This window comes from Phalacrocorax aristotelis, chromosome 2 (assembly GCF_949628215.1).
Source record: "Phalacrocorax aristotelis chromosome 2, bGulAri2.1, whole genome shotgun sequence".
In the NCBI taxonomy this organism is placed as follows: Eukaryota; Metazoa; Chordata; class Aves; order Suliformes; family Phalacrocoracidae; genus Phalacrocorax; species Phalacrocorax aristotelis.
The window spans coordinates 91,884,136-92,149,001 of record NC_134277.1 but is presented as its reverse complement, the minus strand read 5'-3'; the positions used below and the strand labels follow the sequence as shown (position 1 = coordinate 92,149,001).

General features: G+C 43.3%; 3 protein-coding genes across 20 annotated transcripts; 2 read left to right on the top strand and 1 right to left on the bottom strand.

Moving 5' to 3' along the window:
- The first annotated feature begins 21,348 nt into the window (after positions 1 to 21,348).
- GRB10 (growth factor receptor bound protein 10) lies at positions 21,349 to 166,794 on the top strand. Of its 5 annotated transcripts, XR_012659104.1 has the most exons (18): positions 21,349 to 21,784; positions 57,836 to 57,933; positions 82,219 to 82,312; positions 108,696 to 108,912; positions 111,750 to 111,891; positions 140,969 to 141,125; positions 146,916 to 147,031; positions 149,844 to 149,918; positions 152,934 to 153,071; positions 153,676 to 153,786; positions 154,841 to 154,939; positions 157,149 to 157,226; positions 157,887 to 158,003; positions 158,887 to 158,953; positions 159,968 to 160,055; positions 162,761 to 162,854; positions 163,619 to 163,845; positions 166,031 to 166,794. XR_012659104.1 is itself a non-coding variant. In XM_075084368.1 (17 exons), exons 2-17 carry the CDS (start codon positions 57,883 to 57,885, stop codon positions 163,763 to 163,765), a joined length of 1,791 nt encoding a protein of 596 aa, XP_074940469.1. In that variant the 5' UTR covers positions 21,349 to 21,784; positions 57,836 to 57,882; the 3' UTR covers positions 163,766 to 164,713. The 5 variants fall into 5 exon arrangements, 4 of the variants coding, with proteins under 4 accessions (XP_074940469.1, XP_074940471.1, XP_074940470.1 ...); XM_075084368.1 differs by lacking the exon at positions 166,031 to 166,794 and having other exon boundaries at positions 163,619 to 164,713; XM_075084369.1 differs by lacking the exon at positions 166,031 to 166,794 and having other exon boundaries at positions 21,383 to 21,513; positions 163,619 to 164,713.
- A 4,201-nt stretch (positions 166,795 to 170,995) lies between these two features.
- On the top strand, positions 170,996 to 253,091 carry LOC142053159 (aromatic-L-amino-acid decarboxylase-like). Of its 12 annotated transcripts, XM_075084358.1 has the most exons (15): positions 170,996 to 171,100; positions 172,133 to 172,208; positions 196,588 to 196,824; positions 207,129 to 207,242; positions 207,939 to 208,058; positions 213,273 to 213,407; positions 217,970 to 218,113; positions 226,142 to 226,208; positions 228,314 to 228,408; positions 230,260 to 230,327; positions 233,871 to 233,947; positions 235,141 to 235,274; positions 239,378 to 239,476; positions 246,253 to 246,354; positions 249,701 to 253,091. In XM_075084358.1, exons 3-15 carry the CDS (start codon positions 196,624 to 196,626, stop codon positions 249,914 to 249,916), a joined length of 1,572 nt encoding a protein of 523 aa, XP_074940459.1. In that variant the 5' UTR covers positions 170,996 to 171,100; positions 172,133 to 172,208; positions 196,588 to 196,623; the 3' UTR covers positions 249,917 to 253,091. The 12 variants fall into 12 exon arrangements, 10 of the variants coding, with proteins under 10 accessions (XP_074940459.1, XP_074940461.1, XP_074940464.1 ...); XM_075084360.1 differs by lacking the exon at positions 172,133 to 172,208 and having other exon boundaries at positions 170,998 to 171,100; XM_075084363.1 differs by lacking the exons at positions 170,996 to 171,100; positions 249,701 to 253,091 and adding an exon at positions 246,464 to 249,134 and having other exon boundaries at positions 171,713 to 172,208.
- LOC142053158 (fidgetin-like protein 1) lies at positions 252,455 to 263,183 on the bottom strand. Of its 3 annotated transcripts, none has more exons than XM_075084353.1 (3): positions 263,095 to 263,183; positions 261,451 to 261,746; positions 252,455 to 260,623 (listed from the first exon to the last, which is right to left on the bottom strand). In XM_075084353.1, exon 3 carries the CDS (start codon positions 260,613 to 260,615, stop codon positions 258,504 to 258,506), a length of 2,112 nt encoding a protein of 703 aa, XP_074940454.1. In that variant the 5' UTR covers positions 260,616 to 260,623; positions 261,451 to 261,746; positions 263,095 to 263,183; the 3' UTR covers positions 252,455 to 258,503. The 3 variants fall into 3 exon arrangements, with proteins under 3 accessions (XP_074940454.1, XP_074940455.1, XP_074940456.1); XM_075084354.1 differs by having other exon boundaries at positions 261,451 to 261,543; positions 263,095 to 263,143; XM_075084355.1 differs by lacking the exon at positions 261,451 to 261,746 and having other exon boundaries at positions 263,095 to 263,173.
- Between the last annotated feature and the right edge of the window lie 1,683 nt (positions 263,184 to 264,866).

Sequence of the window (264,866 nt, the reverse complement as noted above, 5' to 3'; positions counted from 1 at the left end):
CTAGTCAGAGGGTGCCCCGGACCAGCACATACAGAGCTTCCTGGCAGGTTGTAGCATCTGGCCTGTTGAGAATCCTGTACCTTCACAACCCATGAGGATGCCAACAAGACAGTTGCTTATCTGTGGTAGGGTCCACCCAAAACTAAAAGTGGGGGAAAGAAAAAGAAACTGGATCCCTGCTAGCGCAACGTGGTTGTATAAAGTGTAGTTTGGGAAACTAATTGGTCTTGATAAAGGCTAGCTATGCTAGCCTCAGAAGTTCGGAGTGTGGATTTGGTGATAGCTGTGTGCACAGAGTGCAGAGACAGGAAAAACCTGAGCCAAAAAAGTGTGCTCTCCAGCAGGAGCACAGAACTAAGGTGCTAGTTTTATGCTGCATTTTTATTAGTGGCATCTCAAAAATATCACTTTCAGCATGCCTTTTTCACTTCTCCCACAGACGCATGAAAATTAACATCAGCTAACAAAATTTTCTATTGCTCTGGAGGAAATGTTGTTGAGAGGTGTTTAAACATTATTTGTCTTGTTTGCTTTTTTACTTTATCAAAGTCTAGTCATAATGAAATTCCTCTTTTTTTTTTTTTTAAATTTTAAGGCATCATTTAATTCTTTCCCCTCTCGCAAAGTTTGACACACACATAGCCCAACAAGCAAAACACAAGACCCTTCATGCAGAGTCATTTCCTATCAAATTTCACATTGGGCATGATATGCCAGCTCCGATAAAATATAGAAGTGAAAGCCACGTGGTCTGGCACACAGCTCCCAGGTGCAGTCAGCAAGCTTGCCCCCTGGATGGCTTGAGAACATCTTCACCGATCAGATTCTGCCATGTGCAGGAGAATAGCTGTGCTGCTCGTGGAAGTGAGGTGGGGTCACATTTGGGGGTCACAATTCATTCCCCACCTGTCCTTTATGCCAAGGGAGAGGTGTTTGAGCTCATGTCTTCTTCTGGATGCTGCTGAGCCACCTGGAGAGGTCAGAAAGGGCCTGCCCCCACCACCTCTGGCCTTACTTTCCCCCCAGCACCTCTCCTTCCAACCCAAGTGGGCTAAGGAGACATTGCAACTGCGCATCCAGGTGCAGAAACCTCTGCAGCTACCACGGCAGAAGAAGGCACGGTCAAGTCCTAAGCTTCTGCAGCCCTTTCCCTGCTCACCAAATGCCCAGGCCACCGCACCTGCCTGTCTTTACCTGCTCCATAGCTGCACAGGAGCAACAACTTCTTGTTTTTCCCTGAAAGGAGTGCTGAAGTGCTACCACATACAGGCAGCTTATGCAACCCCGTACGTGAGTTAGCTCTACCCCAAACAGTAACCTAAGCAGAGTGAAGGTCAATTCCTGTGAAAATATCCTATGCTGCTGCTTGGTCTATCGTTCAAATTGCTCAAGGTCAGTTTTTATTTAATCATGCTTCCTTCCACGATTTTTTCCCTTCAATATTAAAAAAAGCAATTAGATAACGAAGCATATGTAGCTTGTTTTCTTGGATTGTTTCTCAGCTTTTTCCTAAATTGTCACTGCCCCTTTGGACTTCGGCAGTGGGGTGGCTGCCAGGTTTCCACAGAGATGCGAAACAAATTCTATGCAATAAAATATCATCTCTACATAATTTAAGCCCCAAATGTACATGGTGACAGTTTTATGCTTGAATAATATGAAAATCTGAGATATTGGATGTGAGTATAATTTAGGATCGAGAGCTGCAAATATTTCTGTGCCCTGGAATCCTGTTAAAATGCACCGTTGCACATGCTGTGTTTTGGTGGTGAAGTATTGCTTGCCTCTGATTGCTGCAGGGTAAGAGCTTTATTCTCCTAACCCATGATTTAGTGCTTTCCACCCCCTGTAAAGTGTAACTAACAATGTCCTCTATGTGAGCTCTGGTAGCTAATGGGACAAGGGGGAGATGGCTGCAGCAGGGAGAGAGAAAGAGGGGAGAACAGAAGGGGAAAAAAGGAACGTCTGTAATGGGTAAACACAGCCACAACTTGCCTTCTTAAAGAGCTGAAGACTGGATATTGGGCCAAAACCCCAATTAGATTGCGGCAGTGGAGCTCCGCTGATTTTGAAGGAGCTGAGCCAGCTGAGGAGCTGGCCTGCAGTCTCGCATTTGGTGCCCGAAGTGGTTGGAGCAGGAGAGGTTTGAAACTGTACTCCTCACGTACCGCGGAGGGGCCTGTGGGAATAATGTTTGCTTTGGCATGGAAGTAGGTTAGTGTAGACCTAGCAGGTCCTGCAGTGAAAGGCTCCTTTCTGCCCTGAGTGATGGTAACTTCCATAAAGGGAAAAAATTCATTCGGAGAGATGGCTTAACCCACATCCTTCTTTAATTCATGGGTCCTTGCACAGTGCAGACCTCAAGGTGAATCTGTGTGGATACTCTTGTCCCTGTTTTCATCCCTGGATGCCCTGTGTTTCCCTGTGGGGCACAGATCTTGCAGCATTTCCCTGGATACCGATTCCAGACATACTCTTTAGGTACCCATCAGCAGAGAGAGTCCATGCTGGGAGCTGATAAACTCTGATGCATTTGAAACGCCTCCTTCCACAGCTGTGGATCTGGGTTAGGGAAAAGGAGCTGCTGCATTTCCTCCATCTTCCCTTTGCCATACAGAAAGCGCTTAACAGAAAGCTTGTGCTGAGATTTTCCTTTTTTATGGCATGCTTTCTGAAATCTATTCTCTTATTCCCTCCTGTCCTCTCTCTTTTCCCATGATACCTCCTCTGGCTCTGGCTGGTTAGAAATATTATCTTCGCCCAGCATGTGAAATTAAGAAGTAGCTGTGATGAAAAAGTGAAGGTAGATAGGAGACAGCCCAGTGCAAAGTCTTCCAAGCGGTGCAGGAAGGCCTGAATAAGGGAGGGATGCAGCAGAGCTAATATCTCAGGATCCACCCCACTAAGGCCACTTATTTCAAAGAGATGATTAAAGGGTAGAGGACAGATGGACAGGGAATGGTACCTCATTTCTTTTCTGATATAATAACTACAGGATATAAGAAAAGAATAGCAGGCAACAGGTTTAAAATAGACAGAGATACCATGTTATGTGAATCATAATAAGTAGTTCCCCACTTTAATCACAGAATTTCATGAAGACCCAAAAATTTCCAGTCCTGTTCAACATATTCATCAATGACCTGGGTGATGGGACAGAGTGTAACCTCAGCAAGTTTGCCGATGATACCAAGCTGGGAGGAGGGGCTGATACACCAGAAGGCCGTGCTGCCATCCAGCGAGACCTGGACAGGCTGGAGAGCTGGGCCGAGGGGAACCTCATGAAATTCAACAAGAGCAAGTGCAAGGTCCTGCACCTGGGGAGGAACAACCCCATGCACCGGTACAGGTTGGGGGCTGACCTACTGGAAAGCAGCTCCACTGAGAAGGACCTGGGAGTGCTGGTGGACAGTAGCTTGACCCTGAGCCAGCACTGAGCCCTTGTGGCCAAGAAGGCCAACAGTATCATGTGCTGCATTAAAAGGAGTGTGGCCAGCAGATTGAGAGAGGTTATCCTCCCCCTCTGCTCTGCCCTAGTGAGAACACGTTTGGAGTACTGTGTCTGGTTTTGGGCCCCCCAGTTTAAGAAGGACAGGGAACTGCTTGAGCAAGTCCAGCAGAGAGCTACCAAGATGATCAGGGGACTGGAGCATCTCCCTTATGAGGAAAGGCTGAAAGACCTGGGTTTGTTCAGCCTGTACAAGAGAAGACTGAGGGGGGATTTCATCAATACCTGTAAATATCTAAAGGGTGGGTGTCAGGATGATGGGACTAGGCTCTTTTCAATAGTGCCCAGTGACAGGACAAGGGGAAATGGGCACAAGTTGGAATACAGGAAGTTCTACCTCAATATGAGAAAAAACTTCTTTCCTGTGAGGGTGCCAGAGCAGGGGCACAGGCTGCCCAGGGAGGCTGTGGAGTCTCCTTCCCAGGAGACATTCAAAACCCACCTGGACGCGTTCCTGTGCCCCCTGCTCTGGGTGTCCCTGCTCAAGCAGCGGGGTTGGACAACATGATCTCCAGAGGTCCCTTCCAACCCCTACCCTTCTGCGATTCTGTGATTCTGTGAAATTGCACAGTTTCAAAAAGTGATTGGCAAATACATTAAACTAAAGGAAAACAACTCTGATGAGGGGAATCCCTGAGGCACAAACCTGGAGAAGAGGGAACTACTGAAGGAAATACCACTTTGTGTTTGCCCTGCTACTATGCTTTCCCATAAGAATCTGTGTACTGGTCACAGGTAGGGCACAAGGCTGGTGGGCCTTGGTCTGATCCAGTACCACCACTGCTATATTCAAAGGCCCAGTCAGTCAGGTGCATACGCCACCAGACCCTTGGCACTGTTCTCTTCAGGGAATCTGAAAATAGTAGGCTAGATCAACTTTCTAACAAGACCAAGCACTGTTGTGGAATTGGCAATTCCAGAGACTCTGCCAGAAACTCTGAAAGCATTTTCTTTCCAGGTAGAGGAAAATGAATGCCCATATAAATACTGACTGTACTTCTCTATGAAAATGCACCTCATTGATACATATTTAGTATGAGAGAGTCCTTATACGTATCTGATTCAATGGTAAGATGGATACACTGCTGGTCCTAGAGAGATACGCCAATCATTCTTTATTCGCTTCCTCATGGTATGCTGATATTCCTCACCTGACTGCAGCCATGGAAAAGCATCACAGGTAAGAAAAAGAAGGTATTTTTGAAAATCAGCACTGGATGCATTTTCTGTGGCAAAGCTCCAAAGACATCCTTTTCCCATTAGCAATTCAGAAGGGTGGTGCTGGTACGGACTAAGGACGCACGCTTGCCGCGTTCAGGAACGGATGCTGATCCCTGAGTGACCATACTGTTTACTTGTGATGGCACATTATCTCTTCCGACGTTATTACAACAGAATCCAGAAATCCCAACCCAGAACATGTGTCCCTTGCCTTGTGGAGGCATTTCAAGCAGCTGCAGTACCTTGGTTTTATTGCAGGCTGGTAAATGGTAATCCCATATCGACTGATATTTGTTGATAAGTTAAACATGACAACTTGAGCAAGCCTCTGGGCTCTCAGTTAGAAATGCTTTATCACCAAAGGAGTTGCTTTATTTGGGTTAGCTGTTATGTCACAGCACACCACACCACAATACTGAAATGGTGCCGTTCAGGCTTCTCAGGATCTTAGGGATGTGAGTAATATATACTACTTAAAGGTCATGCTAGTAGTGTGTCCGGTTTCTTGATAGTTAGCAAAACCTCTGCAGTTCTGCCTTACAAGTATCTAGGATTTCTTTTTAACAAACGCAGAGCAGGTGCCACAGCTTACTACTCACGGTTTCTCTAAATTATAGAATCTATGTCATAACGTCAAGTCTGCTTGTTAGGAATAATTGGAAGTATCTCACTGCTATCTGTCTAGAATAAACGTCTCATGCTCTAAATGCCCTGGTGTCAGCTAAGGAATATATTAATATTGAACATGTGAACTTATTAATTCCCTGCTGAGCGAGGATTTATGGCCTGACAGCATTTAACAGTAGAACAGATCATTCATCACAACAAACTGATTATGAGCATTTATAGGAAAATGGGACAGTATACGCAAATTCTAGATCCTGTCACCCTTCCTCGCATCAAACCCTCCCTTGTTGAGCGGCTGTAACACCTCTTGCCTTCCAGAGCTACTCCAGGAGCAGGGATTGCTCAGTGGAGCAGCAGTTGTGTATTTGCAAATAGGGGACCAATGACGTGTTTCTTGCACTCCCCAGATTCTCCTGCTTCAGCTCCCTGGTTCTGGGTACGTAACACAAAACAGAAGCCATATTAATCCCAATTCAGCATGTTTGAATTGGCAAAGGTTGTGTGATACCTGAACTATGAGATGTTGCTTTAGGTTGTTGGGGGACCTACCTGATGGTCCTAAAGCTAATGGGGACAAAGAGGGAAAACTCTTTTCTTTCAAGGATTTTATGTGATTGATTTCAATGGGGTCTTCAGAGATTCAACTCACACTACTTGCAAATTCACACTACTTCATGAAGAAACATCAGATTCATAGGAAAAATGTATGACTGAATTAATGTATTTATTTAGTGGGTCTCAGTTTGGTGTTGAGGTCTGTTTAATTCAACTACATGTTTGCTCCCTTTATCCTTTCTCTGTTTATTAGTGACTGTTCATCACACACCCCTTTTAAGAACGTGACATCAGGTCCTAGGACTTTGTGTACCTTAATTTATATAGAGATCTATACAGCTATTTACCCTGTTCTGGGATATCAGTAATTCTTTGGATCGTGCCAAGTGTGATGTGTGAGACTGCCACTTGCTTAAACTATTCTGTAACAAATCCAGGATTTGGTTGTTTAGTTTTGTTTTCATTCAAGTTCTCACTGCTCTGTAAGTATAGGGGGAAAAAAAAAGCATGAATGTGGTTTGAGCATGAAGATTCTTAGACTAGATGACTAGATGGGTCTAAAGGTGCAAAGATTTTGAATATTTACTTTTTTTGAGTAAAATCCATCCAGTCTCTTTTAGTTTGGTCAGTTATGGATCCAATCTCGTTTCTACTTATATTAGCAGGAGTTTCACCACCACTTCAGTTGGCAGAACCTGCTACTATGGTCAAGAGTAGTATAGTCAATTTTATATCAGAGTTCATGTTTTAGCTTCATTTTAAAATCTTTTCATTTTATAAGTGTCTCTAAAATCATGATGTGGTATACCAAAGAGCTGACCCCCTGCAGGTAATGAGATATTTCATAGAGTTTTATTTGTGGGGAGAGGGAGAAAGGTACATGTCTTGAACAGTAACTGTCGAAGAAAATGGGAATTTTACACTAGGATGGAGAATTGAGAGACATGAGGGAAGATGAAAGAATGAGAAAAGGGAGAGGTCACCTATGTGTTTTGGGAAATAAAAAACCATGTTGTATAGGCCAACACTACTGTGAGAGATGGAGGATAACAAAGAAGTTTTCATTACCTTAATCCTCCTGGCCTTTTTTAAATAAACCACCATTTCATATGGTGAGTCTCACTTTCTTCACACCCATTTCCATCACATAGAATTAAGTAACAAATTGGTTGTCTTCTCAGAAAGAAATGTGCCAAAACACATACTAAATCCATGTATAAAACTATGAGACACCAGTCTTCCTCTTACTTCAATCTAGATATCCTTTATTTTTTAAATCTGAACTTGCTGGTTTTGCCTGCCTGGTATTGGTTTCTGAAAGAGCTTTGATTTGTGAACATCGCAAGATGTCCTAAGCTAAATTTTGTTTTCCTCTAGTTATGTTTTTTTTCACTACTGCTCAGAATTGCTCAAGGTAATATCTCCAGAATGTTTAAAAGATAAGTAAAAAAGCATGCACTAGCTTAAGATCCTACAGCTATCACCTTACCCTTCCAGCTTTTCTTTCCATCTGAGTTTTCATCCTTTCTCTTTTGCATTTCTTTGAGAATGTATCAAAACCTGCAGATAGGGAGCAGACAACTTCCCGTGGTAGAAAGAAGAACCAGTTTTGTTCTCTGATCTCCTGTTTGTTGGTCACTTATCACAACTGCTCCCATTGCACTGCAAATCTGTCTTTCTGCTCCTTCTTGTCCTGTTCTACTGTCCTTCCTGATGGCAAACTGTCTTTCCTTCCACAGATCATCTCTTCCACCTTTTCAGCTCATTTTGGTTACCTGCTTTCTTTCCAATGTAGTTTTGCGGCTTGACTGTGCACATGTTATTTCCTCTAGAAACACAAATTGATGGGTATGGTCTACCATGTGTTTACGTTGACTTTAGAGATTTTTTGGATGCAGTCCTCTCCCTGCAAAGTTTGGACTGTAAAGCAATATGTTATTTCTTCCTTGTTGGTTCTAGAGTGTTCCATGTAATACTGCAAACTCAGTCCTCGCCTTGCACACAGCTTTCAGAAAGTTGCTGAATGTTGCTTCTGTGCTGTACATTTATTGACTGAAACATTTGAGTTGTTGCTTTTCACACTGGTAATTTTAGAGCGCAGATGCCTAGCATGTTTACTCACATACCAGGGCTCACATTTAATGAGCAAAATGTCAAGTATATTGTTATCCACCATAAAAACTGTGAAAAATATCCTTGCCATCTGCAGTGTGCCTTCTGCTTCAGCCTAAAAGACTTTTACAAGCAACTACATGAAATTAACATTAAAGTCAATATTTATAAATAGAACCACCTCTAAAGGGCCGGATCTTCTCCCCTCCCACACCCCCCATTCCTCTGGGAGTTAATGAGCTGGGGAGGATGCTGGGTGCGGGAAGGGGAGACGAGTCGCACTTGAATCCTCGTTACAGTCAGACAGAATAATCTCTCCACACTAAGGAAGAAGCGGAAAAAGAAGAGTGGCACTAAATGGCATTGACAGCGTCTGAGGGCCAGATCCTGTGCTGATGTCAGCTGGCGTAACTTCATTGTCTTCTCTGAAGTGACACAGCAAGCATAAATCAGCACAGCTCGGCTGACTTACGTAGCATGATGTTTGATTTGTGCCAGCTGAGGATTGAGCCCAAAATAACATTCATTAAATAGATGGTGGATAGCAAAGCTGAAACTGGGATTTGATAGACTGCCATGAAACAGGACAGCATCTTCCAAGAAAATGTTTTCTATTTCTCCACCAATTGTAAGCCTCTCTGGGGCAAGAACTGGCCATTTGTTCTGGCTTTTTATGGTGCTGAGCATAATGGAGATCTCATCTGTTGATAAAGCCTCTAGCTTGTCCTGCAAGGATAACAAAGTGAATAACTACTACTAAAATGTCCTTCTCCAGACAGGCTATAACCTCTTAATTTTGCTCTTGCAGAGCCTTCAATCTCAGCATGACTAGTGTGTTGCAGGACTGAGATCTAAGCACATTTTGAAAACATGCTGTTGTCCACTGCTGTTATCCCAACATCCAGAAGCAGCTGAAATTCCAGCCGGACCTTTATGGGGCAGAGCTGACGAACCAAAGCCAGAACACGCTCCCTCGGAGAGGCAAGCAAAGATAACTTCTGCCATTTGTTCCAGCTGTTCTGCCAAGTCGCCCACATACCCTTGGCTCCACCAAGCTCATCCGAACCACAGTCTAGCCCGGACATCATGAAAGCTGGGCACTCCCACAACTGGAGGTTAATGAAACAGAAAAAGGTAGCGTAATTATATAACCAACACTGCCTTGCTTTGTTCCTTGTACACATGTTGAATAAGAGGATCAGGGAGAAAACTGCTGCTGTAATTAGCAAACATAGCATAAATATTTATCAAGGAAACTCCAGGTCAAATGGATTTTAAAATTTTTATTTAGAGTTGTTTAGATGTAAACATATTTCCTTAATTGGACTTTAAGAAGGGCACTCACATGTTTCCTTTTGAGCATTTCTAATATAATCATCACTTGGGCAATTAGGCCACTTGCTAAGCCACAAATCTTATCTTTCACACTGGTGAGTCATAAATAAGGACTGAGTCACAAATAGACCAGACAGACAAATGGTGGCAGGAAGGAAATAAGATTGGCTGTGAATATATTTAGGATAGAAATTAGAAGATGGCTGCAGACTACCTGAGGAGTGCAGTTGTGATACAGTTCTTTAATGGGGAGGAATTGAGGGGAGAGAAGTAACTTAAATTGCTTTATCATTTAGCTTGATAAGCCCATGAAAGGGATTGTATGCTAAGTAGGAGAATTTCTTAAGACTGAATTGGACAATAGGAGTCCTCAACTCTTCAGAGTTTCTGCCTGCCACGACTAGCCGCAATTAGAGGGTTAGTGGCCTGATTACCCAAGTTGTCACAGCCAGTTCTGTTGTTATCAGTGGTCCCTAGGACTCATACACAGCAGGGGCAAATCGCACAGAATCAACCATGCCAGTGTCGTCGTACATTCAAGGCTCTATTTAATGCAGAATCTAGTGTTTGCCTTGCGAGTTTGCAGCACGGTGGCTATGTTGCAAAACCCTCCTGTTAGAGACAGTGAGAAAAACCTTGACTTCATACGATTGCATTTGAGGTTAAGTTCAATTATGGGGTATTTCAACGATGGGGTGCATCTAATAAGATGGAGATCAGCTAATAGCTCTATCAGCTAATGAAATGTTTTCCACTGTTTCACCAGCACAATGACTTTCTGTTGTGCAACCAGTGTTCCTGGGAACTGTTGTAACACAAATAATGGGATTTAGGATCTTGGGCTATTCTTCACTGGCTTCTGTATTTTTCAAGGAGAAAGGGAGACTGCAATTTTTACTGGTCATGGAAGACAATTTACTTACTACCTTTGTGTAAGCAATACTGAATATGCTGAAGTAGCAAATAATATTCGCTGGAAGGGTGTCTGAGTATGTGAATGCTATCTGTTAAATGAACAAAGTCCCATGTCTGGCAAAGCATGGGTTTGACTGTGGCTTGCAGTTCCACATCATCTCTGTTCTACACCAGCAGCCTCATTTTAAATGTGGTCCTTGCTTTGCTGTGACATGTTGTAACTCAAAAATGTTGTGCTTTTAATCAGTCCCTAGGGTGTGGATGCACATCCCGTACCATATTGGCCACATCAAGCATTTTTATCCCTATATCCAGGGCACAGCCTGCTCCCTCTTGTTCCCTTTCCTTCATGCCCTTTGGTCTCTGTCCTATCATATGATAGAGGTACTGGTGTTTCCCAGAGATATTCATGCTTGGTTATGCAGCAGGAATGCATATGACATGATGTTGTAATTATATAGCCATGTATGATTATCATGTGATACCGGATGCCTGCATTTTCTTATGATGAGGGCCATGTTCCCCAGCCGGTGCTCTACACATCTGAATGAAAGGATCTTTCGACAGCAAATATCAGGGCTATCTGACCACAAGGTGCAGTACCAGTATTTTAGGATCAGTTACTGCTTGTTTTCTGCAAACTTAAAATTAGGTAGTGTTTTACTATCCTAGAGAAATACTGCTATTTCTTGCTGTTTTTTTAACATTTGGTCAGTCCAGACATGGCAATAGAAAGGTGCTCTACCTCACTGCCTCAATGTGTGGGAAGGTTTTAAGGAGACAAAAAATATAAAGACCTCAACATATCTCACTTCAGTTTCCTTGAAATAAAGAACAACTAAAATATTAGCATGTAAGCAATTAAAATAAAAATTAACTCTTAACTATACCATATGTGATGCAGAGTTTAGAGATTAAGAAATCAAGTCTACTTGAACTTGCACTTTGACCTCACTGGGACCAGAATTGCATCCTAGTATGTAATACAGCCTGCTTTCTTGAAAAGTAGCCTGTCAGGGTGAGTGTCAGCATTGAAATACAATCGCATTAATACATGAATTAAATTCTATAAAGCAAAAAAACCTTTTTTTTAAAGTAAATTTGTTCTTTGTATACTAATTTTCTGAACTGCTAGTTTAAAAAGAAGGGGATTTGTCCCTCCAGAAACTTGTATTTTTTGTCTCCTATGTTTTGTCTCCCATTGGTTCAGCTTTCTTTTTCTCCTTTGCTACATGGTAAATATCATGCTAAAAAAATTTCTGGTTTGAAAGAGTCAGCTTTCAAAAATCCTTGAGAAATCACCCTTCCATAAGCACAAAAGAAAATCTTCATGAGCTGAATCCCCACTTCAAATCATGCCAAAGTTCCCGAATCTGCCTAAGTGGTACTGTGAGCTTTGCAAACCTTGCCATATATTTCACACAACATACACCTGAAGACAATGTTTGGCTGATACATGTTTTTCTAGCTCCACTTTTATAGAGTTTATACCCCCTTAAGGTCTGCTGCTGCCCATATGCACTGTAATTTATAGCTGAGCTGTTTGCTGTGTGCCCAATGTTGTTCATGCTTGAAGGTTTTGCTTTTGACCTCACTACATATAGAATAAGTTCTGAGAAGTATCCAAGATCTCTCCCACTCTCAAATTAACTTATTTATACTGTCCCCCAACATTCGGGCTGAAATTCTTTACATTTCAATATCATGACTGTATTGGTTACTGTATCAGTGTAAAAAGTAGGAATATCTTGCTGATTTTTCCATTGTAAAAATGCCTCATTCGTTACCGAAGAGTTTGCTTGGCCCTGACTAGGGAAGCATACCAACAGCCTGTTTGTGGAAAGTTTCACCATCTCAGCAGGTTCCCTGTATCCAGCCATGCTGCAGGGTATAACGCCTAGCTGGTATGCGCTTTCAGAATGTCAGTGCTACTTTAAACAAGTGCTTAACTTGTCCAAGAGGTGCTTTGTGTTGGCAAATAGTTTCAGGAGAAGCTGGGTACTCCCTGTGGGCTCGTGGGGTGAGCCTACACAGCACAACCCAGGACCAAGCCGTTCTGGGTCCTGGTCCTGCCACGTACTTTCTTCCGTGACTTGGGGAAATCTTTTTGCCAATGGCTTTGCCTCTAATTAGCATCCCTTAATTTCACATGCTTGATATTTGGGTGCCAAGCTTGTGGCAGAATGCTGGGATTTTAAAGATGCTGATTTTCCTTCAGATGGAGAATGGGATCTCTCAGAAAACTGTGGGCATGGGAATGGTGTAAACCTAACTTCCACATGCATCAGTTACCCCACGTGCTAAGGCAGAGAAATCCTACTCACTGTGTTACCAGGGCACTATAAAATTACATTTGTTACTGTTTGTAAAAGGCAGCAGGTTTCTTAGATCAATACCGCTACTGAAGTACAAAGTAATAGTACTTCTTGAGGAGGAAGAGGATTGCCTTTTGAGTTGCCATCTGCTCCTGGCCTGACTCCAATTGCTTCCTGGTGAGTAATCTGAAGGCAATTTTTTAGAATCAATTTTGTATCACATTTTCACAATATGACATATGTAGCTCTAGGTCTTAAAGAGGGAGGAACAATTCACCAGTAGTCTGCCTCCCACTGTAGAAGCAAATCCTCTAAATTAGAGGATAGTAATTAGACAGATTCATTGGTTTGCTGTAAATATCTTTGCTGTATCCTCACCCCATTGTGGTTCACAGAATGAAGTCTTTTTCTTTTTTTTTTTTAATATGGCATTTTCTAAACGATCTCATCCCTGAGGCATGGGTGAAATAAAGGACAGTTCCTATGCTTCCCAAACAATAACCAGTGTAAGAGTATCACCAAATCTTTGAGGGGAGGAGGGAGAACCTACACAGCGATCAATGTAAGACCAGAAATGTCATCTGTCATCTTAGAATGGGGCTGTGTGGAACCTAACCTATGCCCTTGAGGTAGGCACGTGCTCACAGAGGAGCCATGTTCCTGCTTCAAAGGAGCCTCCTCGCTGGAGCCTCAGTCCTGCTGAGGCCTTTTAAGCCATCCAGCAGCACCTATATTTCTTCACAAGAAAGTGTATGTTAGAAAGGTGCTTGGTCAAGGAGGAAGAACTGATCTTGCCTGGTAGGTGTAATTGTCCTCAAAGTCTTTTCTGCAAAGATATTTTTTGTTTGCTTTCACTAATATTTTTGAGGTCCAAATGGCTTATATGGTATTAGGCAGAAGTGCACCTTTACACTACTAAGTTTAGAAAAATAGAGTAAACCATAGCTAAATCTTGGGCTACTGGTGACAAGCTTGCACCAGTAGATCTCCTCTCAGCTGCTACAGTAGCTCCTGTGAGGCTCCCTAAGACTTCTCCCTCCATTCTTCTTTCCTGTGAGGGTGCCAGAGCAGTGGCACAGGCTGCCCAGGGAGGTTGTGGAGTCTCCTTCCCTGGAGACATTCAAAACCCACCTGGACGCGTTCCTGTGCCCCCTGCTCTGGGTGTCGCTGCTCAAGCAGGGGGGTTGGACAAGATGATCTCCAGAGGTCCCTTCCAAACCCTACCCTTCTGCGATTCTGTGATTCTACAATTCTTGGACCTACAGTGCTGCTGAAGATGAATGTCTGGGTTACTGTGTTGTACCATGTCTTTGTTTTCTACTTCGCATCTGATAAAGCATCAGAAGAAAACAATTAGGGGCAACTTAACATTAATAATTTTAATTACATTCTTTGATAGCCAAATGGAAAATCCCCAGAAATTTACTTCTCAAGAATGTTACAAATCACACTAAAAATATATGCAGATTATTTGCATACATCTGATAATCACAGAAAGGATGTCCTTTGACAAAGAACAGCCTTCACAGTTTGAGAGGAGAGGAGATCTGCATTTTGTCAGGATAGCAACTACAGGGCAGGCTTTTCTGTTTTGAAAGATCACTCTCTTAACAAAGGATGTATATCACAAGGAACAATTTGTCCTCCAAGTTTTTCTCTGTAATAAAGATACGGTAAATGCCTACTTCTGGCCAGACAACCTGCAGTGCAAGTCCCATCAGGATTTGCAAGTTAGGAATGTGACCTCTGCTGACTGAGGTGTTCTCTGAGCACACCTACCAAATTCAGCCTAGTACAGGTATTGGGAAAATATGACAGGTCACGCCATTCTCTTCTTATGATTAGATTAAATGACCCGTACCAGGTGGAGAAAACTTACTTTAAAATCTCTTCTTTGCTTGAAGTGAGATACACCCTTCAAAAGAAATGGATCCTCTCACCAGGCTGGGTGATATCCTGGAATGAGATTCTTTCAGTCTGTCTTTTTTTGCGTTGCATTAAAACATTAACTGAGAAGAGAAGGAAGAGTTAAAACAGTACATAACAGTTAAAACAGTAGGTAGTAAACCTTTCTTATGTTGGAGAGTGAAAACTGGGTGTCTCCTGTCCTAGCTGGCGTGCTAACTGTTAAGCCTGGGGGTTGTTCTCATGCTCTCTCCTTGGCTGATTAAATATTTTTCCATACAAAAGGGGATCATTTAAATGGGAGAATGACTTCTTACTCCTCTTGTAGTGTCAAATCAATAGACAAGACTTGTAGAAAATACAATTTTAAATCACCAAAGACACAACTTGTATTTTAACGTAAGTTCTCAGTCCTCTGTGTAAGCAGCCTACCTGCTGTTTGCTATGCATGGAGCAGGGGAATCTCCTCCTGCCAGATGATTTCCGAGAAAGGTTTGGCTTAATTGGCTAAGGAGAGTTTGTAAGGGATTACAAGTTTATGACAAGGGATTAATTTAGATGGTAATGCAGTGTACATTTGTTTTGGTTTGAGGAATTTTTTTTTTTAATTCCTGCACCAGGAAAGCAAAATAAAACTTCCTTTTCAAATGGCAGTCTAAATACAAGAAGTCCAGTCCAGACTTGAACTGACTATTAGACATCTGTGTTTTGCTGATTTAAAGCCACATGATGGGAATGTTCTCAGAACTTCACACTGGCCTGCACTGGAGAGCGGCGAGACGTGAATTGACTGCTGAAAGAGACTGGTGGTGTCTACAGGACACACAGAGAACCTGCCTAAGGCATGCCTCAGCTCTGCATCCTTACCCCACAAGCCAACAAAAGACACTCTGACACCTTGCAAGGCTGTGTTATACAGAGGCATATTTTAATTCAGAGGATGCTGGGATCTGCACACAGCTCAGTGCACAAACTGAGGGAAGATCTGGTTTGGGTCCAGCACAGCTGGGTTGCTGTGTCTCTTCTCTCAGCTTGGTAAAATCTACCTCTGTGTAATCCCTTTTTGTTTACATCAACACAATGTTTCTGGTTTTCAGATGGCACTAAGTAGAATACCCTGCCATGGCAGTGGTGAAAATCTGCTCCTAAAAGCTTCAGCATGTAGGGCAAGCTATGGCATTGAAGATTTTATTTGTCTTTGCTTTTATTTTAATTTTTTTTTTCCCCAGGAACCAAGAAAAGGCTTGAGATGAAAACATGGTTGCACTTAGCTCCCTACAAGTTTTGCCACTGACTGTAGCGTGGCTGGATTTCATTCTGAGTCACAGTTCTCATTGCATTCTGTCCTCCTCTGTGGCAAAGCTGTGAATGAGCACTACAGGTTTTGAATAAATCCCGGTTTCTTATGTAGAAAATGAGAATATATAGTATAGATTGAACTGAATCTCCTTCTATTGCAGTATAATTTTGAATTTTTCTTCACACCAGTGGTATCTGGCATCCCAGTTGAAAGCTTATTATGCATCTGGAAAGCAGCTGACTTTGATTTGGAAACAGCAAAACACTTTTAACATGTAATTTCACTTAACATTTTTGATGTCCAAAAGTACCCATTTTCTTTATCACTTTATTGGAAAGGAGAGAATCAGCAATTTATAGTTATTAAGGTTGAATCAGTCAATGTGTTAATTGTGGGGCTAGTACTGGGAACAGATGTGTTTTTTGTAGAAGGGTGGGCTGAATGTATTCATCTTTTTAATGCTGTTGCTGTTTGGATGATCAGTATTTCTTAAAATTCCCTTCTCCTCTCTACCACCTTGTGTAACCACTCTGTTTTGTACAGCCCAGAAAGAGCACATCTCTCTCACTGGAGCTTAGGGCTCCATCTCAAATTACAAAATGTCCCTGACTATTCAGCCTTTTGAAAAAGCTGTAAATAGAGATATAACTTACCTAGCAACAAAAAGTAGATCTCCACAATGTAGTCTACGAACACAGTGAGTTTATTCAGCTATGGTCATGCCATAGCTCTTCTTTTTCTGTTGCTAGTCTTTTAGAGACAGAGTATAGAAAAAGTCTTTTCTACACTCAGCTAATGTTAAGCAATCCTCTCGATAACAACTAGGCAGAAGATGAACTATCTAAACTTCTAAAATTAATATACCTGATAGAGTTTCTCCTGGGTCAGGTAAAACCAGAATCGAGTGAATACTCGGGGGGGAAAATATATCAGGTTTTGAAAATGTCAGCCTTTTGGTGAATATTGGAATACAATCTGTATCCTTAGCTCATACAGCTATATTTAGTGAATGTTTTTATAAACATGTTTAGTTTCTTTCTTAGCATTTTCCTTTCCCCTTTCAGCTTCCAATCTCTGTCACAGAGTGATAAAATAAGTATAATGGGAAAGGATGCAGACAGAAAGGAAGGGGTATGTTTTTCTCTCCCCCAACTTAATATTACAAAGATTTTCTTTTTTATCTGGATAGCTTTTAAAAATTTTTTAAACATTTGCTTCAGCTACAGTAAAAGCATCAGAAATATTAATTTTGAGTTGGTTTTGTTTCAGATTAAGCCTTATTAAAATTCTAATGTGTTAGAAGACATCCTGTCTATTTAAGGTGAAAAGCCTTGTCTACGACAAAATTATTACCATTTCAAAGGTTGGTCAGCATTTTTGCCTATATAGGTAACAATGATCATGTTGACCCTTTTTTGATCACGGAAGTCTTTTATCAGTGCATTCATACTAGTTAAAGATGATGCTAAATGCCAACTTTCATATAGTGCTTTCATGAAAGTGCCTTTGAGAATGAAAGCAGCGGCCAGATTCTGATCTCTCCTCTTCAGATCTTCTGCTCTTGGATTTTCATTTCCTAAATCAATGTAACAGAAAAGAAAATCATGCCTGTTCTCTGAATATATATGAAATCTAAGAATGTTTCTAAAGAAAACATCATATCTACTAGACAGTTTTCATTAGTCAATTTAATAAAACTTTAAAATTACCTTTTTCTCGTTTGGAGCTAACTGAATTGTAGGGCTTAGTGTCCTTTGGATAAGTTCCAAAAAGGAAAGTCACCCTGCAGAGTTCAAGTCTTAGTGGAAAGCAAACCAAGCCCACTGTACTTGATATCTAGCTGCCATTTATTATTAGGTCCTGCATCTTTAGTGTAGCACTAAATAGATACAGAACGCCTATATTCTGCTTATATTTCAGACCTGTTTCTAAAGCCTTAACACATGAGAAAAAATTTGTGTTAATATAAGTTTTCTGAGGAGTAAAAATGGCAAAGAGAGCATTTTCCGGGCTTTCTTGGTATGCTGAGAGTAGTAAATTGGAGAACAAAATGACGGCCTAAACCCAGTTGTACCACAGGCTCTGAGCTCGGTAGCTGTGGGGTAGCAAGACCCTTCTGCAGCTAGGTAGGGGACGGCACGCCCCATCCTCTTCTCCCTCAGTGCCCTCAATGCCCCTGAGCATGGCTGGGGGATCTCATGAGTTCTTCCATCAGAGGCCAGTGGAACAAGTCTTCTCTAACCTGAACCTTAACTGCTGCAAAGAAGAAAACAGGGAGTTGGGACAAACTTCTCTTGGGCACAATCCCCTTGCCCACAAGTCCTGAGGGCACCGAGGCTTCTGTGCTGATGTCTGCTGTTACTTTTTGGACTGTCCTTGGGCAGGAATAATGTTTACACAGTCGCAGAACATTATGGCCATTGCTATTTTTTGTGTGGTTTTGCTTGCAGAAAATGACAACATTTTTTTCCTTAGAGAAAATAATTGGCATTTTAGGCTGTTATTTTCATGATATGGCATACAGCAGGGGTTTTTTTCAGAGATTATTTAGTTAAGGGAAAAGAAGACGACTATCATAAGTATGTCCTTGACTGCCATTGAAAGGACGCATCGCTACATCTACGTTTAACAGTTTTAATGGTGCTATTTTGGATAAACAATTTTATGACAGTACAGTTTTGTCTTGAACGACACAGCTGTAGCCTAGGAAACTAAACATATCTTTCCTAGTGTTTTCACTTGTCAGAGGAGTATTTTCAATACTCACGTGTATCTATTTTTTTTAACCCACCACAAAACGAAAAACATTATATTGTTAGGACTTGGGCAGTCTCTTATTTTTGTATGTGTTAGAAAGAAACTTAAGTACAGACACATGCTTAGTAATAATCCAATTGAACATTTTATCATTGTCAAAAGCATTTGTAGAGGAATCCATCAACTCTTCTGATTTCCATACAAGTCAATTTACTGTCTTCAAAATGTAATGTTAATGGCACTCAGTGTACACACTGTAATCCTTTAAAATAATGTACATGGCAAATGGATATGTTCTCATGCATTAATAATTTAAAAGTTAATTTTAGGTACTTAATATGATTAACTGATGGATCAGCAGTCTTATATAGAGAAACAGTGAGCACACTTAGAGAAAGAGCAGGCTGGAAGACAGCCAGGTAGCTGCCTGCGTGATGGTTCAAAAATACCTGGGCTTTATGCCTCCAGATGCAGCACGACGTGGTTGTACGGGTGGCCTCTGGTTTTAAGATCAAATGTGTAAATTGCCTCTGAAGTTGAGGTAGCAGGACTTTTGGGGCTGAAGGGGGATGTTTTGGGAGGCGGGAATCCCTGCAACGCAATCCTGCTGGTGGCCGGCTGGCTCTGCAGCGCCGGCCCCGTTATATAACTTCTCTCCTTTCACTTCTCGCTTTTTGAGGACACCCTGTAACGCCAGGCTGTAAATTGATATTCTGGGGTGGAAATACTACAGATGACAAAGTATAACCATTCTGTTGCACAGCTAAAGAATGTGCCAGGGCAAATAGCACTAAACAGCATGCAGAAGAGGTGTGCGTTGAAGCCCTCGGCCGTGCCACGTGGCAGGTGGCTCTGCGAAGGCAGCAAGAACTGGACATCGATTGTACAAACCCTGGTCAAATCATACAGGTACGGCTACAAAAAGGACGGAGACTCTCTCTTCACAAGGAGCCACAGGGAACAGACTAGGGGTAATGGGTACAAGTTGCACCAGCAGATGTTTTGTTTTGATGCGAGAAAGAAATTTTTTACAGTGAGAACAATCCTCCACTGGAACAACGTCCCCAGTGATGCGGTTTTCAAGATGAGATTGGACAGGGTGCCAGCTAGTCTCGTCTAGGCTCTCTTTCCCGTGAAATATTGGACCACATGATCTTTGGAGGTCCCTTCCAAGCTGACAGCTCAGCTTTTTCACTCTACGATCTATACGTGCAGAAAGTTTCTTATGTATGCATGTGGGGCTGTGATGCCAGCCATGCTGTCCTAGGGTCTGGCAGGTAGCAGGTGCCTCCTTACCTCTGGAAATCTCATATCACCTACCTGTACCTTTCGACTAGACTGAAACCTGGACAGGAGCCTTCTACTAGTAGCAGAGAGGAGGCAGCCTCTTCTCCAGTGAGGTACCAGCCTCCAAGGCTGGACCCCCAAAATGGACGATGAGGGGCGAGCGACGGCTCACAGAAACTCAGGGCAGACCAGCCCGGCGGTGGGAAGAGAGGGGTGAACCGGGGGCCGAGGAGTGGCGGTGAGCAAGCTGGGCTGGGACAGGACGGGACGGGCGCTAGCAGTGCTGACAGGCTGAAGAGCAACGCTCAGCACCCCGTCAAGCGGAGACGGCCGAGGGAAGCGCCGTCCCCGGGGCAGGCCGGGAGGCCGGCGGCGCGGGGAGGGCGAGCAGCGAGCGGGCTGCAGCAGAGTGGCACGTGCCTCTGGGAGGCTGAGGTGACACACACGAGGAAACCGGAGAGATTATGTGAGGAGTCGAAGGGGGAGAGCGAGTGGCGAGGACGGAGTGAGATCAGAGCAGGGCTGGAAACGCGGGGCCGGAGAGGGCGGGCTGATAACAAAAACATTCCTTTAAATACAGTAAAGAAGAGCCACGGAGGACGAAAGAGCAAGAGCGGGGAGGGTATCATGTTACATTTCAGAATACATTCAGCTCGGGCGCTCAGCCGCAATGCTCCCATTAGAGTACGTGCATCTGTCTTAGGAGGAAAAGCCCAGAGATTTCTCCCGCTTCTCCCCGATTTCCTTTTATAGTGCTGACCACTTCTTCCGAGAGGTGTTTTTGCGCCTGGCGAACAGAACACCCCTCTCCTCCTGCAGCGCAGCGGCTTGCGTTGAAGTCTGTACGCTTTTTAACAGTAGCTCTTAGGGAAGCGTGCAGCTTCGCTTCGAGAAGAGCTTTTTCGCAGCCCAAGTTATTCGCAAGCTACTCGCAAACAGGATTGCTTGGAGCTACGGCAAAGCTCTGGTGATCCACAGAGCGAAAACACCAAAGGTCCGGCTGCGCCGAAGTTGGAAGCAGCAGCCTGCAGGAGCGCTGGTGGCGGCGCGAGGGTCCGGGGAGATGCGGGCGCGTTGCGATGCCGCAGCGCGCCCGGAGCAGCCCACCTTGCCGCCGGCGCGCGCCTCGCTGCTCCCTGGGGCGCAGGAAGGGGCGGGAGGCGCCTTCCCCGGGTCGTTTTGTGGGGGAAAAATGGGGGAACAGGGCGGGCAGATGAGGCTAACGAAAAACTCCACGCACGAATGTGTCGCGTTTGCAGGTGCCCCGGCTGCCCTGTTGGCTTTATTTTAAAGAGAAACCAGCCTCCTTTCCCTCCCTTCCCCCCCTCTCCCCCAGCCCCGGTGCTACCTGCGTGTGAGCTTGGGTTAGGGGGCGGGAAGCGCCAGTGGCCGCCTCTAGCCCCTCTCGCCCCGGGAGGGGCTCCGCGGCCGGGCCGCCCGGGGCGGCGGCGGCGGCGGGGCGGGGGGCCGGGCTTGCGGCTGCGTGCGGCGGGGGCGGGGCGGGGCGGGGCGCCGGCGGGAGTCAGCTGGGCGCGGGGCGCGAGCGCGGCGGTGGTGGGGCGCCGTTAGCGCCGGGGGACGGCGGCAGCGGCGCGGGCGGGCAGGCAGAAGTTTTCTCCGCAGATCCCTCCCGCACCCCGGGGTCGCCTTGCGGAGGGGCGAGCGTCCACCGCTGGGTGTGTTTTGCTTTTTTTTTTTAATTATCTGTTTGTTTAATTGCATTTTTTTAATTTTTAATTTTTGTTGGTTTTGGGCGCGTGGCTCCGAGAGCTTGCCCTCCCTCGCCTCTGCCCCCCCTCCCCCATCCACCCCGGCGCCCGGAGGACCCCCTCTCCTCCCTCTCCCCTCCCGCCCTCATCTCCACGTTCCCCCGACCCGCTGCGCCCGCCCGAAACTTGCCGGGTGCGCGGTGCCCGGTGAGGAGGGTACCGGCCGGCCGCCCAGCAGGTAAGGGGGGAGGGGGGAGGGGGGGGCGACGCAGGGCGCGCAGGGACGGGGTGGGGGGGTGGTGGCTGCCCCTGGGGAAGCCGGGTGGGGTGGGGGTCTTGCCGGCTCCGCGGTGGCGGAGGCCGGTGGGAGGAGGAGGAGGAGAGCAAACTTCCTTTTCCTGGGGCCGGCGTTGAGCCCCCCGTGCCCGCGGGGAGCGCCCCCCGCGCACCTCCCGCCGCCCGGCGGGGAGCCCCCGGAGCCGGGCGGGGGGCGGCCGGCGGCTGCTCGCCGCGGGGCTCGGGGGAGCGGCCCTTTTACCCCGGCTCGGGGCTTCCCCGCCGCGTTTTGTTTGCTCGCTTGCTTCGTGCCTCACCCCGGCGGTGCCGGGAGCCGGGCTTTCCTGTCGCCCCGCGCTGGAAGCGGACGAAGACCTGCCCGGCCAGCTGCTGGCGGTGCTGCCGGGGCTCCCCCCCACCGTCACCGATCAGCGTTTGCGGGGGGGGGTGGCGGATGGGCACTTTGCAGAAATGCCACCCCGGAGTGCTGCCACCTTCCTGCTCGTCCGCCGTGGGGATTTGCGGTGGCAGCCGCCTGCGTGCCGGAGGGCACCCCTGCCCCCCTCCCCCGGCCCGGAGGGCCCCTCGCTAGCCCAGGACACCCCAAATCGGGGGGGAGCCCTCGGTTTCCCCTGCCTCCGCTCCCCGCCGGGGTGAGGAGCCCCGCACGCATGGCTCTCTCATTGTATCGCTGTGGTACTGCAAGCCGGGGCCGACACTGTGGCATCTTTATAAGAACAGTTTGCAGTTAATTGGTTTGGCAGATGAACTGCAGAATCCTCTTGCCCGCTTCTGTTGCTTAAGTGCCAGCGAGCCCCCTCCTTCCCCCTTTCCCCCGCTTTCCTTTGAAGCGTCGCATAACTCTGTATTGCCAGCAGGATGGAAAGTGCTGATTCAGCAGCCTGGAGCCCCGCTCCATCTGAAGTGGTGGTCTGCCTGAAATGTTCCCATTTGTTGAAATGGGAACATGTGTTGCTGGTATGTCAAAGCAGCATTGATCAGGTTTGCTAAAACGGCCCCGAAGAATGTGGCTTGCTTTTCCCTTCACTAAAGAATGAATTTGGGGTTGGGGGAGAAGTGATAGGCGGGTAGGAGGGACATGGGTAGGTACTGCCTTAAGTTGTGCTTCTAAGGGACAGTTGAAATCATGTTGTCTCATAAAGGTGCCGAGCTATTGCTCATTTGAACAAAGATTTTGTAGGATGTATATAGCAAGGATGCATTAACACCCCAACTCAATCTGTGCCTGCGTCTAGAGACTAGTTGTACTTAAAACTCTAGAAAAGGTACAGAGAAGGGCAACAAGGCTAATCCTAGGATTAAAAGGAATGAGTTATGAGGGCAGGTTAAAAAACCCCACCAGAAGTGCACGGAGATTAGAAAAGCTGTATGGAAAATTGGGATATGCTTGAAACTTTAAATGGCAGCTCTGGCTGTGCTTCATGATCATTTTGGGGCTGGGGAAGGGTGCAGGGGCTCAGCAGGATGCTCGCTGCGTGCAGCGTTAGTCTTTCTTGGAGGGCTTACCTCACAGTGGAGCAGAGGGAGAGCCGTTTAGAGCCATATTCCTCTGGCTGCCTTTGTACAGTTATATGCTAACATCAAGGCTGCTGGGGTTCTCTTCCTCTAAAGCTGAACTCTTTAAAATTCAGCACAACCTAGAGCAAACAACAAAGCCTGAAGAGCAATGTTTGGTAGCCTTGTTGCAAATGGTAAACTGACGGAGCAGCAGACCCTGACGCTTGCCTCCAGTGATCATTTTACCGTGTTACACTCTGATTTATTTTCTTCACTTGGACTTTATTTGTTCTTAAAGTAGGTCTTGTTTGCCCTGGCTACGTATTAAAGATCTTGTGGTACTTCCATGGTTTTCCTTGGTTTTGTTAATCAAAATATCCCCTCCCTTACCGCTGTGTGAGTTGGCTTTCATCCTCATATACAGCCACACCTGGGTTTCAGTAGCGTATTCCTGTGTGTTTTTATGTAGTCCAGAAGCCCTGCCTAAATGCCAAATGGATCTCTGCATTTCTGTTCCACTTAAGCATATACCATGCACGCTGTGAATAAAACAAATATTTGCAGCCCTCTATCTTGCGAGTGCTTAAATGACTCCAGCAAGAATTGTCACAAAGGTTTTTTAGAAATCTTTAGTCGTGTTCTCAGCTGTGCTCGGGGTGTAAATGGGCGAAAAGTATCTGGATCTCTCTGGCGAAGGGATCCTTCCAAGGCGGGGAGTTCCCAGCTGGCAGAGGAAAGGCATAGCTGGGTCATGTGCCGCTTCTGCCAGCAGCAGGGGAGTGTTGCGCTGGGAATTTGTTTTCTGACAGCACCAAACTAGCAGATGTCCCTCTAGACTGTGAGGCACCGGCAGCTTCCCTGGGCGTGTGTAGCAGTGGCAGCGGGCTAGCCAGGGGGCTCCCGGGTAGTGTCATGCCAGGTGGGACCGTGCTGTCGTTCCTCTCCTCCCTTTACCATGCCCCCTGTATGCATCTGTTATGGAGGTTCACGGTAATAGTGCTAAATGAGGCCAGATTTCTAGGCAAAACTTTTCTTTAGACCAGCTGAGCTCTTTCTTGGGGAAGTGTATATATATGTATGTGTGGGGAGGGTAGGGGAGAAGTGCACTCGGGTGCTTCTGAAGAGACCTGGAGGCTGGGGTGGGGTGAGAGATGAAGGGAGAGCCTTTTGATGACCAGTGGTATGCACTTTCAGGATGCACTTAAGTATTTGCTTAGGTAAAAATGTCACTGGTGACAGCAAACACTGTGATGCAAAAACATTAGTGTAAAAAGGCCAGCAGAAACTGGTAAATGTCTACATGGACTTTATTAGTGGGGTTGAGGGAAACACTTTTCCTTCATTTTTAAACCAGCATTTCTGTCCAAACTAAGACTAAGGAAGCCTGCCTTTCTTTGGATTTGTCTCAACTATGAGGGTATTGATGCAATTCCGCAGCACGGTGTTTCTCTCATGTGCCCACCTGGCCCAGTGTTTTCACAAACAAGGAAGATAACTCCTGAGACCTCTGCCTCTGTCAGGCTTGCGTGAAACTTGCCAACTGGCTTGGCTACAGTGTGATTGCATAAGCCTCCTTCTGTAGGAAAGCAGGCAAAGAAGTTAGGATTGTTTTTCTTGGAAACTAGACCTGCTCCTGGGCATGTCCAAAACATACCAGTTGCGACTCTTCACCTAGGGAAATCTAGGAATGGAGATCCCTTTCCTAAAACGTGAAATTCCACAATTTTTGGGGGAATGATGAGGAGTGAGGTTGCCAAGGAGTCCTTTTATAAGCACTGAAATTCATTTACAGGTTTGTCATCCTTGCACTGCCTGCTGGTCAGGAGAGCACTTTGCGACTGAAACTTGGATGTGGCAAAGTAGTCTTGTTTCCCATAATTTTTCTCCCAAACCAGTGGTTGTTTGAAACATAACGTTACCGAGCAAACAGATGTCACCTCATTGACTTTTCTTTCCTTGAAAGAAGACTTGTTGAGCTGTGCACTTCTGAGCTTGTCCTGTGCCAGGTCCTTCCTATTCTCATGCCATCTGTTGAATTGGATGATCTTTTTGAACAGCAGTTCTCCTGTTAGCTCAGTATGCCTCGCTCCTCTGTTGCATTGTGGATGTGGAGAGGACTATACCAAGGAAGCCAGATTCCACTGTGAGTGCAGCATAAAAAGAGAACTGTTGATCAGGCTGAAGCATCCTGTCTACAGACAGACTGTTTCTCTCTTCAGTGATGGAGCAACCTTAATAGTCTGACTTAATGAGATCTGGTTGGATATAACCTATGATCCCTTTACTGGCATGCTTTATTCCCATGGGCAGTGTTCTCTCAGTGGATAAACTGATGTGAGAGTGAGACAGGCACTACACTTTTTCATATAGGTATGTTCATCTGAAAGTGCTGTTTGTGGTTTCTAGCAGCTTGTGGACTCATGTATAGGAATACTGAAGACTGAAGGATTCATGAAGCGAGTCGCCACCAGTGTCAAGTTATCCTGAAACTCTAATTGTAAGAGATCTTCACATTCACACTGATGTGCATCCGTTGCCTGAAAATTCATCTCCCTCTTTGCTTTCCTAGGGTCTTTTATAAGTCGCAGATGGATCAGTTCATGCACAGCAAATGGACATGGCTATCGGGACTGAAGGCATCACAAATTGAAGCCCTCCTTACAGTAGTGCTCTTGTGAGTGGTTCTGTCTGTCCCGGTCTCTGTAATAGAAAAGGCCTTAGATTTCAGTTTAATGGTGAGGAGCTGGTGCTGCCAGTGAACTTGAAAACTTGTTGGAAGACACTCTCATGGAAGCATGAGGTTTTGAGCTCTAGATGAGTCATTTTCTGTTAGGAGAAGCTGCTGGTTATGTGGCTGCTTGGGATTTCACAGGCAAACTACCCGTAGTAGAAAGGACTAGAGACTCAAGTGTGAGCTGAACAAAAGTATAGGCAGGATGAATCACGTGGATTCTTCAAAACCCAAAATTAATGTTCATTTATGAGCCAAGGGAGCTTTTAATGAAACCTGCTTATTGTATCCCAATTAGTTAACCTGTGGGGAGATGCAGATTACCACTTCTGAATGGCTACAGCAAAAACTGGCCATTGTGAAGATCTGTTGTTCTAAGTGGGTGATCTTTCTAGCAACTTGGGAGACCTTCTCCAGCAGTATGCATAATACAGCATGCAATTAGTACTGTAAATGAGTGTGAGGGACCTTTTCCTTCCTGAAGCCTTTCAGAAACCTTTAAGTCATTTTTAGTAAGTCATTACATCTTTGGGTATCAAACAATAACTTTGGAGAGGGGAAAACGGTGGAGGAAAATGTGTAGTTCTGTGATATATCGTATGAAGTACAATTAAGGCTTATTTGCTAGAGTAGTTTGATTTCTTCTTGGACAAAGGATCAGCAGTGAGAAATTTCCTTTACCACAAGAAGGTAGGGCAGACTCTGCTTAGTCTTTCCTGAAGTGATGAGTGGAGAGAGGGTGAGGGGAGTTGCAAGTGTTGATTACACTGCGCAGTGTACTTCTGAAAAGAGCTTTGGGCCTATGGTGTGGTAGTCATGGTCCTTGGATGCAGAGGTGATGAGTGCCCTAGACAAGTTTACTGGGAACACTGTGACTGTCTCTGCATTCTCTTCTTGCAGGCAGATACTATAGAGTATTGGAGAAAGAAACGCGGCGTCCTGTTTCTGTTACATTCTTTTGTTGAACTCCAGGGGAAGACTGCAAGAGGTTTTGCCATTATCTTACCCTCCTGCTGCTAAGCTGTCATCCTTGGGCCAACAGCAACAAGTTGAGCAGCTACGTTGATCTTAATGCCCAACAGTTGTATTAATGATTACAGTATTAATTATTGGAGAGTCCTGCTGCTCCAGCAGTGCTGTTCAAACAATGTATTTCTTAGCGAGTCCGTTGTAGCTTTTTCAGAGGCCAAAGCCAAGGAACATGGGCAAATTCCAAAAAGGCAGTTTTACACAGGCAGGTCATGATGAATGGGGTAATTGTAAACACATGTTTGGTTAAACCACTGGCAAACCAGCCTCTGATTCTTCCCAGACTCCATCAATGCCAGCTTCTACTACTTCTCAACAGGGCAAAAATAGGAAGTTACTTTCCTGGCAGGCAAACCGTAGAGGAAATGCCATGCCACCCTGTTGGAATAAACCTATAGCCCAGTGGGGAGGAATTCTCCTGCTGAGCAGCGGTGGGGCTTTCTACATTTGTTCACAAAGTAAACTTTGGAGCACAGTCCTTATGTTCCCTTCACGCTCACTGCTGCAGAATTTGTGTCAACAGAGAAATCGGAGAAACTGAGTGGCCACTGTGAAGCTGAGCCTGTGGCTGCTGAAGGCTGCACATAAGTAAGGGTGGATAATACTCTCTGACACCAGTATCATTCTTCCATTATGCATCCCCGGTGAGAAAATCAATAAGCAGGGAGAATCTCTAAGTCCATAGACTCTTTTCATGGTGGAGATTAGCACTTGATAAACACTTGGAAACTTCTTTCAATGCCTAGGAACTAAATTCTGCCTTTCTGATGACTTGATCAAGTGGCTGCAGCTCTGTCCTGACTCGCGTTGTTGGTTTGTAGCACAGACTAAGTTTTCAGAAGCGTTTTTCTTCCTTCAGTTAGCTTTATTTCTAGGTCATCTTCAGGTGCTAATTTTGGTTTTGAAACCATGGGGAAGGGAATCATTGAAATATCATCCAACTATCTTTCACTGCGGATGTTCCTGTGACAGAACAGTGTGATGCTTAAACGTATTTCTGGTCAGGGAGTTGTAACTGGGCTCTGTTGGTTTCATAAGTTTTTAGAGTTCTTTAGATTTTGGAATTAACTGGTAGCAGCAATTTTGATCTTTGAGAAAAGGAAATACTGTTAGAAAATTTCCCCAGGTCTTGATTTTAACAGAGGACAGTAAGACAGGACAGTTATAGATGGAAAAGATCAGACCAGAGGCTTTCAAGAGCTGAAATAAAAATAGGGAAGTGATTTTTTTTTTTTCCTCCCTACCCCCCCCATCTCCCCATCTTTCTGTCTTTCCCGTGATGTTCATCTCTGCCAAACTACTAGGTACAGATTCAGACAGGAGAATGTTCTCTCTCTCTCTTTAAATGGGAATTGGGAGAGGGGGTGAGAAGGACTGGGGGAAGGTAAAATCTGTAGGTTGGTCTTGCTTAGTGTACTGTTAAAGCTCTGAGTGTCTTTGGAAAGGAGTGAGGAGCTTTTATTATATCAAAGCACAAGTGTGGAGTTAAACTTCAAGGAGCTGGAAAAGCTAAAAATTCAGAAGCTCATGATGTTTTTGTCTTGTGCCAAAGCCTTTCTTAAAAGACCTGCTTTCCCTTCTAGCTCAAACATATTAGAGTCCATTTAGAAGAATGTTAAGGGAGAAATATGTATTGCAAGGCCATTGATTCTTCCTGAATTAATGTCTTGTGGGTGATCATTCTTCATACTAATAGCTGCTGGTGCTGACATCACCCGAGATGTCAGGGGATTATGTCAGAATTCAAGCCTTGATATTTTGCAGAACAATGGTTCAAGTGCTGGCAGATGCTTTCTCGGTGGGTCAGGTTGCTTTTGTTTTTTCTGTCCAGCTGGAACTGTGATGTTTCAATTGCTGTATTTGGTTGCAGCAGAGAGGAGTAAAGAAAACAATTTCCAGGAGAAAGGTATTGGTGCAGCACAACTGTGAGGACAAAGTGCTACTTGCTGCTAAATCTTATGCTAGAAGCAGATTCACCAGCAGCAACTATAATCTAGGCACAGAAATACACGTATTCTTAAGATTCTGTTTTCTGCTGTGATGAAATGTTTCATTCCAGGAATCCTAAGGTCCAAAAAGTTGAGGCGGAAGTTTTTTTGGGGATGTGTGCGGTGGGGTGTGTGTGTGTGGTGTGTGTATGTGGGTGTTGGGTTTTTTGGTGGGCTTCTTTTTTGCTGCTGTTGTTGTTTTTTGTTTTCCTTGCTGGCTGCTGGGCATTTAGCTTTAGTTTGTGTTTTTTAAATGATGGTTCTTAACAAAGGCCCTATTGCTTTCCCCTTAATCAGAATAGCCTGTTATTGTGCTCTAGAAATGATCAAAGTAGAATGTCACAGACTATACCTGATTTTCATGAACTGATAGCTTTTGATATTCTTTACTGGTTCGCTATTACAACATTACCCGTAGTCATGACATTTAACATTTGAAAGGTTTCAGAAGAGGCATTGGGGTTTTTTTTTTTCTAAAAGGCTTCAGGAGAATTTAGCAAGGAGGCTATAAGGTGAGCCGTAGGAGTGCAGAGCAAATGCTATTTGGGTTGCTGCCATCTCTGATGTGTGCTCAAGCTTGTTTTGCATTCAGCGTGCATGTTTTGTTCTAGAGCTGATGCTAAAAAGGTCAGGAAAAATCTCTGTGGAGTTCCTTGCTAGCAAAGGTGGATTACATTGTTAACACATGGAAAGTCAGAGCATTGCAAAGAATGCTGGGGCTGATGCTGTGTGTGACAGGATGATTTCAGGTGTGTGATGGTGCTTGCAACACTAGTTGAGTTGTGGTCCGGTAACTTCCCTCCTCCTGCTTTCCCCCGGTGTCCTTTGGAAAATAGTACTTGCTGATAGTCTTTGGTAGGAGAATAGTATTGCAAGATACTTTGCTAGTCTTAGCCTTAGCTAATTTTGGTAAATTTATAATTTATCCTGGCTTACTTCTTCAACTCCTCTTCCCAGTAGTGCTGAGTTCTCATGGGTGTTTGGAAAATGGGCAATTTTGAAAAACGATGTGAATGAAGGAGTCCTGTGCTGTAACAGCCTGACCTTTATTTTTTTCTTGTATTTGTCTCTGAGAACTTCTGGGGCCCTTCATGTTCAACAGTCCAACTCTTACTTACGTGGTTTGTTCCCCAGGTCTGTCTCATTTAAAATTCAGATGAGCTAAGGTGACACTTCTGTAGGTGATGCGAAGTAGCCTATCAGGTCAATTTGGCAGCTCTTGGTAGAGTTTCAGGGAGACAGCTAGTGTGCAGGCATCAGCATAAGTCACTTTTTCCTTTTAGAGTGCTGAAATACAAATTTCTGTTGTGAAAAATCAGCAACGTGAAGAGGTTGAAGAAGCTTTTCCCCTGTAAGATTATGTAAGGTATGTGTTGTTGTATCTTATGATCATCATAAACCAGAGCAAATGAGGAAGTGACTGGTAATAAATCTATCATTATTCATCTTATGAGAAGTATCAAGAATAATAGCTGTTCATACTTACGACAGTGCTATGAGGAATACTGGAGGTTGATTGACTTGCCCTGAAATGTTGTGGTAAAATATAGATGTTTCAGGCCAGTTACCGGCTGAAATTTTTTTTTTCCTGGAATGTCTCAACTGTTCCCAGTCTCATGGTCCCAGAGCTGTGAGCTGGCTCAGCTGCTCTACTCTGACCAACAGGGGCTTCTGTAGCCAAAGTCAAATAAAAGCACTAGAGGTGACTGCTTTTGTGTCTGCTAGGAAATGGTGTTGGTGGCTGTTGGGCAGATCTCACCCATAAACTCCTCTCACTCTTGAGGGGCTTCCTTGGATAGAGCTGCAAATTTTTCAGCCTTGCTAAAGCTAGTATGCTTTAGCCTGGGGGGAAAAAAACCCAAACAACATCCTGCAAACTGAAAAACTAAGTTCTGTAGTAATTTTGGTTACTATTTTTTGCCTGTAGTAAATGTGGAATCATTTTGGGGACAAGGTGACATGTCATGGCTTTCCTTCATTTTACTAAACAGAGCTTGGGAAGATCTGGAGTTCAGGTTCTTGGGTCTGGGTTGCACATCAGCGACTCACATTTCTCTTCAGAAGGATTTCTGGTTGGCTTTTTCCATAGTTTTAATACAAAAAAGTTTGAGCTATTGACTAGCTCAGTCTTTCTGGCTGGGTACCAACTCCATTAGACGTGAACTCTTGGATGGACGGAGGAAGAGATCTTTCCTGAGCCTTCATTACAGGGGTCTGCCACTGTCTAAAAACAGTTTGTCTTTTGCGAAGTCATTTGGAGAGTGACAAAATGCATATTAAGTGTTCCACTCATCCCCTGTTTTTTACTTCAAGCACTCTATACCAGCTGCTGAATGAAGTTCGGGTTTAATATCAAATGCTACTCGTAATGATTGCTTCAGTCACTTTGCATAGCTGTATTAGGTTTTCGGGCAGTTGAGATGAAGGAAGTAATGAATGAGAAGTAATTTTATGGGCACACTGACATGGTTACATACAAATGCCAAGTGTCTTCCTCTTGTCAGGATATCTGGCCAACTTGTACGCTTGACTTCAGCCACGTTGTATCTGTACTGACTTTGGCAGTGATTCAGAGAAGACTTACCCAGCCAGAGAAGCATCCATGGGATGACTTTTTTAAAATTTATTTTTTTAAAGTGTGTGGGGACTGAAGCTGTCTTCCTGTGCGCAACTGTGGCTTGTCTAAAGTCAATGTTTTGAGTATGGATCTATGTTCAAACTGTGTGGTCAGTGAATTTTTGCCTAAACCTATGGCTGAGCCATAAATCGTTGCACTGTGTGAGCAATGATGCTTTCATCCAGTAGCTGGTCTTAGTTCACCTCTTCCTGCCAATATCCTCTAATTCTGCAATTCTAGTCCTTACCTCTGAAGCCAAGCAAGGAAGTGTGTGCTTTGTGTGTGGAGATTGGAAACTCTTTTAAATCCTGGCTCGCTATGCAGGAAGAGCAGAGGTTCCCAAAGCAGCTTTCTCTGTTTCCCCTCCTGTCCTGAGGCCAGGGCTGTCTCCCTGCAGCTCCTTCCTCAGCAGTATCATCTTCTGTTTCCAGCAGTCCTGTGGCTGTGCTGTCTCCCCTCCCGGCTACCCATATACCCTATTTCTCTCTTGGGGGTGAGTGGGGTGTATGCATCTCGGGGTTGTGACAACTGCCAGAAGTCACTAGTGGTGACTAAGTACAGGGAGCTGAAGCTGGTGGCAAGTACCGGTATTGACAAGTAGAAGAGGAAGCGTCTTGAAAAGTTGTGGCAAATGAGAGGTGATGTTGCAGTAAGACCAGTTTGCCAGTTGTGCTTTGCACTGTGTTAATGTGCAATACTGACACTGTGAGTTAAAGCAGGTTTTCATGATGCAGACTGTCTATGGTACAGAGTTTCTGGAATATCTTGTGGATATTGAAGATTTGCTCATGAAGGCTCTTTGAGCCTTGATGTAGTTCAGCACCATGCTGACGTTTGGTATAGGCCTTGTAATTGATCTGTATTGAAAGCTGACTATTTATGTGGCATGGGAAGATGAGGGAGAAGGTGAGAGGAAGAATGTGCTGCTTGTTATGGTTGGGGTGACAAACATCCTTCTGCAGGTCAGGATTAGGGCATCGTCAGCATGGTTTCAATTGAAACATTGGTTTAGTGAGTGGAGTATGTACTCTGACTATACTTACTCTATTATACAGCACCTTTATGATGCCTGAGTGGGGCATATCTCCTCTGCAGTTCCTTGAAAACGCCCCGGGTTTCTGTGCTGCATCCTGCGGGTATTTATTTAATGCTTCTTTGGTACCCCGGGTCCTTACAACAAAGCCCCTCAGCAATGTGATGTGTATAGGGCTGGTTGGTGTCCGAGTTTGCAATCAGAGCCGTAGTTCTAAGCTGGGCTCGATGGTAGCATGGAAGCTTTGTAGGGCTGTGGCCGTGTGTGGAGCTGAGGGGCTTGGAGAAGAGAGCTTCAGGTTATGTCTTCCTACAGTCTTCTGGGATCCTTCTTTTAAAAGTACTGCTGTAATGAGGTAACTCGTGCTACCTGATACCCTAGCCATGTTGAATGAGGTCCCGAGAAAACCAGTGGTCTGAAACAACTGTATCAAAAGTGACTTTCAGCCAAGATGCTGCCTCTGCAATCCATTAGCACTTAAAAATTAACCAAATACTCTAGGTAGCTTAAATTAATCTTAATGACTTTCTGCCACTTTTATTAGAAGAGTCTGTTTACAACCTTGTTGCCTTAGTGTAGCGTGGATTGCAAATGGGGTTATTTTATCAGTGAAGATGATTTTGCAGTGTGGCTGTAATCTCCCTAAAGATTTGTCTGGTCAATGAAGGAATAACAGGATTTGTATAAATTGAAGCAGAGCAGCCTGAAGTAGCTATATCCTAAAACTGACCTAACCAATAAAGCTTTGAATTATGATGTCATCTTCCATCAGGGAGCACTGCAAAGTCTCCCTGCCCTCTTGCATCCTGTAAGAAAAGACTGAGCCATCCCATTGTTAGGGATGAAAAACTGAATACAGATTAAAGACCTAAAGTATAACTAAGACTGTAAATTTACCCTGAATTTTGGATATAAATGAACACCAACTAAAAATGGTTGGTGTTTTTTCTATTGTGATACTTACTGTAAAAGAAAGATGAGAAACTATTCCCGTCTGTTTTTGAGGATTTGATTGACACTTCCTTAGTGACCTCTCTGCTCATGTGTGTTTTGCAGCAGTGGAAGGGGAGGGGAGAGGGAAAGCTACTTTAAAGGAGAAGGTTTGGGAGATGTGGTGAGAGCCTAGAAAAGAAGGCATGAAGAAGGGCAATGTTGACACAACTCTCGACTTTTTAATCAACTTGATTTCTGCCTCCCACATGCACCCACTTCTCAGCAATGTGGGAGGAGAAGGCGTCAAACTAATTTCCATAGTCAAGTAGGTATTTCTAGTGTAATGGAGAGAAAAAGCAAAGCTGCCCCCACCCCCGCCCCAGGTAAAGATGATGGGATGGGTAGGGGAGTGTCTTAGCTCATAGTACGGCTAGATCGTGGCTCTGAAAACTATTACTGATATGATTATGTTTCCAGAGTAATGCTAATAACACTTTCTTGGAGCTGCTCTTGGGCATCTGTATGGGAAAAGTGTCCTGTTTCTGCGGGCTGTGCTTTGCCGGTGTGATGGCTGTATTAGTCTGTGTTAGCTTTCACATCTCAGTTCATGGAAATTAAATCTTCAGAGATGATGACTGTCTCTTCAAAAGTGGAGGATGTGTTAGGGAGAAGAAGAAAATGGGGAGAGAACTGAGTATTTATACCACAATGCATGGTAAACGTCCCACTAGTGATACAGGTAGCTAATTCACATCTAAAACTTGGCCTCCCTTCAGTCCTGGTCTAAACCACAAGTGTCACTGTTGAGTAGATGTTTATTTGCTATGTCCTGTGGTCTGATGGCCATTCGGACAGCCGGGGATTCCAGGGTTTACCACATGGTGAGGTGCCTGAGCAAAAATGCTTCTGCTCTGACTGCAAACCGTGGCACATCTGAACTCCATGAAATGGCAACTAAGTCAACTATCTTGACTTAAAATGTCTACACCTATTGATTTTATTTAAAAAAAAATAAATGTTTTTCATTTCCCAGCCCTGTCACTCTTTAGGAGTGACTAGTGCTTTGCCTTTGCTGACTGTCAGCCTTGTACTCCAAGATTGCATCTTTACAACTGCAGATACTGCAAAGTGGAGAGTGGACGATCATTCCTGATAGTGAGAGAAGGGCACTGGTGCAAATCCTGTAAATCCGCAGTGAGCCCCTCCCCTGCATAGAAACCTGGTCTTACTTTGAGATCCTCCTTGCTGTTGCTGTGATATTTACATATAATTCCTACTCCTTAAAACAAAAGTGGGTTATATCTAGTCAGATTTAAGGGAAACTATAAGAATTAGCCTTATTTATCCCTGCATCAGCATCTTAACGCTGGGTATTCAAGAAAAGATGGCAAATGACTGTCTTTTTGACACTGTACGATATAAAGCAAGTGCAATTCCAAAGCCTCCCTTAAGCTTCTGTGGCATGCTTAGATATCTTTCAGTTGCATTGTTAAAGGCTAAAATAAATCTTGGACCCAGGAGTAGTAGACCTGGGAGATGTGAAATGTCCATCCCCAGCTACTTCCACTGATGAAAATGGTGGCGGCCAGACTGTGGTGTGTGGGGAGAGCAACTGCAGAAAGAAAATTGGCTGAATAAGATGATAGTGCTTGCAGTTATGCCTAATCAGAGTTCAGTCCCTGTAAATACTCCCAGAGGTTTTACATAGTGAGAACAAATGCAATTTGGAATAAGCTGATGGGTACAGCTCAATGCTCACAATCCATGAGCTACAAAGAAAAGAAAAATTGAAGGGATTGAGACTTTGGGATTTTCCCTAAACCTCCAGAGATGCTTGCTACTCCGTAAGTATTAATGCCAAGCTGCAGAATGATAGGGTTGCACCTTACAGTACTGACTTCAGCTAATCGCGTTGCAGTAACCATGTATAGATTATTCTTTTCCATGCTCTTCTCCACTGCTTGTACCCTTCAAAAATCTGACAGACAGTGGAACCTTAAGATTTTGATCTATAGCTCATAGCTTGTGGCTAAGCATATAAAAATGTTTAAGATATTAGGGTCAAAGTGGTGTTTCTGCTATTTGTCCTCCAGAGTGGGACTTGAGAGCAAAATTCCCAATGCTGTTCTCTGCAGGGTGTTGGCCACGTGCCTCTTTTGTCAGGTTCTGATTTGTTTGTAGTGTTAGGACATAGCTGGATCCTTGTATCAACAGAGCCAAGTACATGGGTTAGACTTTTTAAAAAGATCTCTTAACACATAAGGTTTGTAGGGAGTTGGTTTTTTTTAAAGACATTTCAGCTCTGAAGGTTACAGTGGGCATGCAGCTCATTGGTATTGTCACTTTGGATAAAGTGCTCGTAAGAAAGAGGGGAGACAATGCATCTGGGTTAAGCTTATTTTTCTTGTAACATAGTCCTATATCTGGAGAGGAGAATTTTGAGAGGTCAGCTAGTCAATGAAAAGCTGGAGTATAGTTGTGTTTTTTGATAGCAGTTTGGTGACAGTGATGGAGAAACTCCACATACTCCCCAGACAGTCTGTCTGTTGACTCATTGTATTTTTTTTTTCCTTTTAGCAATTTTGACTTGGTGTTTTTCTTTCCTCTTTCCCCAGTGCCCTCACACCACACCCTCCCTGCCACTCCACCCAGTAATGTTTTCCTAAATCATCTTTGTTGCTTTTTAAACCTTTCTGTTTCTTCTTCTGAAACTTGTGGGCATGGAGAACAGATTCATTCTTCGCAGCAGGCTTTCATGTATTTGAAAGATATCTTCATGACCCTTACTTTATCTTCTTTGGGCTGAGCTCCAGTTCATTCTGGTTTTTTCTTTTTTCCTCCCAGATGTCATGTTTTTCTAATTCTGTGATGTTCCTATTGCTTTTGCTTGGATTCTTTCCAGTTGATCTTTTCTGAAATTTGCTGAAGACTGGATACAGCATCATGCTGGAAGCTTTATCAGCCACAAGTAGAACAGAACTGTTGCATCATGACTCTCACATATGTTCCTCTATATGTTCCTGTATGGTATTTGCCTCTTTCTCAACAAAGAATTTTCCAGTTTCTGAAACTTGCTTTGAATTCAGTCTTCCAGCAAGCTGGCAGCTTTAAGTTAGCAGCTTCCCCAAGTTTAATGAGTGTAATTTTCTCCTTTGTTATCTAGATTGTTAATGTTAGAATAGTGTGGGACCAGGGCAGATGTCTGCAGAGGTTATTCAGTACGTCAGGCTAATTTGTGAGTCTGTCTTTGACGCTGAGCAAATGGTAAGTCAGCGCAGTTATCTACTCACTTTCAAATCTGCCATTAGATGACTGTTTGCATTGATAACTGTGACAGAATTTTCTTATTCATAAGAATGCACTTTGAATCTTTTGACATGGTTTTGCTAATATCAATATTCAATGTCTACTGCTTCTATGTCCCTAAAATACATTATTCTGCCATAGTTGGAAGTTGAGTTGGTTTGACCTGGCTTAGCCATGAACAATCAGTTCTTGTTGAGTTTGATCTCTTATTTTCTTCTTGGTGCTAGCAGATGGGTTTCATGGCAATCCATGTGCAAATAAGCAATAACTATAATCTTTCAGGTGGTTCTTTCCGTTCCTTTCTGCTCCCGTTTCTTTAGGATATCACTGTTTGTCATTCTCCAGCCTCTATTACCTTGTCAATCCTCCATGAACTCTGAAAAATAACTGCTAATGGTTTGAAACTTTTAAGAGAAACCCAAACTGTTCAATATGTTTGTGACCGAATTTCATGAAAACCAGCTAATTTGAGAGGAAACTGATTCATTTAAGGTAGTGTCTGATCTGTGCTTTCTTCCCCGCCCCTTCCACTCTGTTCTATCATCACTAGTATTAGGGGCTTTTTCTTCTTTGGGCCTTACTACCTGTAGCTTTCTTGAGAAAGTGATGAGTAGGCTGACCTTTCCCTTAATCATTATTTTATTGCTGTGGAATTATAGAAGGAGTGTTGATATTTTTGATGTCCCTGGTTTCACCTCGCTTACTTTGGTATTGCACTAATTGTCTTCAGGCTATTGCTGTTCTAGTAGCATGCAGATAAATGGACTTTGCTTGACCTCTTTAGCTAGCAGTGGAGAAGAACTAACTGTTGCTTGCTTTTGGTCATGTATGGGCAACAGCAAAACTTAAACATCTTGGGTCTGAGGGTTAACTGGAAGCCAATTAAACTGGAGATGAGAGATAACAAAGTCAGTGGCAGAAAGCTCTCTTCAAATACAAAGGCAAGTTCTTTCATCCAGAATCAACCCATTGAAATAGTTAATGGAAAAATATCAAAAGGTTGAATCTTCATCTCAGCTGGTTTTGTCAGATTTGGGTTTGGGAACATCATTTAGTTGGTGCCCCTGCTCAGCTCAGCCATAATTCAGAAGCCATGTAAAGTTTTATATATGGTGTTTCTGCTCCTGTCAGAGACTATAGTAGCTGACAATAGAAGGTATCGAAATATATCTATGAACTCAGAATGGCTAGATAAACTAGGGGCTTGGTCCTGTGTCACCACCAGATCTAGAAGCATGTTGGATAAGGGGCTTTTTTCCAGAGCAGAGACAGGGAAAAATGCTAATACTGTTCACAAAATAAGAACCCTTCTGAAAAGGAACGTACAGTTTCAAGAACAGATGGTCTAATGGTAATAGAGACTAACAAATATTTGTTGGCTGGCAGCCGTCTTTCAGGTTAGGATCTTGTCTTGAAAGCTCTTACATAGAGTTGACTTCCCTTCTGTGAAGTACTTGAATCTACTCTGCCCTTTTATCCTCGCGGGAACTTGTTCTTCCTGGTCTAACAAAAATGAACTTATGATGAAAGCACAAGGTAAGGTAAGCTCACAGAGGCAGGTAATCTTTGTTGGAGCAGCCAGTGGCTATTTCAGATTTTGTTCTGCTCTCTGTGCTCCAGAATTAGCATGCTGCAGGACGGTTGTCACCCCTTTGATGGAAGGTGGGAAGGCTGACTTGGAAACATGCACAAGTCTTGCTTTGATCATCTCTCACTTCTTGTGCAGAAGCAGCATATTGTTTGTTAGACAGAGCTTACGTAATCCTCCTTCTGTGTGTGTGTGTAAACATATTTAACACAGGCCTTTTGTTTCTTGTAGTTTAAATTTATCCATAGTGTACGTGCAGTGTGGAGAGGGTTGGAAGAGGGATGAGTTACAGGATGCATTTCAGACTCCTCTCCTCTAGTGCCCCAGAACTTGTACGGACTCATAACAAGCAAAACGGAGGTGAAATAATCCTATTCTTATCTTCTCCCCGTGCCCTACCCTGCTAACAGCAAGCTGACTCTCTTTCTTTCTTTAATCAGTGGTATTGCAACCCTCACTCCTTCCTTGCTGGGTTGATTCTCCTGTTGCACAGTAGCTGGTAGAGAGGCTTTAAATGCAGAATTAGTGTATAAGCCTGTGCCATTTTTGGCCAGCTGTTAGTGTTTAAAGTCTTTAAAGTCACCCACTAAAGACAACGCAGAAGAACAAAAGTCAGCTTGGATATGTGGCGTGTGTGTTCTTGTTTAATATCGGAATTCTTGGTATGGCCAGGGACGCATGCCAGCTTTGGTAGTACAGGGCACAGTTCAGATACTTAAGTACTATACTAAAAATAACAGGACTATTTTAGACGGACCCAATTAGGGAGAGAATAACTTGTTGCTCTGCAATCAGTAATCTGAAGTAGCAGGCAGGCTGCAATGTGCAAGTAAACTCGGCTGTTGTGCTTGTGGAGTTGCCAGTTTTGATGTTGCTTCTTTACTGTGTTCCTTAGATGCTTTTCCAGAGTCTTAAAAAAAAAAAAAGTGTTTTTTTTTTTTAAAAAGCCTCCTCTTCAGGCAGACTTTGTGTGCTTTAGTTCAAATTTTGATATTGCAGTGTTAAATGGCATTATAGCCCCTAATCCTCCAGCAGTGGCTTGGGAAATTCCTAGAAGGCAGGGAGCAGGAGGTGAGAGTTGCCGTGCAGTGCCCTCCCCGTCACAGTAATCAAGCTTTGCCCTGCCTTGAGGAAGGACAGTGAGGGTGAATCTGGGCAGCCAAGGAGCTGAGGGACTGGTTTAAAGATGGTCACTTTCCCCTGGTTTGCCTACTGGGAATGGAGGAGAAGGGAGTACGGTTCCTGAAATGTGCTGCTGCTTGCTTTGCTATGTCAAGAAGTACAGTGAAAATAACTTGCATGTTTAAGCGCCTCAGACAAAGCATTACTTTACACTTCAGTAGTTTCTCTCTGATGGTTTTATTTTTGGTGGTGCTGCTTGCTGCCACCTTCTATTAGATTGCTCGGATTTCAGTGAAGCGAGTTAGAGGAATCTGAATTTCTCTGTGTATGGGGCGGTGGGGAAGAACCAAGCACGCTCCAGCATCCGAATCCTCTGGTCTTGGAGGGCTTTCAAGTGACTGGTCGCATTTGGTCCCAGTTCTTTACTGCTCCTCAGGACAGGGCTGTGCATGCAGCCTTATGCAAATGCTGCATTGGATAGACTTGTGCTGATGCTCGAGATGAAAGCTAAAGGCACCTAAAACTTCTATTTTTGTAGGCGTCTTTCTAGCATGCTATTTTGAGAACATGAAAAAGCTGGAATCGTTTTGGTGTTGTGACTCTCATGCTATTTTGAAAGTAGCTATTCTATTCAAAATAAACTGATAAAAGAGGAGTTCAAGGCCATGTTCAGCTGTAGTGTCTTAACAGCTTTCCGTACGGCATTGAACCTACGTTGTGATTTCAGGAGGACTTTATCAGGCTTGTGCAAGAAGCTTCATGTTCTTTAAGATCTAGCTTTCGGTTTGCTCTTGTCCTGGTCTGAAATGCAAAGAAAGGAGAACTTTCTAGATGCCATTTTCATAATGGGTACCTTTCGTATTCAATGATGAAACATGTCACATCCTGAATATAGTAAATTCCCATGGAAATAGTGGGAGAGGCACCCTGGCAAAGCAGTTCATGTTTTGTGTTGCAGAGAGCCAGCATTTAGCATGTGCTTGTCAACTTGCAGGCTACATGGATTCTACCTTCTGCATACTGCAGCAGCCTGCGGGACTTGCTGTTAAAAGTAAATGTTACATGGAGGATGCCTAGCAACTGTAGTTTTTTAGGTCTGTGCCAAATTGTTAAAGGTGCAAATCTGTTAAATTGATGCAGTATTTTCTGGAGGACATGGTGTGGTGGTGCTCAGGTTGTGCTTCTGGACCTCTCTGTGATGTGGCTGTCCCTCCAGCTCTCCTTCACCGTCCCAGTTAGGTTAATGTCTAATGCCCATGATTCACAGCCAGGAATATTAATTTTTAAAAGAAAAATTTATGTTCATTTGAATTGCAAACTTAGTTCATGTGAAAGGGCTCTGTTAATAAGCCTGGCTGAGGGGCAAGTAGGCTTCTGTCCCCCTGTGTCTGGTGGGGGACGTGATGTGGAACAGAGGGACCTGGGGCTGGCAGCCGGGAATAGCAATGTCTTGAATGCAGAGCTCATGGCTCAGAAACCTGCCCTTTGCCGGTGCCTGTGCCTGGGGCCTGCTGGGTGACCTCAAAATCCTTCCCGGCTTTCTTGGTTTCTGTGTTTGAAAATGGAGTTGGTTCAGGGCTCTGCCGAGCGCCAAAAGGGCAATAATCTGTATAAGAGTTAGCATAGTTATGGCTGTTCCTCTTGGTAAGCGTAGCTGTAGTGGATCAGACCACAGGTTAACCGAGAACAGATTTTTGTGTCTCTGGGCCATCGGTAGCAGTTGCTTAGGTAGAAAGCCTGCAAGGAGTTTTCTTCTTTTAGGCCCTTCTGCTCCATGGTGGGCTGTGCTGCAGTTCTCTGGGGTGTGCGTCTCCGTTACTATAGTCGCTGCGCATTAATGAGCTTTTCTGGAGCGTAGCCTACATTTGTTTTAACATCCTGAGAGGTCCGATCACCCCATGAAAACGATTTTCATGTTTCCTCTCCACTTCGGATCTCTTACCTACCCCTTTCTTTTGAAAGGGAATGGTCATTCTCTGGGCACTCTGTAACTGTCTAGATGACTGTCCTCCCTCAGCTGTCTCTCTTCTGCTTTTTCCTTCTTCAGTGTCATAACAGGCCCTAGTTTTCAAGAAGTGGGTGTGCCCTGGGTTTAATGACTTGTCATGATTCTGCTCTGCTTGTGGCCGCTCCTTAATTCTCATCACTGTGTTTCCTTGTGAGGCATGGTCTGCCTTTCACTGCTGCCCCCAAGATGATAGTTTCAAAGAAGACTTCAGGCTCCTGACACTTACTTTATTGGTACACACAGGCAGGGTTATCTTCCTTTTTGCACATTGGCTTGAGTTTGTGGAAGCTAAGTCAGCATTGTCCTTTTGGTTGCCCATTTGCTCATGATCCTGAGATTGTTCCACTGTCCTTTGTGTGAAGCTCCATCCCTGACGGCTGAACACGTCATACTGCCTGCAAACTTTGTGTTGCCTCCCTGTTTGTCAGGTTTCGGAGAGCTTATGGATACATTGAAAAGAATGGCCACTACAGTCAGTCTTAAAATGCCATGTATGGACAAAATGGTCTGTGTTTTTCTACCTTTAATTCTTATCCTTCAGCTGGGTGTTGAGTGGTTCTGTCGTCCCATCCCGTCCGTCCCTGTCCCGCCCCCCCCCAACTACAGCAGCTCAGATCCTTTTAACGGTCCCTAGTTAGGGATAATGTCCAAATGTCTTTGCCATGCAGTATCAAAAACCTCGGGTAGGTTTCCGTTGTAACTTCTGCAAAAGCAGTACTGACTCTTCCTTGCACTGTCTTATTTATTACCCATGCCTATGTTATCTAGTTTTAACTGATCTTTTGGTAAAGAAGTCACTTCCTGATTTTTCCGTTCCCTGAATTTACCTTGCACTTGCTTCTGAAAACTGATATGACTTGCCATCTTTCATGCTATGTCCAAATCAATTTAGGTGTGACTGGGTATATATGACAATTAGCAACTCGGCAATTTGTTTTCCTTCAAAAATCTTGGCTGAATTCTTTCCATTTTAGCAACTTATTACAGTCTTTTTATGCTGCTCTTAAAATGTCGTCTGTCAGCAGTTGCTTAGTGTGTGTGTGTGTATGTATTTATAAAAATCTGGTGTCTGGTGAACTTTGAGGTTGACACTGACTTCTTTAATGAACAAACATAACATCTCTTAAGGAACTAAAATAAAAATGGTCCTTATGTTTTCTTCCTGTCAAGAAACCTTGAAGGTGTTTACAGCTAAGGTGAGTTTTGGGGTAAGAGGGTGGAAAGCCTTGGTTTACTGTATTTTGCATTAGAACTGATAGCAGATGCCGTTCTAGTCTGGTCTTTGGGTTCAGCCTATGTCCAAGTTCACTCTGGGCATTTGTTTGAAGGTTGCTGTAAATGTGAAACTATTCTTCACTATCCTGACTTCTGGGGCTTTTGCGTTAGGTTATAGGGAGTGCCTACTGCAGCATCAATACATCCTGTGTTTCACTTCTGAACTTGTGTCCCTCCTCTGCATTGCTTGTTCTCAAGTTACTGGGACACCAAGTTAACATCTTCCAGTACATTTGGCAGAACAAAGTCAGAGGAATGTACTTCTTGGTTAGAAAATTTAGTCTCCATGTTCTGCAGCAAAAAGATGAATATAAGATTTCCATGCCTGAGCAAGAAGTTTCAGGCAAGCCTCCCACTAGCAAACGAAAACACCTGGGAAGCTCTCATGTATCTTTTGCAATGTTCCTAACACATCATGAAATACTGCTTTCTTGTCCAGTCTGAGAACTTGTTTATGAAACCTAATATTGCCCTGTGAAACTCAACACTTTGCGTCTTAATACTACAGCCTGAGTGATGCTCAATGAGGTGGACAGGGTGCTTTGTGTATCAGCTGTTTCAGGAGTCATGAAGTCTAAATATGGTGCTTCCTTAGCTGGCACTTGGAAGCTTCACCCGCTCCTGGGGAGGTGAAAGAAATCTCGGTGTCACAGTGCAATCCTGTAGCAGTTGTATCCTCCAAAAAAAAAAAAAAACATCTGAGTCACTCATTCGTTCTTTTTCTTCCATGCTGCTGGCCAATCCTGATACCCTTCTATTTTACACAGGAGGGAGAAGGCAGACAATACTGTCTTTTATTACTCATACCCTGCAGGACATTATCTTCTTCGCAAAATATGGGTGGCGTCTGTCTGTCTCCACTTCATGGGAAAGATTAGCAACAATTAAGGTCAACAATTAAGGTTGTGAAAACCTTCGAATAACTGCAACATCTGCTCTTATACTAAAATAAATAAAATAAAGCTGGAGCTCTAATTGCCAACAGAGTACTTGCTCATATCTGTTTTGTAATTGCGGGCTTGTGAAATTCACACTGTTAACCAGTCCCTCGCTGACCAATGCGAATGACCAGCAGTCGGGGCAAGTAGTGATTTGGCCGAGAGCTATGTGCTGAAACTGAGGTTGTGGGATGAGAAGTGGGAATCCTGTATAAAATTTAGGGCACTGTGAACCTTGCCATGGCAGCAGTGGTCAGGCGGCTCCCAAGGCAGACAAGGGCTGTTGTCAGCCCTTTACCTCAGGCATGGCAGTTGACCCCCTGAACTTCTCGGTCCATTTCAATGTCAAATAAGGTGTTCCTAAACTGCCATTGACTCTAACTGGTTTTACTCCTGCTTTGAAACAGCATAGGGTTGGTTGTTGGGGGGTAATTTACTTTGTCTCAACTGAATGTTTTTTCCATAAACTTGATGGCAAGAAAGCACCCGAGTGTTTTCAGAGGTGGACATTTCTAGAAGTAGGCATTGAGGCAGCAATGGAAATAACTGACCTATAATGCATGTGGACCTTTTGCTAACATATCAGGAAGATTTTACAAATTAAAGAGAACATTCTGAACTTTACTTCAGGAGCATTCATTCAGACAAAGCCATTTTGATTTAAAGGAATTTTCTTCTATGAATGGAACAGAATATTTTGAGTTGGAAGGGGACCTACAATGATAATCTAGTCCAACTGCCAGATCACTTGGGACTGACCAAAGGTGAAAGCATATTATTAAGCGCATTGTCCAAATGCCTCTTAAACACTGACAGGCATGGGCCATTGACCACCTCTCTAGGAAGCCTGTTCAAGCATTTGACCACCTCTCAGTAAAGGACATGTTTCCTAATAACTAGTCTGAGCCTCACCTGATGCATCTTTGAACCGTTCCCATGCATCCCGTCACTGGATACCAGGGAGGAAGGTTTCCAGTAAGTAGAGATCGCTTATTAATTTTTTCTGACTACACAGGGTGACTTCTTAACTCTGCTGATCATATGCTCTGCAGACATAATGTAGCTTCCTTCCAGAAAATGGAAACTTCAGTGCTGCTCTGGTGCTGGGAGCTGGAGCCTAGTCCTTCTTGGCACACGTGGCCTCTACAGAGGGAATGGTTTGTGTTCTGACGTGGCACAGGAGTGGAGCGATTCTGCTCTTTCTAGGGCTTTTTCTTTTTTCTTTTTTAAAAAAATGTATCTGCTGAGGCATTAAACCTTAAAAGGCTTAACCTGCTATTTCCTGAGATTTCCATCAAAAAAAGACTGTTAAGGATCTGTTAACAAAGCCTGATAGAAAACAGCCATGTCTTTCTATCCCTCAGATGATAGAAGAAATTCAGGTGTATTGTTCCTTGGTTTGCTCAATATTTCTAATTCACTGTCTGTTGGTAGTGGTTTTCTGCTGCCCTACATTTCATTACTCTAGCTGCAAGATCTTTTCTGGCCAGTGCTGCTGCTTGCAGTTGTAGGGAAAATTATATCCATGTTATTCCCGCTGCTTGCTTCACCGTCCTGGGTAGTCCTACTGAGACTGACCAGAGCGCTCTACAGGGTGATGTGCTGTTGCCTTCAGCAGGAACAGAGTGTGAGGATACGCCTGTAGTTTTTGAGACAACGCTGGGAAGGTTTACAACTAAGACCTTCTCTAGGAACCATGGCTATCTTTCCCTGTCATGGAGAATAGTTCATTGTTCCTGTGGAGTAGCCTTCTCAAACCCGGCTCTTGAGAGGCATCCAGCTTCAACACACTTCTGCATCTGTCTTGTTTTGTAGGGAAGATTTTTGGTTTTGTATGATAAAGAGGTTCTCATTTAGTTAAATGAAACAGCCCTCATGAAAATTCTGCTGCGTGTTTTAGGCTATCGACTTTTATGAGTTATCGGACTAGAAAAGATGCGTAGGTAAAGATGTTGCAGAAAGCAAATGTGATGGTTTCCAAGCCATAGTGTAATTTACCTAAGACCAACAATGCTATAAAGAGGAGAGAGTATCAGCCATCGGTGGCAAATTCTGTGATACTGCTGCCTGTTTGAAGGAGGTGGGGGGAACACTAAGCTCTGAGATCTGTAAGCATCACAGCCTTAGGTGAAGGAAATATTTGCCCTCTTCCAATGACAGAAAGTAATATGAAGCCTGTGGAAGTATTTGTCTAAAACAGGCAGTTGTGTGAAGCCATCTCTTCATGCAGAACTGCGTTTTAATAAAGTAGTACTGCTAATTAGTGGGGCTGAAATGAAAATCGAGACTTTTCTGATGCATCTGTCAAACTGATTGTATTAATGATGAGTGCTTTTATAGATCAAAATACAAAGGAACAAAAAAACTCTTTTGAATTCTTTTTTCATCAATTAAGTGTAGCAATTGGAAATCTCAAATTTCTGATATTCAGAGATAAGCTCTCTTGCGAGAGTATCTGCTGATTTTTTTTGATTAATCTTTTGGTTTATTACACTGCCATGTGTGTTTTGAAGGTGGGAGAACTTTTTTTGAAGAGCAAAGCATGAATAGAATCTCTACCTCAAGCAGCAAATGAAATTCAGGAAAGAGAACTGAGCTGTATTTTTATTTATTAATTTTTTGTGAGATGGAGCATTCACAACACTGAATTCTGCCATGTTGGCTGAAAGGATTATGTTTTGCATTCTGTACTGCTGCTAAAGAAGCTCTTCATTTGCTTACTGAGTTCACTTACATGTATGTCAGTGTATGCACACACATACACACAGAGTGAAATTAAACCCCCAAAGTTGCTGGGAGAAGCTGAAGCTTTGCCGGGATAGACTTCTGCACAGAGACTGAGTCTGGGGATACTGTGGGACTGGTTTGGCACAATTATCATTCTTGTCCAGAAGTGCTGAGAGTTTGAAGTTATGGTGCTGCAGGCTGGGGAGGGATTTCTCTAGTTGATTTTGAGTGTCTGGATCATGGATGTCCGCATCTGAGCCAGTTTTCTACATTCCCTTTGTCGTGAATTCCCTTTGTAGTTAATGGAGAAAAGCAGGTGCTCCAGTGATGTGCTTCACTGAATTGTGTAGGTTGGAAGATCATCTAGTCCAAACCTCAGCTTTGACTTCTAGGTAGGTGCCTTGAAACAAGATGAACCGCATGTAAGGAGTGCCTGTTTGTCCTCACTGACTGATGTGACAGTGCATTGGAATAAATTCCCCCTGCACCCATACCACCACATAGGGTATGTGACTTTCTTCCTATCCTGTACTAGAGTTGTGGCCAGCTCCGGACGTAACCTGGATGTTGATTTGTTTCTTTGGGCAATGTAATGCAGGCCTATAAAATAATGTTGTGTATGGGGAGACCTATGTGCTGTCTTCTCCCTCCTTTCTACTGCTGCCAATACCAGTTGGGCAACCTTGGGGGTGGGAGAACGCACATGGGACATGTGTGGGGGTTCTAGGCTTGGAGTACAGGTGTCTTGTGGGTTAAAATACGTCGGTATGTAGGAAAGACACTTTGGCTACATCTGGAGCCTATGCCATTTGAGAACAAATGTTCCCTTTCAGCTGCCCTGTAGTCTGAAGGTTAACTAGGGATGTTTCTCATTTAATGCATATCTAGTTAACCTTCAGTGCTGGTGACGTTCACTGTTTCATGCCTCTGTTAAATAGTCCTAGAAGGCCTGAAACAACAGATTTTTTTATGGCACCTTGAAAGAACAGGGAAGTAGCTCTTAATGTAGATGGCTTGGCAGAATATTCTAGCCAAGTCAAGTATTTGGCCTGCTACCTAGCCTTGGATATGTAATGTTTGGGTGCTGCCAAAATACCATTCTAATAAAGCTGACATAGTCTATGAAGCCTGGATGGTATTACTTCAGTTTTCTTTCCTGTGCTTTCCAGCATTGTGTTTTGAAAGGGTTGATGGAAGCTGTGATGCTTCTAAGCTCACCAGAGTTGTCATTAGGTTGGGATTTTGGTCATGTCGTGACCTTCAGGATCAAAGGAAGGAGCATGCTGTCTCTCTTCCTCGCTTTGCAGGTGCAAGTTAATAGCAATAAATAAATGTTCACAAATGCACATGGAACATGTGCTCAGTTGGCCAGACTTCAGCTTTCTGTTGAACATTAATACATTAACCCTTCTACAAAATATTAACCTATTCTGTAAGTTTATTTTCTGTTTTGTTTACACTTAGTTGGAAAAGCAATGCCCTGTTTGTCCCATGGTGGTATATTTGCAAGTGGGTCAACGTACTTGCTTTTGAGATGTCAGCTGGAAACTTTTTCAAAGGCTGAAAAGCCAAGGGGATAAGAGACTTCTGCATTTCCTGTTTCCTTTTTATTTATTTTTTTTAAATTTCCAGCCTGTATTCAAGAATAGAGTACCAGTAACAGTTGCGTCTTGAAAGTCAGTTAGGTGCTGCTGCAGCAGCACTGATTGCCTGCTGCTAACTGTAAACCACTCGAGGATTTGGAGCTTGCATGTTGCATAATACCAGCAAATGCATCTGAGATTACAAAATGGTCTCTCTGCTCTAAGAAGTGATTGTTGTGATTTGTTAGCAAGGTGGTGTTAAAATACACACACACACGAGGTATCTGTGACATCAGTATCTTAAAACTGCCAGTAGTTTTTTTTTGCAATTGAGTATACTCTGGCACTGCTGGTGCTTTGTTGCATGGGAGTGAATAAGCGCACTCTCCAAATTTTGTACTCCAAGCTGGATTGGCACAATTTTTATGTTCCAGTCAGTCAAGGCTGTGTGTAATGCTTTAGTTTGCTTTGGGTTATCCCTTGCACTTCTTTACTATATCCCTCTTGAATAAGATGAGATTCTCTGTCTCGAGAGCAAGCGGTATTTGCTGGAATTGCCTCCTTGCACTCTGCAACTAGAGGCAGAGTTGGCTGTCATCTGCTTACTTGGGGTTGATGTAGTCCAGGACTTGCTTACATGGTTCAGTTACTCATGGCTTTAATGAGTTACTGCTTACCAGCTATACAATGGCAACTCCTACCCTGCTGTGCATGAGAGGTAAAATGGGTTTGCTTGTTTATTTTTACTACTTACTACTATTACTTACTCCTTTGTTGCATTTCAGCTGATTTGTGGTGTCTTAATTGTTTGAACAATTGAATTCTTTAGAATAAACCTTATTTGGGAATATGTCACCACAAAATTCTTTGCAGGGTAAATTAACATACTGTTATTGAGAAATGGATCTCAGCTCACAGCATGTAACCTTTTTCAGAGGCTAAGAGGAAAGGCTTTCTTTTGAGTGTTCTAACCGTGTGAACAAGAGGTATATCGAACGTAACCTGTGCACTTAAGTGTACCTCTTATGGTATCTGATCTTTGTGAGTAGCATGCTGTTTGAATTGAAATGTCTTAACTTGCCCTCCAGCTTCAACCGTTTATATGGTATTAAACAGTGTAAATAAACTAGTGCTTATTCACTATTATAGATAACTGTAAAAGCCTCTGTCAATTGATTTGCTTTAAAAACATGAACCTTGCTGTCTAAATAAAAGCTTTTGATAATCCTAGTTAATAACTCTTCAAAAAAAAATCTTGTACTAAGAAAACAGCAAGTGATACATGTACACTTACTCTGTTAACTATTGGTATTAAGCCCTGTAAATCATCAAAATGAAAAACCGGTCTAACGTCCTTGCTCCACAATGATGTGTGTGTTGTTTTTTTTTTAATCCAGGAAAAGTGTTTTGACCCACCTGAAAACTCTGGAGGTCAGGAGAGACCTAGGGAATAATGTGGATGGTATTGATAAATATCTGCCTATAGCTTTCTGTGCACAAGCGTGGGTTTTAGTTTTAGTTTTGAGGTCAGTCTTATGGTCAGTGCTCGGTAGCCAGTACTGTGATACAAAAAGGAGAAGGTTTGGTGAGAAGCTTTACTGAGCCCCCAGCATCAATCTTGCCAAGGAGGAAACTTCCTTGTAAAAAGCATCAAAGCAAAGAAAAATAGGCTGTGAATAACTAATGATTGATGAATGGATCATTTGGATGAAACAGACTTAAAATGCTTGAAAAACTGATCAGTGGGCCATGTGATAAAAGATTACCTTTTGTTCTTTGTTTCTTTTTATGTATATCTTTGTCTCTTGCATTGGTCAGAAGGGGAAGAAAGGCTTCTGCGTGCTCTGGAAGGCTCTCCTCCAAAATGAAGGGGTGTTGCAGAGATATATGAGAGAACAGAAGCTGGGAACAGAATATAGGTTCCGTAGATTGCTTCTCTATGATTTGAGAGTTCCTCTGTCACACCTGCATATATGCTTCAACTATTTGCTTTCCTAACTCTTGTTGTTAGGAAGTTGTAAATGTTACAGTTGTGGGGAGCATCCTACCATTTTGTCACCTTAGCAAAGGGAAGTTGAGTGAGTCAGGTAAATCTTCCCAGTGTAATGCTTTGGTCTAGGCATGTAGATTAAGCTGTGGTTTCAATCAGAACCTGTAACGATCTGACTTTCTTCAGCAAAAATGCATTGTACAGAGGCTGATGAACTTGCTGTATTTGTGTAGGAGTGAAGTAGAAAAATGTCTTGTGTGTAGTTCAGTCTCTGCGTTGGGGGTCTAGAGCCACTGGCTTTCAAATCCCACCTCTATGCAGGGGGAAGGCCCATTCACACCTGTGGCAGGTTGAAAGCATAAAGACTTCTTAGTATGTTGGATGCAAAAAGCACTGCTTTGGTAAGTACACAACAAAAGCAGACTTCAGTTGTGTCAGTACCACAAGGGGAAAGTAAATGCCTTCTAGAAAATGCAACTTTATCTTTTGTTTGGAGACTTACCCAAATGTTTATCTTCTGTGAGATGCCTGGAAAGCAGTAATTCTCATGGACATGCAGTAGAAAAAGTTTGCCATCTCCTAATGCCAGTGAACAAAGAAAATGAAAGGTCACAGATTGCCTTTGCCAATGTAATAGTTTGCCACTGGAAAGGGGTGATCTTGTTCCCTTCTCCTCCTGCTCATGCTCTCCTGCCATTCACATTGTGCCAGCTGAGCTGCTTGTCAGATCTAAGATTATTGCACTTCCTTCCTTAGCAGAAGACTAACCCAGCAAAACAAATGAGTTAATTAACACAACAGAAAATTACTCTTTTTTTTTTTTTGCAAGCTGAACTCATTAAGGACCATACATGGCACAAAAGGGGGAGAAAGAGGGAGTGCCATGAAGCTGCTTGCGAGGAAGTGGAGGAAGCAAGCAGAGCAAGGGCTGATGGAGAGTGGGATGCCTGTCCTGTTCTTGGCAGTAACAAGCTATTAAATCATCTTAACTGTTGTATAACTTCACTCTAAGTCTTCAGGTTGGATAATAAAAGCCTAAAATAACAGAAGGAAACAATTATTTAGACCGCTTCCCAAAATTACAAAATCTTGGATTGTTATGAGAAATATGACTAGATTGTGGGGAGAAAAAAAAAGGAAGGAAAATGATAACACAGAGAATAGAGGCAGTATTTTTCAGTTCTCTGGAAGCAAAGAATAGAGTGAGGAAGTGTACATACGAAATTAGAGACCATTAATCATGGCATTTTCAGCAGTTGTCATCCTTGGGCTGCCTCACTATGCATCTACAGACCTGCCCTGTTTCTGCATATGGCTTGCTGATGGGATTGTGTGCTCTGTGCTACATAGTTCTTTATTTCAGTTTCTGTCTAATCAAGATTTTGTTTAGACTTGGGTACAGTCTGTTTAGTTGTCGAAGTTCTTGCTTCAAAGCTATGGAGCTATTAAGAGGCAGAAGAGGATTTTGAGTGGTCAAGGGAGGTAGTGAAACTGCGGAGTTTCATAAATATTTCCAAATTTCATTATAGGTTTGTTTTTTAAACTGGCATACTTCCTTCAGGAACAAGGGGAGGAATCCTTACTTAAATGGGTGAGGTGCAAAGTAATAGTTTTTCTCTGAGGACTTTTTATCCTTGCTGTCAGTGAAGCTGCCTTCTCAGGAGGTGAACATTAATTCACAGGCTATGAGTCTTGAAGTCTTTTCCGAATTTTAGGCAGCTTCAGGAAAACAAAAAATGCTGAACTGCATATATTTTATTTAATTTTATTTGGCAGGACTTAAAGTGGGATGGCATCAGCTCTTCTGTGCTGCTTCTGAAGTATGTATCTGTTTTGGCTTTCAAAAGCCTGAATTGCTGTTGCCAAGATTCTTTACTTTCTGGCAAAATTACAATGGCAAATGGCTTCCTTTACAAGGTGTAATATTTAGACTAACAGCTTTGCAATTAAGAATGGCAAAGAGAATTATATTCCCTTTTTTATAAGACCAGATTTTTTAGTATGGAATCGTGGGCGTGTTTGGACGTAACTGAGTGCTTTTGATTGATGATTTATATTTTGAACAGTGCTTTTCATTTTAGTGCGCAACACTTACTTGAAATTTTACCTAGAACAATGCTTTGTTTTCAAAGATATGTTCAAAGTATTACTCTAGTCAGGCACTTGCTCTGTATCATAGACCTGCAAATGCCTTTTGCATACGTATGTGTAACAAAACGTGTGTGCACATGCCAACTCGTGCAAGGGAAGTGGAAAGAAATGGGGAAACCTGCAAGTATTCTTAAATATTATCTGATATTAATCTCAGTAGGCCATCAGGATGTCAGCAATAATGTCATTGAATCCCTTTGGTTGGAGTGTTTGGGGAGGTGTTTTGGAGATTCAGAGAAAATAACTTGTTTGAAGTGGAGTTGCCCAAGTATTGGTTTTTCAGTGTGAGAAAACTGGAGGCTTTGGGTCTGGAGAAGGATGTCTGGAGCTGGGAAGAGAAGCAAGCGTGTGTTAGGAGTGAGTAAAATGGAGAAGCATAAAATGAAAGGATGAATCCAGTCCTCTGTGTTTGTTCTGTAGGAAGCTGCCAATAGTAGTTTGAAGTAAGAGTCATCTTGGTTGTAGTTGTTTGCCAACCTGCACCAATGAACCTTTGAGTCCTGCTGACCAAATGATCACCTTGCGGGTGGAGGGCATCGTCAGTCTTATAAACTGACACAGTCTCTACTTGGAACCACCACCAAAAGAGGGGCAGTTGCTTTAGAAATCCTTATACACACTGATTGCTAAAGCTATGTTGGAATCTGGTGGCAAATGCGTGTGCTGCCAAGGGTGCTTTAGGATCTAGTCTTCTTGGTCCAGCCAGCTATGGGATCTGGCAGCACTTTCTTTCCAGCCCGTGTGGTCAGGCTTTCTTCTTGTGAGAAGTTGGGTGGATCTTTTCCTTGCATGGAAAAGCACATCTGGGTCCCATGTTTTAAATGCAGCTGTGGACACTGTTAGCTGTCAGGTCTTTCAAATACAGAAAATTCACTGGCATGCCTCATGCTGTTCATATCCAGATCTTATTTCCATTGTAACTATGGCAATAGGAGTAGACTAGTAAGAAAATACAAGTGTATGTGTCCTCGTGCCCTGTGTTGGTGTAGAGGATTGCTAGATGCATCCATATAACTACTTTAACTTGAAGCCACCTGAAGAGATCTTGCTGATTGCTCTTTGTGTGGACCAACAAGACAGGGTCTTTTTTCCCCTGGCTGTTCAAGAGAAGGAAAAAATTTTAATCTGTATGTTAAACCTGAGGCCTTGGAGAAAGGTCTTCAGGTAGGTCAAAATTTAAGGCTGTATTGAAGCTTTTTTCCCTGCCCTCTTCCACAGTAGTTTAGTTACAGAAAGCAGAACATTACAGAAGAAAAATAATGAAATGCCCAGGACTTGAAAGGGAATAGAATTCAGCAAATTTAAGTTACCTTTTATGAAAGGTAACTCCAGTTTTCAAGAGCTCTGGAGCTTGTCTTGCAACTCTGCCAGGTTAAAAAAATTTTTTTCCCCTCCTCCTCCTGTTCCTAACTAATCTGCAAGTGATTGCGTTATTTTTAAAAATTAATTTTGTCTTGAATTTAAAGACTTTGACAGATGGCACATGTAGAACCTGGAAAACTTCCTGAATTGGCAGAGTGACCATACCACTGCCACTTCCCTACCGCAGTATCTGTAGGTGCGTAGGCTGGCTGTGCTTCCAGAGTGCTGGGTGAGATACTGTTTCCTCTGTGGGGAATATGCAGAGAGTAAGTGATCAGTCAAAAAACATACCCAGTGACAGGCTTAATTTGCCATTAATAGAAAACTTCATCGACTGGTTAGGTGGGTAATTTGATCGTGACTAGAAACAACTCATTCAAAACAGCAGTAATCTCCAGGATGCGTACCTGCAACACTTTCCATGCAGGATGAATATCAGTCTTTGTGTGACTTGGTTTAACACTTTTTAGAGACCGAGACGTCAAATCTAAGCCTCACAATAGACTATTCTTTAGGCTAGAGAACATGAAAGGTCATAAGATTTGGTTTTGGTATGAAAGTTCGTTTATCGTGACTGTCCTTTCAGGGACTCTGTCCAAGGAAGACCTCTTACACCAACAGAAGCATGTGAAGTCACTTGGTTTTGAAATGTGCACAGGCTTGATGCTTGATGGCTTGATGCTGCACAACAGTTGTTCTTGCCACTGAATGTCCGGAGTTTTTGTAACAGTGATTGACTACGTAGCTTGTTTTCTATTTACGATCCTTTGGAGTTCCCTCCCTGTTTAAGGTGTTTTTGGAAAAGGGCAGTAACTTGGCACTTAAATATGTCTTTGAGATTTGTGCTGCTTAACTTTTATGGAAAGAACATGTAAATCTGTATGGAGTAACAGTTTCTGAAGAGAACTGACGTGCTAAAAATCCCGTTTAAAGACAATAGCAAAGAAAAAGTTGACTTTTCTTTTTAAATCCTAATTTTATAAACTGAACACACTAATTGGTATAGAGTTCTGTCCCGATAAAATTTATTACTCGGTGATGTGGTGCAACAGGGCCTTAGATCTTAAAGGTGAGCAAAGGCTTTTTGTATTCCTAGGGTAGGACTGCTTTAATAAACTGCTTTTAGACAGATGAGAGATGCAATTTTAAATAGGTGTTAATGTATGATTGACTAGGAATGATATAATCTAGAGATTATTGCTTTTCTCTGTTTCTGCGGTGTTAACAAATGAATACTCAAGAATGTAGCAGTGGAGCAAATGAGTCTTTAAATTATGCAGTCTTGACTCCAACTATTGTTTGAGGTAATTGATGATCTTCCATTGGTGTAATGGAGCCATGGTGTAAACTGCAGCACGCCCTAGAGTAGACAAATTGGTCTGGTATTGTTTAGGAACATATTTAATCTATCTTGCTATAAGTGAATTGGTGCCTTTTGCTGAAACACTTAGAGAAAGATCAGCATTTTAATATTCAGGTCTAAATAACCTACAGTTAAACTTACAGCAGTCATGCCTTTTCCTGTTCTCTAAATACTGAAGTGATAATAAACATAAAACTTTGCAACGTAAGGCTGAATTCTTTTCCCTTATCCCCTTACCTAAACTTTCTTTAATTTGTGGGTTTACAAGCTAATAATACAGTTCTTTGTTCTTGATGCATTGTACCAACTTCAGAACACCTACTCCAGTAGCTTGCCTAATTTCACTTTAGATATACTTACAGAAAACTGTACTCCCCGAAGTGAAAAGCTGTGCTTTTCTTTTGCATACATTAGCCAAGATAAAAGGGATTTCCATAAATCTGTGCTTAATTCTTCCAGAACAAACTGGGCAAATAAGGCAGATCTTGCCCTGAAATTGAAATCTTCAGATCTCTCTTAAAAACTGACTGCAAACTTTTAGGTGTGGAGTGGGAGTTAGATGGCTGTGGATCACTGTTTATAAGTTTAAAGACTAGCAACAGTACAAGCTGGATGTCGTAGAATCACAGAATCACTTAGGTTGGAAAAGACCTTTCAGATCAAGACCAGCTGTTAACCTCTCACTGCAAAGTCTACCACTAAGCCATGTCCCTAAGCGGGACATATACACGGTTTTTGACCACCTCCAGGGATGATGACTGCACCACTTCCCGGGGCAGCCTGTTCAAATGCTTGACAACCCTTTATGTGAAGAAATTTTTCCTAATATCCAGTCTAAACCTTCCCTGGTGCAACTTGAGGCCATTTTCTCTCAACCTATTGCTTGGTACTTGGGGGAAGAGACCAACACCCACCTCGCTACAACCTCAGGTATTTGTAGAGAGCGATAAGGTCTCCCCTCAGCCTCCTTTCTCCAGGCTGAACAGCCCTGGTTCCCTCAGCTGCTCCTCATAAGACTTGTTCTCCAGACTGTTCACCAGCTTTTCTCTTCTTTGGACATGGTCCTCACTACAAGACAGACATTGAGGTGCTGGGGCCCAAGACTAAAACAGTATTGGAGGTGTGGCCTTGCCAGTGCTGAGCCCAAGGGGATAATCACTTCCCTACTCCTGCTGGCCACGCTATTTCTGATCATGCCTACAAAGTTAGATGTTTGAGGTGGTATTTTTAACCTGCCTCCCCCCTGCCATAATGTGAATCCTGTAAGATTTTGGTTTTAATAGAAAAAAAGTAGCCAGAATAAACACCTTGATTTATGTATATTGGGTTAAATAGATTTTCAAACTTGCTGTTGCCAAAACCAGTTTCCTCCTGAGGTAATTGGAGATATGAATCGACCCCAGAAATTACTACCTCAGGAAAACTGCAGAAGACCAGTAACTTCTTCCTGGAAAGAAGCTCCCAGGAGTTTGCTTGCCTTTCAGATAGAGGAAGCTATGATACCTCAGCCTTATCTTGGAACTATATGAAATAAAGCTTCCTCAGTGAATGCATGGTTTACTTGGGCCATAGGCTGCAGCTCCTCTGGGAGCAGTTTTCCCAAGATGTCTTTCACCCTTGACCATGACTTAATGGTCCCGTTAATCTTGCTGGGACTTTTGGTTTGGTGACAGTTCATGCCCACTAGAGTGCAGTGGGTAGCCTGTTTAAAACTCAGATTTTTGTTTTGAATACATAATTGATAATTAACAGTGAACAAGACAAGAGCTTGCTTGTGGTAGGTGTAAAAGTTCTGTCTCTGCTTTGCAGCCTGCTCTCTCTCCCCCACTTCCTCTTTTTTCATCTGCTCAGAGGTGGCATTGCTTATCTTATACTGCAGGGATGTCTTCAGCTGAATGGCACTGGTTGGGAGAAATGCTGGGACCAGCAAATAGTGCTTTATATATTTATATGTTTTTGTTTAGTTTTGTTTCCTTTGTTATGAAGCAGCAGTTAATCACTTTCTTGACATTGACTTAATACTGCCTTCTCTTCTGGATTTTTATTTCTTTAGCCATCTGTACCTTTAAATATATTTGCAGTAGACATCTTTTCAAGCTTGATCTAATCAGAGTGATGCTTAAAAGAAACACTGCTCACCTTGCAAAGTTGCTGCTAATAATCACTCAGAAGAGTAAGTGCAAGACTTGAATGCAGATTAACATGGGATACCCTATTTGATATATTGCATGAGAATAAAGCCATGAGAGAAAACACAGGTGGGAAAGGATAAAGGGAAGAAGTAGTTGCATAACTAGGTGTTGAAGGCTAATGCTGCATAATGATCTCAATGATCTTATGGGTCTCTTCCAACCTAAATGATTCAGTGATAAGTGGCTGTCATCTTAATTAACTCCCAGATCTCAATGTTTTCTTTCCACAATTGAAAACATAGCCTCAGTTGGTGAGAGCCAATTTTCACATGGTTAGAGTCTAGGTGTGAAGAGAGGCTTTCTTTTTTGCCTGGACTGTGGAAATAAAGGAGGAACCATCCTGCCTGAGAATATTTATGTTGGGTTTTTGAATAAAGTACCCGGTTGAACATGTTTTCTAGGCTACAGACAGCAAATGTGCAGATTTGCGACTCCAAGTTGATGCAAATCCTCGTCACCTCATCTTGCTCTTCTCGGTCTTCCCCCTCCAACTGTTTTCAATAATAAGTTGATGAAATGTCTTCAGTATGGTTTCTGACAGTTTGTTTGTACTCTGCAGGTCCTGTGAAGCAGTAGATGTAATTTGAAGAAAATTTGAAGGAACAAATGGCTTTAGCTGGCTGCCCAGATTCCTTTTTACATCTTCCTTATCGGATAGTAAGTTATGAAACTGCATGTTCCTGTCAGCTTGTAGCATCGTATTGCTGTGTGCCAGTGATTGATTGTGCATTCAAACTTTTCATCAAACTGCTAATAGCTGTCTGGCAATTCTCTGGGTTTTGCTAATGTTTGGGAACAGAGTCTCTATTACCATCCTGTATTCAAGACCTGCTGCTGAAAAAACTGGGTCACTACTATATACTGATTAACATTTGATACCTGTCCTCAAAATATGCAGTTTACATTTGGGAGAAGGCACTTGTTTCCAAAATAAATGGCAAGCTATGATACCAAAGAAATGCCTTGCACCAAAAAGTATCAGTGTTTGCTGAATGCTGTATTTGTAGGAACAAAGAGATTTTTACACTTGGTTAGAGCCTATGTTTGTCGAGTCATTATGCTGTATCTAAGCAGCCAAGATGACATATTACAAAGAATATATTAAAAAAACAAACCACAAACCACCTCAGCTCAATTAAAAGGAGCTAGGCAAAAATGCACTTAGTTCTCATATTTTTTGTTTTCCAGGCAGTTGACATAATGCATGCTTTATATATTTTTATGAACTGTAAATTTGTTATTTTGGGCATGGCCTGTTTTTTGCCCCTTTTTCTCTTTGTTTTCATAGTGTGCTTACTACCTTAAAGATTTGGTTAGGGTTTTTGGGCCCTGCAGATACGCAAACGATTAAACATAACATCACATGACATTGAAACCTTTTCCTCTTTTTCCCAAGAGAAACATTACTAGTAGTGATTACTACAGTCATGCTACTCATTTGAAAGAAAAGCCAAAAACCAAACAAAACCAACAAAAATCCCCAACAAACCCCTATAAGATTTATACATCTGTTTTGTAATATGCCAGCTTATACTTTTTCCCCCACCAGGAAACTTGAAATTAGTTAAGACTAATGTTAATATATTTTGAGTAGTCAGTTGAATCTACCTGAATGCTTTTCCTAATAACAGGAAAAACATAACAGTTCCTTTATAACTGCTTTTGCAGTGATAAAAATAGAATGGACTTTGAGAAAACAGGTGTCCTGAAAATCTGTTACTATACTTAGGTCTGACTTTAAAAGAATATGTGAATAGATGTGCCTGGACTTCATAATTTTGATGCGCTGTGAAATTACGCTTCCAATTCATTTAGAGCATCGTCTGAGTCATGATGCGAAGCTGAGGGAGAAGAGAGCTGTGTAAGAGAAACTTGACATTGTAGGCAGTCATTTTTGAGCTGCAAATTCTTTACTGGATGTCAAGCTTCCTCATGAAAATAGTCTTTAGTGGTTCATAAGCAGTAAGAATGTGAAGTTTCCTTGGTACTTCCCCTTGCTCTTACAAACCCTGTAGATAATCTGCTTTAGTCTGGGACAGTCAACAGACTAGAAGTGTCAAAGCAACATGGGTGACTTAAGACAGTGGGAAGGTGACTCCCCGTCAATTATTTTTGGTCATAGCTTACTGTGTGTTAACTATTCTAAGTGCTTGTAACTGGTTTAAGGAGTAGCTTTGGAAGCCCATTCACAACTACTGTGCCTTCTGTCAGAAGTGAAGTTCGTGTTAAAAAAACCCTGAACATCTGTTTTTCCACCCCTACTAAATCTGACTTAGAAGCTTTCATCAACTTGTCTTTCAAATTTGGCTGCAGTGCCAGTATTGTGTTGGTAAAGGGCTGAAAGAAGGTTAAACTAAATATGCTCTAGATTAGAGTGTGAAGTATTCTATTTTTTTCAGTACATTTTCTGACTTAATATGAATGGAAGGCTATAGATAACATTCCTCCAGAGTCCCCAACGTTGGGACCTTGAGGCTCTAACTTCAGTGTTCAGAATAAATGGACATGTTGGAGTTTGGGATTATGTTCAAAGCATACAGTAGGAGAAATGAGAACCTGGATAAGTGGATGTGCACTACAGATTATTCTTTAGGATGGCTTGCTGCCAACCCCCCTCTACCCTTCTTTTTTTCTGTTCTTGAGGAGACGGGCAAGGTATAGATCTCTTGACTTTCTTACTGGGCTCTTTGTTTGCAATGGTTGCTGCTTTCAGGAGCTTTCAGTTCTTGTTTAAGAGCATTTTTTTTTCTTTTTTTTAAACTTTCTCAGGAGTTTGCACATAAACCAGTCACACTGAGTGCATTCTCCTAGAAACAATCTCTAGCTTTGTGGGAAAAAAATCAATACTACCTTTTAGTGGCTTTCAGGAGCCCTTTCCAAATTCTCGAACTCTTCAATAAAAATGTAGCAGTGAGAATTGGCAGTGTTTGTCTTCTGTTCCTGGAAATTCAGAACATAGTCCCAGAATTTCTCAGAAAAAATGGGATGATTTACTGTGTTTCCGTTCTTTTGCAATCTGTAGTCACAACAGTATTTATGTGCAGTGACTTGAACTCTTGGGGAAGATTTAGTTCTTTAACCCTTTGATGTATGAATTGTACAAGTCTCTGACATAAATAACAAGGCTGGGGTTGTTTTTCTCTGTTTCTGAAGATAAAATTCTGGGCATGTGGGAATGTTCTGCTCATCTTCTATTTTCTGCCTTCCATTTATTTTCTCATATCCAAGATTCAGGCATGACTTATTAATAAATTAATAGAATTTGTTTTCAGAGAGCGGGGTTCTTAATAGAGAAGGGACTTGTTCACATCATACTCATCGTCTAACTTGGCATAAAATGTACTACAAGAATGTGGTCACAAAATAGGGAGGAAATGGAAATTGCTTTCTCCTACATGTACAGAGCTGTATTAGCAGGATTGCTAATAGTCCTCTTGACCAGATAAGAGCAGAATATTGCACATCATACTTGACAATCTTTGAGCACTTCAAGAGTAGGAAAGTAAATACCTAAGAGAATTAATCAGAGGCTAGCTACTGTAGTAAAAGCCTCCTTTAATGATGTCAGATTTGTGGATGTGAAGATGATGTACTACTGTTACTGCAGCAGTCACATTTCTTTGCTTTCAGCTGGAGGAACAGATAGGCACAGGTTCTCCAGGGTTTAGTATGGCTGCTTTGATCCTTGTTTTCCATAAAATGGTACAATAAGTTAGAATTGGAGGTTGTCTCATCCAAGTCCACAGCTTGGACTTGATGATCTTAGAGGTCTTTTCCAATCTTAATGTTTCTATGATTCTACTATATTGAAGATATATGTGTTTTCCTAGGGTGCTTTGTCTTATGTGGGTTTTTGGGAGACTTGCTTTTTACATCTTCAGGTTTTGTTTGCTTTGATTGGGTGGTTAGAGGGGGTTTCTGTTTTAGCAGAAGAAGAAAAAAGATGCTTATATCTCTAATTTAGAGTTAACCTTGGTGGATGCCATAATCCTCATCCCTGTGGAATCCAGCTGCCTTCTATGTGAGTTAGTCTTACCTCTGCCACTTTGGAATTGAGCAGTCTGATACAGGTATACATGCTGCTGTCTGTGTTTGTGTGAATAAAATGTCTTTTGTCCTAAAAAACACAGCATGAAAAAACCCCGGTTGCAGTGTCCAACTAGACTGAAAACCTGTGTGGGAAGGGCTGTCAAGACCTATGTTTTGGCCCTCATTGTCTGCCTGACACTGAAAATACTCATTCACTTAGCTATCAACAGTTGTTGTTTGAGACTATGGAGACCTTTCTTACCACTTGTGGTGGGTTGACCCTGGCTGGATGTCAGGTGTCCACCAAAGGTGTTCTATGACTTTCCTCCTCAGCTGGACAGGGAAGAGAAAATATAATGAAAGGCTTGTGGGTCAAGATAAGGGCAGGGGGAGATCACTCAGCAGTTACCATCACAGGCAAAACAGACGCCACTTGGGGGAGTTAGTTTAACTTATTACCAGTTAAAATCAGAGTAGGGTAATGAGAAATAAAGCCAAGTCTTAAACCACCTTCCCCCCATCCCTCCCTTCTTCCTGATTTATCTCTACCTCTTCCCCTCCAGCAGCACAGGGTGTCAGGGAATGGGGGTTGGGGTCAGTTCATCACACATTGCCTGTGCTGGTCCTTCCTCCTCGAGGGAGGACTCCTCACACTCTTCACCTGCTCCAGCGTGGGGTCCCTCCCACAGGAGACAGTCCTCCATGAACTTCTGCAATGCGGGTCCTTCCCACGGGCTACAGTTCTTCACAAAATGATCCAGAGTGGGTCCTTCCCACGGGGTGCCGTCCTTCACGAACAGAATGCTCCAGTGTGGGTCCCCCATGGGGTCACAAGTCCTGCCAGCAAACCTGCTCCAGTGTGGGCTCTTCTCTCCATGGGTCCACAGCTCCTGCCAGGAGCCTGCTCCAGTGTGGGCTTCCCATGGGGTCACAGCCTCCTTCAGGCATCCACCTGCTCCATCATGGGGTCCTCCACGGGCTGCAGGTGGATATCTGCTCCACTGTTTACCTCCATGGGCTGCAGGGGGAGAGCCTGCCGCACCATGGTCTTCACCACAGTCTGGATGGAATCTCTGCTCTGGTGCCTGGACCACCTCCTCCCCTTCCTTCTTCACTGACCTTGGTGTCTGCAGGGCTGTTTCTCTCACATGTTCTCATTATCCTCTCTGGTGTTGTTCCACAGCTGTTTTGGTGTGGGTTTTTTTCCCCCCTTAAATCTGTTATCCCAGAGGTGCTACTGCTGTTGCTGACGGGCTTGGCTGTGGCCAGCGGTGGGTCCATCTTGAAGCCAGCTGGCATTGGCTCTGTTGGACATGGGGAAGCTTCTAGCAGGTTCTCGGAGAAGCCACCTCTGCAGCCTCTCTTCTAACAAAACCTTGCCACACAAACCCAATACATGATTTTAAGATTCAAAATAAATGGCAACTTAATTTATTCTCATTAGGCTTAAATGTACAAGGATACTGCTTGTATAGAATTTGGCCCAGAGTCTGGGCTTTTCATGCTAACAGGGCAGTAAGGAAGGACCAGAGCACACAAGCAGGCTTTCCAAGTCCTTGGGCATAGCTGAGTGAAAAAACACCAGAGGCATTATTGCATTACGTCATTCTTCTATGAAGAAATGAGCTGAAATTGCTACTGCCAATGCAGAAAGTCATCAGATTTGTGAAATATGGTGTCAGTCAACAGATATTTTGTTGATGATGCTCTTGTTTTAACAGTTTACTTGTATGTGGTGTAGAGGGTTGATGGACTGCAGCAGACATAAAGTACAAAGCAGCGAGAACATTAGTGAATGTTTTAACAAGACATGTTGCCTCCAATATGAAGTTATGAAATCTGTCTCCCTGAGTGCAAAAAAACTGCAAATGTTTTTTACAGATAGAGTTGATGCTGCTTCATAGTTTTGGTTGAAGAGCAACTGGAGCTGGATTTCTAGCCTCTGTGTATTTTTCTTGGGAAGAAAACTGTTTAAAAAATTGTCCCAAAAGCAGTTGTTTTCACTAACACTGAACTAAGTGTGGTGCTTACCTCTTAAAGAGGCCATTGGAAGTACACTTGCCCCTACTATTATGTGTCATCAGAATATTGGCAACAAAATTTGTTTCATATACCTTAGTTTGCATTGCAGACTAAGTTTTTACACAATTGATTATGGTTTCCCTTCTTGTAAGAAATACCCATCAATTACTTTTTTTGTTGTACCCGTTTACCTTTCTGCAGTTCCAACTGAAAGTCTGTACCTAACTGTTTGCACTTTAACTTTTGTATTCTAATTTACACAGAAGTTGGTTGGCAAAACATGGTGTCTTTTTTGAAGGTGAACATGAGCAAAAAATTTCAAGTGGATAGGTCCACATTTCTTAATTTTAGAAGATATTTTCAGCCCACCAAAAAAAAAGGCTCAAAGCACTCTAATGGTCGATCATACCATTTACTATTTAGTTTACTACTAACAGCAGTGAGGAAACAATGTAGATGTTGCAAATCAAGTGAGGAAATTAAAAGTAAAGAAGCTTAATTTTGCATCTCTATTAATGGCTTCATGCTCATGCTTGAACAGTAGACTGAACCTGTCTTTTAATCTTTGAACCTGTCTTTTAACCTTATGTCATTATATACAAGCAGTCTCTTAAATTTGTCTCTTGATTTAGCTCTAGTTTTCATACATATTTAAATCTACAGTTCACTACTTCTTTTACTTAAGAGAAGGCTGAGGAGGGGGATCTTATGAGCGTATATAAATATCTGAAGAGAGGGTGCAAAGAGGACAGAGCAAGGTTCTTTTCAGTGTTGTCCAGAAGCAATGGGCACACACTGAAACACAGGAGGTTCCTTCTGAACATCAGGAAACACTCTCTCACTGTGAGGGTGACCGAGTGCTGGCACAGGTTGCCTAGGGAGGTGGTGGAATCTCTGTCCTTGGAGATACTCCGAAGCCATCTGGACATGGTCCCAGGTAACTGGCTGTAGGTGGCCCTGCTTGAGCAGGGAGATGGATCAGATGACCTCCGGAGGTCCCTTCCAACATCAACCATTCAGTGATACTGTGAAAATCAAAAGCAGTGGATCTCTTCAGGTTCTGACTTGTGTGCAACTTTTCAGATGCTACTCCCAGATTGTAAAAACACCCATGTTGATAAAAACAGGTAATTTTCTGGTGTTTTCTCACAAAACTTCATGAGACCATTCTGGAATAATGGTACAATCAGTTTAGCAGACTACAGCACCAAACTAAGTCCTGTATATTTTTTTTCTAATGAATGGGATCTTTTCCAAATGAGTAAATATTTAACAAGCTGTTTACCAATTGGTTATTCTGGAGAACTACCAGTATGAGCGTTTTCATGTTAGTAACAGCTCTCACTTAATGGAAGAGAGAAGTTGATGTACCAGTCCTAAGGCAGCTTCATACTTCAAACAACTGTGTAAACATAAAAGAAACCTAAAACATAAGAGAATTGAAGGTGGGTTGTTGTTTTTTTTTTTTTAAATTGGCTTTGTTATAGTCAACTGGAATTACGTTAGTGATAGTTTGGGGGTGTGTATTTTTAATGAATCTTCCTCCTACAGATGTTCTGTGCTCTACATATAAGTAAATAATAACCACTGGAGACGATTATTTTGTTTTTCAAGAGGAAGATAAGACTGCTGTGCATTTGGAGCTGTCACTTTTCATGAAAGTGCTGTGGGTCAGATAATTCTTAGTGTTGCTGTCCATGCCAGTTGGCTCAGACAGGCCTTTTCTATCCTTGGAAAAGACCGGAGATATAATGTTGTCTTATACTTAATATTTCCAAGAAATATATTTAGATACAGACCTTGCTAAAAGTTATGCCCAGTAGATTTTCTTGCCTTACACAGTCTAAAGGGAGACTGTTTGATCAACGGAAGGACAGTATTTCATAAGCACTTACGATTTCTTTTTTTTTTTAAAGTTAAAGGTAGGTGGGGACCACCCCCCAAAAAAAAAAAAAAACCAACACCCCACAGCCAAAATCCCCTGATTCTGCATGAAGTTGTTCTAGTGTGATCAACTCTGAGGGGAGAATTTTACTAATTTAAAACAAAAAAAAAAACCCAAAACCCTCTGTGGGTACAGTTTCCAAACTTTGCTGTTAAGGTGATGTCTCATGGCAGGGATCACTTTGTTTCTACGCTACCAGACCATCTAGCCATAATGCTGCATCTGAGCCCTGAACTGAAGCTGCTGATTCAAACAAGAATGGATAGCCTAAACTCACTATGGCATCAGTAGTGGATGTGCCACTGACTTTGTAAAGCTAGGGATGAATATATCAAGTCCACCTACCACTAGCTATGGCTGAAAAGGTTCTTCACTTGCTTCTTTTGCATCCTCTAAGAATTTTCCTTTTAGTTTCTAATATAATGTAGTCTGAAATAGTCTTTTAAAAGTTCTACCTAGGTTCCCACAAAACACTGCCACTTTTCAGGTTTATCTTTCATTCCTAGTGTTGCAGGTATGTTCCCTTCGTGGAGTGTGGGATGGAAAGTGTGGCATAGAACAAGGACTTTGTTCTTGAAGGATTGGCTTTGCTTTTTCAGGATGGAATTTTAGCAAATTGATCGGCTTTCAGGAATCCTTCATTTACAAAGGGCCAGATTATTGGTATTAATGGCCTTTTATGCTAGTTAGTATTGATATTTTAATCTGAGGCATAAGGATACAGTGTTTTTCTTTCTGGTTTTGAAAGAACAACAAGCAATCAAAGGTAGAACACAAATGCCCAGCAAAGCTGTAGGGCTTTTCTGCTATTTTAAGATAGCTTTGGCTTGTGTACTGGTAAGACCAGTGTGCATATTTGAAATTCTAGTCTCTACAATGAAAAGACAAGCCCTCGGAAACAGCCAGTGGTTTTGGAGCATGCTTGTCCTTTGCAAGCTGAATGTTAAACAATGACTTAAGACTCTACTACACACTGGCTGTAGCTCTTGATGCCTTACACACTGGCTCCATTTTTTGACATAATTTTGGCAAGTGGAGAACCTGGCAATTCTTCATGCTAGAGGCCTTAGCTCTAATAAAGCGCTTTAGTTATTAGCACAAGTAAATAGTTGTCCATTTGTGCTTCATTAATGCATATTAGTCATACAGTAAATACTGTCATGCTGGCAAGTTCCCCAGAATACTGAATACTTCTGCACAGTTCAGGAGGGGGTTTCTGACAAAGTGGTGTTGGCACCTTTCTTGAAGAAGTTCTTGAGCTATTAGTGTAGAAGAGTGACAGACCATTATTTCAGCTCACGTAGGTTTTTGTAAAACTGATACTTCAGTGGAGGGAAAGAAGTACTTTTGATGAATTTTGTACTGTTGCAGTAGGTCCTTCTCAAGTGTGCAGTTAACTTTTTTTACAGTCTTCAGCTATATCTGAGGCAGATTGCTTTGGGCTGTGGGGACTACAAATGAGGTGCCTACTTTTCTAATGAAAATAATTAGATATTGTAAAATCCCATAAGATTGTCCAATATAGTAACATTTTAACTATATATTTGAAAAACCTAGCATGTGCAACAGTGTGAGGAAATCAAAAGCCAGCACAATGATCTGTGTAAGTGCTTTGGTTTCTTGAGAGATAAGACCTTTGTTATAAATGGTTATAAAATTGTGAGCTGAAATATCAGGTATGACATTTTCTTTGGAACAGCCAGCAGAGATTTACCAGTTGCTTCTTTATCCTTTGTGTGCTTGGCAATGACTTCCAGGAGGACTTGCTCCATATCTTGCCAGAAACTGGGAAAGGCTGACCAGCTTCTGGCTCTTCATATCCTTATCCTTGCTCATGTTGAAGATGAATGTGATTTTTTTTTTTTTTTCTTTGCCTCTGCAGTCATCAAGATCCTCCTCTGACCAGTGACTTATTTTTTGAAGTTAAGAGGGAGGAGCCACACAGTGATATTGGCCAGCTTCCTTAGCATCTTCTAACGCATCCCATCTGGTCCCAGTGACTTGGTTCGGTTAGCTTGTGTGATCCATAACCTTCCTTTGCTGTGAATAATGGTTCACTCCCCCAGATGCTGACATTATGCTTAAAGAATTGGGAGATGTGAGGATGAATTTTACCGGGAAAAACGGAGGCAAAGAAATCACTGATCTTGTGTCCTTAGCTGCTGGGTCCCATGCACAAGTGAGCACTAACTGGACTAATATTAGCCATCTTTTTGCCCTTGCTTACCTGTAGAAGCATTCCTTGTTTTTTCTTGGCATCCTTTGCTTGCTCCAGGTTTTCTGCTTGGGCAGTATCTCCATATTCTTTCTGCATAACCTCTTCCTGCTTTGACCTTCTTTGCATTTCAGCATTTGAGCTGAGGCAGGAGTTGCCTGTCCATTTACCATGGCTTTAAGCCATTCCTCCGTGACTTTCTGCATGCCAAAATGGATCTTTCTTGATCTTTGAGGAGGACATCCTGGGAGATCAGCTTGTTGTCCTTGGCCCCTTGGTCCTTCAGAGCAGTCTCCCATGGGAACCTGGCAAGCAGATCCGTGAGCAAGCCAAAAATCTGCTTTCCTGCAGTCCAGGACTGTAATTTTGCTAGTAGTCTTGCTCACTTTGCTTACTCTTGTTACCTTCATCTCAGCATGGCATCGGGCTGGCATCAACCTCTGCCTTCCAAACTGGTTATTTGTCCATGAGTTCGCTTTGCTAGCTTGTCGGTCAAGCAGAATGCTTCCCTGGTTGGCTCACTGATCACTTGTGATGTGAAGTTATCTTCAACCCGCTCCAGAAATCTTTGTAGTGACCAGTGCTGGCAGCAGCTGGAACTGCACTATTTGCTTGTGAGTGGGGCAGAAACATGATCTAGCTGATTTGTCTCCAAAATCTCCTCATCCCATGCACCTGGCTGCAAAAATGGGCTTGTTTGTCCTAGGCTCAAGACAGGTACTCTGAGCTTTCTTCTCCAAGATGATGGCTGCCTCTTTTGGAAACGGGCATTGAGGTGGAAAACAAGGGATTTGCCAGTGTTGACAGAAGCAAAGGAGAACCTAGGCGTGCTAGCTGATAGCCCAGCTTCTCTTGGCCCACCTCTGTCCCTTGTGGCTTCCCAGCCAAGCTGTTGGTACTCAATCTCCTGTCATGGCACCCTCCTGCCTCCCCTGGTGCTTTCTCTCTCTCCCAAGGTTTACATCTGAGTGGGCTGTCTCCCATGCTGCATTCTCTGAGGACCTACTGCCATCCATATCTCCCCAGAACTATCCTTGGGGCAGCGTGGGGAAGCTTCCCCTCGCTAAGTGGCTTGTGAGCTTCCACCCTCAGGTCTGACTGGTACTGCTATCCTTTGGTCATGAGTGCCCTGGCTCCAAGTTATTTGGTGGGGATGGGCATGAGGCACTAGGAATCCTAGCCAGATGTTCCCCTTTCCTCCCCACTGGGCGCCCATTGCAGAAGAGATGCCACCCCCCATGCCTGGAGTGTGAAGAGGCAGCACAGGTCAGGAGGTAAGGGCTGACGCAAGCCTTGAAATGCAGGAACTGTTTTATCAATTGTAAAGAGACTGTGCCTAGCTTGGCAAGGCTAACATCTCCCTTCCCTGCCTGTGGGTTTGCTGTCTCCTCCACCCTTCTGGCAGGGACCTGAGCTGCCGAGGATTTCCTTGAGTCATTGTGTGTAGGCTGATGGAGAGTGGTGCCTGGGGGAGCTTGGGAGAAGACATTTTGGCCCTCCTGGAAGGAGATAACTACCTCTTTCTGGAGGACATCTTGGCAATGATGATTTTGGGAGGCAGTGACCATACCTGTGGCTAGTCCACATCCATGGGCTGTCAGCCTCTATGGGCTCTGGGTCTCCTGTCACCTGGTTGAGTCACCCTTTAGTCCTTCTGTGTGTGCTCTTAATCCTGTTCCCCCTCTCCACGTCCTTCCAGAGCTCCTCTCTTGGGCTTATCCTTCCTTTACTAGCAGGGAAGCAGGAACCCCTTGGCAAGCCAGGAGTGGTTGCTGTGGTCAGACCACCATGACCTGTTGGGAAGATTTCTGCAGAAGGTAACTCTAGGATCATGTTACATAAATGTTCTTCAGTGTCTCATGTTTTATTTGTACTTGTTAAATCACTTCAGTCTCCTGACTGTAGCAGATAGCCATTTATTAAAGCAACTTACAGCATGTTTACCCGCCCACACTTGCACACTCAATTTGTGTGAATTTTTTTCCTTGTCAAATTCATGACAGACTCAGAATTTTTCAAACCAAATATTAATGTCAACATTTGAGTTAGTCACCTTAAGTCTTTTCTAGCTGGAGGCACTTGTAGAGCCTGTTCTCTAAAGCGAATATGAATTAAGACTTCAGAGTGCCCATTTTGCTACTGACCATACAGAAGTATAAGGTGGTGGGTTGTAAGTTTGGTGGGAAGAATGCCATCCTGTGTGCGTGCAGATGAAACTTCTGCTTGAAATATTTGTTTTGTTGTTCTCTGACATGAGCAAATGGTTAACCAAGTGTGCTAAAGATGTTATGAAAAAGGCATCTCTTGCCGCCTTGTTTTTTCTGGAGTCCTTCATGTCCCCAAAATTATGGCAAACTGCTGGCTGTTGAACATGAATTGGCTGGATGGTTTAGTTGCAAACCATAACTGCTATGCTGGATGACAGCAGGTTGGAAAAATAGTTTTCTGACAGCGTATCTTTTAGAGCATGACTTGCCCTGAAGATTAAAATAAACCCAAACCCACAAGACCAAAAACTTCTCATCGACTGTCCCACTAGCATCTTCTGGAACAGGGTTATTGACACAGTAACGTGTTATTAGGATGCAAGATTACGCACATGCTGTCAGTATTGTGGTGGTGTGTTAATGAAGCCACAGGTAACTTGCCACAGTTAATTTTCTTGCTTTAACTTGATGTAATGGTCTTCAGTTCAACTGTATCCAGAAGGTGGCTTGTCCTCTCACCCACAGCTTGCTTCTGAAGCCTAGTTCAAAGTTTTTTTCCTTTCTTCCTCATCCTATGATTCCTTTTTTTTTTTTTAAATCTCTGGTTTGTCTTTAATCTCAGCAGGAATCTTTCCCACTACCTTTATTCCATAGATCTGCATTTTGGGTTAGAAAGAATAGCTCAAAGCTAGAGGAAGCAGTATAATAAATACTGATCCTGCTGTAAAAGTTACCATCCTGATCCTGGAGTTAAGCACCATCTCAGCTGAAGTGTGGTAACTGCTAGCACCTTGAACTGCAAAGTGTAAACAATCTTCAGCAGTGGTTTCAGGGAAAAGAAAGGTGTTTTAAGGCCACTTTGATACTGATTGAACGGCAGCTCATCTGATTGCTTTTTATCTTCCTTAGAGTGAACAGTAGAAATCCATTTGCAGAAATGCTCCTGTGGTTAGTAGCTGTAGTGCTTCACCGTTGCTAAAGCCAGCATGAGCAAATGTTGCACACATGGCAGTATTATAATTGTGGGATTCCTTGAACTTTTCTTTTGGCTGACCAGCTTTACAATCTCCACTGAAATCTCTCCCTGTTTGGAGACCCTGTACCTGGGCAGGTCTAGTTTGGGGTGGTTTTTTTGTTTTGTTTCATGTGCCACCTTGGCAATTTTTGGCACAGCAGAGCTTTCTCCAGTAGCACACTGGTAGTTATGAAAACCCTTTCATCTGCTGAGGCCTTAACGTAGCCCAGTATTCAGAGGATTTGTGCAGATTTAAAGCAGCAGCTGCTGCTGCTAACCGCGTTGAAGTGCTGCAGTGTATGTTCTGACGTGCTGTGGGTAACTTTGTTGGATGTGTCCAGTAGGCGTTAGCAAAAAGTGGGGAGAAGCTGTACAAAATAAGAAGTCACTTGACACACTTACGCTGTGAACAACTAGTTATAAAACAACAACAACAACAAAAAAAAACCCCAACCCCAAAAAACCCCAGACCTTCCAAGTATGAAGAGGTGATTGACACGCTTGCTTTTAGCAAGCAGGTTTTTTTTCTGAGTGCCAGTTTGTGCAAAAACTGAAGATTTACACTTTGTATTGGGTTTTCCTAGGACAGCTTGCAACTTTACCTGTAATCTGTTACTATTTGAATGCAAATCGCTCAGCTCTTGTGAATTTTCTTCCTTTAGAGAATGTTAAGTCAATAAAGATTATCTGATAAAAGCCATCTTCTTGATGCAGGGTAACTGGTAGAGCTACCTGCAATTAGCTCACTTACCTCGAGGAGGGAAAACATGGCAGCCACCTGATTGAGGTAGATATATATAAACATATATTTCTCAATACTGGAACAAGTGTAGCAATTAAGCACATTCCGTATTGTACCTAGATTTTTGAAAATCAGATAGAGATAGGTAAAGTATCCAGAGCACTGGGAGAAGTTCTCAGGCTAAAAAGTACCTTTGGGCTGCCTGGATTTTATTGTAGTCAAACTACTTACTACTTTTTTGTATTCTGATAAGGACTCTGAAGATGTAGGAAATACAGCAAGTTTCTTTCACTTTGAGAAATGGGGATAAGATACTGGCGTACTGAAATATCCAGGACAACCCCTGTTGTTAGCTTAATTTTTGTTTTGTTTTCTTTCTAACTGTTGTGAATTGACAATTTGTATGATGGCAGCACTGCAACACAATTTGTATCAGAAATGTTGTCCATCTGTTGCTAGCACCTGGGGTAAGTGACTTCAGGAAGTCTAGTAGAGCATCACTGTTGAGGACTCTTTTTTTTTTTTTTTAAAATATTTTTTTTAAGGCAAACTATTCTGAGCATCAGTGTGAAAGGTGTGGTGATATGACTTAAAACTGCAAAGGTCGAATGATTCAAACATGATTAAAGAAAGAAACGCAGAAACGCAGAAATGCAGGCAACTTGTTTTATTGATAATGGTGGCTTTTTTTTTCTGAGGGTGTACAAAGTAACCTATTACTGCAACGTAAGCAGTGCAAAAGAACTATTGTTTTTTAAGTACCCGTATATTATAGTCTTTTTCTTACACTCCATTGTTTTCTTTGCATAAATCCCATTACTGATTTGCTCAGAGAGTGGAACCCTGCCGTTTGGTTCCGGGAGTGCTCGATGGTCTGTTCTAACACAAGATCGAATTCTGGGTATTAATCATGAAGAGGCATGGTGGTTCTTCTTTAGGGATGTGCCTATGATTTCTGTGGTGGTGGTTTATTTTTTTGTTTCAATAGGTTATTAAGCTGTCAGCTGAGCATATAAATCTTTACCCCATATCTGAGATTCTTAAATACCTTCTTTTTGGTAAGGCTTGCTGTTCTGGAGATGTGTGAAGAGTTCTGTATCTAACTGGAAGCAAGTCACCTGAATGACAAATGTCCTTGCCCAAGGTGGGCAATTAGTGCTGGGGCAGATTGCATGGTGTAACATGTAAATGGATCATTATCTAAGCAGAAAGGTGTGTGGTCAATATAATTAGGATCATAGGTTTGATCAGATGGGACAGCTATTTCTTGACCTAGTTAATTACTTATCTAGTGCCAAGGATCACTGTACAGGGAAGGAGGGGTGGGGTATCAAGCACACCCTGAATTGCAGCAATTGAGCAAATTGGCTAGAAAGTAGAGATAAGGTCCATATTGCTGATAGTTGAAGCAAGTAAGGATAGCAAAGTAGTGTTGTGTGAAGTTGTTCAACATGTTACTTGAACTTAATCAGATTTTCAGTTTGAAGACCTGAAGAACAATCTCATTAGCAATCTGACAGTTACTTTGCTCACTGGTGTCTGGTGAATTTTAATGGTCTGTGTGAGGATCTTGCCCCACAGCAGGTTTATCACTTTATCAGCTCTGTCCAGGGCTGTGAAGAATCTTCACCTATCTCCTGTTCAAACCCTCAGTTTGAACCTGAGCCATCAAGAAGACAAAAGGGGTAGCTCTATTGCCTTTAAGAAAGCAGGCCCACGTTCAGATGGGATAAATTCCTTTGCCTTGTGTTTTGTGCTACTCATTCCTTTGTTAGAGTTCTATCAGTCTTTGGGTTTTCAGGGTTCCCTAGTCATAAGGTTGCATACACTTGAATATGTAATTTAGGTTGTCTGCCTGTGGTTGCTGCTTCCCAAAGCATAGAGATTTGAATATCTATTCTTAAAGAGAATGCATTTGTATGGAAATAGTGGCTCCTGCAGCCTAGGTAACATCTTCCCGTCTCTCCTCCCTACCCGGGCCCGGGACACACAAATGTGTTGCTGCAGTGCCGGACCTCATAGTCCACCAGAGGTCATCCTTTCAAGTGCTGAGCCTTCCAAGGTTAATGCAGGGCGTCATTAGCCTGGGCTGGGACAGACTGTCCAAGGCAGTTCGCAGAACGTCTCCCGTCCACTCGGTGCAAGCGTGCTGTCAAAACCTGACTCCCAAAGCCCAGTGTTCTTGGAAGCAGCTGGCCAGCAGCGCTGCTATAACCGGAGCTCTAGTAGATTTGATGCCAAGTAGAACAGAGCTACCTTGTATTTCACAGGTCTGAGCATGGCGAGGGCAGTGGGTTGAAAAGGATCAAATATCCTGTACCTTCTTTCTGTGGGTTACAACTTCCCCTGAAAGAACATGGGAAGATTTTTTTTTTTTTAGTACAAGTGAAAAGAAAATCATTTCGAAGACATTTTCTTAGAACGGGCAGGTGTGTGTGACATGCTGAAATTGTCAATAGCACCTGGGTACAAATATTCCCTTTTTTTATCTTTCTGAGGAGGAAGGAATATAGTCTGACTATGCACTTCAGAAACTTGGACAAAACATAGAAAATGCCCTGGTGAGAATTCTTGAACAGGCTAAAAGTTTAATGAGCAGCAACACGTCATTATGGGTTGCATCACTCCGTCAGACTGCATGACCACCGTCCAGTATAGTGGTTAACACGTATGGATTGCTAAGTTCATTAGAGCCTTGCTGTCCTTTTAACTCAGTTTAAGCACTGTAGTCTATTAAGTATCAGCTCTTTGATAAGAGAACCATGCAAAATCTTACTGAAAAGCCTCTTTAAAAAGAAAAGGAATACAACACATTACTTTCTCAGGGTAATAAAACTAAACTTTAATTTCTATTGGTAAATACAGTTCTCTGTCACAGAAAGCAGGTATTTTCAGGGACTTTATTGGTGGGTCTGTATTGACCAAAACCAAAGAGCTTGGAACATGCAGTAAATTAGGGTTTTGGTAGTGTCAGTGGCAGTCGCTTGCCAGACAGTGACTTGCTTTGGAGGTAAAGCTAACTTACAATTAAGTACAAGCTGAAGATATGTTATCAAGATCTATGTGCACCAGCAGAAGAAAAGGAATTTCTATATAAGCATGGAATTATCTACTGTGACGAATTTCCTAATATAAACTTAATTTAGTCAGTGCTGTTTTGTTAGAAGTGAAAAGGAGCCTAGTTTGTTTAAAAAAAGAAGCAAAAAGACACTTTATCAGAAAGTAACTGCCTCATTTTTTGTAAGTGCTTTCTAGCTGTAGACAGCTCTTAAGAAGTGATCGCTTTCACCAAGAACCTTGTGCATCTGTTTCTTTTCTGTATTTCAAGACTTTATTTTAGCCGTAAACTATGTAAACTGTCTCTAACAGCCACAGTGGTTTTAGTCTCATTAAAAATAGAACAAAGCTTTTAGCATTTCTAAGCCTGTCAGTTGGATTCCCTCCTTGCTAGCTGATTAAAAGACAGCAACCATGATGTATTGAGTTTTCTTCTACTATAATAAATGGTAGTCTGGTCAAAAAAGTGCACATGGTGGAATGAATATACTATCCATATTCTCTGTGCAGAGTACTGGGAGACAGCTAAATTCTTGCAGAAGCTGTTAGTTTCTAGTAAGAGAGGACCGCATCTAGTGAGAGAAATTTAACTTGACGTAGTTCCTGCCAAATTCCGGGTTCAGTAGTGTTGAAAACCCTGCTAATGCCAGTTTTGCAAGGACCAGCCTAGAGATGCTGAATCTGTAATGCTAACATGTATGCGTGCTGTAAAAGTGCGTTGCTGGAGCTGTCAGCTAGCATGGTGTGCTTCCTCCTGCCTTACTGGGGAAAAGCCTTTTATGAATAAACTGCTGCTACCAGATACTGTTGGAGGTTGCTAATTGTGGTCCAGCTCTTGCCAGGTTAGATTTATTTATTTATTTATTGGGGGGTGGGGGGTGTGTGGCGAAGAGCTACTACCTTTTTTTTTTTTTTAAAAAAAAAAGCTCGCTAGTAGGTAACAGTAGGTTTTGGTGTGAAACAGTACTGCCCTGATAGCAGTTGCAATGCAGGTAATGATGTCACGTAACTGGTAATACTCCTTAAAATAAATCTGAAACACATTCAGAAAAATAGCTTTCTGGCTCAACTACATCAGTCCATGTATTTAAGAAAGCTTTTTTCCTCCTTGGTGTAGGAGGAGTAACACTTCACTGACTTGGGGCATGCACACTATGGGGCTTCGGTGCTGATGACAGTGTCCATACCCCAAAATTTTTTGTTGAATTAAAGCACTTTCTGGTCAGTGGGTTATTGAAACCCAGACGGGGGTCGGGAGAGAAGTTCCTCCAAGGTCAGACTGGTAAGCCTTTCTGCCTTCCCCCGTATCATGGGATGTAATATAATTCCTGTGATTCATTTAACAAATTCCCTGCTGCTGCAGAGACGTACACCACGGACACAGGTCTGTCTTGTCTGTCAGTCTCATTTTCCTTCTTTCTTTGCTAATTCCTGGTATGTTGTGTTTCTTGTAGCTATTGTATATGTTGCGTGGTGGGCTGGTCAGTCTGCTGAAGGTGGTGTGAATGTGTGGATAGCAATAGGTCTGCATGCCCTGCCAGGTTAAGGCATGTTTTCAGTGATTTGCGGCACCGAGGATCAGAGGTGCTGTGGTGTGCTGGGAGGAATGTGCTGCTGCCTTTGCTACTCCCGTAATCCCAAGCTGGGCTCGTTTTTTCCTGGTCTCTAGGGTTATCGCTCTCAGCTTTGACAGCCAGTATTGTAAAATCAGAAGGATTCCTGCAGTTAGTGGCTTTGCTACTTCAGGAGAGAGCGCCCAACTTTTGACAAAGCTAAGTGGCTTTATTTTAAGCCCTTGTTTGTACAAGCTCTCTTAGCAATGGGAATGCTAAAATTCTAGGCTCACGGTTACTCTGTTGATTTACTGAGCCTTTCACTTGGCTTTTACCTAGTCAAATGACTATAGTTAAGAGGCAGGAAACCTATTTACAGGTCTTTAATTATGTAATATGTGGGTTGTCTGAGAACGTGCTTTAAAGTTTTTTGCCTAGTGTGCAAAGCCTGTTTTTTCTTTATTTCTATAACATGGTAGGCACTGGCCTGGGGAAGACGTGACTGGAGCTCTGGCAGAAGACATTAAAACATATGAACTGTGTTTTGAGTAAACTTGAAATAATTTGCAGAGCAGTGACTTTGGACAAACCCAAGAGCTTTGCTCTTCTCTCACAACTGTACTTGGGACAAATTTCCTTGAGCTTTGGGGCATCAGCAGGCTGAAAATATTTTGTACAAAATAGCTGTCTGGTAGGGGACTGTGCTGCTGTATTTAGTCACTAAGAAGCCCAGTGACTTAAATCTTTTAAGAAAGGAGCATCATATGCATTACTAATTGATCTAGACTGTGGAGTTTGGATTAGAGCTTGAACATTGATCTGGATCTGTCAGGTGGATTTCTTCCTGTAATAGCCTATGTGTTTTCCTTTACAGGGCTAAGAGTAAAATTGAGTGACACAACAGAATCTCTGTGGATGGCTGCGGATACCAGTAAGCTATAGGAAAGTTCACTTAGATAAATAGCTGGCTACTGGGCACTTAACATAATGGAGTCTATTCTCCTCATTGTACATTCGATGGTTTAAGTAAACCTAAGCTGCAAAATCACAGTATAAAGAAGTGTAGCATAGAAAACAATGCAGAAAGTTACTTTACATAAATGCAGATAGTCTTTTGTTTGGGAAGTGAAGAATCACATGAAGCGGTCCTCAGAAGAAATGCTGCCTAATCTGTTTATTGTCTAAGGAAACTCCAGAAGCATGTTAAGAATGGCAGTACTGGGTCAGATAAAAAAAGGTTCATCTGTGTCCTTTGTCTAAGAGCGACAAGTTGCAGATACAAAGAGTGAGTGTGATTTCTCAAAGTATCCCCTTCCTGATTCTGGAGCCTGGAGCTGTGTCCACTCTTTCATAGCCCTTGATGGACACCTTTTCAGTGAATTTTAATTGCTTGTTTTGGAAACCACTTACACTTGAACCCTTTGCAATAGTTTCCTCAGTCTGTGCTAGCAGAAGGTATATCATTTTGCCTGAACAGAGTAAAGTGAATGTGGCTCAAGTAATGACTTGGCTAATTTTCTCTTTAAGCTTGACTAGTTTTAAGATATCTAGTAGCATCGCCAGGTAGGGAGCAAGCTCCTGGCGCAGCAGGAGTGCCTTTGTGCAAACTGAGGTGTATCTGCCTTGAAAGGCTCCTAAACTGCAGTGGGACCCGTCAGCACGTCTGACTTGACTTTCTGTTGTGCTGGATGGTGTACAAACATCAGAAGTATGCCATGATCTTAATTTGTTGCTGTGGGACTGCTGGCATGAGTACACGTGACTCTTGCTCAATTGAACCTTTTGTTCAGGGGCATGGCTGTGTGGGTTTGCAGACAGCTACAGTAAATCCAAAACCAGGGACTGTCATCTTGGTGGTCTGGACGTCCTTGGTCTGGCCATGCTCCCAGGAGCTTCCGAGAAGCCGTGCTGCCACTTGTAGCCTTCCTTCATCTCGTAATCTTTCAGTGACTGCTGAAGTTAGAAAAAGTTGAAGCCTTCAGTGAAAGGGGATTTCCAGACTTCTGGAGAAAGCTACTCTGTCTCTGCTAATGTCAGGCCCCTTCCTTTGCAAAGAAAGAGGGAGAAGGGAAGTATAGATGATACTTTATTTGTACTTTCAAATCTGCCTCCTCCCTTCTCTAAGCCCTATTTACCTGTAAGAGTATCCTGAGTGACTGACTGGATAACCTTTGCTGAAGCAACCAGGATGAGAGGAGCAGCAATAGAGTAGTAGCAACGCGCTGGTCAGCCCAAGAATGCTGTTTTGTACAGATAATACTCTTCTGAGCTAAACTGCTGTTGGGAACAGTAGCACTTGGAGCTGAAGAAGTGATTAAAGAGCATGTGTGCAGACAGCAGAGCTGCTATAGTATATGGCTATCCAATTCTCTGATTAAAAGACAAGATTTAATGTTTTCTTTGATAACTGAAATGCTTATCAAGCTAGCACAAACAGCAGCAAACATTGTATGTGATAGTTGAAGGAGCGCAACTTGAAAGACTTGGTTATAGATTGAAAAATAAATCCAGATTGTCCTGGTTACTGATATGTAGAGATAACACTGTCTATGAGTGGACTTTGGCTCTTAATGCGATGCAAGCATGTTTTATTTTGTGTTGTGCAATGTAAGTGTTTGCAAAAGGACACTGAAATCTAACCTGTAATGATGGTGTGTTCGGCTTATATGAAATGCTAATGCTTTAAAGGATTCGGTAAAAAATAAACCCTGCTTCAGATCCTTCTAGCACTCTTGCTAGCCTACTTGATTAAATCATCCTTGGTCGCAGATGCTGACTGACAGAGAAAATAGTACGTGCAAACAAGTCAGTGAGGGCTAATGCTCAGCGAGCTTCTAAAAATACTACAATAGCTGGATGGTACAGTAAGTTAAGTAACATGCTTTAATTTCATATTGAGAGCATTTATTGGAAGAGGAGGGAGAGCTGGGGATTAAAACATGGAGCAAACACATGACTTAGTGGGAGCCCGGTTTCAGCAGCAGCGGGGGGGAGGGGGGATGGTGATGGACCAAAGCAGGTGCCCACCTTGCTGAGGGACTCGGCCGTGGCCCTGAGCTGGAGCCCAACGACGAGGCTGCTGGCACGCAGCAATTATATAACTTTTGTTTCCCCCCCCTTTCTTCCTTTAACCTTGTTCCAGTGTCTGTCTGATCTCTGCTGCAGCTGGCCAAGTGCCACTGTTTGTCTGCGCACAGCGGACACAAACAGATTCTGGAGGGTCATGTGAAAGTACCCTGAGCTCTTTAAATTGCACTGCCCTTACCTTTTCTCCTCTGCTGCCCGCGTTGCTTTAACAGGTGTGGCTTTGTTTATGGATGTCTATTGCTTTACTTTAGCACTTGTGCTGTGCTGGCCCTCAGTGCCTGGAGGAAACCTTTGGTTCCATGCTTTGCTCAAGCTGCAGGAGAAGTCTGCAGACCTTCTGGGCAGGGGTTTGCACATAACAAAACAGGCAGGGGTGTCAGCTTTGTAAGGGCAGCACCGCCAATCATTAGTCATTGAAACCTCTGCTTCTGAAAACTTTGATACATCTTAGCATGACTTTGGCTTAAGCTTTGTGAATAACACCTCTGGTTTGTAGCATCTTCTGTTACAGCTGTAAGGTGATTCCAGAGGATGAATCCTATTCCTGTAAATTATTGGCAATTGCTAGTTAAAAAAAAAAAATCTGTTTAAATTGAAGAGTTATGGGCTTGCAACCAGCTATAAGCCTGAAATAAGGTCTTCTTAGTTAAGTGCTTTTGTGTTACTGCTGTAGGAAACCCAAAGGTAAAAAGATGCATCTTGGCTACATCTCATCCTCTTACTACATAGTACTGAATGAACTTTGCCTTCCACCAGGGAATTCTGTGTCTTGAGACAACTGAAAACAAATAGGTGTGTAACAAATAGCTTATAACTGGTTTTCCTGTTCTACCTTTTGTTTCTGTTGGAATGTCGTGTTGCTCTTCCAAGCCAGGAGGCAATACGCAACTGCATCCATCTGTCAGATGTCTGGACTCGTTCCTGGGAAGCAGAACTAACGCTGCTGAACAGCATCAGTGGGGTTTTAGCTACCTGATAAAAATACGTGGTCGAATTGCATGCGGGGAAACATACAAGCAAAGCTTGGTACTAGGAGGAAGGATGTTCTGCTGCTTTGTCCTCCATACCTGCGATGTTCACCTCTCAACCTTTTTACTAGGTTTGAAATAACTGAAGAGCAATCAACTTCAGCTTTAACTTTTGACTGAAACTTTTCCTAGATAAATATCTCCTCCCCCACTGTTGTCCTTGGAGCCTTTGAAAAAAGTACATTAAACTTTCTGGGGAGCAGACTCTTAGTTTTGTATGTGCTTTCTACTTCCTGCAGTGGTCTTTGCATGCTGCAAGTCCCAAATTTCCTGCCTGATATTTAAAATTGAGATGATGTGGGCCAGGTCAGTGCTGGCTGTGTGGTATCCCAGAGAAAATGAGATACAGCCAGTGAAAACGACTACCACTCCTAAAGTGGTAATAACGGTAGGATGTGATACCCTGTGGTTGCAAGGGATTTGATGAAGACAGGAGCTCACGAGTTGCCTGTTCCTAACACGTGTTCAGTTAGCTCCAGTGAAAGAGCTAACAAACATTGCCATGTTTCAAGAAACTAAGAATAAATGCAGTTGTACTGACAGAAGGTCTGATTTTTTTTTATTCCTAAGAAGCAACTACAAAAATTTGTGAGACTAGCTAGATGTGGCTCACGAAACAATAGCCAGTGTCATGAAAATCAGTGGCAAGGATGTAAAGAGCTATAAGGGGAGGTAGCCAGTACAGAGGCAGAAGTCTGAGTAGTCCCAGTTGCATTTGGCTTAGATAGATGGATGCCATATGAATCTTACCATACATTATTTACTTGTAAAAACCTCCCTTAGTCATACCAGTGTTGACAGTTCTTTAATTACAAACGCCTGTGGGCTCCTGAGTTGATCCCTGATGGTGAAGGCACTTGAGCGGTGCTTGAGTACTTGAATCAAAGCTGAAGTATTTGCCGTTTGAGACAGTCTCTCTGAAAAAGAGGTAATATATTTTATTTCACATCCTGTATAACTATATACAGTTCATATCCCAAGTACTACATCTGTTATGTTTTTGAGCATTAGCTTGTATTCTGTAAACTGGATATGTTGGGCTGAGAGCTCATGGTTGTGCATCGTTGAATTGCCACTTCCTGTGTGCATGTTACTTCTCTGCCATAACTACGTCGTTATTTGCCACGAAGGTGGTTCCTATGTTGTGACATAAATGTGGGTCGTGCCATTGTGTATTTATCCCACACTTTGGGCACAGCAGGAACATGTACACAGTCACATGTATCACTACAGCAGTTTATGGTTGGTGATATATCAATGCAGTCAACTTTTATGCACTTGCTTCCGTTTTTCCATACCCACCCTTAACTGGTATCTGCAAAGGTATGCCAACTGTGTATACTGTGTACCTGCTTTAAATTTCCTCCTCATACTTCTAAAATATAATGCAACTTATCTTGTTTTTCTTATTTTTTGTTTATAGTTCAACTTTCCTGTTTTTTCCTAGCCGCCGTCTTTGGCAAGATCTGTGAGAATCTGTGGTATTTTAGCCTTAGCCAAATACAGTCTGTGTTAAAACTTCTTGAAACCTGATATTGTGAGAGTTCTAGTATGAAGAAAAAAAAAAAAACAAAACAACAGGTTGGCATCCAGAGCCATGGATGTTTATCTAAACTGAACTTCTGATTCCTCTTGAGGTTTAGTAGTTCGCTACTGAATCTGTTTCGGTCCAGTTAATTAGTTACAAACCCCTAAGCCACAGACTTAGAATTAAAGAAAACAAAGCCCCAAGCCTCCACATAATTTGATGCAAGAAGAAACTTTTGTTAAACTAGAAAGTACATTTACATTGTTATTTCCCAGCTTGAAATGCAAACTGATGTACAAATGATTCTGGATTCTTGCCACAGGTATTAATGTGGCAGTCTAGTGTCCCCCTATAGTCTTCCCCCCCATCCTGTCTTCTCTGACATTGGTTTCTCCTTCCGGAGGTATGGCAGGGATTTTTTTTTTTGTACCAGAGTCTTGGCTCCGTGCAATGTAGCTCACAGGGAATACAGAATGCCTGGTTTTGATAAGATTTTCTGCTCTTCTGTTTTTAGGACAATGTAGATCAGACTTCGGCTCATGGTCGGCGGGATCTGGTGGAACCCAGTTTCCAGGAACCATCTAACCGCATCTCCCTGAACCACCAAGGTAAGAACGGTGGGTGGGAATCCAGGCTGCGTGGAGGAGTGCAGAGGTGGTTTTGCCTCCATGTTGCCATTTCTTTCTCATTCTCGAGGGGGGGAAAAAAAGTTCTGGATGGTCAGAGGAGGAGTGCTGAAGAAATCTGTTTTTATCACAACTGTCCTTTGAGCAATGGGTGAAGATAATGAGGAACCTGTGGTGCATCTCAAGCCTTGACCCAAACTGGTATTGCTAGCCTGGGTGGCAGGGATATTCTCCCATAATTAGGAGGGGGAAGGAGGGAAATACTGAAACTGAATTCAACATCTATAATGTTAAAGTTGCGTTTAAAAATTTCTTGACTGCCACAGGAAGGCTTCAGGGCTGTGGCTCAACTGTTACAGTAGGAGAAAAGTATGTTTGCTTGCTTTGCATGACAGAAATCATCTTATTCAGGGAAAGAAGGTCCTGAACTAGATGTTGTAATGGTGGTGCAATAGTTTAGCTTCTGTAATTCAACAGGAACATACACAAAAAGTTAAAATAAATTCTAGAAGTTTTTCTTTGCCATTTTCTGTCTGTTCAGATACCTAAAAAAAACCCAAACCAGTTACTATTATAGTAGGGACTTTTTAGCTCAGCATTATTGTTTTGGCTTTGAAATAATTAATAATAGAGAGTGCCATCTTAAATAGTGATGTCCCCCTTACTCTCAGGGTTCCTGATAGCTTAATTTATTCCCTTCCCTGCGCCCCAAGTCTTCCAGTTTTTTTAAAGCTTTGCTTTCAATTGAAAATAGAAGATAACAGGTTGCCATGTTATCTAGCCAAAAACTTGAAGTAGCACAGGCAGTGTGTTGTGGCATGCTTGCATGCGTACGGCACAGTTTATAAATACCATTTTTTCATCCGTATTAGAATGGTACTGTTACATTGATTTCACTTACCTTGGGATGTGCAAATCCTGGAGCATAGCTATAAAGGTGACTTATTGAAGCTATTTGTAAATACCCCTCTTTAATCAACGGATTTTTTGGGGGAACACATTCTGTGTGATCGATGTTCATGTGTTGAAGTATGTGTGGTTGCTGCTTACGAAGTCTGAACACTTATTGAAGAGATAGATAATACTGCACTTTGACAGAGAAATGCCCGCTTTGCAGCCTCACGTTTTCCTGCTTCCTTTTTGGGTCCTTCTTTTCCTCTATCAGTATAGCAGTACTGCAGAAGGATCCACACAGTGTCACCTGATGTGTGCCTTTGCTTCAGCCACTCTGACACAAATGTCTGTATGTGAACTTGTCCAGATTAATTTATGAAAGAGCTATCTTTAAAAAGAATGCTTTGCCTAGGGGCCACTGGCAGTTTAATGCCTGTTTCTAAAGCAAGACCCAGTTAACATTTTCCCCAATACTTTCCGAAGTAAAGATCGCTTTTCTACCCACAAATTGTTTGGGATGTTTTTTCCTGTCAGCTGACTGATAGCAATCAGATGCAGGGTTTCTAAAATCGTACTGATTTTGTTGCTGAAGTAGGTATTTAGCACATTATTAATCTTGCCTACCCCCATGACCATGAAACACTGTTATGTAAGTGGCATGGATTAAGAACTGAAACCTGAATGCCCAGTAGCGGCCTCTAATGCTGCACTGGGCTGTAGCACCTTCGTCTTTTCGCAGTGTCAGGGGGAAGCGACGTGCCTTGCAGGCATGATACCTGCTGCTCCAGTATTTTCTTGGAAGTGGAAGTGGCTGTAAGCATGATGGTATGTCACGTCTCCTGTGTTTGGTCTGTTCAAGTGTGAGCGTCTACTCTTTCATAACATGTGAAATACACATTTTTGTCCAATAACTTGAAAGTGCAAGTATTTTAAGAGCTGCCACGTATTCCAGTAACTGATCAATGAATAGTGTGTAGAAAAGTAAAACATGAAGAGCTTCAGAGAGAGTTGCGACATGGTCTGAACTAGCTCTGATTCAGTCAGTCGCACAATAAATAGGAAGACTAGATGATTAAAATAAATGGGGTTTTTAAGTTTTGTGGCAGCTGTTTTGGTTTTTTTACCCTTACACTAAACCAAAGCTTTAATAGAAAATAACGGATAACATGCTGGAATTGACTTCAGTGAAAAACTTAGAGTAAACCTGTATTCAGAGGTAGCTTGCAGGAACACTGCTTGCATTTAAGTTAATCTGTTTGGTGGTGTGTCTTGATCATGCTAATGATAAAGATATTTGCAACAGACTACGGCAAATGTTGATTCCAGTTATATACAACATTACTTGCTGACTTCCGCTTATACAGACTAGCAGATCTAAAGCTTTTATTCCGGTGTTTTGCAGGACTTTTAAGGAAAACTGATAGGCTTGCAACAAAGCTGGTTTCATATATACATAATGTGAGCAGAAATTGTGGAAGGATTAGAGTTGGCTAAAATATTTCATGTGTTGGGTGCTTCCTGTCTTTTTTCCTTTAATGTGCTGTGCCTTAAACGCTGCATCTGAACTCTGAGCAACCATACTTATTACGCTGTTTTATGTATACACTTCCAATTCATACCTGACCACATTGCTCAGTGAGCACGGCAGATTTGCCAGTTTCTGTTGAACATTAACTTACAGCCTTTTGCTTTTCACTGGGAGAGCTTTGGTACAAGCACTTGCAATTCTGAACCAGACCCTGCTTTCCACGGCCTATAAAAATGGTGATTAGCTTCCTCCCAGGCATCTGAATCCCTTCAACACAAGACTGAGATATCCCTGCCAACTGTCCCTGCGTGAATAAGCTCTTTCTTGTGAAGGGTATTTCAAGTACATGTTTCCTGCTGAATCACTCTTTTTACACAAGCAGATGCTTTATAACTGTTCAGCTTTTTATTTTGAAAGAATATCTTGTAAAGACTGGGGAGTAGAGAATACTTTTGTAAAATGAGGAGTCTTTAAAATAGGCAGGTTTCATATGAAACAGGTGTAAAAATTTGAGTGCAGATGGAATGGTGTATTTTCCTAGAAATAGTTCAATAACTGCTTATATGTAGGTATGCTGATAAACTCAACTTTAACAACAAGTATTCTTATATCCAAGCCATTATTTAGTATCCACTTTTCAGTGATGCTGATAGTTGGGTAAATTTTGTAAAGGCACTAAACACAGAGAGTAGGAACTAGGATTTCTTACCTCTATTCCCCCAAAGCTACTTCATAAATCAACTGCAGTAGGAAAGAGTGAGCTTCATCCAGCTGAACAATACTAATACCAACTGATGTAAAGGCCCAGATACTCTTCAGCTACCTGTTGAAAGTTCTAGAAAGTTAACAACAGCCAGCTAGGATGTGGCATTTAATAAACAGCAAGTCAAGTATTTCTTGAACAGTCCTTCCAGAAGTTGTAGTAAAACCTCTAGGCTTAAAGAAGAAAAAATGTGTCTAAACTCTGTGGCGTTTCCCAAAGAGTTAAGGAAGGAGGTTAAGAAACAATCAGAACAGCTATTTAGGATCTTTAAAAACACCATGAGAAAGCAGAAGTGAGAGAATGCTTAGGATGGTACAGGTATTGTTGTTTTTCTTATTTTTTTCCTCCTCAGGAGTGGCGTGTGGAGATGAAGGAAACTGTAGCCTCCTCAGCCATGTCTCGCTTCGCAAAAAATTTAGCACTCACAAATGTTTAATATCTTGCAATGATGGGTTCTCTGCAATGTGTAGCCCTGCAGCATTTGTACCCTGTCCAGTAGCGAGGGATAGAGCTGGGGGAGCACAGTAGTAATTTAGTCAAAATACTTGGATTCACATGGAGGTGCTGTTTTGAGGCCTTTAGTGGGGTTGTAGGTTCCAGCACTCGTTCTCTGCGCCCCGTTGCAAAGGATGCTGCTGGATCTCCTCTCTCACCAAGCACCCTGGCAATGCAGCCTCTGTTCCTTGGGGTGGAGCGTACTGCTCTGTGGTGCCACCAAAGTTAACCCTGAATGTGTCTCAGTAGCAAGTCTATCCAATGGATTTCCCTGTGCTGTCTAGGAGCAGCCTTGCCAGATGAAGTATGCTAGCAAAATACACGATGCTACAGAAAACCGTAAGCCCAACTGAATTGGTTTACTCTCAGTCTTCAGGGGGGTTAAACCTGTCAGCCGTGCCACTGCTGTTTCTTGTCTTGCTTTCTACTACTTTGTTTTTCTTTGTTAAGGTTTATTTCAGAGCTCATTTTTCTGTTTGTTTTTCTAGCAAGCAGCAAACAGTGCCAACTCCAGACCTGGACGTGAAATTTACGGGCAGTACATTTTATTGGTACTTGACATGTGCTTTTCAGGGTTGTGTAGCCACTTCTTTTTCAGGATTTTGAAGCCAGGCATAAATATGATGCATTCTGTCACCTTAACTTTTAGTGGAAGCATTAGACATTAAATTCTGGCACTTTCTGTACATGTGTACTTGTGGGATGATTGTTGGTGTCGGCAAATGTGTTTCGCCACGGGTTTGTGATGAAAGATCTGTCTTCCTTTTATTATTGCATTTGCATGCAGCCATCTCTTGAGGCACTCTCAGCTCTTGTTGGACTTCATGTTTTTTGTCACAGCAGTTCGTGAACAGAACTGAGCCAAATATTGTGGTATCTCTGTCTCCATAGCCAGGTGGCTTTGGCAGCAGGAAGAAAATGGTGATAGGAGTTGTTCTAGCCAATAGCTGTCCTTTGCTAACAGCCAGCTCATCCTTTGGTCTTTCTTGGTTGGTCATGGTAGGAAATCTTGCTTATAGTGAGGCAATGAAGATGCTGGGGTTGTGGATCAGTTGCCGTTACGTTTCCTGCACGTAGGTACAGATGACTTGTTCCCATCGAAACTGGAGGGATCCAGAGCAGCTGCCAACTTGCATCGCACTGCAGCCTGCTTGTGAGATAGATGCTGTCCTGTACCTTGCTGGCTAGTAACTAATACATTAACATTTATAGAGACAGTGATTGTCAGCAGTGGTGGAAACCACCCTTATAGCACGCTGCCTGGGGCCAAAAAATACAAGGCCATGTAAATACGGACAGACTTTTGAATGAGTATGGGCTTAAATGAAGTATTGCGATGCCTAAGATTTAGCCCAGAGAAATAATCTTCTGTAGCACTTCCTCCACCACTGCTATTATTACTTGCTTTTGAAATCTTTTCTTTTGTATCTGCCTCAGGAAAGGCATGTGAGGTTGAGGTGATTTTGTTATTTGTTGTGTAGCTAAGGAAGAGTGTGTTTAGTAACGGCTGTTGCTACTCCTGATATGCTTCAGTTGTGGGATCCCACTGAGGTGACTCTGTTACTTGGTGTATCAGAACTAACACCTGTGTTTTTGCAGAATCCAGCTGGTACTGAATGGAAGTTGTAGAGTGAAAAACAGATAGTCTTGTTTGTATTGCAGATACAATACCAAAAGCTGCCAGACATTCATGAATTCTTCTGCATTGTATAAATGTTGTTGTTATTGTCCAGCCTTAGAAAAAAAACCACCATTAGTGCCAAAAAGATTTACACCGACTACCCTTATGCAGTGAGCGGAGCCCTCGCTTCCTGCCTAGCTCATTACAGTCGCTTTTGTCTTGTTTTGGAGAAGGCTTCCGTTGTATTTGGTGATGAATCTTGTTAGCACAGTTACTAGGAGGGCACCCATAATGGCTGTGTAGAAGTTTAACTTCCCTCATTATATTAGTTTCCAAACCCGTGGACTGACAGAACTCTGGAGAGTTAAAAAAAAAAAAAAGATGAAAAGAGAAGACAAAGTAGGTTGGTGTTTAGTACAGATAATTTCAGAGATTTGCAGCAAGCTACAGGATGACAAAATAGACCAACTGATTGAGTTTAGCAGGAAGACTGTATATAATAAGGCTGTTAATGAAGATTGAGTGAAATGAGAAGAAATAGACCAAAAATGGTTGAAAATGGTACATGTTCAGAGAAACATGTTTGGAGGTAACTGATGGATTTTCTTTAATTGAATTTTTTTTTGTTTTATTTCCTTTTTCATATATCAACTTTTAGTATCAGCTTTGCAAATCTTCAATTTTGGATATCTTTATAATTAAATGTGTTCCTGTGAAGACACCTGATATGAATAAAGAAAGCTCAAATATCTCATAGTTGACAAGCATGGGATTTTAAGCCTGTTAGAATCTCTCAAGATTTACTGTGTTCTTTGGGTAAACTTCTCTGACAAGGTAGGATTCAGTGCAGGGAAGGAGCCCTCTGTCTTGGTTGTATAGGGTGTAACATGGTTTGCCTTGGGGCCGTTATTCATTGGAAGTCTTACAAGTGGAGATGTAGAAAAAACTGAGAATTTTAAAGTAAACCTAAAGCAAGAAGTATTACGATATGAAAAATCTTCCCTATTCATATGACTGTCAAAGTAAATTTTAAGCCTATTTTGTGGCCTATGGAAAAATGGTAAAGGTATTACCATGTTTGTAATGAACTCCTTACCATGCTGGAGGGGAGATGGTCGCTGGGGTAGAGCGGTTGCATTGGGAGAGCAGGTGGAGCCGGGGTAGCGAGTTGGGTTCCTTGCTCGAGATAGTCCACGATGCACCACCCGTCTTCCTCAGGGACTGAAGCTCTGTGGGCGTATGACGTCTGAGAAAGTGTGTGTGGGGTTTCCATGCTGAAGATAGAGGGATTGTGTTCCCCCACCTTCTCTTTCAAGATTTGTATCTCCAGTTATCGTGGGGGTGGGGGGAGTAGATCTACAAGACCTGCATTTTGGGGTGATTAGAAGCTCATTTCTTGTTATTGTAGATTCTTGTCTAAGGCTTTGGGGGGGGATGTGGATTGGGCATCTGGGTGGCGTGATTCTGTTGCTTCTTTCCTGAGTAAGAGGGCATTTACCTCCCTCACCCCTTATGTGTCACCTAATGGAGAACAAGTTAGCTTAGTACTCGTATAAGCCTAAAGTGATGACTCTCTAAGAAACCCACCACAAATCAAATGGGGAGGGAGACACTGTGAAATAAATTGTAAAATAAAATGTTATTTCCAATTCACTTTTGTCCTTAAGGAATGTGCATTTCCTGCTACCGCTGAAGCAGAGCTAAGACTAAGTGTTGGAACACTTGTCATTTTGCACCCTTTGGCTAGGTAATGAGGGGGTAGTGTAGGGACGCCTTCTTTTCTTGTCTGGGGGTGTGCACTCCTAGACATCCTGTAGAAGACTTTTTTTCTGTACTGCAGCTATCGCACAAGAACCGGCTGAGTGAAACAGCGCGCTTTGGGGGTGGTCGGGAAGAAGTGGGGCTGTATAAATGTATTAGTCTGTTAGAAGAGTCTGCTCTGTTAGTGGGAGGCAAACGTTCACATTGTGTATTTGTTTACTGTTGGCATGCTTCCCCAGAGGTGTATCAGCTCCGTGGGGTGATGTCATCGGTGGCACAAGTACTTTCTGTGCTGGTGCGGCTTCTCCAGTTGTGTCGGGGCAGCTGGCCGCTTGCCGAGCACCCGTCTGCTGGCAGCCTGATACAGCAGCCTCGCCGGTGGCTGCTTGGGAGGAACAGCACCTTGCGTGGGCTGAGAGAGGCCTCTGGAAGGAAAGCGACCTGGGAGACCTTCACAGAGATGACTTTGGGCTTTTCATTTTTGGGGCTTAAGCTCCTGAGTCCAACACTTCTATTGGAAAAGGTATGCTTGCGGAAACTCAGATACAGGAGGGAAAACAGTGTCTGAACTCGTGATGAGGTGCTTCTCCGGGGTGCCTAAGCTGAGCTTGTTTCTTGCTCTTATGTCTTTTCTAAGTCAGTCCAACATCCTACGGGTAGCGGGCTCTCTCCTCTGTAAATGTACTTACATAGCAACTTGCGTCATCTCCATCATTTCTGTAAGCAGATTGCTAAAGCAGCCAAGTGTGACAGATTCCAGTTTTTTTTTAATTGCTTTATATACCTATTTATTTACTCATGCCAACGGGTATGGAGAGACTTGTGGTCTCGGTTTGTCCTCTGCCTCCGAGGTGGCTTACGTCTTCCATTTGAGTTAATGGTCTATAATTGAGCTTAGTGATCTGAAATGCCCTCTTCTAATTTAATCAATGCAAGTTAACTGTAAGATCTTGGGATGACCTCGTATGTTTTCTGGAATAACTTTATTGCCTTTATGTTTTCTTTTGTAATCTGACTAAGTTTGTACTGTCAAGATGTTAGGAGAGCAGAAGGATGGAAATTGAAACTATCAGTGAGGGCTCTTTTGGGAGCTTCTGAATGATGCTTTTAACGTGGCTGAGTTGAAGTCTTGCCTGTGCTGCCACTTCGTCTTCTTGCACGTCCTTGGGTTCTGCATATTCTTCCCTGTTAAGGGGGGTGTTTTAAGTGTATTTAGCTTTATGTAAGAAGTTTTGAACCTTTCAGTGAAGGTGTTATAGCCAAATGTAAAAACTCGGCTGTGGGCACTTAATGAGCTTTCCAGTTAGGAAAGTTGATTTATTATGTAGCCTAGTTTTTAATCATGCTGTAACAATGGCAGTTGTTCAGTAAAAACAGTGTCTCTGCAGCATCAGAATATTAACCTCCAAGTCTGACACCTTAGCCAAAATAAAATCCTAAATTTCAAAGGCAGTTTGACATGTCAAGGGGAAGGGTATATTTAGAAATGGAAACAATCCATACTCACTACAGCTATACTCCTGTTACAAAATACTGCTTAAAAGAATATTTTCGAAAGTGTAAATATCTCTAATTTTTGAGATAAAAGTACAGTGTCACTATGCAAGGTCAGCTTTAATGGCGAGAGAATTGCCTTTCAGTATCTGATTACATGGAAAGCCCTAGGACGCTAATCTAGTTTCATGACTGTTGTGTTCAAGTCTGAAATAAATCTATTCTGCTTATTTGGACATCTAAGAGTGTCACCTATAAATAGCAATCAATTTCTGATCTATTTATCTGCAGTGCATGTAGTGTTTGAAATTACTGTGACTAGGGGTGCTATTTTCTTTTTTAAATCTTTCTACTTTGGTAAAATTTGTATCAAGAGCACAGTGTTACTGTACGTGTCTGGAAAACAGACCCCTTTTCCTATGAAACTTATTTCCAAGAGTGTGGTAGCAGTGCTGTGGCAAAGTGGAGGCAGTTGTAATGTCAGAACCTGCTCCCTGAAATCTTGAGATTGCTGGACTTGAGCTTCACAAGAAACCTTTTAACAGCCTTAGTTCGTCAGTACATTTAGCATTTTTGGGACTAGATATAATTCCAGCCCCTCCACCAGAAAGAAATCCATTTAACTCCCTCAGATAAAGCCCTGGGTTACTCCCACTACCATTTAAAGTACACTGAACTGATTTGTGTCGTGTCTCTGATCAGCCATGCACCTTTGATCTCTCTTGTGATGGCAGATAATTTCTAATAGCTGACAAAATGCAGCCCTCTTGTCTGCAAACAATTCTGAGATGTGTATTTAATTTTTAGGTTTTTGTTTTCCCCTGACCTTCAAGGTTGTATTTTTGGTCTCTATCAAAGTGTAGTGAGAGGGTAGAGAACAGGCAGTACAGCTCTTTGTTTCCTTCCATTGTTTTTCCTAATGGTGAAAGTGTCCTAAACTTTGGTTTCTGCCTCTTCTTTCGAGCGCCTCAGGTGGAGCAAAATATAAGTTAATTTACCTTTTTACAAGCTCTGTCCTCTAAGCAGAGCTTTTATTGTCTTAGGAATGAATACAGAAATTGACTTTGCTCTTCTTTTAAAAAATACAAATAATTAAATAAAAAATACTGAGCAATGTCCAAATCTGTAACATTTCCAGGGGTAAGAAACAGAACAAAGGTGTTAACACTCATTTGCAAAAGTGAAATGGGGCATATTTGCGACATAGCAGTTCTCCTGGCAAAGGCTTCTGTTGCTTTAGGATTCCTTACGATTCAACAGCTTGGTGCCCTCCCTCTTCAGTTGTTAGCTGGTCGTAGAGGAAGAATTATAAATGCTAACCAGAAGTCGGCTTTGTACTTAAGAATCAGGTGGATTTTAAAAGTTGGCTGACACTATTACAGCAAATTCAGGTTAAGCAGTCTGGACAAGTATAGAATTAATTTAAGGTTTTAGTATCCTTTTCTGCATATTAGAACAATTTTGAGGAGATTACATACTAGAAGACTGGGATTGTCACATAAAGATGTAAAACATCTTAGAGCTGAGAGGAAAATGCCAAATTCAAGTTACGGCTTAAATGTTGTCTTTCTTAGAAATGCCTTTTCTAATCTGTTTATAAAAGAGATTGGTTCTGCCAGATGACAGGGAAGTTGAGGACTGCAGATTTCAAGATTTTTTTTTTTTCCCCCGGCATGGGAACGTCTTTCCTTTAGTCCAGACAAACAAGTTGTACTGGAATGTGCTCATGGTCTGTATCAGCAAGTATAGCTTAACTTAGTTATGTCATGAAGAATATATACTGCGGTATATCCAAAAAAAATGGATGTCACTAAAAATACCTGGCAAATTTCTGTGGTGTAGGGTGAATGTGAAAGTAGGCTTTCTTAGTGGCAAAGCTGTGTTTATTTAAGTATCAACATGATTTTCTATGTTTAAAAAATGATTAAAGGTTCATGACTTAAGTCAGACTTAAGATAGCAAGAACAGTGTAAAACAGTACAGGGTTTTATTACAGCAATGTGCTGGTTCTTTCTGTAATCCCTACATCTGCAGAGTGTACTGCCTGTACCCACAGCCAGACCCCACTGAAAGAAGGCAATCTCAAGGCAATGAGTGACCTCGAGCCAACTGCCTACTTTATTGACAGGAGGGTCTTCGTGGGGGGTGGTGGTTCCTTTTTCACTCATTTTGGAAGCTGTGTGGAGTAACAAACCTCCAAAATCTGCACTGCAGAGTTGCACAGAGACTCTACGCTCTTATGCAAACAAGCGATTGCGAACTATAGGAGTTAAATGATGGCAGCAGAAGACCTGACCTCCCATGTGTTTAGTTAGCCATCTATATCTCAGGCAGCTATAAGCTGCTCAGAATCGCCAGGCCCACACAAGGTTTTGATGAAACTGGACTGCAGAAATCATTGCGGGACACTGCTAAGTGTATGTTTCTTCATGTGAGCGCGCAGAAGCAGCGATGGGCTCTCCATACTCCCAATCCCTCCAGCAGGAGTTGAGAAATACTTGCTGGGGTTGGCCGCTGGGCTGTGCGGAGCAGGGCAAGGAGTTAGAATCACTCGTTCAACAAATTAGCTGTTACATGGGATGAAACAGATCACTGTAGCTGTCTACATTTTCCCCATCAGCAAAATGAGGATATTCCTATTGCAAAACTTGTGTCAAATGTGTGTTTGAGATCCGCTTTGTAGCGTGCATACTGTTTTTGAAGATGAAGTCCTGCTTTATTCACAGTCTTATGTCGAGAGCCAGTTCTGAAGAGATGAAATCAAGACTGAAATGTGAACATAAGATTGTATCCTAATATTATAGGGTAAACTACAGGCTGTTACTTGGACATGGCGGGTAGCCTTTCTGGAGATTGACTTGTTTGTATGCAGTGTGTGACATGAAAGTGGTGAAAGATAATGCAGCTTCTAAGTACTATAAATGTTCTTTGGAGGGGCATAATTCCTGACTCACAGTAGGGAGGGGGTCAGTGAATTAAGCTGAAGGGTAGTTGAAGCTTTCTCTGTGTGCATGGGGGTTGAAATCAAAGTTGGGAACAGTGACCAGCCTTGCAAGTCAATGTCAGAACATTTACTTTAAAATAAAAAAAATAAATTGGCATTAAATGTGGGATAACGAGATAAGGGGAAACCACTTGAGGCATAAAGCATGGTGAAAAGCAGTGCAGTTTCTTTAAGATGGTTTTAGCATGTAACTGAAGTGAAACTATTCAAAGAGATGCAATTCATTTTCATAACTGTAGGAGCAGAGATGTCTACTAATACAGTATTTATATTTGTGGTAATATCTTTCCACTATTGTGTATCTTTATAAACCTTCTGTTTAAAAAAAATGACCAAACAGAGCAAAACAAAAAAAACCCTCTCAGTCCTCCCTCCATATTGCAATGGTGCCGAGCTGTTTGGGCCAGGATACACGTCTCCAGCTGTGTTAGGCTGGTGAAATACAAAACTGAGAGATCTCTTTCTGAAGAGCAAGTTTAGAGATGAATCTGACAGAATGTTGGCTCCAAGGCCAATTGAGACTATTGGGGAGAAATTTGTGGAAGGCACAGCTCGGGTGAAAGCCAAATTTCTTACAGTGAGGGTGTTTGAGCAGGAGGACTTGGTGATTGCAGCACTGATGACTTTGCTCTGAAAAGAGATGTCCTTTCAAACAGGCTGTTCTCAGACCATTTACATTCCCCAGGGCCTGGTGTCTCCCAGGGGTTTGGTGGTACAGCTGTGCTGGCGCACTTCCTAATGTACTTGTAGTAGCAAAAAAACACTTTCTCCGAAGGAAGTTTATTCTGGTTTGACAAGTGAAATGAAATGCAGCAGTAAAGGCATTCTTAGACAATTACACTGGGCTAGAAATACAGATATTTTAACAGGAAAAATAGTTGAAATATGGAGTCTTTTCTACTGAACTAGTTGTGAGCAACCTTTCCTTGTATTTCAGGCAAACTTGCAGACCTATATGGAGTGAGGGAGTGAATTCCAGAGGTTAACATTGAATGCATCTCGGCTCCAGCCTGAAATTAGTTCTTTTGATGTTTGTGCCACACAGAGAGGAAAACTCAGCCCCCGTCAACAAATTTGACACAGAAGGGATAGAGAAGAAATGCTTATGTACTATTAAGTTATCTACTTGGAGATTTCAAATCTGTGAGGTAGAAGATTAATTTTTAGTGCTCTGGGTTAAACAGCTTTTAAATAGGCTTGGAAGAAATGTAAGGGTTAATATATCCCCAAACTTTTATGGATACAGTAATATCAGTATAGTTTTGTGATCCCTTTATACAGATTCAGCTGTCCTGGAAAAGCGCTGCTGTTTTGCATACTTTGCTTTATGCACTGACCTGATACAAGCAATGTGAGTGCTTTTCACGTGTTAATGAATGCCTGCCTGAAAAACATCTGTCAAAATACTTGACATGTCTCATGCAGGAATCTAGATTACTTCAAGATGCATTTTATTGAGAGCATGTGAGGAGAAAGTCTTCTAGTGCATCCTCAATTTTGGAGGGGCTGACAGAGGGACTGGCTAATGAGGACAAAATAGAGGGTGTTGCTGACAGAGTGGACACTATAGAGGTTAATAAGGTAGAAAAGAGCAGTAAGTGGCTCTTAGTGAAATGGTACCCGCTGTGGTGACAGTGGAAGATGGTAAGAATCTGAAATTTATTTGAATCAAGTACAGCACAAACACAAAGTGCTGCTCTTCACCAGATGCAAGCTAACTCTCAAATTATTTCACTGGAAGTTGAAGGGAAGCCCATGTGGGATGTCCACTCTGCAGGACTGCTGGGGGTGAAGAAAACTTTGGAGCTGGTTCTAGTGCTTTACGTGGTGCAGAAGATCTTAATGCAGGTCTTTGCTGTTCTCAAACCATATGTTGGGGTTTCATCCATTTTATGATTAGAGTTGAGAATGTATAGTTGCATAAAAACATCAGAAAACAACCAACCTTAATTAATTTTTTTACTACTAAAACTTTTATAAATTTTTAGATAACTCTGCATTCTGATGTTATGGTGCAGCTGCTGTGGCTTGTGCTTTCAGCTGTGTATTTGTCAAATAAGGAAACAAACTGCTTGTTTGTTTATTTTTCTAGTCAGGTGGTCCTCATGCTCATTTAAGAAAAGATTGAGGAACATCAGTGAAAACATGTTGTTGTTCCAAAGAAAATTATTTTGAATTTTGTAAAGAGGAGTAAAATAGCAAAAGATATTAATGCAATGTTGCATTATTTATGGTGCCTGTAGCTTTGAAAAAAAAAAAAAAAATCTTCTTGGAGTGCTAAGACTGCCCTAGAATGAACTGGAATGGTACACTTCTGAAACTCAGATTTCTTACGTCGTCTGTAAAGCAGGTATACTAAGCTGGGGCTGGTATTAAGCTCACATAATAAGAGGGGGGAGCAAAGTCTGTAGGAAAAAAAACTCTGTTGTAATTTGATGTCAGTTCTGACTAAAATCTTTTACTACAGTGCAGCATTGTAACAACAAACCTCAGTCATCACTGTGTTTGAACTTATCTGACTGTGATAAGCAGTACAGTATTTACTTCTGCCTTTATGTAAACACTATGCTGCAAGTGGTTTGTGACGGCACTTCAGTATGGCAAGCTGTGTCATGTGAGGATACTTTAGAAATGCATAATTCCAAAGCAGCTGACATTCATCCACTGAGGATGAAGAAGGTTGTGGCCCTTTTCTTCAAGGGGGGAGATGAATCTGAATTTGTTAATTTTCTTAAGTCTTTCCATGCCTATTAAAAAAAGGACAAGATTCTGTCAAGCTAGTAGTATTTTTGGCTAAAAAACTTAGACTTAAATGGGGCAAACCAGCTAAATATAAGAGAATCAAAATATAGCACGAGATGTAGCTAAATTTGGAGTTCTTAACAAGCAAGCAGCTGCTTAAGTAATTAAAGTATATAAGGTGCTACTGACCAAAGCAATTAGGATATAATTTCATTAATGGTATTAGGATTGCAGTAACAATATTTAAGTCTTTCTGTCCAAATCAAGATTGCGGGCAATTTATGACATGTACAACATGAGGTTGGAAGCAGCGCAATGTTAAGGTATGTTACAGCATCACTGTCTGACTGGATTTGTAACTGCGCAAGAACATGTCTTAAACTGGCTGAATATCTTGTTAATGCTCCTAAGTGGTGTACATTGCTTTCAGGTTTACATATACACGCACCTGTAAATTTTTATAAGCTTGTATGTTCGTAAGTTTACATATTAAAAAAAAAGGCTTCATGGGGGCTGCTAATTTTTTGTTTATGAGCTTGCTGCTATTCAATAGCAAAAGAGAATTACTCTTTTTGTATATGTTTTTGTGGTTTGTCCTTAAGTGGTTGAAAAAATCCCGGAGAGCTCAGGCACAGTAAAACGTTCCAAGTCCTTCTGAAATCTAAAGTGCTGCAGATGACAGGTTTCTAAACTACAAAGTCTGCAGCTCAAAGACTAGTGGCTGATGTGCCCAGCAACCACAGTTAGGTAGCTTCTATCCTCAAGAATAACCATAAATATTCTTCAGAAGATGACAACGAATTTTAGAGACCTGGTAGAAAAAATATGCATCAGAGGGTGAATCTGGAATATACTAAAGTCCAAATACAAGTCATCTCCAAGGCTAACGTAGCATCGCTGAAGAATCAGTCATGTAACTGAAGCAGTGACAGCTTGCTGCTGGGACACCACTGGGTATTACTACCACAGCAGCTAACCTGGAGTTGCCGACACTGTTAAAAGGCCATTGAGAGAAGTCTTTCAGAGCCATAAGGCTTTGCAGCGACGATTTTGACCTACCTTAAGCTCTGTCCTGTTCACACATCGCCTTCTAGGTCTATAAATACGTGGGTGTGCTTTTGGCAGAGGAACCAGTCTTCTCTGCTTTTCTGGGCTGTATTTCAGGTGTGAAATGGAACGAGGTGAGCAGGTTGTCTAACCTCTTGCAAACACTGAGCCTGCACCCACAGGTTTTTGGGGAGTCTTTCCGAAGGGGAGTGGTAGGGGTGATTTTGGGAGGCACAGCGCAGGATGCTGGGGCCCTGCAAGCTCGTTTGAGTGTACCGCTGACATCCTGGTCACACGGGGTGAAGGAAATGGAAGCTGCCTTGTAAGAGCGATGGTCTGTTAACAAGAGTACCCTTGGGGGAAAATGTCTCGTGTCCTGCTTGTGGCATTGTTCTGTGAGCATGCAAGGAGGCGAGCCTAGGTGAGGGCTTTGGGGTCCCTACCCACAGGCCCCTGAAAACCCACCAGGCGGAGAAGAGCAGCAGGCTGGCTTCCCAAAATCACGGGGCACCCTGAGTACCCCAACCGGGAATGTACACACCTTGTAAAATGGAGTGTGTGGGTCCCGTAAGGAAAACAGGTGTAATTGGCCAGCTGGTTTTGACTCATGTCAAGCCATGATGAATCTTGTGTGTAGCACACCTGTGGCTTTTGCTTTTGAGTGAACCTGACCTGACTGACTTCAACTGGTGCAGCTTGCCTCTGGGATGTTAAATGGCGAAGGACTGTTTCAGGTAGCTGATTTAAAAAAGGAAACTCTATTTGGTGAGTCTAGAAGAAATTTACTACGCTTCTGTTTTTCTTAGGTCTAGATAAATTTAGGCTGACATCATTGCTCTTTATGGAAGATTTGAACAGTAAATTCAGATTACTGCTACTTTTGTATTGTTGCTGGTCTTGGGTGATTGACTGCAATGGTTTGCTTTTTTCAGTTTTTTTGTTGCTTTTCTTATTTGGTTGTTGGTTGGGTTTTTGTTTTTGTAATTAAAAGAAAAAAAGGTTGGCTAACAGGAGATCTTGGGGTCAGCATAGTCACGGCAGAGGGAAGTGTTGTGGAGCTCTTATAAATGACTGGTTTCCGCATCAGTGATGTGAGGTACGGACGCCTTCAGCAGTGGCTCCACACCGCCATTTGGGATGCGACTGCAGCAATATGCTCTGCCATCTGGGGATCCGTGCGGCAGGACTGTGGCATTCCCTTCTCACACAGCAGAGGTTCGCGCTTCATTACAGCAGTAATTCCTCACAAATTATCCACTCTTTGCTGGCAGGGCCAGGGGAGAGCAACTTGTTCCGCACCCAAGAGGACTACTTCATTTTCTGACACAACAGCTAGACTTGTGTGAAAGGAGAGCCTAAAATAGCTGATGCAAGGACAAAGTATCTGTGTGCAGATGAAACTAAATGCATGCGCCAAAACATTGTTCCCTTAGTAGGGCAATGAAATGTAGGGAAAGCTTGGATTGACATGCTGCCGAGGCAATAAGGGGACATCTGATGGCAGGCGCCTTCATCTATGAAGCGAAGCTAAGGCAGGCAAGCTTGCTCGTTGTTACTTGGCAGGTGCCGGGTTTGAAAGTCCCAAGTCAGGGGCTCCTACGGGGCTTTTTTGATGCAGTGTTGCAATTGCAAACAACTCTTCCTCAGTTTAGTCTCTTGCAGATAATTTACTGAAATGACAATTGGAGTTAATACTAAACTACTAAAGGAACTGGTAAAAGAAGCCAAAATTACTCTGGTGTTAAAGCATTTTACTTTTTCATGTCACTCCGGTTCTCTTAACTAAACTCTGACTAGAAGTACCTCAAATATGAAATATTCCTGTTGTCTGCTTTTTAAGTACATGGGTCACGGCTAGGTAACTATTACATGCTGAAAATGCAATCTTTAATTAACTTGGAGGAATAGCTGACTCATTAAATGCCATGTGCAACTTTTGGAACTTGTCTTAACATCCTCTTAAATGTGCTTTCTAAGCCAGCAATAATCTGCTCAAAGCAAATTTTAAAACTCATGTTTTAAAGTTAGTAGGATTAAAGGTTAGCCCGGGTATCAAGTGATGATGTACACGCAAAATTTAATAATAATAACAACTTTTCAGCATCAGTTCTGAGGACCCGTTGCTTCCTGAAAAGAAACGCTAATGGACTTCTTGGATGAATCTAACCACTTTTCACTTGAAAGCTTGAAGTTGTCACAGAGTAGCTTTGAAATGAAACCCCCGATGCAAGAAGCCTGGGGTTTGCTGGTTGTGAGGCAGGGACTTCCCCGAGCAGCCAACGGCACCAGTGCCGAAGCAGGCAGGGCATTGCAGGCTTTGGCTGAGAGCTGTGCAGCAGCACATTAGGAGGTTACCCACCATGATTCCTGGAGTGGGGATATAAGCTTGGGATTTCTTGGAAGGATGGGAGGGACTAAAATACGCAGTGATAACTACATTGATTTGTAAGGATTGTAAACTGGGATTATTCAGCTGGGTATTACGGTGTTTCATGGGGGAGGGAGAACACAGATTCCCTAAAGGAAAGCAATACATGCTTTGACTGTGATTTTAATTTTGCCTTTAATAGCTTTAGACTTGTAAGACATGTGGTAGCTCTTCTCATCTGTCTGAATTTTTAAGCCCTTTTGAACTGACTTGTATGTTATTGTTTGTGTATATTTGATTTGCTTTCTCATTCACTTTTTTTTCTTCTGACATGGGCAATAAGAAAAAGTATCTAAGTAAAACTTTAGAGAAGCATTATGAGTAGAAATGTATATGTAGGAAATGGTAAAATAAATTTTGAAAAATAGTAGTTTTCATTCATGTAAGCATGAGGAAAACACAGTATTGTAAAGCTTTTTCAGTTTCCTTAATGTAAAACCACATAATCTTAATAAATATGCAGCTAAACATGACCTGTGCTGTGTCAAATTACAGCTCTCACTGATACAGGATATCCTTTAAAAGCCATTCACCAGTAAATATCACTGTCTAATATAAGCTGCAGTCTGCCAAGAATTTACTGTGTGGCCAGCATACAGTATTTCAATTCATCTATCCCTTGCCATCCAACATTGTGCTTCTTGAGTTCTGTCTTGGAAGTATCTTAATGGCTCACTAGGTTAACAAGGTTTTCCCCAATATCTGGAAAGCTTGGGTGGATTTTCTGTTTGGTTTTGTGTGGGCTGCACAGGCTAGGAGCTGTTCTGCTGCCAGGTGTTACCCCAAACATGTCCTCTTGAAGGACAAGTGATGGGCTTTCTGTAGTCGTAATTTTGGGATGTATTGCCAGAGCTTTCCTTCCCAGTTTTGCTATAGAGGTGATGCACCATGACTGAGGCATCCAATTAATGTTACCAGGGAGATAAGACTTGAATGGAGAATCCCTGGGTCGCTCTGTCTGTGTCTCGTGCATTCATTTTCACTTTTTTCTTTTTTCCTCTTTTTTTAAATTCCCCCTGAGAAAGGGCCACAATAAGGCTATAGGTGCATGACTGTTACTTGCACGATTATGACTAAAGCTTAGTTTCCCTCTGTTTGTATCTCCTTTTGGGTCAGGAAAATTAGTCTGGCCTGATCACCCTGTGGTGTATTGAGTCCTTCAGTGATGCAACCGCCCCATCCTTCTCAAAGGAAGATTGAATCCAGCTCTGTGTTCTCTAAATGGGGTGTGGAGATCCGGAAAGAGGACTGGCCATAACTTACATAGCTATTATAATTGTAATAAAGTTGGTATGTATATGCATAATCAGCATTCTAGATATTTTAGGTGTTTTCCTTAAGTTTCAAACCCCTCTCTCATAACAATACCATTAGTGCTTCAACACCTGTGCCTTAGAGTCAAGCGAGCACGCGGTGGTGGTGGTAATACCCACAGCCAGCAATTGTCTGTCGAGGTGACCAATGTCCATGCACTCCACAAAGGCCAACATGACTCTTTATGGTTCTTGTGTTAGAAATGGGACTATGAATGCTGGGAGGTGCTTCTGAATGTTCTCTGTGAATAACTGCTGCCTCATCAAAGGGCAAAGCAGTTAAAATCTTTGTCAGAGATGTGTTTTACTTTTGTTTGTTTCTGGAATTAAACAAACCAACCCCTCCTTATCCATCCCCACCCCCCAAATACCGAGCTTTCATCACCTTTACGATGTCCAGTTCTTGGGTGTGTGAGCTGGGCAAGAGCTGAATTTTTCATTTTTTAGCCCTCCATTTTTTTTCCATCAGTATTTCTGAAACTTGTTTTATGTGATAAAGACTAGTCTGAGGGTACAGCTTGGTTCTTTCCTGCCGTAGGGCACCTATAGCCAGTTGCCCTGTTATTCATTAACGCTTTGATTTTTTTGACCAACGCCTTTTCATTTGTAGCTTATTCCCATAGCTGTTACCTAGCAACATTAATTTTGTTCCATTTAGTTTGTCTTCTATTTCAAGAAATTTCTAAGGTGTGTTTTAAGAATGTTACTGGAGTCCAACCATGAATCTTTAGTAAAGAGGTGTTTATCAAGTGCATTCTGTCCAGCACCTGCAATTAATGTATGTAATTAATTAATGTATGTAATTAATGTAAAGGTGTTAGCCTTCCCAGCCTTGTTGGCAGAAATGGGAATTGACGCATGTGGGATTTAAAAGTTTCTCGGAGAATACTGGAGCAGTTACACATTCCCGGTTGACTTTTCTGTGTGGCTCCAAAGAGTGTAAATACCTAGCTCAGTTCTATGCTCTTTACTGACCAGGATCTCTGCTTCTTGCCCTTCTTTCTGTGGCATGGTGCATTTAGCGTTCTAGAAGCTGCTCATACACGGATGTGACATTTTGTAGGCCAGCAACCATAGTTACATTACAATGTAGAGGATTGTACTCTAAGCTGATGAATGTTAGAAAGTAAAGGACTCTTCAGTGCAGAGTCCTATAAGGGGATTCATAAGGTACATGAAGTTCTGGAGTTTTGGGGTTCAGGCTTGTCGTTTTTAATTCAGACTATGACCACTGTAGACTACGTGATATCTCTAGGAGACAAAGTTGGGTTTGTGTCTTCTGCCTTCAGTTTAAAGCAACAAAAGACCTCTAGCCTTCTGTTATTCAACACAGGCAATCTTTTGATACTTCTATAGTTGGGTCCAACAGCAGACCTGGAAAACAGTGTGGTGTGAACACATCGGGTTTGCAAATGTCTTTTTATATTATGTTACTGCTTCCTGTGCAAAACTACCCGCCTGTATGTAGTTTTTAGTAATGTAGGAGGAGAGAGATTGCATAGAATTGGAGCTGGTACTGGGAGCTGGAGGGTGTCATTCATCTGCTGCATCGCTGTAGAGGTCACTATAGGGTTCTTAAAGGATATTGTAAGAAATCTGCTTGGTATCATCCACCTTCTGTTGCGTGCATCTTAGAGGTGTAGTAGCTGCCACGTCTTAAATGCATCCTGCCGTAGGGGGGCTGTAGGTTACTCTTTCAGTATACAAGAAAAGCAAGTTCAAATAGGCAACCGGTGCTTGTGGCATTAGTGGAAGATGAAACAGGTTATGGAGGGAGGCGAGACGTTTGTTTAAATGTAGCATATGGAGTTACAAGTTCAGAGGGATAAGGGAACAGAGGAATGAGTGTTTATTTAGAGTGAACTCTTGTGTGTCGTTACAACTGTGTGTTGTCAGCAATGGTATATTTTCAAAACATTTTAGTGGTGGGAATTTCTGAAAAACGCTATCAAAACAGCATTTGGTTGTGGCACTGGAGGGACATGCTGCAGTGCTCATGTGCAAAGGCTCCTCTTAAAAAGGGGTTACCTTGTAGAAGGAGTTTGTAGGCACATCTTATCTAGTAATCCTTACCTGGGTGGCTATTTCTGATCATAAAACATGCAATTTCCACAATATCAAAAACCTGACAAAACATACTTGTATTACCAACATGAGTCAAGGTAATTTATATGTGGTTTTAGGAGATCAGAAATGGGATGTTGAGGTCAATACCATAGTATTTTAAATGTCTTTTTTTTTTTTTCCTTTTAAATTCTGGTTAAGTCCTTCCGTTCATTTTAATTTAACTGTATTTTCCCTGTTTTACATATAGCTTACGTAGTGTTTCACTGAATCATCAGTGCAGGATGCTAGGTTATATGCAATTCTGCGTTCCTTTTCTTTCACTGTTTCCCTCTGCTTTTGAGGGTTAATTAATGTCTGGAGGAGAACCTGCTAACCACTTCAATATCATCCTTTACTGAGCTAAACCTGAGTGGAATTTTATACTAGTTATATCAGCTTCTTTGCTTTGTCAAGCAGGATCTTGAATGTGCTGCACTGAAACTCATTTTGTGGAACTGATTGCCAGAGTTAGGCTGTTGGGTAGGAATAGGAAATCAATGTACAGCTGCTTTACTGTAATATCAAACGCTTGCTTATATACATGCTGTTTGGCTTCATACAGTATCAGGCTTAATTCCATGGTGACAGAAAAGTGGTACAGCATTTTTATAAATCTTCTGCTGAATTCCTAGTAGTACTTGGTCAGTCTTATCTGTGAAATGGTATGAGGGATAATGCTGGAGAATTAAATTCTGAAATGAGCAAACAAGAAGGAAATTATTTATATATGTTTGTGTACAGTTTTTTCAGCCTCTAATCACAGCTCACATTAGTCCTGTGATGTTTTTCATAGTATTCCCTGTGAACTGCAGGCCATATGCAAAAAGGAAGGGTGTTTGCTGGGCTGCAAGAGACATGAAATGCAACCTGGTCTGTAGTCCAAAGCTGGGATCCTTTCCATGTTCAGCCTTTTTTCAGAAAATAGAATTTCTGCAGTGCAGCAAGCTTCTTGACGGCTGTGGGAATACCTGCTTTCTTCGGGAGGCTGGCACAGATGAAGCTGAGCAGGGCCCGTTTCAGCTTCAGAATAAGCAGGATCCTGCTTAGTCCTGTTCGCTGAGCTTGACGTGTCAAGGCCAACAACAACCAAAATAAGTAAATAAATTAGGATCTAGGGGATGGAGAAGGGCTAGAAGCAGAAGGACAAGTGGGACATGGTTAAGCACAGATTGAAGTTTGCTGAGGTCTAATTTAGGAGTTATCATCTATGCTATGCTCAAAAATGCTCAAATGGTATTCAAAGTGTTTTCATTTTTATGGAATGTCATAGCTTAGCTCGCTAGCTTAGTAGAAGTTTTTTAACAGTTTTATTCTTTCTTTGCATTGAACTTCTAAATTTTTTCTTGTAATTGAAATCATTATATGCTTTACCAAAAATATTATTTGAAACATCCAGTGGAGCTGGTTTGTGAACAAAGACAAAGTTTAACAAATTGTGGGCAAAGAGGCAAAATGAAGCTCAAATAGCTGCCAGTGCGTGCAGTTTGGTACTAGTTTGGGAAGGAACATTGCTTACAGACATACCGAGTACTTTCTTACGGTATAAGAGCCTACAAAACTGGCAGTACCCCATCCACCGCCAGAAATATGTCAGAGCTAGGTTTTGCCAGTGTTTTCCTTTAAAAACGACTTTGAAAAGCAAAAGGCTGCTTGCATGTTTGTGCGTGGAAGTGAGAAGCTAGTCTCTCTGCAGTTCAACTGAGAGAGAAAAAAACCAGACCTCAAATATCCACTTTCACACTCCTTGATCTTATGGCAGGATTCAATGCACATTAAGGAAAATAGCCTTTACTATGCCTGGAAGCATATGTCCGCAAAACAGCTGGAGAGCTGGAGGCTCCTCAGCTACCCGCAGCTCTGCCTGCTCTAACCGACAAAGGTGATTCTTCCAGGTCAGCTGCAAAATTCGTGTACGCATACTTACAGGACCAGCATGATGCCATGGTGGCTCAAAGCCCGATGATTTGCAAATTTTGCTGTTAACTGGCAAGCCTCCTCAAAATCGGGTGTGCCCCCCTCCCCCTTCCCCCCTCTCCCTGCCCTGCAAGGCTGATCTTGATAGAGGCTGGATCTCGCTGGTTGGTAGAGAAAGATACTTTGAATGATTTCACTGTCTGTGAAATTTCGTTCTGAATAGTATACCTGCAAATGGTTAAAGTGGCTTAGAAATCGCATGGGTAACTTACTTGGTTGTTATTCAGTTAAGCTCTGTAGAGAGCCGTCACAAGTAACATACTGGATTACTTGGCAGGCTGAGACATCTGCTGGCACTTCCGAGGTAGGCTACAGCAGTGAGGTTTCCTATTGCAACATGCTGAAATCTCTCCAAAATGTAATGGTATTTAGTGGTAAATGCTATTGTATAGAGATGAAACTGTATGAAATTCAAGATTGCAGGCTTTGTCTTCGGAAAGCTTAAGGATCTGTGCTCCTGCAAAAGTTTTATAGCAAGACTGAGGGCTATTATTAGCAGTTCTGCAGCCATGAAGAAAAGGAGCTGACAGGAGAGTGAAACCGGATTCTGGACTTCAGTGCAACGTATTATTAGGAAAACTCTATATGCATCTCGTCAGTGCCTGTCCTCTTGGAAATTGAATTTAGGTGTGTAATTGATAGGCTTAAAAGCCTGGTAATGGTAATTCAATGCTTTAAACTATGTACTTGGTTTGCTTAGCATTTTGCATGAAGTGCCTCATTTTATGCATATTAGACTTCGTATTATACCTTTGTGCCTATTTGGTTATTCAGGAATAGCTTGAGCTGACTCTTAATCATTCTTCCCATGTTGCAGTCATCTGAAAACTTAATGATCTTGCACACTAATAGCTTTGTCTAAGTTGTTAATAAATTAGCACCCTCGGGGACCAAGCCATACGGACTTCCGCAGAATGTACGCCTTGACTTTCTTCCCTTTCTGCTTTTCACCCTGCTAAACAATTGCTGTTAGTTGCTGTAATTTACTCCCTGACTCTGTGGCCAGGGTCTGTCTTTTATGTCTCCTTCATCCAACCCCTAAGCTTTTACTTGACAGCCATCTGACACCCTACAGCTCAGTCTTCTGGTACTTTAGATGAATGATAAAATTCAAAAGCCTTGTAATTCAGCCTCTCCCTCTTTATACTCCTACTCCTGTGGTTCCCTTGTGATTGCTCAAGAAGTGTTTTCGATATGTCCTCTCCAAATAGGATAAGAATCTGGAGGGTGGAATGAAATTTAAATTGCAACTCTGTCTCAAGATCCCTAAAAATACCAGGAAAATTATTGTAGACTTTGTCCAAGCAAAGCGAAGTCTGGGTTATTGAAAATGCATGAGCTTCTGACAGATAGGGAAGATGGTGTAGCCTAGTGAAGGTGAGTGTTAGTAGTAGCTGTTAAGTACAGAGACTGAGGGAAAGAAAAATCCATAAAGAAATGCAAGGAAGAAGCCTGTTTGTGATTGATAGGGTAGGGTTGTGGTGTTTGTGTTTTTTTTTTTAAATTTTAATATTTTTTTTTTTGGGGGGGGGGGTGGGTGTCTTTTTTTAACAGATGTTCAAACCTGGAAGTCTTGTGTGTCCTCAGTGAAGGCCAAGTGGCTTTTACTTTACTAAAGGGCCTACTGACTTTCAGTGAGGAACATAGTATTTCAACTCATTAAATAGAGTTCAGACATAGGTATATGACCAGCACCTATTTAATTCTGAGCAGATCTTTGGTTCATCCAACACTGAGAACTGGGGTTGTCAGCACCTAAAACAATTGCTGTGCAAATGCTGTGTTCAGATCCTGTTATGGTTATTGAGGCATGTTGGTGGTGGACAGAAATTGAGAGGTGCTGTTTCGGATTATATCCTCAAGAAAGGTGATATTGGTACAAAATCATTCATGGTATCTCAAAGAAAGTACTGTAATTTGTTGCAAGCTGAATAGCTGTTCCTGGTGGTTCATCTACCTAGAAAATATGGCAAAAGTATAGGTATCAGTAAATATTTGGGGTGAAAAGCATATTTTAGCTTCCTAGTGCTGTGCAAACGTTTGCTAGCTCCATTGCTTGGCTCTACTTTCCAACCATGTCATGAAGAGTTTTGCAAGATACAGGGTTTGCAGGCAGCAATGGTCTATTTTACCAGGCCAGTGGATACAGCTGGAAAATAAGGGCACATTTTTGGATGCACAAAGTTGTGTTTGGTCTGAAGTAGCTGTTCAGGCAGTGGCTGTGCAGTAACCAGAAGCAGATATCGATGTGTGTGTTCGTCAGCCCGCTGAACTCCTGATAGGGAGTGACGTAATTTGTGGCTAGGGAGTAATTACAATACTCTGAAATACGAGTTCAGAGAGTGGTTAGTGCAAAGGGCTTACAGAGTTTTGTTGTCTTGCAGAGTAATTATGATTGTTAAGGAGGAACGATTGAGCGTAAGTTACTTATTTACTGTGAGGTGTACTGGGGTGCACTTTTTAGGGACTGATGGTTCTTCCAGTCACCCAGACCACATCCCTGGTTGATTTACTTTGAGATCTTTAAGGCAGGGGTCTCTCTTATCAGCAGGGATACAGATATTTTTATAAAGTCCTTGGAGTGACAGTTAAAAGCTTGTGCTGCCCTTCAAAATACTGTATCACAAAAATAGGCAGATGGGATTTTTAATGAATTATAATGATCGCTTTCTGACATATACAGCAGAGGATTGTGTCTTCTACCCATTAACTTCTGCAGCACTGTCTTTGTTTTTTTTCTCCCGAATTATTGGATCTTGCAAAGTGTTTATTATACTGTTTGACAATTTGAACTTGATACATTGACAAGCTGAACTGAGGTATTTGCAAGTGATATACTTTTGAAATGTGTATGAGTTGGAGTAAGTGAAGCGGTGCTTCACATTAGCATTGGCATATTAAAAATCCCAACAAATTTTCGTTGTGCACGTGTGTATACATATATAGTAAATACTATAGTAGAAATATCTAATTCTGCGTCAGTAGCTTTTCACTGAGGAAGACGAAATGGCTGTTACTAGCTGTATTTTTCTGCTCTAGAATAAATACATATTTTCTGCAATAAAAATTTGCACTGTAAAAATATAACTATAAAATTATGTGATAACTTTACTGAAACTTAGTCTTTGGTTTTTCCAGACTTCTTTTTTTCTGGGCTTTCCAGATGCGTTATGCTCCTTTTGTATTTTCTTTCAGATGACGACGTGGACCTAGAAGCTTTGGTAAATGACATGAATTCCTCATTTGAAAGTTTATACTCTACATGCAGCATGCAGTCGGAAACTACTCCGCTCCTTCAAAATGGTCAGCTCAATCGCAGTCAGTTGCCGACCTCAGGATCTGGTGCACTGCAGCCTATGTCTCCAAGGCAGAAGGTGCAGCGGTCTCAGCCAGTGCGCATTATGGCAGTCAGGTAGGAACAAGGGACTTGCCTCCATTTTGTTAATGTTGTCTTGAACTAGCTTCAAAACAACTACATTTTAAAATAGGAGATCAACTTCGGTAGGAGCCCAGTAGTGTTAGACTGGACTTCTGCATAGGGAAAAAGATGTACCAGGTAGGTGAAGTACATAAATTTTCTCTGTATTTTGCAAAATGCAAAAATGTCACATTTTTGCCCTTCTTAAAATCAGTATTTGATGTACCTGTAGCAGCAGACATGTGTAGAAACATATCATTGGTACCAGTTTGCAGAAGTGATGTCCGTGTTTGGATTTATTTCCAAACTGTTAAAAACTGTTCTCTCGGGTATGGTGCCTACTGACAGCTTCTTGGTTTTATAAAACATAGGTGATAATGTAGATAGATGAGGGTGCATTCAGCTAGTTTTGATATAAAAAAAAAAAAATATATCTCTGTGGAGGTTTCCTGAATGGTCCAAGACAAACAAACAAAGAAGGAGCATGTCATAGTTATTTAACTGTTCTTCCTAGAGCACTTTAGCTCTTTCACTTGAGTGCATTATGTGAGTGATTTCAAAAAAAGAAGTGTAAGTTGTCTCCCTGTTGTCAGGGTGGGGGCTTGAATTCCAGCTTCAGGTGGATTACTCTTGGTGGTGATGGGAGAGTTTATAGGTGACGCTGAGGTTCTTAAAAATCTTTCTAGGCAGCAGGAGGAAAGGAGCTCCTGTCAACATGAGTAAGTAAATTGCCTGCACCAGGGAGATTTGGAGTTTTCCTTTCCTTCTAGTTAACAATGTTTTCTCCAAAAGAAGTGAGAAGTACAAAAAGAAAAATCCCAAACGTGGAAAGGATTGCTCCTAATTCTTTATGCTGAGGTATTTACTGTAGGAATGGTATTTTTGAGACAGGCAGCTTTTCTGTATGAATGGGTGGTATGCAATAACTGCAATACAACCAAGTCAGCTAATGATGCAATCAGTTTTACAAGTATTTCATATTTAACCTTGAATAGGGCTGTACTAGAAAATGCAGTCTCTAGAGTACTATAACAGTCAAAGTTTTGTAAATATCTCAATCAAAACACTTCATTTAAACTATTTTTGGCATTTCAAAACTTAGCAACTCTTTTTTGAGAACGTTCTGCCTTTCTGAACTCTGTACTTCCATACGCACAAGAACATCGTGTGTTTATCATTAAAGAAAACAATGGCGAAACTTTTATTCAGGGTTATCTAGACCCCTTTCCCATAGAGGGGGATGGCTACATCTTTTTTGCAGCCAGAACAGTATGGTTGACTGTGGTAATTCTCTTAAGAGCAGAGTTTTATGTGTGTATCTGTCATGAAGTGAATGATGTACTGCAGCAGTACAGGCAAAGCAGTGCGCAGTGTAGGGAATTCTCATTTTAAGAAAACTACACCTTTCTAATGGTGTTGAGCCTGTAGTTCTGCTTCTTAAATGGAGGTCAGCCAAAAACGTGCAATACAGAGCACTATTACGCAGCTGCTGATATGACAAGTCTACTGGTCTGAAGAAATCTTAAACCATCCTTTACCCTGGGCTCTAGGGAAGTGCACACATGGGTAGCACAAAAACAAAATCAAGCAGGTCAAGCAGTCGTTTGCGTGGCTCATAGTTATGGTTGGAACCTGCTAGTTATAGCAAAAACCCAAATCCGTAAGGCTTATTCGTGGAACACCAAGGCAACTAAATTGCAGTATAGAGTTACCTGCGGAGCAGATTTCCCACTAGTTATTTTATCAGCCCCCAGGTTCTGGTACAGGCAGAGACAGCGAGTGTGCCCAGAGTGGTACATGCTGCCAGAGGCAGGCCCAGCAGTTGTCTCCCAGACAGCTCTGTTCAGCACACAGATCCTTCTTAAGGCACGGGAAGAACTGAGAGCAAATTGAGTTCTTAATGATTTGCATTTCAAATCCGGGAGTTAGTTGACCTTCTCTGGAAACTTCCAGGATTACCACTAGATGGTGCCTTCTGCAAAGGCGTTGCAGGCCAGCCTGCTGCAGAGTCCCGTAGTACATCTTCAGTGGTGATGACCCAGCAGTAGGGAAACCTAAAGCAATCTGTGTCATCCTGAATAGGTCTTGCATCTTTTCAAGCTTTTCTGTGACAACTGGTAGGCTTTAGTTTTCATTTTTTTGGGGTGGGCAGTAAATGTGTATTATAAACTGGAACCTGAAACTCTATTGGTCCTACATAGACTCGTGAGGTGTTATCTCAGGAGTTGCAAACCGTACAACCAGCATAAGGTGGGAGGGTGTAATTGCAGTTTATTGCTCAAGCTGAGTCTTTGCATTTCCATTTCTCCAGGAAATGCCAAGTTGCTTGGAGATGGAATATGATATTTTAATGAGGTGACAACATTGGTTTCAGTCTCAGCTTAGAGACTTTACAGGGGTACACCTTCATTTGCAGATCCATGTGGAATTTGGCTCCAAGCAACTGCAGTTCTATTCTCCTCTTTCATGCTGGTTTGGAAGAGCTTAACTGACTTTCTGGCACACAGAGCTTAAGCTTGTAAGCTAGTGTTTAGAACAGCAAGTGCAGATGGATATTTCAGTTTATTTTATGTGCACAGTTACCTCAGTTACTCACCCAAGTAATCAAGTTATATGTAACAAAAAAAGCATAGGTCCCCGAGTGGTCATTTTTCACATGCGATTGCCTACTTTGTGCTTGCAGTTGCTGTAATTGTATAGTTAGCTGTTTAGAAAAAGAGTGGGTTTGACTCCCTTTCTCTAGTATTATTATCATAAATGGTGGGACAGGAGATCCAGGTCTAGTGATGTCAGTTTGCTCCTCTTAATGCTTAGCGCTTCTGTGTTTATAGGCGTCTTCAAGAAGAAGAACAGCAATTCAGAACATCGTCTTTGCCGGCCATCCCAAATCCCTTCCCAGAACTTTGTAGCCCCGCAAGTTCTCCAGTGCTGGCCCCTGGATCTTTACCTCAGAGTCAACCTGCTAGTAAGCATGTGAGTATGGGATGAAGCTTTGGGGCATTCATTCGCGTTCAAACCAGCAGTGGACCATTTCATTTGAAGGCAGAAAGAAAATTTCAAGATAAGTAGAAACACTTGTAGGCTTTGTCTGTGAGTAGGGCAGCAATGTCTGAGAGAGTATCTTCAAACAGGCTTCAGACCTTTTAAAAAAAGGTCTGTAAGAATGAAGTGTAAAAATGAAGCAAGTCTCTCAGCTACATGCATGTTGTGAATGAAGCAGTAATTCCTAATATCTTTTGGGATTTTGTTATCCAGGGAAATGGCTTGCTAATTCAGAAGTCGTGTTAATTAGCTTAGAGTTGAAGGAGGATCTGTGCATGTTATACTGCATATTCTAGGTGCCACAAAGACACCAAACAGTTGTCTGTTCTCTTTAAGGACATGCTGCTGCTTTATTTTGCTGTTTTTCATAAAGCTGCTCAAAAGGCAAAATTACGTTCTTGGAGCACAGCTCCTTGTAATGGGACTTAAGGGGAGAACTGTCCCATGGAAAGCTGGTTAAGCGGCTCTCTGGGTTCTTGGCAGTGAAGATGGCACAAACCGAGCTCTCACGTGGTCCGGAACAATAACCTCAGTGACACTGCAAATAGCTTTTCTTCTCTGTCTCACTCCATTCTCTGAGAAACAACCATCTTGCTCTCTGTCAGTCCTTGAGCATGTTTAAAGGCAAAAACTGAGCTCAAAAGCCTTTGTTTTGTAAACTGTGCGGACTTGCATGGGGATGAAAAGATGGGCTGCTCTTACTACCTATTGGCTTAGAACAGTTGTGTGCTTGAGTACCTAAAAATATGGTGACATTCTGTATCACTGCCAATTTAGTTTGTAAGTAGCTTCTATATCTGCTGTGACTGATAAAGGGTTTGGGCGGACAGTTCAGCTACAAGCAGTGGACGCTAATGTACACCGTTGCATCTTCTGTATTGCTTATATTACCGTAAACAGTGGTCTGCTTTCTTGAAAGACACAGTGCATCTTCATTGGTTTTACTGTGTTTCTTACACACACAAGGCACACAGGTAATCAAATAATGCTCTAGGGCAAAATTGAGTCATCCAGTTGGGAATTTACCAGGACCTCATCAGTGGCCAGGTTACTGGCTAAGCAGAGAGGCTGTTTGCCAAGGCAGTACTGACTCCAGGGAGAAAAAAACAAGGGGCAATTCTGCCTCCTGGAGCTTGCCAACAGGAGAGCAGCATAGCTGCCTTTCTGAGACAAACTGAAGTTGCTGATGAACCTGTGTCTACCTTTCCAAATGTTCCCCAGTTTCAGGGATTCTTTGCCTTTTAGCTTTGTTTTACTAAAATTAACCAAGCCACCAAGAAGATCACTCTGTACAGCCTAAATGATCTGTGTGTCAGTTTTGATGGAATTTAGAAACTATGCTTTAACAGCACTAGTTAAATATAAACTATTTAAGTTCATATATACTATTAAAGTATAGTTAACTATACTTTAAATATAAAAGCAAACAATCTATTAATGTATGTAAGATGATGGCTATACAGACAGAATAAAAGTAGATTGTTTTTTTTTCCCCTTTAAATTTTACTTTGATTTTTGGATAAATGTGGTTTCTTCTGTAGATGCAGATACATTGTTCATTTCAGTTTATCGACTGATTGGAGGCAGACGAGAAACATTGGCTCAGGGTGAGGGAAGGATTGGGAAGTGTTCTTTCCTCTCATAATGAACTATTTTCCTCTCTTTAATGAAGGAATAGAGGAACAGAACTGAAAAAACCCTCTAGTTTTAAAGTGTTGATGGACAAAAGTAAGAAAAAAAGGAGTAGGCTCAGTTTCTTCATGAAGGAAGAAAACTTTAATACCTCAGTTTTAAAGGTGGAGTGTTGTTGGATAACAAAATAATCTCTATTCAGCTGCCTCATGGGATGTTGGTTGTGTTTAATCCAGTTCTAGTTCCCTTCAGTGGATTCTGCTAAACATCATGAGTAACAAGAAATATCTTTCCAACTTCATCCCATTTAAAAAAAATGTAAAGTTTAGGAATTGTAGTGAATTATTTTAGGACAAGCTCTTGCTTAGATAAATGTCCATAGATACAATATAAACTACTGCTTACCAAAATGAATGATGAGCTTAGTTAAAGGACTGCAACAGCACATTTTAATGGCTGGCAGTTAGTGAAAATGAGCTGTGTTTTAAGAAAAATATAAATAAGTTTAAATGCAAGCCAAGGTTAAACATAATGATGCTTAATTTCAGGTTCTCTGCTTGCAGATTATAAACAAGGATTAAAATTGGAGATTAGAATGAGCCATTCTGATTACATGGGGTATATGAAGTGTTAGGGAAAAGTAATTCCCTTCGTGCCTCTCGAGCATTTACGGGTAAACAGGCAAATAGCAGTCCCAGCCAGTAGTGCTGCTGCTCTGATCACACGGGGCATCACGGCACGTGCACGGCATGGACAAAATGTTGCCTTTTGGTCAGCTCGTATCTAGGGGACTTGAGAGGGACCCAGGTTAATGTAGTCTTAGGGGATTTCAGAAAGGAGTGGATATTTTTTGCTGACTGTGTGAAGCAGTGCAGGGTCACTGGGAAGCCGGGATGTCTGATACGACTTCATAAGAAACGAAGTGTTGTTAGTATTGTTCCTCATAGAACAACTCAGTCTTATTTTCTAAGAATTTTAAAGTAGAACTCTGCAATGATAAAACCTAGTAATGGTTATGGAAGACTAATTTAAAGATCTGGTCATGTTAAACACAGAAGAATCTCATGTCATACTGCCAAGCCTTGGGCATAAAGAAATGCCAGCTGTGTTCAAGGTTTACTAAATTAAAGCTTTTTTCGCAGTATATAATTGCTCCTTACAGAAAAGGATGCATGTGTGGGTAAAAGAGTGAGTAAAAGAGCTTTCAGGTCATAAAGAATTATATTGAATTATATTTGCAGCTGAAAAAATTGATGTTGTCTTTTCTTGTATGCAAAATATTACTAATGTAGCTGGAGCTTCAGACAAACTTTTCTTGTGAAGATGCTTCTTATCCTTTTCCTTATTTGTTTCATGTTCTTTCTTGGCTCAGCAAAGAAAGGTACAAGCAGTACAGCAATGAAAAATAGCTGTAATAAACCTTTCATACATTTTTGCAGTAGATTTTTTTTGTTGTTTTCTCATGATGATGAAAGATTATCTTACTCAAAAGTGCACATATTAGGAATAATTTATTTTTTTTAAATATATTTTCTGAGATTTGTTGGGTAATGGTACCGATTTTACCACAGCAGGAAGCAGTATGCCACCTCTAGCTTTGCTGCCAATCAGGCACTGAATACTGCCTTTAAAGCTGATGGCTGCAGGAGCATACCACAGCTGCTCCCCAGAAGACAGCGAACAGTGGGAAATAACAGGTCTTCTGTACTAGCACAAAACTAAAAACGTGTCGGCAAATGGGGTAGTCATTTAATGGGAGCATCAATATATCAATCTGGGAGGTGAAATGGGCATGTTAGGCTTATTGAAATTGTTGCAGATTTCAGGGGCTTTTTTATTTTACTCTGGATAATTTTCTCTGGTTTTAGAAAAAATGATGAAATGAAAATTTGTATTTAATTTTTTTTAAGCGCATAGGCAGGTTGAATAACTGACACATGTAGTAAAAGACTTAAAAGAGAAATGAAATGTAACCTAAAGGTTCATACTTAAAGGCTATGCTGCACGGAGTAACCTCCACAGTGGCAGGGTCTGGGCTAGTACGGTTGTGTGACCAAACACATCTGGTGGTAGAGGTTAAGAAACGACTTGTAATGAAACTGATATATGCTCCTTGGGAGTTCAGCGCTATGATCCTTTATTACACTTCCACAGGTGGAAACAGCTCACTCTGAGCTAAGTTATATGGCGAGAAATGTTAGATAGTGTTGACAGTGAACGGCACGTGGTTCTGTAAAAATTGGCATCACTGAAGTTTCAGTAATATCGTCAAGCAGCTGGTGAGTACCTGGGCGAAAAGTACCAACTGGCCGTGCCTTTGAGTCAGTAGCTACTTCAGCTACTGGTGTGGTGAGTGAGACACCACAGATGTCTTGAAGGGTCATACCTTCTCCAAACACAAGTGGTAGCTGCCAAAAAGCTCTTAAGTTCTTGAGTCAAGAGCAGTGTCGTCTGTCAGTTTGGGCAGGAGGAGGCTGACTGGAGAGGAGCTACCTGATCAGTGCATGCCCAAGTGTTTCCTCCTTCATCGTGTACCCCTCTGTCCTCTACCACCCGCCTGCCTCTTACCACAGACCCCAATCATGAGCTGGAAGAAACTTCAGCACACCTCTTTGAGCATGTAAGCGCTCCCACTTTCTGTGCTGGAAGGGGTTGGTAAAGGTGGGAGCAGGGAAGAGATTTTCTGGGTGACACCATGAGGCATTGCAAGACCATTTGATATGCCCCCCCCCCCTTTTTTCCCCACATCTTTGTTCATAAAAAGCACACACACCTACAAACACGAGATCACCCTATGTCTGAGGGGGACATTGATTGCGGGCTGGAAGAAGGGACAGCTGAAAGTTTTTAAAACATCATTTACTTAACAGGATAAATATGTTTGTCTAAGAAAAATGAAAACCAGAAAATTATACCAAACCAAGACCAGACATTTGTGCAAAAGATTGCTAAAAACATCGGACAGCTAGGTTACCGCTAATTGAAGTCCATCTTTGTGTTGCTGGTATAAACTAAGAACTGGTTGGTAACTTAGGTTATAATTTCTGGTTGTATACAAATATTTTGGAAAAAGCATGCAATAATTACATGTAGGTCACTGCGATGCCACAGGATATTAGGCTAAAGTATCTTGTGTGAGTCAATGAAGCTTTCAACTGTAAAAATAGGGCAAATTTTTCACATCCCCCCCTCTATACAGCCCAGGCAAACTTCCAAATAGCAGTTTGATGTACCAAAATTATTTACTCTTTTCTGGCAAATTAAATTCACAAATGGGTATGAATTAATGCCATTGTTTTTTTCCAGATTTAGTTACCCTTCAAGGGAAGTCCTGTAAACAGACTTCTTAGTTTTAATTGTTTTAATTACATGTTATTATGTACATTTTTTTATTTTTCTTCATGTAAAACTTTTATATTGGCCCTTTTGAAGATAAGGGTGTTCATTTTATACAGAGAAGCTATATAAAAATACAAGCTTCTGTATAATGAAAACTTTATGTGCTAAGTCAGATTTTGCATGTGTGACAGCATATTTTGTACTTAATCCTGCAGTTAAATAATCTTCAGCGACAAGACATTTTGGAAATAAATACTGACATCAGGTTGAGTCAACAAGGACTTTACTTTCTCTAAACAGGCCAAATCCTGTAGCCGGATTAATCTGGACAATTCCTTAGGTCCAGGCACTCCCTTTGGCCCCACTTTAAAACAGGGGTTTTCATGGGTATCTGCGATGATAAATCATGTTGTTTCTCTCAAATCTTTCTTTGAAGCTAAACAGATAAATCATATGTAGGTTGCTCTGTGGCATGTTTAACTTGCATGCCTTTTTTTAAGAAAGTTGCGATTGTGTTTGGAAAGAGTTGGGAAAGATCGGGCCTGTGCTGCGGGGCGGTGACCTAACTGTATGCAAGCAGGCTTTGCACTCCCCCTGGCTGCCTCTCTCTCATTTGGAGAAATAACACTTTCCTGAACTAAATGAGCTAAATTTGATGGACAGTGTAGGAAAGACGTTGCATTACTTATCATCTTGTCCCCTGTCCCATGCGAACATGTCCCGTTACTGCTGAAGAAACTGAGTTGGGGGAGGAGCTCACATGGTTTTGAAAGTCTCATTTGCTTGTTACTGAAGAAGAGTAACAAATAACTGAAGACTAACGAGTCTGCAGGACTAAGCTAAAGACAGGCAGCCCTCAGCGCTGTTAGTGCTGGGTGGTCAGTGGGTCTCCAGGCTCTTCAGCTGGAGGCCCTGTGCCCAGTCTGCTGAGGACTGGGGTCAGCACAGAGTCAAAGCTGGTGTTTCTCCTTCCTCACGCCTGTTACAGCAAGAAGCATGGTGATAGAAAGAAATTAGTCTCTTTGTTCTTGCTTTTGGAAGGTGCCAGAACAGTAGTTAAGTCCCAACTTGAATTACTGAAAATATTAAGGGCATCTCACGCTCAAACCCAAAAGTACGTTATTTGTTGGGATTTTTTGTTTTTAATGACACAAACCTGGCCCCGCTCCCAGGAGCGTTTTGGCTCCCTACCCATAAGCGCTGCTCCAGCAGCAGGAACATGCTAGGAGGAGGGCTTGCGTGGTCAGGACCAGCGGCAGCGCGCCGGGGGATGCGTTGCCCAGCTGAGGGTGGTCTGGCATGTTACACAGGACGGGACCAGGCCAACCCAAACCTGCCCTGCTGTACATGTATTGGTAGCCCCACCGGGTGTTCAGCCATACAGTAATGCTTGTAGTTGTCTTAAAAAGCTGTTTTACAGTAGTAATGCCATTGCAGTTAACCTGTAGGACTGCCTTGTATAAATTCTGAGCAGTCCATGGTATATGCTGCAGTAGCTGTGCATAAGCGTATTCACACTAGATTTTTGTGTGTGCATGCCCTTGCACGTTTTTGTTGCGCAACATTACTCTTACTATATTTTATTAATGGCACAGTGAGAATATAACTTAGCTGTTCTATGCTTTGATCAGGAATTGACAGAATTGAGAAGGTATCAGGCTGAGAGTGTGGGGAAAAGTGGGAAAACATGACATGAAAGAAATTCTGATTCTGTGCCTAGTGAGGCAGGCAGGGAGTGGGTTTGGGTGTAAACCTCAGTGCAGTAGGGAATTAAAAAAAAAAATATCCAGAACTATATTGGGTGGTTGTAATTATACTGTAAGTGAATGGTTGAGAAGAATGACGGATATCATAACGCTATACTGATAGCCTTTAAGGAGTCGCTCGATATTGAGGGAATAGCTATGCTGAGCCTCAGCTCTCCTTGTTGTCTGGACTCGAGGTGTGAGTTCAGGTCAACTTTAGACATTTTGGATAGAAACCTTTTTGGACCTCTGCTACCCAGTAGGACAGATGCAAGAAAGCACCAACTCCTAGGTGAGAGCCTCTTCTATGTATCCTGCATGACCTTGCGGCACCGCATTGTTGCCAGCAATCGGTAGGTGAGTTGACCACAAGGTCCTTTCTGAGGTGATCTGAGGCAGCCCTTACAGAGCTGCGCTGGCACCTACGGCTGAGCTGCAGGTTGATCACCCGGTGGGTGCTGTGGACATATGCAGTGCAGGACTGGGAAGATGCCCAATTTTTTTGCTTGCTTGCTGGCACCTATTTCTAGGGATGGAAGGCAAAGCCAACGTTTAGTTTGTTCTTTTCCACACCATCAGGGCAATGGTTGCTTCAGTATCAGCAGTAATGCTGTTCATTCACAGCAGGAAAAAGGCTTCTTTGGGCTTGCTCTAATTACCTGGACAGTGGACTGTGCCCACATTGAAGTGGAATCTGTTTGAAACGTCTGTCTTCACTTAAGCAGTGTTTGTGTGTGGAGACAGGGGAAGAATGAACTCACAAGTTCATTGGCGTGGTAATGGGATGTTTATGCATTGCTCCAGAGCTTGCAGATACAGTTTTATTCCATCTCCTAAACAGAGAGGTTAGTTGGAATTTAATAACATTTTTGCTTTAGGAGAATACCGCTGAGTTAATTAAATCATTGTGGGATGAGTTTCAATTCTGTTCTCTTGATTTATAGTCTCCTTTATTGCTATCAAATTCTTATTGTATTATTCTTTCTTCTAATAGAAGTATAGAGTTACTGTACTAAAAAGTGATTTTGTTTAATGTTAAGTACCTTAAATATTTTGCTTCAGCCTGGCTGTAATCTGAACATCATTTGCAAAACTTACATAAAAGTGAGTTTAACCTGGACTTGTTCGAAGGCAAGCCACCACAGATTCATTGGCATTAGGAGTGCTGTTCTCTCCAGTGGGATACCCTGCTGCTGTCATGGCGGGGTTACTGGAGCTGGTTTCTCCTGCTGCATTTCAGGAAACAAGAGAGTTGGAAATACCTTCATTATGTCATGAAGTGCAAGTGTTTGGTTTTCTTCTCTTGCTGAGGGGACAATGAATAGCACTTGGAAACAAAATAGGTTGACTGTCAGCTAGGAGTTTGGATGTGATGAGATCCCCAAAATACCTGTTCCATAGATTTTTATTTTTTTTTTATGGGGGAAATGGGTGAAAGTGGGAGAGACCTTTAAAAGCTGCTTTTGTTTCTCACCAAACAGGTGCCACTTGAAAGCACCTAGATCTTTCCAGCCACTCCTTTTATCTGCCTAGATCTCTTGTCTGGCCAGAGTGAGGAACTGCTCTGCTTTTTTGGGATATTTAGATATGGACTATACCCATTCTCAATGGAGACTGATTTACCCTGTACACACCTAGTGTCAATGTTGTGCACTGCCCATCCAGACACCTAGGAGCATCATCCCCACCTGTGCCTCGCACTTGCCGAATGGCCCATGCCATTGCAGGAAGCATCAGGCTCAAAAGCTGTAGACAGCCTGAGCCTGAGGAAACGGCTTTGAGTGCTAGGAATAATGTCTGTGCCCTGCAGCCACGGTTGGCTGCCTCACCGTATGGTGACATTGCACGTGTCCTTCCTCTTGTCTCTTAGGTTCACTTCTAAAAATCACATTTCCTCAATGTCCTTGCCGGGATAGGTAAGGAGAGTAGGAGTAAGCCATCCCTAAGGAAAAAATATTGCTTCAAAAAAAAATTGACAAATGAGGTACAAAACATTACAGAAAAGAATATTCTATGTTAAATAACAGCGTGTTGATAGTAAAATACCAGGATATAATTTTATAGACAATTTGCCCTCAGGCTTCTGCGAGTCACTTTTGAGCTTGTCCTTGCCTGCAAACTGTTAAAAGCAGCTAATTACTGTAAAGTAACTTGCTTGTCATACTGTTGCTGGTCACACTTATTTTCCCTGTTGCTTACTAAAAACCACTGAAAGCGAGCCAGCCAGAGTACTTCCAGACCTTATAAATAGCTTTGCAGATGTTTGCAGCAATTCCCAATCCCCAAGTACTCAGTTATATAGAACAAACTATAGACTGAATCTGTGCTAAACGATGGATATCAGGTACACAGTTTTAGCATTGAAAAATACCTGCCATGCTTCAGATTAAGAATGTTCTTTACTGAGTTATCTCAAACTCGAGAATAGTGTTGTTTTTAAGTGGTCAAAGTATATGTGTCTATGCATATTAATATATACACATATATTAAAAAATATATATGAGAAGATTAAAAGATTGCTTGCAGTACTGTCACACGCCTTGTAACTGATTTATGGAGTAGCTTGAAAAGAAGTAGATACTAAATTTATTAAGATCGTCCTCCTCTTCATTAGGCAAAGAATTGAAAGCTAATGTTACAGGAATAGCAACATCTAATCATACAAATAAAACCTTGCACTTGATATTCTCAAAGTATGTTTTCTGTGTATTACACTGGGTTTTTCTGTGGATATTTTTCATGGCTAACCTTTGAACTTTTTTCTTTAACAGACTGTCTAGCTTGACAAAGCTTTGTAAAGCTCATCCAAGTGAGGCTGAGCCTTGCCTCTTGTGTTACGCCTTTGTCACATGAGCATGCTCTGATAGGCAGACTCAAATAATGTCCTTGCTATGCTTGAAGCTTATGTCCTTCCACTTGTAGCATTTAAAAGGTCCTAAATATATTTGAGAACCTACTACTAATTTCATCTTTTGTTAGCCTCATGAGAGGTATCAAGGCTGGTTTTTACTCCTGAATGTGGATCCAGTGCATGTTTTAAATGCTATTTGGTGAAAGTTTTGTTTATGCTTTTTGTTGTCTTTGAGCATAATTATCCATCATGATTTGCATCCTAGTCTTTTGGAGGTTTTGGTTGGGTTTTTGGGGTGGGGTTCTTTTGACTGAACAGAGGAAAAGGGTAATACAGATCCCAGATCTTGCATTGGCTGCAGAGAGAGTCTGTCATTCCAAGGGGAGCGGAGTGCTTGGCTTGTCAGCTGAGGGGACAGGAAAGCACCACATTCAGCTCCAGGGATAGAGAATGCATATTTCTAACCATTTGTACAGTGTGACACATTTCTTAATATTTTCCTAGGATATTAATAAGAAGGGAAAATCAGGAGGCAGCCAGCTATATTTGTGGAAATGTACCTTCAGTGTAATTTCCCCTTGCTCTCAGTGAACATTCAGTTCTGCGTTGCACTGCGTGCAAGTTACAAATGAGCATTTGCTTACAGGCTAATTAAGCATAGCTTAGAGCACCACTTAATTGCAACACTTCAAGCAACACAGAGGAACTTGAAGCTGATCTAGCTAACAAGAAATTAACTTAGCGCTCTGCCCAAGGCTGTGCTAGCTGCTGTGTCTGTAAGGTTTCATTACTGCTTGCCCTCTCTTATGTGCATGGAATAGTGCTTGGGCAATCTCCAGAAGTCACTTTTTGTCTAGGAGAAACCTTTAGGATTTAAGCTACAGCAGGAAATTCTGCAAGAAGTGAGACAGGGGGAGGGCATGATGGAGTCTTTCAGTGGGTAGGAAAATTGCTTGTGCAGCAGATGCTGGCTTTGAGCGTCTCTAGCAGTTCATCCATCGAACAGATGTCCAAACGGGTCTAAGTTGAAAGACCCTGCTATGTTGATGTATAACCATTAAAATGAACAAGCTGAATGAACTTTCTATAAAGCTTTCTATATGTTACTTTTATCCCTTAAATAAATAAATAATCGAGTAGTTCTGAAGATGATGAAATAAATTTTACAGCACTGTAAACATGCTCACATCAATCTCTCCTCTTTGCCTGTTTCTCAAGCCTTCTCTAACATGCAGCTGTAAAAATTGTGGTGGTTAACTGATTCTTGTCTAGTAAAATGGTTGAGGATTATGTGTGTGCAAATGGCTTGTTTTTACCCTAAGCCAGAGCCTTGCAAGTGCTAATCACCCTACATTCAAATAGCAGCTATTAAGGAGGGGGAGACCCTAGTAAAATTCCAGCAAAAAATATAATGAAATGTTTATAGTGCCAGACGTATTCACAGCGACTGCATTCCTTTATGAGTTTGCAGCAACCTCTGCTTTCTACATAATTGATTTCATCTCTACTACAATTACGTCTTTTCTGAACGTACATCTGCAAAGAGAAACTTAAAGGCAATATGCGAGTATGAGTACTGATGGAGTGTGGAAGAATTAGTTGCTTTTTTTGGACTGCTTCATTACTCTTTTACAGTCTGTAAATGTAGGGAAGTAGAAACTAAATTTTTTTCTCTTAAATTGTGTGGCAAAGTTTAAATGGAATTTCAGACCAGTAAGGTTTGACTTGTGTGTCGATGCAGAACTCTGACCCTCACATCAAAAGGACTTCTTCCATTATTTGTGTACAAAACCACTTCTGTTGGTGCAAAACTTCCACAAGGCCAGTTTTGCTGCAGTGACTTAGCAGACCTTTTGAAAGGTTGAAGAGTATCTGTTTTTATGCTGAGCAATTCTCCTTTTTCACTACAACCATAATAAAGTATTTTGGGAAGGACATACTTGGCTTTGCATAACATGGCTGCAAGTTAGGTTTGTATGCTGCAGCTGAACTACTGTTGTCTGGGATTAAGTACCTGTATTGATTGCACATTGAACTCTAAAATGCGTGCATTAATGCAAGACAAACTCGGAGGTCTTTACCTACAACAGACAAGCAGTAGGAATGGCCATGCTTTTCATTTTATTTGCTACGCAGTGGTGTTTTGTTTTGCTGCTGGGAAGTGGCATGTAGACTAATGAATTTATCCAGTGGAATTGTTTTTCCCAGCTGTAGGCAGCCCTTTCTCAAATCTCAGCTTGCAAGGATTGGAGATGAAACTCTTAACTTTGGAAGAGGATGCTAGGATTTCTCACTGAAGATAATCTTCACCTTCCTGTGTCTGACTTGGCATCGTCAATGTTTGTATGAGTGGTTGGCTCAAACACAAGTCACACGTGAGCTCTGACGCAGAGTTGGGTTTAATCAGCCTTAGGTTATCAGACCCCTGCTGTCAGATTTATTTGAGGTAGACGTGATAGTCCCGATCTTTTACTGTCCGTCCGCTGAAAGACCTCTTCAGGTAGCTGATTCCTTCATGTTAAAAACAACTTAATAATAGCAAGTGCTATTGTTGGGAAGGTGCTGCATTCCACATTTTGCTTGACTAGCCTAGCATATGACCAAGGAACCTTTGCATGTGCTCTACTCCTTCCCCCCCAAAGTTACATTGTTCTGTGCAGGGAGAACAATTTCTTTACAGAATTGTGTCTATTTGCCTTTTAAGTTTATTCTGTAGTAAAACTGAAACAAAACTTTCTAACAAATACCACTACTAAGCAAATCTTAGGCAATACTTTTTGTACATATAATGATAAAGAGACCAGGGAATATAATATTAGACAACTAATTATGGTAGTTTTTCACAGTGTCAAGAAGTATGATCACCTGTAAACAGCCTTTTGGTGGGAATTATTTCTGTGAACTATGGTTATATAAAAATTGTCTTCCACGTGGGTTGCTTGTCTGGGTGTCTCTCATCAGTGATGAGTTAGAGTACCTTTTGAGTACGGTCATGCTGCTTTAGGGTAGCAAAACTATAAAAGATGACAAATTGCACTGAAGCGCCTCTTTCTTTTTAGCTACAGTGGGAATGTGAATCATTAGTGATCACTAGATGTGCTTAGATTGAGGTGGCTAGTTACAGCTCAAATGACTACCATGTCTGTGTAGTCTGGGTGGAATAAAGAACACTTTAAACTAGGCAGTGATGTGTGATGGAGAATATCCTTTCCTTCCCCTGAGTTACCACGTGTTTTATTAGGACCAAATCTGGCCTCCTTTCTAACTGGGAAATTTTTGTTGACTATTTGCCTGAATGGCCACCTTCCTCATCAGTTACTCCCCCTGGCAGAAACAGCAGAGTTTGTTGTTCTGGAGAGATGCTGGCAGCTGCCAGGCTGATTTTTTTTCCATCATCTGTTAAGTGCCTGTGAAAAATGATCAGTTTCTAACCACATTCTTGTTGTGCAAATTAAAGTCAGTGCTCTTCCACATGTCTCCGTAGTGTTTCAACTTCAGTATGCAGTGTTCCGACATCTGAGGTAGCCATTTTCAACAGATGTACATATAAGATTTGGGGAAGGAATGCAGACTTCCATGGCCGGATACATTTAGCTGTTGGTACTCGATACACGATACTGATGCCAATTCTTGTGGGTTTTGTTTTGTGGGGTGTTTTGTGGTTTTTTTTTTTTTTAATTTTAAATTAAGGATCAAATAAGAATCTGTGAGAAGCAGGGAGGAAAAAGTCTCCTCTTCAAGATCCAGTAAGCCCACAGGGGAGACTAATAGCAGGAGTTTCTAAGGTTGGACCACCAGTTTGGGAAGTATATGACCTTTGGTTTGCCTGCTGATTCTGTGTTAGGGAAAACTACCCTCAGCTCTTGTTTTGAGCAGAACACCAAATGCAACAAACATAAGCTGGTTTGTGAAGAAAGGAGGGTTAATTCCCCAAATTAATAATCTTTGCAGTGGGCTATCAAAATCATTAGGATGGCTCTCTGATGTTTTAGATAGAAAAGCTGAATTTGTCATCTCAAGGTGGTTTCCATGTTGAACTCCAGAATGGTAATTTATCTCAGTCTGTACACATGGAAAATAATTGTCTTCACAGGGAAGGTTAAGCCATTAAGCTTAACATGGCACTGTCCGTGGAAGAGCAAATGTGTTATGGCATCTAGAACAGGATGAACCTTTTCAATTATTTTTTAAACACAGTTTTATGGTATAGCTTGAGTAACTTAATGCACTAGCTATTCTGTTACGTTTTAAAAAGTGAAATTCATCGAGTGTATAGGTTGGCAAAGCCTCAGTTGATGTGAGCCAAGCAAACTTGGGTTGTTTTCTGTACAGCTGGGTGCACTGAAAGAAGAACCTGCAGAACTCTGGCAACAAACCCACAAAACCACTTATTTCTTACAAGTTACACTTTGAGTCTGATCAGTGTCTGCTATGTTGAAGGGTGTATGAGCAACAGTTGAACTGAAAATAGTTTCAGTACAGAGTATTTTTTGTTAATACCCTGCAGCTATCTAAAATTTTTACTTTTACCATGTGTAATCTTGTGCAACAAGATGGGGGAGTTGTGGAAGAAGCAAATGTTGTGACACTTCTTTACATTGTACAAAAGACAAGATAGATTTTTCTCTAGTAAGAAGCTTTATGGTGGTTATGCTAAACCACCATCCGAAGACACAACCTTCTTAAGCTGGAAAAGGCAATAAAGTTTTTCCCATGTGTACAGTTGTCTGTACATGAATGAATAAAGCGTGATAGAGTGACATTTGCTGAAGTCAGCAGATTTGTGTTGGACACGGTATTAGAAATGCAGAAATAATAGCTAATAATTATTATTAATTATTGTAATTATTAATGCAATATGTTAACGGCCACTTTTCACTTCAAAATAAATTAGTTTTGACGTGTGCAACTAAATGGTGGTTGAATGGAAGAAGTAGGTGTTGTAATTTGGAATCTATAGAATGAAATTTGAATGTACGTTACTAGTTTGCATAAATGGAAGACAGCAGTAAGCATATAGTCTAAAGGAAGCGAATCTTAATATTCAGATTCATACCAAAGGCAAGCTAGTGGGGAGGGGGGAGGAACACTGTTTACATTAATATATATTTATTTATAGAGTACAGTTTTGTCTAGAAGGGACTATTAAATAATTATGTTGCCCAGGATCCTAAACTGAGATGTTTACGTATCTTCTGCTATATGTTGATCTAAGCTGTATTTTTGCCCTTTAAGCCTAGCCTTCTTCAAGTTGTTCTTATATAGCTGGCTCTGTTTGCCAAGTGCACAACATTTTGAAAAATGCTTTCTTTTGGATGGGAATGAAATTAACTCACTCATGGAAACAGAAAATTCAGAATAAGAAAGATGTCCAAAGGTTGATCTACCTTCTGCCAGTCAATCTGGGAAAAAATGAGCTTGTGAAAAGGCACAATAAACCTGACATCAGTGCCTTACATTTTCTTTCAGTTTCTCTGTGGTTGGGTTTAAGGAGGTTTCAATGACCTAGATTTTTCTCAGCATAATTCTTAAAGAAGATCCATGATGTAAATACAGAGCCATCAAAATCCTTAAAAAAAATCGTCATTCATGCCAGGATGGAAATAAAGTTACTAGTGACTTTGCATGGTGGATTTCTTTAACTCATTGCTAATAATTTAGGGAGGGGGGGAATGGGAAGAAGGGATGATACTTGAAGGTAATGACTGTTATGTGTTATCTGTAATACATAAAAATACAGAGTCAACTCCCTTGTCATTGCCTCTCTGAGCCTTGGAAATGGTTGATTTCTCCACAATCAGCTACAGTAGTAAGGCCACTGTTACATGATTTGACATTTAATACCATGCAGAATTGGTTTCTAGGGAGTACCTGTTGTCTTAAAGAAAAGATTTGCCCAGTATTTGATCTTTTCCTCTGGGGATCTTTTTCATACTCATTTGTCTATGCTAAACAAAGAAAGTAGGCATGTGAGCTACTTGAGTATAAATGTCTTTCTAATATAGCTGATTATTTTAAATGTTTAATGGGAGTCTCATTAAAATTGTTGCATAAACTTTTCAATTAGAGAGGCTCGTTGATTGCATTTGTGCAAGATGTTTAATTGGGTGGTCAACAGAATAAATACATTTTGAAATTAATCAGATTACCTACTTTAAGGGGGATACCTATAGGAATGAGAAAGCTTTGCTTCTAATCAACTTCAAAGATAAGATAGCTTAGTTGGAGGCTGACTGTGCCTTGACAGCTTTGGAGCAGCAGTGACTTCCATGTAAAATAATCTGAAGCAGATGCTGAATGAAGTAGCAACATTTTCTTTCATGCAAGCTTTGGCATCAAATCTCTAGCATTATGTTATCCAGTTCTATATCAGGAAGCATTTTTTTAATTGTGACATTGGTTTCAGCACACTACCTCATATTTAGACTTACACAGTTAAGTTCAGCCTTTGACAGACTTTAAGTGTTTCTGAAACGCTTAACTTAAAGGGGACTTTGAACCACTGTAGCACGGCTTGGGAAAATACTGATGAAAGATCCTAGGAAAAGACCCTTTTAGGGTTCCTAAACTATGATCAAACTTCACTAGATTTTTTTTCTTTTATGCTTTTAGTTAATATCATGGTATTCATGTAACTCCGGACTATTTGTATAAGAGATTACAGGCTAGAGAAATGGGCTGCCAGAAACATCATGAAGCTTAACAAGGGCAAGTACAAAGTCGTCCACCTGGGGAGGAAAAAGCCCTGGCACCAGTACATGCTGGGGACCACCCAGCTGGAAAGCAGCTTGGCAGAAAAGGACCTGGGCATCCCAGTGGACATCAGGTTGAACCTGAATGAGCAATATGCCCTTGCCGCAAAGAAGGCTGATTATATCCTGGGCTGCCTTAGGCAAAGCATTACCAGCAGGCCAAGGGAGGTGATCCTTGCCCTTTATTCAGCACTGGTGAGGCCATACCTGGAGTACTGGGTCCAGTTCTGGCCTCTCGGGTACAGAACATACTGAAGAGTGTCCAGCAAAGGGCCATGGAGCTTATTAAAGGACCAGAGCATCTCTCCTATGAGGAAAGTCTGAGAGAGCTGGGACTGTTCAGCCCAGAGAAGAGAAAGCTTAGGGGTGTCTTACGAATGTGTATCAGTCCCTGAAAGGAGGGTGTAAAGAAGATGGAGCCAGGCTCTTTTCAGTGGTGCCCAGTGACAGGAACAGAGGCAATGGGCAGAAACTGAAACACAGGAGGTTCCCTGCGAACATCAGGAAACACTCTTAACTATGAGGGTGACTGAGCAACTGGCACATGTTGCCCAGAAAGGCTGTGAAATCTCCATCCTTGGAGATATTCCAGAGGTGTCTGGACGTGGTCCCAGGCAGTGGGCTGTAGGTGGCCCTGACTGACTAGCAGGGGTGGGCCAGATGACCTCCAGAGATCCCTGCTACCCTTAACCCTTCTGTGATCCTGTGATTGTTCTTTAAATTTTATAATGAAAAAAAAAATATTAAAGGTATGATGATTTTTTAAATATATTTGTGTTGTGTCCTTAATGTTAAGTTTGGAATTATGAGGATGAAGCTCACTGTTAGTTCTTATAACTACTGCATTTCTGAGAAGAGTAATATTTTACTTGCCTAGTGTGTGCCAGCGTTATCAACATAATCCGCATGCACATCCTGTAAGAATTCTGTTAAATTTTACTTTATGGGGGTATTTCTGTGTTGAATGTTTGAATCTTACTTGACCATCAACAGTACTGAAATTAAGCAACGGTAATTAAAGTAAACCTAAATATCTATGCTACTTCATACATCAGCAAAAATAGAGAGGAGCCAGTCATCTGATTTATAAATGCTGAGAACCTGGACCAGAGCACTTAGATGATGATCTCTTCTCATGGGAAATCCTCAGCCTTGCACACACTAAAAATGAAATCACTCAAATGCTTATTCAACTAATCATAAGGGATAGTACAGCTTTAGAATGAAAGATTACCAGCTAGCAAAAGAGATGATGGAAAGCATTTAAGCGCTGTGAAAAGAGGTTTATATGATTCAGTGAAGCTTTGCACTGAAATCTGTTTGACAAGTGGCAGTGGAACACTGAAAATGATGTACCCACAAAGGTGAAAGCCTGTTCTAGGGGTGTGATGTGAATCGCTGTGGCGGGGGGCGGGGGTGTTGATGTCAGGGTAGGAGGAGCTGCTTTCGAACAGGTAGCTGTGCTGGTCCGCAGCACAAAGCAGCACTCACGTCTCTGGTGTGGCCTGCAATGGGAGATGCAGAGAGGTGAATCGTTAGTTTTCAGGGATGGGCTAAAGAGAGGAGTTGCAAGAGAGGAAGTATGGAGTGGTGTGTGATACTTCCAATTAGGCTGCCAAAACCAGCATGGAGAACATGAGAGAGGAGAGGAGATGCTGTTACTGTTCAGAGTCAGCTATGTGGCCATGGGTCCTTCAAAGCAACTTGTGTGCATGTCTGCTGAGTATCTTACTGATTGTAGCTTTAGCGAAGTAACCTCCTTTTTAAAAGTTGGAATGAAGGCTGCAGACTTCCAGCTGAATAATGCCATCTATAATGAGCTAAGTGCTTTGCTTTTGAGCCACTGCTGCTCCAGGAATTAGTGCTTGGAAACCTCGGTACACCTGGGCGGTAGGGGAGAGCTTCTAGAGGACATTGTTGTAAGATTGTAGAGAGGACCATTTAGTTGCCTTTGTTTCTGAGCTTTTGGTAAAAACTAGTTGAGTCCTTTCAGTTCCTAATAGGCTGCGTTCAGATACTAAGCTCGCTGTTTCTATAATGTCGTATATTGCTTGTTCGGCATCTTTTTAATTAGTGACATTTTATTTAGTCCAAATTAAATATGCCAGATGTAGCTGATTTAGTGGCTAACAATGATGAGTGAGGGGAGGGAGAGCTAACATTATATAGCTGTCTGTTCTCAGGGAAGTTGGGTTGGTTTGGTTTGTGGTTTTTTTTTTTATTTCTAGTTCCACAAGAGAAGTTGGAGTGGTAACCATGGCAGCAGGGAATTTGTCCCTGTAAGCTAAGCAAAGGGTGGGTTGTGTGGGTTTTGTGTTTGTTTTTTTGTTTGTGGTGCCCCTACTAGGAGGAAGGGGTGTGCAAATGGACTCGAGCAAACCCTGGAGAGGGAACTCGGAAATAGATAAGTTAGAGGCGCTTGCCATGGAGTTAAAACTCGTGAGTTGGTCCTGCTGTAGCATGCTTGGATGGATGGGTGCAGCGGGGAAGCAGAGCAGTGAGAGATGTGAAAAATTTCTTGGTAACTTGGATCTCTACACTAGGTGTTCTGGGGTGGGATGGTTAGACACCGTATGCTAATAAATCTCTTGTATGGTGGTGTTTGGGGTTTTGCCAATATTTTTCTCGCTCTTTTACCACTGAAAATGAATAATTCTTAGCAGGTTGAGACGAGAGTGAGATTTGCATGGGGCTAGCTGCATTCAAGAGAGAATATCTAGCTTAGTCATGGTGACATAATGCCAGATTTTGCATCAGCCCTGGACAGTTTTGACATTTCATTCTTGAATTTGGGAAAAAACATTATTTTCCTCCGATCTCTAAATTTATGAAAAACTAAACAGCAGAGCAGTTTTATGGAGCAGTTTCCCATTAAAGCAGTTGCTGAAAATGAGAATTATGCGTGTTTTGGGGAGAGGCTAACGTGAGCCCTCCTCTCCTGTTGACATAACTTTTCCTGGGCTAAGATCTGCAGGGGGTTAATTCTGACCACACAATTGATGCTTACACAGTTGCGCAGAAATACTCTCCCACTGCAAGCAGCTCTGTTAAAAGCATTTATTGTGTGCTTGTGACAAACTGACCCATAAAACATCCTGAACATTGCAGGCAGCAACAATTAGCCGATACTCGCTGCTTGAAATCGCCGGCTTCCAGAGCTGGTAGCTTGGGAGACGGGAAGTTAAGCAATATTGCTGAATACTGTACAGCGAGGAGGCAGATGATGGCCAGGCATTAGGGATGCTTTGCCATGCTGCTGTAGTTAAACCTGTCACCCTCTCGTTATAAAGCACCCCTTCTTTATTGTCAGGGCAGTATGAACTCAGCCCTATTGGGAAAACTTATTGTGGGTTGCGACTGATGCTGTTGGAGTGCGGGAAAAATTTATTTCCAAGGTGTACTTGAGCTTTTGGGGTTTTCAGCACATGGAGGCTGTTAGGCTGTGAGTTTCGTAGCATAGTTACACTTCACGTTCCCATCGTTGAATAGTCATCATTCCTTGAGTGCCTGGAGGTTATAGGCGGTCTTTCTCCATATTTTGCCTTTTTTCCTGTTAGCTTCCATTACCTTTTTCACTGCTCTGAGTTGCTCTCATCCTCATATTTTCACACTTTGGTTGGTTGTAGCCCTGTGTTGTGTCTCCATGTGATATACCATACTTCATTCTTCTCTGATCAAGCCACACATACTAAGTTAATGTAGGTTTTTCTTTAAAAATTTCTTTTTTGTTTGTTTTTAGCTTCCCCCTCTCTCCCAGCAGCTTTGGTGTAACTGCCTGGTCTGGGATGTCAGTGGTGGTTCATCAGGATGCGGAGGGGAATAAAGGGTCTCTCATAAAGACAGATAATAGATTTTTTTTTTTTTTTTTTAATCTAGTGCACCTCTGTGTGTGTCATGAAAACTCTTTTTATCCTGCTGTTGTCAATTCTGGCAAGACTTGTCAGATCTAGGAGCTGGAGCTTCAGCTAAGAACTTGCTTTCATCAATTCTTTTTTAATTTATTTTAGCCTTCAGGGCTGCAGAGAAGACCTTCAGAACACTGCACTTGCAAGCACCAGGGAACAAACTCACAAGTCCTTAAATCCTTGGCTTTTTCACTCCTTGTGATTACTTTTTTTTGGGAGGAAGGAAGAAGAAACAGGAGTGGGAAGAGGGTCTATCTTTGTCTTCCTCTGTATTGCAGTGTAAGTTTGTAATTTCTGTCCAGCTCTGCATCTTATGCTTGCCTAGATTCCTTTGCAACCAGACTAGGTAAATTGGATTGCAGTTTTTCAAGACAAATTTCATAACTACCGGTTCTTAAAATAATGTGTTTGTTTTGTCATGTCTGGACGTTCCAAATATAGCTTATTTGGCATCATCCCTGATTGCTGGGCTGCTGATGTTTTATTTTATTTCTGTTGTTATATCAACCGCAGCCAAAATCCCACGGTCTCATTGTATCAGATAAGAGCCAGTCACTGCCCCAAAGGTTTTTCCATGCATTAAAAATGCACATATTTTCAAATACTACTCCTCAGCTTCCAAAGACATCTTTGAAAGTGGTCTCTGATCCCTTTCCTAATAATAAGTGGCTGGACCAGTGCATGTAAATGGAGGGCTGGAGCTGAGTCTATCTATACATACAACCCTTAATGGTGTTCCTGTTCTCTGCTCTGCAACCACTCTGCTCCCTTCCCCTTGGAAAAGCATGCAAGGAAAGGGGAATTTTGTGCACTACCCGTGTAGAAGTTGTACTTGGACAAGAGTAAATCAAAGTGAGAAGCCAATTGCATGTTGCGAGACCCTATGCTGAAATGGCTTTCTGGTGCGCAGGGTGGCCTGGGCACTCAGATCGCAAGTGCCTCAGCTGCCATTGTCACAGTGTCCTACTGGGAAAGAAGGAGCCATCCAAGTCTTCGGGACCTGCACCATTTTTCTAAATCCTATGGGAAGCTGCTCCCTGGAGCCTTGTTGTGCTGTCTGCCAAGCTTCAAATTAATGTGGTTCTTGTGGTTGAAAGCCTGTGCAGCAAGGAAGATGTGGTAATAATTCCTTTTCTACAGAGTAATTTATAATGGCAAAACAATTTAAAATACTCAGTAACTAGCTTGGTTACTTAAGAATTTTAATAAAGAAATTATGATGGTTTTTCTTTGTATTACCCTTTCTAGGGTTGTTAGTGACTTAAATTGTGTTTGCAAGAACTTTTCTACTAAACCTTTCTCTTGGAGCAAATTCAGAAAATAAATAATGTGTTCTGTTAGCACAGCTGAGGAAGATTGCAAACTATCTAGGGATAAATTGCACAATAAAATATATGAAAGATAAAGGTTAATGCCAGCAACATCACTTAATGTCTTTCATTACATAATCAAAGGAGTGTAACAGTGCCTGTAACTATCTTTTTTTCTGTACATAAAGGATCTCGAAACTAGAAAGGATTTTTGCATGAGAAGCAATTGCTGCTGGGAGGAGCTGTGTGGAGAGAAGGGAGATCATTTACACACTTATAATCAAAAACTAATGGAAATGCTGGGTGGGGGAGGATGCAGGCGAAGATGATGATGTAAGCTGTCAGTCCTGTGACCACAGGAAGAGTCTGGACCCGCAGATTTGGGATGGGGTGAGCTGGTTGTTGCTGGCCTGCCTTCTGGTACTGGTGGGTACAGGTACTCTGTCAAAGCGTATCCAAACTGCTTCCCAAGCTTTCTCTCTTCCAGCATCCTGCAAATATCCAGAAGCTTTAGCAAAATTCCTAAAGGCCTACTGTTACTCTTAAAAGGACTGAAAATTAGGCTTTCTCCTTTATTTCACCTAAAAATGAGAGGCGAATGAGGCATCGAGTGGGAAGATATGAAAATGTCAAACAGGTCAAATGATTTGTCTAAACACGGGAGCATTAAACCAAAGCGGGAAAGAGTGAAACAGCTTTTGGAGATACTGGCACAAAATTGGTGTGTTGTGTGTATGTAGGTATTTATCACTTACAAATAAATAGCAGAACGCAGTTTTAAAATACAGAAATCACAGGGGTAGCAACTTAGTTTCCAAACCTTCAGCCTCTAAGTATGTGAGCACATGTTGGAATAAATCTTTTGTTCATGCAGGCAGTGGTTGTGTCTTGAAAATGTGCTCTGTACAGTCTTTTCTTAAAAGTACATTGCACATTTTACAGCTTTGTGTGTGAACAGCTGAGGTTTTTGAAGAAGCTTTGATGCAGTTGCTGTGCAAGCCTGCACCTATACAGAGGGCATTAGTACTTTAAGTTTTGAGAAGATAGAAACAGGTAATGAGTATGGACTTCATCCGGTGTCTCTGCAACAAATAGCCATTTTCACACATAGTGTTGAATGAGAGAAGGAAAAGCTTTGGCTCGTTTTTACAATGTTCGGGTTTTAAACTTTAATAGTCCCCTAAACGTGCTCGTTGTATATGTTCCTTTAAATGCGCTTTGTGTATATGCAACATTGCACACTTTGCTTATTTTTTTAAGCTCAAATGTCAACAACTGCAGTGTGTAATTATGCCAATAGTGCAGGCAGACGTGTTTCCTTGATTAGTCATCCCGGCCTGAATTCAGACAATATAGCATACGGCATCCAGCTGAAGTCCAGTCAGGAGCCTAGATTCCTTCTGCAGCTAGCAGAGAGGCACGAATGCCTTTGCCATATGCTTTAGATCTTAAGTTACCCCACCTCTAGCTTCAGAAGGAATTTAACTCTCTAAAATTACCTGGGGTGAACCTGGGCCTGTGCATTCATACATGATGGGTTCGGAAGCACTAACCCTCCAAATATAGATGCCGACTTGAACCCGGAGCTAATCCTGCCCTACGCTTCTTGGGCCATGCCGGTGTGATACCCAAGACCTGTCTTGCTGGTACGACCCTCACAGAATTTGTGACTTCACTGTTGGTGTTTGGTGACCACTGAATGTACGATGATCCTGTGATTCCCCTTCAAGTTATTCCTCTGACTCTCAGAAATGGGTTTAAAATTCAATAGCCTGGCAAAGAAGGACAGAATCAGGGTTTTGTAACATGGCCAACTTAAAGACTTATTTTTTTAAGATTGCTGTTCTGAATATGAAAGCCAAAGACTAAGATCTTGATCTTACAACAGCTGTTCTCCTTTGTTGTTCATAGGCTTTTGAATGTGTACCTAAATAGAATCTATGCCAGAGGAGGGAGTTAATGTTGCTATGAGAACCTTAACCTCAGCATTTCCTAGGGTTTTATGTTTATATGTAGGGAAAAAAAAAAGCAATGATCAAATAACTCAGTTATTTTTCTTTTATAAGGAACTACTATCCAATGCCTTGTATATAAGTGATCCTATCTGCAAGGTATTGCTGTAACTGCTGCTGTTTGAAGGGCTTTTTTCCTGCACAAGCTGTCCAACAGAGGAAGCAAAAAGAGCTATAGGGTTGACCTATATATTTATTTCGTTGCAGCACTTGAAATTCCCATGTCTTACAAAGCTGCCTTAATGCTGCTGGAGGGGGGGTGGCTGGCTGGTGCTCCGGTGTGTAGATGTGGTTGACCAAGCTTCTTGCCTGTCAGGCATGCACAGAGCGTGTTTAGAGGCTTTTATTTATCAAAGGTTTGCAGCTTTGTGCTTCCAGCAAAACCTTCCTTTTTTGTTACCTCTTCAACTAGGCAAAAAGCAATTCAAGGGTAACCTGCACGCAGAGCTTGAGTCTTCAGCAGCTTTGAGTTGACTGGTCCTAATTGAAAGCTTCCCCATTCCTCCAGTGACTCTGACTCTGCTCTTGTGAGCCCATGAGCTTTGAGTATAGAAAGCTTTCAGAAAAAATGGTCTCCTCAAAACAGGGTGCCAATGAAAACAGCAAGTACCTGCCTGGTACATAGGTGCCTTCTGCAATAAATCACTCCTTCCGCTTGCACAAGGTACGTGCGTTTCAATTCTATTTTCTTTCTGTCTTACCTCACTGATCGTACGGTTCTCACGTCTGAACAGTCCTGATGAGTGAGATCGGTGGATGAAAGTCCAAACTCACTGGACTGATTTGCAGTTTGTGCAGCTCTTGGTAGTGACTAATCAGTGTGTTTTAATGGCTTTCTGTGATGTCTCTGAACCTCATCTCTTATAAAGGGAAACTCTTGAAGAACTCGTGTACTGAAACCTTTTATCTATTGCATTTGAGTCAGAGGGCCTTCTGATAACTGGCACTCGCTCCTTACACTTAGTTTGGAGTCACAGTAGAGGATAACAAAGGTTGGTTTGGACTTACAGAAATCACACCATGATTAATTTCAGATTGTAGAATGCAAATTTGGATCCATTTGATGCTGAAGATTTTTAGCATAACATCATTTAAAAACGTGAATTTTTACAATTGTATATAGTCATAGTTTTCTTTTGAAAAAAAAAAAAAAAGGGAAAAAACAGCACCAATATTAAAGTGGAGAAGCAGTAATGTGACTGACACAAGTGGGGTTTTTTTTTTGTCCTGATTTGTAATGTTTGCGTTACTTGATGCACACAAAATACTGCAGTGAGGTTGAGGAACTGAGGCTGGAAGATGAAACAGCCATGAGGGTACTCAAGATATGCGACCCATTATATGAAACCACTGAAGTGATGAATATTAATGTTCTTTTAAATTTTTAAGTCTTTCTGTCTTTCAAAAAAAGAAAAAAAAATCTTGGGGAAGAATTCTCCCCAGAACAATGGTGCAGTCTGTTATCTGCTCCTTTGCACTGTAAAGCACTGAATGTTCAGCCAATATAGTGCTCTGGTTGGCTTAGCATTCTTAACCTTAATTTTGAATAGAAGGTGCCTTGTGCTGCTGACGTAATTAGGGCCTTTTGTAAATCACTCTTGCAGGCAGTCTGCTGTTGCATTTCACTGCATTTCTTGGAGGGATGCAGGGCAAAAGTGTCAGACTAACTTTATGAACCTCTCTTCAGGCTAAGTGTTTTCATTATTGAGTATTTTATTCAGAATGAATTCTGCTTCATTTTCCTTTGTAGATAATAAGCCCCAAATCAATTTTGCAAGCGAAACAGTGTTTCTGCTGGAAAGAAGTTTGAACAGGGAGCCCTTAACATCTTAAAGTAGGAGATGCTGTCTTGAAAAAAAGAAGATGAAAATAAAAAAGATAGGAAATACAAGAGGCTTGGATTTGACCAATTGACTTTAAGTCCCCTCTGTGATACAGGAATATTGTTATCTGCCTGTTTTGTCACCGAAACTGACAGAAAGTTTGAACTGAAGCTTTGTTGTCAAGCTGGTTTTATATTTGTGGTTATAGGTCATGCTCTGCAGCATTGTGTGGGGGCATAACTTCCCCTTATCTTTCGCGTGAGCCTCTTAGGGGCCATTGCACTCTTGCCTCTGCAGCAGCACGGCGTTTCATCTTGCTTCTGTCTCTCTCCCATCCTCTAGTGCAGGGTTCGGCTCAGGCCGTTAACATCCCCTCCCAATGCCATCTTTCATATCTGTGATGTCAGTGGCGATACATGGCCTTGCACTGTCCTTGACAGCAAACACAGCACTATCCAAGGTTAACTTGCTCCTTTCTGCGTGCACGCCATCCACCCACTGAACCCTCATCCCTGGGCTTTAAAGGCATCATTAAAAACCCCCACTGCTGACCGTCCCTGCCAATGAACGTACCCGCGTGTGGAACGTAGCGAGTAGCTCCGATCCTCGCGGCGGTGTGGGGATAGCAGGCGCTGCCTGCAGGGCCTGACTTGCGGGAGGAAAGGTGTGGCATTGCAGCAGAGCTGTACGCCAAAGAACAGCCCAGCGTTGCACACCCTGTACCTGCTGTGAGATGCTGTTGTATTTCTGGATAGCTGCCATCGGCTCCAATTCGGAGCAAGGAGGGGGAAGGTGGGACACGTACCCATGACCCCTTCACTTCATACCGAGGGAGCATGGACTGAATGGCTGTAAAAGACAGCTGCAGCCTTCTTCTGGGGGCTCTACCCCATTAAGTCTTTCCATGCTTGGGAGCCGAGAAAAGCGTGGTGGTTGTCTTATGGCTCTCCTCCACCTGCAACGACTTGAGAGGCACCTTCTGCAGAACAGCTTTCCTTCTCTTCTGGGACTTGGCAGGGACAAGGATCAGGTGCAGCCCATCCTGTATCGCCGCCTGGCTCCCAGCAGGGAAGGAAAAGAGGGGGTTTTGTGCTTCACGTGTTGCAAAAGTGGCAATTCCTCTGGCGTATGCTTGGTATGGGCTCCCCTGTGAAGGCTGAGGCAGAGAGCGCGGGGCTGTGCTTCTCGGTGACTAATGAATGAATGATGTCACCAGGTTGGTTCCCGAGGCAGGAAATCCATCTGAAATAGTTTAGTTTTGATACAGAAAGTGGAGTCACGCACACCGAGTGAGCCAAAAGTAGAAAGGAATTATTTCGCCGCCACTTTTTCGGTTGTGTCGCTTCTTTCCAATGTCTTGTGGGGTATAAAGTAGATTTTTAAAAAACCCAAAAATTCAAGCGGGTATTAGTCCCTCCAAATAAACCAGCAACTTTCTGTCTTTTTAAGCGTTGGTTTTTCAGCGTGCTTGCACGTCCCGAGCGGGAAGGCGAGAGCTGCGCTCCCCTGCTCCAAACCCAAGTAACTTGTGGGGGCTGGGCCGGGCGCCCACTCGCGTCAGCGGCTCCCGCCGTGCCGTGGGGGGGCCGGTACCGCCGCGGCCCCTCCCCGGGGGGCTGCAGCGCCCTGCTTCACCCCCGCGCCGGCCGTAATGACAGAAAAGAGGCTTGCCCGCAGGACGGAAAAGGGAGGCGCACACCCCACCCCCACCCCACCCCGGCAAATTTCTGCGGGGAGGATGCCTCTGACTTGGCCAAGTGTTGGCAGGAGCGGGAGTGAAGCCGTAACATCGTACGGCGTGCGTGCCTTCCCCAGGGCTGCAGCGACTGGGATTCCTCCCTCTCCTGTCCTCTCCCCCCTCCCCTCCTCTGTCCCCCTCTCCCCTCCTGTGTCCTGTCCTCTCGCTCTCCCCTCTGCCTTCCCTCTCCTCCCCTCCAGAGCCTACTTCTCCAGGAGCTCATCCCCGCTGTCAGATGAAGCGCGGGTTTGAGTCACTTGGGCGAGATGAGGCTTTAACTCCTCCCTCCCTGGGCTTGAGCGCGTACGTAGCCGGGGAGCGGGGGGGAGGCGGCGGCCGGCGGGCGCTGGGCGTGCGGCGCTGCCGCCGCCGCCCCCCCGCCGCCCCCGGGCCGGGGCAGCGCCTCCCGCGCCCGCCGCCGGGGCCCGGAGCGGGGCCGGCCCGGCCCGGCCCGGCGGGGAGCGGCGGGAGGAGAAGTTGAAGCGCCTAAGTTGGAGGCGGATGACATCAGCCGCTGCCGGGCCGGGCGGGCTGGGCGCCGGCCTCCGCCGCCGGCCTCCCGGCTCCCCCCGCCTTTGGACCCGGGGGCTGCCGGAGGGGTCTCGGATCGCCCGCTGGGTGGTCACCGAAACAAATTTCCTTTGTAATTTCTTTTTTTTTTTTTTTTTTTGGGGGGGGGGGGTGGGGGGGCGGGAATAATTTGGAAGTCTGATAGTGTGTGGGAAATGATTACATCAGTCGGAGGGAGGGCTAGGATTGGTCTACACAGTGTGGTTTGATTCACTACCGCAAAGGTTGCGTGTAACCCTTTGAGTGGAGCTCTGGCAGAGTTGTTTCCCTCCCCAGAAACAGTCCCCATAGCAGGGGCTACGTGACAGGTAGGGTACCGCCGCCCGCTGACACCGCCGGCACCCCGGGCGCCCAGCCACCGGCTACAAAGGGTCGGCGGAGGCAGAGGACAAACTCTCTCTCAAGGGGCAATCTCTATTTAAAATGCCATCTTGTTCTTCCGACTGCTGCCTTTTACATGCCGTTGAGGTAAGATTTTTCCATCTCAAATTACCCTCCAGGTTTTTGTTAGATTTGCCGTCTCTCGCTAGGATGTGGAGCGTTTTAAACGCGGAGTTGATTTAAATCTTGGACCTGCACGTTCGCCTGGAGAAATAATTTTGCAGCAAGTGTCTCTCGCTTGAGCAGAACAATGCAAAGAGGAAAGCATCTGTATAATTCAGGAGGTGGGGAGAAGGTTCCTGACTTCTTCTCGCATCTCCGTTAATATTTAGGATGTGCAGCATATGCACGTTTGGTTTCCAACTACTTTCAAGCTAGGATCAAAAGAGAAGTCGGGGCAGGGAGAGAAATGTGTGGACCGTGCTAGCTAATTGATCTGCCGGCAAACTGCAAGCAGGACTTCCCCAAGCGACACAATCAAAAGTTAGTGGGCAAGAAGAGAGCCATTTTTAATCTTCGGGGTCTCGGCCTGCTCGTCTGTGAATGTTCGGAGGCCTCCGACGGGATTGCAGAGAAAATTGTGCATGTTTGACTGGATATAATTTCTCTCGCCCACTGTTGCTGAAGTACTCTCTTGATATTGTTTCACGTTTGCTTACCTTACACAGCTTTATACAGAACCTGCTCTCTCACTTTTTCTGTGTATGTGGTCGTATTAACCCTGCTGAATCTTTGTTTAGTGCAGGGAGGTGTCCGGGAGGGGGGAGGGCAGGGGAAATAGGGAACAGGGGCATCAAGAGGAAGTGTTATAAAGTGAATCATCCATGTCATTTGTCCTGGCTGCCAAGGTGCTTGGAACTGTCACACCAAGAGGATGCTTTTCTACAGTAGCTGTGTGGTTTGCCTATGTTCCGAGCTGTTGATCTGTAAGTGTACCCTTTATGTTGCAGGATGTAAAAGTCTTTAGTGAAGATGGAACAAGCAAAGTGGTCGAGATTCTAGCAGACATGACAGCCAGGGACCTCTGTCAGCTGCTCGTTTACAAAAGTCATTGTGTGGATGATAACAGCTGGACTCTAGTGGAGCATCACCCTCACCTAGGATTAGGTAGGGAATGGTCAAAGGGGTGGCATGGTTACCTGGGAACATAAAATATGTGTAATTCGTATTAATGTGCTTCCATCCGGAACGTTTGCTTTCCACTGCTTTTATTTGTACAATTAGCTGAAGTCACATACGTGCTTTTTGTGTATTACCATTTGATGTGTTAAGCGTTTAAGCCATTTTAAGCCCTTCTCTTATTTCCCATCCTCTGTTTTTTTTTAATATAAAAAAGAAAAATAATTGTCTAACCTTTGCACTAGCGCTCTCTTGCTACCTTGCTGTGTCTGAAGCTATTGCAAATAAACAGCTTAGGCAAATTAAGCTTGATCCTTAGAGTACCGGTCCTGTGAAACAGCTCAGCTCATCACCAGCTGGGAGACCTGGATGAACAGACTCAGCTTTGCATACCTACAGTAATGCTTATGAAAGCTAGACATGCTGAGGTGGGGGAGGGGGTTGGCTAAACTTGACTTCAGGCAGGGGAAAAATGGTGGCACCACTGCAAATCCATGGGCAGTTTCTGGACCAGCAGTGGCATCTGCTCTCCAGGCAGCAGCTCCTCCACCTGACTGAAACTAAGGTGTCATGGTTACAGTTTCAAGAAGGCAGAAAGAGGAAGAAATGTGGGGAATTAAATAACACCATGAATGGGTTTAATTACGGTACCCGAAAGAATCTCATGTTATTCCGTCTTGCTTTTCCTGTTATTTTGTGGCACTGATTAGTTGCAGGGTTCTGCTGTGCAGCTTGCAACTGCATATTGCCCAGATACGCTATCTGTAATTCTGCATAGCATACAGTAACGCTTTAGAAAGTGTAGCATTTGGTGTATTAGTCGATACACTTCATGGGGAATTTTTTCTAGAAAATAGAGGAAGACAAATCATAAGCTGCAGTCACCGGCACTGGAATTGTGAATGCTATCTGTAGCTAATAGGGTTTTTTATGTCTAAAGATATAATTCAGAACCCTTACAAATAAAAAAAAAGGAAACAATTTGCTGGAAATGTAATGCCCTAAACCAATACTGTTAAATGCAGAGAAATTAACTGCTTTACAGAATAGCACTACCCCCCCTGCCCCCCCCCCCCCCAAATCATAGGATATCCTGATTATTCAATGGTTTTATTAGGTATCTCTCCTAATATGTGAAAAAATTACCATGAAACACTCGTTTGTGTATATATATATCTGTGATATACTTTCAGTTCTGAGATCATAGGATGAGGTAAAGAATTAAGGTATAAATTACAGAATCTTTATCTCCGTAGCTTAATATGCCACTTGTGCACTTCTAACAACCTTTACAAATCTTCAGTTTTATCAATACTCATTAAACTACCAGGCTCTCTTTTTTCTATATTCTCTTTCCCATCATTGCTGATTACCAAGGTATTGTGTAAACAGAAGCCTTCTCCTTTGTAACCAACATCCTTCTCCTGCCAGATTCATTCAATGATGCCACAATTCAGTATTTGTGACATCACAATAGCTTCCATGGTGACTAATTGTGCTGTCAAACTCTGGTGTGTGACATCTCTGAATGAATCGGGCAGGAGGCTGATTAGGAAATCAAAAGCTTCTGTTTACACGCAAATAACTTGGTAATTAACAATGATGGGAAAAGAGCAAGATACTTATAGGGCTGCATTTATATACATGGGGACCTGCCTGCCTCGGACCTCTGTTTCATACTGAAGCACAAAGCGGGGCCCAGGCTGCCCAGAGAAAGGAAACAGGGTGTGCAGGTTTGAGCTTCAGTAGCCCCAAAACTTAGTTCCACAGGGACTGCTCCAGGGCTGTCCTCTCTAGGCCACGCAGTAGATCTGTGTGAAAAGTAATGCAGCCTTTGAGGGTGTAAAGCAAACAAAGAAAAAAACATTTAAAGCATCAAAAAAGATGTAGTGATACAAATTCTGCATATTTGAAAGGATGTGGACTGCAAAGGGAATAAAAGAGTTCCTTTAACGTGAGACAGCAACATCCAATTTCTTGTATTTGGGGACCAAAGTATGCACTGTGACATATTCAATGAACTTCAAATACCACCTTTTATGCGTCTACCCAGTTTTGGTTGCAGTTTGAATTCTTTGTGATACAGATGCTTATTTCTAGCTTCTCTGTAGCTTAGATGCTTCCCTGAATTTCAGAGACTGTCAGTTCAAGGTAGTAATCTGCCAGCACCTTGGGTGAAGTTACTATCAGGTGTCTGATGTTCCATATTTTTTCCTCTAGAAATAAGGTTGCTTCCAGTACATCTGATGTAGTATGAAACAATTGTGAACAGATACTTAGCATTGTGGAAAGAAATATGGCTTAAGAGCAGTAAGAATTCTGTGTTTCCAGAAGACATTTCTTACTTGAGACGTTCTTGCTGACTTAAAGCTGTAGGTGGTAATCTTGAATCCCACCAAAAGAAGAGAGTTCCTTCAAGTTCACTATCTCTTTTTTCCCCCTGGTCTTGCCTAATACTACTTTCCAAAACAGCTCAGTTTGCAGAACCAGTTCATCGTTTTACTGTTGAACAGACTGAGGACAAGAGCAAGATTTTTAAGTCAGCTGCATATTTATCACTAGGGTGATCTTCTAGGTCCCAATTTCTGAGGAACCTTCACCTGACTGCTTACTTTGCACGCGTGGTCAAGTGTATTCCAAATAACACGCGTGCCTGCAAATAATTTCAAACAGTTATTGGACTGCACAAAGTATTTGTGTTCTCAATGGAGGTGATGGAGTGACAATTTATATCAGACTTGCTTAGATTTAACATGTGGAAATGGTTCCTGCTGCACTGTGCCACTCATATCTAAAACACTTTGTGGTCAGGCAGTCTGTGAAACTTGAATCGGTCCCATTATTTTGTTTGCAGCTAGAAATACACCTAACCTGTTCATAAAATGTGGTATTCTCTCTATGTGCTACTCCATGCTTAGCCCCTGTCCTAAATTGGTAGTAGTTAAGATATCTGTATCGGACATTAACAGAAATAATAATAATAATAATAATACAGACAGGCTGTCACGATAGCGTGTGTCTGGACACTGAAAGAATCCCTACCTACAAACCTCATTTTCCAGCACCAGCATTTACTATCCATCTTATATATAGTTGAAGCAGGAAAGAAAAGTAGTAGGGCTCTGAAACATATGTAGGGTTAGAAGAATCGCTGCATAGTTTCGTACATAGATTTTCTTGTTTACATGTGCATTGAATTTGATTTGCCTTAATCTGAATGAATTAAAAGTGGAACAGTTAGACTCGGTGCTTGTTAAAATATGAAAACAGGGCAGACTGTTTCACGCTTTGGTCCACCTGTCATCTGTAGTGATCTTCTAATTGGGAATTTTAGGCTATGCCTGCGAGTTGTTCACGGTGGAATCCAGCTCCTTTTCCCATCTTGTATCTGTTCCACAGTTCTGTATAAGTTTAGATAGTTATACAGGGCAATTTCTTGGGGAAAAAAATAGTCTGTCCTGTTGTTCCAGGAAGCGTGTAGAGGAGACCGAGTTGAGCCTATCAAGATAAACAAAAAGGTGATGTTTCTTGTCATTTCAGCAGCAATACCACTTGAAGACAGACTGACCTATTGAACTTAATACACTGATGTCTGTGTTTCTACTTCGTAGCAAGAAGCTCAAAGCAGGGCCGAGGTTGAGTTGCTGGTGTGTCAAGTGGCAGTTCATCCCACTTCTACTAACCGAGTGCAAATCACCAAGGAATTCCCAAGTGTACATCTTCTATGAAGTAGTAGCAAACTGACCAGGACTAGCTTCCTTTTTACATGCACATGCTATGAAATGCTGCACCTTTTCTTCAAGATGGCTTTCACCATCAAAATGAAAACATAAACATTAAATCAGCAGGAGTATCACCACAGACCCTCCAGGGTCTTGATTTGGTAAAGACGTACATCTAAGTAGTTGCCTAAAGCATCTAAGAAACAGTCACTGGGTATATTTGTAAAAACTAACGATCAAAATACCAAACAAATTGGCAAATGTTCATCTATGCTGCATTCCTCAGGACAGACTGAACAGGATGTGGTTTGTCCCTGACCTTAGGTGAGCAACCTTCAGTGTGTTAGGGAAGGAAAGACCACAACTTTGTGCGATGGCAGAAGCAGGCAGTAGCAGGACGCATGATCTTTCAGGGTTCATGGGGTTCATACTGTGATGAAGATTCGTATCAAGATAATTAGATGTTTTTTTGGAGGGAGCATAATTCAAAAAGCAGAAAGGCCCTCCATCCTCATAGAACTACCCTCCTTATTGCAGTGTGGAGATTTGACTTAAGTGGTTGCCTAAAACTGTGACAGTAGCAATAGATCTTCACCTGTGAAGCCCCTAGATAATGTGAAGTTTTAGGTGATGAATGCTCAGGTGGTGCAAAATATCCTTAATTAACTGATATCAACAGCAGTATCGCAGCGTACAGTAGTCAAAGAACTACTCCTTAAAAGTGGTGTTATGGCTGATGCACTAAGCAGCAGCTCTTTATGTGAGAGCAGCCCAGTATGGAAAATCTTCAGTGTTAGCCCCTTGAAACACAATGTATGGCAAGGCTGGGCATTGCAAATGCACAGTAAATGGTGAAGTCATCAATGACTTCAATGAAGCTGGTGATGACCGAGTCTAAATGCAGGTGAAAAAGACAGTGGGATCGTTCTGAGATAGGTTAAATTTTCAGTCAAAGAAGTTACATTATTCTGCTAAGTTAAATAATTCAAGTGATGTTCAAGAGCATGCTACTTTCTGAGGTACCAATGACTGCTTGCTTTGTGTCCTGAAAACACCCCAGGGGATCTTGGGTGGCAGCCTGGCATTTCTAACGGTGGGAATGCGAGGATGGAGGAACATGAGGTGAGAGGAAGCGACTCTCCCAACTTCTTTGGCCAGCAAGTCACACACTTCTTGGATCGAGCTTTGCAAAAGTTATTTGTTGTTTGACCTCATTTTTTAATTTCGTATTATGTAAGGGATGAAAGTACTGATTATCAAGACTTTTGAAAGATACCGAAGTATCTTCTTGGAAACTTTTGAAGATTTGCCAAGATAATGAGTTCATTAAGTAGTGCACACTTGGCCCAGTTGCTGCCTTCTGAGTTACTGCTTTCAGTGAATTTGATTTGTTTAGCTATCTATCTGTTCATGCTTTGATGTGCCATTCTTTTGACCAGAGAAGTGGTCGTTATGGGGAGTTACCTTGTAACCAAATCTAGAGCAAAAAATTGCCCTGTCATATGTACAAAACATTTGTCTCTGTCAGTATTCCTGTAAAGTAGATCCTGTGACCTCTTTCATAATAAACCCCATTGTCTAGCATCTACAATAAAGGCCTGAAGTTCACCTTGAAATGAACTGGTTTTATAGAGTGTGATCAAATAGGACACTGTATTTCTGTGATAGTTCAAGACCTAACAGTGGCCTTTTTTTCCCCTTAAATCTGTCTTCCTTGCCAGTTCCATGGCATATAGCTAGCACCAAAAGAAGAGGTTCATGTGTATTATTTAAGCTACTGCACACAAAAAACCTCACCTTCTTTCCTTTCTCAAAAGTCTGTGCTTATGAAGCCCTGATGTAGGAAATCTTTGAGGAACACTGCCATGTAACATTATACTTGTGCCCCAATCCCTTTAAATGCCTCATGGCAGTATGGTTTGAAAGCTATAATATGCTCTGTTCTTCTTAAAAGGTAACGGAATTACACTGGGTTGTTTTTCTCCTGTTCTTTGGAATTTGGTGTCGCTGCTTCTGCTGGTTGGCTGTGTGTTAACATCATGTTCTTTTTCCACAGAGAGATGCTTGGAAGATCATGAGCTCATAGTTCAAGTCGAGTCCACAATGGGAAGTGAAAGTAAATTTTTGTTCAGGAAGAATTACGCAAAATATGAATTTTTCAAAAATCCCATGGTGAGTTTCATTACTTAGTTGTTTACACCACAGAGAGAGGGATGGACTGCAGTAACTTTGCTGGGCACTGTTTTGTCTTAAACATCTACAAAAAAAAAAAAAGCAACCAACAAACAGAATTCTTTCCAAAGAAATTTTAACCAATGTTTAAATTCCGTGTACTCTCCTCCCAGCCTAAAAACCTCAAGTGTTTTCAAGTTACCAAATATACTTGTTTCAAAATGGCTATTGTTATGTTGGAGAGCGACCAAGACAGGGGAAGTCTTTGTTGGTTTAAAACAATCAGAAGTGCAATTTATTAATTATCTTCAAAATTACTCAGTTTGGAGCATATTGATCACATACCATGTGGTATTCAAACCTTTTAATTTCTGACAGTAATAATTAAAAAAAAAAACAACCTCTGGGAAACCCCTAAAGCACTTACTACATACAAGGAATTTCCAGTTCATCATTATATATGTTGTACAGTGTCTCACCTATGGCTGTGCTTTACTAGTGTGCTCTGCCTTCTTTACTGATCATAGTGACTCGCCCTCTCTATGCCCTCGTGTATATCTATGCTTGAAAAGTACTCTGTCGTATCTATATCTTACAAGGATTTGTAAGATCCTTTGAATGTTGTAATTTTAAATTGTTTGTAATGTAACTGCTTATTTGGGGGTGATTTTTCACCTTTTATCCAAACAATTAAGTTTGAATGGGCTATTGACATGAACCGATGTCAGCTGGTGCGACCCGTCTAGATAGCTGAAGAAGGATAGTCCAAAGGTGGTTTAGGTGAGAAGAGATTTTGGGTCAGTTGGGCATTTGTGGTGCCAGAAGGAGGAGGATGCATGAGGTCACATGAAAACTCATTGCTGAAGTTACGGCAGATGATAAATTGATTCCTCTCCTCATAGACACTAATGCACAGTTGCTGCATCCTCGCACATGTGCTTGCACGTACATTTGTCATCTGCTAGTGCTTGTTTCAGAGGCTGTGCTGTGACTTACTATGTGAAACATTTCTGTACATGGAGTGTTTGTAATTTTTCACTTCTGTTGATCTTCCCATCTGATAACCTATGAGCATCTGAGTGTGGTACAGAAATTTTGGTATCATAGGAGCTAGCACATTGGTTTCATGTGGTATAATTTAATTAATAACAGAGCATGGGAGTAAAACCCAGAATGCTTGGCATTCAGTACCAGGCTCCTGCAGTCAGAGAATAAATCATTCTTTTGGTGTAAGAATGCAAAGGCTCCCTATCCGTTGCATTAGCTGTTGCCATATGGCACTGTTTCTACTCAGAGAGGCTGGTAAATGTTAGCTTTCATAATTCATTGTGCAACTTACCTGGCAGAAGGGTGATTGCTCTTCAGCCCTTCTCTTTATGCCCTAAAGACTGAAATTTATATTACCTGAAGAGTGATGAATGTTCTAAACGGGAAATGTTTTGGTTGTGATTCATCTTGTTCTAATCAGTCATTGTTTTATTTCAAGCATTTCTGCATGTCTTCATGCTTCAAAGAATGTTTAAAAACTTCAAGAATGAGTTAATATAATTGCTGTGTATAAATTCAGTGTACTGAATTACATAGGCATTTTAAAACATGGAAATTGAAAGGGGAACTGGAGGAGTAAATCCAAAGTCAAGTCATCAATTTAACAGTCAGAAAACTGTCTGACCTTTGTCATGCAAAGATTCAGTATGAATGAGTTATTGTACCGGATGCCTGAAATGGAAAAGTTCTGTAGAAGCACCTGTTTATGTGTTAAACAATATTTGCTTCTGTGTTGGTGGGATGGGGGGAAAGGAGGTAGATGTCTGCTTTGAGATTATTCAAATCTAGCACATGAAGCAGGGCGTGTGACACAGAGCCTAATTATTGCACGTGTCTCCTCATTCCATTTTTATTACTTCATTTCATGAAACGTGTGCTGACCTATCCTTACAAGAAAAATCACTGGGCTCTGTTATGTTACCCTGAAATATAAAAATATAGGGGTAGATTTTGCAAAGGGCTTTTCCCTTGACAGATTGAAGGGTTTCAAGCCTTTAGCATAAGCTGGCTGTTGAACAACCAAATGAAGGGATCAACAGGCACACATGAGCTCTTTCTCATAATTAAGGTCTGCGAATGGCACTTCATTTGGTGCCTTCTGAGGGACTGAGCAGGTTTTAGGGTCAAGCAGATATAGCACTGAAGAACTGTATTTTGGATAGAAAGAGAGTGCTATCAAAGGTAAAAGGTGTACATACTGGAGATCCTGCAGCATCCCCACCTGACGCTTCTTTTAATGCATCTGCATCCACCTTACCCCTGTGAGTGTAAAGAAAACTTGCTATTCCTCCTGTTCTGCATCTTGCACATGGCAAGTGGAATTAGAGAGTTTTCATTCACTGAACAGCCTTTCTGGAAAGAGGTGGAAGCCCAGAAATTTGGTGGCAGAATATGAAATAAGGAAGGAGTCACTGTGTACCCAACCTGCAGGACCACTCATCCTGTCCTTTCCTAGAAAGTAGAGGGTGTTAGAGATCCCCAAAAGCCTTCAGTAGAAGAGGAAGCAATGGGAAAATGCACTCATGAAATGCTGCATATCAGATATTTTAAAAATCCACGTTCTTTCTGCATGGGCGTTTGGTGAGCAGAAGAAGGGGAAGAACTGCAATTGAAAGCCCTAGTACTTTCTGTGTCAGGGGATGTCCAAATTGATTTAAGAGTGTTCGTTTCAAAAACTTAACAACTGGAAGAAAATTCCACGTGTTCTGTGTAAAAGTGTTCAAATATAACGTGACCTCCAATTGTCTTCTCTCTTTGTATCTAGAATTTCTTTCCAGAGCAAATGGTTGCCTGGTGCCAGCAAACAAATGGCAGTATCCCGCAGTCCCAACTTTTGCAGGTACTGTAAGTTATCTGTATGCACAAAGAAAGTTTTGGAACTGGAGGGGAGAGGCTGAGAGGAGGGAAGGGAGAATTCAGAGGTCTGGAAATAGCTGCTCAGAGAAAGACCATGTAGTGAGTTAGCATATGGTACTAATGTTGAAAATATCTGACAAAGATCTTACCCAGTGGCATTGGGGTGTAAGTTAGAAACACAAAGTATTGATAGCTATGTTGATATATATTTGATCCTTTAATATTCAACTTACTCTGTGGGTACCTGGTTTGGCCACCTAGCATTGTCCCTAAAACAGTCTCAGCAGATATGCTTCCTGAAAAACAAATATACCTTATAAAAGGCAAAACAGAATTACTTTTCTATACTCCTCATCATAGCGTAAGAAAAAGTGTAAAAATGCACGTGTACATTAGAAGATGGGCTTGAGATGTGAGAGGTTTCGCTTTTGCTTTTTTTTGGTCCCATGGTTGTGCCTGGTGAGAGTTAACGCTAAGGACCAACTTCCCTGTGGTTCAGCCAACTACCTGCTCTTTTGTATAGAAGAATAATTCCCTAAGAAGTAAATGCAGGTGGTTACAGAAAATTGTATGTAGTATTTGCGAAGTAATCCCATCTAATCCCCAATTTAAATTACAGGTGTGTGTACCTTATGCATATGTGTTGGTAGAGTCATGTAATCGGAGTGGCAGTGGCAGGTGCACTGAGTTTATACTGAAAATTTGATGTCGCTGTAAAGTTTCTTCCTTGCTCATGGAGGAGCTGTGGTGGTAGCACAGTTGGTTGGCCTCCAAGGACGGTGCTGATGGGTGGGCTACCTCTCTGACCAGTAATTCGTTCACTTAAATCTCTCAGCTTAAGAACTCTGATCTAAACCCTGTGGTCTAAATCTTTTTCACTTCAGTTGTTTTCTCAAATGGGGGACGTTCAACTCATGAGGCCAAATTAAAACACAATTTGTTAAAAGAGTGTAATATTAAGAATGTAAGACTGTGATGCCTAGAAGATGGTACCATGAATAATAGGCAAATTATAAAGCAGAGGGCACAAATATTTAAAGTATGCATACAAATAAGTGATTCTAGTTTGATTTCTGTCATTTTGCATGTTTGCAAATATGTATTCTCTGTCTAAATACAAGTTTCCACTGACTTTTGAACAAGTGCACTCATTTTGTCCCATAACCATTTCAAAATCCACGAAATACTGACTCCAGCTTCACTCAGAGGAACTTGAAATGTTAGTATCCACTCTCAGCTGGGTATGGAACAAAAATCAAACCAATTGCTAGAATTAAAAATGATAGTCACGTGCAATGAGGTTGCAATTGGGAACCAAATCTGGTGTGAACAGGCGTTGCCACGGATGCTAGGAACAGAGGTGTTCACACCTTGGACCCTTTTTCCTGCAGTATAAGTGGAGAATTGAGTTATCCTGTTAACACGAGCAGTGGGACTCCCTAAAAGACCAAGATGGTTCTTGAAGATGAAAAAGTTTCAAACCTAGGGTAACTCAAACAGTAGGGAAAGGAAAACCTTACAACCTTGTTTGCTTCTGGGAAGGCTCAGTTAGGTACAATCCTGGAGAAGCATAAATCATGGGGATTAACAGCATAAGAGGGTGGCGGAAAGAGGATGGGTACATTCTCTTTGGTTCATTGTTTAACGGTAAAAAAGGCAATCTTCCTTAAAGCATTTCGATTAAACACACCTTTCCTTTTAAAAAAGGCACCAGCGTTTTTCATCATTTCAGTGACGACTGTAATTTGTTGAAGGTAAACTTCCTGCAGTCTAGTAGTCATTAAGTGTGTTGCAGCTGAGGCCACCTCAAGCATTGAGCAAGTGCGCTGTGTTTTTAATTACACAGGAAATAGGGAAGAGTATTAAACATCATCTCACAATATCATATACTTCATTAAGAGCTAGTATTTGTAGTCTTAACAGTAGCATTAAAACCAGGGGGCTTTATTTTCGCTAGTGTCAGCCTGGCTCAGATGTGCAAAAAAGCTTGCATCTTAGTTTACTTTTGCTTTATCTAGCTGCACAGAGAGAATATATTGTCCTTTTGGTCCTTCCCTTTCACAGGTGAGAATTGGATTCATAGTACAAATAGCATAAAAATTGACTGTCCCTTTCCATTCTGTTAGATGAGGTGGGTAGGAGGATGGGGAAAAAATAGGTTTTAATGCAACTAAGAATTCTGACACAGGGCACTGATTTTTGGTTTGGGTTTTTTTTTTCCCCCTCTTCCTGTGGGCATAGTCCACCAAATAACAACAAAACACACCTTTAAAGAATTGTAGAGGCATCGGGGCCAAGCAGGTTTATGCATTTTTCTTCCTACTATTGGATTCATTAGGACTTTGGCATTTACCTTAGGGAGCAAATCAAATGATTCCATATATGGTCCCTCTGTGTCAAGAACTTAAATACTTCTGGATCTTGAAGTCTAGCGTAATTGCTGGCATTTACTTGACTACTCTACATTTCATTTGGAGTTAAATATTCTGTTATACCTCTTGTCCTGGGACAGATACGTGTGCTATGTAAGGCTTTAATGTGGGAAAACCTGAAACAGGCCATTCCCATTCTAAAACTTGGGGATAAAGTTGCTGATTTTGGCCAGTGCTTCCAGGTTAGACTAGTTGGCAGAATTGTTGTGACAAGGTATTATTTTCTGTTAAGAATTAATAAGCTTCCTTTGTGTCCCTCCAGGACAAGTGTAAGTAGAATGGGGACCCTGAGGAATGGTTAGCCTTTTGGAGATTTAAGTATTGACACAGAAAACAGAAAAATGTCAGTGGCAGGAGGATTTCGTCAGGTAGAAGTAACAGGAGGAGTAGGAGTATCCAATCTGGTCATAAATCAGCTACCCGTCTGGGTCAGTTTAAGCACACTGTGAAACCGCCCCAAGTCAGCAAAGCGATGTGCCATTTGCTTCTCCGTTCTGCAAATACAGTGACAATTTTATGATGCATCCATAAGACACAATTCTCATGTTCATTTTCCTCTCCAACAGAACTTTTTAAACTCCAGTAGCTGCCCTGAAATTCAAGGTTTCTTGCATGTGAAAGAGCTGGGTAGGAAATCATGGAAGAAATTGTATGTGTGTTTGAGGAGATCAGGACTTTATTGTTCTACAAAAGGAACCTCAAAGGTAAGATTAAAAAAGCAGTTGCACAGTACTAGCATGTGAAAGCATTTTCCGTCTTTCCAGTGGGTATTTTTTGCTGGTTTTTAAATATCTGCCCAGAGCATTCCCTTTTTTTATCGTATGGAAAAGGATGAGCTAGCCATGATCAAAAGACAGTCAAGCCCTGGGCTCTCAGTGCATGAAAACAGCTATATAGCATTGTTATATAATTCAACCAAACTAGCCAGACAGCATAATTGTGGCCACAGAAGTCGTGCTAACAAGGTTAGCAAGAGAAATCATGCTCTCCAAGCACATGGTTCGTGGATGCAGTTTCAATTACACCTTAAACAACATTTTATATTATCTGACTTCCACATTTCTCAGGAGCAATGTAACAGGCTGTGTCTTTTTTAATGGGTTGTGTTTGAATAAGTATTTTGGCGGCTTCTTGTATAAAGCACCTTCTGCTAGTAGGGGATACTTACAGGTGATGAGCCATGTCCACCTCAAGCTGCCTGACAGAGGAGCATGGTGTTCGTACACTGCCCTCTGTCGGAGGTTGGTCTTGCAGCAAGACCTTCCAAAATCTCACACTTACCTATGATAAATCACGCTATTTCCACAGGAGCCAAGACATTTGCAATTGTTGGCTGACTTAGAAGACAGCAATATCTTCTCGTTGATAGCAGGCAAGAAGTTGTACAATGCACCTGCAGAGTATGGATTTTGTATAAAGGTAATTTTTCTCATTCAGTTCTTCCAAAGCTCAAGAGAGTGTTCGTAGCTCGGAGTCACCTCAACCCTCAGCTAAATGGGATTTGTATGTAAAGCTCTGCAAGCATGTCTGTCATGAGGACTCGATCTTTAGCATCTTTCATTTGGCAGGCATGTCCTGTGAATCTTGCCATCATTTTACGTGACACTTTTAACACTTTATCTGGTGCTCCTTTGGCTTGGGAAATTTCTGTGCAAGATCAGCTCGGTGCTGAAGCATGGTGTGCCTGTGAGGTGGCCTTGGTTCACCTCACAGATGACTTTTTCCCAACTGCTCTAGCTGAACAAGAAAGTTTCTCTGGACAGTGAGCACCTATATAGCAACAAAGGATCAAGATCCAGCTGGGTATAATTGTACCATTATTGTGGGCCAGAGGTTTGCATATATTTAAAGAAGATGATTGTCTTGGAAAATGGAAATAAGAATAAGCAGCTGCCTTTGAAGATTTTAAAACCTGTTGTGTTGATGGATATGTGTGAAAAGTATGTCAAAGATCCGTGTAATTTTCTGAGACAAAAAGAAGGCTGGGAGCTGGTCTTATTGACAGCAGTGAAGCAGACTCCTTCCCAGCAGCCGTTCCAGAGCCAGACAACATGGGTTTACCTCAGAGTAGAGCCAGCTGAGGGTCAGATCTTGAATGATGGAAGCAGTCTTTCCGTAACCTTCACTTACAGAAACTTTGGTTCTTTATCTCAAAATGGGGGCTCGTAAAACTTCTCACAAGTCTAGAAAAAATGCTGCACACCTTGGTTCTCGTTCTGGCCTGAGTGCCTCATTCCTATAGACTGCCAGAACAGCAGGGTATTTCAAAGCAGGCACTGACGTTTATCTTACGGGACCCAGCTGAGAAAGTGATTTCTTCCAAAGCATGCTCAGCTTCTCCTGAGCTTTAATGCAGGGTGGTATGAGCTTTTTCTGGCCAGTTCTTAGACTAATACTGTACCTGCCTTTACTCTGCAGTAAACTTAGAGTGTTGTTGGTTGAATGTAGCTGACTTCCCTCTAATGTTTTCTAGCCCAACAAAGTGAGAAATGAGACTAAGGAACTGAGGTTGTTGTGTGCTGAAGATGAGCAAAGCAGGACATGCTGGATGACTGCCTTTCGACTCCTCAAGGTACCTCATCTCTTCTGTGTGAATAGAGCTATGCCTATAGTTAAGTCGCTGTTTTGATCATCGGAAAACCTATGTGTTCTTAAACATCATCTGCCTCCAAAACAATACAGCTAAGAGCAAAATGCCAGGTAGACCTGTCCCTCCTAAGCTTTTAGGCACAGAACTGAACTCAGTCGCTTCCACATATGAATCTAGCGTATTTTCAGTTCTGGAGCCAAATTTATGATATGTGGATGAGCCAGAAAACTGCCTCACAAGGTATTTGCAAGTTATCATGAAGCTAAAGAAAATGTTTTGATAATGGCAAGTGGTTATCTTAACTAGAACAGAGCGCTGTCTAGAGCCTTTGCCATTTTTTTTCAGTTTTCTGAAGGTTCTATTTTTAAAAAGGAACAAAAACAAGCAAGCCTGTCTCTGGCTGAAAGTTATTCATATCTGGGAGCAAACAAGGAGATTTCTTGATAATATGCTAGGAGGCTTCACAGTGGTTTTGAAACAAAATCGGCACAGAAGGAAGTGAGGAGAAAGCTGACTATTTTTTGCTCTTCGAAGCAGAGAACATGGCAAATACTTGCTGCATTACCTGCTCCTCTCCCCATGCAGACTGTCCATCTTGCAAAACCCTGCAAGCGTAGGGAAAGCAAATCAGAGTCCTAGGCCTGCGGGTATGAAGACCCAGTGCCTGTTCTCCATCCACATTAAGTGGTCACCTTCCAAAGCCGAGCCCATCTCTTGGAATGCTCCCCAAATACTATCTCATTTGTTGCCTGTAGGAGATTCTGTGTTGCAGTACAGAAGTTCCTGCTGTAAGTTGTTTCAAAAGCAGGTGCCCTAGCTTAGGAGGGGCCAGGATGCAAGAAGCAGTCCGAGTTACAAGATGCCTATTTGATTTCTGTGGAGCTGATGCCTCTGCTGGCTGCCATAACGTGCCCTCCAGATACTTGACTTGACTTGACTGGACTCGTGTTTAATACACACTAACAATTATGGTAAGAGTTTTAGTCCCCAGGCAATTCCAGTGCTGCTTCTCAGCTGTCCTTTACTTTCCCTCTTTACGCAGAATTTTGCATTGTGGGGAAAGTGCTCAAACAGAGGATCAGATAACTGTAGTGAATCATGCCTTGAAGATACCACTTGTTCTGAAGAAATCAGTTACACTGGTCGAGGCACTGATGCTCCTGAATGGCACGGGAAAACCTTTGCAGTGTACAGCATTAGCTGTCCTTACCAGACATGTAGACATGCATCTTGCTGTGAGGGTTCAGAGGAATCTTTCTTTGCAGCGCGACCTGTGGCAGCAGCGGTACCATATGGCAGTAATTTCTCTACACTGGCATGTAATGTTCACCCATAGGCAGTTAACACGCGGGGAGAAAAAAGGGGGTTATTTTTAAGGAATACTGAAAGATGATTGAAGGTGTATAGTCAGGGAAAATTAAGGCTGCGCCCCACAGCTGTGGCTGTGACCCCCCTTTTTATCGACTTACTGATTTAGCTTTCCATAGTCATTTATTACCCCATTGACAAAATTATGTATAGCATTTCAGTTAGAACATTCGGTAAGCAGTGTTGCTATACTTCAGCACTGTGCCTCTAGGGCGGGCACTGAGTAGGTGTTTTCCTACCCTCCTAGCTACTAGTGCTGTGAAAATTTATCATGTTCAACTGGGAGCACGAGTGGAATTCAATCACCTTATTTTTGCAGGGATGAGAAACGAACCAAACGTGTTATTTCCTGCAGATATTTATTGAAAGAGCTAGTGAATGAAAAGGTTCATATTTTATATTGTTATGAAAACCCGTCTCTATATTATCTTGTACAGAACTTCTTATGCAGAATTTTCTTGAAGTTCATATTACGAGACGGTAAAAAGATGTGTGGGGGGGGTGAATATGTGTGTTCTGACCTCAGGCGAAAGCTTGTATTCTGCAAGGCAAACGTGGTGATAGCTGAGAGTGGCAGAAATTACCTGTGTATTTTGCTCAGGCTTGTAAAAGTGCTGTCTTTCAAATAAAACTTGTTGTGACATTTACTGCCTGGTTGTCACCTGCCAATCACTATTACTTAATGCACATTGCTTTGGGACAGCTTCTGATCATGAAAATAACACACTGGTGGCACCTTGCTCCAGTGTGAGTGGAGCCACTGCAGTATTTTTTTCCCTAGGGTATATCTTTGAGTACTAATGCCTTGTGTTTCTGTTGGCAGTACGGAATGCTACTGTATCAGAATTACAGAATTCCCCAGCAGAGAAAAGCCATGCTTCCACACTTCTCCACTCCAGTAGTAAGTAATGAACTTTACCTCATTCATGTAGGATGTTGGGAAAGATCCGTTTGCTTTTGCATTTTAAAAATGGAAAATTTTACGCTAAGGAGTGTCAGTGCAGCGTTGTGTAGCAAGTCAACGTAAAGTTCACTTTTCGCTTGAGTACAGTTTCCATGGTTGGCTCTCCATTATCTTAGGCTTACATGATCCACATGACTGAAAAATCTTGGATATGCCAGGCACTTTGCGATGTACGGTACAGAGACATCTGGCCGTCTCTGCAGAAGCCAGCTTAGGTCTGGCAAAACTAAGACGTAAATCTCTTCAACTACGTCGGGCCAAGAGCTGACTGTTAGCTATCTAGAAGTGAAGATCCTATATTTGGATCCCAACTGGCCCTGAAACGACTGGAGTGTAGTAACAGGGCAAGTGGGCAACTTGAGCAATACAGATTTTATTCTCCGCCTTTGAATCCTCTCCCTCCCCTACGGCCTAGAAAGAAAAGCCATCTATTTTTGTGCCTGCGAATCTTTTGGAAGGGGGAAAAAGAGACATGTTTTCTGTGCCGTTGAAGGATAACTTTGGACAGTCTTCTGAAGCCAAAACATTTTGAAATTAAACTCTTAGGCTGTTTTTTTCTTTCCCTGTTTTTTGAAACAAGTGAAAATTCCTTTTCAGAGAAGTGTATCTGAAAACTCACTAGTAGCAATGGATTTTTCGGGGCAAATAGGAAGAGTTATTGAAAATCCTGCTGAAGCACAGAGTGCTGCCTTGGAAGAAGGACATGCTTGGAGGGTAGCTATCTTCTCTTCTTTTCTATTTTTGTAATTAGTAAGTGTCTGTTGAGAGCCAAAACACAGAGTGTGCTATGATGTTAGTGCAGTGCTGGTCACAGTATAGCTTAGCTCCGACCTGAAGCAATCACACTGCAAGCATGCAGATCTGAAAGTCAATATCCATCTTTAGCAAAACTGTCACATTCACAACAACCTTCTACCACTGCTTCTCTGTCCCCCTAGTGTCCAGAGGAAGGTTGAGGGGGAAAGCAGACCCACCAGAACTTTACTGCCAGTTTGCAAAACCAGTCTCTGAGGAGGAATATGTCAAATTAAATGCTTCCCCACATGGAAGAGGCTGGGGCTCTGACTAATGGCTTGCTCCCAGTAAGTTTAATTGCAGAATATACAAGAGGCAGGACCTCTTGCAATGAAAACTGATGTAACTTGTTTATAGTGTCTTGTGGACAGACAGCTGCAGTACAAGTTTTCCCACATGCTCGTCTCTTAGGGAATAGGAGTCATTACTGAAGCACTAGCTGGTGCTTTATGTACGGGAGGGAAATACTGCTTGATTTACTGAGTGCCTGGTGTTTTGCCTGAGCAGAAACATATCAGACTTTTCTTTTTTATGTCATTTTTTTCTTTATTTTTCTTTTTTTCTCTCTTTTTTTTTAGATACTGAGCTTTCATCATTAACATCTGGCTTGTGTTTTAAGCCAACTGAAATGAGCTGCTGCTTGTAGATTAGCCCCCTTCAAAGTTGCATTTCTTTTTCTCATCCTTGCATTAAACTTGCCCAGCCCCCAGTTTCCTGTAAATTAAATCTGTATTGCATGTGCACTAGTTCTCTTCTGTTGAGGCTTTAGTGTGGATTTAACGGTAATTCATTTTCTCTATAGAAACGTAGCACAAGAATGAACATTTTGGGTAGCCAAAGTCCACTCCATCCTTCCACACTGAGTACAGGTAAATTCTGCTGTTTCGTAAGTTTGTATAAGAGGCCTGTGTGGGTAAATACAAGTTGTATTTCATGTAGAGACAGAGTGCAGTCGTGTAGTAGTAATGCCTCAATGTCAAATACTGCGTTTATGTTTATCAGGAGCTTCTGTGTCATTCACATGCTTAACCATACAGACACAGTAGAAGGGACTTGTTTTCCTTTGAAGGTGCGCTCAAGCTTTTCTTCAATTTTTATCTTTTGAAACTCAGATTTTGTGAAAATTGAGACTCTATAAATGTTTCCATAAGCCAGTTCTTCATTTTAGACAAGGAAAGTCAGAATGATCTGTTAGTGTTTAGAGAGTAAAAATGAGAATCCTCAAAATAGCAATCATTCTGTAACTGAAAAATGTAAAATATGGATGCCTGTAATGTGAGTCCCGAACATCCCTTTGAGATTGTAGTTAGTTTATTAAAATACAAGAAATTGCACATTAATATCCTGGAATTCTTAAAGGAAACACAGCTGTTCTCTTTCTATGCTGTGTTTCTGTTCTGTTGAACAGATTTAAAAGTACCATTTGAAAAACAATAAAACAATAAGCATTAAGATATTTCAGGGTAACTCTACCCTTGAAAGCACAAGGCGAAGCGCTTTTCATTTTTCAGAGTTAAAGAGAATTGGTTCCAACTTGTTAGCTCATAAGTTGCATTCTAAGAATTGTTTAGTACCAACATTTTCAAGAAACTATAAAAAGGCAGTGTTGTAAGAGATATCTCTCATTAACCGAATCATACATCTGCAAATCAGCAAATACATGGAGATAATGCCTGTCTGCTTGGCATACCAAGTAGATGCAACAGCTGGTGCACTTTTTTCATAATGATTAATTTTTTTTAATTGATTGATAAAAGATATATTATGTAACAAAACTATACCCACTTTTTAAACATTTAAATATTTAGTATGTGGAAAAAACTGTTGCACCCACTACCATTTTTAACCATCCCATCTTTCCCTCTTTTCTCTCTCGCCTCCAGTCATTCATAGGACACAGCACTGGTTTCACGGCAGAATCTCTAGAGAAGAATCTCACAGGATTATTAAGCAACAAGGGCTTGTAGATGGGTAGGTATTCCTGTGGCTTAGTATTTATGATCTGATGGTCAGCGTTACAGACAAAAGCACAAATTCTGCTGTAAGGGCTTACAGGTTTGTGAGCCCTTCTGAGTAACCCAATTCTTGAGGAGTCCCATTATAACCTGCCTGGATTTCAAAAACTCAGAGTACATGTTCGTAGGAGTGGGTTCTAACTCTTTAGTTGAAAAAATATTAAGAATACTCTTAAACTTTTTTTCTTCTTTCCAACCGAGTCAATCAAGTTTTAGAGAATGATAGAATTTGAAAAGAATTAATTCCTGTAACCTGCATTGAGGACATAATTTTCAGGCAAAGCTGTACATAGTCATTTGCCCACAAGTTTATAATCAGCCATTTGTGCTTTTCTGCATGAATCAGAGCAGTCAATGATTTCTCTCTTATTTCTGTTCTAGAGCAAAGGAATAAAAGTACCTGTTCCGGCACTCTAAAATGTCTGTAGTTGAGATAGAAGCTTCTTCTGAGCAACTCTGTTTCCCTTATTTATATGTAGATATGGTTATGGTAGGGAAGTTGCTTAAACTGCATTCAGCAGTTCTTTATTTGTAGGGTGGGAAGAGCATAGTCGCCTTCAGTTCACTAAGCTCACTGCTGTCAGGGTTAATGTAGAAACTTCCATGTTGGCTTCTCGGGAGACAGTCAAGTTCAAACCGTTCTTTGGCATTTTTTGATTCAGAAGCATCCTAATCTTTGTGAGGAATGAAATACATTAGAGAAATAAAAATTGCTACTGCATGTACATATTCATAAATCAGTGGATTTTTTAATGTTTTGGGTTTTTTGCTGGGCTAAGGCTATTGGCAGTCATATGAGAAAAGGTTTTAGCTTAGCAGGTCAAACAGAGAAGACAGCCCAAGAAAGCAAAGGAGCACTGCTGACTTGTAGGGTTTCTGATTCTCTCACACCGCAGACCTTCTTTACAATCTTGGGTTCATTTTGACTTGTTGCCTTAGGAATCTAGTGGCCCATCCTTCTCGGGGTTTTCATAAAGATGTTAATGACTTTGAGGCAGTGTTAAATGTGTGCCTAGCCAGCCTACTCACTGTGGAAGGTGAAGATTGTTAGTTTGGCTGTAGTAAGGTCAGTCAGTAGTGGCAAAAGAACCATATGACCTATGTGCTCTGAGATCTAAGGATTGTGGTTTTCAGAATAGAAAGGTCTTGCCTGTGTTTTCCTGCTCTGCGTGTTCTTGAGGAGAATAAGGTAGAAAGTCAACAATCTTCTGATGGCTCGTGTAAGATGTTCAATGTATATATGCAGCTGATACTGCTATCATTTGGCTGCTTCTGGAAGCTATTGTTGAGGATGCATCTATATTTATAGTCATTGTGTGGACAGCCTGTTGTTTGTTAGAGGTTGAGTGAACACTCGCAGAATCAGTTGTGCTGAGCGTTGCTTTGTGCCACCAGCTTATGATACCATGCATAGTCTGAAATGGCTAGGAGAAAGATAATTTGAGAGATACCTGCATGAACTGCAGTGACCACAGGGCAGGTAAGATCTTTCTCACCGAGATGGAGGCTCATGTGTAAAGTCTTTGGTCCCTTTTCCACAATTCTGGTCTTGCTAGGACTAAAAAGGAATGTTCCAGTACCATGCCTGGTTTCCGGTGGTGGCCAGACGTGCCTGTTTCTGAGTATTGGACTGACCCAGGTTATGATGGTGCGTTTTTGTGGTATTGACATTTCTCAATCAGCTCTGAGGAGCTGGAGTAAATTCTTTCGGGTTCATAAGACTACAAGCAGTTCTTGTAACTCAGCCTTGGAAAAGGCTGTTTCTGGCTTAGTGGTTAGCAATTAAGAGCACTTGAGGCCTGTCCCAGTCCAGTGCTTGGCCATCTCACAAATCCACTGGTGACCAGCACTGTGAGCCTTAAGCCAAAGGTATATTCTTGTTTCCTGTGGCATTGAGAGGTTATCCTTCCTCAGTTCATAAATGTCATGGGGAGGAAACATTTTTTTACTACATTTTTTTTCTCCTCTTCAAGTGTGTGTTTAACCATTTGACTTAGGACTTCGGTGATGTCAGTCAACCTAAGAGTGACAGTTACATAGTGTTTGATGTTGCTAGCTATACTCCTAAAGTACATTCTTTTTCAGTGATGCTGAGGGAAAAATACTGTGACTGTTTCAGGGGAAAAAAATCAGTGTGTGTTTTCCCCATCTTGATAACGAGTGTGCTAGTTAACTGGTAAGTCATTTTAAGAAAGTATTGAGCTGTTTCTGTGCAGTTGCAGCCATTTGCCGTCAACATAATTTTACTAACACTGGGTTTCTGTAAACTGATGCAAGATACTGGAGAGTGGGAATAGATTCTCATGTATTACTTTCCCATCTACAGAAATCCAGATTTGCTTTGGAGTTAAATGGGAGCATTTTCTTCAGGAGAGTATTTATCAGTAATGGCAAGCTCAGGTAGGGAGGCCCTCAAGAAAAGCCTCACACCTCCATCCATAGGGGAAGAACTCCCGTCATGTATCTTTCACTACTTCTTTCTTCATCTAGTTGTGTTCCATAGCCACGGTATAAAAACTGCAAGCAAATTGCCCGTTACGGAACCACCTGTTAATGCAACTGAAGATGAGTTAGGCAATAGCATAAAGTGACTTAGTAGGTGTACTTATGAAAAAAATGGATTGTGGCATTCAGTGTGTACTGAACAATGTTCTCTCCTAGACTATTTCTTCTCCGGGACAGCCAAAGCAATCCAAAGGCATTTGTACTTACGCTGTGCCATCATCAGAAAATAAAGCATTTTCAAATCTTGCCGGTAAGTAGATTATTTTTGATGCTGATTACAAAAAAAGATATTTTAAATCCTAAAGCTTTGCGAACATCTGAAAAGACTTCTTCTAATTACTGATGAAATTAACAGGGACATTTCCATTAGCAAGTATTCTTTAGAGTTGTCAAATGTCTGATGAAAAGTCTTTGTTAACGTTGCCTGTAAGCCACTTGGGTATAGAAGTAACGCACAGAACTTGTTCTCTGTGACAAGTGACAGCGACAACATCAGCAGTTGTCTCCCTGTCACTTAGACAAACATAGAATAACTTAGGGGCACTTTTGAAAAGTTTTGTTCTGGAGGTTATCCGATAACGTTGAACTTAAAATAATGTTACGCTGAGACATTGAGAACCTATTTGATTTTTATCTGGATCCAAAAGAGCATCAGAAGTTTAAGATCCGGTAGACCTCCTTATTGGTCCAACCCCTCTTCTCTTGCTTCACCTGCCGATTTTACAAATATGTTGGGGGTATTTTTATTTGATGTAATGAAGATCAGTGCTGTGCCTACAACTTTTGGTTACTCCGCCCACAAGCTTTCACCTTCATAAACAAAACCTTTTGAGTCGGGTTAATGTACGTTCTTTTCCAGTGCTCTGCACAGCTCCCTGAAGATCTCTGGGCACTAGGTTGTTTGGGCCATGCCCACCGTTTATCTTAGGTCACACACTTGTACTCTTTATGTTTTGCCATCCTTGTGTCTCTTCATGTGCAGTCTAACTTGAAAAGGACATTTGGTTTCCCCAGTGTGAAGATGATGGACAGATATTTTTCAGCCTGGATGATGGGAACACCAAATTCAGTGATCTAATCCAGCTTGTTGAATTCTATCAACTAAACAAAGGAGTCTTGCCCTGCAAACTCAAACACCACTGCATCCGAGTGGCCTTATGACCTCAAATCTGACTCTCACTGAAGACTGGATTTGCTAGAAGAGTAGTTGTAAGGGAACGTTGACACTGGGGAATTGGCAGGTTTGTAAGTTGGCAAACATAAATCAAAATATTATGCACCTTGGGACTCTGAAAGGGATGGATTCGACAGGTGCCAACAGACCAAGATTGCTGGTTTGTCTAACACCTAAGAGTGATTGCTGCTGAGTGTCCCAGCATCCCAAAAATGGGGGGAGGGTATGTAAAACCATGAGTAAATTTGAAGCAAAACTGGAAGCTGTCTTGGCTGGGCCACTTAACAGGAACAAGTGTGAGGAGAAATCTTTGAAAAGAACTCTTGCCCTGGAATAATCTTGACAATTGAGACTAGTGTGTTTACTTTTTGTATTGATCACTTTTTTTGCACTCCTACTTTGTTTCGGATATTGTATGCAGCCTATATTAGGAGCTGATGTGGCTTGTAAAATTCATGCAGGAGTTGGGTATTAATCCGCACCCTAAAATGTATGGAATGCTTCAGCCTAAAAGGATCTAGAAGAAAATCAAGAAGTGTGTGTGTGTGTGTGTGCGCGCGCGCGTGCGTGTGCATCTCAAAACTTCTCTGGAGACCTGAGGTTTGATGATCTGCACATGTCTTTGAAGAAGCAATGAGGATACAATTCTAAAAGAACATACCACCATATATGTCCTCGTCAAACTGTTGACTTGTAGCATTATGGCTGTAGTAGGTTGATGGCATATTAGTGGCATCCAGTCATGCAAAGACTGTATTAGATTCTATGCACAAATTTTTATCATTGGAGTGGTGGTTTGTTTTTTACAGCCTTTTGACTGTTTTCCTGAGGAAACTTACTGTTACTAAATAGAATAGGACTCAATGACTACACTTGTATTTGAAACCACCATTTTTTTTGTGAGAAGATTCTTCTGCGGGTAGTCTTAGTATGACAAAAGAAAAAAAAATAAAAAATATAAAATTACAAAAAAAAAAAAAACCAAAAAAAAACCAACCAGTGTTTTTAGCTTTATAGCTCCTTGAATTTTCAGACTGTTTCAAAGAGCTCTTTCCATATAATAAAGCTACAGTGACACAAAGCTGTCCTGGGGAATAGGGCATAAAAAGAGCCGTACCCCTTCTGCTTTCTGTGGGGCCATGAAAGTTTACATCGTGAGAAATAACATACTGGGAATGGAAGCACATTTGATTGTGAACTAGCTGCTGGCGATATCATCCATCAAGGTAACTGGTGGTCTCTGTCACACACGCTACAGTACCTATGGCAGGCAAGTGCGTACCCTGCTCTGGTGCTGGTTTGTCATCAGAACTACTTTATTGTTAGTGTTTAAATCCATTATTTAATGTTTACACAATAACTCCTTCTGATGACAACTCTGTATTAAAGCTGAGTTCCACCTTGATCCTCCCGTTGCAAATACCATTTTTTCAGCAAGGGGGTTGGCGCAGGAGCTGTAACCGAATTAACTTCCCAGTACTTCACGCAGTTAGCCACAGGGAGAAGTATTCCACCCTGGGAACTTGCAGAGCGTAGTGCAGAATGGAGCATTCTTAAGATGGTAAATGATTGACACAGGCTAGTTCATCCTTACTAATACTTGCCACTGGGTTTGAAATCCTAGCCATCTGAAAGGGTAAAGAAGGCAAACCAATCCTACACCTTTAGGTCTTCATGTAGTGTTGAGAATAGCTTAAGACAAACCATAACCTGCCTGAGTCGTCCATATCAGCTTATTACTATGTCAATGGTATAGAAACACTGTATTTTAGTTTACAGAACACATTTAGTATTTTTTTTCATTTAATGTCTAGATATTAAAAATGAAGACACTTGATTTTGTTTTTAGTAGAAGCCTTTTTTGTTTTGTTTTGTTTTGTTTTTTTTAATTGTACATAGTGAAATGAGTGTTCCTGCTTTCTAGACAATGTATTTTAAAACCTTGAAATTAAGCTAACTTAAGTCTGACTTCACTTTGCATGCTTCTATTTGGCCCCTATTAGGAGAAAAAAGATTCTTGTATTGACTACATTACCAGTTTAATAAGACCATTTATGCTGTAGTTTTAAGTTTTTCAGTTTACATAGCTTAGTGACAACCATGCATTTTTCCCAGTAGGCGGATAGTATTTGCAGTGTTTCCTATTTATAAAAAAAAACCTTGCATCTTATTTAAATTGAGAATAAAAGTTTGACTATGAATCATGATTTTTGTATGTAGATGGTTGACTTAGTATTTTGTACTTTTCCCAGCTGAAGTGAGCTGTTTTGAGAAAGTGACCACCTTCAAAGTGGCAACAATCTTACTTAAGCAGATGGCTGCTTTGTCTTCTTTCTGCTGGAAAACAGTCAATACCACCTTAGTTTTCCAACAGATTCAGCTGGCTGCCAGCTCAGAATACCAAGGACTGAAGGACATTTGACTCTTATTTTTGTATTTAAATGACATGAATGTAAAGGGGATGCTCAGGGTTGTTTTGGAGCCTGTTGAATTTTTATCTTTTTGCCTGTGATTTTATTTTCTAAATAAATACTTCATGTAGCAATCTTGAATATGTTGAGAAGGAAAATGCCAAGCCATTTTGGTAATGAGGTTACTAGTTAAGTTATGTTACAATAGGTGTTAAAGTACAAAAACCTTTTTATTTGTTAATTAATCTTGAAGAAACACGTGCCTCAGTTTAGATGTTTTGTCTTATCTTTTCTGCACTAAATACCTGACAGTTTGACCAATCAATGCACCTTTCCAGTGGCAAGACTTGCTTATCGTAAATTATATTGTCACAATGCAAGATTTAGTGACTGTAAAATGGAATAAAGTTTAAAGTTTCAGGGAATGCAAAAGGTATTAACTTAAGAGACAAAACCTTTATTCAATATGCTTTGCTTCATACTGTAAATAGCTTTTTGGCTTGTGAACCTAATTGTAATCTTTCAGGTATTTTTGTACAAATAAGGGACTGATATTCTGTTTCTTGTAATTAGAAATAAACGTTAATACAATGCTATTCATTTTATATTGGAATGAATGTCATCTTTTGGATATATCCGTACACCACGTATCTCTTGCCTTAGTTCTGGGTTATTTGGGTGGGTTACATTAAACAGTCTTTAAGAAGACTTAAGAGGAAAACAAGATCCCCAAGACATCTTTATTCTGGCTGTTCTGTCTTATGATTCCTGTTAGGACAGACTGTTCTTCATGTAAAAAATAACTTGTTTGCCCCTTTTGTTTGGGGAAAATTATTGGGGATATTCTGCTATGATATTTACAATACTCATTTGGGCAGGTTGCTAGAATCAAATCAGGAAATACACCATGAGGATCTTTTGGGTCATAAAGCTGTAACTCCCTGAAAACGTACTCTGCATAAAGCACTTCATTGGCCTGATAGCTGTTGGATCAGAAAACTCTTCTTCAATAGTCCTTGCAGAAAGCAGTTATTTACACCTGTAATCCTTGTATTGGAGTGGTCCATCAGCATTTAGGTGGAAAAGCGCATCTGCACAAAATACATTTTTGCTTAGAAGAGCCGGGGGGGGCAGGATGGGATTGTCGGTTCTTCGGGTATATGGAATAATAGAAGGTTGGAAATGTTTCACTTTTTTGTTGGACGCAAACCTTTCCTGCTTCTGCCTTGCTAATCCATGGAAGCCATCAAATGCATTCCACTTCAAGCCTCAGTTGCACTCTGGCTTCTGCATGCTATGTCTTATGTGAGCTTGTACTTGCAGTGGGGCATGAGTTATATGTTAACATTGTGAAATGCATTCATCAGTGCATAAACACAGAGCACTTCTTTCAGGTTTTGACATTCCCCATAATTCTTCTATCTGGAGATGCATGTTAAAATGCTTAGAGTTCACTCTCCTGCATGCAGCAACTTACTCCTTCACCGAGCTGAACAAAGGGGAGTGCTTGCTTACAAAAGGTTTGAAGGTGCCTTTTCTTGCTTGGCTAAAGGAAGCTGTGCTAACATTGAAGTTGGCCCCCTCTGGAATCACAGTCCTTGACTTCTAATGATTACACACAGACCTGTAAAAAACAAACAAAAAAACCAACCCCCAAACCCTGCCTCACTTTATAATATGTATTACGTTTGGCGCAGGCAAGAAAGGCGATGGCATGAAAAAAAAAAGCTGCACAGTAAAAAGGCGTTGGTAAGCCTGCGCAATGGCAGGGCAGTATCGTCTGCATGTTTGTCCAAACTGCCCACAGCTGTGGCAAGTGCAAAGCGGCACCAATGAAATCTGGCCCTTAGATGTTAACAGCAGGTACCTGGGCTATCGGAGCATCGCCAGTACACAATTAGCCTGGGTCAGAAATGGGTATATGGTACAGATTGGAATTAATTGCCTGATAGAAAGTTTGTGCTGCTTTAACATTAGTTGCAGGACAACAGACATAATTGGACGTCCGATCCCACACAAAGCCTTCTAGCATGAAGTTCGCCCAGCAAAGCAGCTTAAATGCATTTGAACCTATGAGTTAGTTTGTATCAGACTAGTGTTTTGCAGCACGTGCCTGCAGCACTTTTATCCTGATACACAGAACCCTAAAGTTAGGTTTAACACCAAATCGCTGCTTCAGCCTGTACCTCCAAACCAGATGAGAAAAACATCACCAGATGAGCCATTTCCCCTCAAGGAAGTCGAACTTCAGATGACTTTGGGTTTACGTTATTGCTAATGTAGTGATGCTTTAATCTGGTTTGTTAATGTCCAGCTTGTATATTGCTTTGTGTCTCAGGCATCCTTTGTCTAACATCTCGGGAACTTCAGTAACAACATCAGCAGATGGAGAAGAGAGATGTCTTCCTTGGAAGTATCCACATTGCCTTAATTTGGGTTGCTTCTGCAACCTGAATCTTATGTCTTCCTTCCATAACTCGGAGCACGATTTGATTAGTATTTGGAAACGTAATGTAGCCACAACTATGTCCAAGAGCTATATGGGTCTCATTAGATACTGCGATTAGTCACATCTGAGACTTCAAAATAAATTAGTTTGTGTAACACATAGCAAACTCATAGCCTGAAGACATCCTGCTCTGATTGCTCATCATTTTGAACAGATACTAGCAGATGTTTTAGCAAGAAAGACTGGTTCATCACAAGACCCTGAGCTGCGATCAACAGGGTCTTAAGACACTTGTTGGTTACCCGGGTGTGTATGCTTTGCTATGACCAGGTGTTTGCCATCTGTTGGCTGCAAGATTGTGGTGCCACAACTGGGGAGCAGGAAGGTGAAATTATAAACACAGCTGCCAGCTCTGAGTCAAAGTACAGCCTGGGCTTACGAGCTCTGAAGCTCAGCTCAGCTGCAGTGAGACGTGTAACTCTGAGAATTTCAGTCAGAAAGAGGGCTCAGAAGAGCTCGACTGGGAGGGAGATGGAGGGGACAAGAGAATTACTCTCGGGCAGTGTTGTCCAGGCGATGGTTTGGTGTGACTAGGAATACAGTGAAGACAGTGGTGTGATGCCTTAGAGCCACTCACCAGTTCCTTAGAGTCAGATTCCCCTCCTCTTCCCTCAGACTTGTGGAGAGACTTCTATGTAAAGGCTTCCATTTTATTTGCCTTTTGAGACACATTCTCCACAGGTGCAAGGATTGGCGGTTTGGGCTATCAAGCAGAAATATAGCTGTGGAACTGGTATTCTCTACAACCTGCGCATTCTCCAGAGCAGTCTGTCCCACTGCCATCAAGAGAAAAGGAAGGTAGAACTATGGTTCTGGCAACAATGATGAGAATGGTTAAAGCAAACGTACTGAAAATTTACAATTTCATTGCCCCACAAAGAATCCTATTTTGAAATACTTTAATTTAGTTAGACCTTTTCAGGATTTGATTTCCTCCATAATACTTTGCTGCCAAATTTCTGCAGGGTATTCATGTGCTCTGCGTGACTCTTACCAGCTCTTGGTTTTCAGGTTACTGTAGCACTCTCAGAACCAGGTCCAAAGACAAGAACAGATACAGAAATGAGGCAAGCAGTGAGGATGAGAGCTTCTTGAAAAATTACCCCACAAGACAGCTAGTCACAGAAGAAAACAAATTGATGATTTTAGATTTGGCGGGTAGAAATATTAATTTGGTTTGTCACTGAAGACTAGATGGTTGGTGAAAACAGCTGGCTAAACAAGGATGAAAATCGTTGAAGGCTTACAAAGTTTGCCTCAAAATATTTACAATCAATTGCTGGAACAAGTGCTTGACCTGCTCTAGAAAACAGTGCTTCAGAGAAGAGAGTGTACCTGAGAAGGCATTGCATCCTCTTGCGTGTATGCCTGCCTCCACCAACAAAATCCTAGTAGCTGCTGTCCTTGAAAGAACAAGGGAGCAGGAAGGGAGGCTTAGGATGCAGTAGAAATGGAAGAGATACAAGGAAGAGCAAATGGGATGGTCAGGGGAACAATCAAATATAGTAAGACGGTTCAGCCAACTAGGAAGCAGAGACTGAGCGCAGTAGAATAGACTTCTAGAAAAGCAGCTGAGCAGAATACAAGGCATTTACTTATGATCACTTTCAGTACAAAAGTTGCAGAGCACCACCTGAAGTGTGCAGGGGCCCAGTTCAGGAAAACCAGAGATATTTCTCCATAGGCTGCTCATGTAAGCTCTAGTGTTCTCCACCACAAAATGTAGCACGTTACAGGAGTTCACAAAGGGGTTAAACATCATGACAGAGGGAAATCCACTGATAGATGTTAACTACAAAAATACCATCTTTCACTCTGGAAGTCCGCGGGCCACATGTCACCGACTGCCAGGAGCAGGCTTCAGGGGAAGCAGGCTTCAGGCGCAGGCTTCACTCGCCAGCCCTACTTGCACTCTTTCTTCCCTGCATGTCCACTACTAAGTATTGGGCAAGGGCTAGAGAGAATTTTGATGTGATCCAGCACGTGTGCCCACATGAGGGCCAGCTCATACAGAAACAACTGGAGGTAGCACTCAGAGCTAAGACCCAGAGATCCTGCGCTACCATCAACTGCTGGGTCCCTTCAACTGAATTAAGGCTGCCCGTAGGGAAATGGCCATTTAAGCGCTGGATTTGCTCCCTGCCGCCCCAGAAGGCGATGCCTCCAGGGTCTGTGACAGCGGAAGGACAGTCCCCAGCAAGCAGGAGCTTATGATTGTGAAACCCCTTTGTGCTAACTCCTAGTCCCCGTTTCTGACTGGTTTAAATCCTGGAGTGAGTCAGGACAAACAAGCCCGCCTTCCAAGAGGAAAAATAATAAATAGGCAGGTAGATAGATGGAGATGCCTGGCACATCAGTGCAGGCCAGCTGGAATACAGCCCGGACACTGCCTCATTCCACAGGTATAGGCGGCCGGGTTTTGCACGGCGCAGAGCTGCAGGCAGGGAGGGCCGCCCGCCCCGTCCCCACAGCCCTCCTCCTCCTCTTCCACCGCCTCCGGCGGCCGGGCCAGGCCGGGCGAGGCCGGCAGAGGGCGGCCGCGGATGGGCCGCACGGTGCAGCCCGAGTCGGTGGGGCCCCACGGTCCTGCGTTAAACGCGCGAGGGGGGTTTCGTTCTCTTTCTTTGCTCTGCTTTGTGTCATGGTGGTGACCGAGCAGGGCTGCACCCTGGGCCTTGCCTCCTGTAAAACAGCAGAAAAACAGCTCTGCGTGAACGTCGGGTGCTCCCCGGCCTCCTGCGGGGCACTGGCAGCAAATGGCGGCGCGGGTGAACGGCTGCCGGCGCCGCCCGAGGCGAGGCAGCCCTCGAAGGCCGCGGCGTGCCCGTCCCGCCCCGTCCCCCGCCAAGGGGAGCGGGCCGCCGGGGTGTGCGGGCGGGGGTGGCCGGGGCGGACCCACCGCCTCTGAAGCACCGGAGGCGGGAGGCGCCGCCAGCCCGGCCGTCGGGTGCGGGGAGGGCTGCCGCTGCCCCTGCCCCGGGGGTCTGGCGTCGGCGTGCCCTTAGGTGTCCCACTTGCTGTCTAGTGCGGAGCGCCGGACGTCTCAGTTCTGTAGATATTTTTATCAGTGTAATTCCCTGTCTTCAAATCGGCAGAGGCAGGGGGTGCTGGGGCTGTTGGCTTGCTGTGTTCCACGTCTCGCTGGCACCCAGTGTGTTTTCACCTGAGGGTCTGTAAGTTAAGTGAGAAGTCTCATGTCCCTCCCGTCCTCAGGCCTGTGAACGGCTGCTGAATGAATTCACAAGTTTTTTCTCTCTTGTCGAGAAAGAATGACTGATAAAGCTACTGAACACAGCGCTACACGTGGTTAATGATTAGCGAAAAAGTGCAGGGCAAGCTCAGTAGCAGTGAAGACCAGATAGTTGCTAGAAAAGCCCTAGAAATTTCTTGAGATAAAACTTCTATAGCTGCTTCTGGTGACCTCTTCCTCACAGGACAGGATTGTACAAGGGAACTACAGAAAATACCGGTTTCCAAAGTACTTGGAAAAGGAGTGAAATCTCCAAACAGGTAAGGATAACTCACTAATGTCTGAAAGTGAAATCACTGTCACCAAATGATCCAATCGGACAAGTCTGTGTAATTTATTAAGTTGGTGAGCATTTAGAAATGCAGGATAACATGCTAACAAATTCTGGTTTAATTTTCATGTGCTTAAGCCAATTTTGTTGACATAATCATGAGAGTTCATGAAATATTTTAAAATCAAAACTTTGCAATTCCCAACATTTTTAAGAGAATCTCTTCTTAACTGCTTCTGAAAATGACTTGAGGGCACTGCTGTTAAAGTGAAGTAGTGAGGAGGGATGACAGTACCTCTGAATGATGGCAGAGTAGTCAATCCAGGAGCTGAATCCCAGATGACAAGGGAGTTCTATTAACCTTTTCAAATTTTCTTCAGAAAACTGTTCTTATTTGCTTGAAAATGCCATTCTCCTGTTCCTGTAGCTTGGTTTCATTGTAAATGTGTCACACTGTGCTTGTCTTCTTGTAGAGGTCCTGTTTATGGCACAGGAACTGGAGCGATCCCCATACATTGATATTACAATTTCATGTGTGGCTAAATGTAGAACAGCAAAACTTATTTCAGCACTGGTGGGGCTGACAGAGCAAGAAGATGAAGAAATTGAAACCACTGTTCACAGAGACATAGTTGGAAGAAGAAAGAGGAATAAAATGACAATTTTATCATTTACATTACATAAATTTACTGTTTATGTCAGTGCTAAACAAAAGGGGGGAAAAAGAATAGATACCCTAATGAAAGTGTGATGAAAAACAAGTTTCCAATGTAACTGTGATGCATGCTGAAAGGTTTCCTCGGTAGAGTGACACTTAGGGGAGGAGCATCCTGGAAGTCTGACATTCAAAGTGTGCATCCCCCACTGGCAGTGCAGACTGGAATGTCTGTTCCACCAACAGGGGATTTACTGAGACCAAGGGGGTGGGCTGTCAATTTTTAATTATGCAACTGTGTCCTTTCTGCACACATAATGGGGTAAAACTGTTGCTTCACTGGTAAAACAGACTGTCATCCTATCTGTCCCATACTGTGAAGTTAGCAGGGTGAAATAGCAGGACTGGGGTAGGTAGAAGTTTCATCTGTTTGTCTGTTTAGAAGATAATGTAGAAGGTCTGTTAACAAAGAGGTTGCTGAAACCTTATGTTTGGGTGGGGCTTAAGTAAGGAGATGTAACAGGGCAGTTTTCAAAGGTGGCTGCAAGCTGGCACATTGACCTTGTGAAAGTGCAGAAAGCTTGAGGTGTATTTTGCCTTCCCCCTTTACTAGTCAGCTGGCTTCTGTTGAACTTCTGTTTCATGGGAAGTGTGCAGGGCCGAGACAAGTAGGTGAGGTAATGACATTTGAGATGGTGAGTTGTTGCACTGTAGTGGAAAGGAAATTGCTAAAGTTTGTTTAAAGTTGTCAGAGAGTTTCTTTGTGTGGTCAGTAGATACACATCCCTGGGAAATTTCCCTGTTGCTTCAGTCTTTTCCTTATTCTCCCTTTAGTATATATTTCTTGCTCTGTTCCTTCCATTGCACATCAAAAAGTGGTCACTTCATTCTTCTGAGGCACCAAAAATGATGGTTTTTTCAGTCACAGATAATATATTGCATAATCAGCAAAAATATATGGCCAACACTATTTTGTAATACCATAATTTATAAGTGTAAAAAATAAGTCCAACTTATACAACAAACTCAACTTACTTCCAGTGTATCCTAATATCATGGTTTAACCCCAGCTGGCAACTAAGCGCCATGCAGGCACTCACTCAATTCTTACCTCAGTGGGACGGGGGAGAGAATTGGAAGACTAAAAGCGAGAAAACTGGTGGCTTGAGATAAAACCACTTCAATAGGGAAGGCAAAAGCCACTCACGCAAGCAAAGCAAAACAAGAAATTCATTCTCTCCTTCCCATGGGCAGGCAGGTGCTCAGCCATCCCCAGGAAAGCAGGGCTCCATCACGCGTAACGGTTATTTGGGAAGACAAACGCCATCACTCTGAACGTGCTCCACTTCCTTCTTCTTCCCCCAGCTCCACATGCTGAGCATGAGGTCATCTGGTGTGGGATATCCCTTGGGTCAGTTGGGGTCAGCTGTCCCGGCTGTGTCCCCTCCCAGCTTCTTGTGCACCCCCAGCCTGCTCGCTGGTGGGGTGAGGAGCAGAAAGGGCCTTGACTCTGTGCAAGCCCTGCTCAGTGGTAACTAAAACACCACCCTGAACTATCAACACTGTTTTCAGCACAAATCCAAACACAGCCCCATACCTGTTACTGTGAAGAAAATGAACTCTACCCCAGCCAAAACCAGCACACCTAACCACAATCCTGTTAATCTGCTCAACTCAGTCTGTTGCCTCTGCATATATGCCGGCCTTCAGCGTTCCCCCGATGAGTGTCGCCCCATCTAACCAGTGCTCAGGCTGGTTTCCTGGTTTATCTTTTTGCAAAGTTATCTTTCCTGTAGAAACCCGTTTGAATGCAACAACTGTTTTGTTGTACATTTTTCACCTTCTTTCCTGATCCTGTGCAGATTGGATCTCCATCTATTCACAAACAAACAGGAGAAGGGACCTTATGGTAAGCCATCATTACTTGAAAGGCAAATTAGGCTTTTAGTGTTAGTTTCCTTGTCAGAGAGCTGGCAAGAGCATTGTACACTTAAAAGGTTGCTCTTACAATTTACTGCTAAATCATACTACAGCATTTATTCCCTCTTGCTTCTGAAAGGAATGCTTGTTTTTAAAATTCAGGGAAAGTTTGCTAAGCTTTGTGAAGGTGTAATAGATTTCAGTTTTGCCCTTCCTGGTTGTATCTTTTCAGAGGGTTTATGGGGAGTCAAATGTACTTTAATGTTGTTATTCTTGTATTATGTCAGATGTGTTACTTTATTTGTGATTTTATTCTTTGCAGTTTCAAAGGCAGACAATCAGAGGGATTCTGTCTCTAAGTAGGTGATGACTGATGTGGGGATTAATGGCAGCGCACGATATTTTTTCCCATTGATTCTCCATCAGTAAAATGCCATGCTGTAAGTCTGGATGTAGGAACATGGGGTGACCTGAAGGCAACGATGCGACTCCGGTACCGTGTAACCTGTCAAAGACTCTCTATGGAGGATGTATCTCCCAGTCTGCTACATACAGCCTATCTTTACAAGACGGGGTATGAAGCAGGGGGGTTAGAAGGGTTTTGAAGTGGTTTGAACAACGGTAAGGTGGAAAGGTTTCAGTCACTGAAAGGGGTAGGCGGAGAGCAGACATGGGACTCTTCTGATCTTAACACCGGAGACAACCGAAGCCATGGTCACAGTAACTCTGCATTCCAGTTGAAGCTGGAATATGTATAACCCTAAGTGAGGGTTATTATTAGCATTTCAGAGTTTGAAGCCAGTCTTGCCAAACGTGGGTTTGTGACATTCCTTATGCTTCAGAAAACTCGTTTTCTTATATACCAAGTACCATCTACCATCTGATTGCTAAGGTAATGCCAAGCACTTGGTGTTAGCAATACTGTCATGTAATTTGGAGTTCAAGGGATATGGTAGCACCTTAAAACATATAGAAGGATGCTACAAAAAGAAAGGGAATAACGTCTTCCTGCTTGGTGGACAGGATGTAAAGTAACAGGCTGAACTTGATGGAAAAGAGATCCTAGGAAAAAAAGGCACTGGAGGGTGTTGTTTAGGAAGACTATAAATTGTGTCAGAGTCAAGCTACTGTTCAGTTGCTTTTAACACCTCTCAGTGTTTTGCCCTTGTTTGCACTCAGTTGTGCTGATGACAAGCTCTTTCATTTAAATGGAAAAACCTCTCATGTTTTAGATTTTCTTTTCTCGGACACATGACAGTGCAGGTACAGTTACGTGAAATAGCAGGAAGCAACCAATGTTCCTATGACTACCCAGTCTTGTAAAAAAGCGAGACGGACAATTACAGAAATACTACATATGGCACTTTCTGCTTTTAAAAACAATCTGAGCTCAGACAATGAGAAACAATCCAGCTACTTGTAGAACCAGGTGTATGAATGTCAAGGATGAATATACATTTCCAGATACTTTGGGCAGGCTGAAGGCTGCTGAAATGCCAGCATGCTGGGGAGATGTCTGGCAGACACCTTTTTGTCTCAGACACTACCGTAAAGGAACTGTCTTTCAGTGGGGCTCGTATTGTCCTTTTCTGTGCTGTTCCTTTAAAGGGAGGGAGAGAGAATGAATGCAAAGGATCTGGGAGGAGGTGACATTTCTTTAATGGCATTCTGTGGGTGCATTATCTTGGAGTGACCTTTTTCTTTGTATCTCGCTCGGATTAGCACACTTCTTTGTGCAGTTTTAAAATGCTTGGACAGTTTTCTCTGAAGAAATACATGTGCCTTCCAGCAGTTTTAAATTGCTCTGGATCTGTTTGATATCCTTATACATCTGCAAACACATCAGAATCTTGCTGAGTTCTTGACTGCAGTGCTTCCTGTGATAATTACACTTTCTGCAGTTTTAACCACACATCAAGTGAAAAAGTGTTTCCTTCTGTCTGTTTTCAATCTGCTATCTTTTAATTTCACTGAGTAGTCCCTCTTGGGCTTCAGAAATTTGAAAACCAAAAAGAGGTTCTTTATCTTCTCCCTTTACTCTTTCTTTCCCTTTTCCTTTCCATGGCTTCCCTCATGGTGCTCTGTTTTCAAAGCTAACCAAGCCCACTCATTTGAATCTACCCTAGAGGAAGGGGTAAGTGCCTTTGAAGAGGAATCTTTTCTTAAACTTCAGGAGGGCAGTGAAGTCTTTTTGAAAGTGAAAATCTGAGAGAATATTGAATATTCCAGAGCTGTTCCAGCAATTGATCAAAAGTCACTGGAACTTTTTTTTGTATAATTCACCAACTTGTTCTTATTGGATCCAAACTTCTTGCTATTCCTGATCATACTACTTATTAAACACAGGTTTTCATTCAGCAGTGCCACCAAGGTTGCTTAGACCAAGTCCATTAATTTGGCCCTTAAGATTTTTGGAGGCTTAATTCCACCCTCCCTCTGCATGCTCTCTTACTTCAGAACTAATGTTACTGAGCTTCCTCAGTCTCTGTACTGACTCTTCAACACGTGACATTTCTGGCTCTCCTTCCCAGTTCCTATGGCTGCATCTTTAATAGGAAAAACAAAAGGGGAGGGGATGGACTGGGGTGGGTGGGGCAGGGAATGGGATGGTGGGATGATGTCTTTTCACTGCAAGCTTTCATATGCTTGCTAACAAATACAGAAGCCCCAGGAATGTATTTTATGCAGCTGACTTAGAGGATGTCTACCAGATCTCCTCAGCAAGTACTGAGATTGCGATGGGACATACAAAGGATGGACCAGAAAGAATACTCACTGTAGCGATGGCTACTGACAGGTCTGAGGCAGAAGAAGATGAGTAAGTCTGTACTGTAATAAAAGATAAGCTAACATCTAAAAGAACTTGTGGGAGACAAAGAGGAATCTTGTGTGTGTCTTTTGGCCATGGCTATTGACACCTCCTCAAGATGTCACATAAGATGATAATATTTTCTGCCAAAGTATAAAAGACCTGTTAATTTTCCACAATTTGCATAGGAAGTGGAAACACCCAGGGAACAAAAGAATGGATTTTTGGGAAGAAAGAAATGATGACTAGATAATATCTTTTTGAAACAACTGTCATGAAAGGTAGGATCTAAGAAGATGTTAACAAAGTCTTTATATTAAATACTAAAAGGTTGATAATTAAAAGCATGCTGTTGATGATCTAAATCTGAGGGGAAAGCCCCCTCATATCAGTCAGTTTCCAAACTAATGTGTAAATAAAATGTAACATTACAGTGTAGATGCAGAGGAAAGGCTTAACTTTAGAGAAGTAGCTTGGAAATCTCTGCATGACTATCCTTAATGCTATTTAGTATGAAGGACGAATGATAAACTGCAGTAGACAGTCAAACTTCATAACAAATGAAGATACAGATTTATCATTGCCTGAAATGTAAGTCCTGAAATAAATTTTTTTGGTATTCATTCATTCATTCATTCACCCTAATTATCCAATTCAACTGATTAATTCAAACTGCTGAATTATGTAACAGAAAACATTTGGAAAGCTTTGTAAACAATACCAGCATAAGAGTAGCTTTAAGAAGTCGTAGAATCATAGAATCATTAAGATTGGAAAAGACGTCTAGGGTTATCAAGTCCAACTGTCACGCAACACCCCCAGGCCTCCTAAACCATGTCCCAAAGTGCCACGTCTACCTGTTTTTTGAACACCTCCAGGGATGGTGACTCCACCACCTCTTTGGGCAGCCTGTTCCAATGCCTGACCACGATTTCAGTAAAGACGTTTTTCCTAATCTCCAATCTAAACCTCTGCCACTTGATACCATTTCCTCTTGTCCTGTCACTAGTACCTTGGGAGAAGAGACCAACATCCACCTCACCACACCCTCCTTTCAGGTAGTTGTAGAGAGCGATAAGGTCTCCCCTCAGCTTCCTCTTCTCCAGACTAAACAATCCCAGTTCTCTCGGCTGCTCCTCATAAGACTTGTTCTCCAGACCCTCCTTTCATGCCTTCCTCTGGACATGCTCCAGCACCTCGATGTCCTTCTTGTACTGAGGGGCCCAAAACTGAACACAGTATTCACAGGGCGGCCTCACCAGTGCCGAGTACAGGGGCACTATCACCTCCCTGACCCTGCTGGCCACACTTTTCCTGATACAAGCGAGGATGCTGTTGGCCGCCTTGGCCACCTGGGCACACTGCTGGTTGAGCTCCATACAATGGCAACACTCCCTAACACACAGAGCCACCCCACCACCTCTCCGTCCTTGCCTATCCCTTCTGAAGAGCTTGTAGCCATCCATTGCAACTCTCCAGTCATGAGGGTCATCCCACCCTGTTTCTGTGATGGAGACTAAGTCATAGCTGTCCCGCTGCACAATAGCTTCCAGCTCCTCCTGCTTGTTGCCCATGCTGCATGCGTTGGTGTAGACGCACTTGAGCCGGGCTATCGATTTCATCGATATTGAATGAGCATACTCAAACAGAAAACATTTCACACCCCAACTAGAGTGCAAGTCCAGGCATCCCTGGGCAGTCAGCAGCGAGCAGCAGGGCCCTGGCGCCGTCCTGAGTGTTTCCCCACTGCCCATGTGGCCTGAGCCAGCAGAAAGAAGAGAACAGCCAGCTCTAACTGGGTGCACACGTTACACGTACTCCCATGTTTTTCCTCTCTTTCAGTTTTTTTTTTTAGCATTTTGATCATTTTTCTTCCAGCATCATCTTTGGTTTCTTGGGTGTTCTTTTTCCTCCAAGGAAATTTATATTTAGTGTTGGCATCTGTCCCTAGAAGGATTCTTTTCATCATGTCCTAGACTTTCTTTAATTATTTAGTGATACCATCCTTGTCATGTTTGTTGAGGATAACGACATACGACTGGACAGCCTTTACAGGTGGGTACATAAACACATGCTTATATATGCTAAAGCTCCTGCTCCAGGATCTTTCCAGGCTCTCAGAAGTTCATTATTTGCTGGCTGCTAACATGACAGGTGCCTCATGCTCTCTCTCCTGTTTTCTGTTGCCTGGCACGTGCCAGAATTTTTTTTGGCACTGCTGACAGGGACAGGAACGACTCGTCCCCTCATGTGCCTGCCTTGCCAGCTTTTAAATGGGCCTGTGCTGTGCCATTGTCCTTAGATACCTGGAGACCAGGTACACAGGTGTTGATTCCTGAGTAAGTAGCACGGTTCTGGTGCCTGCCACAAGTGCTGGGAGAGGTGCCTTATTGTGCCAGGCCACTGAAAAGAACGTTTGTTACGATGCAAAGTTTAAACTCACCAAATAAACCCCAGAGCCTAACAAATGTGCTTTGTGCTAATGAAGAATAAGGCACACCCAAAAAATAGAATACATTCTTGTGATTGTACGCAAGTGTAAGGATTCTCTGTAGCTGCATCAGCAGCTTAGCTAGTTATAAGGCTGATCTCAGATGCCCGTGGCACACAATAATTGTGTGAATCCATGCCCTGGGTTGTTCTTACGCCTACCTGTACCTGCTCCTTGTCAAGGTTATTGATGCATATTTCTACTGTACCTCCTAAGGAGTATGCTCCTGGCTGTGGGTGATTTCCTTTCTAGCGCTATCCAAGAATCTGAACTACAAACCTATTGTTTGCTCATTTAATCTTCCTTTTTAAAACACTTTTTTGACCATTACAGTAATTTGTTACTGAGATGAATGTTGTTCTGTTCAGCCCAGTCACTACTTAACTCCGTACTAGTCCTTAAGTGACTTTTAGATTGAGTGCTGAAGTACCTGTTTGCTACTACTGTGACTTCCTCACCTCTCCTTCCAAGGTTTAAAGGCGTCAAAAAAAAAAAAGAGAAAAGAGAAGAAGAAAAAGAGAAAAGAAAGAAGAAAAAAGAAAAAGGAAAAAAGGAAAAAGTCTATAGAAAGAAGAAAAACTCTCATTCTTTGTTGCTTCAACTTTATTTTGAGATGTTCCTTAGGGCAACATTTTTCAAGGGCAGATTTCCTATCCTTTTGAATATATATTTCTTTAAAAATACATTGTGCGCTTTGTGATCAACTTTTTTTGACATAATACCTCTTTATGAGCAGCTGTTTTAAAGACAGAGAAATTTGGGCGGAATTTCATAGCAGGTAGAAGGAGTTAGGCATTAAAAATCACAGAATGGTATAGGGAAGCCAGTGTTATTAATCTTACAAAATCAAAAACCGTATTACAGATCAGTAAGTACTCTCTGTTAGCACCTTCTTTCTCACCTGTTCTTATTTATCCTGCTGTTGAAAGTGGCTGTTAAAAACCATGTTGTAGCTACCTTTGTATTTAGAAAATCCTCCCTAGCTCTGATGCTTCATTGTATTTGAAACTTCAGGTGATCTCAGTGTTCAGCAGGTTCTGTGGTGGACCCATTGGCTTGTCTGTGCTGCTTTACTAGGAAAGGCATATTCACACACCTTTCATTTATCTGGCTTGTTCCTAGGCAAAAGCATAGCCTCCACGGCCTCATTCTTCAAAAGAACTTGTAATGGAGGCTATTGCTGCACATTGCTTTTAAGTATTTGTTTTCAGTGTCCATATGTTTGGCACAAAAAAATCCAGAAACTTATGTGCAGAAGGATGATTGCTGTTCTGAAGCTTTGAACGTTATTGCATCGTGTTATTGCAACATTATCACATTACAAAGACTATCACATCTAATATAGCTGACCTTGCCACCAGGTACTGATTTGTCATCTATTTGCCATTTCTACTGCTCAGCACTACTCTATGCCAGACATCAATCCAGTACTTGTTTTCAGAAAAGGACTGGTGTTTTGAAAAAATACAGTTCCTACAGACTACTGGTAGTTACTTTAACAACAGAAGCCTGTGATAAGTAGTGAAGATGCTTTGAAATTACTAAAACGATACATCAAAATCTGTTGTATCCAAAGCAGCATAAAGCCCAAGAAAAGCACCAGTAAAAGGAGACGGGAAGGAAAACAGAACAAATGTAGACCTAGAAGCACCACTCATTTATCTGAAAAGCAGCAGGCAGGTTCTCTTTTCAACCAAATGACAAACGGATGACTCTAAATGGCTCACTCAGTAGGTATTGAACAGGACAGAGAGAGAAATAGGAAATGGGTAGTGCTGCATGATGGAGTGTAGCTGGGCTGTGAGCACAGGAGGGGTGTGTCCTCTGCTGTAATTTGGATGGTATTCTCTGCTTCACTGCACAGTGCCTCTACAGTCCCAGTTCAATCACAGTCCCAGTATTCAGCTCATTTTTCCGGGGAAAAAGATAAATTTAGGTGCCTGATGAGGATGTGAACACAGCTTCCTTGTAAGAAAAGCCACAGCTTCTATGCTACCTATCTCTATTCTAAATTCAACAGGCAGAGCCATAGCGAATGTTTTGAGTCTTAACACATGTTCTCGATTTCTTATTCTCCAGTCTTTTACCCCGTGATAGCTGGGGATGCTTCTGGTCACCTTGCCATCACAGTTTTACAGCTTGCCTTCCCTGGCAGCAGCAGTAGCAGCCAGCAGAGCTATAAGCTGCAGAGCTGAAGAGAAGGGTATTGTCTTGAGGACCCAGAAATGCTGTCTGGCTTTTGTGACAGCTTCCTATCCTAGGGTTGGTAAAAGCCAACTGGATTTTGTAAGTATCCATTGAATACGTAACACTATTTCTCATGTTTTTTTCAGTGAATAGGAAGCGTCTACCTTTGTAAGGAAGTCATGTAATTCGTCCCGTGTTTAACATTGCATTGAGTCATTCCCTTCATCTTGGCAATGTTGCAGGCTTGGAATATGCTTGACATGCATTGTACTTGCAGCTGAAGAATCTCAAACTAAGCTTTATTTTTTTTACATAGTATATTAATTACTCCAATTATTTTTCTTGAAGATCGCAGTTACATAACCCATAGACTACTGACCTGGGTTGTGTGTGTTTGCTCTTGTGTAACATCCAGTAAATAAATCATAATTCTGATGAAAGGTTAGTGTGCTTTTGCATACCGAACACACGTATTAAGAAACAAAATTAGCAACCAATGTAAAATATTAACTGCTTGTAAATCATTCACAAGTCAGCGAATGTAGATGCAGGGCGGTTTTCTTATTTTTTGCTTCAGAGGTCAGTCAGCGTAGGTTTAGATTGGTGTCTTGTTGGAAGAGGGAAACTGAAAATATTATCACCTAGAATTCAGCAGAAGTTATCAGTGGGTAAAGTATTTTGCTCCATTAGATGTTGCAGTGTATGTAACATACAATGTGGTAGTGCTTCTCCCTCCCTCAGCATAGTTCCCTCAATTCTGTATTCTCTGAGCATTGAAGAAGAGTGAAAAAGGACTTTTCTTAACCAGTTCCTGGTGACAGAAGTTAGCCTGGTGGTAGATGTGGAAGAGATGTCTCTTAAGACTATGCAAATCAAGATCACTTCTCAATAAAAGAGGGGTTTTTTTTAAGAGTTAGCAGTAAGAAGAAAACAGGAATCTCAAAACTTGCAGAAGTTTCCTAGACTGTCTTTCAGAGAACAGATGCAGAATTTCAGCCTGCTGTAAAGGCAGGTTGCTTCTAGATAGGCCGCATCTGCCCTCAGCACACAGAGGTTCAAAACCTGTGCCTCTGACCAGAGACGAACTCTGCCAGAGCATGGGTGGGGAGGTGCTGCTGCTTGAAACCTGCCCTAGACTTAGGCCAGTTGGGTTCCAAATGGAGCTAAATGTGGTAACACAGAAAAATAAGCTGGAAGAGAACAACCCTTCCTAGCAAAATACTGAATGGAAGCTGCCCCTGAGGACTCGCCCAGAATTGCACAGCGTATGGCAAAGACTTGCATTTGGACTTGAAAACAAGAGCTTGAACTCAGGTCTCTGAGCACAAAGGTAATGAATGCCCCGGCCTGTCCTTGTTTAACTGCCTGTATCCTTCAGTCACATGTAAATCCCATCTAAACAAGACCCGTCTGTCCTAGTGATGCTGTAGAACCTGTGATTATCCGAGGTGTGGAAGTGAACAGTATCATAAGGAGAACAGATGGCAGGCAGTTCTGAGTGGGGATACAGCTGGCTGCGCTGTGGTGAAGCTACCTGCAGCAGATGAAGCTCTTACCTTTCCTGGCTGGCTGGTTTGCCTCCTAGCTGGAGATGATTGCCCTTCTTACAGAGTTGAAAGGATGGAGCGTGTGAACACTTGGTGGCTCTGTCACCCAATGCTACAGGGACAAGCAGATTCTTTTAGGGATCCTTGGTAGAATGAGGACTGGCCACAGGGTTGTAGTTACAGTCAGAGCTTTATTATTCCACAAAATATTTAATCCACAGCATAGCTTGTTGTTACCTGCAATTCCCAGCAATTAGTGTAGCTTATTGTCACACAGAGTTTTTATCGAGCATCATACTTTCAGTTAAGCAACATTTCTAGTAATCAGTGTAACTTTCTTACTATCTAGAATCTTTAGCTTCTTAGACTTTCAGTCACCTGGACCCTCTGCAGATCGGATCAAATTCTTAATAATCAGTGCATGATGCAGTGATCATAATCTGAACTCAGATCTGGGTGGAATTTCATAGCAGGTAGAAGGAGATAGGCATTAAAAGTGGTATAGGGGAGCCAATGTTATTAATCTTACAAAATCAAGAACTGTATTCCAGATGAGTAAGTACTCTCAGTACTTACTGAGTGCATCAGTACACGATACAGCGATCATACTCTGGGCTCAGACTTTGCCCAAAATAACATGAGTCACTCACTCAGTCTTCGGAGGAAGAAAGCAGCGGTGGACGCATCCCAGACCACTGGGGGCTCACGGCTTTTGCTGTCCAGCAGCAGGACTTGCAGCTGCTTGATTTTACAGGCAATATCTCATGCGCTGCTACACTTCCCTCTTCCATAGCAGGTGTCACCACAGCCTGGCAGCAGCGCTCCATGGGCAAATGGTCTTGTCACAATGCTGACAGTGGGTCTGGCTGTTCTGTAACAGGGGTTATCACATCTTGGTGACAACCACAGTGCTGTAAAGGGGAAGAGAGACGGGGGCAGTGCGTGACCAGCACGCTTCCATATTAGGGCCGTTTGCCTTTGGAAATGGCGTTGGTTACACTACCCATATTACCAGGAGACAGGAGCAGGGCATGACAGTCACATGGCTCCAGTGGAAAGCTTCTCATCGTACTGTAAATGCATCTTCCTAAGCCAAAGTCAGACATTGCTGTCAAGCAGATGAGTCGAGCGCATATATCACTGCCACCTCCGAGACGGAGGCAGTAGCCCACAGCAGAAGGCAGCAAACACTACCTTACTTATGGCTTCAGCTGTGAATGCGTGTCTGTGACCAGTGAGGCCTGTGGATGTGGAAGATTCAGTTCCCACTCAGTTCTCCAGGGCGCTGGGTCTGTGATATGTGCAAAGTAATTTCTCTTTCGTGGAGGAGGTCCATGTACTTGGTAACTGGTATGTTACATCAAGCATAAATTCTCCAGAAGACTGGCATTGGTCTTTTCTAGAGAGTTGCCCATGTTAGCACAGGACTGAAGGGGAGTCAAAGACACCTTTGCAACAGAGCTGCCAAGGAGGAAGGGCAAGAAACACCAGTATGATCCCTTGCCATAGCACTTGCTGTAATCACAGACAACTGAGCACCAACATGCTCTTTATGAGAAGATCCAGTGGTGTTCTCACCCCACCAAGAACGAGTCGAGGCCCATATTGGTGGCAAATGTTCTTCCAAGCTTATTGCAAGCAGCGCATGGTAGTGCACGGTCCTCATGACAGTGCATTAATCACAGCCAGTGACAAAATGTCTTCTGGAACAAGCGATGTATGATCTTTGATAGCTTTGTAAACAGTGATCAAAACAAATCACATAAGGATAAGCACTGCATTATGTTCCCTCCGTATCTCAGGCCAACTTGTTCCTCATGCCTCACCTGAGCCCGTCCTTTCACCCGCACAGTGGACTATTCCGTTCATAAGCTAACTGCTATCATTTGCTTTTCTGACAAGAGGTCTTAATAGCACATTTAAGCCCTGACAGCATTTAATCGCTGAGCCACAGCTTCCGCGAGGGGCACAGTGGACAATGCTTGAGAAATTCTTTCTGTGAGCTGGATGAGTGCCCCAGCAGTGCCTACACCCCTGGGTAAGCACATCTTCTCAGCTCACAGCAGAAGCTATTCCTATCTCTGTATGCGAAGAGCCTGCCGACTGCGGTTGCAACCTGCTCTCACTGTCTCTGTGACTTCACAGCCTGTCAGTTTTCCTATTGACACTTTTCCAGTTCATGGCAACCTCTCTCCTTTCTGTGGGCTTGCTGCCATAAGAAAGAAGTGCTTAGGCTGCCTCCAGCCAGCAAGTGGTACGTTAGCTCCTCTGAAGCTGTGTGTTTGAGCCTGTGTCAGGGTTCGCTTTGCTACCAGTTCCTTTTCATCCTTCAGTGGTTTACCTTCACAGGTGCACACAGACAGCAGTACGGAACTGAGCAGGGAAGTCACACCTAAAATACTCATGAAAGACAAGACAGAGACTTTCCCAGTTTGTCAGCTCTGTCTGAGATTAATCTCCTGGCTAATCTGTTGCAAAGGCTACTTGTGTTCTGCAGGAGACTTGGATTTTATCCTTGTACGATGCAAGCAATCCAGCTACTTGCGTCTGAAGGCTTTATTTAACTCTTACTCTCTTACAAAGGAGATGTGCCCTCTGTTTTATCCAGAAAATTGTTAGTTGCACATTTGTGATAAAATATCCTCTTCTGTCTTGTCTCATCTTTATGGCTCATGCAGATTTGGGCCCTGTTTGTGGAACTTATAAGGACTTTTCATTCCAGCATATCTGAGTGATTCTTGGAGTTTTTTTCTTTCCTTTTCCTCTCTAGATAATTTTCTTTTCCATTACTGGTGCTATTACATTCATGGAAGACTATGTTGAGAGAAAAAAAGACAGACAAAGAGAGGGTTCTACTACTGGTTTTTTTTTCTGAGGCAGCAACAGCAAGGGAAGCAGGAAAAAAGGCCTGCAGCCTCCAAATTGCATCCTCAGACTACGGATAAGGACTAAACCAAACACTAAGGAGTGCACCGGTGGTTTTTCTTATGCTTTGGCAACAGTGACCCTTCCTTTGACACCAAACGTTGAAAACAGGCACAAACATTGCACTAGTACAATTCCTGATGCATTGTTTCACATAATTTTCTTAATATCACAGAATCACAGCTATCACAGAGGGTAGGGGTTGGAAGGGACCTCTGGAGATCATGTTGTCCAACCCCGTGCTTGAGCAGGGACACCCAGAGCAGGGGGCACAGGAACACATCCAGGTGGGTTTTGAATGTCTCCAGGGAAGGAGACTCCACAGCCTCCCTGGGCAGCCTGTGCCCCTGCTCTGGCACCCTCACAGGAAAGAGGTTTTTCCTCATGTTTAGGTGGAACCTCCTGTGTTCCAACTTGTGCCTATTGCCCCTTGTCCAGTCGTTGGGCACCACTGAAAAGAGTCTGGTCCTATCATCCTTACACCCACCATCCATATGTGTTCTCACTAGGGCAGAGCAGAGGGGGAGGATAACCTCTCTCAATCTGCTGGCCATACTCCTTTTAATGCAGCACATGATACTGTTGGCCTTCTTGGCCACAAGGGCTCAGTGCTGGCTCAGGGTCAAGCTACTGTCCACCAGCACTCCCAGGTCCTTCTCAGTGGAGCTGCTTTCCAGTAGGTCAGCCCCCAACCTGTACCGGTGCATGGGGTTGTTCCTCCCCAGATGCAGGACCTTGCACTTGCTCTTGTTGAATTTCATGAGGTTCCCCTCGGCCCAGCTCTCCAGCCTGTCCAGGTCTCGCTGGATGGCAGCACAGCCTTCTGGCGTATCAGCCCCTCCTCCCAGCTTGGTATCATCAGCAAACTTGCTGAGGTTACACTCTATTCCTTCGTTGAGATCACTGATGAATATGTTGAACAGGACTGGACCCAGCACAGACCCCTGGGGAACACCACTAGTGACAGGCCTCCATCCAGACTCTGCCCCATTGATCAGGTGAGAGATTTATGATATCGGAGTCAATTGAAAGCCCTTCACACTAGCACAGAACAGGTTGGTTCAAATAATGTTGGGCTCAGTGATCTACAGCACAAAAACATCCCGACCCAATTTACTAGCTCTCGCCACACTGGGAGGTTAACATGAGATGTGCATTATGCCATTCAAGTGAGGGAAGTGTAAAGTTGGGAGTAAAGCCGTCTAATCATAGCTGGACTGAAGGCTTGGGAAAACTGCCTTTTCATCCCTAATGTGCACTACATAATGATGGAAGAGGTAAAGACTATTGGAAAGTGGGTGCGAACTGTTTAACTCCCTGTGCTCTGGTCCATGTCCGAGCACGGACACTGGCAATGGCACTGCCAAGTGACTGATAACACATTGCCTGCGTCGTTCCCAGTGCCGCGCTGGAGCCTCCTGTTCAAACACGTTAACCCTCCCACCTTGTTTGCAAATCAAAGAGTTCAGCAATGGCAATAAATTGGTACCATTGCTGTGTGGGCACAGCACCGTTATGTACCATCATTAGGGTGACGTACCTGCATGTGCAAAAACATGTTGAAGCCTGTCTCGTGTTAGCTGTGAATAATATGATCTGTTGGTTGCTCACCAGCAAGGCCTGGACTTGAAACCGTGTAAGCGCATCTGTTGTTTCTCACACACGGGTATCCTGACTTTTGAAACTGTTTGGCAGGAAAGGGTTGATCTCTATTTGTTGCGTTTCAGCACTAAGAGAAGTTGTTCAGCACGCTGAAAGCTCTGGAACAAATCTGCAGGGCCACAGCAGAAGCATAGAAGCATAGAATGGTGTGGGTTGGAAGGGACCTTTAGAGGTCATCTCGTCCAACCCCCCTGCAGTGAGCAGGGCCATCTTCAACTAGATCAGGTTGCTCAGAGCCCGGTCCAGCCTGACCTTGAATGTCTCGAGGAATGGGGCCTCCACAACCTCTCTGGGCAACCTGTTCCAGCATTTCACCCCCCTCATTGTAAAAAATTTTCTTCCTTATATCCAGCCTAAATCTACCCTCCTCTAGTTTAAAACCATTACCCCTTGTCCTGTCACAACAGGCCTTGCTAAAGAGGTTGCCCCCATCCTTCCTATAGTCCCCCTTTAAGTACTGAAAGGGCACAATAAGGCCTCCTTGCAGCCTTCTCTGGGATGAACAACCGCAATGCTCTTAGCCTGTCCTCATAGAAGAGGTGCTCCAGCTCTTGGATCATTTTTGTGGCCCTCCTCTGGTCCCGCTCCAACGGGTCCATGCCTTTCTTGTGCTGCAGACCCCAGAGCTGGACGCAGCACTCCAGGTGAGGTCCCACCAGAGCAGAGTAGAGGGGCAGAATCACCTCCCTTGACCTGCTGGCCACGCTGCTTTTGATGCAGCCCAGGGTACTTTCTGGGCTGCAAGTGCACATTGTTGGCTCATGCCCAGCTTCTCATCCACCAGTACCCCCAGTCCTTCTCTGCAGGGCTGCTCTCAATCCCGTCAGCAGGTCTGACTTAGCCAGCACCTGTTACAGAAAACTTAATGATCTTGCTGTTGTTGACCCCAGAAACATTCTGTTAAGCACAGATTTGTCTGTTGCCAGCAGTTGATGAGGAGGCTTATGAGAAGTAGTAGGAGCCACAAGAACTGTTAGGATTATAGAGAGACATGGGGTATGCTTTCTCGAAGGGCATGCAGTTCCTTTTTTCCCTCTTGCCCATTGTATCTCTCACCCGTTATTTCCTTCTTCCTCCTGAGAAATAAAATAAATATGATTTTAACAGAAAATGCAAATATTGCCTGGTCACAGCAACTTTTGTCTTAAGTTAACAGGTACAGCAGAAAGGTAAAAACACATCAGATGACTTTAGGTTGGTATATCCACACTCTGATTGATTAAACCAGCATTTTAATACTCTGAACCTCATTTTAGTTTCAGTTTTCTCTGAAAGTTATTTACCTTTTGCAAGCAATTTGGATGAAACATTCAAGTGAGGTGTGAGTTATCTTTATGTTTGATGGAGACATCTTCAGTTTCTGTACCTCTTATACCCTTACAACATATATTTAATTTTCAGCCTTTTCAGCTGAATTCAGGGAGAAAGAAAAAAATGGGAGGGATCTCCAAAGCTCTTCTTTTCTTATGGGGTCCCAATTTGTCCAGGCCGTAAGCCTTCACACCCCCAAGTTGATCTGTGGTAGAAAACAACTGAGAGCCAGCTGCACCTGACTGTGCAATTTCTTGATGCTTTCAAGATCATAGACTGCTCATTACAGCAGACACAAGCCAAGAACGGAAAATGCAAGTCAGATCAGAGAGTAACATCTGGCACAACAAGCACAATGAAACCTGCCAGCCTCTCTGTGCATTTTAGGTCCCATTTTTGCTTTGAATAGTCTCTTTCAGAATTATAGCAGAGTTGTAATTGTCTTATATCATTGTAACAGCAAACACAGCCATGAGAGTTTTAAAACATATGACAGCCAGAACTTTTTCCTCCATCACAAAAAGGTTGGCTGTAATACTGCAGCGCAGCAGAGACCGGTCTGGGAGCAGTGCCTGTCCCAGGTCTGCTGCCACACTACCTGGCTATAAGCTTTTCGGGACTATCAAATGCTGATAGTAGTTTTTAAAACAAACTTGAACACAGTAAAAATGGCAGGCGGTTACCTGGATTCATCTAGGAAAGAGAACTCCCCATTAAACTTTTATTTTAGAATAGGGAAACGAATCTTGAGCATTTGCTATTGCTTTTAAGCATACGTATGATGAAAGAGAGAAATGGGAAGAAGTTAAAGCAGCACATCTGGGGATGTTAATCCCACGTGTGCACCTCCTCAGAGCTTGCAGTCACCTGAGAGGTATTTCAGCCGTATCTGTGCTTCTTTCATGAAAATCATGTTTCACAGAAGGGTTCAAAGCACTTGCTTTTGCAGCAAGAGCCACAGCAGAAATGTCCCGGGGTGTGTAACACAGAGCCGGGGCGTGCGATCAGACCCTCACTGTCACACTTGCTAATGGAGTTCATGGAGGGAAACGCACACCACCCCTTCACAGGTAACGCGGGCAATGGCCGTTTCTCAGTCCGGTCAGTCTGCCTTTCGGGTAGCTTCTTTTGCCAAGTGTATTTTGGAGGAGGCGTGGGAGGAGGGGGAGATGCTGCTGCTGCACGTTCAGTGCAGAGCGCTCGGCTGTGATAGGCTGAGGGACGCGGATCCTCTGCCTATATATGCTGGCAGCTGCATCCTCTGCGCTTTATAGCTGTCACAGAGGAGCAAAGAAAGACGGTGAGAGAGACAGAGGAGAAGGAAAAACCTTACCAACTCACTGTGAGTAGCATTCTTTGTCCTTAAAGCTTTGTGGTTATTGAATTCAAGCAGGTGCTTGAATGGATTAATGCAACAATTGGTTACTCTAGGGTGGGAGCTCAGCTAATAAACAACCAGCCTGTGCTCTTGTAGGAGTAATCCAGGGCACTCATAAAGCACTTCTTTTTAACCGAAGTTTGCACAATGCAGAGTGCACCTCTCATGCTGTGTTTGCTTGTTTTTACATACTATAGAATGGAGCTGTAGTTGTTTATGTACATTTATGCAGACTCCTATAATCCAAAAGTTTATATCTTGACTTTCCAAGTGCAGTAGTTCTGAACAACCGAGAAACAACTTGAGAAATTCTCTGCCAAATATTCTGAGGGAGAAAATTTTCAAGATAAATTCAATGTGTGACCTTTTAGGGTGAGGTTTTCCTCAGAAATGACCCTCTCCCATCCCTATAATAAGGCTTAAGAAGGGAACGTTACTAAGCTGCGGACCTGTGCCAGTGACAGCAATGAATAAAACCAGCAACTTCTCCATGGAAAAATGACATTTTAAAATGAAGTGAAGGGCCTGTAACATATATACATAATTCCTGGCTTGTGCAAAGGTAGAAATACAGAGTGGATCCAGTTCCTTTTTACTCATGATGAAATAAAATTCATCCTGGAGTCCTTATTCAGGCAACACTCCTGTTGCCAACAGTAGAAGTTTGGCTAAATGGTAGCAACAGCTGCAAAAACCTTCAGCTTGTTGGGCTCAATGGCAGAGAGTCCCCGTGGCTTCAGTGGTGCCACTGTAGCACCACAAGCCTTTAAATTACATTACATTCTGCAACAATCGGTTGGCAGAATAGAAAGTGCACTTGCCTCCTTTATTAGAAAGAAATACTGTTATTACTTTATTTGAGCCAATGCAGCTATCAGTTTCAGGTGCTGTTAATGCATCCATGCATTCCTCCTTTCTGTGTTTAATACTAGGGGCTGCTAAAGGACTTTATTATGTTGGCTGTTCTGTATTTTACTTTGATGAACTGGAGAACAGGCACTGATAAAATTATAAGATGTCGAATAGACCGCTCTCCTCATTTGTTCTCTTTTTCCTCTTTTTCTTCCTCATAACATATTTCCTGGTAGTATTCTGACATTATTTACTTTTATACTTATTTAATGCAAAACACAGATTCCAAAATTAGAGGCAGCCCTTTTAAACAGAAATAATGAACAAGCTGCGTGTTATCTACATGAAATTACACCTATAAACGTATTTCATATTTAATTGTGCGTAAACTGCTCATTCATATGGTTCACTTCCAAACAAAGTAGAAAACGGTTTGCAGGTGAATGTTACCCTGAATATATACTCTAAAGACTAACAACAGTTTTCGGTAACTTCCCTAAAATCAAATGTTGCCATGTTTTCATTTCAGCGCACTGAGGTAGAAGGAGTAGTCTCAACAAAGCAGCAAAGGGTGCGTCAGCTTTAGGCTGGGTAGTGTACTGTCCTGTGACCAGCTCCAGCAAAACTGAAGAGCAAAGGGTTTATAGATGAGTAAAAAAGAAAGCTAGACTGCTATCATTTAAAGTTTATTGTGATTCCTCTTGGTTTTATCTAAATTTAAGGATAAAACCCAATCTTCTCCAGTAAAGCAGGACTTGATCTGAAGAAGTATGCAGTGGTGACAATATCCATTGATTCTTGCTGGGAACAAAAGTACTCAGACATAATATACGTTTGGTAGAATTGTATTTTATCAGTCAGGGTGGGGCTGCCGCTGAACCTGAATACAGACTGTGCCTACAAAGTGGTGGAGGTTGATAATTAGGCAGGGTGCCTCCTGAGAAGCTGTGCTGGCCTCGCTTGGCGTTTCGGCTGCCAGGTGTTGAATATGCTGAAATTCATCCTGGGAGCGGTGGGATCCTCGAGGGCACGGAGCCTTTGTCACTCTTTATGGGCCTTCAAGAAAAAAGAGCGCTATTAGATACTTCAGAGGGAGGCTCAGTTTCTCTGAAGTGTCCATTTAGTTTCAGAAACTTACCCTGAGTTATTTTGCCATTGAAGTCCCTTCAGCTTAGGTGGGTATTTTGAGTACACACAGATTGTTACACGCAGCCCTTCAGAAAATATGGGTGCTCTCAAACAGTGTTTTCATTTTAGACCCTCAGGGCTGAGTCGCCTGCGGCATTTTGCTGCTTAGCAAATCACATTCTGTATTTTTGAAACATACCGGCATGGAGGGATAGAGTCTCTCTCTCTGCATTTTGTGGTTGCGTTGTCACGTGTTGCATAGGCGCGTGAGAGGTGGAAGAGAGAAATATTCTGTACCGGTAGAGAGGTGAAGTAATTTGCAATTTTATAGTACTAACTGGTCAGCGCTACAAGTGTCAGACATTCAGTCTACGGGGTGTGGCTTCCACAGCAAGTAACAGTTTCCAGCAGATGAAGCGAAATCTATAATGAACAGTTGATGAGGAGAATAAAAATAGGGGTGAGAGTGAAAGTGGGTCTTGTCACTCACAGAAGAAGAGATATGGAATAGGAGGTGAAAAGGAAAATTTAAATGACCACTGTGTTCCTGCAAGGAGTATGCCTTCCCAGTTCTGGGTGAGGTGTGTGTGTAGCAGTAGGTAAGGGATTTTCAGGCAACGACTTCTAGGAAAGCAGATGCATAAAAATAGTTAGGTGTTCAGAGAGATTTTAATTTCTCGGTCTTGCCTTTGGGGGAAAGAAGAATGAAATACTGTGCTTCAGATTGAAGCAGATCGATGTATTTCATGGGGTCAAACAGAATTGAAGGTTCATTAGAGGTTAACTAGACACTAGTTTATATCTATTTATAACCCTGCAGCAACTATAGCAGATTTGGGATGGACGGTTCATCCTCCTATTCTTCATGCTTAAGCTTCCTGGTTCAACGACCTCTCCCATGCAAAACAGTGGGTTTCCCTGTAATTTAATTCTTTATCCTGAATTCTGAGAATGCTGTTGCAGCAGTGATTTATGACAGAAGTCTATAATAAAGTATTAGTATTATTATTATAATAAAGTAGATTTATTTTTGTCTGTGTGTTTGTGAGCTGGTGTGAGCTTGCACACAATGCTATTTGATTTATGCCATTTGGTTTACGTTTTGGGAAAAGACCAAGCGATTCACGGAAGCTTCTGTGTTAAATGATGCCCTATATTTGACTGAGACAAAGTAAAGCTAGAGAGTAGCATAGTGATAGCCTTACCTGTTCTGACATTGTCCTGGCAGTTCATTGGCCCCACAGCCGCTGAACGAGTTGTTCAGCTGAACATCTACGCCGTGTGCAAGAGTCCGTAGGAATAACTGTAACTCAGTGGTAAGCAGCAGCGGTGCTAGAAACACCAAACCCTCAAGTGGTGAGTCAGTTCGGTCTCAGGCAACTCCCACTGATTTGGCAGTCATAGGTTAAATTCTTATTTTCACAGCTTTTGTCTCAAACCGGAGAATCAAATAACAGATTACCACGTGCGAGTTCTTTAGAGCGTTCGATAGCAATGGACTGATGAATGAAGTTGCATAAAAGAAATAATGATAGCCTAAGTTAAGGGTTAAGTTAGAGATACTGTGAAAAAGAAGTGAAACTGTGCCATATCGAGCTTTGCTCTGGCAAAAATATCTAAACCAAAGAACTGAGCCATGGGCTGTAATTAGATTGCTGCCACAGAGATATGTATCAATGGCTGCAGTTCATGCTGACTTATTTAGCAAGTGCATTAAAATTTTGAACGGCGATCAAAGATGTGTTAAATGAGAATGCACATAAGATTTGGGGGGTGCTGAAGAAATGGAATCGTCCGGATTGCAAAGGAGCAGAAACAAACCGGCTTGCTTAAACACGGTCTTTCAAAGGGGAGACGGCACACGAAGCTGCCTGCCAGAATCCCCTGGGGACGGTAACGACTCCTGGTAATGTGTTTCCGGCAACTTAGTAGCAAGATCTGAGGAAGGTCCTAATTCCCCCTTCAGAAAGGCATAGACAGAGCCAAATAAACACTTACATGATGGTTAAAGAGCGAAAGAGAACGCTGACAACGTAGCAACAGGAGCAGCTATTCTCTGGAGGGGCCAGAAGCCCGTACTGTGCAGATCCTTGCTTTCCCAAGTGGTTCATGACCTACAGCAGCACCCTGCTTTCTTAAATAGCAGCAGCAGCTGCTCCACACAAATCCCAGATCCTCTATTTGTAATAGCAGAGATGTCTCCAGGATGGTGTTTATCAATGACGTCTTTCTTTTGTACCATGACAGTACTAATTCAAATATCATAAATCCCAGACGGGTCTCTCTTTTCTCAAAATGCCACCCTCCGTTATAAATCCTGAGCCCAAATAGCTGGTATCTAAGAAACTGTCTCTTAATGACCTAATATTCACATTGTGCTTAACGTAATTATTGCCTTACAAAGTGAAGGTGTGAAGGTACGTGAGCTAAGGGTAGTAATTCTTTACATCAGCAGTGAGTATCCTTGTTTCACTTGCCAGTTTTCTTGCTAGATCCCAAGGAACAGCATTGCTTACTCAATCTGAGCATATAAAGGCTCTTGGAGGTTTTTTGGGTACTGTGGTCTCAAGCTTGTATCCACTGAGCACTCCAAATGCACAGCCACGGACAGTGGAAAAGTTGGGTGGGCCAGGATGGCAGGAGCAGGCACCCTAGTGACAGGAACTCATGTTTGCACAGCACTTTGCAGGCAAGCTCCCGCTCATCTCAGCTGAGCTGTACATCGCCTTGGGTGTGCTCGCACGGTCCCTGCCTAGCTCAAAGCACACCTAGAGCTCCAGACCAACATCTTGGAAACAGGGACAGCCCCAGACAGAGCTTCCTCACATCATCCTCCTGCAAAATACAGGACCGATCAAGTCTAAGTGAATTCTAACTGAAACCTCAGTAAGAAGTAAGGTTTTGTAAATGGCGCAGCATGTGCATTTACAGTGAAGGAGTGAAGAAGCTAAATCCTGAGGCAAGACAGGACGCAAGAAGTAGAAAAAATGACAGGGCAGCACAGCAGATCACTGTGATAACCGTGATTCTTATAGCTTGTTATTATAGATTATAACAGACACAGACAGCGTGCTATTTCCTTAGCCCTCTTCTTTATAAGGCAGGAGGGAGTTGATTACGTGCTATGTAATGGTGCCACACCCGTGCGTCAGCCAGCAGCAGTAGGGATTACGTCTGTGATTTGTGAATCTTCACTGATGTGCCTTTAGTGCTCTTCTCTGATAAAGATACAGCCTATCTGTATTAATCTGATCTACATCATGACCTAGGCTTCAGAGGTTTGACAGTGTGATTTGCTTCTGTACAATGTCCAGCTAATACTGGATTGGAGCAGAACGCAACGCTGTAGGGGCATTGGCCTAATACGCAGAAATAAAAGAGCGTATGGTCTTTTCAAAAAGGCCAGGTGAGTCATCCTATAAATCATCTGAGTTTAAAACAGTCATGTTTGCTTTCAAAAGCGACTTTTCTTTTCTTTTCTTTTTCTTTTCTTCCCCCCCCAGGGTTTTTCTGATCATAAGTCGTAAACTCTGATACCCATGGATGCTGCAGAGTTCCGCAAGAGAGGGAAGGAGATGGTGGACTATATTGCAGATTACCTGGAGAAGATAGATAAAAGACAGGTCTTCCCAGATGTGGAACCAGGATACCTAAGGCCCCTCATTCCGGACTGTGCACCCCAGGATCCTGAGAGCTTTGAGGATGTCTTCAAAGACATTGAGAAGATCATTATGCCAGGGGTAAGAAAAATGGGTCTGTAGCGTGATGGTCAATACCGCATTTAGGTTTTCAAAGACTTTAAGGAAAGTGTGGATTGAAGGCTGTGCAGCTAGACCTTACGAACATAAGTACCCACGCTGGACAGCTTGTAGAAGGCAGGCGTCTGATTTACATCCATGGTTAAATATGATCTAACGGTTTACACAACTAATGTTTTCTGCTCTTGCTAGAAATAATCAAATCATCCTTTACCTTCACGCAAGGCTTGCTTTTGGAAAGAATCCCCTTTCCTCCCTTGGATCGGTTAAGGCAAAGCTTTGTAACTTTCCATGTCGTGTGATATTTTCGCTACTTGCAAAGCAAGGTAAATGTTTCTTAAAATGGTAGTTTTATTACTCTGCTGTGCCTAAGGGGCTCCTTCAAGCTCGTCTGTAAGTGTTAAAATTCTCTTAGGAGACTTCTTGTGTTGCAGAGTTGACGAGAAAGGATTCTCCCCACTACTTGTTCTGTTGACTTACTCTCCTAAATGTCAGCTTTTTCTAGTACCCTTTAAGGCAGAGGCCCACTACCTAAGTATTAGCCCTTGGCTGGATCACTGTTGGACAAGCAATGCAAAACAAAGTGTCTGGCATTTGTCCAGTTCTGAATCTTTCTTGGTTTCCCGCTCATGGCATACCGTTTGTATTTTCATTATACACTTGTCTCCTAAGGCCTGTAAGTAGCTTGAAGAGGACTGGATTATTAGTAAATGTTAATGAGGAATCTCTCCTATGGATCTCTGCAATAACCACTTTGGGCTGCTTCTCTGGCTGTAGCTAGGTGATATGATTGTGGTATGACTGGACGTGGAACCACTTCCCTGCAGATGTGTTCACTCAGAGTACTACAATACCAATTCCTTTTCATAGACCAGTGTAAATATTTGCTATTCAATATGGCCTTATCTGGTTTCCCTTGGAGCCAACCCTGCTGTCCTTTCACAGGCAAAAGCTCCACTGAAGTCAACGGAAATCTCCCCGCTCTTCTTAAAGATTTGTGGATGAAGCCTTAAATCCAACAGAATTAAATCAGTGCAGGATAGATAAGAGAATTATGTCCAGCACATGCAAATGCTTTTGTTGCTGCTCATAGGTATGATTGCCTTTCCTTTTTTGTTGGGGGAAAATAAAAACCAACTTCTTTTGTCTGTGAAGTAGAAGAGAAAACACTTTGCTTTGAACCCTTGAGAAAATTCAATAAAATAATATCAAATTAAAAAACAAGAGATGAATCATTTGAGAATAAGTAGTGAGGCATTCAGTTCCAATTAAGTCATCAACATGTCATCTTCCCTCTGTTGCCCTGTTCCAAAGTTTCACCACCCTCATGGGAAAAAAGCTTTTTTTCTTATGTTGAAGTGGAATTTTCTGTATTTCAGTTTGGACTTGTCAGTGGATACCATTGAGAAGAATCTGGCTTCATCTTCTTACACCCTCCCATGCGGTGTTTATACACATTAACAGGATACCCACCAAGCTTTCTGCAGGCTGAACAATCCCAGCTCTCTCGGCCTTTTATCACATGACAGAGGCTCCAATCTATTAATCATCTCCATGGCCCTTTGCTGGAATCACTCCAGTATGTCCATGTCTTTCTTGTACTGGAGAACCCAGAACTGTCCACAGTACTCCAGGTGTGGCCTGACAAGCGCTGAGTATAGTGGGATAATGACTTATTTATATTTGCTTGTGATGCTGTTGTCACTGCAACCCAGCATCCTGTTGGCTTTCTTTGCTGCAGCAGCACACTGTTGGCTCATATTGAGCTTATTGTCCACCAGGACGCCCAGGTCCCTTTCCACAGAGCTGCTCCCCAGACAGGTAGGTCCCAGCTGCACTCCAGGATGATGTTATCCCAGGTGCAAGACCATACACTTGTCCATGTTGAATCTGATAAGGTTCCTGTTAGCCTACTCTTCCAGCATATCTGGTCTTCCTGCAGGGTGGCTCTCCCTGATAAATTATCTACTCAGTTTGGTATCATCAGCAAACTTCATCAGGGTACACTTGATCCCATCACCCAGATCGCTTATGAAGATATTAAACTGCATGTTCAGCTATGAAGGCCTCCTGACTCTCTTGCTTGACTTCCTGCATGTGAGGTGGACCATTTTTTAAATTGGAAGAGGTTATCCTCGAAAATCAAACAGCTCTCCTGGACCACTCTTCTCTCCATGTCTGTCTCCCATTGGATTCTTCCAAGCAGGTCCCATAACAGGCCAAAATCTTTTCTCCCGAAGCCCAGGGTTACGATCTGGCTTTGTGCCTTTCTTCCTGCTCTCGTGATCCTGAACTCCACCATCTCATGGTCACTGCAGCCAAGGCTGCCCCTGACTTTCACATATCTGACCAGTTCTTTCTTGTTGGTATTTGGTCCCACAGTGTCTCTCCTCATCAGTTCCTCCATGACCTGTGTTAGGAAATGATCATCAAGGCACTCGAGAAACCTCCTGGACTAGTTGTGCCCTGCTGTGTTTTCTGTCCAGCAGACATTAGCTTGGTTGGAGTCCCCCGTGAGGACTAAGACGTGCGAACATGAGCTTCCCTCCAGCTGTCTGAATGCTGTACTCACGTACTTCTTCCTGATCAGGTGGTCTGTAGCAGACACCCACCCGAATGTTGCCCATCTTGAAATCTCCACCAGTTTGGATCCAGAAGCTCATGACTGGCTCATTGTCTATCCCTAGGCAGAGCCCCATGCATTCCTGCTGCTCCCTTGCTTAGAGGACCACTCCCCTGCCTTGGTTGCCTTGTCAGTCCTTCCTAAAGAGCCTGTCCTCATCTACTGCAGCACTTCAGACATGCGAGCTATCCCACCACATCTCTGTGATCGCAATGAGATCACCGCCCTGTAACTGCACCCAGCCTTCCAGTTCCTCCTGCTTGTTCCCCATGCGTCATGCCATAGCACACAAGTGCTTCAGATGGACACCCACTTGTGCTGATTAACCAGAAAAGAGATGAGAACTTCCCCTACAATGCTGTCCTCTCAGCACTTCCTTATTTATGCACATACACTTGGGTGGGTCTGCTTTAGCCCTATCTTGTTTTCCAAGATCTCTCTTGTTCACTCTTCACCCTTTGCTTGCCAACTCAGTCCACCTTCCTCCCTTGACTGTGGGTTTTCATCTCCTTCCCTCGTCGTTCCTAATTTAAAGCTCTCCTTACCAGGTTAGTCAGCCTGTCTGCAAAGATATTTTTCCCGAATTGTTCAGGTGGATCCTGTCTCTTCCTAGGAGCTGATCCTCAAAGAGGGTCCCACTGGTCTTAAAACCCAAATCCCTGTTGTCAACAACAGGGTCAACACCGACATTGCTTGGGTGCTTCACTAGACCCAGCAGGGCTCCCAGCCCATCTGCAGCCATGGCACTGAACCTGTTCTGTAGTTGCAGATCTGCAGGTGGAGCAGGAGCCTCCCTCCTAGTGCCAGTGGTTGTAAGCTTCTGCCCTTCACCATCGTGGGACTCCATTTCTCAACCCAACAGGCAGAGACTCTGACTGCCCCTCCTTCGGTACATTTTGGGGGTTCAGGCTCTTCTATCTGAGATACCTTGTGTTACGTCTCACAGAAGATCCGCTCAGTCTCCTTTTTGTCATCTCTGATACTGCACCATCAGCTGACCTCCTCACGCTGCTCCTTTACATGGTGACGCAGAGCCTCCACCAGTGCATACCTCCTGCAGGCTAAAAGACCATCTTCCACTGTCCCAGCCTTGGCAAGAGGCCCTGTTGTCCCTGCAGGCCCAGGCTTGCAGAACTGCAGACTCCCTCGGGAGCTCAGTCTGGGCTGAGACCTGTGATGAGCCAGGGGTAGCTGTTCCAGTTGCTGCTGGGGACTGTGCCCTGTGGAGCATCACCACCACTCCAGAGCCCACGTACACTAACCTTAGCAGGGTTTCTGGACCTCTTCTGTGCATAGTGCTGCACACACTGCTGCCTCTGTTAGCTGTGCTCTCAGAAACTGAAGCGTGACAATGATGGTGCTGTGCAATGACACGGAGGCAGGGAGTATAGGAAGAACTTAGCATAGGAAGACTTGCTGACATTTGGCTTGGAGACCTTTAAAACTATTCAAAAGTGGTTTTAGGGACTTTTGAAATTTGCTGTAGGAACAGTCTACCCCCATTATATTTTCCCTAATCTTCTTCCTGTCTTTTTCCTGACAACACTAACATTTATAAGTACATCTAGTGTTTTTCAGCTATAGTGCTTTTCAGGTGTTTCACCAGGGAATGCCTAATCTCCGTTTTATAAATGAGGAACTGGCCTTCTTCAGAGGGAATATGTAACGTGACAGAGGTCATAAAACCTTGCATGGCCCATAAGCTATCAGTGGCCCATAAGGGATTCTCGTTTCCTTCATATTGATATCTGTGCTGTGTTCATTGTGTTCAAATATTTATGCTTATTGAATGACTGAAGACGTGAAAATAGAGTTCCTTCAGAGGTGCAAGGCTCAATTAATTGTGTAAAGCCTTGATGCAATATTCATTGCTGTCTTTACCCTCTGGAAGAACAAGCATTCATGAGGGGTAAACCTTCTTTAGGGAGCCTTCTTGTGAAATTGGGTGTAGACCTTTGGAGGGCAGTCCTCTAAACGATAATGACCATAATGGTCCTGAGCTCCTAACACGAACACTGGGATTGAGGGAACAACTGCTGAACTCTGATGTCCACAGTAGGAAGCCACGTTGGAAGGGATCACAGAATCACAGAATCGCAGAAGGGTAGGGGTTGGAAGGGACCTCTGGAGATCATGTTGTCCAACCCCCCTGCTTGAGCAGGCACACCCAGAGCAGGGGGCACAGGAACACATCCAGGTGGGTTTTGAATGTCTCCAGGGAAGGAGACTCCACAGCCTCCCTGGGCAGCCTGTTCCACTGCTCTGGCACCCTCACAGGAAAGAGGTTTTTCCTCATATTGAGGTGGAACTTCCTGTGTTCCAACTTGCGCCCATTTCCCCTTGTCCTGTCGTTAGGCACCACTGAAAAGAGTCTGGTCCCATCCTCTTGACACTGACCCTTCGGATATTTGTAGGCATTGATGAAATCCCCCCTCAGTCTTCTCTTGTACAGGCTGAACAAACCCAGGTCTTTCAGCCTTTCCTCATAAGGGAGATGCTCCAGTCCCCTGATCATCTTGGTAGCTCTCTGCTGAACTTGCTCAAGCAGTTCCCTGTCCTTCTTAAACTGGGGGGCCCAAAACCAGACACAGTACTCCAAATGTGTTCTCACTAGGGCAGAGCAGAGGGGGAGGATAACCTCTCTCAATCTGCTGGCCATACTCCTTTTAATGCAGCACATGATACTGTTGGTCTTCTTGGCCACAAGGGCTCAGTGCTGGCTCAGGGTCAAGCTACTGTCCACCAGCACTCCCAGGTCCTTCTCAGTGGAGCTGCTTTCCAGTAGGTCAGCCCCCAACCTGTACCGGTGCATGGGGTTGTTCCTCCCCAGGTGCAGGACCTTGCACTTGCTCTTGTTGAATTTCATGAGGTTCCCCTCGGCCCAGCTCTCCAGCCTGTCCAGGTCTCGCTGGATGGCAGCACAGCCTTCTGGCGTATCAGCCCCTCCTCCCAGCTTGGTATCATCAGCAAACTTGCTGAGGTTACGCTCTATTCCTTCGTTGAGATCACTGATGAATATGTTGAACAGGACTGGACCCAGCACAGACCCCTGGGGAACACCACTAGTGACAGGCCTCCATCCAGAATCTGCCCTGTTGATCACTGCCCTCTGAGTTCTGTTGTTCTGCCAGTTCTCTGTCCACCTCACTGTCCACACACCCAACCCACACTTCCTTAGCTTGCCTAGGAGGATGCTATGGGAGACAGTGTCGAACGCCTTACTGAAGTCAAGATAGACAACATCCACTGCTCTCCCTTTGTCAGCCCAGCCAGTCACGCCATCATAGAAGGCTATCAGGTTGGTCAAGCATGATCTTCCCTTGGTGAATCCATGTTGACTACTTCTGATAACCTTCTTGTCTTCTACATGCCTGGACATGACCTCCAGGATGAACTGCTCCATCTCCTTTCCAGGAAAGGAGGTGAGGCTGACTGGCCTATAGTTTACCAGGTCTTCCTTCTTGCCCTTTCTGAAGATTGCAGTGACGTTTGCTTTCCTCCAATCCTCGGGCACCTCTCCTGTCCTCCACGACCTTTCAAAGATGATGGAGAGTGGCTTGGCAAGAACATCCGCCAGCTCCCTTAGCACTCTCTGGTGTATCCCATCAGGGCCCATGGATTTGCGGGGATGCAGTTTGCGTAGGTGATCTCTGACCCAATCCTCCCCAGCCATGGGGAATTCCTCCTTTCTCCAGATTTCCTCTCTCACCTCTGGGGGCTGGAATGCCTGAGGGCCAGCCTTCGCAGTAAAGGCTGAAGCAAAGAAGGCATTCAGTAACTCTGCCTTCTCTGCACCCTGCATTGTCAGGGCCCCTTCCGTGTTCAGCAGTAGGCCCACTGTATCCCCAGTCCTCCTTTTACTGCTGATGTATTTAAAGAAACCCGCCTTGTTTTCTTTGACATGCCTTGTCAGATTTATTTCCAAGTAGGCTGTGGCCTTCCTCATTGCATCTCTGCATACCCTGGCAACATTCCTATATTCCTCCCAAGTGTCCAGTCCCTTTTTCCACATACTGTGAACCTCCTTCTTCCATTTGAGTTCCTCTAGAAGCTCTTGGCTCATCCATGCAGGTCTCCTGGCTCCTCTGCCTGACTTCTTCCTCCTAGGGATGCACTGATCTTGAGCTCGGAGGAAGTGGTCCTTGAATACTGTCCAGCTGTCTTGGGCCCCCCTGGTTTCCAGAGCCCTTGCTCATGGGATTCCTCCAAGCAGGACTCTGAAGAGGCTAAAGTTGGCCCTCTTGAAGTTCAAGGTTGTAACCCAACTTGTTGCCCTGCTTCTACCTCACAGTATCCTAAACTCGACCATCTCATGGCCACTGCAGCCAACGCTACCCCCAACTCTCACATCCTCAACCAGACCTTCCTTGTTTGTTAGGATAAGGTCGAGCAGCACATCTCGCCTCATTGGCTCCTCCACCACTTGCATCAAAAATCTATCCTCAATGCTCTGCAGGAACCTTCTGGATCGTGCATGGCTTGCCGTGTTGCTCTTCCAGCAAATATCAGGGTGACTGAAGTCCCCCATGAGGACCAGGACCTGCAATTGCGAGGCTACTTCCAGCTGTCTGTAGAAGGCTTCAACTTCCTCTTCTTCATCAGGTGGCCTGTAGCAAATGCCCACAACAGTGTCACCCATATTTGGCTGTCCCTTAATTTTTACCCACAAGCTCTCAACTTCTTCTCCTTCCACTCGAAGGCAGAGCTCGATGCATTCCAGTTGCTCCCTCACATAAAGGGCAGCTCCCCCACCTCACCTTGCTGGTCTGTCTTTCCTGGAAAGCCTGTACCCATCCATGACCACATTCCAGTCATGCGAGCTATCCCACCATATCTCTGTGATTGCTATGAGATCATGGCCCTGCAACTGCACACAGACCTCTAGTTCCTCCTGTTTATTCCCCGTGCTGCGTGCATTGGTGTACAGGCATTTCAGAAAGGTGCTTGAGCATGCAGGTTTCCTTGCGTGGGTGTACGAGGACCCACTACAGGCATGCAAGCCCTTGAGGAGGTTGGTCTCACAGTTGCCATTGCATGAGGCCGCCACGGCACCTTTATCACTGCTCAGGTTGTCCTGTCTTATTCCCCTATTGTGTGTGATGGCATTAGCATTTGCCAGTTTGTCCCCCTCCCCCTGAGTTCCTCAGTTTAAAGCCCTCCTCACCAAGTTTGCCAGCCTGCTGCCAAAGATTCCCTTGCCCCTTCCCGACAGGTGGAGTCCATCCCTCCCTAGCAGCCTATGGTTGTTGAAGAACGTCCCGTTGTCATAATCTGCGTATAAAAATATCAGTGGGAGTCACCTTTCTCTCTCAGACTTCCTTTGTTCTTTTGAAATAGATCTCCTTTTTTAGAGCCGGAAATGATCAAGTTCAGTTGTAACTGCAAATGGCGGTACTCAGGATGCTACTTTTCCTCACGCTGGATCCATTAATCTGTGAACTTTCAGCTGAAGTTCCTGTCCTTAGTGTGTGGTAAAGGAAGACTCTTGCTTAGACTAAGCAAGCCATAGAAAGAAAGGCATCCTTAGAAGACATCTGGGAAATAAAATGGCTCTGAGAAGCATTAGAGTGGTAATTACTGAACCCAAGACACTTGTGTATCACTGCTTATCAGCAGAGGGCTGAAAAAAACAGCATCAATTATGTCACACTCTTTGCAATATTTGACTAAGTGTGTCTGTTCCAACATGGCAAAAGAAATTAATTTGGCAGCTGCTTCAAGCAAAGGGGGAAGGGGGGGCAGGAGGAAGAACCACAGCTGCACTTGCCCTAGGGCTTTTGGCTTTTTGGATTTGTGTGAGTGGTGCAACTGGAATCTGCTGTGTTTCATCAGACAAATGGCTCCCAGCAAGGAGGCAGTTTAACTTGATTAACCCAAGATGAATGTCACAAGTCTTAGAGATCACAGAGGATTAGAGCTGGGGAGATGAACAGTGGCAGCCCTGGCTCATTTGTAGATGTCAGTGAAAGCCTGTGCATGTGGGCCCTGTCAGAGACTGCTGTTCATTCGGTATTTTTTAATCTGTTTATTGTTTTCCTGTGAAGAACCAGTCCAATCCCATTTTTTCCTGATCTGTGTAGGAAGGTGTCTGCCACAAGTGCTCTCAAACTTTTTTACAGCAAAGAAAGATCCTGACCAGATATAAGAGACACAGCTAAAACTGTTCAGAGTGGCTCATCTTTGGAGACCTGATTTGAGCAGGTTTGGACTTAGTGAGCAGTAAAAGTGAAATCTTGAGCATGCCAGGTACAGGGTTACTTTAGACAGTGGAAAATTGTAGTGGATGGGAGCTGTTTTCATATGAAAGAGATAGGGGCATCTGAAGCATCTGAAATATTATAAATGATATACTGCAGCAGAGAATGTGATATTTGATTCATTGTACCTACAAGAGATAAGACAGTTTCCCCCTTAGCATGGAACATGTCCCTTAAAAAAGAGCTGGTTGTTGGCATGAAGAAGGTTAGAAGAGGAAATAACAGGGATATTTGCAGCATGCGGAACAGTGCAGTATGGTGATGCCTGAGTTAGCTCCAGGACGAGACACCTTATCACAGGGTGGGAGAGAGGGGAGTGTGAAAGGTATAGTTCATTAGAGGTGGGAATATGGAACAAAACAGTAAGGAAACACTGAGCTCAGGCAAGAGAGAATGTATGCTCTTACCATCCTCCAGCTGTAACAGAAGAACTCCTGTTTTTTTTAAAAAACAACAAACCAACAGGGCACAAGAAAAGGCTAGGCTTCCATAACTCAGCAGCCTCTAGATTTCCAGCCAAGGAAAGTTCATACACACATTCTGCTGAATTCTTGCTTATAGTCCATCTAAGAAGCACGTTTTTTCTAAAATTTGCCTTTATTTTGAATGTGAAAGCTGGTTTTGCCAAACATATGTCACGTTATTTCCACTGAACATTGCAGTGTGGCAGTGCATTTCCTGTTTTCAAATTTTATTGGACTGGAGTTGTGGAGCACGATCAAGTATCTCACAGATCCTAAGATTGCTTAGATATTGCATAAAATAACTCTAAATATTGCTGCTGCAAGACAACTGACTACAATTTGTGCAGTTATTGTGTTGTTCTCTCATATTGGTACATACAATGTGGAATTGTACATAAATTACAGCTTATAATAGGGAGGTGATAGTCTGATTTTCTACAGAAGATATTGGATACTGGAATGGATTGTTTCATTTGTGGGAGAGCTATTTGGCCAGATTCAGTGCTTGAATATTAGCAAAAAACTCCAGAGTGTGGGCAAGAGAGTTCTGTGGACCTCTGCTGCACTGAAGACACTCTTGCTAAGTCAGTCGCATGACAGCGATGAGAGAACGAAATACTGGAGACCCTCCAAAAGCAGAGACTCCAGAACAGTGCCCTGCACAGAAACTCAGGCTGCCACTGCCCATGAAACCCTTGTCTTCTAGGCAAACAAATGGAGAACCCTGATTTTGGAACTACTGGGAGGTAGGGGCCAGAACTAATTCATTTAGAATGTCAGAAAAAATATAGATTTAAAAATGAGAAAAACAAGGGATCCTGTGTTACAGCCAGGTAGTTGAGAACTGTTGACTGGTCCCAGCCTCTAATCTTTTCTGATTTTGTGGCAACTTGTTTCTGCTTCCTGCATTAGTTAAAAATGACTGTTTTTCCCTTAATACAGGTGACTCACTGGCACAGTCCGTACTTCTTTGCCTACTTCCCTGCAGCCTCTTCCTTTCCGGCCCTTCTTGCAGACATGCTGTGTGGTGGAATTGGATGTGTGGGCTTCTCTTGGGTAAGTTGACTGGGGTATGTACTGCTAGGTGGTAACGGTGCTTCACCTTGCCAAGATTGTAAGCACAGCAGTAGCACTCTTCAGTGAAATTATTGATTAATAGCAGCGAAGTCACAGGACTATTTTTATAGGTAAATTCCCTTGCCTAATTAAGTGTTTTCACATAGACACCCTGAATGACTCCAGGAAGCAAAGGCTACTTCCTTTCAGTAGTTTTGCCCTTGAAAAATCACCAGCCTTTGGAATTAGCGGTAGCAGTGCAAACTTACTGGTAATTCATTGAGTAGTATGACTGCTGCCTATCACCCAGTGTTGTTTTTTCTCTTATCATCTGCATGAATGGGAAATTTTGTTTAAAAAAGCCCCACATTCATCTGAGATGTCCTCTTCTCAGACAGATTTGTACTTGATGTTGAAAAAAAAAATGCAAGATGCAAATCCTAGCTTTAACATTTGAGAGTCCTGGTTCTATGAGAGGCCCGGTTTGACATTTTTTCGGTAACTGTTAGAAACCGCACGCACAAAATGGTCTTCAGGTCCCAAATTTAGCTGGTGAAGTTAATCAGCTAGTCTCCTCCTCTATAGTCCAAGGACAGAGAAAGAAAGGGAGAGAGAGAAAGAGTTTTCTTGCTCTGGTAGATCCTATTTCTCTTCATGGTCTAGTGAGGTTATTCCCTCTGTTCTCTTTCAACACAGGCTGCAAGTCCAGCTTGCACGGAGCTGGAGACTGTCATGCTGGATTGGCTAGGGAAGATGATTCATTTGCCTGAAGACTTTTTAGCTGGGAAGGATGGCCAGGGCGGAGGAGTCATTCAGGTAAGAGAGGACACAAAAAAGAATATGGGATGAGTTTGTGGACTTTATGATTTTGTCAAACCTTCATATCATCCCAAAACACTAATAAAGGAAAGGTATCTTTTTTTCTGCCACATGTGTTCCTTTCAGACTTTCAGAAAGGCTGATGCTCTCTGAGAATGTCCACAGGTGGGTAGGATCGTTCATGAAAGTAATGGTTTTGTTGTCAGAGCAGCTGGATTCTGAAACACTCTTGCCGGTGAGGAATTGTTAGTAGTTCGACGTAACAGCACAATTTGGGCTTAAAATCCAAATCGTAATGTTGAAAAATCATGTAGGGTGGAAACTTTAATTTGTTGATCAAGTGAAGTGAGCTCATGCTTACTGACAGTGTGCAGCAGTTTCATGGCTGAAAATAGGAAAAATCTTCTCAAATAGAAATGTATCTGAGGATTTGAGCACAGCATCATGGCAAGTGGTTACAAAGGCTTCCAGGAAGTCCCTCTCAGACCTGTTCTCTTGTTTGCTTCAGTCCGTTTCCAAAACAGTATTCCTTTTCTCGGAGGAGAAAAGCAATGGATAAGAACACAGGAGAGCATCTTCTATAAGTAGAAATAACAGAAGGTAGTAGAAATCCTATCAGTATTTGTCAAAGAAGTTGAAATTATTTTAAGAAACTTTCCTTATGTAAAAAAATGAAGTACTGTAATATTAAAATAAAATGAAGAGCCTGAAAATAAAATGTGAACCTGAACGGTTCTATCGGTAGATAGTATAACTGTCAGACTATACTGCAGTATCCAAACAGAACAAAACACCCAGACTTGGACGGTGACTGCTTAATGAAAGCCTACAGTGTCTGGACAGAGTATCTGTACAATAATGAATATATCATCAATGGGCAAACTTGCATGCATAATAAAGCTGTATTGTTTGTCAGCCATGGCTCCACTAGCGCATGGACTTTCTGTAAATGCAGACTCTGGTCACATCTATTAATCTAACTAAAACAGATCTCTACTATGAAAAAGACTGAATTTTAAATAATTGTTCTGTTCTCTTTTGATAATCTCTGGAGTCTGGTCATTGGAGGCCAGGCTACAATCTATTTTATCCTAAGGTAGGCTTCTGAAATACATCTGAATTATGTGCTAGAAGTGGGGGCTTCTTTCTTTGATCTCAGATGCAAATGCCTATGGCATATGCCTGTGAACCTTCTAGCATCTTCCCAGGCAAGTATGAATTTAACCCAACTGCTTTGATTCTCCTAGGTGGAGCTGCACCTCCACCAGTGTATTTCCAGAATAACTACTCATCTGCTTGCTCTGTTCGGATCTTGCTCATTACAATTAGTAGGAAGGGGGTTATGCTAAAGAAATCAAGCTTTTGTCGTGCGTCTCAACAGCATTTATTTGTACCAGGGAAAGCAAGAAATTATGCCTGGTGGTTATCATCAGGAAATATTGCCCTTCCAGCCTGACAATACTGGATTGCCCATAATTTTAATCAGAAACCAGTGAGTTTCAAGAATTGAAAGTGGGCTCTGTGTTCCTGCTTACGATGAAGTAATTAATTCTGCAGATCTTCTTGTCTTGCTTTTGAAACAAAAATGATACAAATAAGAGAGTGCGAAGCAAAGACAACATGAGCATGTGAAAGTGCTAGTCATTCTCTTGGTAAATACCAAGTAATTATTGTGGTATTGGGTAAAACTGAGCCTGCGAAAATTGGCTCTTAATTACATTTGAAAGTCTATGTCAATATGAAGCACTTTGTTGTTGTGTGCAGGATGACACTTGGAAATGGCAAAAGATGAAAGAAAATTTCAGTTGAGAGCTCTGGTGGACATGAACATCAGCACTTGCTGATATTTCTTCCGCCTCTTGAGCCTGCTTGCCATGGCAACCTTTGTTTGCTTGCAGCAAAAGGAAAGGTATCATCATCCTTCACTTAATGTAAAATACAGCGTTCAAGAGGAGAAAAAAACCCAGCTTTTAAAAATAAGTGAGAAAGCAACTTTCTTCCTGTGGCTTGTATCCTGCTGTTCATTCTGGATACACTGCTGAAAAGTGTACCTGCTTTGAATTTTAAAGAGTTTCTTGCTCTGGAAAGAAAAAGTATTTTAAGGGTGAAACAAAATGAGCCTCAGCCTATATTTTGCCTGGCAAGGAACACTGCTGATCTAGCTTTCGTGTCAATTAGCCAAAGAGTTCAAGAACCAAGGGGTTTTTTTTTTCCTCAAAAATATTTAGCACAATACTTTGGTGTGAAGTAAACAGAAGAGCATTATAAACCAGGTTCTGCAAATATTGTAAGCTTCTGTATAAAAAAGGTGACTTACGGAAACTGAGTCAATGTGAAAAAGCCTATGTCTACCGTGAGACATCGAAAAGCATTTCCAGGTAGCTGGATTCAGGTGCCTTTAGGCTATGGCCCGGCTGTACATCAGGAGGGAAGATTCAGCTGTTGATCCCTGTTTCTGTGTAAGGAAATCCGTACAAGAACTGTTGCATACACCGACCACGCACCAGCCTGGATGAACAGCCGGGATGCCAGGACGTCTGTGGCACTCCTCAGAAGGCTGAGGCTATTCCTGAGCCTAAGTCATTTGTTTGCCCACCCAGCCAGGCAGTCTCCAGAATAGTGGGGGCTTAAATTTCCAGATCTCAAATTAATGCCTTAACCTTTGACATTTCCTACAACCATTTTCTTTCAGATATATTTGTGTGCATTTTTTCAATATGCATATTTGTTACATGTCCTGGATAGACGCTAACAGTTTTACAGGGCCTTATCATAGGAAAAAAAAAAAAAAGCGCCATTTTCATCCCATATATTTGAAAGATTTTCACGTATCCCATTAAATATATATTTTAATGGAAGTAGTATTTAGTATTTTTTCCCACCAAATGCAAGGGTGCTAGAGCTAACTTTGCTTTGAAGAACCCAGGCTTAGGAAGGTTGTTTTCAGTGGCTTGCCCGATGCGAGATGGAATTAGGCCTTGCACACAGGCTTTTTGTTGCCCAGCTTCGTTGTGAGGACACACAACTTCCCTGAAACACTGCACGAACATCACAATAAGCTGCAGTGGTTTGCACAAATGAAAAGCACCCTCATCTGGTGAATGGCAGGAAAGGGTATTTCAGGCAACACTGTCTGACAGTATATGCCCATTATGCGGGTCTTCTGATTACGCAGGGTTCTTTAGAAGATGATATACTGCTTACACTGTATGAGATTCATCAACGGATAAAGCTGAACCTCCAGGAAGGTACCTTTGGAGGAACCATTTATCTCAGTCCAGAATATTTGCCTACAGTAGATGGAATTACTGCTTTCTGGATATGCTTCCCTCTCCCCACTGAATACTAGGGGACCTAAACAACTATTTTGTCTCATATATTTAACTTTGTAGACCGATAAAGTAAGATGAATCAGATCTGGAAAGTTCTTTGTGTGTAAGTTGAAGATAACTGTGTGCACACCCTCTTGCATCGTGACTTTTGGGAACTACAGACAGGCATGATTTCTCCGTGTTCAGATACTCCGATGAGCATTCTGAGTATCTGGCTACAGACCATATGCAGAATAAGAGTAAATGGGGAGATGGCCAAGTTATGTTCTCTGTAATTAGCGGACAGAATTTCCTTTGGCCCTAGCCTCCACATGGAAGTTCCGCTTTACTTGACCCAAGAGGGATATTTGTTTTCCTACACCATTATGTGTCCGTAATATGTCCCTCAGTTGCCATAACGCTGCATGCAGCAGCAGCTATAAGAAATGCACAAAACTGTCTCCAGCTCGTCCCTGTGCTCTGATGCAGACCCTGGGGTCTACGTTCCTCAAACCCCACACCACCGGGGAGGCAGATAAACTACATTTGCCATGGCAATACCTTTAGTAAATGTTTAGGGACTGTCCTTTTCCCTGCTTATTCCATTCATGAGGCTGCTGGATTCCCTCGCTGTTGAGATGTTGACATGTGTAGAAGGCAGCTTTGTCTCTCATAAATAGCTCAGCTAACTTCAGTATTAGGAGAAAGTCTGAGTTCACGGGGATCATTCATGTGTATGAAGCCTGTAGGATCAGGCCCACCTCCAGGGCAGAAAGAAGACTTCCCAAACACTTCAACACTTCTTGTAATTAGTAAGTATGCACAGGTCTTCCACAGAGGGAGGACAGACTTTTGGCGCAGGATAAGAAGCAGCACTCCAAAATTAGCTTGTTGACACTGGGGATATTTCCGAGACATACTTACGAATACAAGCAGCTGTACTCCTTGCAGCGATAAGTGCTTCGGCAGAGGAAGATTCACGTGACAATTGCTCAACTTTGAAAGTACCTAAAAACTCTGTCTTGCGTATGGACCCCCAAAACCATTGGAATTTACGAACATGTCTTTACAAAGTGTTACTTCTAGTTTACAGGAGCAGTTTAGAGCATGCTTCATCTGCCTGCTCTAGAGGGAAACCATCTAAAGAATTTGTGGGAGCTTGTACTCTCTTGTGATATTTACAGATCAATTGATGCAAAAAATTCCCCTCTTTGTTGTCACGGAGTATCCAAGGCACCGTTTAAACTCATGTTTTGTGAGTCAAAGGGCAATTTAGAAACAGTGTGTGACTGTTCCTTTCCTCTGCGTGTTTCTGATGAAGAAAACGTACATAACTCATACTTTGTAATGCAGTTACCTGTATTGAATCATAGCTTTTTGCTCTCTCAGTGTTCTTCCTCTTGTAGCCACAATAACTGATTTGCCCAGGGTAACTCTAAAAATTAAATAAGCGTCATGATTATGCCTGTTGCTTGACAGGAATGAGAGTTGACAGGCAGATTCTGATGGAAGCTAAATGGGCGGAAATCCAGAGTAACAGAAATCAAGAGTTACTCTGCCGTTGTTGCTGGTTCGCAAGTGGTTGGTGCCTGGTTCGAGAGCCTTTTCACATGCATTTACGTCTGTGAGTCCAGCTTTCTAGCACTGATTACAAGGCCGGTGCCTAAGCTGAACGAGCACAGGGATTAAAGAGAGCAGGCAGAGGCATCCGGAAGGAGGAGACCAAGGCCCAGTAGAGATTCCTGCCTTGCTGTCACACATATTCTTAAAAAGCAAGAGGTTGCGCCGTTTCCCATATGCAGCATCTGGTAACAGCTTTGCAGATTCATCCAGAAGAAAAGGCTGCTTTCCTTCTTCTGGACTGTCTCCCTTTTGAACCTCCCTTCACTTTGTCCCACAGGGAAGTGCAAGCGAGGCCACCCTGATTTCACTGCTTGCTGCAAGAACAAAATCTATCAGGCGGGTGCAGTCAGAAAAGCCTGAGCTAACAGAAGCAGACATCATGGGCAGGCTGGTGGCCTATGCTTCCGATCAGGTGGGTACCTCTCAACACCATGGAAACGTGGGGTCTCTACCTAAACAGTTTCAGCCATCTCAACAGGCAGGTGAATTCAGTGTAAACTCTTTGGATTGGTGACTACCTGGTTTTGCTTGTTGAAATCTTATTGTACATCGTAAGCGGGCTGGCATCTCGCCTGTGCTGCCATAATACACAGAAAAATATCCGGAGGTCAGTGTTGCACAGTATTGCTGTTTTACGGAAAGAACTCACTTGAAGTACACCAAGGTACTCGAGACGGGTGTTAATTTCAGTTGTGTTGCCTAAGCCTAGACCAGCTTTTGTTACCTCCAGGCTTGAGTGTCCGTGTGTGCGCACACTCTTTTCCTCCTACCTATGCATGCGCAAACAAACACACGTTCATCCTCCCCTGTACGCAGGCATGGGTGCAGGTGCATGCACACAGACAAACCTGGTGCGTGAATATGAAGCGAATTGCTCACAGTACTTGAAGAAGCTGAAAACATTTATTATTTTTGTAAAAGAAAAAACTCCTAAAATCTCCATGTATCAATACAGCTAAGAAATCTTCTAAGAAAACAGAAAACTTAATCCTTGATTTCTGGCTGTGAGTGGTATTTAGGAGACGGAGTTAGGCTGCATTCTCAGCAGGCCAGGACCATGAGAGGCTTCTACTGTTAATGAAAGCAGATTTGAGTCGTGTGAGCTCTGCTGCTCTGACCTTTCTGACACGCTAAGCCTACTGAAGGGCCAAGCAATGTTGCTTCTCTCAGTAGCGGTGACATTTTCTTATCTAAATGTCAGCGAGATGGAAGGAGCTTCCTTAGTACTTGATGTTTAGTTTAAAGTAATATCTGATGCTGCAGAATAACATGGCCAGTTTCAGGCTTACCTTGATTTACTACTAAGTGCATGTTAAAAAGCACCAGAGAACAAGTTGCAAGTACACTGGCTCTTTGCTGGGGGGAAGAGGGGCTGCACCTGTAGGGTGAGAAGACCTCCAGCACAAGAAAATATGAGGAGAGATAACTGTGTTCAGAAGGCACAAAGGGTATTAGTCCTTTTTTCGTCTGTGACCCAAAGGTCTGTGTGGTGCAGGCCGCCAGTCCCAGAGCTCAGACTCTGACCCTGTGATGCACAAAACCTTCTACTTGTTTTCATTTTTGTCCCGCGTAAATGGCTGACCTGAAATGAGGGCTGACAGGCTCTCCTGCCTGCTGAAGGTCAGAGGATCTTACGTTTACAGAAGGATTTGCCTTGGGATATTGCCGACCTTTCAAAGCAGATTGTTGCAGAGCTCACCGGTCCTTCTGCATTAAGAACAGACCCGTGTGACTCATAGGCAATAATCCACGAAAGAAAGTAAGCCTAAGCCGTTCTGCGGGAGAGAAAACCATGCGCTGACAGAGCACAACACTGCAAGAAAGCATTAGGAGGGAGGTGGAAAGTTGGCCGGTAAGGAGACCCAGAGCAGAAAGTTGAACTCAGATCTCACACTTCTTGGGAGACCATTTCAGCTGTGCAGCATTTTGGGAAAATCTTTATCCCACTGAAATCATTTTGCTTTGTGTTGATGAGTACAGAGCGGGACTGGCAACAAAGCTTTCCCCAGCAACGACTTGGGGGTTTGGAGACACCGGAAGAGGATCCCTGAGTGTTTTAGTGCCTGGGCTATCCTGGCTGAGGCTCCTCTTGCCTCAGTGAGAACGTGAGACCTGGGAGCTGAGAGGAGCATCCAGCTGCCCCTGATAGCAGACACCTGACTGTTTGGGACCAGGACAGAAGTCAGGGCAGTTTTTTGATAATCTCAAGTTTTCTCAGGCCATTTTCTTCACCAATCTTTTTTTTTTTCCCATCTTTATTTGGCTGCGTTGCTCTCCTCAAGGATGGCGGGAGATTCCTGAGTCCTTTGCTGAGGACTAGGAATGCCATGGAGCAGCAAGTCACTAAAGATTTGTTGTAACATTTTAAGCTTAAGACTGTGAGTGGCTGTAGTTATCAGAGAGCCTTACGACAGTTTTGGAGACTTGAGGAAGGACTCGTGAGGCTCTGTCAGGCTAACAGCCTCAGTGTATTATTACAGTTTGCTTATTTACAATTCTTGTGTAAATGAGTTCCGCAATACCTCCTTCCACTGTACCCTTGAATGAAGCACGGCATTGCGATGGCACGCACATGGTTTTTCACTTCAAAAGCAGTTAGTTCTATTTCAGGTCTAGTCTTCTAAGTTTTCTCAACCTGGTGCCTAATTAGTTTGCCAGGGCACTTTAAGAAGAGGCGCAGCTGAAATACAAGTTAATAGTCAATCTGCCATTAAAATGCATCATTCCAGGGATATGTGAAGGTGCAAGGCAGAACTTTAGCTTCACCTGGTCTTGTTCAACCTATGCTTTGGCTTAATCTTCTCCATAGGTTCATGTGGTTAGAATAAAATTAGTAATTGCTTTTGTAGGCCGCGCTGGTTTTGGCTGGGATAGAGTTCATTTTCTTCACAGTAACAGGTATGGGGCTGTGTTTGGATTTGTGCTGAAAACAGTGTTGATAGTTCAGGGTGGTGTTTTAGTTACCACTGAGCAGGGCTTGCACAGAGTCAAGGCCCTTTCTGCTCCTCACCCCACCCCACCAGCGGGCAGGCTGGGGTGCACAAGAAGCTGGGAGGGGACACAGCCGGGACAGCTGACCCCAACTGACCCAAGGGATATCCCACACCATGTGATGTCGTGCTCAGCATGTGGAGCTGGGGGAAGAAGAAGGAAGTGGAGCATGTTCAGAGTGATGGCGTTTGACTTCCCAAATAACCGTTACGCGTGAGGGAGCCCTGCTTTCCTGGGGATGGCTGAGCACCTGCCTGCCCATGGGAAGGAGTGAATGAATTCTTTGTTTTACTTTGCTTGCATGCGCAGCTTTTCCTTTACCTATTAAACTGTCTTTATCTCAACCCATGAGTTTTCTCACCTTTACTCTTCTGATTCTCTCCCCGATTCTGCTGCGGGGGGGCGTGAGCGAGCAGCTGTGTGGTGCTTAGTTGCCGGCCGGGGTTGAACCACGACATAGGCACTAGCAAGAAGCAACAAGGGTAGGATGGAGACTATGAATGAGAATAGTCACGGTACAAAAAGGTGAGAAATTTTTCTCTTTGAAATTAATGACGATTAATGAAGTTGTAGAAGGTGGAAGGTAAAAGAACTTTTTTTTTGTTTAGTCATACTCAGAAGGAGACTATTTTGTGTCTAAACATACCTTTTACTCTTAATAGAGTTATTACAGGATTCTACTTCAGAATTTTGTAACAATTTCTTAGTGATATCTTTGTTTTCATTTACTGAGATGTACTTTATGTTCTAAAAATATTATTTAAGGGGAATTCAAATACAATGGGTTATAAATGAAATAATATATTGGGAATGATCCTTAATTGCCTACCAAATGAATGCCGATTGAACCACATTTGTTCAGTAGGTAATCTAAAAAGAAATGGTAATGTAAGGAAATACCTCAGTCTATAGCATACCGTGATGTGTATGTTTTTAGGGTTCAGCAAAGCTGTATGCCATAAAGATATGCCGGTGAGCAACTGACTCATTATCAGGCAAGCTGATCATCTGCATGTCTTTCGGTTGATTTGGAGCCAAATCCCAAAGCTCTTCATGGATCCTACCTAGTTGTGGGCATGTTAATTAAAGCTCTCGCTGGGGTTAATTGAATTCTTGTCTGAATGATGCCATGGCAATGGTTTCAAGAATACTTCAGGGTTTCTATTAGCGTATTCTGTGTATGTGTGTGTGTGTATGTATGTGGGTCTGTCTGCCTGTGTTGTGGTTCAGCCTCAGTTGGCAACTAACCACCACGCAGCCGCTCGCTTGCTCTCCCCACCCCTGTGTGACGGAGGAGAGAATCGGAATAGGAAAAGAACTTGTGGGTTGAGATAAGCACAGTTTAATAAATACAATAAAATAATAATTATAATGATTACCATAATAATGATAATATAATAAAATGGAAAAGGAAGAGAAACAGGGAAAAAAACCCCAGAAAAATAAACGATAGAACCACTCACCACCCGCCGACAGACGCTGCCGGTCCCCGAGCCGCAATTGCTCCCTCCCTTCCCCGGCCAGCCCCTCCCAGGTAACATACTGGGCATGATGTTACATGGTATGGAATATCCCTTTGGCCAGTTTGAATCCGCTCTCTCAGCTGTGCCCCCTCCCCTCCTGGCTTCTTGTGCACCCGGCAGAGCATGAGAAGCTGGAAAAGTCCTTGACTAGTACAGGCACCAACCAACAACTACTAAAACATGGGTGTGTTATCAACATTCTTTTCATACTAAGTCCAAAGCACAGCACCATGCCAGCTGCAGTGAAGAAAATTAACTCTATCCCAGCTAATACCATGACAGCCTGTCTGCCTATCTGTATGAAAGCGGGAGAGGTACGTATCTGTTCTGTACCAGCAACAATTCCACGACCTCAAGTCTGCTTTACTTGAAAGAAATGACTTTTTGTTTTCAAATTCAAATGAAGTTCTTACATTCCAGTAAAAGATATCTGTCTTAAACCCTGCCCATTTCCTTGTAGGCTCATTCATCAGTGGAAAGGGCTGCATTAATTGGTGGTGTGACGATCAAAAGTGTTCCTTCAGATGATACATTTAGTGTTTGTGGTTCAGCCCTAAAGAAAGTTCTGGATGAAGACAAGGCTTCCGGTCTTATCCCATTCTTTGTGAGTACTGGATTTTAACTAAACAGTGGATTTGTTGCTTCTGATAAGCTGTTTCTGTCATGAGAGGTGACCTCATCCCTAAGAGAGGGATCGATAGGCAGCCTAGCTAGAATACGAGGACAGGCTCCATGAGTGTTCTTCACACACCTTCTGTGCAGTATGAGCAACCCATTTGAGCAGCTGGTTGCAATTCTCAGCAAAACCTGATGTTTTCAAAGGACTTAAAGTTATATTAGACAGTTGAATAAATGCAGTGAATTTTGGAGTTGCATGGAATCCTGCAAGGTTATAATCGCCTAACACCTGAACCGCCTCTTTGACAGAGGTTTTTCAGGTTCTAACTTACTTGCACATAAAACAAGTTCAAGTTAAAGGCAATAAATTAAAGGACGGTATCTCAAACTTGAGTATTTTCAAGAAAAAATAGTTTCTCCTCTGCACTACTTTAGCAAAGAAATCTACCTCCATCACATACCCCAAATAGCAGGAAGGTCAGACATTGCCAGGCAGGTATTTGTGAGCATGTGACTTATCTCTAACAGGTGAGCTAATCTGGCTGTGGAAGTTCTAAGGTGTCATCATTTCTTGTTACCCGCCCATTTTCCTGTCCAGAGATTCCTGCTTCCGCAGCAGTCCAGCAAAAGCAAATGTTTACATCTCAGTAGCTAACGCTCATAATCCCCCAATCTTTGACATAGAACAGCATTAGATTGCATGCAGTTCTAAAGTTTGGTTCTACTGTGATAAGTGCCTAATCGAAAAGAGTATTTGCTTAATATGTTTTTACTGGCCTCTACTGAAGAAAACTTGGAGGAAAAATCCCCTATTTTAGAAACCAAGGACTTCAGAAATGGTATTTTTTAAGAGTGTCAAAATTATGTCATGAATTTTTTCAGAAAAGTCATGTCTGACGATGATTTTTTCCTTTCTTTCATGTGGTAACATTTTGAAGAAGGCTAATATGACTTAAATGTCTATTAACGGTTTTCAGAAGAATTAGCAGATTAAGCTTGCTTATAGTCATGGATAAATGCCAAATAGGACAAAGAAGCTTAAATTTCACCATGCTTTTCTGAAAATGTAATCTTTTTACTCTTCCTGTTATTAGCCTTCAGGGTCTGTTTTTATGTAGAATGAGGAGGACTAGGCTGAAAGTGCTCTTCATATGTGCAGAATGCTGATAATTTCTAGCCTGCCTAGAACTAGTGAGTCCTTGGTATGACCAAGCGCACCCCGTCAACTGCTTTCCAATATAACAATAAAGATGAGAAACAAAGCATCTATAAGGCTGCCTAACTGAACTTGCTTCTCTGAGCCACACATGTTGAAGTGCAGATGTGTCGTAAGGCATGGCTTTTTTCTCTGTCATATGGTACCAGCTCATAATATCTTAGATAAGATTCTAATTGTTTATCTTACTGTTAATTTAAACAGTTACAAGTACAGCACTATATCACATCTCCGTGCGCTAATTACAAATTTGATGTGGTTTTTCCTCATCTTTTGTCCATTAACCAGAAAATGCAACGTGCTGTTCATAAATAGTCATTCCTTATTAATTTTTCTATGTGAGGCAAGAAGAAATAAAAAATTCTGGTTTATGCATTCAGTGACACCTTTACAAAGGGTGATCTATATGGTTGTTTTTCTTCCTCTGTTCGCTTAGTGTGCAAAGCAGGCTTTCAAAGGCAGTACAGGCTCAGTGTGAGCTCGTATGGCCTGTGCCAGGTCTTCTATTTATTTGTATACATAAAACATGTCAGCATAGATTAAATTAGATCTCATTTCCTTATGGTTGGCCTCTTAACTCAAAAGGTGTGTTAATTCTCTGGCACGTGGAGCAGCAGTCCATGCATTGTATTTTAGTGCTCCCTTTCTGGCTTGCAGGTTTCAAAAGCCTGTCTGTTTCTTCTGTTCTTGAGTAATTTGGTGCTATTGTATTTTGCTGTGGTGACACAGATAAGCACAGTGCCAAGGAGACACCTTATGCCACTCTATTCCTTGTCTCCCTGTATTCGCTGATCTTTCACAAATGGGAGTGATTCAACATCAAAGCAAAAAGTTTAACGGAAGAAATTCTGCCTGAAGAGACGTGTGACAGCAGAGATATTGTTCCTAATGAAGGGATCTTGGTTGCATCCAAGCTGATGCAGTCTCCCTTATCAGCAAAAAAAAAGTTTTGTAGGGGACTAAAAATACAAGCAAAATACAGTGCCTTATAGCCATGATTTAATGAATAAATGAGGAATCATTTTACTGGACTTGACAGAAGTGCTTTGATTGTAGAGGGGAGTGGAGAATCAGGGGCGTGTTACCTGATGCGAAGCAGGTTCTCTCATTACAGCAATCTGGTAATTATAGGTTTGCTTTTCACATACGTAGGATGTCGCAGTCTGCCTGTTTTGGGAGGGTCATTGTCTTTAAAACAAGTCTTTGAATTCCTATCCACCATCAATATCTTTTAGCACTAGCAATGTGTATATCATTTTGTTCAGTGAAGGCTATTGCCAGCTAGTGCGCCCAGACCTCTACGCCTCTTTCCTTTTCTTATTTCTGAGCGCAGACATGTGTTAATTTGACTCTTTCAAAATACTTTTGCAGAAGTTGAAACAGAGACAGATTCATAGAGCAAAGCAAGCAGACTGCACAAACAAAGCACTTGCCCGTCTCAGGTGTTCTGGCAGTAAAGTTGCCACGATTTAGAGAGGAACAATTTCCAAGTGTGGGCGATATGCACCCCTTCATCCGGCCACCAGTTAAGGGGCAGCTTTAAAGCATGTGCTGAAGTCATGTCCATTTCCTGAACTATAAACACTAAGCGGTGGTTAAGCGTGCGTGTAAATGCCTTTCTCAGTTGGGCCCTGTGCTTCCAGCTCGAGACAGGCCTCTACGTTGAATCAGTGTTGACCAGGATGCTCAAATGTGGAGACCACTTAGTTCAGCACTGCTAAATTCAGACGTAGGGCCTGCTGCATCCCAGCCTAGTTCACTTGAACGTGTGCAAGTGGCCTGTGAGCTTTGTGCTGCCTTTCATAAATCAACACTGATACATTGGAGCTGGCATGTGTATAGCACAATACACTTCAACAACCTCATCCAGCATAAAGCCGCTCTAACACGATCGCCTGGCAGCTGAACAAAGGCCCAGCGCGAAGCCTCTTGGATTCTAGCTGAAATGGCTCTTCTGAAGGATGTTCTGCAGGATATTAAGAAGCAGGCTGTTTGTATCCAGACTCACCTGGGAAACAATAAATCAGAATTAGGCTGACAGAGGAGCCATCTTTTCAGTAGAAAGTAACGCTTAGCTCCTGACCACAGATTCCCATTTGGAAGAAGCCTTCTTGAGACATGTACGGATGTCTAGGGCGATGTGTCTGAAGCCACAGTTTGTGAAAGATATTGCTGTTTCATAAAATACTGAATGGTGGTTAAGTAAACTGTAGCAGTTTTCTTCAAGCCACAGGCATTCTCGTGATTGCAAGCTGGCAAACAACTGAGCAGGAGAAAATAAAAATAATAAGAGAACACTGCAAGTTCTGCCTCACTTTAGTTAACTGCAAACAAAAAGCTTTGGGGTGAAACTGTGCAAAATGTGTCCGCATCTTTTTCAAAAGCTGTAGGAGGTCTTCCAGTTGAAAAGATTGAGAGTCATTGCTGTCAGGCATCATAAAGATTCATGCCTGTTCCCTGATGTAGCTCTTGACTTCAGGGAAGCCATACGTGACGTGACTGATGCAAGCATTTTAGCTGCTTTGTATTCGCAGCCAGGGCTGAGTCCAATCTGAAGCGCACAACCGGGAAAGGAAAAGGCCTGCAGGCCATCCTGCGCCATCAGTCCCATTTCTGTGAGTCAGCCTGTCCCCCACCCTTTGCACAAATGCGATTTTGCCGGTGTTATACAGGTTACAAATTGAGTTAGATGCATTGTGTAGGACTGAGGCGGGGTAATGAGAGTCCTGACAAGAGCAGATGCTGTCACTTTAAGTGGCTTCTGACAGTTAAAACCAGTAACTTTGAGACTTAGACACCTGCAGGGAGGACAAAAAACTATTTTAGAAACTGAGGTACACTTTACAGAACAAGTCATTATTTCAACAACTAGCATATGCTTGAACTCATGTAACCTCTTCTTGAAGCAACACACTCCTCCTCCTGATTAGAAGAACACCTTAACTGCAGTACAACACTAATAACAAGAAGGTGTAACTTTCTCTTGTGAAACCTCCATCATTCTTTAGATTTCTGGACTAGCATAGATAATTTCACTCTAATCTTGTCAGGAAGCCCACACCAAAATGTCACAAAATATATGTATAAAAGCGGAACTAGTTCTATAGCGCACTCTTTATTTGGGTATTTTCAAATCCAAACTGCTAACTCCTATCCTTTATATACAGAGAAATTCAGTATTTTCATCTGGTATCCTCCATTTCTTGTGACACAATTTGTAGATCTGTAGCTCAGCCAAAGATGAAACGCAGTTTACTCCTGATTGTGGGAACATCTTAGGTAGGAACAGTGCAGTAAACGTTTTTACTCCATACATACATGGCCACTTAGTAAAAAAAGGGAGCAAACTTATTTTTAAAAAAAAAAAACATACAGCAATCTTTCTGAAGTGCCCTCCCTCGACAGATGATTAAACTTCCAAAGAAGTCACAAATGTACCTCAAGGCACTGTAATTATTTTGTCTTCACATGTATCTCAGGAGTATGGGAAGGCCCAGTATAGCTAAAGATTAGATTATTTTGAGGGGAAAAATGTGTTAGCAGGAAAATTTCATTAACCATCTATTCATGGTGCTTTTCATTTTCAGAACTGTATGTGTTTCAAACTCTGGTCATTAGTAGCTTGGTATGGAAAAAATTCTGAACTGTCCCTTTCTTATTTTAATTATAACTTCTCCCAAAGCCAGTATTTTTTATTGCTTCAGTGAAACATGATTATAGTTCATAATATGGCTGTAACTGTGAAGTTCGGGGAACACGTATACTGATAGGGATTGAATATTTTCAGCGTTTTAGATCACAGAATCACAGAATCGCAGAAGGGTAGGGGTTGGAAGGGACCTCTGGAGATCATGTTGTCCAACCCCCTGCTTGAGCAGGCACACCCAGAGCAGGGGGCACAGGAACACATCCAGGTGGGTTTTGAATGTCTCCAGGGAAGGAGACTCCACAGCCTCCCTGGGCAGCCTGTTCCACTGCTCTGGCACCCTCACAGGAAAGAGGTTTTTCCTCATATTGAGGTGGAACTTCCTGTGTTCCAACTTGCGCCCATTTCCCCTTGTCCTGTCGTTAGGCACCACTGAAAAGAGTCTGGTCCCATCCTCTTGACACTGACCCTTCGGATATTTGTAGGCATTGATGAAATCCCCCCTCAGTCTTCTCTTGTACAGGCTGAACAAACCCAGGTCTTTCAGCCTTTCCTCATAAGGGAGATGCTCCAGTCCCCTGATCATCTTGGTAGCACTCTGCTGGACTTGCTCAAGCAGTTCCCTGTCCTTCTTAAACTGGGGGGCCCAAAACCAGACACAGTACTCCAAATGTGTTCTCACTAGGGCAGAGCAGAGGGGGAGGATAACCTCTCTCAATCTGCTGGCCATACTCCTTTTAATGCAGCACATGATACTGTTGGCCTTCTTGGCCACAAGGGCTCAGTGCTGGCTCAGGGTCAAGCTACTGTCCACCAGCACTCCCAGGTCCTTCTCAGTGGAGCTGCTTTCCAGTAGGTCAGCCCCCAACCTGTACCGGTGCATGGGGTTGTTCCTCCCCAGGTGCAGGACCTTGCACTTGCTCTTGTTGAATTTCATGAGGTTCCCCTCGGCCCAGCTCTCCAGCCTGTCCAGGTCTCGCTGGATGGCAGCACAGCCTTCTGGCGTATCAGCCCCTCCTCCCAGCTTGGTATCATCAGCAAACTTGCTGAGGTTACACTCTATTCCTTCGTTGAGATCACTGATGAATATGTTGAACAGGACTGGACCCAGCACAGACCCCTGGGGAACACCACTAGTGACAGGCCTCCATCCAGAATCTGCCCTGTTGATCACTGCCCTCTGAGTTCTGTTGTTCTGCCAGTTCTCTGTCCACCTCACTGTCCACACACCCAACCCACACTTCCTTAGCTTGCCTAGGAGGATGCTATGGGAGACAGTGTCGAACGCCTTACTGAAGTCAAGATAGACAACATCCACTGCTCTCCCTTCGTCAGCCCAGCCAGTCACGCCATCATAGAAGGCTATCAGGTTGGTCAAGCATGATCTTCCCTTGGTGAATCCATGTTGACTACTTCTGATAACCTTCTTGTCTTCTACATGCCTGGACATGACCTCCAGGATGAACTGCTCCATCTCCTTTCCAGGAAAGGAGGTGAGGCTGACTGGCCTATAGTTTACCAGGTCTTCCTTCTTGCCCTTTCTGAAGATTGCAGTGATGTTTGCTTTCCTCCAATCCTCGGGCACCTCTCCTGTCCTCCACGACCTTTCAAAGATGATGGAGAGTGGCTTGGCAAGAACATCCGCCAGCTCCCTTAGCACTCTCTGGTGTATCCCATCAGGGCCCATGGATTTGCGGGGATGCAGTTTGCGTAGGTGATCTCTGACCCAATCCTCCCCAGCCATGGGGAATTCCTCCTTTCTCCAGATTTCCTCTCTCACCTCTGGGGGCTGGAATGCCTGAGGGCCAGCCTTCGCAGTAAAGGCTGAAGCAAAGAAGGCATTCAGTAACTCTGCCTTCTCTGCACCCTGCATTGTCAGGGCCCCTTCCGTGTTCAGCAGTGGGCCCACTGTATCCCCAGTCCTCCTTTTACTGCTGATGTATTTAAAGAAACCCGCCTTGTTTTCTTTGACATGCCTTGTCAGATTTATTTCCAAGTAGGCTGTGGCCTTCCTCATTGCATCTCTGCATACCCTGGCAACATTCCTATATTCCTCCCAAGTGTCCAGTCCCTTTTTCCACATACTGTGAACCTCCTTCTTCCATTTGAGTTCCTCTAGAAGCTCTTGGCTCATCCATGCAGGTCTCCTGGCTCCTCTGCCTGACTTCTTCCTCCTAGGGATGCACTGATCTTGAGCTCGGAGGAAGTGGTCCTTGAATACTGTCCAGCTGTCTTGGGCCCCCCTGGTTTCCAGAGCCCTTGCTCATGGGATTCCTCCAAGCAGGACTCTGAAGAGGCTAAAGTTGGCCCTCTTGAAGTTCAAGGTTGTAACCCAACTTGTTGCCCTGCTTCTACCTCACAGTATCCTAAACTCGACCATCTCATGGCCACTGCAGCCAACGCTACCCCCAACTCTCACATCCTCAACCAGACCTTCCTTGTTTGTTAGGATAAGGTCGAGCAGCACATCTCGCCTCATTGGCTCCTCCACCACTTGCATCAAAAATCTATCCTCAATGCTCTGCAGGAACCTTCTGGATCGTGCATGGCTTGCCGTGTTGCTCTTCCAGCAAATATCAGGGTGACTGAAGTCCCCCATGAGGACCAGGACCTGCAATTGCGAGGCTACTTCCAGCTGTCTGTAGAAGGCTTCAACTTCCTCTTCTTCATCAGGTGGCCTGTAGTAAGTGGCTGTAGGAAAAATAGAGGCAGCCACATTTGATGATTCATTCTATCCTCCAGCACCTTTAAGTCACTCAAGTTCGGAGCTTGATTACGTACCATAAACTGGAAATCATTCTGATGATAATTGCGATGTGAGGTAGTATTGGGCTACATGATAAGCATGTGGAACACACAGAAAATATATAAATCATAGCTTTATTATAATACTGTGACTATATTACATTACTTATCAGTCAATTTTATATTAACATTTGATTTTATGCATCTGTCTCAATGGACAATTATGGGAACTTTGAAAAAAAAATTAGAATCTCAAAAGTTCCACTGCATTGGCTAAAATAAATTAATTTTGCCCTATATCATGTATTTACTCTGTTTGTTGTTGCCTTTGCAGACAGTTTTTTCATTTGATAATTTTCTTTGCTGTAACACCTAATTTTTTTGCCTTTGTGTTTTTGGCTCTGCAGTTCTGTGCAACGCTTGGAACCACACCTTGCTGCTCCTTTGACAAACTCTTAGAGCTGGGTCCTATTTGTAAGTCTTTTCTGCTCCTTTCTAAAATTGCTGAGGCATTTCCAGGGCGTTGTGCAGCGTCAGTGTCCAAATTCAATGAGGCTACTTATAGATGAGCCCTTCAGTTACAGTTTTCCTTCTAATATTAGGTCAAGCAGCAAGCTCGCATTCTCAAATCATTACACAGTACAGAGGACGTTGTCTCAAGGGTTTTTGTGGGGGGTTGTACTTTGGAACACAGGCAGTTAAAAATTATTCTAAGTGCTTCATTTTTAACATTTTTCTTCAAGCCCTTTCACCTGCAATCGTATCTGGGGTAATGGTGAAGACCAGGGAAAAGCTGAACTCTAATTGTCCTCTGCACCAAGTGGTGTGTTTCTGTCTGGGTTTTAATGACTATAAAAAGCAGGGAAATACACACCAATAATCACTGTGTATTCTCCTTAATCCTCCCTCTCCCTTCCCCTATTTCTCCCTCTTGCAAGAAAACAGGACAAGTGCCATGGTGTTTAATACAGTGACCGAGCCATGGACTCTTCATAAGTATTTCTGTGTTACAGTGTGTTGTGTCAAGCTTTGCTCTGCAGCAAGCCTTGGTCAAAAGCACATACACTTGCTGGCTAATGAAAAAGCAGCAGAAGCACACCATATCTCTTCAGGTGTACATTTAGAACAGGAAATGTATAGCTATAAGAATTGGAAGCAGCCTCATAGAAAAACCGCTAGGTTTGATGTTCTGTTAACGTGTTCGGGGGAGCCTAAAACATTTGGGGTTTGTAAGGTGGTGACTTGCTCTGTGAGGTGTCCTGTGTCCTGTTGTGTGGTGTCCTCCCACACAAGCCCCAGAGACTCAGATTCTCCCAATCCTCCTTTCTAAAAACGTTTCTAGTAGTCTGCTTAGCAGCGAGAGATTATTTTGCTGCTCAGGTTATTCCGACAGACCTGACCTAGTAAACTGGTGACACCAGCACTTGTAGGTGTAGCAACTAATCGTGTGTTTCACCAGTTGCTCTCAATGATCTCCTGCTTGTGCAGCAGAGACCAGCAGAAGGACTGCGCACTACTCAAATCATAAGTCTCGTGCTGGCTTTTCTGCGTGCAGGTGAATTTTCTTCTTGACACACGTGAGCAGTAGTCCCACGGAATAAAGGCAGTGTCTCAAACCAAGCATACCTAATCAGTTGAACTCTGAACATGCTTCCAAATAAGCCCAAGTCATGGCTGCTATGAATAATATTTTATAAGCTTTTTCCAGACATCTGTGCAAAAAGAAAGTGTAGCTCACAAGAATGCAAATTCCGGCGTGAACTTGGTGCCCAGTTGCCGATCTGAACGGATATACCTCTGTAGGTGGAAGTACCCACCCGAGTTATTTGGTGACCAGAGTAAAGATGTTATGTGGGCTTCAGTCATCAACTCACAGGCCAGAATTGTTACCAACACTGTGCATTAATACAGGTGATCTATAGCAGGGTGTGAATACGAAATTACAGAGATTACACGAGAGGCTCATACGCTACATATTGCTGCAGAAACCGTCCAGTGACTAATCAAACCCAGCACTTTCTTAACCTTTCAGTGCTCGCCTTTGCATAAGAGTCTCCGTCCTTGAAATAAATAGTTTGCCGCCCATAGTTCAAGAGCGTGCGCGTGCACATATATCAATCTGTAAAAAATACTGTTAGGAAAGGTGTGTTTGTGATTTGTGAGTTAGCAGTGGGGAGCACAGCTGAAACCCTAGCCCCTCTTGCTCACGTAGATAGTTTTATGACCATAGAAATGATAACTACCTCTCTAGATACATCTTTTTAGAGTGTATTTTATAATGGTTCTTAAATGAAAATAAGTTCATATTTTATGCTGCTTAATATTGGTAGGATAAAGCTAGCCATGTAAGGACTCTGTTCCAGTAGAAGTGGGGAGGCAGAAGAGTGTGTTGTGTAGACATCTTTACGCATTAACGGAAAGCCAGATGGAAGCAACATTTAATCCCTTAATTTAATTTTAAATTGGGAAAACAACAACATCAAAGAAAAACCTCTCAGGCACTTGGCATCATGCAAATTAATAGGGCTTTTTAATCTGCTGTTTAATTTTCTTCCCCTTCAATTACTTTTTATTTTTAGGTAATAAGGAAAATATCTGGATGCATATTGATGCAGCCTATGCTGGGAGTGCATTCATCTGCCCTGAATTCAGGCACCTTTTAAACGGCGTAGAGGTGAATCAAGTGTTTCTTCTGTAGCAGCCTGCTAAAACCTTGCTCTGCCATCGAATCTGTGTGTTTCTTATGCATCCAGCATTAATGGCGCTTCTAGAATCTCTGAGTCCGCTGCACTGCAGTTTACACTACAAATCCCTCTGCATTCTATTACATTACTGAGGTTTATGTAATATTTACTGGTTTATTCTGGGAGTATGGAAGCTACCACAGTGTGTAAGAGTTTGTCATTCAGAATAGCAAGTAGTAGTGAATCAATAAAGTGCTAACAGAATAGAAAAGAGGAACATTTTCCCAAATATCCAAAAAGGCACATTTCTAACATCCCAATTCTACATTACAAAAAAGAGAAGAAAAAAAAATAATAGAAGTTCAACAAATGAATTAGCTCATTGTGTCTGATTTTTTGCTTACATCCTGAAAGTCATATAGGATGCAGCCAGTAGCTGTATCTCAAACAGACATGGTTTAATAACCAAGAAAGCTAAATGAAATATTCCTCCAACCACACTCCTCTTCCTTTCCCCCTGCCCCTCACTGAGCTACTTGGCAGTCAGTTGCGTAGATAAGAATACTTCAATTTCCTGCTGCTCCCCTCAGACAGTCAGATAAGTCCTTGTCTTCCACATCAGTGGAGAAAATATTGCTGTTTGGTAAAGCCAGGCGTTTAAACACAGCACTGATAGGTAGTGACTAATTGAGAAGAGGAGGGAAACCCCCTGACAAGTAAAGCATTTCTCTCTGTCTCCTTTTTTTATCAGCAAATGAAGCTTGTTGTAATTTCCTGTGGGGGAATATTTTTTAAATTATTGTTATTGGTTCCTGAAGGAAATGAAACAGCAGACCTTGTCTGGGCCAGCATTTGTCATAAGAGTAAATATTTAACAACCATGAATAGGTTTCTTACCTTACATAGTGTATGGAGACAGCTAGATAGATGTATAGATAGATAGGCAGACAGACAGACAGACAGATAATCTCCTCTTATGAGAGCAATTGTTAATTGGTCACAAGTGACAGGGAAGGTTATGAGAAGCAAGTGAGAACAGGCAAGTGCTATACAGAGTAGTCAGGCCCCGGTGCAGCCAGGCCCCCATCTCTCTATTTTAAGGCTGATGGCTTCGGCCTTTGTTAACACGCAAACCAGGGAGGAAGCCGTTCCCACACAATGGCCATCTTACCTACTTGGGTTTCCCCTGATGCTACGCCCAAACTTATATCAAGTAAAAGCTGTTACACGATTGATGTAAACACATATTGCGAATGCTTATTCTGCATTGTTTTTTCTTCTGACTTAGATGAAAAAAAACGTAAAAAAGAAAATACCCTGGCAGTAAAAAAAAAGTAATTTCCTGGTCAGTTGCTATTTTATGGATGAACGTGATGTGCAGATGCTAAACTAAACATAGCATTTGTCTCTATGTATCAATTTTGTGTGTGTATGTTTAATATGCTTGGAAGTAGAAAGCTTAGTGAATTGTTTTTGAAACTGGGATAGGAACCGCAGTGGATGTCCCTGAGTGTGCAGATGGTTTTTTTGTTTACACTGAGAGATCTGCTTTTCCATAACATGCCTACCTAAAAAGTACAATTGCTAGCAATTGCTCAGAATGTTGGTAACGCCAATAGCCCAGCTGCCCGCCTAACCTGAATCCCACCTCCCAGATAAGTGAAGACTGGACTACAGCAGTAGTTAAGTAAGGTGACGCCAGCACGAACATTATCTATAAAGCCCCAGTTCAGGAATTCATTCGTAGTCAAGGTGCACTCAGACAATTTGACAAAGTTGTGTCATCAGCACGCGGACCCTTTTCTCCTTCATAACTCTGTTTTTTCTTTATCCATTCTCAGTTTGCAGACTCATTTAACTTTAATCCTCACAAATGGCTCCTAGTGAATTTTGACTGCTCTGCTATGTGGTAAGTATTGCAGTAAAAGAAAACATTACAAGAGGCAAAAATCACAGGTTAAATTAGTCTGCCTTTCTAGCAGTAGGCTCTTATTTACGTTTCTCTGTTGAAATGAGGAGTTCTGGATGGATTTAACTCTTTGCAAATTATTTACAAAATTCACTCTTTCATTTGATCCAAGATTCTAGAAGTAAAATTTAGAAATAGGCCTGAGCTCTGAGTTATGTTCCAGAGAGAGAGAAATCCTGAGAAGTCTGCGGATTCATACTTGCTCTGTTTTGGGACTGTTGAAAACATAAATGAAAAAAGCTTCATCGAAGGAAGTTAATGCAGTGAGCAGCAAGCTCAACAGGGCTTTTTCTCCTTTTCCATCAAATGTATTTTTGTTTGAGCCTTGATTCTTTCAAAAGCCTTTCCAAAAATGCTTGGGATTTGGCTGATGACAAGCGATTGCTTTCAAAAAGGACTATTTGTGCAATTTTGTACTGATTTTCAGTTTCCCCAGATGACAGCAGAGATGACATTTTGATATAAAAACATGCCAAAGTAGAAACCAGTAGACATACTTCGAAGCAGAGCAAAGTATCGTAGTAGTAATAGCAGCGGTCATAATAACATCCCATAATAGATGGTCCTGTTGCGTCCCAAACTGGAATCTCCAGAAGCTAGTGTCTTCCAGCATCACGGCTGATGACACTTCTTAGCAAAACAGCTCTTCAGTAAATGCAGACCGTTTACCAAGGTAAAGGAAAACATTAGTTTCAGTTATGATAGAACAAAACTGGCAAAAATGGAAACAGACAAAAAACAGAATGATAAAAAGAAGACTCGAAAACATCATCCCGAAACAGGTCACCTTAATTAAAAGAAGAATAAACGTGAGACAGCGATCACTCAGCTGCCTTGGGTTAACCTTCAGCTCTTCTCTGCAACGTTGTCTTTTGCACAACTATGGGTATGATCCAGAGAACAGAGGACGCTTTTGAATTGTAAGAGTTTTCCCAATGTAGGCGCTTCAAATATTCCAAGCCATAATGAAATTTTTCTCTTAACAGCCCAGTGCGATGTGTAGCACAGCATCGATGCCTTTTGGGATTTGGAGGCAATTTCGGTATAAACCTTTTGTAAAATGTTCTCAGACTTCTCGACGTACAGAAGAGAGCAGTCAGCTTCCCATAAAAAGGAATTTAATATAGCCACTGCGAGAGGGGTATATTTTCCGTATTCAAACGCTGGTGTCCTTTAGAGACTCTGCCTTGAAACTACCACTCGGTTTTGCCTGACTTGTTGAACTGGTGCTCTGCAACATGACAACATAGGAAGAAGTGTCTTCTTTCAGAGCGAGTGAAACTAATCACCTTGCAAAGTCTTGGTATTTTTGCTTTTCTGTGACTCTTTTCAGGGTTTAAGCATTAACTTGTGGTTGGGAAGGTTGTTTTAGTCTTTGAAAGGAAGGTGCTTATGGGGAGTGGCTATCTGTAGACAGAAGTGAAATTTTCCAGTTGGTTTATAATACAGAGTCACCCTTTTGGTTATTGTATCTGTCAGTTAAAATGGACAGAATAGAGGGAGGCTGTTAAAAGCTGCAGATGTGCAATGCAAGGAAGTCGCTTTTCACAAGTTTTCATTGCTTCATTCACCAGGACTTTTATTGTGCATTTTGTATTACGAGGACTTAATACGTGGACCTGTGCCACTCGAGCTAGGTCTTACTTGGTCTACTAGCATGACATGAAGCCTTAAAAAGATTCTAGTTTCTCCATGACAGTTTTGAAATATATATTCAGGAGCCCTCAGTCAACCAGGGGTATCTGCAAAGAAAGTTAACCCCACCACTTCTATCCGACACCAGGCCACACAAGCACCTCCTGCAAAGAAGTTTAAATACGTGGGGTGAAATCTAGGCATGGGGTATAAAGGTGCAGCTCAGCTGGTTCATATACGTTGACGTCCAGGCTTTGGATTTATTTGAGTAATCCTTTTAGATAGTTTTTCATGGCTGCCAGATTAAGGCCTGTGAAGTCCCCAGATGGAACAGGCACCATCTTTGAAAAAAGCACTCACATCACCAAGGAAGTGCAAGAGGACGGCATTCCTACAGCTTCTAAGAGAAGGAATGAAACTCTCACAAGACAATTGATGATGTTGCTTGCAGCTTGGGTTGGCTGCATATGGACTGAGCTACCGAAGCATGAATGTATCAAAATAATGAAATATATCAAATAGACTATGGCACAACAACTTAGGGTTTGTTCACAATATCTACCCTAAGTAAACCTCCTTCCTTCTGTCCACCAGGTATTTTCAGCTCACAGATAGAGTAGTTATTGTTTTTACTGAGAGTATTCCAAATGTCTTTCACTCTTTTTCACGTGCATAAGCTTGCTTATCTTCAGCTATGTACTTTCCATACCTGCAGGCAAGTACTTTGTTAACCTTGGTACTCTCCTGACCTTTGAAGTGAGGGGAAGGCTTCTTGTTTGTTTGAATAAGATGTTTTATGAGCATAGTCCAGATGTGGGTGAGACTGGGAGTAGGTACTGGCCTGTGCATTTATACATACACACTAAAATATTGGAGGTCAGACTTCTACTTTCGAGTTTACATTAAAATATTTAAAGCATTTGAAAATGGATGCACAGAAAATCGTAGATGTTTGGACTTTTGTCATTTTGAGTGTCCCCATGTTGACGTAACTATTGCTTACTGTGTGAAGTATCTATAGGCCTAATAGAATTAGGTAGCAGTCTCTCCCTTTTCGATTTCTGGTCTCTTCCATTTCTGTCTCTATAAACTCTGTCATTTGTAAAGGTGAGTCAATCTTACCCACCGAGTGAAGCAAAAACCAGCAAAATCTCATTATTACCCACTGGCAAAATGCAGCTGCCTCTTTCTAAAGGGACACATTGGCTTTTGAAGCTCCGTCCAGTTACGCCACCCACTCTGGCAACAGCAAAGTATGCTTCTCACTGTTGTATTGTGCTGCAGTACCTCTGTCCGTAATTGCACGCTGGATCCAGGCAAGGGCAGGCTGGTACAAGTGGGAAGCCTGCGTCTGGGCTGGGGAGCTTGGCCCTCCCCGTGGCTGCCGCTGCCACCACCGCAGCACGGACAGGCAGTGGCCAGCATCCACCGAGCCTCAGCGCGGCTGTGCTCAGTGTCTAGGAAGCCACAGCTCTTCCCACACCGCTTTGTACTGCAGTAATTTCAAGGCAACTTCTGTTGACTGCAAACATTAACGTTGCTTTAGCTAGTCTCGCTTTCTGGTGTGAGTGTCTGTCACCATAAAAAGATCCCTGTGTCTGTTTCTTGTCTGTTGTTAAATACGCAGTCGTGCAGTCACGCTGCCCGTTCCCGCTGAGCCTTACACCCCCCTGCTTGTAAGCACAGTACTGATACGGCTGTGAAAAAGCACCCAAAATGGCACAGGCTCTGCTCAGGAAATACGCCTGTTTAAACACATGCAATTTGTCTTCACTTCTCGTGGAAATCTAATCCCTTAAATCTTAATTCTTAAATTTCTCAACTGGATTTCTTTCTGTTTTTATGCAGGGTGAAAAAAAGATCAGATTTAACAGGTGCCTTTAAATTAGAACCTCTTTACCTGCAGCATCATTATCAGGAGTCTGGTAATTGTATAATTTATTGCGATTATTTTATTATTACTGTTGTTATTGTTGTTGTTGTTGTTCGTACTTTACCTGCACACTGATATTTAATGGAAAGAAGGAGTTAAGGTTAGAACTGAAACTCGTAAACCTACCTAGAGTTGTTTAGGAGCCTATTTCCATGTTCAAAGTGCCCCAGGGAGTTAAGCTCATTAAAGTGCAAACACATATCTAGTGAGATTTTAGTTAGCATAAAAAGCAGTTGACGGAAAGCCGTTTGTAAAGCATTGTATCAACCTTTTTGTACTGGGATTTCCCCAGCTCCAGATTTACCACTAGCTCTTTGTCAAAGTGTTGAGAAAATCCTTAATGATCTTTTGGTAGTTAGATAATTGTATTACTGGGTGCTGTGTATCTCAGTCCCTCAACTGCCTTCCCCAGCATATCTTTCGCCAGGATTGTTTCAAGACCTGATTGTTTTTCAGGGTTTCTAAAGGTTGTGACCTTTGTGCTTAGCTATGCATGCAAGCTCTGATTCAAATTTTCAAAGGCCCATGTCAGAAGCAAACATTCCCTGAAACCACAAAGAAGAGGGTGAGCTGTGTGTGATATCTGTGCACTGTTTTGAATGACAGCTCTCTGGGACATTATTCTGGTGCTCTCATGTTCTTACATTGATCGTAGAGAAGGAGGTAAGTGCAGGCTGTCTGTCTGTCTTATACCAAATGCTCATGAAAGCCCTTCACAAAATGCTCGCAAAGAACTTACATATCTTAGGCCCCGTACAAAGCTCCTTAATAGATTAGTGCTGCTCCTTGCACATACCTAGCACCTGCACGGTGCCATTTGCCACCCCAAAGCCTGTTTTTACACATTCGGTTAATAAGAGATTAATTGTGAAGGTCACAGCAGTGCAGTGTCAACATGTGGTGCAAGTTCCCTCATAACTTTCTCATCAGTGAATCACATGTGGATGTTCTTACCATGTACTCTGTCTTGTGTCTTTCCTGGAACTGCTGGTGCTGCTCTCTGTTCAGAAGCATTTCCTGGGTACTTTTCTCTTTTCTCTGTTATGGCTATCAACTCACTGACATTTAAATTAATACCACCCAGAATTCCACCATTCACTAAAAAGCCCCAGGAAAAATAGAATCCTGTGCCTCCATCCTTTGCTGTCAGAAAGTTTGCATTGTATTCCTTTTCTACATTTCCAGGCGATGCAAATAGAGAACAGTGCAATAAACAGGAAAATGCAGTAACTCTGGAGCTGAGGTTCACCCTCCAAAGGCTAGACTTGCTAAGAAAAAAAATATACTGTTCTTTTGCCTTTTTAAAGGAAAAATACAAGGTATGGCAAATATATTGACATCACTAGCTTTTACTGAAACATACCTGAAAAATAAGTATCTTGAGGAGAAATAACACAACCTTTACTAAAGTGAAAATACATCCTTGCGACAACTGACAGTGCTGATAGTTTCCCCCAAGTTAAATAACACCAGAAGAAAATAAAACCTTTCTTAAAACTGGATGCTTTCAGTGAGGCCACCTAGCTGACCTGAAAGCCTTATCTCTGCAGCTGAAGAGTAGGTTGTGCAGTCTTGCCTTCAGAAGCTGTGATGGTATGTTATGTGGTCTGGACATAAGGATTCCAAAGAGATCAGCTGGTTACTAGCAGTCTAGCGAGGCTAAATTTTTGTGTTCTATTGCCATTTGATATCAGTTTTCCAAGAGCTGGGCAATGCTTGTCAAATGCAAATGCCTCCAGTTAAACTGTTAATCCCAATCCAGATTTATGCCTTCAATACAAATAGTTAAATTTGCAAAGGTGTGAGGCTGTCACAGTCCCTGTTGACCCCTGTGTGATTTATGGGATGTCAGCACTCCTGGAACAGGCCTTGCCTAACAGAGGGCTCTATTTTCTGAGTACGACTCAGGTCTGAGAATTCCCCTCATGGTTTACGAGGCAAATGAAGTAGCATTTGCTCATCTCTCATTCAGGAATTTAAGCGAGCAGAAAAATGTATCTATCTGAGCAATTGCTCTTAATACCCATATGGCAATTACGTGTGCCCCAAGGGGAAAGTCTTTATTTTGTCATTAATTATGATTTTATGTGATTTGCATCATTACACCAGGAAGATTACACTAGCTTGCCTGGCAGCCCAGGATATAGGTCAAATCCTAAGGGCAGTGTTAGAAGAAGGCAGCTTTACACTCTACTGTGAACGCCACATATGCTCCCACAATGCAGTTCCTCCTGGTTAAATACAGATGTAAGGCTAAGGCTTGTAAGCAAGGACTCGTCATTGATCGCATTCTGCTTCACAGCTTGTGAAAGGCGTTGTTGTGGATCATTAGGCGTAGCCCCTTACAGGAGCGTGGGATTATTTATCTAGCACCAGTTAGTTGCTTTACTGTCTTTGCTACCAGCCTTGCAGCTCTCAAACAGCAATGGCTGCTACAATGCAGAAGAGTATGAATGATATCAAATTGCCTCGTTACCGAGCTGAGACAGCCACGTTCGTTTCCTGAAGCCCAGGAACAGGTTAATGACTGTTGGTTGTTGTGGCGGGGGGTTCATCTGGAGAATAACCGAGTAACAGCTTAAAGAGCCAAGGGCCAAGGGGCTATATGTTGCAGGGAGGAAGGACCGTGGCTTTTCTTATCTTTTGGCTGCATAGATGAGAGAACAATGAAACAGAGCTTGTAACACAGGCAATACAGCCTTTTCACCCCCAGAAAATACAAAGGCTGAGAATTACCTAAGTGACGTAAAGCGGTCAATCCAGAAGCTACGGTTCTACCTTGCGGATCCGAATTCCAGGAGCACTTAGGCAGCACTTTCCCTTGCCAGTCAAGTACACACCTTCCTGCGAAGCTCACGCTCCACGCAGGAGCCTCTTCCGCCTCTTCCTAAAGAAGTGCTTTAGACTTTAGGTCAGTTTATTTTCTGTCACTGGCTTACTGCAAGCAATCCAGCCTGATGTTGCAATTTCCTGTACTGTGAAATCAGTGTAATTACCTCGTTCAAAGAAAAGGGAGGTGCATCTTGCCTCTGCCTGCTCACCTAAAAGGTAACTAAAAACGCCCTCTGCTTGCCTCCCTGGACTGCTTGCTTTGTGGCTGGGTCAGTCTGGCTTAGTCAGGGGCTTTCGCTACATCAAACGAAAAGCCACAAAAAACCGCAGAATACGATTCTCCAAGCAGGAAGAGGTCAACTCTGAATCGAGTTTTCAAGTTACTTGTCAGACATGCTGAAGGTTTAGCAACAAATATATGACCGAGTATAAAAGGTTGTTAGAAGCGGAGAATGAGGGATGAAGTGAGCTTGGGGATTCTGCACACTGTTTCAACAAAATTAATGACTGCCATGTTATCAACCCCTTCTTTTCCTTACAAGAGGACAATGAACACAGTATTTAGTCCATCATCTCCACAGGATCTGAAGTATAGCAGAAAGGAAAACTGTGTTTCTCCTCCTGAAAACTCTTTAATTTGTTAGTGGTATATTTGGACTAGCCAAGGAATGAAGCTTACTACAAGCACCTTCATTTAGCATGCTGCCAAGTATCCTACTAGGTATTCAGTGGTCCTGTGACACTGATGATGCTGAAGTTTGTAGCAAACAGGAAGGACAGCTAAGACAGAGCTTTTCCAATAGCGTTTGCGTGATTGTAGGCTTTGGCTGTTGTGATGAAGCAATGTGAACATTTTTTCTTTAACTTCCAGGCCTCGTAACAGATTACCGGGTAAGTACAGCATCACTGTAGTAATTAATACCATAACTTGTACACACTGGTATTTCCAGGGCTTTTATTTTCTCTTGCTATCATAAACCCCAAAACCTTATGCTTCTTCCCAGGAAGGATGCAGCTTGCTAAATCTTTAACATTCCTCAAGCTGAAACTTTCAACTCTGGTTTTTTGAAAAAAGTCCTTTAAAAGCAGACATCGTCTTGCATGTGTAATAACTCAAGGTTTAAGCAGTAGAAAGGATCGTCCTAAAGATCTTTTTCCTTCACAGAGTGAATAACACATTTTCTGAAATGCACTTGTGTTTTAACCTGGAACCAATAGAAACACTGTAGTTTTGAAATGGATGACGGGCCTGTCATTGTAGATGCTAGCCCCACAACTGTAAGCAACCCAGTGTACGTCAGCTTCTAAGATACTTATTGTTCCAAAGCCTTCAGGGAGAATTCAGGAAGCACAAAGAATATTTGATTTGCCTTGTGACCCTTCCATTCTGACGCCGATCTCCTTTTCCAATTTTCATTTGAAAATGTTGAGTATTAAACAATCACACCAGGGCATTAACTGCAAGTAGACATTTCTGTTACCATTAGACCCACCTCTAGCAACAGCCTGTAGGATGGGGCAATGTGTATGCTTCAAGATCATAGAATGATAGAATCATTAAGGATGGAAAGACCTCTAGGATCATCAAGTCCAACTGTCAACCCAACACGCCCAAGAATCCTAAGCCATGCCCCAAAGTGCCACATCTACACGTTTCTTGAATACCTCCTGGGATGGTGACTCCACCACCTCTCTGGGCAGCCTGTTCCAGTGCCTGACCACTCCTTCAGTAAAACAGTTTTCCTAATCTCCAGTCTAAACCTCCCCTGACACAGCTTGAGGCCATTTCCTCTCTTCCTGTCCCTTGCTACTTGGGAAAAGAGACCAGCCCCCGCCTCGCTACAGCCTCCTTTCAGGTAGTTGTAGAGAACGACAAGGTCTCCCCTCAGCCTCCTCTTCTCCAGAATAAAACAATCCCAGTTCCCTCAGCCACTAGTCATAAGACTAGTTGCATGGGGTTGTTGTCACCCAAGCGTAGGACTCGGCACTTGGCCTTGTTAAACCTCATACTGTTGGCCTTGGTCCATCAATCCAGCCTGTCCAGAACCCTCTGCAGAGCCTTCCTACCCTCAGGCAGATCAACACTCCCACCCAGCTTGGTGTCATCTGCAGACGTACTGAGGGCACACTCAGTCCCCTCATCCAGATCATTGGTAAAGGGTTCAAACAAGACTTGCCCCAGCACTGAGCCCTGGAGAACGCTGCTCGTGACTGGCCACTAACTAAATTTAGCTCCATTCACCACCACGCTCTGGGCTCACCCATCCAGCCAGTTTTTTACCAGGCAAAGAGCACACTTGTCCAAGCCAGGAGCCACCAGCTTTTCTACGAGGATGCTGTGGGAGACAGTACAAAGGCTTTGCTGGAGTCCAGATAGACAACAACCACAGCCTTTCCCTCATCCACTAGGCGGGTCACCTGGTCGTAGAAGGAGATCAGGCTCGTCAGGCAGGACCTGCCTTTCATGAACCCACGCTGGCTGGGTTGAACACACTCATTGCAGACTGAACCACATCATTGCAGAATGTACAATATCTGCAGTACCACTGCAACGGTGACTTCTAACATGGGCCTTCTCCCTGGCCTGCAGCACTGGCAAATCCCCCTGGGAAGGAGGTTCCGCTCCCTGAAGCTCTGGTTCGTGCTGAGGATGTACGGGGTCACGGGACTGCAGGAGCACATCCGCAAGGTGACTGGAATTTGCTTTCTTGGGGAACCTGTGGTGGGAGGGCAAGGGGGGCGATGAGCTTGCTACCCCTCCGTGATTCTGCACACAACAGACAGCACAGACAACACGTTTTGGATAGTTGGCCTCAGTAGGGGTGCTGCTTGTTTGCCTCACATCGTATCACAATTTCAGATCACGGCAGGATCAAAACTGTCATCTGCTTTGTGTTAATCTTCAGGGAAGACGAGTCCAGGAGTTTGGAATTTCTGCAGTGTGGGACCATAGTTCCCTCTGAAATTAAGCCAAGCCAGAGCCCTTTTACTGGGGGCTTACTGGTTTATTGGTGGGAGGTTTTATTGGGCAAAGACATGCTTATTCATGAATGGTTTTTTTTTATTAATGTGCATGCATTGATAGCATGTTTAGATTATGATTAAGGTCACTGGGCTGCATTTATGATACAGTTACCTACTGGGCATGTCTACCTCTGTGGTTTCTTTGTTTTCTGTTTAAAATCCACCTTTTTTCTTTTTTTTTTTTTTTTTTTTCAAAAAAAGGACATGTACAATTTACAGTTTGTTGACATTGTTATGAATAAGTACTAAGTCTACCCTTGGTGTAAAAAGAAGAGGGGTTTTTATCTCTAAAAACCACACCTGGCACCACTCTGAATTACATACATACCTCCTCTGCAGCAGTACAGTCAAACTCAAGCACACCTTTCATCTTTATGAAGTTTAGGGAAACTTCTAGTGAGGGGAGATCCATGACTTGGCTCTAAATATTTACAAGAATATCCATTAGCTAGGAGCATGGGCTAGTATACCAAACCCTCGGCAGGCACACATTCCTTCCTGTTGTGGTGCTAAACAGATCACTTCCTAAGAAAGGCTTTTTCCACTGTTGTAAAACCGCCGCGTGAATAAGTCTCTTCCGACGTGAAAAGGTTCTGGGATGGAGGGTACCCTCTTTGCTTCTCATTTTTATCGCTCTGTAAGTTTCAACTCACTATACAGATACCTGAATTGTGTTTTTATCCTTATTGAGGCTTTCAGAAGTAAACTTTTGACAAGAGTGGCGATCCTGATGCTCTGTCATCCTTGCGGCAACCTGAATCATGCCCTCCTGATGGAAACCCCATATTAATTACATGGCCTTTTATCAGGCTGATTTCCATGGGTCAGTATTTACATTCAACAAGTTCCCGCTTTCCCTGACTCCCAGGCATCTCCCTGACCGTCCAGCCAAAAAGCGCTCGTCTTCCTACAGTCATAGCTGAAGACCTTTCCTTTTTATGCTTTCTGTGATCACACAGTTCAGGAAGGCTAAGCAAATCACTCTTTCCTTCAAGATACCGACTCCAAAGTACAACTCTAATACGTTCCCTTGTTCGTAAAGGCGGTGCAGACAGCTAGATTTCGCAGGGCTTCTTGAACTGAGTGTGCATGTTTCATATTCCATTAAGGACTAAAATGTTGCCTGGTGTGCAGAGAAAAATAAGTTACAACCTCACGTTTGCAACTTTGAGTGCAGAATTTGGGTCACTGTATACATCTGTCAGATGGGAACCACTAAGTTAGTTTCTCCTCACCCCCACCCCGGCCCACCCCACCCCACCCCGCCAACACGAGACAAGTGATGATGAAATTCAGTGGGTTCCAAAGCAGCTATGAAAAGAAGGCAATTCTATCTCCAGCACTTCTCTGTCGAACTTACATTTCAAGAAATAACTGCATTTTGTTTGCTCCCTCCTCTAGCAGTAGTTGAAGATACCTCTTGCGAGTTTGCAGACGTTGGTCAGCTTGTATCAGCAGCTGCAAAACCGCATTTTCAAATGTGTTTCATCTCTTCCCCATTTTCCTCTCTTCTCAGGAATTATTCTTGGTTCCAGATCTATTGCAATGACTTTGCTTTTGCTAGTGTAGCAATGAAGTAGCAAACCAGCCTGACACTGGTTTGTATTTCCAGACCTACAGAGAGGTTTCAGCACAAAAAGTAATTTGGAACTTAACTTCACGTGTTAACTTCACTTTAGCTAATCGCTTGTCCCAGGGCTTGGCCTTGAAAAGTCTGGACAGGGTGCTGGGCCATCTTCATTAGACTCTGCTCTTCCTAGAAAGGTTGGACTAGATGATCCCTGAGGTCCCTTCCAACCTATGATTCTGTGATTCTGTGAGTCTGTGAACAGTTGCTTCCTTTTAACTGTGTTGTAGCATCTTGCAGATAACAGCTTTTATGTTCCCAGTGCTGGCAAAGGCAGCCCTTGAAGAGAAGAGCGGGCACTGTACCTTGTGTACTTGGGACTGGTAGCTGTGTTTTAGGTGAAGCCCTGGAGTTGCCAGAGATATTTCTGAAGCTGCCTTTATTACAGTGGGTCGTAGAGTGGACACAGGTAGAACGAGAAGGGACCTGGGAACAGCGGCAGAGGCAGGCACACAGAGCCTTCAGGTGGAGAGCAGAGTGGCTGGAGCTGGGGAAGCGGGAAGAAGGTCTCTCTCTCTCTCTCCCCGCGCCCCCCCACCCTCTCGTGTGCTATAAGGAGTTGCCCCAGGGAAGGAAAGGGCCAGGCACACAGAGCCAGGCAGAAGAGCAGAGGTTTGAAAGAGCTCCTTGGGCTGGAACCTGGCGAAGGGGATGCCTGCATTTGGGATGTAGCGTGCAGTCGTACACCACGTACTTTTCATACGCCGACGTACCTGTGTGTAGGGCATGTCATTCCTGTTCACGCTATACAATAGCAGCTAAGGCACGCCTGTTCGCGTGCAGGGCTGGGCCTCACTGCAAGATTGGGGACGCAGGGTTTCAATTCCTTCCTGAGTTCATGCAAATCCCAGTACAGATGCTGTCATCAACTAGAAAAAAAACCCAGACACTTCAGCTCCCAAGTCATAGAAAATTGTAAGAAGATTTATCCAGTGTTTCTAGACTTCTCGTTAGGCTTCTTTTGCACAGCCAGGTGAAGTGCCTTGAGATTTTCAAGAGAGAAAAATACAAATTTTGGAGGTAAGTCCTAAAGCCGCAGAGGAGATGTACAAAGAGGGCAAACCAGCAACATTAACCATCTTCTGGACTGAGTCCAAACTCTCGGAGACAGTATACATGCAAAACCCAAATGACCCATTTGTAAAAGGACAATTTGCCAACCGCTTGACCATATATTACTCTTTTGTCGGTTCTCAAAGAGCTCCTGCTCTCAAAGAGCTCAGAAACAATTCGAGAAATTTAGCAGTTCATGTTTTTGTATGTGATCCCCGCGAGTATTTGCACTTAGATGAATCCTCACAGAACCAGAAGAAATCAGTGCACCGCATACGCCTTTCTTTGCCCAGGGTAAGGAATTCCATTAAAAACTAACAGCAGAGACCAAGAAACAGGAACTGTGTGGAACAGCAATGCCAGTGACGGCATTTCAGCTGGGGAGTGGCACAGTCCCAGGGCTGTTGAGAAGACTCTTTGGATGGCATTTTCCTTCACAGGGTAGTGGGATGCGAGCTAAGGCAGGCAGAGAGGCGAAATCTATAGGAGAAGTATGAAGTGATCAAGGCTAGGCAGCTATGCTTATTTACTTATAGCCATTAATGTGCTCTGGTGCTTCAGAGAAGACCCCTTCAATCAAAAACTGTTTTAGTTCTTGCAAGCTTCGCCCAAAAATCAAATTTCAGTTAAAACACCTGAATGCGGGAGCATTTATCTTTCTTATTTATATTTATTTATACCTATATTCACACATATGCATACACAAACACAAATTTTTTTAAACAGGGACCACATCTTAAGGCCTCACAAGTTTACTGCTCCCATTAGTGATGATGTCAGACATTTCCCTTAATCCTGAATAGCCAAATGAATCAGATCCCTTCCTTTTTTCCCTTCTCACTGCAGAAGAGCAATGGTTACTTACCTGAGGTCGATAGTGATGCACAAAAATCCCTTACAAGCTGCTTTTCTTCAGCCTGCTAAATTTCACTGTGCAGAGAAGGACTGGCATTCCGTTCACACGCACCAAGACTTCCCCAGCCACTGACGCAGTCCATGTGGTTCCACTTTGGGAAGCCACGCGATGAAGGGATTGTCCCAACGGCGTTGCTAGAAACAGTACGTGGGATGGTTTGTGTGTGTCCCCTTTTTCTGTTAAATTATATAACAGCGTTAAAGAAAATAATTTTCAAAGGTTAAATAATAGCTGAACATCAACCTAAAGTTAATGACGCTAGGGACACAGCGTGGCACGAATGTCAAAATCAAAAGCATTTGGAGGGTCAGGCTTGGTACGTACACGGTCAGCAGAAACCCGAGAACAGCCTGTCAGTTTTTACCTCCCCTCCTTTCCTATCCCTAGTTTCAGTGCCTGTGCTTCTCCAAACAGGATTTGATTTTCACAGTCTACCTGCCCGTCTTGACAAGGTGAAGCACTAAGGCCGCACGTGTCCCCCCGTGAGTCACTGCCGTGCCCACATCCAGAGCGCGGGCACAGCTCTTGGGCGCCCTGAGAGGCAGGTGTGATACCTAAAAGCCCGTCGGTCTTACAGAGCTTGGACTTCCAGGCTTAGTAATGTTGAACTTCATTGGGTTGAATTACGTTTGGTCGCAGCCGTCTTTGTAAAACCACTTCAGGATGACAGCTCGTGGTTCCAGGGCGCAGGGCCTGGGCTAACTGCGTGAGCAAAGCTCTGACAGGTGAAACGTCAGTGAAGCCTCCACCTCCTCTCCTTGCCAGTTCTCTATAATCTAAAACACTTGGTGCCCCCCGGTGGCTTCACAAACTATTGCTACTTGTTAGGACTTGCTCAATAGTCTCTCTTTCCCCTTGCTTTTCTTTCTTTCAAATTCCTGAAAACTTCTCTGGTGCAAAAAGCGGACATACATACCTGCTCCAAAAGGTAGAGCGTGGCCCCGCAGTTGTCTTGTTCAAACTTCCCGCAGTAAGCCAAATCTTAAATTTTGGTTTTATTCAGTTCTCACCCAGGTAAATTTTGATTAAATTCACTTGGTGATTACATTCAGCTGAACAGCTGTGAAATTCTCATCTCATTGAACATGGCGGGGTTTATGGCTTTGATTTCCAAGACCTGGTATACGCAGCGAGAAATTTTGCAGAGCTGTGTAAAAGATGTCAGCTCGCGTGAGGCTGTACAACCTGAGGATAGGGGGAGACACTAAAAGCTCGTTCCAACACGTTCCCATGCACTTATGCCTACAGGTATCTGTACGTACACATACGCTTCTTCTGGTCAATTTTGACAGCTGTAAGCTCCTGCCCTCTATACGAGCAGAACATCTGAATGCCTTGGAAAGGATTGGGCGTTTTATTGATCTGACTCCCGACTCAAAGAGCTTTCAGTCCCATTTTAGCGGGAGATGAGAAATGGAGGTAACAGGCAGCAGAGAGGAGGTGGGAGCAACGGTAAGGCTGGCTGGTTGCCGAGGGTGCCAGTATGCCCAATATGACGGTTTTCAATCCGTGTTTTGATTCAGTGCAAACAAACAATGGTTTTCTATTTTAAGAGATACACAAACATCACAAAGCTATGATTAAGATTGCAAAATGCGTTTCCTTTTCTTCTTTTCTGCAATTTCTGTTTTGCCTCGTTCTTGCCCTTTTGGCAAAAGTCCCTGTGAGATGAAACCTTCCACGTCTAACCCTGGCCCAAAGTGAGGTGCCTCAGTTTTGTTTGATATCTGCCCCTCAACTTGAAAAAAAGCAAGGGGCAAAGGAAGGAAAAGACATGGAGTTAGTTGTTTATTTTTACAAAATGACTCGCAATCATAAACACATAAAATAGAAGGAACTTTTAAGCATCATTTTAGATGTTGCTGATAAGTTTTGGTGCAGCGGCTGTCGCACGAAGGCAAACTGCAGTTCTAACAGCCGGTTGCTGCTGCCTTACTCCTTTTTTTTTAGGTACGTGAGCCCAAAAGTGATGACAGCCGGTGAGGGGGGGCTGGACAAGGTACTGCGGGACCCGATGAGGACATAGGTTCTTTTCTTCCAAGGGCTTTTGAATTCATTTTCTCCTTGGGAGTATGAGTACGCAAGCGTCACTGACCGACGTGAAGACCTCCCAGCTGGTTGTTAATACGCCTGCCGGTGTTTTCCCCACTTGTTTGACTTTGGAAGCGCACAGGTTTCCTATGCCTCAAAAGAATTGCTCCGGCTTGGTGTCCAGTGTCACTTTTTTTTCCCCAGTAGCTGCTAAACGGCTTGGCTGAGATGTGCTCTCCATTTGCTTGATTATACTGCCATCGCCTTTCTTTTCAGCTGACCCTGAGCACCCGGGTCAGGAGAGGGAGCAAGTTCTCCCCTTTTTCACAGCGAGTCTCATGCTAAGTGAACTATTCCAAAAGCGTATCTTTCCAGCTTGTTTTGCATGGGAACTGTCACCATTTTCTCTGTGTGTGTCTGTGCATCTCCCCCTTTCCCCACCATCACTTTGGGACCCTTTAGCCATTCCCAGCCAAAACTGACAGTGGCAGAAAACCAAAAGAAGTGCTGCTACAACTATTTACTCTTAACAGGTTATCAGGACAGTTAACCGCGCCAAAAGGTTTCATTAAGAAACAGGCTAGCACCGCCTAAGACAGGCTGAGCTACGAATACAGTAACGGCCGGGTACGGTCTCTGGAAGCCAGAAACGGGATGTAATGTAAGTTCACATAAGCAGATGGCGATATGTGAATGTTACCACATCTCAGAAGAGGGAACAGAGAAAAGCATGTAGGGGTGCAAACAGTTTAGCTCATCTTTTCTCCTGACGAATCAAATTTATACAGTGTAGGGACTGTCTTTCTCTCCTCAGCACGTCACGCTGTCGCATCAGTTTGAACACTTAGTCCTTCAGGATGAAAGGTTTGAGATCTGCGCTGAGGTTGTCTTGGGACTAGTCTGCTTTCGGCTGAAGGTAAGGCAGCTAAGACCTCCTGTTTCTCCTGTCATGTTTTATAGCAATACAATAACATGCAATTGAATGTAGTCTTTGTAGCTAATACACTTAATTATTTTTTTTTCAGGAAGGTAAAGGGAGTTCCTGTAGATCAAAGCAGATTAAAGAAAGAAGCTTAGGACAATTTTGCTAAAAAATTAATCAAATGCTGAAGAGAAATTCAAGCATATTAGGGTATGGGAAGACATAGTCAAGGCAAACAAATGGCTACACAGTCATACAAAATGACTGTTGTGTTCTGTGCTTGATGGCCTTTGATGAAGATGATGGTTTTAATCCATTTCCCTAGACATTGGTGCATGACATGTGAGTGTATGTGTGTGTATTAGACGTTTCTTTCCAAGTCACTTTTATACGTGTGTGCACTTAATATACCTCTGCGTGTGTGTGTGTGCGCGCGCGCACGTGTATGTGAAATGACTATAATGGATGAAGATGAGAGCAGTAAACACCCTTTTGTTGTTTTCTTTAAAGACTACCTTTGCCTTCATAAAATCCAACAGTCCAACTGGGCAAATTAGAGCAAGATATGACTAAGAAGAGGTTGCATAGGAGGCCAGCTTCCCAACCGCCCTTGGCCCTGGTCTGCTCTTTTTTTGCTGAACTTGACCCTTTTGCCCCTCTTGGCCTTTCAGTCCCCAAAATCACTGTAAGCGCCGAGCTCCCTGACACAGAGGCCTTGCCTGACGGGAACTAGAAAACTCACGCTGCGCTCAGAGCGTAAGAGCTGCAGTAGCTGGGAGGGTTCAACTTGTTTAATCAGACATTAAAGGCGGGAGATCGGTGTCTTCTTTCAGGTAAAGAACTCATTTAATAGGGGAGCTTGCAACGGCAGCCTCTGTAAAGGGCTGGCTTGTGACCCTGAATCTGAACACCGAGCAATAGTAATAATAACCACAGCACTGGTGTCTTCCAGTCCACAGGACACCTAAATGAGATTGTAGGCTTTCTGAAGCCTCACAAGCACATCTTGTCTCCTTCTGGGTAGGCGTGGTACTGCTACTTTTCACAAACTCTTTTTGCAGCCAGTTGGTTGCCCCAGTTACCTGCATTTGATGCAACTGGCTGAGGGAGCTAACGAATCTTTAACAACAAGGTGATGGGGAATTCACCTGGAAGAGCAAAAGGGTTTTGTCTGAATTTATGTTGTTTAAAATAAAATAATAAAAAAAAGAGATCTGTCGCTAGGGGATCAGACAGATACAGAATATGGATGGAGATGTTCCAGTAAGTGGAAACATGACTCTAATTGCTTTCCTAACAACAACTTCTGAGAGCTGTTGAGGAATAGGTTCTGTGGCTTTTATTGCTCGGTAACAAGATGCTGGTTGTAGTCTGCTCTCTCATATGGAACAAGCAAACACCAGTTTTGCAGAGACAGCTGTTAGTCGGGGCTCTACTTCTACTGTAAAGGAACAGTCCCGGTGAAATAGAGCGTAGCAACACAGGAGCTGTCACTTTTGATCAGACCAGTGGTTCACCTACATCTATTCTCCTGCCCGCGATGATGCAGAGGAAGAAATTAGATGTACAGGGAAAGACAGTTTTACAGTAGCATGGAATTATTGGACACCCAGCTGAGAAACTTTTGGGCAAGCTGTTGGATAAAGGCGTGATTCTGCTGAAAACCAATGTTGAAACGGCAGCGTTTGCATCGCTTGCCTTCCCTGCCCAAGAAAAGAAAGCAAAGCTTTTAAATGAAGCTTCTAAATGAAGAGAGAGCGTTTTATAGGCACTTCTGCAGCTTTATTTGCTTTCTACGTCACTCTTTCAAAAGTCCTCCTGTGACTTCTGTAACTGGTATTGAAGTGCCTCTTCGGATACTTGCAACTTCTCTGCAGTTACAGTAGGACGAAGGGACAGGGGACTTGAACTGCAATGCTGCACAGCTGTAGAAGTATGAAATAGTTCTCCTTCCTTTGTTCTGGAGAAATACGGTTTTATTTTTGTGCTTAGCTGCAACTTTTAATTTTTGGCCTGTCACGTTGTTGAGCAGATGGAGTAATAATCGATGACTTTCAGGTTGCAACTATTTCATCAAACGTGTCCTGCCAAAGGGTTAGTTTTTGGCCTCCTTGTCATGTCTGCAATTCAATACCGGTCAAGCTAGTCATTTCTCCAAGGAGGTGAGAACATGGTCTTACTGAAGCCGACAGACTCAATCAGAGCTGGCCGCTGCCTCCTCTAAGCTCTGGGAGAGCATTAGGCACTCCTAACTTCAATTTGACGTGACACCCGCGTGTCACAGCAGCCCCTCGGGGCAACTGTGAGAGCAGAACAGAAGAAAGATACAGAAATCTTTCTCCTCCCCCCCGTCACTCCTGCCAAGGCATTAACTTACCATCGTATAACTGCTTGTGTTGCCTAAGAGTTAGTTAGCTATGCATTTCATATTAAAGGCAAGGATCCTCATTTTAATGATGGATCACCTCTGATAAGAAAGCAGGGCACCGTCGTCACCAGTGACTGACCCAAGTTGCCCGAGTATCTCCTACAAGGCTAAGGCTAAGCCATGAATTTCAGGCACTCATGCAAATTCCCTGGCAACTTGGCCTCAGTCAAACTAGGTTTTGCCTTGGGTTCAGCTCTAACCCCACTAGGATCCAAAACCAGGAGAATAATACAATTCTCCTCAGTGCCAACGGGAAACTGTCTCTCCGTCATGCCTTGGTTTCATATGGAAAAGGCAAAGCAGGCAAGTCACACCTGGGCAGATTTGAGAGAACGTGTGTGCTGATCTGGATGTCATCAAGAAGGCCGATGCCACTACAGTAACAAAACCGCTGCCGAATGGATGGGTTTGTCCATTTGTGGCTCTTTTACCGCAGCCAGCGTTCAGTAAGGGAACACTGCGGTAAAAGCGCAGAAGCTCCTAGCATCTCTTGCAATTCTGGGTTACCAGCAGCGTAGCAGAAGAGTAAAGGCTGTGCGATAGCTAAGGTAGTTCCCCAAAGAATAAAATTATAGCGCTCAAGATCAGCACGGGGCTGAATGCTTTTACTTGAAGCTACATCGCTCACGACCTTAGGGCACAAAAAAGCAGTCAGCTCTCACAAACGCCCAGTGTGAACACAGTTCTAAACCCCAGCCTCTAAAACCCAGGTAATCCATGAATCCCGTTGTGGCTGAAAAACTGTCCCTTGTGCCGTCATTTTTGTAATCCTTTGACGGCAAAGGACCGAGAGGGGAGAAAGCGGCTGCGTGTTACTGGTGGCACTTGGGCTCGGCTGCTCGGTGGGATTCACATGTTCCAAACTGGCTTTTGAAATCCATCACCATATCTGTTGATTTACAACGATTTCAGGGCTCAAATGAACTGAACAAGGCTCTTCTTAAAAGCATAAATGAGGCCAAGAAGATCCATCTGGTCCCGTGCCACCTGCGAGAGAAGTTTGTGCTACGTTTTGCTATTTGTGCCCGCACAGTGGAATCCACCCACATCAGGTTTGCCTGGCAGCACATCTCACAGCTGGCAACCGAACTTCTGAAAACATGGCAGCAAAACTACCACCAGCAGTAACCGCAGTGAAGCAGCAGTGGGGAGGAGGTAATTAAGTGGCTTTCTCTGTGTTGCCAAGTTTTATTTCAGGGGCAGGCGGGAAAGTGAAGTTATGAAGGAAAAGAGTGCAAAACCTGTTGTTATATAGCCCATCTGCAGCAGCAAAACCCTTGCCGGCAAGTTGTGTTGTAACCTTAGTCATTCCTTCTCTGTACCGTAGCTTCCTCTTGCCATGGCACGCAGCCGTGGCGGCTCGAGCCGTCGTTTCTTACCAGTCTGTAATCAAGAGCACGTACCGAACCAGGCAACGGAAGTGGAAGGGTTAGTGCTCCCTCCGTCGCCCCCATTAACCTCTAGCGCACCCACTCCTTTCTTCACAGATGAAACACTGAGGTGTTACAACCAAGCAATTTAGCATTACTGTGCCTTCAGAAAGAGTGCAAGCTGGGGGAAGTTCAGTAACCTGGTCATGACACTGTCCACGTCCTGTCTAAACAGGCACGCACAAGTGGTGGCGTCATGGTGTGGGGCACTATCGTGTCATGACACGCTTGCTGCAGTAATTTTGTAAATGAGGTTGGGACTTCAAGGCTTCCTTCACTACACAGCCACACCGGGGGGAGGGAGCACTGAGTGAACGCAAACCCTCCCTACGGCCGGCTCTCTACTTTCTTCCAAAGGGTTTGCTTTTCAAACAGCCATTTTGTCAAACCTCGGCAAATAGGTTGCGCTGGCTCTCGGTTTTCACTCTGATCATTCATAATGAGGCCTCTTAAAAGCTCCTTCCCAAGAGTTTTGTCAAAAGCCCTGTGCTACCTGGCGTTCTATATTTTCAACCATGTTACTCTAAGCAGCGATTACTTGAAAAGAATCTGTAAGCTACGTTCTGTGAAATAGAGTTGTGATTTCTTTTTATGGTTGCCGTTCTGCTTACTGCGTTGTGTAATAAATCTTTGACAAATGCGCTAAGAAATGGGATGGCAAAAACGTTACTCTCTGCTTCTCAAATTAGCTAGCAAACAAGCTGGCAAATTACAATGCAAATAGAAGTTAAGAGCACCAGCCCCCAAAATATGCTGCGGTGACCCCCTCGGCGGTTCTCTTCCATTAACAGTGACGCACGGAACATGGAAGTATTGGAAAACAATTGGCCTTCAGAGAAAGTCAAATGACGTGTCCTTGACACAAACCGTTGATGTGTCACTTTGTCCAAGGCAGGTAAAGAGCTGAAATGAAAGTCCGAAACAATACCCGACTTTAGTAAGTACTTCTGCCGTTCTGAAAGCAGAAATCCCAGACAGTTATTTCTATGTAAATTTCTATGTTAGTTCATGACTTGGGAAACTGTGTTCATCCCCAGCAAATAGGGTCCACACCAATACGGTTTTGCAGCTTTTATATTATGGAAACAGTAGAATCTAGGAGCCAGAGAGGAATTCCACCTTCTTGGTGAGACAGAGCAGTATTTTCCATGTGAAATATATAACCAGGTCTGTCCAGGAAAAAAAAAAAAAGATCAGGTGCTGATCAAAGCTATCATAGAGTAAATCCAGGATAATTCCCCTGAAATGAAATGGAGTTGCGTTGGGCTTATCTGACTATAACTGAAATGAAAAATCTAACTAAGAAGAACTGGAAAAGAAAAGCGTACGGTCAGGCAACACTAGGCTGACATCAGAGGATTTTGGGGAACGCCTCCCCATGGAAACCAGAGCAGAGGCGGATGGTGCACGCCAGCGTGAGCCTCGAACTGCTGTAGCACGGGGACGCGGGCAGGATGCACGTCCAACCCAGGGGAGGTGAAACATTCCCAAGAGCCCAGAATCAGACAGGGGTCCCTCTGGACACTTGTGGGAAGGTGCTGCCAAAACTAACAGCCAGGTAAACGTTTTTCAGCACGTGGGTGTCACTTTTAGAAGAGGCCGTCATCCAGACACCAAAACTCCTTTTGGCAAAGAATTTAGGATAAGGGTTAATTTAAAGTATTAGAAATACAGCAGCAAAAGTTACTTCATTCTTGTTTGCAAAGAAGAGACCTAAGTAAATCTTCCAACGAACGGCAGCGACAAGACCCCTAGAATGACACTTCCCCAAGGCCAGCCCAAAACAGAAATCTGAAATTCACAGTTCTGGTTTTCCTGACATTCTGGGAGGATTTGAATATGTAGTTGGTGAAGGCCACCTTACTATTCGGTCTCTCATACCTTCCTAATTCCTACGTAGAGTATTAATGTTAGGTCATCTGAAAAGGAATCTGGGCTTTGTAATCAACTCAGGAACAAAATACTTGAAAAGAACATTTCTGAAAGAAGAACGTGACTGCTGTTTCTGTTCTGTAGCTTTGCAACCTATCTGTAAGTGAGAAATACTGTATTTATGAATAGTTACTACGTGACCCTGGATTTACTGTGCCTTGTGTGCAAAAGCTAATGGAGTCTGTACCAACTGACGCTGTCTGATGCTAAAAGTAATTACACAATCTCAGAACTGTGCGTTAGGAGAACGTCCGTATCTCAAGGGAGACAGTGCGGCCGCTAGAGAAGGAGGGAGGAAAGTAACTTTTCGGTAACCATATATATTTCTTTTTAATCTAGTTGAGTGCTAGTACAATACCTACATTCTTAATGATGATGGCAGATGATAAATATATTTTATTACTGAGGGGGGGAATATTGAAAGGGTATGTATTTGTGAAAGCCTTGCTAATATATTATGCTCGACTGCATTATAATTATGAAATTTCTAATTTTCTCTTGCCTTTATATGTAAGATTCTGCTCACGGTTGTTGGTTTTGTTGTTGCTGTTGCTGTTGCTGTTGTTGTTGTTGTTGTTGTCTCCTGTAACGTTACCATGTTTGAGGAGCGGTACTCGCACTGCAGGTGCCTTACAACAGCAGCCTAAACCTTGAGGCATGCGTGAACTTGAAGCGCTCAAATACAGGAGCAAATGAGAAATGAAACTTGAGAACCCTGAAGCCCAGGGTGGTGGGGGCAGATTAAATAATGATGATAACAGTAATAATATCTATGTAGCATTTGTAGAGGCTCTATGACCTAAATGGAAAAACAATCAGTCGTTCAGTGCGCTTGTATTATAATTTGTGTGCTGTCAAATTGCTTTAAAATCTGTTTCCAAAGGCCATTAAAGAGACACGTAGGTCTTAACTGGCAGCAGTAATAAATGGAAACAAAACTATGACTAGTGTCTGTCTTGCTGTTAACCAAGCTTCTCCCATTTTAGTCATGCCAGGTGTGCTGTGAGGGGTCCCACCTCCACGCTCAGGTCACGTCAGCGCCCTGCTTTGCACCATCGGCGACTTCTTCTCAACGTGTTCTTCAGACAAATACTTTGCAAACGCGAGCTGCTGTGGGAAGTTTCGTCCGTGGCAACACGAGTCTGAATAACGCCGGTCCATAAGCGGGGTCGTTGCTGACCCTTCCATAAGGTTCTGTACGGTCCTGCAGCCGCATCTGCCCCTGGAGCCCGCTGCCCAGCTTGGGCTTTGGTTTGCAGCTCAGGCGCAATCAGGGAGGGGGAGGCAGCGGCCCGTTTTGTTAGCCCTGCCTCCTCGCTGCAGCCTGTGCTACCGCGGGGAGCTTGCAGCTGCAGGCTCCTCCGCTCCCTGCCCCTGTGCAGCCCAAGGGAAGTCAGGCAGGCCCGCCTTGGGGGAAGTTTGATGGCAGCAGTGTAATGTGCCCTGTTTGGTCTCTGTGTGGGTTTAGCCCCAGTCAGCAACCAATCACCACACAGCCACTCGCTCACTCTCCTGGTGGGATGGGGGAGAGAATCAGGAGAGTAAAAGTGAGGAAACACCTCGTGGGTTGAGATAAAGACAGTTTAGCAGGGAAAGCAAAAGCTACTTGCACAACCAAAGCAAAACAAGGAATTCATTCACTCCTTCCCATCGGCAGGCAGGTGTTTGGCCACCTTTCAGGAAAGCAGGGCTCCATCATACATAACGGTTACTTGGGAAGACAAATACCATCACTCTGAATGTGTCACCCTTCTTTCTTCTTCCCCCATCTTTATATACTAAGCATGATGTCATATGGTATGGAACATCCTGTTGGTTAGTTGGGGTCAGCTGTCCTGGCTGTGTCCCCTCCCAGCTTCTTGTGCACCTGGCAGGGCATGGGAAACTGAAAAAGTCCTTGACTAGTGTAAGCGCTACTTAGCAACGACTAAAACATCTCTGCATTATCAACACTGTTTTCAGCAGAAATCCAAAATACAGCCCCATACTAGCTACTATGAAAAAAATTAACTCTATCCCAGCTGAAACCAGGACATCAAGAAGCAGAAGATGATGCCGGAAGAAAAAATAACCAAAATGCTAAGAAAACTGAAAGAGAGGAAAAACATGGGAGTACGTGTAACGTGTGCACCCAGTTAGAGCTGGCTGTTCTCTTCTTTCTGCTGGCTCAGGCCACATGGGCAGTGGGGAAACACTCAGGATGGCGCCAGGGCCCTGCTGCTCGCTGCTGACTGCCCAGGGATGCCTGGACTTGCACTCTAGTTGGGGTGTGAAATGTTTTCTGTTTGAGTATGCTCATTCAATATCGATGAAATCGATAGCCCGGCTCAAGTGCGTCTACACCAACGCATGCAGCATGGGCAACAAGCAGGAGGAGCTGGAAGCCATTGTGCAGCGGGACAGCTATGACTTAGTCTCCATCACAGAAACAGGGTGGGATGACCCTCATGACTGGAGTGTTGCAATGGATGGCTACAAGCTCTTCAGAAGGGATAGGCAAGGACGGAGAGGTGGTGGGTGGCTCTGTGTGTTAGGGAGTGTTTCAGCTATATAGAGCTTAATGATTGTGATGATAGGTTTGAGTGATTATGGGTAAGGATGAGGGGGAAGGCCAACAAGGCAGATATACTCCTGGGGGTCTCTTATAGACGACCCAACCAGGATGAAGCATTCTACAAGCGTCTGGAGAAGTCTCACAATTGGTAGCCCTTGTTCCTGTGGTGGTCTTCAACTTGCCAAATGTCAACTGGAAATGCAAAACAGCAGAGAGGACAAAGTCTAGGAGGTTTCTGGAGCATGTGGAAGGTAACTTCCTGACACAGCTGCTAAGTGAGCCAACCAGGGGAGGTACCTTGTGTGACCTCATGTTTACAAACAGAAAAGGATTGATGGGAGATCTGTTGGTTGGAGGCCGTTTTGGCCTTTGCGACCATGATATGATAGAGCTCTCAATTCTTGGTGAAGTCAGAAGTGGGGTAAGCAAAACCACTGCCATGGGTTTCTGGAGGGCAGATTTCGGCCCGTTCAGGACACTGGTTGGGAGAGTCCCTTGGGAGGCAGTCCTGAAGGACAAAGGAGTCCAGGAAGGCTGGCCTTTCTTCAAGAAGGAAGTCTTGCAGGTGCAGGAGCAGGCTGTCCCCAAGTACCGCAAGACGAACCGGCGGGGAAGATGATCATCCTGGCTGAACAGGGAGCTTCTGCTGACACTCACGAAAAAAAGCAGAGGTTACCACTTTTGGAAGAAGGGGCAGGCAACTCAAGATGAATACAGGGATCTCATTAGGTCATGCAGAGACAAAATTAGAAAGGTAGAAGCTCAGCTAGACCTCAATCTGGCCACTGTTGTAAGGGGTAACAAAAACTGTTTTTAGTAATACATTAACAACAAAAAGAGAATAAAAAAGAATCTCCATCCTCTATTGGATGCAGAGAGGAACATTGCCACCGAAGATGAGGAAAAGGCTGAGGTACTAAGTGCCGTCTCTATCTTAGTCTTTAACAGTCAGAACAGTTATCCCTGGGGTATTCAGTCCCCTGAGATGGAAGGCAGGGTCAGAGAACAGAACAAACCCCCCATAATCCAGGAGGAAGCAGTTAATGACCTGCTGAGCCACCTGGACTCTCGTAAGCCTATGGGGCTGGATGGGATCCACCTGAGAGTACTGAGGGGACTGGCGGAGGAGCTCGCCAAGGCACTCTCCATCATTTATCAGCAGTCCTGGTTAACAGGGGAGGTCTCAGATGACTGGAGGCTTCCCGATGTGACGCCCATCAACAAGAAGGGCTGGAAGGAGGCTCCAGAAAACTACAGGCCCCTCAGTCTGACCTCAGTACTGGGGAAGGTTATGGGGCGGATCATCCTGAGTGCACTCACCAGGCATGTGCAGGACAACCAGGGGATCAGGCCCAGTCAGCGTGGCTTCATGAAAGGCAGGTCCTGCCTGACGAGCCCGATCTCCTTCAATGACCAGGTGACCCGCCTAGTGGATGAGGGAAAGGCTGTGGATGTTGTCTATCTGGACTTCAGCAAAGCTGTTGATACTGTCTCCCACAGCATCCTCCTAGAAAAGCTGGCGGCTCACGGCTTAGACAGGTGTACTCTTTGATGGCTAAAAAACTGGCTGGATGGCCGAGCTGAGAGTTGTGGTGAACAGAGCTAAATCCAGTTGGTGGCCAGTCATGAGTGGGGTTCCCCAGGGCTCAGAATTGGGACTGGCCTTGTTTAATGTCTTTATCGGTGATCTGGATGAGGGGACTGTGTGTGCCCTCAGTAAGTTTGCAGATGACACCAAATTAGTGGGAGTGTTGATCTGCTCAAGAGTAGGAAGGCTCTGCAGAGGGATCTGGACAGGCTGGATCAATGGGCTGAGGCTAACTGAACGAAGTTTAACAAGGCCAAGTGCCGAGTCCTGCACTTCAGTCACAACAACCCTATGCAACAATACAGGCTTGGGGAGGAGTGGCTGGAGAGCTGCCTGGAGGAAAAGGACCTGGGGCTGCTGGTTGACAGACAGCTGAACGTGAGCCAGCGGTGTGCCCAGGTGGCCAAGAAGGCCAACAGCATCCTGGCTTGTATCAGGGATAATGTGGCCAGCAGGAGTAGGGAAGTGATCGTCCCCCTGTACTTGGCCCCAATGAGGCCACACCTCAAATACTGTGTTCAGTTTTGGGCCCCTCACTACAAGAAAGGCATTGAGGTGCTGGAGTGTGTCCAGAGGAGGGCAACAAAGCTCGTGAAGGGTCTGGAGAGCGGATCTGATGGGGAGAGGTTGAGGGAACTGGGGTTGTTTAGTCTAGAGAAGAGGAGGCTGAGGGGAGACCTTATCGCTCTCTACAAATACCTGAAAGGAGGTTGTAGCAAGGCAGGGGCTGGTCTCTTCTCCCAAGTTACTAGTGATAGGACAAAAGGAAATGGCCTCAAGTTGCATCAGGGGAGGTTTAGATTAGAGATTAAGAAAAACATCTTTACTGAAAGGGTGGTCAGGCATTGGAACAGGCTGCCCAGAGAGGTGGTGGAATCACCATCCCTGGCGGTGTTCAAAAAATGTGTAGACGTGGCACTTCAGGACATGGTTTAGGAGGCCTGGGGGTGTTGGGTTGGCAGTTGGACTTGATGATCTTAGAAGTCTTTTCCAACCTTAATGATTCTATGACTCCATTGCCGGGTGCCCCTGCCGCTGGTTTTCATTGCGGGTCCAGGCAGGAGCGAGGCTGCGTCCCTAGTCCAAAACGGCAGATGCACACAAACAGGCGGGCGCACACGCACACACACACAGATGAGAACAGAGAGCAAGCAGCGCTTTCGGCAGCACGCACCTACCCAGCAAACGCACGCACATAAATCGAACGACACAGCCCCATCTTGTCCCTCACCTCCCGCAAACAGGACTGCGGCTCACTGGCGAGACACGCAGGCCCCTGCACTCTCCAGCTTCACAAGACCACCCCGCTCCTGGAGCCTTCAAACATTACCACGGGGTTTAAGTTCATCTAAAAGCCATACCCAGACCCTGAGCCCCCTTACCCTGCCCCTGGCTCATAGCTTGCCTCTTTCCAGGTGCTGCTTTTCCTCCTACTTGCCAGCTTGTCCAGCTTGAAGCTTGCTAGCGAGCGGTGCTGGTGAGGTTTGCCCGCACAGCGGGATCACCACGGCACCTGGCTCTAAACGCGTTGGCCTGCCCACGGCTGGCTCCCGATAACACACATCCACACACACAGCACAGAAAGCAAGGCCAAGCAGAAAATGATCAGAGGAAGGGTTTAATGAGAAGCTGGGGTAGACTGCAGTGGTGTGGCACAGGACTGGCAGACAAGAGCGCTGCTTCCATGAGACCCTCCCCTTTTACCCACCCTCCTAATCTTCTCACACCCGCCTTGACTCCTTCCTTCCTCTGCGCCTGTCTCTTCCCAAACGACACGCCCCCAACTGCTTTTCCCCATCAGCCCCAGTTTTGCCACATCCCTACCCAAAACTGGCGTTTCTGCTGACGTTACCCGGCTCCCCTCAGCCTAGCACGGCATTACTGACACACCACGGGGGCCTCGCAAGGTGCCCCCAATACTCCCTTCAGCTGTACGTGAGGTTTGACCATCTTCCCCTTAAACGTCAGCAAAGTCTGCCCACTTTCACTGCAGCCATCGGTCATTTCTGTCAGCTTCTCGCTCCACTACTTGTGTTCAGCAGTTTCTCATAGCATGACCAGCGGTTTCTCACCGTCTTTTCAGTGAGCTAAACCTCAGGGCAGGGCCTGGACATCTGCCTGCATAACACAGGAAGATGTGTTTCAAAGACAAAAACAAAGAAAGAGAAGTGCAGACACCCCAGATTATCCCAGCTGCAGTACGTGGCGGCGCTAAGGAGACATTCCCGAGAAACAGGTAGGGTGCGACGACCCACCGCAGCCAAACGTCTGGTTCCAGGTTTCGTACAGCTCCAGGTCCTTCGAGGAGACGCTGGGCCGCACCGTTCTGAAGGCACTCTCAAAGTCCAGAAAAGCAATAGGCCGCACTTGCTCTGGTGCGATGGTTGCAATGTCTGTCGCCTGGAGGCTGCGGATAGGGCCCAGAGAGGCTTCTCGGCAGAGCTGTGCCATGTCTGCCCCAGAAAATCCATTCGATTTCTTAACTATGACGTCCAGCTCCCCTTCACTTAGAGAGCAGTGCTCCTTTGACATTAGGCGGGTAACAATCTGCTTCCTGGCCGAGGCTTCTGGAAGAGGGATGTACAGTCTCTTCACTAGTCTCCTCCGGGCAGCTTCGTCGATCTCCTGGGGCCGATTCGTTGCTCCGACCACTAGAATATGATCTTCAGAGGAGGTTGCTGCCCCATCTAACTGGACCAGAAATTCCGTTTTTATCCGTCTCGACGACTCGTGCTCCCCATCTCCACGCTGGGACAGCAGCGAGTCGATTTCATCGATGAAAATCACTGCTGGCTGCTGACATCGTGCCACAGCGAACAGCGCACGGACCATCTTTTCCCCCTCGCCTACCCACTTGGAAGTCAGAGAGGAGGCACTGATGCTAAAAAAAGTCGCTCCCGACTGGCACGCGATGCACTTGCCTATAAGAGTCTTGCCAGTCCCAGGGGGGCCAAAGAGAAGAATTCCTTTCGGAGGACCACGTAACCCGGTGAAGATGTCTGGCCTCAGCATGGGCCAGACCACTATTTCTTTGATGGTAGCTTTAGCAAACTCAACCCCGGCAATGTCGTCCCAGCTGACAGGAGGCCCGTGGTCCATGATCTCATGCATGATGAGTTCAACCATTTTTGGCTCTATGTTTTTCAGCCGCTCATCTACAAGCGGCGGCGGATCCACCGGCCCTCTCGCATGGGGTTTACACTGCGCTTCTCCGTTCTCATTCCCGTCCTGTTTTGGAACCGGAGGAACAAACTTGCCAAACGGACCCCGAGATCTGCCTGCGCCCAGGGACTTCTTTACGCCTCCGTACGAGGCGACTGGGGCACGCTGGGGCAGGTGCTGAGATTTCTTCTGCTGATCCACCCACAGCTGTTCTTTTGCAGTTCTAAAACCAGGAACGCTGCTCTCCTCATCTCTGTTTCTGCTCCCTGAAAGACTGCTGGTTTCGGTACCAACAGAAGCCTGGCACGGGGCAAGGCTGGGAGCCACCGCGCTGCCTTCATCAGCCAGGCCATAAAACGCTCTTCTTTTTCCAGAACTTGCGGACCAGGCAGGTGTAGCTGACTGACCAGGAAGAGACAGATGTCGTCCATCACGACAGCTGCTCGACGGTTTCAGAGAACCGCCTCGTGCCGCTTCTTTACTTCCAAACAGCGGAGTTGCCTGGAAACCTGTAGGAAGCTGTTCCTTGAAGGAGGCTGAGGCGGCAGGACGGGCAGCCGAAGTTTCGGTCGCAGCAGGCATGCCGCTTTGAGGAGACTCTGCCGGTGAGGGCTGCCCAAGGAGATCGGGTCCCCGACCTGCGCGTTTTGCTGGGCCAGCACAGAGTTCAGTCTCTCCGGCGCCACTGGGGACGCCGAGCTGAGGAAGACCTGGAGCGGCGGAGGCACCAAGCCCTTTATCAGCTGGGGCACAGGCATCTGCCGGTGCCACCCCAGAGCTTCGGAAATTTTTGCCAGCCTGCATCCGCTCTTGCACACGCTTTAACCCAAATACATTATCTGTTGTCAGGGCAGATTGCCACTTGTCACTGTCGTTTTGCTGGCACTTTGCCAAAGTCAAAATGTTTTCAGCGTAGTTATTCAAGCCAGTCTCTATGTTGTCAGAGTCAATAATTGCAGAGTATTTCTCTGCATACTTTCTAAACAGGTTGGTGGCACAGGCTTGAGAGATCTCGGAGTTTGCCCACGCGTACTGTACGCGCAGGATTTGGGCACGGTATTCATCTGCCTTCTGCCCGGGCGTGCAGGCGCCAGAGGTAACAGCAAAGTAGCTCTTCTGCCAGTCACTCAGGTGCAGCGCACTGCGGCCGGGGGTCTCCATCACTGACTCTGAAACACATGGAAAGCACCTGCTGTTACGAAACACATTTCACAGCTATTTCCTTTGGCTGCTTCCCCCCATTTCTAAATACGCACCCAGGCAAAAACAGACATTATTTTAACTGGGAGAAATAGCACAGTGGCTCTTGCAAGCTACTCCACCAGTCTGGACACTTTACCGTTTCCAAAAAACAACCAGCTTTGTGGTGTAAAGCCATTTTGACCGCAGTTCTCTTTTCTTCCTTGTTCAAAGAAAGAAAAGGAGGAGAGGAAAAAAAATAAAGTAAGGAAAAAGAGAGTTTGCTTCTGACCAGGGGTCTCCTGGGGAGGTAGGTAGACTGTAGAGAATGGCACCAGACGGCCAAACAAAAACTGGCCTCGCTAAACGAAGTCACCAGCGCTTTCGCTCTTACTTGACAGAACATGGCACAGCGCAGGGGCGGACAGGCTATACGTCACTGTCAGAATGAGGACATTCATTACAGTGATGGTAACAAAAATGAAACAAGGAAGCTAATAAATAAAACTACATCCAATGCCTGCAAGGGGAGCTAAGAGTGGAATGAATAAGCCTGAAGGTAGCAAGCTTTCAGATTAAGGAAATATTTAGAGTCATAGCAAGCGTTCAAGACTATTTATTCCATTCAGAATGTACTAAAATCTCCCCATTTTATATTTCAGAGAAACAAAGCTCTCCTGTGTTTAAAGCCATGCCTGTTTCTCAGGCTTAGAAAGCAGAATTTAAATTCCTTCAGGGATTTTTTAGTTTAAGAAGTAGGAAAGATGGCATTTGGCTAGGAAGGAGCATTGTGCCAGACTTGAAAAGATACACTCACGTTTACGATGTATTTTCAGTTGGACTAGATGACAGTGTAGATCCCTTCCAACTGAAATATTCCGTTCTATTCCAGTTTCAAAGAAGTCTTTCTCTGCAACGTATCACACACAGAGACATTGCTGGTTATGTCAAGAATTCACAATTTCAGAAGAGATGCAGGCGCAAGCCAGTTAATGTATGCGTACATATATTACACATAGACTGTGTGTATATATGTAGGTGTAACACACAAGACAGAGCTGAAGGAAGATGGGGCAGGGCAAGGCGGTCCCTCTCTAGTTCCTTCCAAGAAGTCTTGCATCAGCGCAATCCCATTATGGCAGCAGGGGTTACGCACATAGAAACAATAGGGAGATAAATCATTTCAGTTTGCATTTTCTTGGACTTTGGCCCAACTTTGTAGAGCTGTTTAGAAAAAAAGTCAAAACATCTTTTACCCACAAATCCAGGGCCTTTACAGGGGAAGCCCATTTAAAAAACCAATACAAAATTAAGATTTCTTCTGAAAAATCACGGCCAACTTTTGCACCGTGAGGAGCCTAACTTGCACCTACGGGATGCCCACCACAAGCCACGCCCACCACAACCCACCCGCGGCTGGGCGGGAGCTGGGGGGCTGCAGCCTTCTGTTTCTTTTCTCTGGGCAGCGACTAAACAACGCACGAAATAACTGTCCCCGTGTGCACAACCTTTCCGTAACTGTTGAATCGAAGACATCACCTGAAACACAAAAGCTAAGTTCAGAAGAAGCTTAGCAGCAGGCATTTGCTCCCATGGAATAGCCACAGATTTACGTCACTCAGAACATAAAATCTCAAGATCGCCACCGCCGCCTAAGGATTTAGTGACCATCCTCACGGCCCTGAGGGAAGGTCCTAACAAGCGGCAGCCAGTGTAAAAGGCCAGTTCGATTTTTTTCTCCTTAAGCACCTTCTAACGCACGTTCTCTCCCCAGCCGGGGCCCCGTCAGGTGCCCTCATCGCTGCGCTGCTTCCCGGCAAGAGCCGGCCAAAGGCGCGCTCGGACGGCCAGCCCTCCCCCATCAGCCCAGCCCGTTCGGGGCGCGCCCGTGGGCACCGCACCCCCACACGCGCCCCCCACCCCGGGGACTGATCACAGCGCGGCCGGCGACGAACTCCCGCGCGCGGCGCCCGGCCCCAGCCGGGGGGGCGGTACGTGACGCCCCGACCCACCCGCGGGTGCCATCGCGCCCGGACCCACCCGAGCCCGGGAAAGCCCGCTGGCCGCGGGCACGGCAGCGCGGCGGGCAGCACGCCGGCCGCCCAGGCGAGGCGAGGCGCGGACCCCGGCGGCTGCTGAGCCCGCACACGCCGGCGCGGCTCCGCCGGCGCTGGGCCCCGCAGCCCCGGAGCCCTCACCGGCACGGCCTCCAGCAGGCCGCCCCACCCCGCCGCGCCGGGGCGGGGAAGCCGCGACCAGAGTCCCGAGGCTTCCCCCGCGGCCCTCGCCCGCGGAAGAGGCCGGGCCGGGACAGGACAGGCCGGGCCGGGCCGGGCCGGGCCGCCCGTGCGGGACCAGCCGCGGAGGCGCAGCGGGGGGCCAGAGGCGCGCGACGGTCGCCAACCGCCTCCGCCCAGCGCGCGCCCCTCGCCGGCGACCGGCGACCGCCCACCGCACCCACCGGCCGCAGCCGCCTCGGATCCAGCAGCCGCCTCGGATCCCGCGCCCGTTCTGCCGCAGGCACCGCCCGCTCCCGCCCACCAATCGGATAACAGGGCTCTAGGAGACGCAACCAATCGCAACTCGGAAGGGCGGGCCGAGCGGGAGGCGGGAGGGCTCGCTGAGCCACCGTCACCCGCTCAGGCTTACCGGGGCAGGCGAGCCTTCCTGCTCCCTATTGGCTGCGCCTCAGGCGCCTGCCCTCCAATAGGCGCGGGATCCGTGCCTTTGGAGGCGGGACGGCCTCGTTCCGCCCCGCCCCGCCCGCCGCTCGCGGGCAACGCCGCGTCCTGCCGAGTTCCCCGGGCCCCGCCCCCCCACCCCACCCCCCCACCCCCCCCCCAGCGGAGCCGCAGCGTCCGTGTCCTCGTGCCCGCCCGTCCGTCCGTCCCCGGGCCCCTCGCGTCGTCCCGTCCCCCCACTCGATGGCCCCCGCCTTGGCCCTGTGCGTCGTGTCCGTCTGGTGTAACTGACTGAAGGGTTAAACTTGCAGCTTGAGCCGTTATTTACCCAAACGCACATCCTGAGAAATACAAACGACTCCATGAGCCAAGCTGTGAGAGGAGTTCAAGGTTCACGAGCTGAGAAACCTCAAGGACCGGTAACAGAAAGAAACACCCTCCCGCAAGGAAGATCGAGGGGTGCCACGACCATGAAGCAACGACAGCAGCGAGAGCCCCAGTAACTGGGGGAAAGGCAATTGCGGCAGGGGGACGTTGCGGCCGCCGACTCCATTGCGGGACGAAAGGAGCACCCCCCGACTCCTCTTGAGCGTCTGCAGTGAGTTAAAATCACACCGTAGCTTTCAACTTAAGCGAAGAAAATACAGGCCACGGGAAGCAGAGGTTGCTCGGTCAGGCCAATGATTATGGATTAGGTAGGCGTGGTGGTTAACTGTCACATATAAACGTCAAAAAGGAATTACGGTAGGCGCGCATGCGAGGCGGAAAGATCCCCCAGGCACCCGGCGCCGAATAAAGCATGCCTGCTCTTCAATGCCCAGTGTTAAGGAGTTTTATTCTGGGTTTTTGGTGACAATTTGGCGACCCAGGTGGGACACTTTGTCCAAAGCTCGACGGATCCACAGGATCGAGAGGACTCCGGTGCCACCGAAGGTTTTTCGGGGAGATCCTCCGATCCCCTGGTTCCGTGGGTTCAGGGCAATACCCCTGGGATTTCTTAAGGTATTACTGAGGACACACCCATAAGTCGGGAGAGTAATCTCCCGCCGGACTGGGCTCTAAAGGGATACAAAAGGAGAACACGGGTAAGGGAAGGCTTGTTTGCACGCAGTTACAGGGACGCCCGGAGTGCCAGCCGTAAGGGTAAGGGAAGGCTTGTTTGCATGAAGTGCCAGCCGTAAGGGGTTGTTTGCACGTGGTATCAGCCATACGGGGGGGTGAGCGTGTGTGTTTTGTGTTGTGTGTTGATCGATCAATCAAGGGTGCTACTCTGTTATAATATGGGATCTGGGCAGTCCTCGGAGGAATTTTTAAAAAAACACCTTTGGGATGTTTATTGAAACACCAGAGGGATGGGGTTGTGGGGATTGGCTCTCTTACAAGGAAACAGTTAATTGAATGTTGTAGTCATTGGTGGCAGGTGTATGTTTTGGAAGATCAAGAGAAATGGCCTAAGAATGGAACTCTGCAGTATAATACTGTATTGCAACTAATGTTGTTTTGCTGGCACGTGGGGAAAGGGGATGAAGTACCGTACGTTGGTTTGTTCTTT

Coding starts and splice junctions, on each gene's coding strand:
- GRB10 (XM_075084368.1), top strand. CDS start 57,883: ATGGCTTTAGCTGGCTGCCCAGATTCCTTTTTACATCTTCCTTATCGG. Junction 141,126..146,915: donor TCACCCTCACCTAGGATTAG/GTAGGGAATGGT, acceptor CTTTTTCCACAG/AGAGATGCTTGGAAGATCAT. Junction 162,855..163,618: donor AGCATTTTCAAATCTTGCCG/GTAAGTAGATTA, acceptor TGGTTTCCCCAG/TGTGAAGATGATGGACAGAT.
- LOC142053159 (XM_075084358.1), top strand. CDS start 196,624: ATGGATGCTGCAGAGTTCCGCAAGAGAGGGAAGGAGATGGTGGACTAT. Junction 218,114..226,141: donor CCGGTCTTATCCCATTCTTT/GTGAGTACTGGA, acceptor TTGGCTCTGCAG/TTCTGTGCAACGCTTGGAAC. Junction 226,209..228,313: donor CTTAGAGCTGGGTCCTATTT/GTAAGTCTTTTC, acceptor TTTTATTTTTAG/GTAATAAGGAAAATATCTGG.
- LOC142053158 (XM_075084353.1), bottom strand. CDS start 260,615: ATGGAGACCCCCGGCCGCAGTGCGCTGCACCTGAGTGACTGGCAGAAG.